The sequence below is a fragment of the Somniosus microcephalus genome, chromosome 11 (genome assembly GCF_052327205.1).
Source record: "Somniosus microcephalus isolate GS21.2 chromosome 11, FLI_Smic_1.0, whole genome shotgun sequence".
NCBI lineage: Eukaryota > Metazoa > Chordata > Chondrichthyes > Squaliformes > Somniosidae > Somniosus > Somniosus microcephalus.
Window position 1 is genome coordinate 178,121,521 of NC_140997.1, and position 258,685 is coordinate 178,380,205.

General features: G+C 46.4%; 1 protein-coding gene across 1 annotated transcript; it reads left to right on the forward strand.

Moving 5' to 3' along the window:
- The first annotated feature begins 104,369 nt into the window (after positions 1 to 104,369).
- Positions 104,370 to 243,042, forward strand: LOC147111027 (chemokine-like protein TAFA-4). The gene is made up of 5 exons (XM_085999993.1): positions 104,370 to 104,444; positions 114,471 to 114,521; positions 119,621 to 119,672; positions 125,128 to 125,280; positions 242,596 to 243,042. Exons 1-5 carry the CDS (start codon positions 104,370 to 104,372, stop codon positions 242,736 to 242,738), a joined length of 474 nt encoding a protein of 157 aa, XP_085856119.1. The 3' UTR covers positions 242,739 to 243,042.
- Positions 243,043 to 258,685: the final 15,643 nt, after the last annotated feature.

Here is a 258,685-nt window from a genome sequence, read left to right on the forward strand (position 1 = left end):
TGTGTGTAAACCGTATGCACAAACCTGCCTGTAGCACCCAGTGACGGAGTCTACAGACATGCTAAAATGGGTTGTGCGAATCAAATACTCTGTTACCAGATAATGACTATTTGTGAGGTCTCCGCAGAAAAGCAACGGAGGAAAATTAAAAGGCACAATTGGGAATTTATGTAAATCTTACCTCCTTCCTCAGCTTTCTTCAAATATCAAAGCGATGCGATCTTTACTAGAATTGGTGACATTTTAACATTTATTTTCATGCGAAAGGGATTTTATTTCATGTTTTTATCTATGTCAGGACCCCTTTTAAAAACAATTCAGCCAGCTACCAAGTACAAGCATTAACTTTAAGATCCCTTTTCCTGTTTGTGAGTTTAAACATTCTGCACTGGTGCTCCGACACACTGTGTCATGGTGTGGTGGGATGTGGGTTCGTACCTGCGATTGCCCACATGGTGAGTTTCAATCTGGGCTGCACTGTCGGGGCAGTGTGAAGGTGAGGTGCTGCAGGGAATGCAGGAGAACTGGTAGATGAGTCAGCCTGTGCTGCACTGTTCATGGGCAGATAAAGAGTGGCACTGGCAGAGGCCTGGGAGCCGATCTACTGCCCTCTCTCTATCAAGGGTTGGTATATGGCTCAGGAGGAAGCTAATGAGGGGTTAAAATGAGGGAGCTGAATTAACATCAGCCATGATACAGTCATTAATCGAGGATGCTTCAGTGATCTTGTCATTTCAAATTTAATGTGCATTAATTCAGCTCCGTCATACTGTCAGGCTCAGTAACTCTTCCAAATCAAGTGCCCTGATTATGGCAACAACGCTTATCGTTTAAATAAAAGCACCTTTTATAATCAACAGAGGATTTTAAAGCTCGCCATTGGTTTTTTTGTAACTGTTTGATTTGTAATAGAAATACTGATAGCCACTCCTTAATGTATTCAACTTGTAATCTTGTGAAGACCATGAATTAATGTAGTTGAATGGATAATTCTCATTTAAAACTATGCCGAACCCTGAACATAACAATAATTGTAACAGTTCTAGTCCTGGGTGTACAGGCCAAATTACCAGGTCTAAATGATGACAGGCTTTGAACCAGTGTAAACCGTGGCTTATTATATGACTGCAGTTATGCTACAGACCAGTATCTGTTGCATTAAGCCTCAGCAAATTAGACCCTAGTTATTGTGCCCGGGACACTTCTGTGTGGGGCGCACTGAGTTCAGTGACACAGTAGCACTACGCGGAGCCATGATGGTTAATTTATTGGTAGGAAAGCACGGGCAGAAACGTGCGCGTTCTCATCACATTACAAAGATTTAAAACCAAGTTTGTAAAGTGCGCAGGAGGTTCAGTGGATATGCTGGGCACTCTTTAAGATGAAGCTTTGTACCAGTTTGGGGCTATACTGCACCCCGTGTGAACTCCAACTGGTCTAAGGTGGCCATCAAAAGGCAGTGTCACACTTTCTGGCTTCAGTATGTTCACGAGTTCTTTGAGTTAGTCTGCTCCACAAAACCACATGAAAATGGCAGTAAAACTGCACCTGAATAGTTTCCCTTTTAACTACATTGTACCAATACAAATTGGTATAAGCACTCACCCTCTGGACCATACTTCAGCACTGATTTTGCACCAGTATATTTTAAGTGGCTATCAGCAAGTAAATTGACCCTGATTGAAATAACTCTGGCTTTCTGGCACAACCTGAATCGCTTTTACTCTGGGTTTTGCACGTGTATGAATCAGTCAGTCACCCGCCATGTGGTGCTGGGGTAAACCCAGGTCTCTCCAAGTGAAAGTGATTGGAGATTGCACCTGATATTAATACCACTGACACAGCTTCAGTCAGTGGTGTAAATTGATTGAATACCAGCTAGGTCCTAACCCTGAGCTGGTGCTTGGATCTCGTCATTAAACAGAAACAAGTGTGTACACAAAAAGACTGTGAAATACATAACCTAAACCATGTAATTACAAACATAAATCAATTTTATACGTGCAGTCTTTCAAAGCTGAAATAAAGAAGGCTCTGCAAGATTGGATTTCATCCCTGAATCAATTAGCTTGGCAATTATTATATATATATTTAAAAAAATGGAAGAAATATATAAATATATACTTTAATTGTCAAGATAATTGGTATATATATACTTTAATTGCTTTACTTTAATATTAAAGTATGTATCTATATACAGTACCTGGTATGGTACATTAGATGTGCAATTAGTTGAAGTGCTTTCTGGTACAGTACTGTCCTGAATACCACTATAACATTTTCCCTATGAATGACATTAGTGCTGAATTGCTGAGTTTCATTCCTCTATAGGTCCAGTCACACATTATCAATCTCCACGGTAAATGGCTGAAATTCTCTCCTTTTTTTCCACATCAGCAATGTGACCTTTGCAAGAGCTCCATATGAGCCCTGTGTTAATGCAGAGAATCTGGCAGTTGCTGTTCATTTTACTCTAAGCACAGCCACCTAATGGATATCTCTTCCAAACCAGCCTGTACTGCCTCTGCTGAAATATAGAGTACAGGATTGCTTTTATGGACACAGTCGTATAAATTATATTGGTGCTTTAGTAAATTATTTAATGCCTAACTGATATTTTCATGTCATTGATACTGCTTCTAGTTTAGGCATTAATATTCTTAACTCTCTTCATTCTGATGCTAAATGGGTTTTAAGAGAATGCCCCTGAGTTCACCTCTATTCGTTTGCTGAAGAGTGATTAGTGTGCCGATTCAAAAGGAGAGAGAAATTGAAAATAAATAACAGAAGAAATATATATTTTTAACCTGCCTGTCTGAGATGGCTCAAAACATTAAAAATGTTTGTGAATTAAGGTTTATTTGTTTTTAAACCCATTTTCTGGGTCCAGGGGGAACATAGGAAGCTGAAGTACCGACCAATAAATATATCTGTACAATTAAATCTTGTGTCTCGCATATATCCATCATAGTCAACCGTGTCCTTAAACGTGAGCCCACCCGAAACTCTGCTGTCTGTGTTCTAACTCGCACCAAGCCTCGTTCACCCATCACACCTGTGCTCGCTGACCTACATTGGCTCCCGGTCGACCAACGCCTTGATTTAAACATTTTCATCCTTGTGTTCCAATCCTTCTATGGCCTCGCCCCTCCCTATCTCTGTAACCTCCTCCAGCCCTACAACCCTCCGAGAACTCTGCATTCCTCCAACTCTGGCCTCTTGTGCATCCCCCACTTCCTTCACTCCACCATTGGCGGTCATGCCTTCAGCCATCGAGGCCCTAAACACTGGAATTCCCTTCCTAAGCCTCCCCACCTCCAAACCGCTCTCTCCCCCTTTAAGACACTGCTTAAAACCAACATCTGACTAAGCTTTTAGTCACTCCATCTAATATCTCCTTCTTTGGCTTGGTGTCAATTTTTGTCTGATTATGCGCCTGTGAACCACCATGGGACATTTTACTACGTTAAAGGCACTATATAAATGCAAGTTGTTGTTGCTGTGTCACACTTGCAAAGTGATTATCACAGTGCAAGAGTTACCTGTGGAAATGTCTGTCGGGAAAATATTGTGATTGGCTCAAATAAGAATCTACAAGAGATCAGTGTTAACTGAATGATGCTGAGCAGCGCTGATAGGCTCAAAAATTAGCATTATTACATTTATCCATTAAGTTGCTACTGCTGTTTCAAATTGCTTGAACAATATTCCCATACAAAGCTTTATCCTTCTCTGAGCCCAGGCCTAGAGATTTTGTCCTTTCCTGCACTTCACTTATCTACTATTGCCTTAAAATCAGGCCCGATTGCACGTGCAGGAATGGAATATGTGCGTACTGTGTGCATTTTATGGTCTGCCTTCACGAAAGATGTGAAGTTCTCACTTTCTACCCGAGTACCTTTAGTGCTGTACTTTGTGCTCCCCTTTTGGTGGCAGTACCATTGATGTATGGTGGCTTATCTAAATGGGGACCCTGTGATGTGCATGGGAAGCTTGTTTAGAGGATCATTAGGTGGCTGTGTACTTGAGGTTTATTTACAGGACCATTGAGTGATGTGTTCAGGAGACTTGTATTATAGGAGTATGTATGGGAGGGTTGTATTATATTTCGCCATTCAATAAGATCATGGCTGATCTTCTACTTCAACTCCACCTTCCCGCACTATCCCCATATCCCTTAATTCCGTTAGTTCCCAAAAAATTATCAGCCTCTATCTTGAATATACTCACCAACTGAGCATCCACAGCTCTCTGGGGTAGAGAATTCCAAAGATTCACAACCCTTTGAGTGAAGAAATTTCTCCTCATCTCAGTCCTAAATGGCCGACTTCCTATTCTGAGACTGTGACCCCGTGTTCTAGACTCCCCAGCCAGGGGAAACATTTTCTCAGCATTAACCCTGTCAAGCCCCTTAATAATTTTATATGTTTCAATTAGATCACCTCTCATTCTTCTAAAGAGAATATAGGCCTAGACTACTCAATCTCTCCTTATAGGGCAATCCCCTCATCCCTGGAACCAGTCTAGTGAACCTTTGTTGCACTCCCTCTAAGGCAAGTATGTCTTTCCTTAGGTAAGGAGACCAACACTGTACACAATACTCCAGGTGTGGCCTCACCAATGCCCAGTATAATTGTAGTAAGACTTCTTTGTGGTAATGTTACTGGGCTAGTAATCCAGAGGCCTGGACTAATGATCCAGGGACGTGAGTTCAAATCCCACCACGGCAGCTGGGGAATTTAAATTCAGTTAATTAAATAAATCTGGAATGAAAAGCTAGTATCAGTAGTGGTAACCATGAAACTATCGGATTGCCGTAAAAACCATCTGGTTCACTAATGTCTTTTAGGGAAGGAAACCTATGTGACTTCAGACTCACAGCAATGTGGTTGAGTCTTAACTGCCCTCAGAAATGGTCGAGCAATCCACTCAGTTGTAACAAACTGCTACGAAACACAATAATATGAATAAAACCGGACGGACCACCCAGCATCAACCTCGGCACCGGCTACGGACACGCAAACAGCACACCCAGTCTGTGCCTGCAACAGGTGGTAAGAGAACCAACACGAGGGAATAACCTATTTGACCTCGTCCTCACCAATCAACCTGTCGCAGATACATCTGTCCATGACAGCATTGGTAGCAGTGACCACCGCATAGTCATTGTGGAGACAAAGTCCCGTCTTCACACTGAGGACACCCTCCATCGTGTTGTGTGGCACTACCACTGTGCTAAATGGGATAGAGTCAGAACAGATCTAGCAGCTCAAAATAGGGCATCCATGAGGCGCTGTGGGCCATCAGCAGCAACAGAACTGTATTCCACCGCAATCTGTAACCTCATGGCCTGCATATCCCTCTACCATTACCATCAACCCTGGTTCAATAAGGAGTGTAGAAGAGCATGCCAGGAGCAGCACCATGCATATCTAAAAATGAGGTGCCAACCTGGGGAAGCTGCAACACGGGACTACATGCATGCTAAAAAGCGGAACCAGCATGCTATAGACAGAGCTAAGCGACCCCACAATCAACGGATCAGATCAAAGCTCTGCAGTCCTGCCACATCCAGTCGTGAATGGTGGTGGAGCATTAAACAACTAACGGGAGGAGGAGGCTCCATGAATATCCCCACCCTCAATGATGGTGCAGCCCAGCACGTGAGTGCAAAAGACAAAGCATTTGCAACCATCTTCAGCCAGAAGTGCTGAGTGGATGATCCATATCAGCCTCTTCCTGAGGTTCCCACCATCACAGAAGCCAGTCTTCAGCCAATTCGATTCACTCCACGTGATAGCAAGAAAAGGCTGAGTGCAATGGATACAGCAATGGCTATGGGCCCTGACAACATCCCGGCTGTCGTGCTGAAGACTTGTGCTCCAGAACTAGCCACGCCTCTAGCTAAGCTGTTCCAATACAGCTACAACACTGGCATCTATCCAACAATATGGAAAACTGCCCAGGTATGTCATGTCCACAAAAAGCAGGACAAATCCAATCTGGCCAACTTCCGCCACACCAGTCTACTCTCAATCATAAGGAAAATGATGGAAAGTGTCGTCGACAGTGCTATCAAGCGACATTTACTCACCAGTAACCTGCTCACTGATGCCCAGTTTGGGTTCCACCAAAACCACTGGACCAGCCACATAAATACTGTGGCAACAAGAGCAGGTCAGAGGCTAGGTATTCTGCGGCAAGTGTCTCACCTCCTGACTCCCCAAAGCCTTTCCACCATCTACAAGGCACAAGTAAGGAGTGTGATGGAATACCTTCCACTTGTCTGGATGAGTGCAGCTCCAACAACACTCAAGAAGCTCGACGCCATCCAGGACAAAGCAGCCTGTTTGATTGGCACCCCATCCACCGCCTTAAACATTCACTCCCTCCACCACCGGCGTACCATGGCTGCAGTGTGTACCATCTACAAGATGCACTGCAGCAACTCGCCAAGGCTTCTTTGGCAGCACCTCCCAAACCCGCGACCTCTTCCACCTAGAAGGACATGGGCAGCAGGCGCATGGGAACACCACCACCCCCAAGTTCCCCTCCAAGTCACACACCATCCTGACTTAGAAGTATATCACTGTTCCTTCATCGTCGCTGGGTCAAAATCCTGGAACTGCCCCCCTAATAGCACTGTAGGAGTACCTTCACCACACAGACTACAGCAGTTCAAGAAGGAGGAAGCCCAAGGGTGGAGGAGGAGGAGGAGAGGAAGCGTAACGTGGTAGTTGTAGGGGATCTCTGATTAGTGGGACAGATAGAATCCTTTGTAAGCCAGATCGAGAGTCCCACATGGTATGTTGCCTACCTGGTGCCAGGGTAAGGAACATATTGAAGTGGCTTGAAAGGATATTGGAGAGGGAGGGGGAGGATCCAGTCATTGTTGTCCATGACCAACAACATAGGGAAAAGAAGACAAGAGGTCCTGTTTGGGGAGTACCAGGAACTAGGAGCTAAATTAAACACCAGGACCTCAAGGTTTATAATCTTTGGATTGTTACTTGAGCCACGTGCAAATTGGCATAGAAATAAGCTGATTAGGGAAGTAAACACATGATTAAAGGAGTGGTGTGGGAAAGAGGGGTTCCATTTCATGGGGCACTGGCACCAGTATTGGGACAGGAAAGAACTGTACCCTTGGGACGGGCTCCACCTGAACCAGTATGGGACCAGTGTCTGAGCGGAAAGGATAAATAGGGTGGTCACAAGAACTTTAAACTAGTAAATGGAGGGGAAGGCTCAGGGGGAAATTGCAGTAGAAATAGTACAAATAGTAGTTCATAAACAAACGAAAGGGAAGAGAGTAAAGTAGCAGTCAGAAATTGTGCTTTAGTCACTACAGGTAAAGGGAAAAGTAAAAGATGTAAAGCGATTAAACCAGGAGCGAGAAATAAGAAACATGTGAGTAAAACATTAGAGCTGAAGGATAGGCTAGGGTGTGTGGCCCAAATCAGCGTTCTTTATACAAATGCAAGGAGTATAATGAATAAATTGAATGAACTGCAGACACAAATTTAAATTGGAGGGTATGACATGGTGGCCATTTCTGAGCCATGGCTGCAGGACAGTCAGGACTGGGAACTAAATAAACAGGTTATAAGGTCTACAGGACAGACAGGGAAAATAGCAAAGGGGGAGGAGTAACCTTAGTGATTAAGGATGAAATCACTTCAATGATAAGAGAGGATTTAAAGAGAGGTAAGCAGCCAATGTAGACCTTATGGGTTGAATTAAGAAATAGGAAAAGATCTAAGACTGTAGTGGGAGTTGTGTATAGGCCCCCTGGTAGCAGCTTAGATTGTATAAATGCAGAGATTAGACAAGCACGTAGCAAAGGCAGAGTGGTTTTAATGGGGGATTTTAACTTTCATATAGATTGGGAAAAGCAGACTAGCACCTGTCAGAAAGATGGTGAATTTCTTGACAGTGTCCGGGATAGTTTTCTACACAATATGTCCTAGAGGCAACAAGGGGGCAAACCATATTAGATTTAGTAATGAGTAATGAGCCAGATTTAGTTAAACAGTACGTGAACATTTATCCAATAGCGATTATAACATGATCGAGTTCAACATAGCGTTTGAAAGGGAGAAATGCGAAACAGCTACTAAGGCCGCGATTTTGCCAGCGCTCAGAGGACGGGTTTGGAGGTGGGTCAGAGGTTAAAGTCGTTTTGATTGATGGCGGGTTCCGCACCCACCTTCATCCCGCCTCCACACAACCTTCCCAAGTGTCGGGTCCCCGATTTACGAATGGACCCGACACCTAGCGGCGGGAAATGGATTATAGGCAATTAACTGCCTATTAACAGGTACTTGTGAGCAGTTTTCAGGGTCTTCTTCGATTTTCCAGTGTATGGGTTGGGTTTTACGACGTCCGGACAACACACCAGGTAAGTGTGGCGTGTTGTGAGTCTGGTCTGATGTTTGTGAAAAGATGACAGCTACAGAAGTGGTGTCAAGGATGCCATGTTGCACATGGTGAGTTTCAGAGCAAAGAAAATGTTGGTTACTGCATTTTTAATACATGTACAGATTTCTTTAGCATACAAGATTTTAAATCCAACTGTATGCCCAGTGCCACCTCATTGGGAGAATCTCTCTCACCAGTGACAGATCACTTCTGTCATCTCACCTGCAGCTGCCATCTATTCCAGCAACATTAGAGCCAATGAAACAATCAGACCTTGGTCCTCCGAATCATTCCACAATCATCCCCAACACCAACATCACCAACCTCATCACCAACCTTCTCATCCATCACCTGATGTTGCACTGGCCACACTGGCCACAGGGCATCAGCCAGGAGGCCAGTGATGGCATCACCATGCCCAGACTTTCTTCACTTGATGCTGTAAACCCTGGCTGCCACATGATGTGCCTGGTTGACACCATCCCACACCAGCACCTTGAAGCACCCCTTTAATGTCCAAGCCATTCCATGCACACACATCATTATAGCGGGGTGAGGAGGGGGGGTGCGGCGGGTGGCGGGGAGTTATGACTGAACAATCACTGGAACTTAGTAAGACACATCTCAATGTGCGCTCAGATCTGTCCAATAAGGGGCACTTTTTGAAAAAGAGATTTCACTGTCTGACAACACATTACCAGAAACTTCACATGGACATTGGCTAAACCTCTCAAGTGCCCATCCTTGTGTGTTGTTAGTTGGTATGCATGCAGTAGGATGAGGGTGAGTGTGAGGGGTGGCTAGTGAGATGGGGAAGTGATAAAGTAGATAGAGAGGGTTGGGTGGAGGTGCAAGGTAAGTTGGTGTCCCGGGGAGGTCTCTTCCACCCTTGGAAGGGAAGAGAACCTCCCTGCGAACAGTGACTCCCTCCATAAGCATGTGGAGTAGGTCATTGGAGAGCCTGGGTGCAAATGTTCACCTTTGTGCAGTGATTGTCAGTGTTTTCAGCACCTCAATGCTGTCAAACACTGAAAAATCAACTGTCAAAATAAAATTGTGAATGGTCCCTTTAAGGAAACTGACAGATGACGCGTCATCAAATGACATCATCAGACCCGCTTCCTGTTAATTGGCCAGTAAGTCAAGGCCAATCAAGGGAAAATCATGTCTGTAGGGTGGAGGCAGCTGGGGGCGGGACTGGAACCTGGAAACCAGCTGACTCGCACTCATCCCGACACTGATGAGAAAATCGCGGCCTAAGATTCTAGGTTTAGGTAAGGCCAAATTCAATGGGATGAGGCAGAGACTATCCACAGTAAACTGGGCAAATCTGTTAATGGGTAAAACAACAGAAGATCAGTGGAAGATGTTGAAAAAAGAATTGAATGTGATATAGAACCAGCTTATACCCCTGAGGGGAAAGAGCTCTACTTGCTAAAAAAAACCAGCCATGGACAAATAAAGAAGTAAAGGACAGCATAAAACTAAAGGGAAGGGCATACAAAAATGCAAAAAATAGCACAGATCCTGGAGAATGTGAAAGATACAAAGAACAGCAAAGGGTCACGAAACAGATAGTAAGAGCTACAAAAAGGGTGTGTGAAAAGAAACTTGCAAGGGATATCAAAATCAATCCAAAGAATTTTTACAGTTATATTAGGAAAAAGAGGGTGGATAGGAGCAATGTTGGCCCCTTAACAACTGAAAGTGGCGATATTGTCAATGACAATGGGGAAATGGTGGACATGTCGAATAATTACTTTGCATCAGTATTTACAATAGAGGAAGAGGAAAGCATGCTGGAAATCCCAAAGAAACTGATATTGAATTGGGGACAGGGACTCAATAAAATTAATGTAAGTAAAATAACAATAATGAAGCAAATAATGGCACTAAAGAGTGACAATTCCCCAGGGCCAGATGGTTTCCATCCCAGGGTTTTAAAGGAAGTAGGTGTGCACATTGCAGATGCCCTAACTATAATCTTCCAAAGTTCTCTAGATTGAGGAACTGTCCCTTTAGATTGGAAAATTGCGCATGTCACTCTGCTATTTAAAAATGGCGAGAGAAGGAAACCAGGGAATTATAGACCAGTTAGCCTAGTATCTGTTGTTTGGAAATTGCTAGAGTCTATAATTAAGGATAGGGTGAGTGAACACCTCGAAAATGTTCAGTTGATCAGAGAGAGCCAGCATGGATTTGTGAAAGGTAGGCCATGCCTGACAAACCTGATTTAAATTTTTGAAGAGGTGACTAAAGTAATGGACAGGGGAATGTCTCTGGATGTTATTTATATGGACTTCCAGAAGGCATTTGATAAAGTCCCACATAAGAGACTTATCTAAGGTAGAAGCCCATGGAATTGAGGGCAAATTAGTAACCTGGTTAGGAAATTGGCTGAGCGGCTGGAGACAGAGAGTAGGGAGAATGGGTAGGTACTCAAATTGGCAGGATGTGACTAGTGGTGTCCACAGGGATCTGTGTTGGGGCCTCAAATATTCACAATATTTATTAACAACTTAGATGGTGGCATAGAAAGCCATATATCCAAATTTGCCGATGACACAAAGATAGGCGGCATTGTAGGCAGTGTAGATGAAAGCTTAAAATTACAAAGGGATATTGGTAGATTAAGTGAATGGGCAAAACTGTGGCATATGGATTTCAATGTAAGCAAATATGAGGTCATCCACTTTGGACCTAAAAAGGATAGAACAGGGTACTTTCTAAATGGTGAAAAGTGAAAAACAGTGGAGGTCCAAAGAGACTTGGGGGTTCAGGTACATAGATCATTAAAATGTCATGAACAGGTACAGAAAATAACCAAAAAGGCTAATGGAATGCTAGCCTTTATATCTAGAGGATTAGAGTACAAGGGGGTAGAAGTTATGCTACAGCTATACAAAACCCTGGTTAGACCACACCTGGAGTACTGTGAGCAGCTCTGGGCACCACACCTCAGGAAGGATATATTGGCCTTGGAGGGAGTGCGGCGTAGGTTTACCAGAATGATCCCCGACTTCAAGGGTTAAGTTTCGAGGAGAGATTACACAAATTAGGGTTGTATTCCCTAGAATTTAGAAGGTTAAGGGGTGATCTGATCGAAGTTTTCAGGATATTAAGGGGAACAGATAGGGTAGATAGAGAGAAACTATTTCCACTGGTTAGGGATTCTAGGACTAGGGGGCATGGTCTAAAAATTAGAGCCAGACCTTTCAGGAGTAAAATTAGGAAACATTTCTACACACAAAGGGTGGTAGAAGTTTGGAACTCACTTCCGCAAGCAGCAATTGATGCTAGATCAATTGTTAATTTAAAATCGGAGATTGATAGCTTTTTGTTAACCAAAGGTATTAAGGGATATGGGCCAAAGGCAGGTATAGATCGCAGATCAGCCATGATCTCATTGAATGGCAGAACAGGCTCGAGGGGGTGAAAGGCCTACTCATGTTCCTAATTCACAAGGGGTTAAAATACCCTTTTAAGAATATATTTCTTACATAGTTTTATAAGTGACTGGACTCTTGGATAAAACAGTCTTTCATAGATCTTCGTGATGTGAAGTTTAAATTAAGATTTTGCCACTTCGGTGGCAAAAACAGGAAGACAGATTATTATCTGAACGGTAATAGATTGGGAAAAGGGGAAGTGCAACGAGACCTGGGTGTCCTTGTGCACCAGTCGCTGAAGATAAGCATGCAGGTGCAGCAGGCGGTTAAGAAGGCAAATGGTATGTTGGCCTTTAGAGCGAGAGGATTTGAGCACAGGAGCAAGGAAGTCTTGCTGCAGTTGTACAGGGCCTTGGTGAGACCACACCTTGAGTATTGTGTGCAGTTTTGGTCGCCTTATCTGAGAAAGGATGTTCTTGCCATGGAGAGAGTGCAGCGAAGATTCACCAGACTGATACCTGGGATGGCAGGAATGACGTATGAGGAGAGATTGGGTCGATTAGGCTTATACTTGCTGGAGTTTAGAAGAATAAGAGGGGATCTCATTGAAACTTATAAAATTCTAACAGGACTAGACAGACTAGATGCAGGAAGGATGTTCCCGATGGCGGGGGAGTCCAGAACCAGGGGTCACAGTCTAAGGATAAGGGGTAAGCCATTTAGGACTGAGATGAGGAGGATTTTCTTCACCCAGAGAGTGGTGAACCTATGGAATTCTCTGCCACACAGGGCAGTTGAGGCCAATTCATTAAATATATTCATGAAGGAGTTGGATATATTTCTTGAGGCTAAAGGGATCAAGGGATATGGGGAGAAAGCAGGGACAGGGTACTGAATTTGGATGATCAGTCATGATCTCATTAAATGGCGGAGCAGGCTCGACAGGCCAAATGGCCTACTCCTGTTCCTATCTTCTATGTTTCTATGTTTCTATGTAAGATTCATGGAGCTCAGATCTCTAGATTGAACTAATGCTGAGCAACCCAGAGCTGTGACACATTGTAATAGGAACATTTTCAAGTTACAACCATGACTTTGAAGTCCACAGGCAATCTGAGAGCACAACAGAACTCGTACCTTGTGGGGAAAGGTGTTAATATTGGAGCATTATTGTCAACTTGCAAACATCTTGTTTCAATTTGTTCAGCAATGAAGGTCATTAAATGGCCCATACTTTGTGATCAGTGGTGAAGCAAAGGCATTCTCCGCTGGCCTCGAAGAAAGCTGCCCACAGAGATTTTGTGATCTCTGTGGCAAGAAGTTTGTCTTTCTCGACATGCAATTGATTGCAGCACTCTGCAATGGGAATTCCCAGCGAAGAGCTACAGTGATGTCAACAAGCTGTCTAAGCAGCTAATCACGTTGAAGAATTCGCACAGACAGCAAACCAGGAAATGAAAAGCAGCTTTTATCCGGACTTTTTAAAAGTGAAATAAAGATTGACACTTTCACATGGGGATAAGGTAGAAGCTGAAATATCAGGAAAACCATTACATTTTAAAAAAGTTTAAAAAAAATTGTAATTTTTATAATGGAGAAATTCGACACATGCACAAATATAAATATTAGTTTTTCAGGGCCAGAATGGTTGCTTAGCAGTCAATATGCTGTTAAAACCTCAGTTATACCTATTCCAACAAGGCTTAACAGTTAATGGGGTATTTAACAGCAATATTAGCACGGAAAAGCTCAAGTTTTTGTCAGTTTCACTGATTTCTTTGATTGCCGGCTATGTGCAGCCTATGTCGGAGCAGTGAATGTCTGACCGCAACTTCAGGATTTCTGCATTTAGATGTGCATGCTCTAAATCCTGAAGTTGCTGTCAGTTTCAATCCGGGCAAAATCTGGGCCGATATGTCTATTTCTTGGTCTATTAACCCATATATATTAACATACCAAATAACCAGTGCTAGTCATTAAGCAGCTTTTGCCATCATTAATTTCTGGGTAGAGGTGTTGACCCAGAGGAATCTATCCAAGACAAACATTTCTCACTGTCATGGTCTGATTGTGCAGCCATATATATTAATCACCCTTGCCACAGAAAGAATGTGTATCACACCTCCTTACAAACTCCTAAAAGACAATGGGGGAGAAATTCGGTTATTAGCGCCACCGATTAACGCCTAAAGAGGCCGAGAAGTGGGGCGTTAGCCAATTTCCGGGCGGGCACAAGGCGCCTAGCGCCTCGCCCCATATTGAGCATGCATTTAGTGCCGGCGCTAAATCTTAGCGCCCACTCATGGGCGCAGGCTGATTATGATGGCATTTGAGTGTGCAACGCCTTTTGGGCGCCCCGGACCGGAAATTCAGTGGCGCCCCCCTCCGTAGCACCTGGCGCTAATAGTGACAGCTTACCTGGGCCTTACCAAGTCGCTCTTGGGCTGGAGGAGCGTTATTTAAAGGGGACTGGTGTGGTTTAAAAGCGGCAGCCATTTTTGGAGCACAACTTCCTCAAGAGCTACAAAGAGTTGCTGAGCTGCACACTGAGAGCCATTTGACCACTGAGCCAGTGCAGGCAGACGACCTTCAGCCATCTGACCATCACCTTGCTGTTGGTGAGCCTTGACAACGGAGAACCTTCCTGTGGGCACTTATTATGGGGGCTGCATTGGAGGGGAACGTCCTGCTGCTGAATCATCTGGAAAGGGCACTGAGACGCTGGGAGAGGGGGGCGGGCATGGCCAGATGGAGGAGGGCCAAGAGACGTCGTCACAGCAGACCTTACGCTGGCAGGGTTTTCCGACAGCAGTTTTCCTACATGAACATGCCGGAGGAGCAGTGTGTCAGAAGGCTGCGATTTAGAAAGGAGATGGTGACTGAGCTGTGCCAGCTGCTTCAGCCAGATCTGCAGCCTCAGATAAGGTGCAGGACATCTCTGTCGGTGGCTGAGAAGATGCCTGCTGGCCTGAACTTCTACGTGAGCGGCTCTTCTCAGGCTGCGCATCAGAGGCTGATCAGAAGTAACTTCTAGGCCCCTCTCACGGAATGCTTGCTACCATTCCAAGAACAGGAATGGAACCGGTCTGATACCCCCAAGCCTGTGAAGGGCAAGATGCATGTAAATAGAAGGCATGGCCATTGTAAATGAAGAAAGTGTTTCATTACACAAAATGTGGTTCCTTCAAACATGAGAAAGCTATGGCAACAGAAAGCAAAATGAATACACTGACACATAACTGCCTCTCACACCCGGGAGACTGTCCAAAACATAAATCACATTCCGACCATCTTCCTTGGCCTTGATTCCACTGCGCCAACCAAAGCATCCAATGCCCCATCAGTGAGGCGTTCCGCCCTCTGCCTCACCCTTTCCATGTCTTGCTAGGCTGGTGCGCCACAGGTAGGCTCCCACTGCTTTGAAGGCCTACAAGGCAGTGAGTGTGTCTGGTGATGCCAATTGACCTGCCCCTTTAAGAGCTGGCCGGCGCCAGTGTGTCTCAGGGAAAGTGATTATTGACAGCACCCACGCTGTGCACCGCCGCTGCGAAATTGGGTTGCACCGCTGGGTTAGCACCTTAAGAGTAGCGTGCAGCGCCTGATTTAGCGCCGCAATCACCTTTAGGGGCGCTGCAACCCAATATCGCGCTAGGTGGCGCAAAATTGCGCCTGGCGCTAAACTTTGCGCATCGCCAGGACTAGCGCCCCAAACGCGGCTGTACCGAATTTCTAGGCCAATTTATCCTGTCTAAAGTTGTATAATACAGAAATTCCCAGTTTTGGCATGGTTTGTTTAGTGTGTAACAGGGTGAATGTGTACAGGAGGTTTGTGTTCATACATTACAATGCTGGATAAGCCAGATCTTTTATAGAGTCAACTGAGGGCTTGCATAAGGCAATTGAATCTGGCATAACACCCTGGTATACATTATATAGGGCCGGATCTTGCTGGAGTGGGGCATCTCACAGCCCATGCCATTAGTTAGACTTTTTTTTGCATCCTTCAGTTTGAAATTTTTTTGCGGCAAAATTTGCTGGAAGTACAAGCTGATAACGGCATGGCAAAGGGGCATCTGGGACCTCAGTGAACAGCAGGACCAAGAGCCTACCTCCTTAACCAATGAGATTTAAGGATTGAGAAATAGTAAGCGGAAAGGTGGAGAAGGAAGTAGGGCGAATCAGGTACATAAAGAGGGGGAAAGAAAGATTGGATTAAGAGAGTGAGAAGAAAAGTAAGAAAACATTTTAAATTTAACATTTAAAAAATCTCCAACAACAATTGACTACATGTAGGAATGAGAGTCAACAGTTTCAATGATTCCCTCCCTCAGCCAGAGAGGTTGATTAGAATTGTATTAACAATTATCACGTTGTTAAAAAGTTCTGGCGCTGTTATGTTCCTAACTTTCTGTGGCAAGTTTAATGGACAATTAATGTGCAAATTCAGCAAGTTCTTAAAAATAACGGGGAAGCTATGGATGCGATGCCATTTGTGCAAAGCAAACGGCGAAGCGACGTAAGTTGACCAGCAAGTTCTGGAGGTTCACAACTCACGGCCTATCTCTTAATCCCCTGAACTTGCTGGACGATTTTCACATTAATAACGGCGCGCGTCATTAACACGCCATTATTTTTCCAGCAAGATCCAGCCCATAATATTATTTTTCCAGAGGGACAACACTTCTGCATATATTGGCCTGGATTTTGTTCTCCACTGCCCACAAAGTTTTAGTGGGCTCTGTGGCATCGATTTCCCCTATCCCAATATGACTTTCAATCTTGTGCCATCTAAAGGGGATCTGTGGTGTCCAGCCTCAGTGATGTCATCCAGCAGGCTGAGAAGCCAATCACAGACAGCAAACCAGGAAGTAAAAAACAGGTTTTATCATCCACTTTTTAATAATTTTACAGAAATGGAAATAAAGATTGGGACATATATATGGGATTAAGGTAGAAGCTAAAATATAATAAACAAACTTTATAAAAATAAATAAACTAAAAAATAATTTTTATTATTTTAAAAATCTATGGAATCTTTATCATGGAATGAAGATAATGATACTCCACAATATAAAATCAGTTTTTTAGGGCCAGAAAGGTTGTTCAGCAGTAATTATGACATAGTACACTGTTAAAAACTCAGTCACATCTCATGCAATAAGGCTTAACTTTTTCAACAGTTTTTACAGTGAGAATAGCGCGTAAAAAGTTGAAGTTCATGTCAAATCAGTGATTTCTAATTGATTCCATCTGTGAAGACTGCAACAGAGCACCCTGTGGAGGAGCAGGGTATCACTGACAGTAACTTCCGGGTGTCCGCGTTTAGTTGCGCATGTAAAGACGGCAGAAGTTGCTGTCAGTTTTACATAGTAATGACGGTGAACGCTAACAGTTTCACCGTCATTACAACCGCAAATTACCCGGGCCATTGTTTTGCACATGTATAATGTTCCTGTGTAAATCGCACAACATAATAGCACACTATCTGTTTTATACAAGTATAACATCAAATGAAATCAAATGAAATCAAATCAACTTTTATTGTCATTGTTAGTGCACAAGTGCAGTACAACGAAATGTAGGCTTGCGGCTCCCGAGAGTGTACATTTAGATTAAGACATTTAAACATTCAACATTCATTTGGCTTGTAATACATTAACATAAACATAACCATAATAAAGTGCATTGGCAAATGTGCAGGCTTTAGAGTTTATTTGTGGAGTTCAGTAGGATGACAGCCCTGGGAAAGAAACTGTTCCTAAATCTGGTCGTACGGGTGCGAATGCATCTGTAGCGTCTCCCAGATGGCAGGAGGGTGAACAGACTGTGGCTGGGGTGGGTAGGGTCTTTGATGATGGACCGTGACCTCCGTAAACAGCGTTTCTGGTATATGTGCTCTATGGTCGGTAGCCGGGTGCTGGTAATGCGTTGGGCAGTTTTGACTACCCGCTGCAGGGCTTTCCGGTCATAGTAGCTACAGCTGCCATACCATACTGTGATACAGTTTGTCAGGATGCTCTCTATTGTGCAGCGGTAAAAGTTAGAGAGGATCAGGGGTGACAGGTTACATCCCTTCAGCCTCCTTAGGAAATATAGGCGCTGCTGGGCCTTCTTCACCAGAGAGGAGGTATTGAGGGACCAGGAGAGGTCTTCCGTGATGTGGACTCTGAGGAACTTAAAGCTGTCCACCCTTTCCACCACAGCCCCATTGATGTGGATGGGGGTGTGACTTCTGCCTTTAGACTTCCTGAAGTCCACAATGATTTCTTTGGTTTTCTTGATGTTAAGGGCCAGGTTGTTATCGGCGCACCACTTCACGAGATGCTGGACCTCCTCCCTGTAGGCTGACTCATCGTTGTTGGTGATCTGGCCTACTACCGTGGTATCATCCGCAAACTTGATGATGGTGTTGGAACCATGAACTGCCACACAGTCGTGGGTGAAGAGGGAGTAGAGGAGGGGGCTCAGCGCACATCCTTGTGGGGTCCCCGTGTTCAGGGTCTGTACGTTACAAATAGAACACAATGGAAAGGGATATGTGGCTGCCGTAAATCAGCCCCATATATAAGATATGATTCTGTGATGATGTTATCCATGGCACAGCTTAAGTGGTTCATGAATAGCAATAGTTCCCCCTCAAGTGAACTGCAGCTTTTAGCAAATTCGACAGCACATGAGATGAAGCCAGTAACATATATCATTAGATCTATGTTGCTAAAGGAATGGAGAGATGGGATCATTAACGAAGTTAAGAAGCCATATTACAGTGATCTTCATCATCATGAATATATACAACAGCTGATTGTGTTGTTTATGAAACACAATATAATGTAATTCACAGGAGATTGTTTTGTACAATTGTTCACAGATCTCTTGCACAACTAGTCTATATTGTAGTGCACTATTTTTACAGCTTCTAATTTTAAAGATCAGGAGCTATAAAATTGTTTATTGGGTATAAATCTTCAATAGATCTCCCAGTGTCTCCTCTCTTGGTCCACTGGCCTTCTCTTCTCTTAGTCCTCTAATACTCTAAATGTTTGTGAAAATCTATTTCTGGTCTTTAAAATTGTTCTGTGAATTGAGAAATGTTGTGCTTATCTTGAATTCTGCTTTATTATGGTTCATTTTGACTGAGTTTAAATGGTGAAAGTTCTCTTTTGAGGTATATCCAAGATATATTGCGGAGTCCTGGCACCTGAGCAATGAGCGGGACAGATTCTGGACCAGTTAAGAGACAGAGGTTGAGCAATTTTGAACTTGGCTGAGAAACTAATTAAATGTTGGTGAAAAAACATAGAATTAAACTAACAACCTCTGACTGGATCTACATTGTGTGGATCTACATGTTCTTTGATGTAATGTTTCCCTGACTGACCTGTTTGGACACCATTCACACCTTTGACTGCTGTGATTATCTCTCTGCCGAGGTGCGATAAATGGCAGTTGGAAAGGTTACCTGTAAACATCTGACATGATTCTCTGACTATATAAGCTGTGTCTTTATGCATTTCTCCACTTCACCTGAAGAAGGAGCAGCGCTCCGAAAGCTTGTGATTTCAAATAAAGCTGTTGGACTATAACCTGGTGTTGTGTGACTTCTTACATGGATCTACATTGACATGTTTCTGTTGGGCAGGGGTAGCTTGTGATGGGTAATAGTGAAGGAAACGACAACCCGTTTATAATCTCGTTCTTTGTCTCTCAGTCTCTGCCTGTGTGTGTGTGTGCTTCATTCTGTGATTTTCTTTTGCTGTGTGACTCATTCTGTTCTGTCTCATTCTCTGTGACTCTTTCATTTGCCTCACCGTATGTTGTATCTGCCTTGCTCTCTATCTGTCTTTCTATCTTCTCTGTCACTCTAATCTGATTCCAGCACTCTCGGTGCTTTGTGAACAGAGGTTAATTGCATCTCTCCATCATTGACCTGCCACATCAGAAATGAACTGCTGATCTGATAGAAACTCAATTCACCAGCACAGATGTGTCCACTTAACTCTATCGTATTTTATTGGAACTAAAGTGCTGCACTGTTGGAGGTGCTGTCTTTCGCATGAGGCGTTAAACGTCTGCCCTTTCAGGTGGGCGTAAAGGATCCCACGGCACTATTTGAAAAAGAGCAGGTGAGTTTTTCCTGGTGTCTTGGCCAACATTTATCCCTCAAGCAACACCTGACACAGATGATCTGGTCATTTATTTCATGGCTGTTTGTGGGAGCTTGCTGTGCTCAAATTGACTGCTGCGTTTTGTACATGACTACACTTCAAAAGTATTTCATTGGTTGTAAAGTGTCCTGTGGTTGTGAAAGGTGCCATATAAATGCAAGTCTTTATTTCTTTCTTTATGCGAAGACATAGGAGCTACCTTATGGAACGTTATATGGTATCACTTTTATTTCTGCAGATAAGGGCCTAGAAATTCATTAAGGCGCTGCCAGCTTTGCGGCCAGTTACCGCCTAAAGAGGGCTTCTGCGCCAAAAAGTGTGCGCAGTGCCCCGGTTGCGCCCCGAAACCGGCCCGATCCCCATATTTAGTTCCGGCTGCCTCCTCCGCAGCGGCCGCAAACAGCGACCAGAAAACGGGGCCGTACTGTAGCCTTAGTGGGGCGCTTTAAGGTGGAGGTGCGGCCGGCCGCTTTTTCGGCGGCCGCCTGCCCGCACCTCCTTCCCTGGCCTCCTCCACCACCCCCCCCGCGGCATTGCCGGCTGCTTTCCGCGAACCCGGCACTTCTCCGTGATGCCGGGCTCATTTGCCGGCATTATCCAGCGGCGATCTCCCCGTTGCAGGCAGCTCCCCCTTAAGAGAAGGAGGAGGCCTGCAGTACCGCAGCCTGCCACTCCGCAGCGGCTGGCGCAGCGGCGCCAAGAGCGCTGAAATTCAGTTTCAGTGCCCCAAGCGGAGGCGGGCACACCCTGGAATAGCACCCGGTTCCGAATTGGGGCGCAAAAACTGAATATCTGATGATCGCTAATGGCTCCCCGCCCAGCGCTAACTTTTGGGCGCTAGCCAGCTGGCGGGGCCATAGTGAATTTCTAGGCCAAAGTGTCTGAGTTGTTGGTGAGTTGAGGACTATGTATAACATTTATATTGTGGTTAAAAATGTATGGACAATACAGTAAAGAACAATCAGGAGCAAGGAGTAGAGACAAATGTAGATTCAAGTCCCACTCTGCTCTCACTTCCTCATTCGAGCACGATGAGTGGGAGGCATGATGGGGGCGGGGGGAAACAGAATTCAGCTGCTCTCTCAGCTGCAAGTGACACTGCAAGTGAACAGGGAATTGGCAATTAATTAAGAAGATATAAAGGGGGAGATTTATTTAAATACTGCCTCTGCCACAAAAAATTCAAGTCAGCTTCTGTGACCTAAGAGAGAAGCTATAATGAACGTGGCTATGCCAATGTTTCGTGGTGACATGTTAGGGGTGGAATTCTGATTTGTATTTCTCTAGCCTTGATATACTCACTCTGGGACTGTGTAATATAATCTTTGCATTCCAACAATGACTACATTTCCAAAGTACTTCACTGGCTGTAAAGTGCTTTGGGACTGAGGTCATGAAAGAGGCTATAGAAATGCAAGTCTTTCTTTCTTCTTTCTTTCCCGCAGTAATTAGCATGAGTATCAAAATTGCTGTATGATTGTGGGGGAGGGGGCTTGGGGGGTACGAGAAACATGATATCACATCAGAACAAACGAACTTGGCAAGAAGTTGGCACACAATTTTTAATAGATTAAAAAAATATTCAATAAAGACAGCTACATTTTGGTATGGTATGTACTTTCCACTGGAGCGAAGAGGTTAAGACAGTCAGTCCTTTATGTATTCCCATATAAGCTGTGGTGCTGGTAAATACAGAAGGGATGGATGGCTGACACTGAGAGACAAGCACTAATTGAAATGAGGGATTTTGATGAAATCTTAAATCATAAGAGCTTCTCCCTCACTATTTTAACATCATCATCACCCCTCCATTGAATTGCTGCCCTGAATTTCTGCAAAATATTTTATATTCCTTGTAATATATATACCAGTTAGTCTGTATATATTTACTGCTGGAGCCTATTTGAGTTTGTTACTGGTGCTGTGTTTTTTTTTGTTGCTTTTTCAGTTGCTGGGAGTGAAATCTGTGAATGAAGTAAATAATGGGATAAAATAGATGAGAGCTATGGGACTTACAGCATCATGTGACTGGTGCTAGGCTAATATCAGATTTATTGTGATAGTAATAGGAAAATACAATGCGCCATGTAAGTATATATTATAGGCTAAATTCACCTGTGCTCCCTGCAAGAGTCAGACTGGAAGGGATCACAAGTCAGAAATAGGGCTACAATATTATAGTTCTGATTCTTTGACCTATCCTTCATTGGAGTGGGACTCCTTCTTGTGATCTTGTGAGTATGGGATTGGTGAAATTACTTTCATACTGATGCTGTGCAGTTGCTGAGATATGGGGGGAAAAATTCAGTTGGTTGCGCCTCCCGTTAGCGTCTTAAGAGGGCGCCAACGGAACGCAAACCAACTAGCGCCCGGCGCGGCACTGCCCACACCTCCCGCAAAATTCAGCAGGAGGTTAGTGGTGGCGCTAACCGGTAGCGCCCTGCGGCGCTGTGCCGCTGGCGATGAGGTCATTGGCGTGCGCAGCGCCCCGCTCACGCCTCGGCCACGATCTTCGGGAGAGCCCCCTGACTTACCGCTGGACGCTATGTCCGACGGAGTCAGGGGGGCATACCTGCGGCTGGGGAGGCGCAATTTAAAGGCGAGGTGCGGGGTGGCCATTTTTGTTGCTGGCCGCCTGCCAACACCTGCCTGCGCTCCCGTCCCAGACCTCCTGAAACGCCCCCCCCCGCGGAGTGCTGGCTGCGCTCCAAGAGCCCGGCACTTCTCTTGAGTGCTGGGCTCTTTTGCCTGCACTCCCGATCCCTGGGGACCCAGCTGGGCCCCAGGTCGCGCTGCACAAGGCCCCTCCCCTTTAAGAAGGGGAGGAAGGCCTGCAATACCGCGGCGCAATGTGCCGTAGCGTGTGGCGCCGTGGCACATAACGCTGCAATATTGACTCGCAGCGCCCCAAGAGGGATGCAGGGCGCTTCCAGTAGCACCCCGCTTCCCCCTTGGGCCGCAACCGCTCAAGTTCCAGCGTGGGGGCACTAATTTTTCTGGGGCGCTAAAAGTAGCGCCCCAGCGAAGTTAGTGCCCCAATTGGGGTGCTACTCAATTTTTAGCCCATGTAAACCTATCCTAAGTATAGATATTTAACTTGCGTCTCACTCACTTCCATAGAAAAAGAGAGGTTCCCAACAGTCCAGGGATGTTGTCCATTGCATGCCATTGCTGGAATGTATTGTCAAAGTTAGATAGTGGTGCAACAAGACCATCAAGAAATCATTTTACGTTTTACGGCGTGCGTGAGCACATTTCTTGCTGGAAGTGCGCTCACCCGCCATATTAGTAAAGGCAGAAAAAGAGGCATTTGGGGCCTGCACCTGAAACAGGCTTTAAGCCCTATGCATATGCAAATAGGGGGCCTAATGCCTGTTTGAGGCGCCGTTCGCAAAATTGGGCTACATTCAGGGAAACGTGATCTACATGCGGCATAATCCGAAGTCCTTGAAGGGATTGCTGGAGGCTGCCACCAAAAAGGTAAGTTTGTTGAATAATATTTACCTGAATGTGGAGGCAGGAGGTGCAAGAGTGCCAAAGACCATCGCCGGGTCTGCGATCGCTTCGCCCTCTCCTGATTCCTCCCTCGGCAATACAGTGGCCCGAAACCCAATGTCGACGCTAGCGAGCTGCCCGTGGACGTCCAGCATGCATCTGCAGCTCGCCAGTCTCATTTAAATGAGACTCTAGTCCAATATCGGGTGTGAATTCTGGCCCCTTACACCCCCTTTGCACGGCAGGCCGGAGGGAATCATTTACTAGGCCATTGTGTCAGATCAGCTGCTTTTGTGAAATCAAACATCTGATATCAGCTTGTATCTATTTGTAAATCATGCAGGTTTGTGCAGTGATACTGGGTGACTTCTTTTATTGAGCAGAATGGAAGCGACTATGAGAAAAGAGTCTGTGACCTGTTCTGCCTTCATCACAAAGATATTGGGGTTGATTTTCGTGGAGCCGTCAGGCGGGGTTTCAGGCGTGTGGGGGGGGGGGAAAATCCCGAATTCGGGGGTCCCGACACCATCCCGCCCAAAACCCCGCTCCACGCAACTTTCAGAGGCGGTGGGTACCCGCCCCGCACTGGGACCCGCCGAAACCAGACGGGAAGGGATTAGTGCCAATTAACTGCCTGTTAACAGGTAGTTTTTAGCCTAATCCCTATTTTGAGGGGTTTCGTGTGGGATTCCCGACGGCTCCAAACCATGCCAGGTTGGAGCAGCGGGCCGTCGGGTTGAAGGAGTTGGAGGGGTCGTGATGTCGGTGTTCAGGCGAGTGATGGGTGCATGAGTGCAAAGGTAAGTGTGTTTGGTGTGTCTAAAGTGTGTAAAGAACTTTTACTTACCTGTACTTACCTTAACAGCCTTTCTTCCTGTAGCCGTCGGGAGCCCATCACTCAGCCGGAACTCAAAGCTGAATGGCTGCGATCTGTGAAAAGTGACAGCCTTCAGCTTTGAGTGCCGGTGTGAGTTCTAACTGAGTCGGTGCAAAAGGACTCATGTTAGAACTCGGACTGTCAGTGTTTCACAGCTTAAAACTCTTGACAGATGAAATTGCAGTCTGTGACGTCACCTGTTGCCGGGTGGCCCTTAATTGGCCCAAGGTCAATCAAGGGAAAATCGCGCGGATTGGCCGGACGTTGAAGTAGGCGGGTCTAAAACCCGAAAGTTGTAGTCCCGCCTTCTTCCCGACAGCTTCGGGAAAATTGACCCCATTGCATCTAAAAGCCACCACGGTCTGTCACTGGATTCTAGTTTTTTCCTTTTCCTTTTCACTTCGTGTTTAAAGGAGCGCGCGACAGCTGCTCCTCTTTAACTCAGCTGGCAAAGTTACTGCCCAGTTTGGCACCGAACTGCAAAGGTCCCAGGTTTAATCCTGATCTGTGCTAAGTTACCTGACCTGAACTGGGCAACAACAGTGACTCTACAATTGGCCTCAGGAGCTACAGGTGAGGGACGGGAAGTCGGCCAAGATTCCTGTTCCCGATCACTAAGGCCAGAATTTTACCAGTGCTCAGAGGGCAGCTTCGGAGGTGGGTCCACTGTCAAAATCAAAAAGATTGACAACGGGTCAGTATCTCGCTGTCAACCCACCTCCGTGTCAGTTTCCCAAGTGTCGGGTCTGTCATTCCTGAACAGACCCGACACCAAGAGGCGGGTCAGCCAATTTAAATAGTTAAAAGCTTGTTAAGAGGTAGTTAAGCAGGATTTTACCATGTACTTACCATTTTACCAGCTTTTCCATGAGTTTCCCGGCACGAGGGGGATCACATCAGGTAAGTAGGTCGGATGTTGTGTCAGCATGGAATGATTCACTAACCTGACAGCTGCAAATGGACTATGAAAGCTCCCATTTCATAGGTCTTCACTTTCCAAGGTTAGAAGCTGTTGCTTGCTGCATTTGGAAGACAGATTGAGCTTTATGCAACTAGGAAATGTTTGGAACAAACTCTGTGGCCTAGAAATTCAGTAAGGCCCCGCCAGGTCTTTAGCGCCCGAAGTTTAGCGCTCGCCCGGATTCCCGTAGCGCCCGCCTGAAATTCAGTTGCGACGGGCCAAGACGGAGGCGGGTGCTATTGCAGGGTTTGGCCGCCTCGCTTGGGGCGATGAAAGTCTATTTCAGGCGTCCAGTTGCCGCTGCGCCACCCGATGCGGTGCGGCAGGCTGGGGTACTGCAGGCCTCCTCCTTCTCTTAAGGAGGAGCTGCCTGCAGCCGTGACATCGCCGCTGGATTCCCCCGGCAAATGAGCCCGGCACCACGGAGAAGTGCCGGGCTCGCGGGAGTCGGACAGCAATGCCGCGGGGTGGTGGTGCAGGAGTCCGGGGAGGGAGGTGCGGCCATGCGGCTGCCGGGAAAGCGGCCGGCCGCCCCTCCACCTTTGTGCGCCGGCCTCTCGGAGCTGCAAGGCCCCGTTTTTCAAACGTTGTTTGCGGCCGCTGCGGGCGAGGCGGCCGCAACTGAATTTGGCCTTCGGCACGGAATCGCGTTGGAACCGGGGCGCTGCGCACACCGATGACGTCATCGGTGCCGGCGCAGCGCTACCGGCTAACGCCGCTGTTAGGGACCAACTTAATTTCGGGCACTAAAAAACTTCCGGCGCATCCCACTCTTTCGCCCCTAAGTGGGCGCAAACGCGACTGAATTTCTAGGCCTGTATCTAGTGTCACCTCATTGGAACAACCTATCTCACCACTGACAGATCGCTTCTGTCATCTCAACCTCACCTGCCATCTATTCCATCAGCATTGGTGCCCTTGAAAAAATCTCACCTTGGTCCTCAGAATCCCAACACGATCAGCCCCAACAGCAGCATCACTGGGCACACCAACATCCACACCAACCTTCTCCGCAATCAACTGATGCTGCACAGGACATAGAGCATCATCGCCCATGCATATTGCTGCCCGGGACGTCAGCGATGGCCTCACCATGTCCAGATTGACTTCACTTAACACTGTACACCCTGGCTGTCACATGATGCACCAGGTTGGCACCACCCCACACCAGCACCATAAAGCACCCCTACAATGTCCAAGCCATTTCTTTCACACTCATCACCATTGGCGGTGGGCGGGTGGTGGTGGTGTGGGAGACGTTATGTCTCACCATTCACTGCAACTCACTAAGCCACTTCCACAGGCGCACACAAATCTGTCCAAGAAAGCAAAGTGTTGAAAATAAAGATTTCAATGTTTGACAGCACATTACCAGAAACTTCACATGAACATTGGCTAAACCACCCAAGTGCCTACCCTTGTGTGTTGTTAGTTGGTATGCTTGCAGTAGGATGAGGGTGAATGTGAGGGTTTGCAATAAAATGGGGAAATGATAATGTAGCTAGAGAGGGATGGGTGGAGGTGCAAGGTAAGTTGGTGTGAGTAAGGATGTGCAGGGGTATGATAGGGAAGGCAGAATGATGGGGATGTGATGAGTGGCACAGCAGGATGAGGTTGAGTGTGGCTTGGCAGTAACGTTTCGTGATCTACTGAGATCTTTGAAAGGTTTGCGCCACTGCAGCCTGGTCCTCTGGACGACATCCCTGCTTGTGCCCTCTTATACAATGTGCAACCAGGCTGCGTTGATCTCCTGGGGAGGTCTCTTCTGCCCATTGGAAGGGAAGAGAACCTCCCTGTGTGCTGTGACTCCCTCCATAAGCATATGGAGGGAATCATGGGAGAGCCTGGGTGCAGCTGTGCACCTTTGTGCAGTACTTGTCAGTGTTTGCAGCACCTCAATGCTGTAGAACACTGACAGAGCAACTGTCAAAATCAATTTGGACATGGCCCCTTGAAGGAAACCGACTGATGATGCGTCATCAAATGAAGTCATCAGACCCGCTTCCTTTTAATTGGCTGGGAAACTCGTGGGCGGGCTTTACAAGCCCAATCAACGTAAAATCACTTGGGGAGAGCGGGCTGGAGCAGGCAGCGGGCTGGGACCGTGACACCAACCCCGGCCGCCCCGGACCCGCCTCGGTCGGCGAAATCGCGGCCATAGTGTGTGTGGGTGAGGATAAGATTGGGCTCAATTGTGATGTCCTGTATGGTCAAACAAGCTGCTGATGCTGACTGTCTAGTTGTTCATGTGAAGAATTATATTTTGGGTGAGATTGGGAGGGCAACTGATGCCCACAGAACTGTACCTGAGCAAGAGTCAGTGCCTTCAGATGAGGAAGGAAAAATTGGTGGGTGGGAAAGAAATAGCAAGAGACCATCCATCAAGTGCACCTCAATGAGCAGTCTCGACTTGCTTCTTGAAGAGATTTGTAGTGTTTCTCATGTGAGGATGCAGATCATGACTATTACAGTGTTGCTTCCTGCTCGGGGGATTGATTTACATACGATATGAAGTAAAATCTTCCCTTGGAAAAGAATTAATGATTTCCATTGTCTGTAGACATGGTCCACCACCTGAACCTCAACAAAAAAAACAGAGGGAGATTCTGTAGTCCTTCAAATTAGAATGTGCACACTTGCCTTGACACAGTGCATTTAGCTATTAATATTGTTTTATTGTACGTGTCAAAGCAAACTGGAAAAAATTAAAGAATGACTGCAGATAAAAGATTCTCCCATCATCAGCTGTCACGCTTGAGATGCTCACTGAAAGCTTATCTTTTAAAACAAGATTTCTCTTTGAATCAGACGATGATTCAGAGCCAGTCAGCTGTACGAGTTACCTGTTAGATTTGCATACAATTTATGACTTAAATAATTCACGGTGTTAAACTGCGATAATGTCACGCTGATTGATGAGAAACGGAGGACATGACAGTTTGCTCAGGAAGCAACTGAAGTCATTTTCAGGAGACCGGATCTCGTAAGAGCATCTGATAAGAAGACAGAGAGAAAAAAAATCTCAATCTAATTGACTAGGCGATGAAAGAGGATGGAGACAAATAGGTCTATCCATGTGAATACACCAGTCTCAGATCACAGTACATTATCGAGTTCACACCGCGTTCCAATATTCTGATTGTCCAGTTCTGCCCTGATAGCCTGATGATTTTCAACTCCTGTGTGGCTTTTAGAGGAATTTGAAATTGGCAGCATGTAAGTTATATTGTAGTGTTATGCATAATCCTGCAGAAGAAGTAGATTTGAATTCTTCAATTAGTACAGCAACTGGGGAACCAGCTACTAACGTTTCCATGGCAGCAGTGGAAGATGGGCTGACACTGTTAAAGAGGCCTGTGTATCAGCCTTTCATCATCTCAGTCTGAGTGACATTGGGTTTGGAGGTGGCTGGGAAACAAGTTGTTACGGACAAAAGAGAATTGCACTGCAGACCTTCGGGTTCCAAAGGAGTCGTACAATGAAATAGGTCAGTGTACAAGCTACATAGACGGTGTAATTATCAATTCAGAAACGCACAATAAAAAGATACAACCTCTGTTATACATCAGTTGCTGAAATGAGGTTGCTTGGCAACAGGAAAGGAAGGTCACTGACTGAATAGCTGTAAAATTAGTGTTTTGCCAAGTTTCCATTGAGTCCTATAGGACTGGATTAAGTAAGAAAAATGATCCTTTTAATGTTTTTGCGTAAAATTTTTGATTTAATTTTAGATATTTACAATTCAAATAACTAGTACTAACTGTTTACGGAGAGTAAAATCAAATGCATATTGATGATCTGAAGCCACCTACATTTATCCATGTTGTGTTTACCTGCAAATACCAAAGTTTTTTCTAATTTGGATTTTGAGTAGGTTGGTCCTTTTAAAAGAACGACAGCACACACCTATGGAGGGGCAAAGTGCCCCCTGCCCAAAGCTTAGCTCTTGGTATATTTTCCCTGTTGCCTTTAACTACTTTCTCCGTGCACTGAGTTGGAGGGAGGAGCAGAAGGTTGGTTGGAGCACCAGTCGCTCAGTGGGTTTTATTGCTGTCTTCTGGTGTATGGGGCGGGGTTGGGGGGGTGGGGGGGTGGTGAGCGAAGAGCAAACCAATCCTTGCCGTCCGTGTTCCCTGGCAATCAAGGAAAGTTTACCTGTGTGGATTTAAGATTGTGCCTTTTTTGCTTTTGACTTCACGAATGTTCAAATTTTGGACTCTTTCCCTCCCCGCCTCACCCCCGCACCCCGAAAGAGAATTACATTTTCATCACTGGAAGTGCGATTTGTAAGGTGTCGCACCATGAAGGATTAAATCGTTTTTTTTAAGCACAATTTAGTCAGTTAATTGTTGGACGAGATTTGAAATTGTGTGGGGTTTCAGTGACTGTATGCAGAAGGTCCCGATGACTTCATCAAATGGTGTGTCAGGGGAGCCGTGGCCTATTTGTAACTGAAATCTGAAGCACATTTCTGTTAACTTTCTAATTAAAACAGATTAAATGAGCTTTCACTTGTGATTGTAGCTGACAATCTGCAAAGGTAGAATTATGTTTTATGGATGACTCGGTGGAGTCAATGCATAGGAACATACGAACAGGACGAGGCAATTCAGTCCCTCAATTTAATTACATCATGGCTGATCTGCATCTTAACTCTCCACCTGCCTTGGTTATATAACCCTTAATACCCTTCCCTAACAAAAATCCATCAGCCCCCAATTAAAAAATTTCAATTGACCCCTAGCCTCAACAGCTTTTTGGATGAGAGAGTTCCAGATTTCCACTACTCTTTGTGTGAAGAAGTGCATCCTGACATCACCGTTGAACGGCCAAGCTCGAATTTTAAGGTTATGCTCCCTTATTCTGGACTCCTCCTCAGAGGAAATAGTTTCCTTCTATCTACCCCCATCAACTCCTTTAATCGTCTTAAACACCTCAATTAGATTGCTCCTTAATCGTCTATACCGAAGAAAACATAAGAACATAAGAAACATAAGAAATAGGAGCAGGAGCCTGTTCGACCATTCAATAAGATCATGGCTGATCATCCACCTCAACTCCACTTTCCCGCCCGATCTCCATACCCCTTGATTCCCCTAGAGTCTAAAAATCTATCTATCTCAGCCTTGAATATACTCAAAGACTCAGCATCCACAGCCCTCTGGGGCAGAGAATTCCAAAGATTCACAACCCTCTGAGTGAAGAAATTCCTCCTCATCTCAGTCTTAAATGGCCGACCCCTTACCCTGAGATTATACCCCCTAGTTCTAGTCACTCCAGCCAGGGGAAACAGCCCCTCAGCATCTAGCCTGTCAATCCCCTTCAGAATCTTGTATGTTTCAATGAGATCACCTCTCATTATTCTAAACTCCAGAAAGTATAGGCCCATTCTACACAATCTCTCATCATAGGACAGCCCTCTCATCCCAGGAATCAATCTGGTGAACCTTTGTTGTACCGCCTCCAAGGCAAGTATATCCTTCCTTAGATAAGGAGACCAAAACTGTGCACTGTTCTCCAGGTGTGGTCTCACCAAGTTCCTGTACAATTGTAGCAAGACTTCCTTACCCTTATACTCCAACACCCTTGCAATAAAGGCCAACATGCCATTTGCCTTCCTTATTGCTTGCTGTACCTGCATGCTAGCTTTCTGTGTTTCTTGCAGGACGCCCAAATCTCTCTGAACACCAACATTTAAAAGTTTCTCCCCATTTAAAAAATATTCTGTTTTTCTATTCTTCCTACCAAAGTGAATAACCTCACATTTCCCTACATTATACTCCATCTGCCACCTTACTGCTCACTCACTTAGTCTATCTATATCCCTTTACAGACTCTTTGTGTTCTCCTCACAGCTTACTGTCCCACCTAGCTTTGTATTGTCAGCAAGCTTGGATACATTACACTCGGCCCCTTCATCTAGGTCATTAATATAGATTGTAAATAGCTGAGGCCCCAGCACTGATCCTTGCGGCACCCCACTAGTTAACAGCCTGCCAACCTGAAAAAGACCTGTTTATCCATACTCTCTGTTTTCAGTCCATTAACTAATCCTCTATCCATGCTATTATATTACCCCCAACCCCATGAGCCCTTATCTTGTGTAATAACCTTTTATATGGCATCTTATCGAATGCCTTTTGTAAATCCAAATATACTACATCCACTGGTTCCCCTTTATCTACCCTGTTAGTTACATCCTCAAAAAACTCTAATAAATTTGTCAAACATTTCATAAAAGAACCTTGGTTAGACCACAATTAGAGTACTGTGTGCAGTTCTGGTCGCCATATTATAAAAAGGATATAGAGGCACTGGAGAGGGTGCAGAGAAGATTTACAAGGATGATACCAGAAATGCAAGGGTATACATATCAGGAAAGGAATAACAGGCTGGGTCTCGTTTCTCTTGAAAAAAGAAGGCTGAGGGGTGACCTAATAGAGGTCTTTAAAATTATGAAAGACTTTGATAAAGTGGATACAGAGAGAATGTTTCCACTTGTGGGGAAGAGCATAACTAGAGGCCATCAATATAAGATAGTCACCAAGAAATCCAATAGGGCATTCAGAAGATACTTCTTTACCCAAAGGGTGGTGAGAATGTGGAACTCGCTACCACAGGAAGTGGTTGAAGCGAATAGTATAGATGCATTTAAGGGGAGGCTGGACAAGCATATGAGGGAGAAGGGAATCGAGGGTTATGCTGATAGAGTTAGATGAGGAAAGACAGAAGGAGGCTCGAGTGGAGCATAAATGCCAGCATGGACTGGTTGGGCCGAATGGCCTGTTTCTGTGCCGTATATCCTATGTAATCCTATGTAAAACCATGTTGACTCTGCCTAATCATGTTATGATTTTCTAAGTGCCCTGATACCACTTCCTTAACAATGGATTCCAGCATTTTCCCTGCTGCTGAGGTCAGGCTAACTAGCCTGTAGTTCCCTGTTTTCTCTCTCCCTCCTTTCTTGAATAGCAGTGTTACATTTGCTACCTTCCAATCTGCTGGAACCGTTCTAGAATCTAGAGAATTTTGGAAGATCAAAACCAATGCATCCACTATTTCTGCAGCCACCTCTTTTAGAACCCTAGGATGTAGGCCATCAGGTCCAGGGGATTTGTTGGCTTTTAGTCCCATTAGTTTCTCTAGTACTTTTTCTCTACTTATATTAATTATGTTAAGTTCCTCACCCTCATTAGACCCTTGGTTCCCCACCATTTTTGGTATGCTTTTTGTGTCTTCTACTGTGAAGACAGATACAAAATATTTGTTTAGCGTTTTGGCCATTTCCTTATCCCGCATAATAATTTCTCCTGTCTCAGCCTCTAAGGGACCAACGTTTACTTTTGCTACTCGCTTCCTTTTTACATACTTGTAGAAGCACTTACAATCTATTTTTATATTTCTTGCTAGTTTTCTCTTATTCTATTTTTTTCATCATCCTTTGTGGTTTTCTGAAACTCTCCCAGTCTTCAGGCTTACTACAATTCTTCGCAACATTATAAGCTTCTTCTTTCAATTTAATGCTATCCTTAACTTGTTTTGTTAGCCACGGATGGATCACTTTTCCCGTGGAGTTTTGTTTCTCAATGAATGTATTTTTGTTGAGAATGATGAAATATTTCTTTAAATGCTAGCCACTGTTTATCTACCGCCATACCGTTTAATCTATATTTCCAATCTACCTTAGCCAACTCGCCCCTCATACCTATGTAATTGGAATACAGGCCTTTGCAACATGTCCTCATAATTTAACCGTTTTAGCCTCGGTATCAACCTTTCCAACCCTCGACCAGCAAACCAGGGGCTATGTTCCATTTACTTTCCATTGCAGGAAAAAGAACTCTTTCCAAACTTTTGGCCGTGGAAATTCATTTGAGCAGAACACAACTTTTGGGTCATTTTCTTTCCCCAATTTGCATTTAATTTGCAACTTGCTGATATAACGGGCACAGCCAACATTAAGGTATTGCCTGAGCTGCCACTGTTATGACTATTTTCTTTTAGCTGGCCCACCTACTGTGAGAAACTTCACAGAATGAGGAACATGTGACAGGTATGCAAAATGTGAATGTTTAAAAGAAATATATACTTGTCACTTTATTTTGTTCTGAACTCGGTCAGTTGAGTGTTCCAAATGGCATTAGTTCATTTCTGCTCCTCCAGTCTGGGAGCAAATGGATATGGCCACTCCATTTCATAGGCACCCTTTGAAACAGCTGTATCCATGTCAACCTGATACAAAGGGTGGTGGGGGGGGGATGTGGAATCTGACAGCTTCTCTGTGGAGCTGAGCTTGAAATCAAAACATAAAAGGGGGAGGCAATCCTGGGGGCGGGGAGGGTGGCACTGAGCAGCCAGCAATCGGTGGAAAGACTTTTATGGGGTCAGGCGAGCATTCAAGCCAGACAAAGATCAGTGTCACAGGTTTTCTTTTAGGTGTTTGCCAGTGGTCTCCAGCGGTCCCATTACAGCCACTGATGAGGCCACTGTACATCCTGTGCCAGTGGACAGAGCGTGCCCGCTGCATGTTCCACCCATCGATAGATGAAAATTACGTTGGCGTCTTACAACCGGTGTCGGACCCTGATTTAAACATTTAAATCTTCTTAGGCAGTCCCTCGGAACCGAGGATGACTTGCTTCCACAATAAAAATGAGTTCTCAGGTGACTGATGAGTCCATGATGCGGGACCTACAGTCTCTGTCACAGTTGGGGCAGATGGTGGTTGAGGGGGCGGGTGGGTGGAATGCTTGGGTTGACGTGCGCTCCTTCCGCTGTTCGTGCTTGCCTTCCGCTTGCTCCCGGTGAAGAGACTCGAGGTGTTCGGCGCCTTCCCGAATGCTTCTCCTCTACTTCGTACTTGGGCCAGGGATTCCCAGGTGTCGGTGGGGATGTTGCACTTTTTCAAGGAGGCTTTGAGGGTGTCCTTGAAGCGTTTCCTCTGCCCACCTGGGGCTCTCTTGCCGTGCTGGAGCTCCAAGTAGAGCGCTTGTTTTGGGAGTCTCCTATTGGGCAAGCAGATGATGTGACCCGTTCATTGGAGCTGATCGAGCGTGGTCAAAGCTTTGATGCTGGGGATGTTGGCCTGAGCGAGAACACTGATGTTGGTGTGCCTATCCTGCCAATGGATTTGCAGATTCTTGCAGAGACAGCATTGGTGGTACCTCTCCAGTGCTTTGAGGTGCCTGCTGTACATGGTCCATGTCTCTGAAGCATACAGGAGGGCGGGTATTACTACTGCTCTGTAAACCATGAGCTTGGTGCTGGGTTTGAGGTCCTGGTCTTCAAACACTCTCTTCCTCATGCGACCGAAGGCTGCACTGGCACACTGAAGGCGGTGTTGGACTTTGTCATCAACATCTGCCCTTGTTGACAGTAGGCTCCTGAGGTATGGAAAGTGGTCCACGTTGTCCAAGGCCTCGTCGTGGATTTTGATAATCGGGGGGCAGTACTGTGTGGTGGGGGCAGGTTGGTAGAGGACCTTTGTCTTACGGATGTTTAGTGTAAGGCCCATGCTCTCGTACACTTTGGTGAAGGTGTTGATGATGGTTTGGTGTTCGGCCTCAGAGTGTGCGCAGACGCAAGCATCGCCTGCATACTGTAATTCGATGACAGAGGATGGGATGATCTTGGATCTGGACTGGAGGCGACGGAGGTTGAACAGTTTCCTGTTTGTTCTGTAGATTAGCTCCACTCCAGCAAGGAGCTTACTGAGGGTGAGATGGAGCATTGCAGCCAGGAAGATCGAGAAGAGCGTTGGTGCGATGACACAGACTTGCTTGACCCTGGTCCGTACGTGAATTGGGTCTGTTGGTCAGGATGATGGCATGCATGTTGTCATGAAGCAGGCGGAGGATGGTGACAAACTTTTGAGGGCAGCCGAATTTGAGGAGGACACTCCCTCACGGTTGACGGTGTCGAAGGCCTTTGTGAGGTCAAAGAAGGCCATGTACAGCGGTTGGTGCTGTTCCCTGCATTTCTCTTGTAGTTGCTGCACAGTGAAGATCATGTCCATTGTGCCCCTTAGTGGGCGGAATTCACATTGCGACTCTGGGGGGAGCTCTTCAGCCATTGGGAGGAGCTCTTCAGCCACTGGGAGAAGGCGATTGAGGAGGATTCTTGCGATGACTTTCCCTGTGGCAGACAGCAGGGAAACTCCTCTGTAGTTACCACAATCGGACTTGTCACCTTTCTTGAAGATGGTCACGATTACAGCATCTCTGAGATCCCCTGGCACACTCTCCTCCTTCAAAATAAGAGAAATGAGTTAATGTATTCGCGTTAATAGTGCTTCTCCATGTTTTAGCACCTCGGCGGGGATTCCATCTGCTCTTGAGGCCTTGTTGTTCTTCAGTTGTCAGGTGGCCTTTTCAACCTCATGCCGGGTTGGGGTTGTGCTGAGGTGGTGGCGGGTAGCATGCTGCGGGATGGAGTTGAGGACACTCGCGTCGAAGACAGAGTCTCGGTTAAGGAGATCTTCGAAGTGCTCCTTCCAGCGGGCACTGACTGCCTCTGTCCTTGATGAGTACCTCTCCATTCTTGGCCCGCAATGCGGTAGGGCCTTGGGTGCTTGGGCCGTAGATGGTCTTGACTGCGCTAAAGAATCCACGCACGTCGTGGTTGTTGGCTAGCTGCTGGCTCTCCTGCGCTTTCTCCACCCACCATCTGTTCTTTACGTCGCGAGTTTTTTGTTGGACCTCGGCCTTCAGGCGTCTGTAGAGCTGCTTTCTTGCTCTCGAGTTCTGTTGCTGTTTCCAGATCAGGAATGCCTTGCGCTTGCGGCTTATTAGCTCCTGGATCTCCTGGTCATTCTCGTCAAACCAGTCTTGGTGTTTCCTGGTTGAGTGACTGAGCGTCTCTTCACAGGTGCTGATTATGGAGGCCTTGCGTGCAGCCCAGGCGCTGTGGGCACTCTGTGTCTCTGAATCACTGGGAGTCGTCAGGTTGGTTGTGAGGCGCAGGCTGAATAGGGCTTTCTTAGCAGGGTCTTTGAGTGCTCCAGCGTTGATTTTCCTGCGGCATTGCTTCTGTTGCCACTGCTGCTTTGGGGCTACGTTGATGGAGATGACAGAGTGGATTAGGCGGTGGTCTGTCCAGCAAACGTCAGCTCCTGTCATGACGCGGGTGATGCGGACGTCCTTGTGGTCCCTCGCTCGGACGATGACGTAGTCCAGCAGATGCCAGTGCTGGGAGCGAGGGTGCTGCCATGAAGCCTTGTACTTGTCTCTCTGATGGAACAAGGTGTTGGTTATGACAAGGCCATGTTCTAAGCATTTCGTCAGGAGGAGGTTACCGTTGGAGTTGGTTTTCCCTAACCCCTCTCTGCCGATCACACCTCCCCAGAGGTCTGTGTCCTTTCCAACTCTGGCGTTGAAGTTGCCAAGGAGGATCAGCTTGTCGCCCATTGGGACTCGGGACAGGGATTGTTTGAGGCTGGAGTAGAATTCCTCTTTGGTCTCGTCTGTGGTTTCCAGTGTTGGGACGTATGCACTGATGATCATAGCACACTGGTTCCGGGCTAGGGTGAGCCGAAGAGTCATGAGGCGTTCGTTTATTCCACAAGGCGAGAGATTTTCTTTAAAAACAATTTTTGTCTGCTGAAGGCCCTGCTTTTTAGTGTTAACAGGATGGTAGGCCAATGGAAATCAATTCTGTAAATGTGTGTCTGCAAATGTGTTTTGACATACTTTATGGATTTGTCAAGACTAATTCACAGAATACAAATATGGATCAGCAAGCAAGTAGCTGAAGTACCTAAAGTTGATTCCCTAGTCCGTACTGAATTAGCTAATCTCATTGTGATAGGGGCAGTACAGTTATCCTCAGTGCCCCTGGGTTTTGGAGGGTAAAATTAGCAGGGTTCTCATTCCTGATCACTGTCCAGCGGCCTCTGCTGGAGGTGCGCCTGCATGGTGGTTGGGCGAGGACAGCAACAACTGCTCTATGGTCGAATAGCCTGGTGATACTCATCGTCAAGGATTTACAGATGAAATGGCTACTTTGAAGAGCTACTGGAGTACGGATAATGCCTGTGAAATCAATTCCCTGTAACCTTCAGGACAAGGTGGGAGGGAAGAAAATTGGCAAGTTTTAAAATAAATTGTTATCCGTAACGCTTTTTCAGAAACATTCTCAAGATAATTTTTGCTCTTCGGCTCTGCAAATTCAAATTTACTTCTGGATTAATCTATTGCTTTTGCCAGCAGTCCTGCTGTGCAGCGCAGTGTGGCCGGATGGTTTGAAGTTATCCAGCTGGTACAACGTAGCAGGACTCGAGCCTGTGTTATCAATACAATCGGGCGCGCTGGTAATCACCCGTGCTACGTGACCTCTGCTTTTTTTTTGATGTGCAGGATGAGGGAGTTTGCAAAATACATTCCTGTGACTTGTCATATAAATACCAACAGCCATCAATAATCCTATTTTAGACGTAACACCAGCCGGTGGCATTTGCATTGCGAATGCATGGGGGATGCTGGGCTGATGTTGAAATGTAGCCCCAAAGGAAATTAAAAAGACACTGCATCTCAACAAAGTACAAGAGAAAATGCGAAGAGGAGGAGGACTTGCACTGTATGCAATATTCATCTTGTCTTTATGCAAATATGTTTGCAAGTATGGGGTTAAAAGGTATAAATGATAAATTGAGTTCAGTGCTGTTATCCTAGGGGAAGGTTTCGCATTTCATTTCAATGTTTTAGGACAAGCAGATGCCTCATGGTTAATGCACTGGAAGAATATACAGAACAAGTACATCACATCACAGGTGCCCACATGGATGACGCTTGCTCCGAACAGTGAGGTCTTTTATTTTTAATCGTTTTAGCTTGGCTATATTTCACCTTGCTGCACACAGCCCTGCATTGATGAAGTAATCAAAGTGCTGCTAGGAGACGGTTAATATGCCTGCCCTTAACTATTTTTTGTTGTGCTTCCGAGGTACTCACTCACACTTGAGCAACGAATAGAAGGTGGAGGGAAATCTTGGCACTTTAGAGAATTTATGTAGTTTCCTTATTAGCGAAATCTGAAAGGACAGGGGGAAAACTTGATTTGTTGCAAATTCATGTCATGCACAGTGTGCCAATGCCTTTGCCTTGACTGTAGCTGCTGCCTACAACATTTCAAAGGCTTGTGCCCCCAGTGACCTAATTATGACACGGGCAAAGCTGTTGAGTTTCTTTTGGATTTCAGCGTTGCCACCAGACGTATGACAGTGCAGTGAATTTCATCTCAACTGGGAGCCATCCTGTAACCAAGTCATGAGCTGCTGACCTGAACAATTCACCTGGATTTGTTCGTAGACTAATGACTTCCCTTCTTAAGGGTTTGAAGCTCGGATCAGGTGTTCTGCTTTACATTAACTCTTTGGGAACTGACAGGCCTATTCTGTTTTCACGTTCCACACACTGTTTATTTCATGTAACCTCAGCAATAATGATTTTCTCTAGATTTCTGCCTGGGTGAATGTAAAGCTGGACCAGCAAGCGATACTAAGCTGAAAGATTGTTACATTTTTAAATTTGTTTTGGAAATGGTGAAGTGGAAAGTGATCCCCAATGGCTGATTTTAACTCCCCCATGCTAGATGGGAACGGGGCATGCAATTGGTTTAAATAGAGGCAGTGGCCTCACCACGGGCTCGTAGCCACACTACTGCCTGCCACCTGGCATGTTTCGGGCAACATATGAGGTCATCGCCACAGGCAGCTGAGGGCCCCGTAAATATGCAAAAGTCAGGGTCGATAACTCCAATTTAACGTGGAGTTACGCGACCTATGACCACTGCCAGGCTTTCCAGAGAAAGCTGGCAGCAGACAAGAGCAAGTCTAGAAGAGGGCCGAGAAGGTAAGATTTTTACCTTTGTAAGAAGGAGTGCTCGTCTGAACCCTACAAGGAAAGCTTAGACCTCTCCTGCCCTGGGCTTCACCCCACTCTACCGACAGCGATTGCCTCCAGATCCCTCCTCTGCCCTGATGCTTATCTACCCTACTGCCCAAAATCTCAATCCCACCCAATGGCCAGGTACCGATTCCTGCAGGGATTGGACGGGAGACTCACCTGGGAGATGAAAATGAGGCCCGGGAGTTAAACTGACCCGGACCTCACTCCAGCCTGGCCAGGCAGGTTTAATGCTTCCCCCCATCATCCCTACGTTGAACTCGCGCCCCGAGTTAAAATCAGGATGTGCCTAAAACAGGAAAATGTTTCTTATCCCACCATGAATATTCCTTACCTCAGTATACACAAAATTTACTAAAAATATTAATATTAAAACAATTTTATTGCAAGCTAATTGATAACACATTTGTTATTTTAACTTTTTATACACAGTGTTAACATTGCCTGTAAATGAGCTAATTTCTGACAGATCCAGAATCCTGTTGTATTGTAACTGCTGCTGAAACCCAAGAAGCATTTACTATTTCTATTTATCATTTCTAAGGACAAGTTCCTCCTTTGGGATTTTTTAATCCCAGATGTGTTTTGTTCCTTATCTTACTGATTGCATTCACCAAGCTATTTTCACATTAACAAAAAAAAATCAGTCCTATTTCATGCTAATTTTGCCTGGCTGTTTGTGCTTTTGTGTTAGAACTACTTTCTATTTTTTAAATCAGAAAAATATAAGGATGATTTACAGTTTGAAGATATCAATAAAAAAAGTCAAAGGGGAAAATAATCACATTGAGACTGCCTTTCATAAGGCTGTTTACATCATGTAATCTTGTCACAAGTCAGTTGTGCAGTTTTCCTTTTTTCCAATTGTAATATATTTTCAGCAGTCAGGACTAGGGGACTGCAAGTGGCCTGCAAGAGTTTTAGTCATAGGCCGACTGAGAGAATTGTCTTTATTTGAAACCGTTTTTATTCACACCATCCCTGGATTTCAGAGAGATCTCTTACAGCTGTTTTGTGCTGTCCCATGGCCTTTCCATCTATCACACATTTAGAATCATTCTATGAAACATTTTGTACAATGGGAAAATACTGGGAATAAGATTTTCAGTCGCGCCAAACCAGAAACATAAACATGACTAAAAATGGAAAACTGCGTCTGTCACATGAACGAATTCTTTCCTCTTTCTATTTCTCTTTTCCAAATCTCTCTCTTCCCTTTCTCTTATTTCTCTCTTTACATTCCACCTACCTGTCGATGTTGCAAGTGTTTTCCTTTTCCTTGCTTTCTCTTGCTGGAGTTTCAAACGTCAAGTTTCCTGTGTGTCCATTCAATGGTCACTTCTAATTCCATGAAACTTGGTGGAACTGTGACAAGCAAATTCAGAACCGTCTTGGAAGCACTGTCACCACAAGGACAACAGTTCTAAAAAAAGCCCATCATCATTGAGTAGGATGGGACTATGTATTGAGTATTGACTCTGAACAAATATTTTGCATCTGCCTTCACTGTAGAAGACACTAACAACATCCCAATATTGGATAATCAAGGGGCCACAGGGAGTGGGGAACTAAAGACAATCACTATCACTAGGGAAATAGTACTTGGTAAAATAATGGGACTAAAAGATGACAAGTCCCCTGGACCAGATGCCCTGCATCCCAGGGTCTTAAAAGAAGTGACTGCAGAGATAGTGGATGCATTGGTTGCAATATACCAAAATTCCCTGGACTCTGGAGAGGTCCCAGCGGATTGGAAAACCGCTAATGTAACACCCCTATTTAAGAAAGGAGGGAGACAGAAAGCAGGAAACTATAGACCAGTTAGCCTAACATCTGTCATTGGGAAAATGCTGGAGTCCTTCATTAAGGCAGCAGTAGCATTTAGAAAAACATACTGCAGTCAAACAGAGTCAGCATGGTTTTAGGAAAGGGAAATCATATTTAACAAATTTGCTGGAGTTCTTTGAGGATGTCACAAGCAGGGTGGACAAGGGTGAGCCAGTGGATGTGGTGTATTTGGATTTCCAGAAGGCATTTGATAAGGTGCCACCTAAAAGGTTACTGCATAAGATAAGAGCTCACAGAGTTGGGGGTAATATATTAGCATGGATAGAGAATTGGCTAACTAACAGAAAGCAGAGAGTCAGGATAAATGGATTATTTTCTGGTTGGCAAACGATAACTAGTGGGATGCCACAGGGATCAGTGCTGGAGCCCCAACTATTTACAATCTACATTAATGACTTGGATGAAGGGACCGAGTGTAATATAGCCAAGTTTGTGGATGATACAAAGATGGGTGGGAAAGCAAGTTGTGCAGAGGACTCAAAGAATCTGCAAAGGGATATAGACAGGCTAGGTGAGTGGGCAAACATTTGGCAGATGGAGTATAATGTGGGAAAGTGCGAGGTTATCCACTTTGGCAGGAAAAATAAAAAAGCAAACTATTATTTAAATGGAGAGAGATTACAAAATGCTACAGTTCAGAGGGACCTGGGGGTCCTTTTGCATGAAACACAAAAAGTTAGTATAGTAATCTCGGATGTAATGCTTAAGTTATCCACCAGAGGGAGACAAATGCTAAGGGATTATATTTACTAGTATTAAGGTAACGTTGCATTATGGGTATGATGACTCATGGGATCCTCCTTTTTTGCATCGTGCAGTAAGAATTAGAAGTGCATGCCTGTAGCTGTAAGAGCTATGTTCTCTCCTAAACTGTGTAATTAAAAAGATAAGTTTTGGGTTCCTGAAGTCTCACTTACTATCAGTGAATGGACCTACCACTCGGATATAACATTTGGCGACGAGGATTAATAGATCTCAACTTGAAGAAGGGAAAATACAAGAACACTGCATCTGAACCATGGCTACTCGAGTAGGAGAGATTTCTGCTTTTGATGTTCAAAAACAAACATGGATCGAATACTGTGAGTTACTAGAGCATTTCTTTGTGGCAAATGATATAGTTGATGTTGGAAAAAGGAGAGCTATTTTGCTCACTTCCGTGGGAAGTCTGATGTACAGTTTACTGAGAAACTTATGCAGCCCTGAAAAGCCTGGAGACGTAACATTTGCTAACTTAGTGGCCTTGCTAAAGGATAATTTCAATCCCAGACCGAGTGAGATTGTACAGCATTTCAAATTTAATTCACGGAACAGGATACCGGGAGAGTCTGTATTGGATTATGTTGCGATGTTGAGAAAACTGGCACATGATTGCAATTACAGGAACAGTTTGAAAGACATGCTGAGAGATAGGCTGGTTTGCGGAATAATGGATGCTTGAATGCAGAGGAGATTATTGTCCGAGACTGGGCTTACGTATGAAAAAGCATTGGAACTTGCTCAATTAATAGAGACAGCTAACCGTGATGTACAAGAAATACAAGGTTCAGACTGGTCTACTACAAAGCAAGTTGGAAGTCAGTTTATTGTGCACAAGTTAAATATGAGTCGGAAGCCACAACGTGAGCATATAAAAGCATGTTATAGATGCAATGGAGGTCACCTGGCAAGGGAATGCAGGTTTCTGGAGGAAAAGTGCCACAAGTCTGGGAAAAAAGGACATATAAAACGTGCATGCAGAGCAAAAGCTACCCTGGAGGTATACAAACCTAAAGGGGGAGTAAAGCAAAACCTAGTAAGAGAAGTGGAAAAACAGGGAGCACATCACATCAGTGGAGAAGCTGAGAAAGAAGACGACATGTTCATAATGCATAGTATGGTAGAGGACATTCCTAAAGTGGATCCTATCACTTTGCAACTGATAGTAAATGACACTAAGGTCAACTTTGAGGTGGATACTGGATGTGGCGTTACCATAATGAACAGGGAGGAATACTCAAAATTGTGGAACCGTGCAAAAGTTCCAGAGTTAAAGTCTTGCTCTATGAAGCTTAAAACCTATGCCGGTGAACGAGTGGCAACATTGGGTACAGCTATTGTAACTGTGAAACACAGGGACACCGTGGAACAGCTACCTGTAGTTGTAGTATCGGGTTCTGGACCAAACTTGTTAGGTCGGGGCTGGATATGATAACTTAAATTGGATCGGGGAGCAATAAATCAAATGGAGAGAGGCAAACAGTTGTCTTTGCAAGACGTGTTGATTGAACATGAGAATGTGTTCAAGGAAGAACTTGGAACATTTAATGGCCCCCAGCTAAGATTTATGTCGACAAGGTGGGCAAGTACCATGGGAATGCAGATGTCTTGAGCCGTCTTCCGCTACCAGGTACACCTATCCGTGCAGCTCCAGAGGACAGAGTTTTGATGTTGGAGGACACGGACACGGTAATTGTAACCACAGAACAAGTAAGGACTTGGACTGGTAAGGATCCAGTACTGTCTAGAGTCCGAGAATGTGTAATGCGGGGTTGGCCACAACATCCGGAAGGGACTGATTTCACACCTTACAGTGTCAGGAAGACCAAGCTGAGTGTGCAGGATGGTTGCGTGTTCTGGGGAACAAGAGTGATTATTCCACAGCCAGCACGACAGTCTATCCTAGTGCAACTACATCAGTGTCATCCTGGAGTTTCGCGCATGAAAGCATTGGCAAGGAGTTACTTGTGGTGGCCAAAGCTAGATGAGGAGATAGAAAATCTAGTCAAGACATGCAGCACTTGTCAGGAACACAGGAAGGCACCGGCAGCGGCTCCACTCCACCCCTGGGAGTGGCCGGATAAACCATGGAGAAGATTACATGTAGATTATGCGGGTCCATTTATGGGAAAGATGTTCCTCATAATCATTGATGCACATTCCAAATGGATGGATGTGTATCCTGTAAATTCTGCTTCATCTACTGTTACTATAGACTGCCTGCGTAGGAGTTTTAGTAATCAAGGAATACCAGAGATCGTAGTAAGTGACAATGCCACGTGTTTTGTGAGTACAGAAACAAAAGAATTCATGAGAAACAATGGCATAGTGCACGTGACTTCAGCTCCATATCATCCGTCTTCAAATGGGCTTGCAGAGAGAGCCATACAAACATTTAAGGAGATGATGAAAAAAAGTGCGGAAGGGAGTTTGGCAGCCAAGGTGTCACGAGTTCTGTTCAGCTACAGAATAACACCTCAATCTACCACAGGACTCTCTCCTGCTGAGTTATTGTTAGGATATCGACTACGCTCCACTCTTGACCTGGTTCACCCAGATCTAAAAAGGAAGGTGGAAAACCGACAAATCAAACAAAAGGAGAACCATGACAGAAAGACAAAGAGCCGCAGTTTTGGAGAAGGTGATGCGGTCCTTACCAGAAATTTCAGTTATGGTCCAAAATGGATTCCTGGCGGCATAGACTCAATGACCGGTCCAGTTTCATATACGGTCATGTTGGGAACTGGTCAGGTAGTATGCAGACATGTGGATTAGATACTGACCAGACAAAGGGAAATCGAACTGGAGGTTCCAGAGGAAATGTTGGAGGACAAGTTGGTCCCTGTAACATCCGTGTGTAATTGAGACACGGACTGCAGAAGTTGGTTATAACAGGTGTTTACTGAATGGAGACAAAACTGGAACTACTATACAAAGTTACTGCACAGGCTTATATACAGGGGTGGTCACTACAGGTACTGCAGTATACAGGGGCTGCAGAATATAGTTCCTTCTTCAAGGTACATACACTACAATTCCTCCCCTTTTAGCTAAACATTACATAACATTCGATTAATAATTAAATAACATATTTACAATTACAGTTGCTATATACACTAGCTGAAGTTAATCAATTATAAATTCAGTCTTTGAAGAGGCTTCCTGATTCTGTCTGGATAACGCCTCTTTGGGGTATCAGGTTCTTCTGGCAAAGTTGATTCGGGATCAACGTCGTTGTTTGGTTCGTCTGCTTCCAATATCACCGATTCTGAGGTAGATACAATTGGTACTTCGGTTTCATCACCAGGTGTATAGGATCGTGGTGTAGATATGACGTTTTCCAGTAACTCTAGAATCTGGTCAGCATGGCGTCTTACAATGCTCTCTCCAACGTCCACGGTATACATTAGAGGTCCTTGCCGTGTGCAGATCGTCCCTGGCTGCCATTTCTCTGTGCGGTAGTCCCGGGCCAAAACTGGTTGACCTATCTTAAAACTCCTGGTTGGCCTTTCATTCATATTTTGAAACTGCCTGTTCTCCACATCTTTTCTGATGTTTGGCTTAACCAAATCCAAGCGGCATCTTAGTCTTCGATTGAAGAACATCATGGCTGGAGTTTGGTTGGTAACCGCATGTGTCGCATTCCGGTAGGCAAACAAGAAGTTATCCACCTTGTGTTGTAGGGGTATGTCTTCATTACACATTGCCTTGATAGCCTTCTTGAATGTTTGAACGAACCTCTCAGCCAATCCATTGGTGGCTGGATGATATGGGGCGGATGTGTAATGCTTAACACCATTGTTCTTTAAGAACCTCCGGAACGCTTCAGACACAAACTGTGGTCCATTGTCGGAGCAAATCTGTTCAGGCAGCCCATTTCTGGCGAATATGGTTCGTAAGACTGTGATAGTTTTTTCTGTGGTGGTTGAGGACATTTTTATTACCTCTGGCCACTTTGAATGTGCATCCACTGCAATTAAAAACATCGAGTCCATAAATGGACCAGCAAAATCAATGTGCACCCTTTGCCATGGAGATGAGGGCCACTCCCATGGATGTAGAGGGGCTTGTGGTGGGGCATTTTGGACCTTCTGGCATCCTGTACAGCTTTTGGTCATCTCTTCGATTTCTCTGTCGATTCCTGGCCACCACACAAACGCTCTGGCTAAGTTCTTCATTTTTACCCCTCCCAGATGACCCTCATGAAGCTCATTGAGCACTCTATCCTTCAATTTGGGTGGAATTACTACTCTGGATCCACACATCAAGGTTCCTCGGCACACTGACAGCTGTTCTCTTCTCGGCGAGAATGCTGGCAAAAGTGGTTCGCCATGTGCTGGCCATCCCTTCACCGTTAAATCATGGACCCTGGAGAGTGTCGGGTCATTTCGTGTTTCCTTTTCTATGTTTGCATTCGTCACAGGTAGACATTCGACTATGGTCGAGTGGAATATCTCCACAGGATCCACTGCAGGTGCTTCTTCCACCATCGGCAACGGTAGGCGCGACAATCCATCAGCATTCCCATGCTGTTTAGTTCCTTTGTACTCGATGTCATATTGGTGTGCCCCTAGGAAAAGGGACCACCTCTGTAGCCGTTGTGCTGTCATTATCGGGACGCCCTTCTTAGGGTTGAAAATGGAGACAAGAGGTTGATGATCAGTTAGTAGAGTAAATTTCTGTCCGTGCAGGTAGTGATTGAACTTCTTCACCCCCCACACCAGGCTGAGGGCCTCTCTGTCAATCTGGGCGTAGTTACGCTTGGCTGCAGTTAACAAGCGTGACGCAAAAGCTATCGGCCTCTCTGAACCATCAAGGGATTTATGTGACAGTACCGCTCCAACGCCGTAGGGAGACGCATCACACGCCAGTCTTATCGGTAGTGATGGGTTGTAGTGAGCCAATACTTCTCTTGAAGTGATCAGGCCTTTACACTTCTGAAAGGCTCGCTTACATTCATCGCTCCATTTCCATGCTACTCCAGTTTGTAGCAGGGCGTTCAGTGGGTGCAGAATTGTGGACAAATTCGGCAAAAACTTATGGTAGTAATTCACCAATCTGAGGAATGACCTCAGTTGCGACACATTTTCAGGCGCTGGAGCCTTAACTACCGCTTCAATTTTGTCAGGGGACTTATGTAACCCCTCTTCATCAATCACGTGGCCACAATACGATATTTGTTTCTTAAAAAACTCGCACTTGGGGCGATTGGCTCGTAGCCCATGTTCTCTTAGTCTAGTGAACACCTGCTCTAGGTTGGCAAGGTGTTCACTGTCATTTTCACCTGTCAGTAGGATGTCGTCCAAGTAACACTGAGCCCCCGGAATCCCTTGCAGGACTTGTTCCATCGCTCTTTGCCATATAGCCGGAGCTGATGCAACTCTGAATACCAGTCGATTATACTGGTAAAGACCTTTGTGAGTGTTTATCGTGAGATATTTCCTAGAGGATTCTTCAACCTCCATCTGCAAATATGCTTGCGCTAGGTCAATTTTTGTAAAACGTTTCCCTCCAGATAGTGAGGCGAAAATATCTTCTATCCTCGGAAGAGGATACTGTACTGTGTGAAGGACTGGGTTCACAGTCACCTTGAAGTACCCACAGATGTGAACCTTCCTTGGCTCCTCAGACTTATTGTTTAACGTTTTCTTCATGACAGGAATGATGGGTGCCGCCCACTCGCTCCAGGCTACCTTAGTTAACACGCTTGCATTCTCCAGATTCTCCAGCTCTGCCTCGATGGCTGGGCGAATTGCATACGGTACCGGTCTTGCTTTGAAAAACTTGGGAATTGCATTCTCTTCTATTTTTGTCGAGGCAGCTACGCCTTTAAGAGTTCCCAGTTCTTGTTGAAATACCTCTTTAGCGTTAGCCAAGATTTTTGACAATCGTCCAGTGCCTGAATGGAGTGCCAGTCTAAACTTATCTTTCTGATCCATTCACGTCCCAATAACGGTGGTCCACCATCTTGCAGTATGTACAGATACAATTTCTGTATTTCCTTGCCGTTGTATTCGACAGGCACCCTTATTTTCCCTCTGGGGTATACTTTCTGCCCTGTATATGTCTTCAAGACAATGGATGTGTCTTTCAAGGGTATGTGTGAGAATAGCCGCTCGTAGTCTCGTCGATTCATGACGGTCAGGGCTGATCCTGTATCCAATTCCATTTTGACTTGGGACCCTGCTATCGTGAGAGTGACCCAAATGGTTCGGTGATCCTCTTTTGTGATTACGTTGTGTAGTTTGAGACAGCTTAGTCTCTTGTTCCCGGATTCACTATCGCTCTTCTGGTCTTCGGAACTACTGTCCGTCATCTTTTGTACTTTCCTGTACTTTTCCTTAGTAGTCTTTTTGTTGTCGTTAGTCTTCTTCCCGGACCTGCAAGCTCATGCAATGTGTCCCATCTTTCCGCATTGCCTGCATGTTTTGTCCTTGGACCAGCAGTCCTTCTGGTCATGGGTTGTTCTGCCGCAGCGATAACATTTTTCAAATCCCCGTGTCATTTCATGGGTGCCGTATTCCTGTGGCTTTTGCTGTATTTCCGCAGCTCCCCTTGCTGCTGCTTCGTACGATACTGCCACGCTGAAAGCCTTATCTAGCGTCAGCTCTTTCTCTGAGAGTAACCTCTTCTGGGTTCCTTCACTCAGGAGTCCACAGACAAATTTGTCCCGTAGGGTATCTGCCAGTCCTGCTCCGAACTGGCAGTGCTTTGATAGCTTGCGTAGTTCCGTAAGGTAATCGGCATTGCTCTCATCTTTATGCTGATTTCTCTTGTGGAATTTAAATCTTTCTGCTATCAGCAGCGGTGTAGGATTTAGGTGTTCGTGTAGGATATCAACAATTTCGTTAAAACTCTTCGCCATCGGTTTGACTGGAGTGATCAGGTTCCGCAATAGGCCGTACGTTCTTGCCCCCATTAAGTTTAGTAGTACCGATGCCTTTTTCTCATCGGCTACTTCATTTGCCTTGCAATATACTTCGACTCTTTCCACATACGTGGTCCAGTCTTCTATTGCATTATCGAAGGCAGTGATATTGCCAGTCTTCGGCATCTTGGAGATCTAAGATGGCGCCTCCCGCACTTTGCCTTCTTCCCCGATTGAACAAAATGGTGCCTCCCGTGCTTTGCCTTCTTCCCTGCTGGATTAAGATGGCGCCTCCCGCGCTTTCTGTCTTTTCCGCTGCTGCTAGCGCTGTTGCTGGCATTTTTATGCCTTGATGGCGATGCCCTATGGTCTTCGCGCACTTCCCCCCCGCGCTGCTGCCAACGCCGCTCTCCGCGGTCCCCGTGGCAAACTGCAGCTCCTCGCGGCTTTCTGCGCTTCTAATTTCTTTTCTTTTAATTACTGTTCCCATCGTCAGAGCAGACCCTATGGGACACTTTCCTCCCTCTTCTCGGGTCTGTACGCTGCCCGGCTTCGTAGCACCGGCCGCGCCCTGTGTGCTCCACCCTCTCTCTCTCTCTCCTCTTCCCGACAACGCTGCTCGGCCCCGTTGAAAAGCCACCCGATCGAGCTCTAGCCCGCTGCAGCCCAGGAAGGATCAGTGTACTACCTGCCACCAGCCCGATTAGCTGGAACACCATAGACTGGATAACCAAGCCCAGCTCTCGACAGCCTCTCCTGCAAATCTTTGAATTCGATGAATCAGAGGGCGGTTGCCCACGGTCGATGCCCGTTTCTTCTGTTTGTTTTTTTTTCTTTTTGGATTTCTTCCTTCTGGCCTCGACCTCTAACAACTTCGCTTCAGGGATGGATCCCCGTGAGGTGGTGCAGAACTGTAGGTAAGTTCGGATCTGTTCGTCGCCAGTGTAGCGTCCGTATGTAATTGAGACACGGACTGCAGAAGTTGGTTATAACAGGTGTTTACTGAATGGAGACAAAACTGGAACTACTATACAAAGTTACTACACAGGCTTATATACAGGGGTGGTCATTACTGGTACTGCAGTATACAGGGGCTGCAGAATATAGTTCCTTCTTCAAGGTACATACACTTCAGTCCCCAGTTATCCAAATGCCTTGGTGGTACCAACACCACGAACAGAGACAGTTATACCTGGACCCCTTAATCAAGAGGAAACCATCGTAGCAGAGTCAGATACTCTGAATACTGCTCAGGAGCAGCAGGTGGCTCTACCACAACCAAGCAGGGACCTGACTGTAAGACGTTCAACAAGGACTCACAAGCCACCAGCGAGATTGATCACAACCTGCTAGATTCGTTCAGGATGGACTATCATTAAAGGAGTTTCCTTATGGACTTTAAAAAAAAAATGTTGTTAAGAATTATTGTAACTTAAGAGGGGGGGATATAGTAATCTCGGATGTAATGCTTAAGTTATCCACCAGAGGGAGACAAATGCTAAGGGATTATATTTACTAGTATTAAGGTAACATTGCATTATGGGTATGATGACTCATAGGATCCTCCATTTTTGCATCGTGCAGTAAGAATTAGAAGTGCATGCCTGTAGCTGTAAGAGCTATGTTCTCTCCTAAACTGTGTAATTAAAAAGATAAGATTTGGGTTCCTGAAGCCTCACTTATATCAGTTATTGGACCTACCACTCGGATATAACAGTTGGCATGCAGTTACAACAAGTAATCAGAAAGGAAAATGGAATGTTGGCCTTTATTTCAAGGGGGTTGGAGTGTAAAAGCAGGGAAGTCCTGTTACAACTGTACAGGGTATTGGTGAGACCACACCTTGAGTACTGCGTACAGTTTTGGTCTCCTTATTTAAGGAAGGGTATACTTGCAGTGGAGGCAGTTCAGAGATGATTCACTAGGTTAATTCCAGAGATGAGGGGCTTGACTTATGAGGAAAGGTTGAGCAGGCTGGGCCTATACTATTTGGAATTTAGAAGAATGAGAGGTGATCTTATCGAAACATATAAGATACTGAGGGGGCTCAACAGGGTAGATGCAGAGAGGATGTTTCCCCTCATGGGGAAATATAGAACTCGGGGGCACAGTCTCAGAATAAAGGGTCGCCCTTTTAGAACTGAGATGAGGAGGAACTTCTTCTTTCAGAGGGTTGTAAATTTGTGGAATTCCCTGCCCCAGAGAGCTGTGGAGGCTGGGTCATTAAATACATTTAAAGTGGAGATAGACACATTTTTGCAAGATAAGGGAGTGAAGGGTTATGGGGAGCAGGCTGGGAAGTGGCTTTGAGCCCTAGATCAGCCATGATCTTATTGAATGGCGGAGCAGGCTCGAGCGGCCAAGTGGCCTATTCCTGCTCCTATTTCTTATGTTCTTATGTTCTTAATGGGCCTATATTCTCTGGAGTTTAGAAGAATGAGAGGTGATCTCATTGAAACGTATAACATTCTTAGAGGGCTTGACAGGGTAGATGCTGAAAGGTTGTTTCCCCTGGCTGCAGAGGCTACAATTAGGGCTCATAGTCTCAGGATAAGGGGTCATCCATTTAGGACTGAGATGAGGAGAAATTTCTTCACTCAGAGGGTTGTGAATCTTTGGATCTCCACCCCAGAAGGTTGTGGATGCTCAGTCATTGAGTATATTCAAGACTGAGAGTGATAGATTTTTGGCTACTAAAGAAATCATGGGATATGGGGATAAGGCAGGAAAGTGAAGGTGAGGTAGAAGATCAGCCATGACCTTATTGAATGGCGGAGCAGGCTCGAGAGGTCATATGGCCTACTCCTGCTCCTATTTCTTATGTTCTTATGTGCATATCACCTTCTCATGCTAACTAGGGATGCCCAAAAGATGCAGCCTTACCAGCATTGCCCACATTCTCAGAACAAAGTAAAATTCCAGAGCGTGGTTCCTTGCTGACAGAAAGTATGGCCACCAATTATGGGATGAAGGGAGAGGGATGCATAAGATGCCAAAGTTAGAGGATTGGCGTCTTCAGGGATGGCGGATTTTGTAGAGCAGGAGGAGGTTACAGAGAGAGGGGTGAGGTCATGGAGGGATTTAAACATGAGGATGAGAATTTTAGATTTGAGGTGTTGGAGAACTATGAGCCAGAGAAAGTCAGTGAGAACAGAAGAGATGGGCAATTGAGTAATTCAGCAATGTTAACACTGTGTGTAGAACATTTAAAAATAACAGATGTGTTACCAATTACCTTACAATAAAATTGATTTTATATTAATATTTTTTAGTGAAATTTGTGTTCATTGAGCTGAGGGATGTTCATGGTGGAAAAGGGAACAGTTTCCTATTTTAGACACTGGAGCCCTGATTTTAATTTGGTGTGAGGACAGTAGTGGCCAGTCTGGGCTATTTTAACTCCTAGGCCTCATTTCCATAGCCCAGGTGAGTCTCCCGGTTGATCCCGGCAGGAATCAGTACCTGGCTGGTGAGCGGGAGCAAGATTTCGGGCGGCAGGAGGCTGCTGCTGGGGACCCACAGGAATGGTGCCCGTCAGTCAGGTAAGGGGTGGGGGGGCGAGGTTGGAGGCACTTATGGTTGGATGAGGGGGGGAAGCCCAGGGCAGGGGAGGCCCAAGGTTTCCCCTGTGGCACACAAGGAAACTATAAAAAATGAAAAAATCTTACCTTCTCGGCCCTCTTCCAGGCCTGCTGCTGCCTCCCGCCAGTTTTCATGAGCAAGTCCGGCACTGGTCGTCGGTCGCCAAACTGCACGTTAAAATTACGCCGGGGTCCTTTTTCTGTCATGGGACCCTGAACTTTGCATATTTATGAGGCCCTCACCTGCCTGTGGGGAGTTAAAATCGGCCCTTGGGGCTAATTTTCATTTTCACTGTTTTGGATCACCTGTCTGTTATTGAACCTGATTTTTATTTCCATTGATTGCAATGGAATGAAAATCGGGTGGGTTCTACCATGGCCGGAGCGATCTGCTTCGCCAGCTTACTGCCCAAGCAGTGAAGGTGAAAATGACCCCCACTCAGTTCCAGCATCAAGTATTCCGAGGTCAGGTTACATGCAGCGTGAAGCCTCCTCTACCTTTCCCCAAATAGATGCCTCAGCTCCAAATTCGGAAGAGTGTCGCACACTGCAGCAGTGTGACACTGTTCATTTCCTACACCAGCCAACACAGTCTCTCAAATATTCCAAGCATCACTTGTTAGGAGTGATAATCTTTCATTTAAAGTGTGACCTGCTTTGGTGTATTCCCTCTTCAAAATATCTGTCTAAACAGGTTTGTGTTGTTTGTGCCCCAATTGCTGTTCTTAAAACTCATCCCTAATAATTCCTTGATATTACAGCTGTGCTAATGGCAATCAGAATATGATAGAGAAAACTTGTACATGTTGGCAATGTCGAATGGATGAAATCACTTAGTTGTTGCCTCTTCACCTGAGAGATAGTGTCGCATTGTAAACTGAGACTCCTAGGGATAATAAGCACTGATTAATATCCATTATCTTACTTCACTATAATGTAGACTGACATGTGACCACACAGTTCACTGTTTCAACAGAGAAACAGTGCAGGATAAATCTGCTCTCAGTAAGGAAAAATCTATTTTTTTAATGCAAAGAATGAGGCACAATTAGTTCTAGGTTCTATAGATTATTACTGTGAGGTGCGAACACTGCTAGAATTTTCGATGAAGAGAATCAGAAATGTGAGACATCAGTGAAATTGGGACTTGATTCCAGTTCTTTCAATTCAGGGGATATGGGGGAGGAAAGGGGCAAGTGGAGTGGTGTTACATGAGTAAGTGGATGGGGTGCAAGACGACTATTTACTTACTTGACTTGCCTTGATGGTGATGTTTTTATTGCTCATGAACAGTAGTAATGTTTTGCTATAACAACAGAAAATGCTGGAAATACTCAGCAGGCCAGGCAGCATCCGTGGAGAGAGAAACAGAGTTAACGTTTCAGGTCTGGGACCCTTCATCAGAACTGGAAAAAGCTGGAGATGTAACAGATATTAAGCAGGTGCAGAGACAGCAAAGGGGGGGGGTTTAGGAGGGGAGGAAGAAATAGAAAGAACATCCTGTACTTTTGTAAGAGGCAGGAAAGATAAAATGTTGCAAATGGGAATGGCAAAAATCATACTGCATGAAAAATGGGGGCAGGGATAATTATCTGAAATTGTTGAACTCAATGTTGAGTCCGGCAGGCTGCAAAGTGCCCAATCGAAAGATGAGGTGCTGTTCCTCGAGCTTACGTTGAGCTTCATTGGAACAATGCAATAGCCCGAGGACAGAGAGATCAGAGTGGGAGTGAAGCGGTGAATTAAAGTGACAGGCGACCGGAAGCTCAGGGTCACCCGTACGGACTGAACGGAGGTGTTCTGCAAAGCGGTCACCCAATCTGCGTTTGGTCTCCCCAATGTAGAGGAGACCGCATCGTGAGCACCGAATACAGTATATTAAATTGCAAGAAGTACAAGTAAATCGCTGTTTCACCTGGAAGGGATGTTTGGGGCCCTGGACAGTGGGAAGCGAGGAGGTAAAAGGGCATGTGTTGCATCTCCTGCGCTTGCACGGGAAGGTGCCAGGTGAAGGAGCAGGGCTGTTGGGAGTGATTGAGGAGTGGACCAGGGTGTCGCGGAGGGAGCGGTCCCTTCGGAATGCTGAAAGGGGAGGTGAGGAGAAGATGTGTTTGGTGGTGGGATCACGTTGGAGGTGGCGGAAATGGTGGAGGATGATCCGTTGAATGTGGAGGCTGGTGGGGTGAAAGGTGAGGACAAGGGGAACCCTATCGTGGTTCTGGGAGGGAGGGGCAGGGATGAGAGCAGAAGTGCGGGAAATAGAACGGACACGGTCAAGGGCTGTGTGAACCACGGTAGAGGGGAATCCTCGGTTGAGGAAAAAGGAAGACATGTCAGAAGCACTAGTATGGAAGGTGGCATCGTCAGAACAGACGCGGCGGAGACGGAGAAACTGGGAGAAAGGAATAGAGTCCTTACAGGAAGCGGGGTGGGAGGAAGTGTAGTCCAGGTAGCTGTGGGAGTCGGTGGGCTTGCAGTGGATGTTTGTTGAAAGCCGATCGCCAGAAATGGAGACGGAGAAGTCAAGGAAGGGAAGGGAAGAGTCGGAGATGGACCATGTGAAGGTGAGGGAAGGGTGGAAATTGGAAGTAAAGTGAATGAACTTATCCAGTTCAGGGCGAGAGCAGGAAACGGCACCAATACAGTCATCGGTGTACCGGAAAAAGAGGTGAGGGAGGGGACCTGAGCAGGACTGGAACAAAGAATGTTCCACATGTCCCATGAACAGGCAGGCATAGCTAGGGCCCATGCGGGTTCCCATAGCAACACCTTTAATTTGGAGGAAGTGAGTGGAGTCAAAGGAGAAGTTGTTCAATGTGAGAACAAGTTCAGCCAGGCGGAGGAGGGTGGTGGTGGATGGGGACTGGTTGGGCCTCTGTTCAAGGAAGAAACAGAGCGCCCGAAGGCCGTCCTGGTGGGGGGTGGAGGTGTAGAGGGATTGGACGTCCATGGTGAAAAGGAGACGGTTGGGGCCAGGAAACTGGAAACTGTTAAAGTGAAGGAGGGTGTCGGAAGAGTCGCGAATGTAGGTGGGAAGAGACTGGACAAGGGGAGAAAAAATAGAGTTGAGATAGGAAGAGATAAATTCCGTGGGGCAAAAACAGGCTGAAACGATGGGTCTACCAGGGCAGTCCTGTTTGTGGATCTTGGGCAGGAGGTAGAAGCGGGCTGTGCGGGGTTGGGGGACTATGAGGTTGGCGGCCATGGAGGGAAGATCTCCAGAGGAGATGAGGTCAGTGACACACTTGGAAACAATGGCTTGATGTTTGCTAGTGGGGTCATGGTCCAGGCGGAGGTAGGAGGAGGTGTTGGAGAGTTGGCGTTCAGCTTCCGCACGGTAGAGGTCGGTTCGCCAAACAACAACAGCACCACCCTTATCAGCAGGTTTAATGATAATGTTAGGGTTGGATCGGAGAGAATGGAGTGCTGCAAGTTCAGAGGGAGTTAGGTTGGAGTGAGTGAGGGGAGCAGAGAAATGGAGACGGCTGATGTCACGTCGGCAGTTAGCAATGAAAAGATCTAGAGAGGGTAGAAGGCCAGAGGGAGGGATCCAAGTAGAACGAGAATTTAGAAAGCGGGAGAAAGGATCAGCCATGCAGGGGGAAGACTCCTGGCCAAAGAAGTGGGCACGGAGACGAAGGCGACGGAAGAAGAGCTCAGCATCGTGCCGAGCTCGAAATTCATTCAGGTGGGGGCGTAAGGGGATGAAGCTCAGGCCTTTGTTGAGGACTGAACGTTCGGGGTCAGAGAGGGGAAGGTCAGAGGGGATAGTGAAAACATGGCAGGGGGTGAGACTGGAAGAAGGGATCGGATCGGAGGAAAGTAACGGGGAAGAAGGTTCTGGGGGGGTGTTGGTGTCCACGAGTTGACGAAGCTTGCGATCCTTGACATCAGAAAGGAAGAAAAAAAGTTTTTTGTTGAAAATGGGGAAGAAGGTTCTGGGGGTAATGTTTTGCTAATGTTAAGTTGAGTGAAAGTGTTGAAGATCAAAATCTTTATTCACCAAGTACAAGTTGTGACGTGTTGGTACAGTTCCCATTTGCAGCCACAATGTGTCACCAGTATGCAGCATTTAGAAAATATCCCACAGCCTTTAATAGCAAAAGAAGTCTGTAGTCTGGAAAAAGAGCACTTTACATAAATACTGGACAGAACGCTTTGGTCGGTATCTAAAAACTCTATGATGTGCTGTTATGTGAATCTAATTGTAAATGTAAATCAACATAACTCCCTAAATGCAGGATATATTATTAAAAATGATTACAATGGATTCAGAGGTGGTGTATTGTCCTCTTTATTTCCCCCTTTTCTAGTTAAGTCAAGTTAGGAACTTCTTACAATTCAAAGGACAGACAGACTGCTCATGGGCTTCACCCTCTATTTCTGAGTTGACCAATATGAGAACGTCTTGCTATTGACTTTTTCTCCTAGTTCACCTCACCAATGGGAAGGGGCACATGGTTTCAGATCAGTGCTACTCCACAACTACATGTTGAAACTGGGAACTCTGCAGTATGAGGGGTGAGATCATTTATTTTATTTTTAAATTGGTAGAATGTAGAGACGCTGGTTAAAAAAAGATTTTTCTTTGGCCAATGTAGGGAAGCATCTACTATTTACTTTACATGATCCTGAATGGAGATTGGGAATTTTCACTGTGGGTGAATCCATATACTGCCTGTCACATTTTAGGATTACTTTGACCATTTCTCCACAGGAAGATTTTTTTAAATGTTGCTTTAAAAACAAGCACTCAGATGAAGGGTGGTTAATATACTATACGGTAATTGTTTTTCACAGAGGCTAAAAAATGAACAGTTGGTTAGTTTATCTGGAAAATCAGAAGCCATCATTCACTCATGGGGGTGTTGCAAAACATTTTTGATCTTTGTCTGACAGTAAAGTGCGGGATAAGATGAGAGACACAGACACCTAAAAGGCAGTCTAGCTTTTGCAAGAGGGAAGCTGCTGAGGCAAAAGGCCAGAGAAAAGGTAAGTTCTATAAGCCACAATGCAGTGGAGTTAGCTTACTTTAAGTCAAGGGAGGCAACTTTCTGAAATGGGGTAACATAGCATGTCCATTATTTTTATGTCATTATTTGGAGCTAAGTTGTATGTATTGAACTAAGTGGATCTGATCATAACTATTGCTCTGTTCGCCTTACTGTGGAAAAAAACAGCTTTACTGTCCAAATTGATATCATTCAGAATCTTTACAATCGAAAGAAGGAGGAGACTTTCATCCCAATGATCTGGGCTGTATGTAAGAAAACAGGCCCGATTGCACCAGATGGCCTGCGTTAAAATCGGGATGGGTGGGTGGTTAAAATGGCGGTTGAGGAATTTGTGCCGTGTTCCTGATGCGTTCGCAGCTCACTGTCATTTTAACTGCTGGTTTTCCAACAGCTTGGAGGCTGCTTGCCACAGGCAGGTGGTGGCCTTATTAAAATATGTAAGTCGTGGCCTGATGACTTCATTGGCGGCCTGCCACAATTTTAACTTCAGATCACAGGTGGCCCACACAGTGCCAAAGCCACCAATGAAACTTGGCGGGAGGCAACTGCGTGGCTAGAAGAGGCCAAGGTAAGTTACATTTTATAATTTTTGGATGGGTTCCTTGGAGGCCAGGAGGAGCCAGAGTGCCTCTCCGGGCCCCGCAAGGAATTCTTGGGCCCCCCTTGCCGCAATCTTGCCTCTCCCTCTCCTGACTGACATCAGCACTACAACATCCCTCAGCATTTACCTTATGCTGGGGACCATTCCCTTGGATCCCTGGCGCTGCACGGCTTCTGTTCCAATTCCTGTTTATGTCCACCGACCTTGGCAACGTCATTCCCACTGGTTTTGGATGGGAGGCAGATGTCCAATATTAAAATGAAGCCTAGGAGTTAAAATGGCCTGGGCCTCATGCTGAAGAATCCGTGAGGGACCACCGCCCGCATCGAACCCACCTCAGGTTAACATCGGGGATGACATCCTGGAGGTCAAAGGACAGTTGGGGTGAAATTGCATTATGTGATATTATTATATGAATATAATCAATATGTTTGCACAAAATTCCTCTGGCTGTGATGTTAATAAATGCATCAAACACACTTGTGCATTCTTTATGGTATATTGCATAACATGATTTCATGCCAAGTGTGCTAATGCACTGCTCCATGGGTTACACTAAGTGATTAATGTTCTCGTTGAAGCTCTTTCCTTCCAAATAATTACCTAACTAGGAGCTATGTTCATAGAACCCATCCCCTTCATTCATCAAAAAATATCTCTTTGAATCCATGATGTGGGTTACACATCCAGCTCCCTTTCTGTTACTTTAGTTTCAGATTGATGCAAGCATTTGAACCAAAGCTTGGACTCTGAAGTCCATTCAGTCACTCAAAAACGAGTCCTGTGGTTTATCCAGTTAGTTTGAGAACTGGTCCAAACATGATTTTTAGTTAATGTGGTCACTTATAGATGATGATACACAGTGATTCCAATACTTCACCTCCTCAGGCCATGATGACTTCTTGAGGGGGTTGAAAAGCTGCACCAGCAGGACTGGAATTTAAGCTGGGACCTGGGTACTTCGGATCCTGGCCTATTGTGAGAACTCCTGCTCGGCCTTGTAAAGGGTCGAGCCTCTGCCCACCCTTACAAGGCCAAGAGAGGGTGGGATGGGGACTCTGAACGTCAGACTTTCCACATCCCCGGCTTCTCAGTCACCAGGGTGAGGATCAGAAGCTAGTACACTTGGTAAGAAGAGAGAGACACCTAAAAGGCAGTCTAGCTTTTGCAACAGAGAAGCTGCTGAGGCAAAAGGCTTCGTAATGCGACGAAGCAAGGTGACCTACTTTGGGGGGGGGGGGGGAGGGGGGGTGGTGCGGGGGTGGTTACGTGGTGTTACGAAAAGTTATTGGCCCAGAAATCTGATCGGCCGCGCCTGTTTTTCAGGCATAAACTGAGCCCATGGGTTCAATATGGTGGCTGTCCCACACCGGAAATGCACCACCCACCATATTCGATTGTGCGCTGATAGCATTCAAAAACACTTGTAATGGCTGCAACGGTTGTTTTTCAAACTGGAAGGAAGTATACAGTGGGGTCCCAGTATTGGGACCACTGATATTAATGACCTAGACTTGGGTATACAAGGCATAATTTCAAAGTTTGCAGATGACACACAACTCGGAAATGTAGTAAAGAATGAGAAAAAGAAAAGAAAAGAAAGACTTGCATTTATATAGCACATTTCACGACCACCGGATGTCTCAAAGTGCTTTACAGTCAGTGATGTACTTTTGAAGTGGAGTCACTGTTGTAATGTTATTACAAGGATATTAATAGACTTCAGGAGGACATACACAGACAAATAAAATGGGCAGACACATGGAAGATGCAATTTAATGCAGAAAAGTGCGAAGTGATGCATATTGGTAGGAAGAATGAGGCGAGGCAAAATAAACTAAATGTTATAATTTTAAAGGGGGCTCAGGAATAGAGTGACCTGGGGGGTGTGTACACAAATCTTTGAAGGTGGCAGGACAAGTCGAGAAGTCTGTTAAAAAGCATACAGGATCCTTGGCATAGAGTACAAAAGCAAGGAAGTTATGTTAAACCTTTATAAATCACTAGTTAGGCGCCAGCTAGAGTATTGTGTCAAATTCTGGACTTAGAGAGGGCGCAGAGGAGTTTTACTAGAATGGTACCAGGGATGCGGGACTTCAGTTACGTCGAGAGACTGGAGAAACTGGGATTGTTCTCCTTAGAGCAGAGAAGGTTAAGGGGAGATTTGATAGAGGTGTTCAAAATCATGAATGTTTTTGATAGATTAAATAAGGAGAAACTGCTTCCAGTGGCAGAAGGGTCGGTAACCAGAGGACACAGATTTATGGTGTGTGATATCCGAGTGGTAAGGTCAGAAACTGAGAGAAGTGAGTTATTAGGAACAAAATCCAACTGTTTATTTACACGGTGTAGCAGAGATACATAGCTCTTACAAGCTGGAGGCAAGCACCCAATTCTCACTGCACGAGCCAAGATGGAGGATGAACCTCTGAGTCATACCCATAATGCAATGTCATATTACCGTAGAAACTGGTGTACCAGGACATTGAATACCTGACCCATTACCTTAAATACTGGTGAATGTGAACACTTAATATTTGGCTCCATCTGGTGGATAACTTAAACATTACATCCCAGATTACTATATCCCTCCCCTCTTAAGTTGAACATTAATTTCTTAACAACATTCTTAAAAAGTCCCATAAGGAAACTCCTTTAACGATAGTCCATACTGAACGAATCTAGCAGGTCGTTATCAATCTCTCTGGCGGCTTGTGAGGCCTTGGTGAACGTCTTACAGTCAAGTCCCTGCTTGGCTGTGGTAGAGCCACCTGCTGCTCCTGAGCAGTACTCAGAGTATCTGACTCTGCTACGATGGTTTCCTCTTGACGAAGGGGTCCATGTGGAACTGGCTCTGTTCGTGGTGGTGGTACCACCGATGCATTTGGATAACTGGGAGACAACTTGTCCTCCGACATCTCCTCTGGAACCTCCATTTCGATTTCCCCTGGTCTGGTCAGTATCTGATCTACATGTCAGCGTACTACCTGACCAGTTCCCACCATGACCATATATGACACTGGACCGGTCATTGAGTCTATGATGCCAGGAATCCATTTTGGACCATAACTGAAATTCCTGGTAAGGACCGCATCTCCTTCTCCAAAGCTGTGGCTCTTTGTCCTTCTGTCATGGTTCTCCTTTTGTTTGATTTGTTGGTTTTCCACCTTCCTTTTTAGGTTTGGGTGAACCAGGTCAAGAGTGGAGCGTAGTCGACGTCCTAACAACAGCTCAGCAGGAGAGAGTCCTGTGGTAGATTGAGGTGTTATTCTGTAGCTGAACAGAACTTGTGACACCTTGGCTGCCAAACTCCCTTCCGCACTTTTTTCATCATCTCCTTAAATGTTTGTACGGCTCTCTCTGCAAGTCCATTTGAAGACGGATGATATGGAGCTGAGGTCACGTGCACTATGCCATTGTGTGGAGTTTGCACATTCTCCCCGTGTTTGTGTGGGTTTCCTCCGGGTGCTCCGGTTTCCTCCCACAGTCCAAAGATGTGCAGGTTAGGTTGATTGGCCATGATAAAAAAAAAATTTTTTAAAATTGGCCCTTAGTGTTAGGGGGGATTAAATACGCGGGGTTACGGGGATAGGGCTTGGGTGGGATGGCTGTCGGTGTAGGGACCGGGTGCTAGGGTTTGGATGATCAGCCATGATCTCGTTGAATGGCGGAGCAGGCTCGAAGGGCCGAATGGCCTACTCCTGCTCCTATCTTCTATGTTTCTATGTTTCTATGTTTCTCATGAACTCTTTTGTTTCTGTACTCACAAAACACGTGGCATTGTCACTTACTACGATCTCCGGTAGCCCTTGATTACTAAAACTCCTACGCGGGCAGTCTATAGTAACAGTAGATGAAGCAGAATTTACAGGCTAAACATCCATCCATTTGGAATGTGCATCAATGATTATGAACATCTTTCCCATGAATGGACCCTCATAATCTACATGTAATCTTCTCCATGGTTTATCCGGCCACTCCCAGGGGTGGAGAGGAGCCGCTGCTGGTGCCTTCCTGTGTACTTGACAAGTGCTGCATGTCTTGACTAGATTTTCTATCTCCTCATCTAGCTTTGGCCACCACAAGTAACTCCTTGCCAAGGATTTTATACACGAAACTCCAGGATGACACTGATGTAGTTGCCCTAGGATAGACTGTCGTGCTAGCTGTGGAATAATCACTCGTGCTCCCCACAACACGCAACCATCCTGCACACCCAGCTCTGTCTTCCTGACACTGTAAGGTGTGAAATCAATCCCTTCCGGATGCTGTGGCCAACCCCGCATCACATATTCTCGGACTCTAGACAGTACTGGATCTTTACCGGTCCATGTCCTTACTTGTTCTGTGGTCACAATTGCCGTGTCCGTGTCCTCCAACATCAAAACTCTGTCCTCTGGAGCTGCATGGATAGGTGTACCTGGCAGTGGAAGACGGCTCAAGGCATCTGCGTTCCCATGGTACTTGCCCGCCTTGTAAACGATGACATACTCATATGCCCTCAACGTCATTGCCCACCTCTGGATCCGGGGTGACACCATCTGTGGAACTGCTTTCATTTCATTGAAAAGAGAGAGAAGAGGTTTATGATCGGTGCATATGGTGAACTTCCTGCCATATATGTACTTGTGAAACCTCTGTAACCCAAACATTACTGCAACACCTCTTTATCTAACTGGGAATAGTTTTTTCCGCCGGTGTCAGAGTTCGAGACATAAACCCTATTGGTCTTTCTGTTCCATCTTCCAAGCTGTGTGAAAGAACCGCCCCCACCCCGTAAGGTGAAGCATCACAAGAGAGAATGATGTCTTTCTCTGCATTGTAGTGAACCAGCACATCCGAGGACAGCATCAGTTTCTTGGACTGTTCAAATGAAACCCTCTGTTCCTCTTCCCACTGCCACTGTGTCTCCTTGTGCAGAAGGTTGTGAAGAGGTGCTAACACTGTTGCCAAGTTTGGTAAAAATCTGTTATAATAGTTTAGCAGTCCCAGGTAAGCTTTTAACTCAGTCACATTGGTAGGAGCTGGGGCCTCCTGCAATGCTTGTACCTTCTCTTTGATTGGATGGAGTCCGGTGGCGTCCACTCTGTGTCCCAGGAACATGGCCTCATTCCCCAGGAAAGTGCACTTACTCCTCTTGAGCCGTAACCCAGCCTTATCCAATCTTTGTAGTACCTCGCTCAGAGTGCTCAGATGCTCCTGGTCGGTTCTTCCCGTCACCAGAATGTCATCTAGATAGATTGAAACAAGTGGGATCCCTTGCAGTACACCCTCGATAGTCCTCTGGAAAATAGCTGGACTAGATGAGACAACGAATGGTAAGCGGTTATAGGTAAACAAACCCTTGTGTGTATTTATGGTTACATACTTCTTGGATTCCTCATCTAGTGTAATCTGCAAGTATGCATGACTCATATCCAGCTTCGTGAATTTCTTCCCTCCAGCCAGGTTCGCAAAGAGATCCTCTGTTTTGGGAATAGGATACTGTTCTAGTTCAGACACCCTATTTACTGTCAATTTATAATCTCCACAGAGTCTTACCGAATTGTCCGGTTTTAAAACAGGTACAATGGGAGCTGCCCATTCTGAACATTTCACGAGTTCCAGTATGTTCTCTCTCAAAAGACGGTCAAGCTCAGCCTCTAACTTTGGTTTCACGGCATACGGCACAGGTCGTTGTTTAAAAAACCTTGGCAGTGCCTCCTTGTCTACATAAATCTTAGCTGGGGGGCCATTAAATGTGCCAAGTTCTTCCTTGAACACGTTCTCATGTTCAATCAACACTTCTTGCAAAGACAACTGTTTGCCTCCCTCTATTTGATTGATTGCTCCCCAATCTAATTTAAGTTCTTGTATCCAGCCCCGACCTAACAGGTTTGGTCCAGAACCCGATACTACAACTACAGGTAGCTGTTCCACGGTGTCCCTGTGTTGCACAGTTACAGTAGCTGTACCCAATGTCGCCACTCGTTCACCAGTATATGTTTTAAGCTACACTTTAACTCTGGAACTTTTGCATGGTTCCACAATTTTGGGTACTCCTCCCTGTTCATTATGGTTACGCCGCATCCTGTATCCACTTCAAAGTTGACCTTAGAGTCATTTACTGTCAGTTGCAAAGTGATAGGATCCACTTTTGGAATGTTCTCTACCATACTATGCATTATGAACATGTCGTCTTCTTTCTCAGCTGCTCCGCTGATATGATGTGCTCCCTGTTTTTTCACTTCTCTTCCTAGGTTTTGCTTTCCTCTCCCTTTCGGTTTGTATTCCTCTCCACGGTTGCTTTTGCCCTGCATGCATGTTTTATGTGTCCTTTTTTCCCACACTTGTGGCACTTTTCCTCCAGAAACCTGCATTCCCTCACCAGGTGATCGCCATTGCATCTATAACATGCCTTTACTTGCTCACGTTGTGGTTTCTGATGCATATTTAACTTGTGCACAACAACCTGACCTGCAACTTGCTTTGTAGTAGCCCAGTCGGAACCTTGTATTTCTTTTACATCTCGGTTCGCTGTCTCTATGGCTTGAGCAAGTTCCAATGCTTTTTCATACGTAAGCCCAGTCTCGGACAATAATCTCCGCTGCATTCGATTATCCATTATCCCGCAAACTAGCCTATCTCTCAGCATGTCTTTCAGGTTGTTGCCGTAATTGCAATTGTGTGCCAATTTTCTCAACACCGCTACATAATCCAATACAGTCTCTCCCGGTTTTCTGTTCTGTGAATTAAATTTGAAATGCTGTACAATCTCACTCAGTCTGGGATTGAAATGGTCCTTCAGCAAGGCCACTAATTCAGCAAATGATCTGTCTCCAGGCTTTGCAGGACTGCATAAGTTTCTCATTAAACTATACGTCTGACTTCCCACGGAAGTGAGCAAAATTGCTCTCCTTTTTCCGACATCATTAAATCCATTTGCTTCAAAGAAATGCATCAACACCTCGCAGTATTCATCCCAGGTCTGCGTCTGAACATCAAAAGCAGAGATCTTTCCTACCGTAGCAGCCATGATCCGTTATTCAGTGCTCTTTTTTTTTCTTTTTTGTCATCAAGATGAGATCTGTTTATCCTCGTCGCCAATATGTGATATCCGAGTGGTAAGGTCAGAAACTGAGAGAAGCGAAATATTAGGAACAAAACCCAACTGTTTATTTACATGGTGTAGCAGAGATACATAGCTCTTGCAAGCTGGAGGCAAGCACCCAATTCTTACTGCATGAGCCAAGATGGAGGATGAACCTCTGAGTCATACCCATAATGCAATGCCACATTACCGTATAAACTGGTGTACCAGGACATTGAATACCTGACCCATTACCTTAAATACTGGGGAATGTGAACACTTAATATTTGGCTCCATCTGGTGGATAACTTAAACATTACATCCCAGGTTACTATATGGTGATTGGTGAAAGAATCAGAGGTGCGATGAGGAGAATTTTTTTTATGCAGCGAGTTGTTTTGCTCTGCCAGATAGGGTGGTGGAAGCTAATTCAATAATAACTTTCAAAGGGAATTGGATAAATACTTCAAGGGGAAATATTTGCAAGGCTACGGGGAAAGTGCAGGGTAATGGGACTAATGGGAAAGGTCTTTCAAAGATCCAACACAGGCATGATGGGCCGAATGGCTTCCTTCTGTGCTGTATCATTCTATGATTCTATGATTTCTTGTTTTGTGAAATTGGTCTTCCCCAGCACTTGGCTCATCACGTGATCAACTAGCATCTCATGGTGCCAGCAGCAAGAACCCTGCAAGAGTGCTATTTAAAGGGTTCATCCCCTCTTTGCAGGATAGTTGCTAGTTTGTACTCTTAGACTGCTAGTAAACTTTTTTGTTGGGGCTATTTTCTGCATTCCACAAGTGAATTCTGACTTCTGGGAACAGATTTGTGCTGGTGCTGGATTGCTTTTGTTAGCTCTGGAAACAGTTTACTTCTGTCACGGTGGTCTGGGAGGTCTGCCTTTGGGGCTGGAGGAAGAGGTGGAGCAGCGTAGAAGACAGGAGAGAGCAGGAGCAGCTGGGAGAAGATGGAGGAGGAGGGCACTGTGCAGGAGGCCATACCCACATCTGGTCTTCAGGGAGCACTTCTCATACCTCAAGTTCACTGAGGAGCAATGCAAGAGGCACTTGTGCTTCACAGAGGAGGCTGTTATTTAACAGGAATAAGTAAGAATTACCCTTGTGCAACCCCCTAGTGCTGTCTTGTATGCTTGATTACCTATCCTAGTGCTCTTATATGGTGTATCACAAATGGCTACAGCTTTGGAGGTGCAAAGCTGCTGAGATTTCATTGAAGACATGTCACATGGCCTTGGTGGGCGACCTTGAGCAGCTTTTGGCCTTGAGGGCCCGGCTATAGATAGCAGCATCTCGGTGTGTGCCAGGGCAGTCTGGCTCAGCTGGTTGTGTGGCACAGACAAGGGCACGGCAGAGTGTCTGGCAAGGGAGCCAGCATGCTGTGATCTTGAGAGAGGACATCAGGTGCATCTCCCATGGAGCCAAGGCCACTCTCCTGGGGCCGTGCCTCTGCACTCCTACGGCTTTGCGCAAGAACAGAGTGTAGGTGTGCTGAAACTCCCTGGAAGCCCCTGTCAGTGCTGGCTCCCAGAGCCAGTCTGAGTTGCCATGGAAACTGTTAAAGCTGTAACCAGAGGTTTCATCATGGTGGGCTGCACTGTCGTGTTCTTGGAACTGACTACTTGGTCCATGCTTGACAGAATGATCTCCGTGCTCAGCATGGAGTCCTGTCAGAAGTTGGAGCTGGATTCCTCCATGCTGTCAGTCATTGGGCACAAGCTCACTGGCAGGTTGCCCGATGCACCTAGCAATTCCTAATATATGCCTTCTTCAGTAGACTGGGCCCTCATAGCCAGCATCTGAGTCCTCTGCAGCAGACCTAGTATGTGATCTTGCCCGCCAGTGACATGGCACCTGTGGCATCCTGTCCCCCTGCCCTAGTTCCTGCACACTGCACCAGGTGATTCACCGGGTGATGACCCTTCTCTAGCCTACCTTCTAAAGTACACATGTTGCCAGTCTCTGAGCTGGTTCTTGAGAGGGTGAGATTGAGTGGCACTGCATCTTTCCGAAGGCTGGCCTCTGTAGTGTATGTACCTTTAAGAGAGAACTACTTTTACAGCTCCTGTATACTGTAGTACCGGCAGTGACCACACCTGTAAATAAGCCTTGAGCATGCCTCTGTACCTCAGTCTTGAGACTACCCTACTCCAGTAAATACCTGTTGATTGTTAAGTTACAGCATCTGTGTGGTTATTGAAAAACATCATACTCTCAGAATCACGGATCTAACAGTGGCGACGAGTCTCGATTCGAATCTACCTGCAACTCTGCATTTCCCTTTGAGGATTCGCTCCGGGAGGGCGGTGGAAGAAAGTCGAGGCCAGAAACACGGGCGTCGACCACGAGCAACCACCCAGTCATCCGGCAGAGAGTGAACATCGCAGGGGAGGCTGTGGAGAGCCGGGCTTGGTGCCCCAGCCACGACGATCAGCAATAGACTGACGACATGTACAACGCAGACCCTTCTCGGACAGCGGCGGCTGGAGCCGACCGACGGCGGAGAGAAAGCCGAGCAGCGTCGACGGGGTAAGACAGAGGGTGAAGCGCACAGGACGCAGCCGGGGGTTGAAAACCGAGCGGCGTCGAGGAAAAACAAAACAGAGAGAGAGAGGTTAAAGCAACAGCCGGGTTCAGGATCGAGCGGCGGAAACGGGAAAGGCGCACAGAAAAAAAAGAACGCGCAGAGCACAGCCAGGGCTCAAGGGCTGAACAGTGTCCGCGGGGAGAAGAAGGGAGAGCGCGGGAGACGCCATTGAGCCGCGGAGAAGAAGGAAGAGTGCGGGAGACGCCATTTTTAGAAGCCGCAGCGGAGAAGAAGGGCGAGCGCGGGAAGGAAGGAAAGCGCGGGAGACGCCATTTTGTGCCAGCGGAGAAGAAGGAGAAGCGCGGGAGACGCCATTTTATGACAGTTAAATCACACCCAGGGATGCCGAAGAGTGGCAGTATCTCTACGTTCGACAATGAAGTCGAAGATTGGGCGACATATGTGGAACGTATTGAGGTGTACTGCAGGGCGAATGAAGTGCCAGATGCTAGGAAAGCACTGGTTTTGTTAAATTCCATGGGTGCAAAAACTTATGGGTTACTGCGGAACCTAATAACCCCAGAGAAGCCTGTGAACAAGAATTTCGAAAGCATAGTAGAAATCCTACAGGACCACTTAAACCCCACACCGCTGCTGATAGCAGAATGATTTAAGTTCCATAAAAGGAACCAACACAAAGATGAAAGCAATGCTGAGTACCTAACGGAACTGCGCAAGCTATCGAAACACTGCCAGTTTGGAGCGGGACTAGCAGATACGTTAAGGGACAAGTTTGTGTGTGGGCTGCAAAGTGAAGGAACCCAGAAACGGCTTCTATCAGAAAAGGATCTTACGCTGGACAAGGCTTTCAGTATGGCAGTATCACACGAAGCAGCCGCAAGGGGCGCTGCAGAGATACAACGGAGACCGCAAGAATATGGCACCAATGAAATGTCCTATGGAACAGGGAAGTGCTATCGCTGCGGCAGAACAACACATGACCAGAAGGATTGTTGGTTCAAAGACCAAGTGTGCAGACAGTGTGGAAAAGCAGGACACACAGCAAGAGTCTGCAGGTCTGGGAAGAAAACCAACAGTAAGAAATCGCCACAGGAGAAGTACAAAAAGGTACACCAGGTGATGGACAATAGTTCAGACAAACAGAAAAGTGACACAGACTCCGGAAGCAAGGAGCTGGGTTGTCTGAAACTACATAAGGTAACCAAAATGGAGGATCACCAGACTATCTGGGTTACACTCAAGATAGACGGAGTCCAAGTGAAAATGGAATTGGACACAGGATCAGCCCTAACAGTCATAAACCAAAGGGACTACAAGCGGCTATTTTCACATATACCCTTGAAAGCTACAGAGATTGTCTTGAAGACGTACACGGGGCAAAAAGTCTACCCCAAAGGAAAAATAAGGGTGAAAGTGATATATAAAGGCCAGGAAATACCTAAAATGGATATATATGTATTGCCAGATGGAGGACCACCACTGCTAGGACGTGAATGGATCCGGAAGATACAATTAGATTGGCATTCCATACAGGCACTGAAGGTTGAGGCCAAAAAGGATGACGACGTCACACCTGGATGACTGTCAAAAATGCTAACTGACGCAAAAGAAGTGTTCCAGGAGGGACTCGGAACACTAAAAGGCATAACAGCAACGATTAAAATAGAGGAAAATGCAAGCCAAAAGTTTCTTAAGGCCAGACCAGTGCCTTATGCGATCAGACCAGCTGTCGAAGCAGAGCTGGAAGGATTGGAATGTTCAGGAGTACTGTCCAAAGTAGACTGGAGTGAGTGGGCTACACCCATCGTTCCTGTAATGAAGAGGTCATTAAGTAATACGCCTGGGGAACCAAAGAAGGTCCGCATCTGTGGGGATTTTAAGGTGACAGTGAACCCAATCCTTCACATGGTACAATATCCGCTTCCACGAATTGAGGATATTTTCGCCTCGCTATCTGGAGGTAAACGCTTCATCAAAATTGATCTAGCCCAGGCGTACTTGCAAATGGAGGTAGAAGAAGCCTCGAAACAATACCTTACGATTAACACTCATAAAGGTCTTTATCAATACAACCGGCTGGTGTTCGGGGTAGCATCGGCTCCGGCTATTTGGCAAAGGGCGATGGATCAAGTCCTGCAAGGGATTCCAGGGACCCAGTGTTATTTGGACGACATCCTGGTCACGGGCGAAAATGAGAGTGATCACCTCGCCAACTTGGAGAAGGTGCTCACCAGATTAAAGGAATGTGGGCTACGAGCTAATCGCCACAAGTGCGAGTTTTTCCAGAAGCAGATCTCGTATTGTGGCCACGTCATCGATGAAGAGGGATTACATAAGTCCCCTGAAAAGATTGAGGCAGTAGTCAAGGCTCCAGCACCGGAAAATGTGTCACAACTGAGGTCGTTCCTCGGGCTGGTAAACTACTATCATAAGTTCTTACCAAATTTGTCCATGGTATTACACCCACTGAACACCCTACTGCAAACAGGGGTACCATGGAAGTGGAATGATGAACGTAGATGAGCTTTCCAGAAGTGTAAAGAATTGATCACATCAAAAGAGGTGTTGGCCCATTTCAACCCAGCACTACCAATTCGTTTGGCATATGATGCATCACCCTATGATATTGGAACGGTGCTGTCGCACAAATTCCCAGACGGGTTGGAGAGGCCAGTAGCCTTTGCGTCTCGGTCACTAACCTCAGCCGAGCGCAACTACGCCCAGATTGACAGGAAGGCCCTCAGCCTAGTATGGGGAGTAAAAAAATTCAACCACTATCTGCATGGGCAGAAGTTCACCTTGCTGACTGACCACCAACCACTTGTCTCCATCTTTAATCCTAAGAAGGGCATTCCAGTAATGACGGCACAACGGTTACAAAGATGGTCCCTGTTTCTAGGGGCGAATCAATATGAAATAGAATATAAAGGCACGAAACAGCATGGAAACGCTGATGGGCTATCGCGCCTGCCACTGCCTACTGTGGAGGAAGCACCAGCAGTGGACCCTATCGAGATACTTTATTCGTCAATAATTGAACGATTGCCAGTAACGAACGCGAATATAGAGAAGGAGACCCGCAATGATCCGACGCTGTCTCGGGTATATGATTTGACGGTGAGGGGATGGCCAACACATGGCGACTCACTGTTGCCAGCATTCTCATCCAGAAGAGAACAGCTGTCAGTATGCCAGGGGACAGTGATGTGTGGATCCAGAGTGGTGATTCCACCCAAGTTAAGGGAGAGAGTGCTAAATGAGCTACATGAAGGTCATCTGGGGGGAGTGAAAATGAAAAACCTTGCTAGGGCTTATGTGTGGTGGCCGGGAATCGATCAACAAATTGAAGACCTAACCAAGAGCTGCTCAGGATGCCAGAAGGTCCAAAATGCACCACCACATGCCCCTCTACACCCATGGGAGTGGCCTTCCTCTCCATGGCAACGGGTGCATATTGATTTTGCTGGTCCATTCATGGACTCAATGTTCTTAATAGCAGTGGATGCTCATTCGAAGTGGCCTGAGGTGATAAAAATGTCCTCAACCACTACAGAGAAAACGATTGCAGTCCTATGGACCATATTTGCCAGAAACGGCTTGCCAGAGCAGATTTGCTCTGATAACGGACCACAGTTTGTGTCCGAAGAGTTTCGAAAATTTATGAGAAGGAATGGGGTAAGGCATTACACATCCGCCCCGTATCATCCAGCCACAAATGGATTGGCTGAGAGGTTCGTACAAACCTTTAAGAAGGTGATAAAGGCCATGTGCGCCGATGAAATTCCACTACAGCATAAGGTGGACAATTTCTTATTAGCCTACTGAAACGCGACACATGCAGTTACCAACCAGACCCTGGCCATGATGTTCTTTAACCGAAGGTTGCGATCTCGTCTGGACTTGCTTAGACCAAATGTGCGAAGAAATGTTGAGGATAAACAATTCCAGCACATCAATGAGAAGCCGACAAGGAGCTTCAATGTAGGACAACCAGTCTTGGCCCATGACTACCGAACAGAGAAATGGCAACCCGGAACGATATGCACACGGCAGGGGCCATTAATGTACACAGTGGATGTCGGGGAGAACATTGTGAGATGCCACGTTGATCAGATCTTAGCGTCACAGGAACGAGTCAACCCCATGTCTTGCGTACCTGGGGATGAACCCGACATACCGGTAGCATCTACCTCCGAACCAGTAGCAGTGGAACCCGATGAACTAACCGATGAAAAGCGGCCAGAATCGCCTCCGCACCAAGAACAAGAACCTCAGGAAAGGCGCTATCCCGAAAGGATCAGGAAGCCACCCCAAAGACTGAATCTATAAATGGACTATTGTTGTTTAATGTACATGTTAAAGTGTTAATTGTTATTTGAATATTATGGGTACTACTAATCTAAAAGGGGAGGAATTGTAGTGTATGTACCTTTAAGAGAGAACTACTTTTACAGCTCCTATATACTGTAGTACCGGCAGTGACCACACCTGTATATAAGCCTTGAGCATGCCTCTGTACCCCAGTCTTGAGACTACCCTACTCCAGTAAATACCTGTTGATTGTTAAGTTACAGCATCCGTGTGGTTATTGAAAAACATCATACTCTCAGAATCACAGATCTAACAGCCTCCACTTCCTGCACTGGTAGAGGGGCCTCGACATTTTCAGCACCTGCAGTGCAAGAGAGGGACAAGCGGTAGTTAGCTTTTAGTGTGAAGGGGGATATGAGAGAGATGAGTGGCTGCTGAAATCATCTGCTGTTTGCCATGCTGAGTGTGTAGGGTTAGATGGAAGTGAGAAGGGAAAAAGAGGGTCAGGTGTAAAGAAACCCTGCGGGACATCTCCTCCAACGTTGCTGTTCACCATGGCCATGACTGTGCCCGTGAAGTCGAGAATGTCCTCCTGAAGTGGGGAGAGTGTGCAAGCAACCTTTGGCTTCGCCGGTTGCCACCTGCTGTCTCATGTGTGCGACCTTCTCCTGCAAGAAAGAAAGGTGTGTGTTAGTGGCAGCCTAGTGAACTGTACTGAGAATGTGCCTATCACGGTGAAATAGTGGAGATGTTGTGTGCAAGATGTGAAGTGTGGGGAAGTAAGAGTTGCATTAGTGGCGAGAGTTGAAGGTGCAGAGTGCATGAGTAGTAGGAGAAGGAGGTGAAGTGAAGTGTGGTTCAATGATTGTAGGAGAGTGAAGGGAAGCGGGGGAGGGGAGTGGTGTGAGTAGTGGGGCTACAGGTGGTGTAGGTGTGAGGAGAGAGTAAATGATGTGAGAGGTAAGATTCTTACCTTGACAACTCTGCTGAGATTATTAAACATTTTTCAGCATTCCAGCCATGTCCTGGCAGCTGAGCGTCTGGCATTGACCTGATCAGCCACCTCGTCCCACTGGCATTCTGTCTCCCAGGAGGAACAGGATCTCCCTCTAACTGTCCACCACCTGGAGCAGGGCCTCCGGAGCAGCATCGGAGAACTTTGGGACCCAATCTACAGCTCACAGCCATTTTTCTCGTGCAGTAGCATTCCCTCCTGTCCGCTGCCTTTAAGTGGCGACAGAGCCGCCCCATTTCCCAACTCTCCCTCACCCCACAAACAGGCATTTTCGGGCACTGTCGAATTTCTATGCCACAATTTCCTGAATTATTGGTGGTATTCTGTAACTGTCAGTGCACATAGAAAAAAATCAATTTGCCAAGTTGATCTGCTAAATTGTATTTTCTGATGGTAGATGATTTGAAGCCAGAGAGAGACCTGTAAAAAGATCCCGGTTACAGTGAGTATTTGAGCTGGATTGAACATGTTTTTTCTTAGATTCCCCAGTTTGTAGGTTGGTGCCATTCATTTACAGATTTATCGGGAAAGGTGCTTTTTGTTATATAAGTGAAAAGACACTGAAGAGAATAGACCTTAAAAAATGAAGAGACTTGATAGGAAAATTATGCCAGTGTGGGAATACTAAAGTGAAATTGCATACATACATAAGGCATAAAACACAAAAAGGTAATGGGGCAAGATTTGTCTTCTGATGAATTGGGGTAAGTTTTTAATTTAACTTATGCCTACCAGAGCTGTGATATGCATGTTCGTGGTCTTCATGTTAATTTAAAGGTTCCATCTCATATGCTGCTGTGCTATGGCTGGGATGGCTGTCGCACTCTAAGGAGCAGTCCAGGTGCCCCTGCAGTGTTCCGTCTTGCAGGGAGCTGGTAGAAGGAGAGCACTGTGGTGCCAGGGAGCAGTTGGAGGAACGGGGAAACAAGTAAGGGTATACAAACTTCTTTACCCAGAGAGTGGTTAGAATGTGAACTTGCTATCACATGGAGTAGTTGAGGTGAATAGCCTAGATACATTTAAGGGGAAGCTAGATAAGTACATGAGGGAGAAAGGAATAGAAGGATATGCTGATAGGATGAGATGAAGTAAGGTGGGATGAGATGAAGTAAGGTGGGAGGAGATCCAGTTGGGCCGAATGTCCTCCTACTGGGCTTTAAATTCTATGTAATTCTGTGTAAAGAATGTTGGTGTGCGAATCGGAGAAAGATGTTGGTTTGATGTCATGTCAGTTTTATGGTTCACGCAGCACAAGAACCACAGCTACCACAGGGAGTGGTTGAAGCGAATAGTATAGATTCATTTAAGGGGAGGCTAGATAAGCATATGAGGGAGAAGGGAAGAGAGGGTTATGCTGATAGTTAGATGAGGAAAGACGGGAGGAGGCTCAAGTGGAGCATTAATGCTGGCATGGACTGGTTGGGCCGAATGTCCTGTTTCTGTGCCGTATTTCCGATGTAATCAGACCCTCTGAATTTGCAGTTGCTTCCCCTAAATTCTCTCACTTTTTCATTTATTGTGGGTTTCCCTCATGACCTTTCGTCTCTTAACTATTTTCACATCTTTTGGTTTTTTAAAACTGTCTTTCCACAACCTCACTGAGAATGTCTTTCATATAATTTTTTCCCCTCTGTTAAGCAGTTTGCCAGTCTTTCAAGGCATGAGCTGGCTCTCCTTAATTGGGAGTATCTGTTGGTTTTTTTCTCCACCCTTTATTTCCTCTGCACTTTTTCCAGCTTTATTAAAATGTTTGCTTATCTTTCAGTTTTCAGTCTGCTGAAGGGTATGCACAAAATAGCACCTTGTCCTTACAGACTCTGCCTGAACTGCTATGTCTTTCCTCCATTTTGTTTTATTCCAAATTTTCAGCATGTGCAGTTTGTTTTTGTCAGGAACCGTCAATTTTTTTTAAACTATTTTGGCTGGAAGGACCTTTAAACAAAAATTCAATTGCCGTCTCCTGATGGCTGAATGGGTGAATGCACCATGTTTGTAGTCCTGAATCATACAGTCGGGGAAGGCCTCAGGCTTGATCCATGGGTTGTCCTGAGTTGGTTGGTCTCAGCTGGGGATGCTATAATCGCCCTCAGGGAAAAATCTCACGCGGTTCCCACTCCTGACCCTTAACGCGTGATCCCACCTGGATGCCAGATTTCTTGTGCGGACAGGTTTGGGCTGGCTGGAATGCTCCACATGCTTAAATAGCCTGCTGATATTCGCTGTCTGAGCTCATAAGTGAAGGATGGTGACTTTGACAAGTTACTGAATGGCTACTGGCATTTGCGGAATCATTGACCAGCGTGAATCGGTATTCTCAGCCAGCAAGGAAAGTGGGGAAAATGCAATTTTTAAAATTTTTGTAGCAAATTGAGGAACTAATGCATACCAGCATACAAAAAGCTTTCAGCAGTCGATAACAAAGTATAAGGTGACAGAGAGGCACAGGATGGATGCACCCAGAGAACTAAGTGGATTGTTTGCCACCTGACTACTCTTTAAATGGTAGCGAGTATTAAGAAAGTGTGCGTTAAAAGTCTCCTGTCAGTGCTTTCCTCAGTACAGTTACTTCATAGAGCTGCCAAGCAAATTCAGTTCACCTTCGGCATCTTTCGAGCTGAACCTGCATCTTGCACTCATTTATTTATAATAACCCTGAGCCATCTGCTAATCTGCAGCACAATTCCTGAAATCGAGGAAAATTCCATTTTAATTCTAGACAAATTCTTGTTTATCACCCCAAGCGCTCACAATAAATTGTAATTCCCACTGTATCTGTTCCTTATTCATTTTTGTTGATAAAACAATAATTTTATTTGCTAATCTTTCACCTCTATTTCCACTGTTGGCTATTCTATTCATAATATAATAGGAACCAGCAGTATTTCATTTATTTTGACAACAGCTCCATTGGATTCTATAGGTATCCACTGTGAATGTCCAAGGATTATACTATACCCTCTTATAGAATATCCTACTTATTGCAGTGCATTATTTTGCAATAGAACTTCTTCCTGTTATGTAATTTATTTCTAAAAATACCTTAATATTGCATAATGAAGCAATCTGTGCTTGCAAGCAGCAAGACTTGGACAACGTTCAGGCTTCTGCTGATAAGTGGCAAGTAACATTTGAGCCACACAAGCGCCAAGCAATGACTGTCTCCAACAAGAGAGAATCTAACCACCGTCCTTGACATTCAACGGCATTACCATTGCGGAATCCCCCACCATCAATATCCTGGGGGTCACCATTGACCATAAACTTAACTGGACCAACCACATAAATACTGACTCCCCAAAGCCTATCCACCAACTACAAGGCACAAGTCAGGAGTGTGATGGAATACTCTCCACATGCCTGGATGAGTGCAGCTCCAACAACACTCAAGAAGCTCGACACCATCCAGGACAAAGAAGCTCGCTTGATTGGCACCTCATCCACCACCTTAAACATTCACTCCCTCCACCACCGGCGCACTGTGGCTGCAGTGTGTACCATCTACATGATGCACTGCAGCAACTCACCAAGGCCTCTTCGGCAGCACCTCACAAACCCGCAACCTCTTCCACCTAGAAAGTCAAGAGCAGCAGGTGCATGGGAACATCACCACCTCCAAGTTCCCCTCCAAGTCACACACCATCCTGACTTGGAAATATATCGCCATTCCTTCATCATTGCTGGGTCAAAATCCTGGAACTCCCTCCCTAAAAGCACTGTGGGAGTGCCTTCACCACACGGACTACAGCGGTTAAAGAAGGCAGCTCACCACCACCTTCTCAAGGGCAATTAGGGATGGGAAATAAATACTGGCCTTGCCAGCAATGCCCACATCCCATGAATGAATTAAAAAAATGTCATCCCTCATCCTTATTTTCAAATCCTTCCATGGCCTCGCCCCTCTCTATCTCTGTATTCTTCTCCAGCCTCACAACCCTCCGAGATATCTGTGTTCCTCTAATTCTGGCCTCTTGAGCATCCCTGATTTTAATCGCTCAACCATTGGTGACTGTGTCTTCAGCTGCCAAGGCCCTAAGTTCTAGAATTCTCTTCCTAAACTTCTCTGCCTCTCTACCTCCCTTCCCTCCTTTAAGACGCTTCATAAAACCTACCTCTTTTGACCAAGCTTTTGGTCACCTGCCCTAATATTTTGTTATGGTGGCTCAGTGTCAAATTTTGTTTTATAACGCTCCTGTGAAGCGCCTTGGGACGTTTTACTATGTTAAAGGCGCTATATAAATACAAATTGTTGTTGTTGATGTAATATTTGTAAAGATTTGGCAAACGTAATAGCATGGAAATGATAGCCAGAAGACTCCCAGGAAAAATAGTTGGATCACAAGAAAAGACAAAATATCCATATCTATATAAAACCTATTTATTATATATTAAATTCACTTAATTTAAACTTGTTATACGTACCTGCAGTATGCGTTTCTCCTGTAGGCGGTGCTGTGATTGTTATTTTCAATTAACGGTGTCAAACTGTTTGACACACAATAGCTGCTATTTTACGAAAATATATTACCCCATGATTCCACAATTGGGCCACCAACTTCCCATAAATTGCTCAAAATGCTTTCTGAATTTTTTTATCCATCATTTTTTCTCTCAGTAAATGAAATTTCTTTCGTCCAAAGTAATGGTTAAACAAAATAAATAAAATAAATAAAATAAATAAAATGTATATATCATAATCATATGATTACATTTATCTATTGAATTATCTTTTGTGTCTTTTATTTCCTCCATTAAAGCTTTTACTTGAGGGCCTCAGCCTCTCCCCAAAACTTGTGTTAGGACTGGTAGAATAGACAAGGGAGAACCAGTGGATGTGGTGTGTTTGGATTTCAGAAGGCCTTTGATAAAGTCCCACGTAAGAGGTTAGTGTGCAAAATTAAAGCACATGGGATTGGAGATAATATACTGGCATGGATTGAAAATTGGTTAACAGACAGGAAACAGAGAGTAGGAATAAATCGGTCTTTTTCGGGGTGGCAGGCGGTGACTAGTGGGGTACCGCATGGATCAGTGCTTGGGCCCCAGCTATTCACAATATATATCAATGATTTGGATGAGGGAACCAAATGTAATATTTCCAAGTTTGCTGATGATACGAAACTAGGTGGGATTGTGAGTTGTGAGGAGGATGCAAAGAGGCTTCAAGGCAATTTAGACAAGTTGACTAAATGGGCAAATACATGGGAGATGCAGTATAACGTGGATAAATGTGAAGTTATCCACTTCGGTAGGAAAAACAGAAAGGCAGAGTATTATTTAAATGGTGATAGATTGGGAAATGTTGATGTACAAAGGGACCTGGGTGTCCTTGTGCACCAGTCACTGAAAGGAAACATGTAGGTGCAGCAAGCAGTTACGAAGGTAAGTGGTATGTTGGCCTTCATTGCAAGAGGGTTTGAGTACTGGAGCAAAGATATCTTACTACAGTTATACAGGGCCTTGGTGAGACCACACCTGGAGTACTGTATGCAGTTTTGGTCTCCTTACCTAAGAAAGGATATACTTGCCATAGAAGGAGTGCAGCGAAGGTTCACCAGACTGATTCCTGGGATGGGAGGACTGTCGTATGAGGAGAGATTGGGTCGACTAGGCCTGTATTCACTAGAGTTTAGAAGAATGAGAGGGGATCTCATTGAAACGCATAAAATTCTGACAGGGCTAGACAGGCTGGATGCAGGGAGGATGTTTCCCCTGGCTGGGGGGTCTAGAACGAGGGGTCACAGTCTCAGATTATGGGGTAGGACATTTAGGACTGAGATGAGAAGAAATTTCTTCACTCAGAGGGTGGTGAACCTGTGGAATTCTCTACCACAGATAGCTGTGGAGGCCAAGTCACTGAATATATTTAAGAAGGAGATAGATAGATTTCTAGACACAAAAGGAGTCAAGGGGCATGGGGAGAGAGCGGGAATATGGTATTGAGGTAGAGGATCAGCCATGATCATATTGAATGGCGGAGCAGGCTCGAAGGGCCGAATGGCCGACTCCTGCTCCTATTTTTATATGTTTCTATGTTTATTATTGCCCAGAGCTGTGATTCTGTGAGCTGAATTTAGATTGTGCAGGGTACCTAACATCCCAGCATGCACTAGTACTGCTCAGTCAGCTCTACTGATGGGATATTTTTCTTAGTTCCTAGCACTTTCTGCTCAGTTTTTTTCTTGAAATATTTCAAAAACAAATTACAAAAGCTTTATAAAGGTAAAATTGTATTTAAAAAAACAGATACTCTGTATATCTGTGTGCATGAGATAGAAAAATGACAGTGTTCTGATGGCACACGTGTTGTAGCTTTTGTTTTGTGTTCTAATAATTGTTAAACTGAGGGCGGTAGAGGGAGAGAGACTGCGTGTAGGGACTGGTTGATATACTGCGGTCAGAGACAAAGGGGGGAGGCGGGACTGCTGCTTGTCGGGTCAATGTCCTGCCTCCATCGATTAGTGGCCAACCAACACTATTTTCCCTTGATTGACCCAGCGGGCTAAGCAGGCCAATTACGGGAAAGCCAGTTACAGAGAACGTCAGCGTATGACGTTTCATCTATCAAAAAATTTTGACAGATGAATTGTCATCATTTGACAGCTCTGTGAAGCTGTCAAACACTGACATTCTCTGTAGTTTGATGAGTTCTTGAATTCAAGACTCATCAAACCTCTTTCTTTTGCAGAAATTAGATGGTTGTTGCATTGGAGAATGCAACAGCCATCTGTCATCTCTGCCGCAGAGGTGCGAGACTCTCCGCACACCCAACTCTTGAAGCCTGCAGGAAGAAACAAAGGTAAGTAAACTTTTTCTAACACTTTCCACTTACCTCATATACTCACCTCTCCACACTTGCACCCATCACTTACCTTCACAGCGCACTTTTGCACCCCTCCGACGCCCGCAGACCCACTACTCGCCTCGGTGACCCTGGCGGGGTCCGCAGCCTTCGGGAAGCCCGCACTTTTTGGGTAAAATGGGGATAATCCTCTTATCTGCCTGTTAATGACTTTCCTGGCAAGGTGGCATGGAGGTGGGTTGGGGCGGGTGGGCACCCGCCCCCAAATTCTGCCAACCCCCCCCCCGCCGCCTCCATACCCGCCTCCCCAGGGCTGGCAAGATCGCGCCCAAAAAGTAAGAGTGCTTTCTTCATTTAGTGTTAATTCAAATTATCAAGAAAAAACACCAGTTGAATTTTGAAGCCGACTGATGACCTCACCTGTTTTTTGATGACCGAAAAGGTCAATGTTAATCGTGTACACCTGTGAGACAGGGTTTCTAATCTCTAACATCTATGAGACAGAGAGAGAGAGAGAGGCAGTTTCTTTCCTCATTCTAATTTGTTTGTGTTTTTAAAACAAAACAAGTTGAATGTTGAAAGCAAACAAAGTTTGTTTGAGGGAAACAGATAGAAAGGTGGCTAGAGGAGGAAGAGAGGAAGGAAACTGGTTGAAGGTGCCATCTACCCATGAGGGGTAGTGATTGGGAGTGGAGAGAATGAATGGAGAGTTTAGAATTAGGTGAATGACTGTGGAGTAATGACAGGGGTTGAGTTTAAAGGAGAAGAGGTAGGGATAGTGAGAAGATGAAGAGATATGGAAGCAATGGGAATGGGTGGGGGGAAGCATGAGTGATTGAGGGAATGGAAGGGAGTTGCTGAGGATCGCATTTCCCCCACAACCTTCAACTCAAATGCTGCTTGCAGCCATTAATGGCTCCTTTCTCCACTATACTACCCACCAGCTCCCTCCTGAAAGAAAGAAGAAAAAGGCACAGATGAAGACAGAGGGAGAAGAAAAAAGAAGAGTTAAGGAGAGAGAATCAGCTGAGAAGTGAAAGAGAGACAGAAGCGAAGGAGGAGAGACAGAGAGAAATAACATTAAGAAATAAGAGACGGGCAAAAGAGTGACCATAATCTCTGATTGACCATATACAACACTACAGGAGATCGACTAGTATATTAAGGGTTGCAAAAGCGTGCACTTCTTGTAAAACTTTGTTGATGCACAGTTGATACTTTGGGGCACTACCATTCAATATCGCGATGCTATGCGCAACAGCGCCACGTGCGTTGGCACGTAGCGCCGCAGTATTACAGGCCTCCCTCCCCTGATTAAAGGGGAGGGGCCCAGCATAGTGCGCACTGGGGCCCTGCTGGACCACTGGGGAGCGGGTTGCCAGGAAAACAGCCCGGCACTCAAGTGCCAGCAGTCTGCATGAAGAAACGGAATGGGGCAGGTGCTGGCAGGCGGCCCAAAAAAAATGACCGCCCGACACCTGCCCTTTAATTTGCATTGCCGCAGCCGCAAAAACACTACCCTGACCCTGTCGGACATATCGTCCGGTGTTAGGTCAGGGGGCGCGACCGAAGTTTGCGGCCGGGGTGCGAGTGGGGCGCTGCGCACGGCAATGATGTCATCGCCGGAGGTGCAGCGCTGCGGGGTGCTACCGACTGCCGCCGCCGCTAATGTCTGGCTGAATTTCGCAGGAGGAGTTAGTGGTGCTGCGCCCAGGCGCTAGGGGCTTTGTGCCCCTTTAGCACCCCCCGGGGGCCCAAATGGGAAGCACAAAGCAACCCAATTTTCCCTCCACATTTGTGATAGTTAATTTCAAGTGCCAGAGAGGTTGATTGGCAGTAATTAACAATTATCAAGTCGTTAAATGGGTACTTGCACTTGTAATGACAAGACTTAACTTTCTGTGGTGAGTTTAGTTGATATCTACCGTGCAAACACAGCAATTTTATGACATTCAATGCATTTCGATGGTGAGGCAGGCAACAAGATGCCATTTTTGTGAAGCTAACGGCGGAGCGGCGCAACTTGGACAGCAACTTTTGGATATTGGCAATGAACATCGTATCTGCCCCTCGCCTGAAGTCGTTGTACCATTTATGCATAAATAACAGTGAGTGCCATTAGCCTCACTGTTATTTTGACAGTAAAATTTGGCCCATATGATCTCCAATATTAACTTTGAGAGGACTGGTTTACATCAATGTCACTTCAAAGTGAAAGTTTAAACGAGTAGACAGCTGAGAGGATCATTGGTTCAGCTCTGGAATTTGTTGTCCTGTTTGCAATGCACTGACCATAAAATTGGAAATTATTAATCGGGCAGCACCCTAATTGTAATTAACAGTGACCAAAGGTTAGTATCAGGCATTCTAAAATAGCAGACGGTGTTCTAGTATTAATCCAAATTTGCCAGCACAAAGCATATGTCACCCTTGAATTAAGTATTTATTTCACAGAGACTAGATAGTAGCCAAGGGATTATTGAAAGAACATAACAATTCTATTTGAATAGTGTCATAAACGGATCACCAAGCACATTTGTGTTGGATAATAAAGCTCCTTGTAATCTGACCCGACAATATTCCATCTCTGAGGCAGTGAGACACTTCTCTTTTGCAACCCAGCCATTCTGTCGCCTCACTGACTAAGCTCACTAATTCATGGTGACCTTTGACCACTCAGAATAGGCTTGATGCAATCTCAAACGCCTCACTGTGATTTTTACAGCATATATTAATGTCAGAGGTGACAATTCACTCCACCATATCATCTCTAAAAGTAACTCCTTGCTATGTTTTGTGAAACTATTTTCTCTCTAATCTTCTTGGGCCATCCACCTTTGATAGCTGAAAGTGTAGGTCAGTGACCTGCTCCCAGAGCTCCACCAATGACACTCTTATCCTGTTAATAGAAGTTCAAAGTCAGCAGCCCAAATCTCCTTCTCCCCACCCAACCCCAGCCCTACTCAATATCTTCCCACAACACTTTGGCTGAGTTGGAGATTGAACCTGTGACCCCCCCATTGACAGAGTGCTGCGTGTTAGTGCTACAGTGCATTACATCACTGTGCCTACCATCGCTGTGTGTAATTAAACACTGTTGAGGTTTTGGATGTCCCAGCGGTTTTATGTAAGTTTGGAGAACTAGTTAGAATGTCAACTTTAAATGAAATAGCATTTAATTATTGTGTAGGAATGTCTAGTTCCTATCCAAAGACTGAGGTCCACTCAGGCGCTGAAACAAAACGAAGTTTAATGGAAACTAACAGGTTTAAACAAGTAACTACAGGAGAACATCGAGTGTAGGTCTGCTCAGTTTGGAGGCTCCACGAGGACTGCTCGGGCGGTCCCGTGGTTGACATCATGACGTCATCACGTTCTTCCCGCCAGTGGGGATCACGTGATGAACGGCGTGACGTCATCACGTTTACCCGCGCTGTTAAAGTAATCACGCTCTGTACAAATAAACAGTATAAATAAAGATACAGACTCAGGCTGTAGCTAACATGTTGTTAAAGGGAATTATATACAAACGATCTGAGTCCTTTAGTGGCTCCGCCGCATGCGCCGCCCCCCAGAATTGTCTTTAACAGCAAAAGTGAGACGGCGAGGAGGCCTGACAAGCTTGTCCGAGCGACTTCTGTAACCCTGAAGTGGAAGCTGATGGGCGGTGGTCGAGCTGGCGGGCGGTTATGGTGGATCTGGCATGGCTACTGTGGGCGGTCGGCCATGTTTTGGCGGTTGAGCGATCTCGACTGGTCGGTCCAGGTCTAAGTGTGCCAGCTTCAACCGGTATACTGAAATGTGGTCCGGTTTACCTCCGATATCGACCGCAAAGGTTTTGTCTCCCGGCTCTATGACGCGGAAGGGACCAGTGTAAGGGGGCTTTAGCGGATCCCGATGGGTGTCATGGCGGATAAACACGTACTCGGTGCTCTTCAGCTCAGCTGGAACATGGGAGCTCTGTAAGCCATGATGCGACGTAGGCACTGGAGCGAAACATCTGGCTGCCTCCTGGTGGCTGACGAGTTGCTGGGATGTGGACCATGGCTCTGTTGGAGACGGGATGAAATCCTCTGGTACTTGGAGTGGCTGGCCATATATGAGTTCTGCCGAGGACGATTGCAAATCTTCTTTGGGCGCCGTACGAAGACCTAAAAGGACCCATGGAAGTCTGTCCACCCATCCCGTGCTTTGAAGACTGGCCTGCAGAGCGGCTTTGAGCGACCTATGGAATCGTTCACACAGGCCGTTCGCCTGTGGATGATAGGCGGTGGTGCGATGTAGTTTGGAGCCGAGCCCCTGAGCCACAGCGTTCCAGGGCTCAGAGGAAAACTGTGGTCCACGATCGGAAGAGATGTCCACCGGTACCCCGAAACGAGCAACCCAAGAGGAGATGAAAGCTCTGGCTACGTCTGCCGAAGTGGTGGAAACCAACAGAACTGCCTCTGGCCATCTAGTGGTGCGGTCTACCATTGTGAGGATGTGTGTAAAACCTTGAGAAGGTGGAAGCGGCCCCACGAGGTCACGTGGTCGAACTGACGCTCCGGAAGAACGAAAGTGGCCAATGGAGCTTTTACATGACGCTGTACCTTGGCCTTTTGGCAGACCACGCAGGTGCTGGCCCAGTCGCGGACATCCATGTGCATACCCCTCCAGACGAATTTTGACGACATCAGCCTTTGCGAGGCCTTCATGCCAGGGTGTGACAACCCGTGTATGGTGTCGAACACTTTTCAGCGCCAGGCGACTGCTCCGATAGGGCGGGGAACTCCCATGGAGACGTCGCAAAGTAGCGTGGTGCCTGCGGCATGGAATTTGATGTCGGCCGCTTGGAAGCTAGAGGGGCTGGTTCTGTATGATTGGAGCTCTGGGTCCGAGGCTTGATCCGCAGCCATTAGGGCATAGTCGATTCCGAGTTGGACTGCGTGCTCAGTCGCGTGGGAGAGGCAATCCGCCACCAGGTTGTTCTTACCGGACAAATGCTGAATGTCCGTGGTGAATTCTGAAATGAACGTCAGGTGACATTGTTGCCGAGCGCGGTTCGGCGGTCTTGGCCATAGCGAACGTTAGTGGCTTGTGAAAAAGGGCCAGCAACTCCTGGTCGAAAGTGCTGCACTTTCTTTCGTTTCGCCGTAGTTGACGGCTGAAAAACGCCAGCGGTTGCCATGTCCCATTCACCCACTGTTCCTGCACTGCGCCGATTGTGTAGTCCGACGCGTCGGTGGTAAGGGCGATGGTGGCACCTGGAAGCGGGTGCACCAGCATGGTTGCGTTGGCCAAGGCGCCTTTGGTGTCGACGAACGCCCGGTCCATCTCGGCTGTCCAGCTGATCGGATCCTTACCGGACTTGGCCTTGAGGGCCTCGTACAAGGGCTGCATAAGCAGGGCCGCCTTAGGGACGAACCGGTGATAAAAATTGACCATCCTGAGGAACTCTTGTAGGGCCTTGACGATCTGCGGGTGCGGGAAAGATGTAACCGCCTCGACCTTCGTCTGTAAGGGAATTGCGCCGTCTGATGTGATGCGGTGGCCCAAGAAATCAATCTGCTGCAGGCCGAACTGGCACTTGGCCCGGTTGATAATCAAACCGTGTTGACTGAGGCGTGTAACGAGGGTGCGCAAATGGCAGAAGTGCTCCTCTTTGCTAGGGCTGGCGATGAGGATGTCGTCGAGGTAGACGAAGAGAAATTTTAGGTCCCGAAGCACGGAGTCCATCAAGCGCTGGAAAGCCTGTGCAGCGTTCTTCAAGCCAAACGGCATCCGCAGAAATTCAAACAGGCCGAATGGGGTGATGACTGCAGTCTTCGGGACATCTTGCGGGTGCACGGGGACCTGGTGGTAACCACGGACGAGGGCGACTTTTGGAAAAAAAAGTATTTCCCACCAAATGGGCCAAGAAACCTTGAATATGCGGGATCGGGTACCGATCAGGAGTAGTGGCGTCATTCAGGCGTCGGTAGTCGCCGCATGGCCTCCAGCCGCCGCCGGGTTTCGGAACAATGTGGAGAGGCGAAGACCAGGGACTATTCGACCGGCGAATAATCCCAAGCCGCTCCATCGTGTCGAACTCCGCTTTCGCAGCCGCGAGCTTGCCGGGTTCAAGTCGTCGGGCCCTTGCGTAAACGGGGGGCCAGTAGTGGTGATGTGATGTTCTACACTATGTTTCATGGCTGAAGAGGAGAAATTGGGCCTAGTCAGATCTGGGAACTCTTCGAGGAGGCGAGTGAAGTCATCTGGAGGTGGGAACGCACAGGAGACAGTGTGCGGCACAGCGTTACCGCGGTGGCACGGGATGGAGTGGAACGTGGCCGCATTGATCAACCGGCGGTGCCTGACATCGACCAGGAGGCCGTTGGCGCACAAAAAATCTGCCCCAAGGATGGCCTGTGAGACTTTGGCCATGATGAATTCCCAGTGGAAGCACTGGCCGCAAAAACACACCTGAACCCGCCGGCGTCCGAAGGTCCGAATGTCCGCGCCATTAGCTGCCACGAGGGAGGGGCCGCGGCCCCCAGCTTGTATATCGAGATTTGACGCAGGTAGGATGCTACATTGCGCCCCAGTGTCACAAAGGAAACGTCACCCAGATAGGGAGTCAGTGATGAAGAGAAGCTTTCCCGAATCTCCGATGGCCATCGCAGCCGCGGGGCGCTCGTTAGACCCGGTCCTCTTTCGCCAGGGTTGCTGCAGATGTTATTTTTGAGCGAAAAGCTGCAGGGAGGGCGGCAGCATCTTGCTTTCACACCAAAACGGGCATGGTAGAAGCACAACCCCGCTGATTGAGGAGCTGGAGCAGCGTCTGCGGGGGATGGGCGCCTCGTGGCAGCGCAGTGCTGCTGTGTCACCGCAAAAATCTTGTCCGCTTCGGCAGCAAGCTCCGCGCAGTCTGTGACTTCCGACCTGGCTAGGGCAGCCTGAACTTGCTCCGGTAGTTGGCAGAAGAATAGCTCCCTGAAGAAGAAGCATTCCGGTTCGGAACCGAGGAGCGTGAGCATTTGGCTCATGAGCTCGGAAGGCTTGGAGTCCCCGAGGCCGGGCATAGCGAGCAGCCGGCGGGCGCGCTCCAACTTCGTGAGCCCGAAGACCTGTAGCAACCGCGCCTTTAACATGTCATACTTGCGATCAGTAGGCGGACTACCAAGTAGGCTGACGATCCGCGAGGCTGTGGCGCTGTCGAGGGCGGAGACCACGCAATAATAACGGGTCTGATCCGCAACGATGTCCCTGATGGCGAACTGGGCTTCAGCCTGGATGAACCACGTGGCTGGTTGTTGCTCCCAGAACTGCGGTAGCTTCACGGTAACGGCGTTCGTTTCCATGTTGAGTATCTTCTGCGAAAACCGTTCGCAAAAGCCGGGGTCACCAATGTAGGAATGTCTAGTTTCTATCCAAAGACTGAGGTCCACTCAGGCGCTCAAACAAAATGAAGTTTAATGGAAGCTAACAGGTTTAAACAAGTAACTACAGGAGAACATCGAGTGTAGGTCTGCTCAGTTCGGAGGCTCCACGAGGACTGCTCGGGCGGTCCCATGGTTGACGTCATCACGTCATCACGTTCTTCCCACCAGTGGGGGATCACGTGATGAACGGCGTGACGTCATCGCGTTTACCCGCGCTGTTAAAGTAATCACGCTCTGTACAAGTAAACAGTATAAATAAAGATACAGACTCAGGCTGCAGCTAACATGTTGTTAAAGGGAATTATATACAAATGATCTGAGTCCTTTAGTGGCTCCGCCACAATTGCCATATTATGATATCAAATATATTTGTTCCAAATATAATTACTTAGGTTGCAAAATAGTGTCTCAATCTATGAAGCTGCATTTTAAGACTAGGGCTGCTAATCCATCCCCAATAGATTTCGACTCAATTTTCCTGTTGTTTTGAGCAATAAGATTTAAAATATAATGGGGAATAGGGCAGTAATGGAGTTAAAATGGAGGTGGTGGACTTACCGCCTTGTTCCCCGCTCGCTGCCATATTCCCTGAATCAGACGGGAGTGTGGCGACACGCCACCACTGGACATAATCCGCTCATGGCGGCACGGACAGTTTAAGCAGACGTCCCCAGCCGGGGACCCTTTCCTCCAGCAACTTGTTTCCCGCAGGGACAGGCTGCCGGGAGCACTTCCTGTCTGGGAAGTATTTAAGTGGATGCGCGGGCTTTTCCAGTTCCTCTTTGTCATGAGGTAGAATAAAAGCAGTTGTGTTTTACTAGCTCTGGTCTCGACTCCCACGTTTACCGCGGTATCTCAACACTGGTGACCCCGACGCTCAGGACGAATCCTAAGCTAGCATGGCGGATACAAACGCAGTCACGGTTAAATTACCGGACTTTTGGGAGAACCTGGCCGAAGCCTGGTTTGTTCAAGCTGAGTCCAGATTCCGGCTGAAACACATTACAGTCGACGCCACAAAGTACGACTACCTCGTCTCCGCTCTCACCTACGCCACAGTCCCCAAGGTTTGGGCAGCGCTGCAGAATCCACCACCGGACGGCAAGTACGAACATCTGAAGGCTGCGCTCCTTAAAAAATTTAAAACGTCCTCTTACCAGCGCCACTGCCAACTCCTTGACCTCCCCGGCCTTGGTGATGCTTCACCATCAGACCTGCTTTCCCACATGCTGTCCCTCTCGGACGACAAAAACCCCGGCGCCCTCTTTCGCACGCTTTTCATTCGGCAGCTCCCCGCCAGCATCCGCCCGCTCATTGTGGAGTCTGGCTCCACGGACCTGAATGACATAGCCGAAAAGGCCGACCGGCTGCTCTCTGCACAGTCCGCTCGCGACGTCGCGCCCGACCTCACGGCAACGACCACGCGGTCTTCCCGGCCCACTAGGCCCGACCGCCCTACCACTCCGGGTCACTGCTACTACCACACCCGTTTTGGCGCTAGGGCCCAACGCTGCACGCCACCGTGTACTTTCAAACCCCCCCCCCCGCACCGGCCCCCGCGATGGCTGCGGGGCAAAAGGGGCCTCTACTGTACGTCACCGACGACAGAACCAACCGCCGATTTCTGTGCGACACAGGGGCCCAGCACAGCATCACCCCCGCCTCCGCCCTCGAAATCCAACGCAGCACACGGGGTATCACGCTGGCCGCAGCCAATGGCTCTGACATCCGCACATATGGCACCCGCATGGTCACGCTCGACCTCGCGGGCCGCCGCTACCGCTGGGAGTTCCTCACAGCCAAGGTCCTCTGCCCACTCCTCGGCGCAGACTTCCTACGCGCCCACGGCCTCCTTGTCGACATTCCGAGGCACCGCCTCGTCGACATCAACACTATGGCCCCCATCCCCGGCGCATTTACCCCGGCCCGTTCGGCCGGCCTGACGACCTACTGCCTTGCCAGAGCCACGGATGACTACTCGGCACTCCTAGCCGAGTTTCCCGCCCTCACTAACCCGACCTTTTTGGCAAAAGCCGCCAAACACGGTGTGGAGCACTATATCCCCACCACCGGCCCCCCAGTTTCTGCCCACGACTGCAGACTCAACCCGGCCAAGCTGGAAATCGCGCGGGCCGAGTTCACCACCATGGAACAACTCGGCATCATCCGCCGCTCCAGCAGCCCTTGGGCCTCGCCCCTCCACATCGCCCCCAAGCCCGGCGGAGGCTGGCGCCCTTGCGGGGACCACCGCCGCCTTAACGACGCCACCACCCCCGACCGATACCCGGTGCCACACATCCAGGACTTCTCGGCCCGACTGGCCGGACGAACCGTCTTTTCTAAAGTCGACCTGGTGCGCGGTTGCCACCAAGTCCCCGTACACCCCGCGGACATCCCCAAAACGGCCGCCATCACCCCATTCGGCCTGTTCGAGTTCCTGAGGATGCCCTTCGGCCTCAAGAATGCAGCCCAGGCTTTCCAGCGCCTGATGGACTCAGTCCTCCGGGACCTAAACTTCCTATTCGTCTATCTAGACGACATTCTCGTGGCCAGCTCCTCCAAACAGGAACACCTCGAACACCTTCGCATCTTGTTCGGGTGCCTAGCCCAACACGGGCTCTTCCTCAGCCCGGCGAAGTGCCAATTTGGCCTAACCGAGATCGATTTTCTCGGTCACCACATCACCCCTGCTGGGGCCGTCCCCCTGCCCAACAAGATGCAGGCCGTCCAGCAATTCCCCCGCCCCACAACCATCAAGGGCCTCCAGGAGTTCCTCGGGATGGTGAACTTCTACAACAGGTTCATCCCCAGAGCGGCAGCCCTCATGAAGCCCCTATACGACTCCCTCCGAGGTAAATCCGGCAAGATGGACATAGCCTGGACCACTGACACGTCAGCCGCCTTCGACGCTACCAAAAACGCGCTCGCCGACGCCACCCTGCTCGCGCACCCGAGGGCCGATGCCCGGCTCGCGCTCACCACCGACGCCTCCGACCACGCGGTCGGCGCCGTGTTCGAGCAGTGGGTCAATGGCGCGTGGCAGCCACTTGCCTTCTACAGCCGCCAACTGCGCCCCCCGGAGGTCAAATACTCCACTTTCGACCGCGAGCTTCTCGCGCTCCACCTGTCGGTCCGCCATTTCAGGTTCCTCCTGGAAGGCCGCCCCTTCACCGCATACGTGGACCACAAGCCGCTCACATACGCGATGGCCAAGCACACCGAACCCTGGTCCGCTAGGCAGCAACGCCAGCTCGCGGACGTGTCCGAGTTTACTACGGACATCCAGCACGTCTCCGGTAGAGACAACGTTGTCGCCGACTGCCTTTCCCGTCCCGCCATCTGCGCGAATCACCTCGCGGTTGACTACGCGCAACTAGCAACGGCCCAGCTCACGGACCTAGATCTCCTCTCGGCGGCTACCAGCCTGCCAGGGCTACGCCTAGTCAAGGTCGCGCACGGGCCCGAAGCCACGGCAGTCACTTGCGACGTCTCACTCGGCCAACCCAGGCCGGTCGTCCCTGCAACCTGGCGCCGCCGCATCTTCGACGCGCTCCACCGGCTCTCCCACCCGGGTTCCCACGCATCCGTCAAACTCCTCTCCCAGCGTTTCATCTGGCGCGGCCTCAGCAGAGATGTTCAGACTTGGGCCACCACCTGCCTCGCCTGCCAACGGGCTAAGGTACAGCTGCACACAAAAGCACCCCAGGAGACTTCGAGGTACCCAGCCGCCGCTTCGACCACGTACACGTCGACATCGTTGGTCCCCTGCCGCCATCGCAAGGCCAAACTTATCTACTCACTGTTAAGTCTGTGTGTCCCAGTTATGCTTATTATAAATCACTGGACACAGACCACAAGAATAACTTTAACAGGTCTTTACTATTCGGAGGTCAGGGCTGAATTGCCCAGCAAATCCCTACACAACACTTATATACCGGTGTGGTCACCACCGGTATTACAGTATACAGCAGCCAAGAGAAAGTAGTACATCTCTTAAGGTAGTTCTCTTAAGGTGGAACAGGTTACATACACCACAATCCTCCCTTTTTAGCTTAACAGTTATATCCCCATTTAACATAACATAATAACATATATATATACAACTTCATGCAAAACAGTTCAAAGATTCAGTCTCTGAGGAGGCCTCCTGATTCGAGTTGGATAACGCCTTTCAGGGGTCTCTGATTCTCGTTGCTGGGGTGACTCATCTAGCTGGTCTCTTATGGATTGGACATCATCATCAGGTACATTCACTTCTGAGGTAGATGCTTTAGGTTCACTAACTTCTTCCACGGTTGTCTCTGCCGTAACCATGGGTTCGACCCTTGTTCTCGATTCTACCAGTTGGCCAGCATGACGCCGTCTTACATTTTCACCAATATCTACCGTGTACATCAGGGGTCCTTGTCTGGCCCGAATTGTTCCAGATTGCCATTTCTCGTTTTTATAGTCCCGGGCTAACACTGGTTGTCCTATTTCGAAACTCCGAGTGGTCTTGTTATTTATATGCTGGAACTGTTTGTTTTCGACTTCCCTCCGCACATTTGGTTTTAACAAGTCCAACCTGGACCGCAACCTCCTGTTATAGAACATCATGGCAGGACTTTGGTTTGTCACTGCATGAGTGGCGTTTCGATATGCCAGTAGGAATTTGTCCACCTTGTGTTGTAGTGGAATCTGATCTTCGCTCATGGCCTTTATTGCTTTTTTGAATGTTTGTACAAATCTCTCGGCCAACCCGTTTGTCGCCAGATGATATGGGGCAGAGGTATAATGTTTCACCCCATTCTTCTTCATGAATTTCTGGAATTCTTCTGACATGAACTGCAGTCCATTGTCTGAACATATTTGTTCTGGCAGTCCATTTCTTGCAAATATCGTTCTTAGCACCGCGATCGTCTTTTCCGAGGTAGTGGTAGTCATCTTAATCACTTCTGGCCATTTAGAATGTGCGTCCACCGCAATTAAAAACATGGAGTCCATGAAAGGACCAGCAAAGTCAATATGTACACGTTGCCATGGGGTTGAAGGCCATTCCCATGGATGCAGCGGTGCAATCGGAGGTGCATTTTGCACTTTTTGGCACCCTGAGCAGCTTTTCGTCAGATCCTCTATCTGTTGGTCGATACCCGGCCACCACACATAAGCCCTAGCAAGGCTTTTCATCTTGACTCCCCCCAGATGACCTTCATGCAGTTCCTTTAGAACTCTCTCTCTTAACTTAGGAGGAATAATCACCCTTGTTCCATACATCAATGTTCCTTGACAGACGGACAGCTGTTCTCGTCTTGCTGAGAATGCCGGTAACAGTGGATCACCATGTGCTGGCCATCCCTTCACTGTCACTTCGTAGACCCGGGACAGTGTCGGGTCGTTCCTGGTTTCTCTTTCAATACTTGCATTGGTGACTGGTAAACATTCGATGATGGTCGAGTGAAATAACTCAACAGGGTCAACCGTCGGTGCCTCCTCCTCTGTAGGTAGTGGCAGGCGCGACAGCCCATCAGCATTACCATGCTGCTTTGTACCTTTGAATTCGATCTGATATTGATGTGCCCCTAGGAAAAGGGACCATCTCTGGAGTCTCTGTGCTGTCATCACCGAAACACCCTTCTTAGGGTTAAAAATGGATACCAACGGCTGGTGGTCTGTCAGAAGCGTAAACTTTTGGCCCTGCAGGTAATGATTAAACTTCTTTACTCCCCACACAAGGCTGAGAGCCTCCCTATCTATCTGAGCATAGTTGCGCTCAGCGGAGGTCAATGATCTGGATGCGAACGCAACTGGCCTCTCCAGGCCATTTGGCAACTTGTGTGAGAGTACTGCCCCAATACCATATGGAGAAGCATCACAAGCCAAACGAATAGGCAGCGTTGGGTTGAAGTGAGCCAACACTTCCTCTGAGGTGATCAATGCCTTGCTTTTGCGAAAGGCCCTCTTACAGTCCTCGCTCCACTTCCATGGTACTCCCTTCTGCAAAAGAGCATTCAGTGGGTGCAGCACCGTGGATAAATTTGGCAGAAACTTATGGTAATAGTTAATCAACCCTAGGAACGACCTCAACTGGGATACATTATCCGGAGCGGGAGCCTTCACAACAGCTTCGACCTTGTCAGGAGACTTATGAAGCCCCTCCTGGTCAATGGCATGACCACAGTACGAGATCCGCTTCTGAAAGAACTCACATTTCTGGCGATTAACTCGAAGTCCATATTCTTTCAATCTGGTGAGCACCAGTTCCAAATTTGCAAGGTGTTCCTCATCATCATCTCCTGTAATCAGAATATCGTCCAGGTAACATTGTGTGCCTGGAATTCCCTGTAGTACCTGCTCCATGGCCCTCTGCCAAATTGCTGGAGCCGATGCCACTCCAAAAACCAGTCTATTATACCGGTACAAGCCTCTATGCGTGTTGATCGTGAGATACTGGCGTGACTCTTCCTCAACTTCCATCTGTAAGTACGCCTGCGCCAGGTCTATCTTGGTGAAGTGTTTCCCGCCAGACAACGAAGCGAAGATATCCTCAATCCGCGGAAGCGGATACTGCACCGTGTGAAGCACCGGATTAACAGTGATCTTGAAATCTCCACAGATGCAAACCTTCCCCGGTTCCCCCGGCTTGTTGCTCGATGAACGCTTCATGACGGGGACAATGGGCGTGGCCCACTCCAGTCTACCTTAGACAGTACTCCTGAACGTTCTAGCCCTTCCAGCTCAGCTTCCACAGCAGGTCGTATCGCATAAGGTACCGGTCTGGCTTTGAAAAATTTCAGGTTTGCATGTTCTTCAACCTTGATGTTTGCCGTAATTCCTCTCAGCGTTCCCAGTCCCTGTTGGAACACCTCTTTAGCATCGTCCAATATTCTGGACAATCGTTTAGGTTTGACATCTTTTTTACCGGAATCTACCGTTAGTGCTTTTAAGGAATGCCAGTCCATATTTATTTTCCTAATCCACTCCCGTCCCAGTAGTGGTGGACCTCCCTCAGGTAGCACATATAAGTCCATTCCTCGGCTTTCTTTGCCCTTGTGGACCACCTTTACCTCTATCTTCCCGATGGGGTATACTCTTTGCCCCGTGTATGTTTTCAATACAATCTCCGTATCCCGTAGGGGAATATATGGGAATAACCTTTTGTAATCTTGCTTATTCATGACCGTCAATGCCGATCCAGTGTCCAATTCCATCTTCACTTGGACTCCTGCTATCTGAAGTGTGACCCAGATTGTTTGGAGGTCTGCTTCATTACCAACATTGTGTACTCTTAGACTACCCAGTTCATTACTGCTGGAGTCTGAATTTGACTTCTGTTCGTTCGAACTGTTCTCTGTCACCTTGTGTACCTTTCTGTACTTTTCCTGCGGTGACTTTTTGTTGCTGGTCTTCTTTCCTGACCGGCATACTTTAGCTATGTGACCAAGACTGCCACATTTTCTGCATTCCTGATTTTTGAACCAGCACTGGTTCTGATCGTGCGTTGTCTTTCCACAATGATAACATTTTACTGTACCCAAGACCATTTGATTGGTGCTGAGTTCCGGTGACCATAGCTGCATTTCCGCAGTGCCTCTCGCTGCGGCTTCGTGCGATGCTGCAATAGTGACAGCTTTATCAAGCGTAAGATCATTCTCCTCAAGCAGTCGCTTTTGTGTTCCTTCTTTTAACAATCCACACACAAATTTATCTCTCAGCGCATCTGCTAGTCCTGTTCCAAACTGACAGTACTTTGATAGCTTACGCAGTTCAATTAAAAATTCAGCGTTGCTTTCGTCTTTCAGCTGCGTTCTTCTGTAAAATTTAAATCGTTCCGCTATCATCAGCGGCGTGGGGTTTAAATGATTTTTCAGGACAGTAACAATATTCGCGAAAGTCTGATCCGCCGGTTTATCTGGTGACAGAAGGTGCTTCAATAGCCCGTATGTCTTCGCACCCATTGAGCTTAATAAGGTTAGTGCTTTCTCATCATCTGGGCCTAGAAATTCGGTATGGCCCTGCCAGGTCTTTTGCGCCCGAAATTTAGCGCTCGCCAGGATTCCCGTAGCGCCCGCCTAAAATTCAGTTGCGACGGGCCAAGACGGTGGTGGGCGCTATTGCAGGGTTTGGCCGCCTCGCTAGGGGCGTTAAATGTCACTTTCAGGCGTTCAGCTCCCGCTGCGGCACCCGATGCGGTGCGGCAGGCTGGGGTACTGCAGGCCTCCTCCTTCTCTTAAGGAGGAGCTGCCTGCAGCCGTCAGATCACCGGTGGATTCCCCCGGCAAATGAGCCCGGCACCACGGAGAAGTGCCCGGCTCGCGGGACACAGACATCAGTGCCGCGGGGGGGTGGTGCAGGAGTCCGGGGAGGGAGGTGCGGGCAGGCGGCCGCCGGGAAAGCGGCCGGCCGCCGCTCCACCTTTATGCGCCGGCCTTTCTGAGCTGCAAGACCCCGTTTCACAAACGCTGTTTGCGGCTGCCACGGGCGAGGCGGCCGCAACTGAATTTGGCCATCGGGCCGGAATAGCATTGCAACCGGGGCGCTGCGCACACCGATGACGTCATCGGTGCCGGCGCAGCGCTACCGGCTAACGCCGATGTTAGGGTCCATCTGAATTTCGGGCGGTAAAAAACTTTAGGCGCAAACCACTTTATAGCCAATAAGTGGGCGCAAACGCAACTGAATTTCTTGGCCCTGGTACCTTATTTGCTTTACAATAAACTTCCATGCGTTCTACATACGTGGTCCAATCTTCGATATCGCTATCAAAGGTATTAATGTTCCCATGTTTAGGCATCCTTGCAAGTTTTTAAATTTTTCTTTTTCTCAAAATGGCGGCTTCCCGCGCTTGTCTTCTTCCCCCGCCTACTAAAATGGCGGCTTCCCGCGCTTGGTGGTCTTTCCCGCACTTGTCTTCTTCCCCCGCCGACTACAATGGCGGATTCCCGCGTTTCCCTTCTTCCCCCGCTGGCTGCAATGGCGATTGCCGTGCTGCTGCCGTTCTCGCCTCCCCAGCGGTTCTCAATTCCCCGACGCTGCTTTTACTCCCCCGCGGTTCCCGTGGGCATTCACGCTTCCCTTGCTGTTGCGCCTCTCAGCTCCGCATGCAGCCCGGTCCTTTACACCGGCTGCGTTTGAGTTCTCCGCGGCTCTCATGCCTTAAGCTGCCCCAGTCGCTGTGCCTCTCGGCCTCGATTGCAGCCCGGCCCTTTTCACCGGCCGTGGTCGAGTTCTCCGCCCTTTTTCCTCCGTTTTCCCTCCCCCACTCCACAGTCAACGTGGCCGACTTTCTGCTCATGTCGCTGATCGGCTTACCCACCACCGTGGTAGAAGGGATGATCACTGCCTGTCGCTGATGGAGGGCTTCGTGGTCAGAATTTTTCTTTTTAACCCGGGTTCTCGATGCCTCCCGTGCGATGGTGCTCAGCAGGATGATGAGGGCGGATGCCTCTTCTTGACGCCTGTTCTGAGGACGAAGCTGCCTTGGATGTAAAACTGCCGCAGGGTAAGATCGGACTCGTCACCACTGTTAAGTCTTTGTGTCCCAGTTATGCTTATTATAAATCACTGGACACAGACCACAAGAATAACTTTAACAGGTCTTTACTATTCGGAGGTCAGGGCTGAACTGCCCAGCAAATCCCTACACAACACTTATATACCGGTGTGGTCACCACCGGTATTACAGTATACAGCAGCCAAGAGAAAGTAGTACATCTCTTAAGGTAGTTCTCTTAAGGTGGAACAGGTTACATACACCACAGTCACGATGGTCGACTGCTACACACGCTGGCCTGAGGCAGTGCCGCTGACCTCCACCACCACAGCCGACATCGCCAGGGCGTTCGTTAACACCTGGGTTGCGAGGTTCGGCGTACCGGCCGACATAACCTCCGACAGAGGCGCCCAGTTCACCTCCGAACTCTGGACGGCCACAGCACGCAACCTCGGGGTGACACTCCACCGAACCACGGCGTACCACCCGCAGGCCAACAGGCTTTGTGAACGCTTCCACAGGTCACTCAAGGCCTCACTCTGCGCCGGCCTGCAGGACAGTACCTGGACTGACCGCCTACCGTGGGTGCTACTAGGCCTACGCACCGCGGTCAAGGAAGACCTCCAGTCCTCGGCAGCGGAGTTAGTCTACGGACAACCGCTGCGCGTCCCAGGCGAATTCCTTCCGGAGACTACCACGCCTTGGTTGGCTGAACAGCAGCGGCTCAACTCTTTCTCTTCCGCTCAGCAGTTCGCCCCACTTCCGGTCAACCGACACGGCGAACTCGCACCTCACGTCCCGCCAAATTTACAGCAGGCGCACTTCGTCTTCGTGCGACACGACGCGCACCGCGGGCCCCTGCGACCCCCGTACGATGGACTGTATGAGGTGCTACAAACCGGGGACAAGGTCTTCAAGCTGCGACTCGGCGACAGGGTCGACACAGTCTCCATCGACCGGCTCAAACCAGCACACACAGAACCAGGGGAACAGGTCCCCATGGCACGGCCTCCAACTAGAGGCCGTCCCGCCAGCAAGCCAGCACAGCCGGCGGCGAACTGCCCGGTCCCACCAACTAGACCGGCGACCACCCAGAGCCGCTGCGGCAGAACCATCAGACCACCGTCACAACTCGTCCACTCCTCCTAAGCGGATTCTGGGGGGAGCTCTGTGGCGACACGCCACCACTGGACATAATCCGCTCACGGCGGCACGGACAGTTTAAGCAGACGCCCCCAGCCGGGGGCCCTTTCCTCCAGCAACTTGTTTCCCGCAGGGACAGGCTGCCGGGAGCACTTCCTGTCTGGGAAGTATTTAAGTGGATGCGCGGGCTTTTCCAGTTCCTCTTTGTCATGAGGTAGAATAAAAGCAGTTGTGTTTTACTAGCTCTGGTCTCGACTCCCACGTTTGCCGCGGTATCTCAACAGGAGCCTCATTAATCTATGCAAATCAGGTCCCTATACTGTACATAGGACCCCAATGTAATTTTAACATACTCCTGGACAGAGTGTGCGGTGCAAATGCTCCGCTCAATAAAACCTGGTGGGACAGCAGAAGAGACGTGAAAAGGTAAGTTCTAAAATTATTTATGAAGCCGAGCAGGAGCAGGTGAATGAAGCAATCGGATGGGAGCAGAAGGATAAGGTTTATTCTCGCACTCTATAACAGATACACTTGTTAAAAAGGATATACCCCATGTAAAACTAATGCTCAGGATTGATAAACTGCTGTTGGATTTCTTATGCGCTCCTGAATAAGGTTCAGTATCTAAGTTTCTCACTGACAAGGAGACTGCAAGGTGAGCTGTTGTTTCTTGGCACTTGAAGTGTAATCTATCATCTTTTCTTGGCTGTTGTCTACCTTCTGTGCTGCTATCAGCACACCTTGCCTATCTTGGCCTCTTTACCACTGAAGTCAGACAACTTCATAAATCTAAAAGTATAAAAATTCTGATCTTTTCTTGCACTAAAACCCAACTTTGTGAGCAGATGAGACCTCAAGTGGCAGAACCTGTGATTCTTCATTTAGCAGCTCTACGGTCTTGTCTAAGCATTGGGGATTGTGAGGATAGTGTGCAATCCATGGCTATTATATCTGGCTAGGGAGATATCAGAGTGAACTGCTGATCAAAGGAAAGAGAAGTAAAGGAAGAGATTCCAGCTTGCAGTCAGCAAGCTCAGCACAACCACTCTCGAGAAAATGGCCTGCAAATCATTGGCCAGAGTACATTTTAGACACAGCATTAAAGTTAAGATTTCCCTAGATGAATTCTCAGCAAAAAAGAAAAATACATGCATTTAACTATGCTTGCAAAATCTAACCAGAACTTTACAGGTGCAATTAGAAATGAGAAGTACAGAATGATAAAAATCCGATTAAATGTGGTCTGTGTAACTATTTCCTCAGAGGGTTGTTGTGTCTTCATGAATGTGCTGAAGCAGTCTTTGCCATCAGAAAACTGTGTGCTCAGGAAGCTGGCACTGAGGGCTGAATCCACTGAGTGGATAGATATCCTTGATGTCAGTTTGATTTGAAAGCGTGCTGCTGGATCATGCCTGTGCCCAGGGTCTGCATTCAGTACTGGATTTAATCACTTTGTATTGTATGACAGCCCTTTGTACTGCGTGACAACGGAAAACTAAACTGGTACTCAATAGGATTGTAGGGCGAACTTAAAATATTTATTTCATGCAGAATCTTGTCTACGTATTGAGTAGGCAGGAATTTGATGATGTAGAGCCAACTTTAAAAATAAATAAAATGTGATATAACATTTGAGGGAAAAAATTCAGATATTTTTTAAATGGGCACTAATGCCTTCTTAGGCAATTAGGATGAATTCCTGGTAATAGCCAGGAACAGGCACTGTCCCCAAAACTCCACTGCCATCCCTCCATATTGGCAATTAAAACAAGTTGGAATTGCAACTTAAGATATAACTGCTGCAACATGAACTTTACAAAGCATTTTAAAATAAAATTATTTTCAAGAATAGTGGTTTCTGCAGAAGTTTTTGCTTAGAACAGAAGTCCAATTCTGTTTCTTTTTCCTGTTTATTTTGGGAGAGTCTATTAATGCAAATTAAAGAATATCAGATGTGTCAACACAATTCAGAAGCCAAATTAGAAAGGTTACATGAGTAATCTTTTGACTTTGGGCTTCCGTGGGGAATCATTAATGTAAATATTTTTAAATTCGCAGCCTTGTTTTCAAATCCCTTCATGGCTTCGCTCCTCTCTATCTCGGTAATCTCCTCCAGCCCCACAACCCTCCGAGATATCTGTGCTCATCTAATTCTGGCCTCTTGAGCATCCCCGATTTTAACCGCTCTGCCATAATTGCTGCTCACGCCCTAAACTCTGGAATTCCCTCCCTAAACCTCTCCACCTTGCTACCTCTCTTACCTCCTTTAAGATGCTCCTTAAAACCTACCTCCATCTGTCCTGGACATCTCTGGATTACTACCCGAGCCACGTGCAAATTTGGCTAGGGTAAATAAAATTAGAGAGTTAAATGCGTGGCTCAAAGACTGGTGTGGGAGAAATGGGTTTTGCTTCCTGGGACACTGGCATCAGTACTGGGACAGGAGAGAGCTGTTCCGTTGGGACGGACTTCACTTGGCCAGTGCTGGGACTAGAATCCTGGCGAATCGAATAACTAGGGCTGTAGAGAGGGCTTTAAACTAATTAGTGGGGCAGAGGTTTTAAGAGAGCGAAAAATAAAAATGACAGCAGAGAAGGCAATAGAGCAAGGTAGCAGTGGGGGAATTAAAAACCAGAGCGTGTCAGGAAGGGACAGAATGTATATAATGATAAAGGTAAAGTAGTAAAAGGGGTAAAAGCAGGAATAAATTGTCAGAAAACATATTTGAAAGTTCTTTATCTGAATGCACGCAGCATTCGTAACAAAATTGACAAGTTGACGGTGCAAATAACTACACATGGGTATGATCTGGTGGCCATTACGGAAACATGGCTGCAAGATAATCATGACTGGGAACTAAACATACAAGGGTATTCGACAATTAGGAAGGACAGACAGGAAGGAAAGGGAGGTGGGGTTGCTATGTTAATCAAGGATGGAATCACTGCAATAGTCAGAAATGATATTGGGTCAAAGGATCAGGATAGTGAAACAGTTTGGGTGGAGATAAGGAATAATAAGGGGAAAAAGTCACTGGTGGGCGTACTCTATAGGCCTCCTAACAGTTGCAACTCTGTTGGTCAGAGTATAAATCAGAAAATAGTTGGGGCTTGTAATAAGGGAACAGCTATAATCATGGGGGATTTTAACTTTCATATTGACTGGACTAATCAAATTGGGCATGGCAGCATTGAGGAAGAGTTCATAGAGTGTATTAGGGATGGGTTCCTTGAGTATGTAACTGAACCAACCAGGGGGCAGGCAATCTTAGATCTGGTCCTGTGTAATGAGACAGGATTAATAAAAAATGTCCTAGTAAAGGATCCCCTTGGAATGAGTGACCATAATATGGTTGAATTCCAAATTCAGTTTGAGGGTGAGAGAGTTGGATCTCAAACCAGCGTACTAAGCTTAAATAAAGGAGACTATGAAGGTATGAGAGTAGAATTGACTAAAGTGGACTGGGAAAACAGATTAAAGTGTAGACGGTACAAGAGCAGTGGTCTACATTCAAGGAGATATTTCACATCTTTCAAGATAAATATATTCCACTGAGGAAAAAGGGGAGTAAAAGAAAAGACAGCCATCCGTGGCTTAGTAAAGTAATAAAGGATAGTATTCGACTGAAAACAAGGGCATATAAAGTAGCCAAATCTAGTGGGAGGATAGAAGATTGGGAAGCATCTAAAAGCCAGCAAACAATAACTAAAAGATTAATTAAGATTAATTAAGAAAGGGAAGATAGATTATGAAAGTAAACTAGCAAAAAATATAAAAACAGATAGCAAGGGTTTCTACAGCTATATAAAAAGAAAAAGGGTGGCTAAAGTGAACGTTGGTCCCTTAGAGGATGGGACCGGGAAACTAGTGGTGGGGAACATGGAGATGGCAAAAACGCTGAACAAATATTTTGTATCAGTCTTTACAGTAGAGGACACTAAAAATATCCCAACACTGGACAAACAGGGGGCAATGGTGGTGGTGGTGGTGGGGGGGGGGCGGGGCGGAGGAGCTAAACACGATTAAAATCACTAAGGAGATGGTACTCAGTAAAATAATGGGACTTAAGGCGGATAAATCCCCCGGACCTGATGGCCTACATCCTAGGGTCTTGAGAGAAGTGGCGGTAGGGATTGTGGATGCATTGGTGATCATTTTCCAGAACTCCCTGGACTCAGGAAAGGTCCCGGCAGATTGGAAAACTGCTAATGTAACACCCTTATTTAAGAAGGGAAGTAGACAAAAAGCTGGAAACTATAGACCAGTTAGCCTAACATCTGTGGTTGGCAAAATGTTGGAGTCCATTATTAAGGAAACAGTAACAGAGCATTTGGATAAACATAATTTAATAGGACAGAGTCAGCATGGTTTTACGAAGGGGAAGTCATGTTTGACAAATTTGCTCGAATTCTTTTGAGGATGTAACATACAGGGTGGATAAAGGGGAACCAGTGGATGTAGTGTATTTGGACTTCCAAAAGGCATTTGACAAGGTTCCACACAAAAGATTACTGATCAAGATAAAAAATCACGGGATTGGGGGTAATATACTGGCATGGGTGGAAGATTGGCTATCTAACAGAAAACAGAGTTGGGATAAATGGTTCATTCTCAGGCTGGCAATCAGTAACTAGTGGTGTTCTGCAGGGGTCAGTGCTGGGACCCCAACTCTTTACAATCTATATTAATGATTTGGAGGAAGGGACCGAGTGCAACATATCCAAGTTTGCCGACGATGCAAAGATGGGAGGGAAAGCAGTGAGTGAGGAGGACATAAAAAACCTGCAAAAGGACATAGACAGGCTATGTGGGCAGAGATTTGGCAGATGCAATATAATGTTGGAAAGTGTGAGGTTATGCACTTTGGCAGAAAAAACCAAAGAGCAAGTTATTATCTAAATGGAGAGAAACTGCAAAGTGCTACAGTACAAAGGGATCTGGGGGTCCTGGTGCATGAAACACAAAAAGTTAGTATGCAGGTGCAGCAGGTGATCAGGAAGGCCAATGGAATCTTGGCTTTTATTGTAAGGGGGATGGAGTATAAAAACAGGGAAGCCTTGCTGCAGTTAAACAGGATATTGGTGAGGCCACACCTGGAATACTGCGTGCAGTTTTGGTTTCCATATTTAAGAAAAGATATACTTGCTCTCAAGGCAGTTCAGAGAAGGTTCACTCAGTTGATTCCAGAGATGAGGGGCTTGACGTATGAGGAAAGGTTGAGTAGGCTGGGACTCTACTCATTGGAGTTCAGAAGAATGAGAGGTGATCTTATCGAAACATATAAGATTGTGAGGGGGCTTGATCGGGTGGATGCGGTGAGGATGTTTCCACTGATGGGTGAGACTAGAACTAGGGGGATTAATTTTAGAATAAGGGGCTGCCCTTTCAAAACTGAGATGAGGAGAAACTTCTTCACTCAGAGGGTAGTGAATCTATGGAATTTGCTACCCCAGAGAGCTGTGGAAGTTGCAACATTAAATAAATTTAAAATGGAGATAGACATTTTCCTAGCAGATAAGGGAATTAGGGGTTACGGGGAGAGGGCAGGGAAGTGGACGTGAGTCTCGATTCAGATCAGCCATGATCCTATTGAATGGCGGAGCAGGCCCGAGGGGCTGTATGGCCTACTCCTGCTCCTATTTCTTATGTTCTTATGTCCTAATATTTCCTTATGTGGCTTGGAGTCAAATTTTGTTTTATAACGCTCCTTTGAGGCACCTTGGGATGTTTTACTATGTTAAAGGCGCTATATAAATACATTTGTTGTTGTTGTAATCAGATGAAAACATCTAATTGATTATACCATTGTTGCCTCCTCTGCTTGTATACTGTGTGGGATATCATGGAGTACACCCAGCCCTTTAAAGAGAAGGCTGAATATAAAGATATTTTGAAGAGACTTTGATTTCCAACTGGAATGCCTATTTATTAAAGGAATGCTGTTTATTGATGAGAAAAGCTATGCCTCTTATATGTTGAGTGTGAACAACATAGTTGTTAGAGGCTTCAGAGTCTGTGCTCCACCTGCTCACTGTCCCAACTGAAGGTGACTGCAGCCATGTGCAAATTTAACATGGAGGTGGTTTGGAAAAAAATGTAAACAAAACTGGATTCAGTATAAACAAAACAAATTCAATAAAGTTAGAGAATCTCTTATTGTGTTCTCTTCTCTGTCTTTGTCTGTCTCTCTCTTTCTCCTAACATTTTATGGGTTTACATTGAAAATTATAACAAAAGCAACTTGAATGGCAATTAAATGTGGTAAAATACCGTAACAGGGGGCGATTGTAATCCTACTCGTTCAATAGAAACCTGGTGGGTGGGCAGTTATTATCGCCCTGATTGCAACATCTGCGATTTTAACCTGCTCTCCTGAGCAGACAGCAAGGATACGCGACCGGAGCCAACAGGGTCCTTCTTTACATATCCATGTTGCTGCCTGATGACATCATTAAGACCCGACTGTAATTTTAACTCAGGCCTGAGTGGGGAATCCACCTGGGGTTTTATTGTTTCGCAAATCACAATTTTACCCTGCCCTGACAAATGCCATCTCAGCATACATACACATTGGGGGGAGAATTTCGGTTTAGGCGTCGAACGGGCACAATATCTGCGATGCGCCCATGGTGGCCACCCAACACAGCAGTCAGGAGGTCTGAACCACTTTCAGGTTCGGGCCTCATTAACATTTTGTTGGCGAGCTGCAGACGCCAAATGGGAGCCCTGCTGGAGTTCACTGGTTTCCTGCAGTGGAAAATTGGCTGGCTATTCCACGCAGTCAGCGGGCAGGTGAGGCCTAGTGGAGAGAGTGCGGATACCGGAGCGGGGTGGGGGTGCTGGGGGTGGTGGGGACACGAACTGGCTGGCAGTGCTCCTCCAGGCCACACAAAAACCTTAAAAACCCCCCAAAAAATTACCCATTTGGAGAGGCGTCCAGCGGTCCCTTTAAGGATCATCGGCCTCGACATGGCTGTGCATGCTCCACCCATTTCTCTTTGAAAGTTGCAATCGGGGTCCGACAACAGGTATAGGACCCTAATCTGCATATCTAAACTGCCTCCCACCTGTTTTCGGTGTGAGTGCTGGGTGCCCATTTCAAGGCCTGTCTGAAAGTTGATTCAGGCAGGGAAATGGTGCACAAGATCCCCTCACCAGATCTTCAATCTTCAACTTGATCAGACATTGTATTTTTTTCTTAAAAAGCAAAATATTGCAGATGCTGGAAATCGGAAACAAAACAGAAAATGTTGGAAACGCACGGCATGCCGATAAGCATCGGTGGAGAGAACAGACAAGTCAACATTTTGAGCGCAGACCCTTCTCCCAAACTGGAAAATAAGAAGTGGATAGGCATGTTAATATAATAAGAAAAAGGGGATTGGGAAATATATGTATAAAAAGACACACAATCCCAGAGAATTATTAGGAGCATCGTGGATCACTTTAATCGCCGATTCTGCTTTAAGTTGCTAATGATTTAAATGCAAAAGCATTCTTCTTCTGTTTTCAAGCCTGCACCATGCAGGAAAGAGCAATTTTGAAAGTTATTAACAATATTTCAGTAGTGACGGAATTCATTGTTGTCATTCAGGAGACCTGTTCCCACTGTTTCCTCTACACGTGCAAAATTAGTTTACAAAACTATTCACTTGTGTTTCTGCATTCCGTTCTCCACACACAGTAAAATTAGCAAGCCAGCTCATTCACATCATCAATCTGCTAAACATGCGGGTTTGGGGGGGGGAATCATTTTAACTTGTGGAGATAGTGTAAAACAGGCAATAGTGGATTGGCTGTCCGATGACATGTTGTTCTTGTGTATGGATTAGTGTGCCTACCAACGTTCTGAAAGGCACAAGCAACTAGTCATGGGACCAATGTGTACAGGCTAAAGCTCTTTGGTCAGATTGATTTACAGGTTGCATAATGTACATAAGCTGAAAGATGCAGACAAATACTGACACACCACTATACTTAAAAAGAATGGGGTCGATTTAGACTTTGGGGCCACGGACTGGCGGAGTGCACCACATTGCTAGTGTTAATGGGGCCCCAAGGCAACTGGCTCCATTTTGAGGCCATTAGCGCCCCATTATTGTCAGGCGCAGGCAGTGAAAATCGACTCCAATATCATTTGAATCAGTCCTCAAACAAAAGAACTTTTGGATGAATGTCAGGTTGATCTTAAAGATGAGGGCCATGAAATTTGACACCTTAGCGCTGGTTGTTAAGGCCGGTTTCGGCAAAAAAATGGTGCGCGCCTCGCTTCCGCCCACTTCTGGTGTGGCCCGCGGCAGCCGCCATTTTGAGCAGGTCAGCAGCACAGCCGTTGCCTGCGTTTGCCAGAAAAATGTTAATCAGTCGGATCGTGACGTCAATCAGAGTGCAACGCTGATTTGACACACAACCGGCTATTTTGGACGTCACCGCTCAACTGCATGCCCTCTCCAAAACACGAACAACTGAACTTGCAATAAGCTCCACGAGTGGTATTTAAAAGCATCATCAACTACTTGCAGGTGACTTGTTTTTTGATTTCTACTGGCTCTGTGTATGTTTGGAGCTTTCTAGAGTTATTTAAAGTCGGTGAGGTGACAGGGAGTGTTGCTGCAAGTGGAGAAGGCCCTGCTTCTGAATTCAAAGGTTCTGCTCAGACCACTTGTTCCCAGCCATGGGGGCTCTACTTTCAGTCCCCCTCACGCTGGAGCATGACAGGGAGATGGAGCAGAGGCAGCAAAGAAGAGGACAAGCTGCTTGCAGAGGGAGGAGGAGGGGCAGGTGGGCTCTCAGCAGGAGGCCTTACGTACCTAGGGTCTTCCGAGAGCACTTCGCCTACCTGCACTTAAACCAGGAGCAATGTACTCTGAGGCTCCGCTTCACCAAGGAGGTGGCCGCAGAACTCTGCCACCTTCTGGAACCAGACTTGCAGCGTCGGAACAGGGTGATGACGGCGCTGCCTGTGGCACTCAAGGTCACCGTGGTCCGGGAGGTCACAGAGGTTCTGTGCTTCAGGAGGAGGGCCTACATTGTCTTCTCTCTGAACAGAGGGAAGCAGGAGGAGCGCGCATGTGGCTTTGTCAGGATATCGGGCTTCCACATGGTGCAGGGCGCCGTCGACTGCACACACGTACTTTGCGGGCGCCGCATATCAATCCTGAGATGTGCCGCAACCACAAAGGCTACCACTCACTTAATGTGCAGTTGTTGTGTGACCACGCACAGCACATCATGATGGTGAATGCCCGGTATCCTGGCAGCAGTCATGATGCCTTCATCCTGTGCCAGTCTGGTGTGTCAGCAATTTTCCAGCCACCACGTCGAACCCAAGGGTGGCAGCTCGGAGACAAGGGCTGTTCTTGTACTCCTAGCTGATGACTCACCTCTGCAACCCCACTACTTGTGGCCAGCAATTATATAATGAGACCCATGCTGCCACGAGGAATCTCATTGAGCAGACCCTTGGGGTGCTCAAACAACGGTTCTGCTGCCTTGACCGCTCGGGAGGTGCACACCAGTACACACCAGAGTGGGTGTCCCAATACATGATGGTCTGCTGCATCCTCCACAACTTGGCCATCATGAGGGCACAGCCCTTGCCACCTCGGATTCTGCGACCACCTCAGGAGGAAGAGGAGGAGGAGGAAGGGAGGAGGCAGGCAGCAGATGCCTGTTCTGGACGAGCTGTCCTTGAGCACCTCATCAGAATTCCATTCCCCTGAATGAAACTCCAGATCCCCATTGCTCACCACTTCCCCAGCTTACCATCCCTCTGTCATGGAACATCACAGCGTCCTCTTGGGCACAAAACTGAAATGAAAGCCACCACAAAACAAACATTCCAAACACTAATTTATAAATTAATCAATCCAAAACTATATAACAAAGTCAACTAATCACCCTTGTGCATTCCCTTAGTGTCTGTCTTTTGTTTCCTTTGCCTGTCCCAGTGCTCCTACGCAGTGCTACTCCAGTGGCTGCAGCCTGGCTGGTGGAAGGCTGTTCACTTTCAGTGGAGGAGATTGCAGATGGCCTTGCAGGACGACCTCGAGCAGCTCTGGGCCGAGAAGGCCTGGCTGTGGACTGCACCACCTCGGCATGGGCGGTGTAACATTTGCATAATGATTTATCATTGGCCCGCAGGCATCTGTAAGGAATACCTATTATATTCACATGTGATCACATGCTGAGCTGTCATTGGCCTGCAGGCATCTGTAAGGACTGGTATTGTTTTAGAAGACCCAGGGGGTCCAGACTCCATCTTGTCCACACGGTGCTGTATTGATTGAGAAAGCTTACAGACCTGATGCTTCATTAAAAGAGTTGAAATTGTAATACTCCGTTGTCCTGCAATTTATTATTTTTGTACAAAGTGTGCAAAACAAGACATGGTGTCAGAACAGGGATTTGAAATGGACATCGTTGGAGCTCCCTTACCTCGAATGAATTGGGGATCTTTGAACTTACATAGAGAATGGTGCAAGTTCAAGCAACAACGTGGAATTAATGTTCTCGGGTCCGTTGAAAAGAAAAGGAGAGGAAGAAAAATGCAGCTACCTACTCCTGTGGATCGAAGAAAAAGGGAGAGACATTTTTAACACATGGTCTCTCACCGCGGATGAAGCAAAGGTACTGAAAAGTTATTTTGACCGTTTTGAAGCATATGTGATGCCCAAGACAAATACGATATTCGCTAGGTACAAGTTTCAGGAGAAAGTACAAGGAGCTAGTGAGTCGTTTGAACAGTTCGTGACTGAGTTAAAACTGCTGGTAAAAGACTGTGCATATGCAGATAAAGATGAGATGGTCAGAGACCGCATCGTGTTTGGAATACATTCAGCTAAAGTGAGAGAGAAACTTTTGAATGTTGGGTCCGGGCTGACGCTGGACAAAGCTATGGACATAGCTAGATCGCACGAGATAGCCCAAGCACAGTTGAAAACCATAACCGGCGCCACGAGCAGCTCATGTGAATAGACAGTGCACGCAGTTAATAGACACACACCAAAGAACATCGCCCAGAGAGCGTGTTTCAGAACAGAAAGAACAGCGAGAGTTCTAAAAATGAGCGACACAGACATAAAACGCTTCAAAACTGTGGATATTGTGGAAACAACTCGCATGGAGAAAAGGAGTACTGCCCTGCCAAAGGAAGGCAATGTACTAAATGTGGTGAACGGAACCACTTTGCTAAAGTTTGCAGGACTGTTTTCGGAAAAACAGTACACACAGTGAGTGACAGCCGAATGCCAGATAGAGAGCCAAATGCAGAGGAACTGTTTATTGATTCTGTGTCACAGAAAAAACAGATTTCAGAGACTGAGCAAGCTTATGCCGATATTGAGATAGGAAAACAGGGCAAAGAGCTTAAGTTTAAACTAGACACTGGATCTCAGGTTAATGTAATTCCTCTGAGTGAGTATCACAGCTTGAAGGATGAGTGTGAGCTACAGCCCACTTCACACAGACTGACCGGCTATGGGGGTGAGCAGCTCATTGTAAAAGGCACATGCGTGATGAAATGCAAGTACAAAGAAAGCGACATGATGTTGGACTTTTACATTATTGACACTCGAGCTCCTCCAGTGCTAGGTCTAAGGCATGTTTAGACATGGACCTCGTCAAGCTAGTGCTATCATTGACAGCACCAGTTGATAAGCAGACAGTCATGGAGGAGTTTGCTGACATCGTCAAAGGAATTGGACTATTCCCAGGTGAATGCACTATTCACCTTGACCCAGCAGCAACCCCTGTGGTTTGCCCACCGAGAAGGATACCCCTTGCTCTACGCAGTCACCTGAAGGAGGAGCTGCAGAGCATGGAGAATACAGAAATCATCGTCCGGGAAACAGAACCGACAGAGTGGGTCAATGCGTTAGTAGTGGTTGAGAAACCACGTACAGGCAAGCTCAGAGTCTGTCTCGACCCCAGAGATTTGAACAAGGCTATCAAACGCTCTCACTACCCTCTACCAACGCTAGATGACATCACACCCAAGCTAGTGGGAGCACGTTACTTCAGTTTAATGGATGCACGATCAGGATACTGGAATATCAAGCTCACGGAAGAGTCATCCAAGCTAACAACATTCAACACACCATTTGGATGCTACCGATTTCTGCGTTTACCATTTGGTCTTATCTCAGCTCAGGATGAATTCCAGCGGAAGATCGACGAAACCTATGAAGGCCTCGACGGAGTAGTCGCAATCGTAGACGACATCCTCATCTATGGCAGGAATAGAGAGGAACATAACAGGAACCTCCATGCGATACTACAAAGATCACAGGAGAAAGGTATCCGGCTCAACCCCGAGAAAAGCATAATCTCATCCACCGAGATCAGTTATTTCGGGCATCACCTCTCAACTGATGGCATTAAGCCGGATCCAGAGAAAATCTCCGCCATCAAGAAGATGGAGCCGCCGAAGAACCACGCAGAACTAGAGACAGTGCTAGGCATGGTTAACTACTTAACCAAGTTTGCCCCGAGCCTCTCCGAAATCAACGCACCCATGCGTCAGTTGCTCAAACAATCCAATGAATTCCTGTGGGATAAACAACATGACACAGCATTTCAGAAAATGAAAGACCTAATCACCAGAGAACCAGGACCAGTTCTTGCCTACTTCGACCCCAACAAAGAGCTCAGACTACAAGTGGATGCATCAAAGTACGGACTAGGCGCAGTATTACTGCAAGAAGGAAAGCCCATCGGCTACGCTTCCAGATCTCTCACAGACAGTGAAATCAGCTATGCTCAAATCGAGAAAGAGCTATATGCAATTCTGTTCGGATGTAAGCATTTCCACCAGTACGTCTATGGCCGACAAGTCATTGTGGAATCCGACCACAAGCCCCTCGAGTCAATCATGAGGAAACCACTAGCCGCAGCCCCACCGAGGCTACAGAGAATGATCCTTCAGCTACAGAAGTATGACTTCACAATCATTCACCATCCAGGCAAAGACATTCCTGTCGCAGACACGCTCTCCAGAAAGTCTCTTAGCTACCAGGACAGCAGCCTCAGTGACGGCATGGATGTGCAGGTGCACATGGTGTACAACAGCTTACCTGTGAGTGACTCAAAACTGAAGGAGATCCGAGCAGAAACAGAGAAAGATGCACAACTCACACTGTTGAGCAAAGTCATACATGAAGGATGGCCTGAGGAAAGGAGGCAATGCCCTCAGAGCATATCTGAATTCTGGAACCACAGAGACGAACTGTCACAAATCAACGGAGTCGTCTTCAAAGGGGAGAAAATCATCATTCCTACCAGTCTCAGAGAAGAGATGTTGACAAAAATTCATGCTGGACATATGGGCATGGAAAAATGCAAACAAAGAACACGTGACATTATGTTTTGGCCCGGAATGTGCAAACACATTGAGGACATTGTCGGAAAATGTTCCATTTGTCTAGAACGCCGCCCATCAAATGTCAAAGAGCCCATGATACCTCACCGTATCCCAGACAGGCCCTGGCAGGTCATCAGCTGCAAGCAAGTGCATGCAAAATGTGTACAGAGACAGCAACACCAAAAGAGATACTATGATACGTCAGCTAGACTACTGCCGCCGCTGCACAATGGAGAATCCATCAGAATCCAGGAGCATGACTACTGGAAGCCAGCAGTCGTCATCCAGCCAGCTGACACTGAGCGATCGTATCATGTCCGCACCCCAAAAGGACAGGTATACCGCCGCAATCGTAGGCACCTCCTGAACACCAAGGAACAACACCGTCATTCCGACGAGAGGTCAGGCCTAGAGTTATCCTTGACTTGTGAACTGCCAAAGGGTGTAGGTGGATCGCTGCCCTAAAAAAACTGTACATCGTTATTGAAACGTTGAGATGTTTTCAGTGCTAGTTAAATGTTGAGTTTACTTATATGTTGATGCTACTGAGAACACATATAAGATTGTGAGGGGGCTTGATCGGGTGGATGCGGTGAGGATGTTTCCACTGATGGGTGAGATTAGAACTAGGGGGCATAATCTTAGAATAAGGGGCTGCCCTTTCAAAACTGAGATGAGGAGAAACTTCTTCACTCAGAGGGTAGTAAATCTATGGAATTTGCTACCCCAGAGAGCTGTGGAAGCTGCAACATTAAATAAATTTAAAATGGAGATAGACAGTTTCCTAGCAGATAAGGGAATTAGGGGTTACGGGGAAAGGGCAGGGAAGTGGACGTGAGTCTAGATTCAGATCAGCCATGATCCTATTGAATGGCGGAGCAGGCCCAAGGGGCCGTATGGCCTACTCCTGCTCCTATTTCTTATGTTCTTATGTTCTTATGTAGAATGGTTCAAAAGTAATGCATAACATTTTTCTTTTAAAAGGGGATGTAACATTTGCATATTGATTTATCATTGGCCCGCAGGCATCTGTAAGGAATACCTATTATATTCACATGTGATCACATGCTGAGTTGTCATTGGCCTGCAGGCATCTGTAAGGACTGGTATTGTTTTGGAGGACCCAGGGTCCTGACTCCATCTTGTCCACACGGTGCTGTATTGATTGAGAAAGCTTACAGACCTGATGCTTCATTAAAAGAGTTTAAATTGTAATACTCCGTTGTCCTGCAGTTTATTATTTTTGTACAAAGTGTGCAAAACAAGACAGGCGGTAGCAGTCTGGGCTGGCTGGCTGACAGGCAACAGCAAGGGCACTGGCAGAGTGGCAGGGGTGGGAGGAGGAATGCTGTCATCCAGGGAGAGGGCAGCAGTTTCGTGCTCCATGGAGCCACTGCCACTCCCCCAGGGCAGTGCCTCAGCAATCCTAGCCATCTGTTGGAGAACAGATTGCTGGACTGCTGTGACATCCTGCGAGCCTCTTTCCACACTGGTAAACCCAGCCATGATGGCATCAGTCTGAACTTGTGTGGCAGCAAGCTGAGAGCAGTCTGAGCCTGTATGACAGAAGTCTGAGCTTCTACTGCAGCACTCAGACGTTGCATCATTTCCGTTTTTGCTGCAATGGAAACTGCGACATCGCCCATCACACCCAGCATCATGGTTGGGTCCACAAGTGCTCTAATGGAGTTGCCCATCATTTCCATCCTGGAAATCATGGGCTCCAAGCTCTGTGCAAAGCCCCGTGCAATGTTGGAACTGGACTCCTCCATGCTCCTTGACACTGACAAGAGGCTCCCTGGCAGGTCTGCCATTGCTCCAAGCATTTCTGTGTGCAGTAGAACTCGTGCACAAACTCACCCTCCAGGGAGCTAGCACCCAAGCTATCCTTTCCCCCTGGCCTGGCTGCAGCCCACTCGTGCCCGGTGGCTCACCACGTGCAGATCCCGCCTCTATACTTCCCTCGAAAGTACGTGCAGTACCATTTTCTGAGCTGGTGCCTGGGAGTGTCAGATCGAGTGACGGTGCCTCTTCTCCTCCTCTACTAGGTCTGGGACAGGCTGGTCTGCTGGCAGTTTTTGGGTATCTGAAAGGAGAAAGGCACAAGATTGTGTTGGGGGGGGGCGGGAAAGCAAGGTGTGCATGCTTACACCATCAGCAGCTTGTAAGTGAGAAGAGATTGTGCCTTGAGAGGGAAGTGAGATGTGAGAAGAAGGATTAGGTATGAGCATACCATCATCAGCAATGCTTTCAACCTCGCCGCTCGCCCCGGCCTCACTGACGTCCCCTCTAATTATCTTCAGCACTGTCTCCTCCAGCACTAAGATTTTGAAGAGGTGCTGCCCCTCCACCTGTCTGCTGCTGCTCAGGTGTGTTATGCGCCGCCTTGGCCGGCAAGCGAAAGGGAAGTGTGTCAGTGAGTGTGGTGCAGTCTGTTTGGGAATTGCGTCTGTCATGATTGAATAGCTGGCAGTGTGTGCAAGGTGTGAGATGTGGGTGTGAGGCTTGCAGCAGTGGTAAGTGGGTGAGGGTCAATGCCCCCCGTAAGCCGCACTGCCTCCTGCGCAGCCTGCCTTCCCCACTGCGCGGCCCATTCAAATATTTGCGCATGTGTGGTATCTACAATGTGAAAGCCAGTGAACAGCCTGCACGGGACCTTGTAGATAACTGCGCCGCTGCGCAGCATAATGGGAACATTGGTGAGGGTGAGGTGAAGCTATGATTGTGAGGTATGAGTTGTGATTGCTAGAGAATGTTGGTAGGTGCGTGAAGGGAGTATGGTGCATTGAGCAGTGCATGAGGCTGGTGCTGCAGTTGGTGGAATATGGCATTTGAAGATGCATTCACTCACCTTGACCACTCGTATGAGGTCATTAAACTTCTTGCGGCGCTGGATCCAGGTTCTGGGGGCAACACAAGTGCCACCGATGGCTTCTGCTATCTCCTCCAACTGCTTTCTGACATTGTGTCTGGAAGACCTCCTGCCCCCCCTCAGGGTAGAGGACCTGTCTTCTTCTGTGCACCCCCAGCCTTCAGTGTGGCATCAGAAAAACTCCTTGCCCTTTCTCTTCCCTGTTGAGCCATGGCTGCATGCAGAGTGACAATGAGGTGCTTCTGCAACAAAGCCCCTCCCTTTTAAGAAGTGCAGAGAGCCTAGGCAAAATTTTATTGGCCAGTAGACTGCACCCAATATTGGCCCCTCCTCTTGAGCGCCGAGCCAACCAGCAGCGCGTTTAGCGCTGAGCTCAAAGCTCCAATCATGTAAATGAGCAGGCAGCATGAATTTTGCGTGCTACCCACACCACTTTGAACGGGCGCGGGCAGATCGCGCTTCATGCTCCCCGTGCCTGGTTTCGGGCCCAATCCAATCCGAGATGTTGTACTTGGACGACAGGTTTCTGACCTTGTTCCCAGAGCTAAAGCTTAGCCGTACTTAATGCCATCCCTTCACGCTATAGATGTTTCTCTTCAAGTACGTAAACCAGCTAACCAATCTTGCATCCTGCAAGGTGAGATGCTAATCTCAGGATATAACCATTTCCTATGTAAACTCTTGCTAGACAGGGTTTCACCCCATAATGGATCCCCCTATTGGTTTAGTATTGTGTGTAGCCCCAAAACCCATTGAGGATAGGTGTTTCCCATTGAATAGAATGAAGAGTTCTGATTACATGCAGCCAGTTACCTGTATTGGTCATCACGTATTAACTTTACCACAGACTTATGTGTTCCTCGCAAAGGCACAGCTAACCTGAGGCATTTTTGAAAAATTGATTTACCCTATCTGAAATCACTTAAAATAAAGACAAAAATTACAGTGACCTGATAATAAGTTGCAAATCTGTTACAGTTCTTACTATAGATTAAAAAAATGTGTTTCAGAGCACTATATTGGGAGGTGACTTGCCTCGTGAGTGGCATTTTATCAGATAATACATTTTGCTAAAATTACTTGCGTTTCCTTTAAGTTGCACTTGCTTGAAATGTACTTCATTCTCGGAATGTTTCACAGATGTGCCATTTGATTTATACTGTAGCAAGCAGATAGGTGCAGAATACATTTTTGCCACCCAGGTGACGTTATATTGGGACCCATGCACAAGTTGCAGCTGGTGAAGGCTGAGTCGACTGAGATTTGTTGTGTGAATCATTTGGCATCTGTGACCTGACTATAATTCACTATGTTCCTTGAACCAGAATATTGCAGCTTTTCCACAGCTGTTGGTGGTGTAAATCTGCAATTGGCCAAAAGAAAATATAGGCCAATGGGGATGATTTTAATCATACCCCCCCTGGCAGAAACTGGGTGGGTGGGCAGTTAAAATCGCCCCGGTTACTTACCCATTGGAAAGCTGCCATGAACTCCCCATTCCGAATTTTAATCTGCTCTCCTGAGCAAGCTGCAAGGACACGGGACCTGACCGCAATTTTCACTTCTTGCCTGAGCAGGGAAGCCGCTGAAGCTTTCCCGCCAGGTGAAGACAGCAGGAAGAGGGGCCAGGGTTAGAAAAAGCCCAAAAAGGTAAGTTTATTTACTCTCCTTGTGGGGCCAGCAGGAGCATGAGTGTGGACTTCCCATCCTTTGCGAACGTGAGACAGACCCAGAAGCCAATGCTGTCACCTACCTGGTGTCAGTGGGTGGCCTCTGGGCCATGCTAATTTTCGCTGTTTCGGACTGACCTCCTGCCCGTTCCAGGCAGGAGGTTGGCTGGTAGGATTTAAATGAGCCCGGCCTTTGAAATTTGCTGGGTCTCGTTCTGGCGCGGGTGTGCGGGGAAATTAACTCACCAGCGGGATTTCCTGCTGGAAACCCACTAGCAGTTAAAATCCAGGCCAAGTAGAGAGTCTTGTCAGTTTTTCATCTCTCACAGTTTGGAACTGAGCAGCACACCACCTGGTGGCCTGATTAAGATCCTGCAAGAGCTAGCAGGGGTCACCCCTCTCGTCACGTAGCACCCTGATGTTAATTGATATACTTCTCAGATATGCACAGCTATGTTTTCAGGTGCCTATTCCACATGCAGATTTTTAGTTCAGGTTTAATAGTTTGCTGGACAGCACTTTTCTGGTTCAAAGTTCAACAACACAGTATTTAGAGAGCAGTAGGTACAGGAAATGTAATGTACTAGCCACATGCAGTAATGTATTGTAATGTGCATGAATACACCACTGTACTGTTATTAGTCAGTGAATGAATTCAGATTTCACTGCACAGTGACCTGGCTGAAACTAAATTTAATTTTGCCTCGGCCATCTTGTAAAGGTGAGTGATATATGTTCCGTGTATAATCAGCTGACATATTTAACACATATTCCACAGGAAAACTGATTCATGAGAGGAAGTCTCAGCAGATCAGATAACAAAAGACAGCCCTAAAAATCTAAGCAGAGGCATGTTTAGGTAAATAATGATCAAGAAAACAGTGGAAGTATGGTGACCTGTATGTTAACATGGCTCTATGTATAAAAGTAATGCAAGGCATTGTAACAGATAACACCTGAATCTACCTTTTAATACTTTTTATCAGAAAAGAGGCTTCTCCTCAGGAAGAGGAATTAAAGTCAACCAGGACTACATGTGTGCGTGCCTTTTAGTCATTAGTTGTGGGATGGTAATGGTTGAGGTCTGAGGGCAGATTGTTTAGTCATCTTCTGGGTTGGAGAATTGAGCTTGAGACTCGAGTAAGCTAAATAGAGGAAAATAACTAAAAGTATTTTTATTCCTTCTAAATATTTCTGAATGCAAATTTTTGAGGCCAAATCTGGAGTTTTAAGTGCCAAATAGTTTAGTTTCAGATTATACCATTTCGATCCCATGTGAAAGATAACAATTTTTACACTTACAGTATTATGTCCATGCATGTGTAGGCATGAATATAAACATATTGGCCTGGATTTGTGGTTGTAATGAAGGCAAAATTGTCAGCTTTCGGCGTCATTACCCTAGGAAAATGGCAGCAACTTCTGGTGTCCGGAAATGCGCTGTTGAAGACCCCACAGACGGCAATCTCTTTGAAATCACTGAACTGACGAGAACTTCAGCTTTTACGCTGTAATATCACTGTTAAAAAAACTACAAAAAGTTAAGCCTCGTTTAATGAGGTGTAACTGGGTTTTTAACGCCATACTAAGTCATAATTACTGCTGAACAACCTCTCTGGCCCTCAAAAACTAATTTTATATTTGTGGAATGTCAAATATTTCCATTATGATAAAAATTCCGTATTTTTAAAAATATAATAAATTGTTTTTTAAAGTTTGTTTATGATATTTCAGCTTCTACCTTAATCTCATGTGTATGCCCCAATCTGTAAATCTTTTAAAAGTGAAGCATAATCAGCGCATTTTACTTCCTGGTTTGCTGTCTGTGAGAATTTTTCAATGTGATTGGACGCTTAGCCTGCTTGATGACATCACTATTGCTGGACACTGGAGATCCCCTAGACTTGGCGCCAGAATCAAATTAACGTTGGGAAAGGTGAAATCGACACCACAGAGATTGGTAGATCTTTGTGGGCAGCTTTATTCAAGGTCAGCGGTAAGAATCATCACTTTGCCGCTGACTGCAAAATCCGGGCCAATGTATATTGTTTAAGAGTCAGGACTGATGCATGTTTTATATTGAAGTGTACTTGATAAACCCTGGGTAGCATTTAGGCCACAAGTTTCACTAAACATGTATTTAGTCCCTTTATCTCACCAAAAATCTGACCTGTCTCAAAGAAATGCAAGACTTGTACATATACAACATGTATTGCTGTGCCTCACACTTTGAGTTCATGTCTCACAAGAAATTTTCCTTAGAAGTGGAGCTCCTGCTTAAAGTTCAGCCTATGAACCCCTGGAGGTTAAAATACCAAGTTCACCCTGGCTTTAATGTTTCTCCTTCCTTACTGTGATACATTGACTTCTGTACCTCCCAGAACAATTGCCTAAAAGAGGATTGAGACCATCTGCAGCAAACACACAACAGAAACCAGTGCAGTGCTATTTCTGGGACTGAAGGATAGCAGCTATGCAACTTAACTTCATTTAATATTTAGCAGGCGCTCACAAGGAACACACACATCATGTCGTTGACGGATCATGTGGTGTAAAGAGAGGTTGTCTTTCCCAAAATCAAAGCTTTCCTTAATGAAATCACAGTGAAGCAGATTTGCCTGATGACATCATTTTTCACTGAAAAGCCCTATTTCACAAGGCAACCCCTTGAAATAATGCAGACTGCAGCGTGAAAGGCCAGTTGTTGCATTATACATACATAGCTTTCCACTCCTCAGAGTGTGGTCAGAATATAAATGTTGAAGTAGCAGTGGTCTGTTTTCCAATTGCCTGTGAAATGTTGTCATGCCCATAAAATATGTATTGCCTTTTCAATGTTCTTCAGCAGTTAGTCATATGCATTAGATTTGTTGGAAGATGTGTTTCTAGAGTGTTATGGAAATAGCAAATTAAATAATGAGTAAAGTTAGGACGAACATGATTTGTAGATTTGTTAGTCTGTAAAGTATTAATAAAAATATATATTTACTGTATAAGGTCACTTGCTACAAAGAGAAGTTTTGTTTTTAAACTGCCTTGCTTCATCGCAATCTTTTTCTGCCAGTTTTTTCTCCCTCTGCTCATGCCCCGAAACCACTGCCAGTTCTGTGGGTGTCCTCCAGTGGCTATTCTTCATGCTTGGCCTGATGTCAGCAGCTGTTTTACTTCAGGAGGATAATAGTCAAGCCCTATCCTACCTGACAGCTACAGATATGTCCTTGCAGCTGGATGGTCAACCCTGGGGATCATGTTCCTCTTCCTAAGCCAAGTCCAATTATAAAACCCATACCATTGCCCTAGCTGAGAATCTGCTAATTCGGTAGAGGTGGGGATTGAATCTGGGACCTATCCGACTCAGCTACTCACTGGATAAGCTCATTGAGCCATCACATGAATCTACTAATTAGCATGGCATTTTCTTTATTAAGATTGCAAAACACCAATTTCTCTCCTTTTCAATGCTATATGATGTATTTACCCCACTTTCTGACTTAATAAAGTCTATTTAAGAATGTTGTTCATTTTTTAAGCTAAAGCTAAAGCCATAGAGGCTTTGTGATTTTTAATGATTGTGAATAGTGGTCCAGCAAGTCACCAGTTTGTTTTAACTTTAAAAGCTTGCATTTTTTGGTGGGACCTCGCACCAGTTGCTTTTGTACAACTACAATGAAAGAAAATGAGTGACTGTGAGCAGGCTTTTCAGCAATAAAGGGAGAGCAAACTCAGATTAAAGCATTGATGGCTATTCCTTGCAACCTGTAGTGGACTCAACTTGGCACCTTTAACCGTATTTATACTGCAAGGCAGTACTGTGGCTTTGTGTCTAACTTATGATTAAAAGTCACACACCTATGATTTGCCCAATGTTGACAGTTGTGTGAAACACCTTCAAGAATAAACCATGTGACTATTGTATAAGTGCAGATATTATTTGGAATATGGTAAAATCATAATAACATCATGTAAAGCGGTTCCCTGACTAATGGAAATTCTTGGTAGGCCATGATTCAATCCTGGGACAATTTATTTTGTCCATGCACCTTCTTTGGCTCTACTTGACCTCCAGAGTCTGAGATGTGCAATGGAAAACAGGAAGCGAGGAAAAAAAATACGCAGAAGTAAGAAAACGGGACAAAATGAAACTGAGCTACAGAAAATGTCAAATTCAGCCTCCAGCGCTGAATTTCTGTGGAGTTGTGGAAATTGGGGCTGAGCCCATATCTGCTGCTTTTCTGCCACTTTTAGGCTAAGTTAAAAATTCTGAATCTGGAGTGGAGGGTCTTTTGTCTGTCTCCTACCCCACGTGCTGCCAGCATTTTGAGGGCATATCTGGGTTACCACAGGAATTCGACCCACGCTTCACTGTTACGTCCAGTGGTTCCCATAACTGCTGAGAGCTGGCATGGATCCCACTGAGGGCCTAATAAAAGAGTCCTGACAGTGAGAGATAATTGATCCCAGAGGAGACAGAATTTGTTTATTATTTTAGAACTCCTCTTCCACAGAGCAGCCGGGTGTGGGGTGGGGTTGTGGTGGGGCCAATAATGGAACATACAGCTCTTCCAGCTTTTCTCCCTTCTCCAACAGAAGAACATTTATGTAAAGTCAAGGAATTTTAGGAACAGACACCAGGGGGGAAAAGTTGGGTTGGTTTGCGCCTCTCATTAGCGCCCCCAGGAGGCAGTAATGGGGCGCAAATCCCCTAGTGACCGGGAGGTGTTAGCGGCGCCGCACCCGTGAAATTCAGCAGGAGGTTAGCGGTGGTGGTAGCTGGTAGTGCCCTGCGCTGCAGTGCCGCTGGCGATGATGTCATCAAGGTGCACAGCACCCCGCTTGCGCCTCAGCCGCAAACTTCCCTTGCGCCCCCTGACCTACCCCCTACTTAAAGGGCAGGTGCCGGGCGGCCATTTTTATTTTGGCCGACTGCCAGTACCTGGCCCCTTTCACTTTTTTATGTGGGGTGCCGGCCGCGATCGTTCAGCTCGGCACTCCTCTTGAGTGCCGGGCTGTTTTCACGGCACCCTGCTCCCCTGTGGCCCGTGCAATGATAGGCCCCTCCCCTTTAATCAGGGCAGGAGGCCTGCAATGACGCGGCTCTATGTGCCGCCATGCGTGGTAATGCTGCATGTAGTGCCGTGAAATTCAGTTGTAGCACCCCAAGAAGAAGGTGGTGCGCTTTCCAGTAGCGCCCCACCTCCTGCTTGGGGCGCTACTGCTGAATTAACGGCGGAGGGGCACTAACAGTTTTGGGGCTCTAAATCTAGTGCCCCGGTGATGTTAGCACCCCAAAATGGGTGCCCCCCCAATTTTTCCCCCCCAGGCATTTAGATCCAGCAAATCTGTTCCTTTTTCTGAAATCAACCCCACCTGCCCACTTACTTATCTTCTCCTCATAACACTTTATATCATGAGAAGAGGCATTGAGCTAGAGTGAATGTGAAAGGAGATGAAAGGAAAGTGTAGAAGGGTCCAGAATAGACACTGACTGAAGCAGGTGCTGACAGCTAGTGCAAATAGTATGTAATGCTGTGCTATACTACAAAGCAAAGACAGATTTATCTGAATTTTCAGATAAATCCAATGCCCTTTTTCTTGCGAGCTGAATAAAGTTCATTTTTTATAATGTGAAACAATAGAAATAGGGGGAAAATTAAAAATCAAATCATGCAGATTGATCAGATTCATGCATCACAAATCCGATTCTGGATTTGTTTGAATTTAAACATATACATGCACCGTAAAAATGTAAATATTATATCTAGTCAATTAAATTATGTAGCTGATTTCTTTTTCTAATCTACATCTTTGAAACAAAAGACATTGGGCCAAAAACTGCTCTCAAGACGACGGCGAGGCTAAAGGCGTTCGTCATTATTAACGTGCAAATGCTACAGCAACTTCAGGCGAGGGCAGATGTGCAATTAAATGCGGAAATCGAAAAGTTGCTGTCGTTAGCTCTGCAAAAACGGCATCTTGCTGTCTGGCTCCCCATTCAAATGCATTGAGCAGCGTGAAGTTCCTGTACTTGCGCTGCAGATACAAAGTAAACTTGCCACAGAAAGTTAAATCAAGTCATTTCAAGTATAAGTACTTTTTTAACAGCACGATAAGTGATAATTACTGCCAGTCAACCTCTCTGGCACTGAATATATAGAATATTCTATATGAATAGTGTAGAGTCTCCTTCAGGTTTTAATTGTTGTTGGAGATTTTTTTTTAAATGTTAATAAAATATTTACTTTTCCTTTCTGTCTCTTTTTTTCTCTCTCGCTTAATCCAATATTTCATTCACTCTCTTTATTTTTCTTTTTTACCTGATTTGGCATTAACTTCACCTGCTCTAACTTACACTTCCTTGTTCAGACTGTTAATTTCACAATCCTTTAATCTGATTGGTTAAGGAGATACACAGTTGCTTTTCCTGTTCACTCAGATCCTAGATGCCCTGTAGAGGGCGCCGCGCCATTTCCACCTCACACTTCCAGCAACATGCCATGCACAATATCATGGAGATTAAATGAGCAAGGGCCTGTGCATAAAAAACGGGCACAGCGCCATAACATTTCTAAGCCTGTTTGTTCAAGGTGTCAGAGCTCCTTTAATTGCCTCTGTAACAATGTTTGTGGTTCACTTCACTCCTCCCATATTGCCCCCCACCCCCACCCCATCAAACCTAGGCAAGTAAAATAGGATTCTGGCAAGTAGAATGTGAACATTGATGTTTGGTAGTGAAGGTACTGTGGGTCACAAGAGATGTGATGATATAAGGTTATTATTCATCACCTAGTTACTTTATCATAAAAATGCTAAATAGTAATATAATTGCAATAATTATGAATCTAAATCAGAAAGATTAATAAATGCTAGAAACACTCAACAGGTCAGACAGATCTGTGAAAAGAGAAACCGAGCTAACGAGGGAAATTTTAACCCCTCCACAATTGGGTGGGGAATTGGTAAAAATGTGAAATCCAACAGCAACCTGTCATGATTGCTCCTACTTCTGTTTTAACCACGGCGGGTTTGGGGACATCTGAGTGACCTGTTCTGGAGAGGCGAGTCAGTGATTATAATATTTAAATGAGGCTACGTTGCTCAGATTTTGGGAGCCATTTGAATTGAACGGCTGCGGGCCGGGTTTCCCAGGCTCAGGAAACCTGGCAGCTAAAGGTAGGCGGGAGCTGCCAGATCCAACAGGTAAGGGCTTTTCCAGTACTGCTTGTGGGCCAGGAGGAGCTGGAGTGCTATCCCCCCGGCCCCTCAAGCAAATCTTCTGCCACAACCACTCCCCCCACCCCACAATCGGCCAACTCCCCTTGATCTTCAGACCCCATCCATGATCTCTCCCCCTGCGATCTCTCCCCCCGAACTCACCCCGTGATCTCTCCCCGCGATCTCTCCCGTGATCTCTCCCTTCCCACAATCTCTCCCCCTGCAATCTCTCACTCCCCGCAAACCCTCCCCTGCGATCTCTTCCTCCCCATGATCTCACTCCCCACCGCCGTCTCTCTCCCCCACCATCTCTCCGTCTCCACGATCGGCCGACTCCCACCCCAAACGATGTTCTGACCCCCTTGCGATCTCTCTCTCTCCCCCCACGATCTCACCACCACAATCTCTCCCTCCCTGCGGTCTCTCTGTCCCCATGATCTCTCACTCCCCCTCTCCCTCCTCACTGCCACACTCCGAATACCCCCACCAACCCCTGATCTTCTCCAATTGCAGGGACCTTTCCAGCGGTCCCCACCTGGGGCCTTCTACCGCTGGCTTTCCCGACTGGGAGTCGGCCGGTCTTCACTCTGGCCGGCATCCGGGCGGCAAACAGAATTTAAAAATTCTAATGAGGTCCTGCTGTTAAATTCGGCAGGAGCTTCTGGTATTTCAGGGTTACCCAGCTGTAGACATGTACCCCCGCTCCCTCCCCGCCTCCCCGTAAATATTGGGGCCAACATTTCAGGTTGATGCCCTTTTGAAACATATATAAGTTATATCTATTTAGATTACACCACAGGTGAAAGGACAGGATTACTGGTATTTTACAACATCCTGATTATGAATACACAATATAACACTGCTGGGAATTGAAACAAATATCATGAAAATAAAAATCATATTGTTGTATAGTCACATAAAATAAAACAAGCTAAACCTAGAGCTAAGTAGATTTTATAATTATTCAATGCTCATTCGCCGGGCCTTTTCCAAGATGTTTCATTTAGGCCCAGCTATGATCTCTGCTGTGGAAAAATTGTGTTTTTAAAGGAGAAGCAGTCACTACATTTTCCAATTGTCTTTGACCTTAACTTTTTGGCAAATCCTAATGTTAAAGCACTTGATATGTTACTACTGGAATAACCAAACTATTGGACTACTTACCTCTTTCGGTACTTTCCTTCCCTTTAAGATCTGCAGGCTTTTAAAACATGGCATAGCGTCAGTTAACCATTACTCCTTTATTTATCTTGTCTCCCCCACTACTCTTTTCAACCTCGGTGGTGTCCTGTGCTATGGGCCTGGGTTTCTGAATAAAAAAGCACACCTGGTGAGGCAAGAGTTGAGCTAGTAACTATAGCTATTATACCATTATAGTTTGCTGTAGCTTAAATTTAGAATAATTATTCATATATCTGTGGCTATGGGAATGAGCCTGACACTTTCAAGAATTAGCCAGTTCAGGGAAGTCTCTGTAAAGAGAACACTTCTCTCACTGGGATTTCATAAATGTTTATTTAGATTAAGGAGTATTTTTTCTGCACTGACAGAACAGTTTGAATGGTGAGATGCTCCTGATGGTGCTCCTCAGAGGCTTTTCTCTCTGTGCAATACTCTGTCGTAAGTTAATAATAACCATTCATTAAATTAGTTCAGTCATTTCTTGGAACATTTTTTCTGCCCTGGAGCCATGCTGGTGTTCCAGCCAATTGTATCACAGAGTGGCAGAACTTGTGGCTCACTTTTGTTATTCTCCACATTGGAGCAAAATTACCTCGGCCACTCTCACTCTCACTCTCTTAGTGCTCAAGGCAGAGGCTGTGGAACCTTTAGCCTGCTTTCTCCACCCCCCACAACTTCCTTTCCAGTTGAAAAATGGTGCATAACAAGGGAGAGGACAGTAGCCATAAAGAGGAAAGAAAATAAATATTAAACAAATGACCTGTACCATTTCTATCTTCTGTACATCTAGGAATTTGGTTTGCATGTATTCAGTAAGAATTTGTATTGAGGGCAGCTCCTTTGACACAAGATGCTTATCAGGAGCCTCTAGTCTTAAATAAAATGATCAAATTATTGTTTAGGTTTACTTCATTTTTTAAATCTCAGTGCAGCATTGTGCTATTTTTAAACATCTAAGGTTATTGAATAGCAATAATGGATTGTGTGTTCTATTTTGGGAAATTGAAGATAGATCAAAAGACTAAAGGAGTTGACATTTCAGTCTTGTCTAGTCTCTCACTTTGTTAAGGCACTTCACAGGGGTTTCAATGGTTGCAGCAGAGTGCTATATATTGGCTCTCTTTGAAATATTCACGATAAAGTAGTTAACATACTGTTTCTGCTTTCCCTCTCTTTCAGGTCATCAGGTCAAACAGGGCACGTGTGAGGTTGTTGCTGTCCACCGGTGCTGCAATAAGAACAGAATTGAGGAACGGTCACAAACAGTGAAATGCTCTTGTTTTCCAGGGCAGGTTGCTGGTACAACTCGGGCTCAGCCTTCATGTGTTGAAGGTAAGGAGTTTGCTTCTAAGTTCAGCACTTTTACTTTATGCTAAACCTCTCACACATTGTTTGAACCCTCATATCAACCAACAGTCTACAGTACTTGGCTTTGTGTGTGGTTTTCATTTCCGAGCAAATCAAAATAGCAAGAGTTGTAGTAAAGTGTTGTTAGAGCTGCAGCTGATTCCCTTAATTGCTTCTCAGTACACATTCAAAGCAAAAAGAGCTAAGAATTGGACAGTATAAAATAATCAGATGTGGAAAGTCTAGGATGAACTTTTTAAGTGTCAGCACAACAACAACATGCACTTTTATAGCATATTTTATGGAATAAATATTCCAAGATACTTTACACAGGGTTGGAGGACCATGTATCTAGAGGAGAGAAATATGAGGGGAAGGCCAAAAGTACAGTCAAAGAAGAAGGTTTTAAGTGGGCTTTTGAAGCTGGGGAGAGAGGTGGCAAGGCGGAGAGGTTAAGATAGTGTTCCAGAATACAGGAATTCTGTCACTCATGGTGGAGCAGAGACAGGGGGAACACAGTGGAAGTCAGAAGGTTGTGGGTTCAAGTGCCCACTCCAGGGATTTGAGCACAAAAATCTAGGCTGACAGTTCAATGCAGTGCTGAGGGAGTGCTGCACTGTCGGAGATGCTGTCTTTCAGATGAGACGTTAAACCGAGGCCCCACCTGCTCTCTCAGGCGGACATAAAGATAGCACGGCACCATTTCGAAGAAGAGCAGGAGAGTTATCCCCAGTGTCCTGGCCAATATTTATCCCTCAATCAACATAACAACAAAAACAGATTATCTGGTCATTATCACTTTGCTGTTTGTGGGAGCTTGCTGTGCGCAAATTGGCTGCCGTGTTTCCTACATTACAACAGTAACTCCACTTCAAAAAGTACTTTCATAATAAGGTGGATGAATTAGCTACGCAAATAGATGTAAACGGATATGATATTATAGGGATTATGGATACATGGCTCCAGGGTGACCAAGGCTGGGAATTCAACATCCAGGGGTATTCAATATTCAGGAAGGACAGGCAAAAAGGAAAAGGCGGTGGGGTAGCATTGCTGGTTAAAGAGGAGATTAACACAATAGTAAGGAAGGATATTAGCTCTGATGATGTGGAATCTGTATGGGTAGAGCTGAGAAATACCAAGGGGCAAAAAACGTTAGTGGGAGTTGTATACAGACCTCCAAACAGTAATGCTGAGGTTGGGGGTGGAATTAAATGGTAAATTAGAGATGCGTGCAATAAGGGCACAGCAGTTATCATGGGTGACTTTAATCTACATATAGATTGGTCTAACCAAATTAGTAACAATACTGTGGAAGAGGAATTCCTAGAGTGTATACGGGATGGTTTCCTGTACCAATATGTCGAGGAACCAACTGGAGATCAGGCCATCTTAGACTGGGTATTATGTAATGAGAGAGGATTAATTAGCAATCTTGTTGAGGCCCCTTGGGGAGGAGCGATCATAATATGATAGCATTCTTCATTAAGATGGAGAGTGAAGTAGTTGATTCAGAGACTTGGGTACTGAATTTAAATAAAAGAAACTACGATGGTATGAGGCGCGAGTTGGCTAGGTAGGATTGGGGAATATTATTTAAAGGGTTGACAGTGAATAGGCAATGGCAAACATTTAAAGATCGCATGGATGAACTACAGAATTTGTTCATCCCTGTTTGTCATAAAAATAAAACAAAAAAGGTGACTCAACATTGGCTAACAAGGGAAATTAGGGATAGCATAAGATCCAAGGAGAGGACATATCAATTGGCCAGGAAAAGCAGCCAACCTGAGGATTGGGAGCAGTTTAGGATTCAGCAAAGGAGGACAAAGGGATTAATTAAGAGGGGGAAAATAGAGTATAAGAGTAAGCTTGCAGGGAACATAAAAACTGACTGTAAAAGCTTCTATAGATATGTGAAGAGAAAAAGATTGCTAAAGTCAAGCGTAGGTCCCTTGTAGTTAGAATCAGGGGAATTTATAATGGGGAACAAAGACACGGATGACCAATTAAATACATACTTTGGTTCTGTCTTCACAAAGGAGGTCACAAATAAACTCCCAGAGATGTCGGGGAACATAGGATCTAATGAGAGGGAGGAACTGAATGAAATCAGTATTTGTAGTGAAATGGTGTTAGGGAAATTGATGGGATTGGAGGCCGATAAATCCCCAGGGCCTGATAATCTACATCCTAAGGTACTTAAGGAAGTGGCCCTAGAAATAGTAGATGCATTGCTGGTCATCTTCAAAAATTCTATAGACTCGAACAGTTCCCATGGATTGGAGGGTAGCTAATGTAACCCCACTATTTAAAAAATGTGGTAGAGAAAAAACGGGGAATTATAGACCGGTAAGCCTGACAGCGGTAGTGGGGAAAATGCTAGAGTCCATTATAAAAGATGTAATAGCAGAGCACTTGGAAAACAGTGACAGGATCGGACAAAGTCAACATGGGTTTACAAAAGATAAATCATGCTTGACTAATCTCCTGGAATTTTTTTGAGGATGTAACTGGTAGAATAGATAAGGGAGAACCAGTGAATGTGGTGTATTTGGACTTTCAGAAGGCTTTCGATAAGGTCCCGCTTAAGAGGCTAGCGTGCAAAGTTAAAGCACATGGGATTGGGGGTAAGGTACTGACTTGGATAGAAAACTGGTTGGCAGACAGGAAGCAAAGAGTTGGAATAAACGGATCTTTTTCCGAGTGGAAGGCAGTGACTAGTGGGGTACCGCAGGGATCGGTGCTAGGACCCCTGCTATTCACAATATATATTAATGATCTAGACGGGGGAACTAGATGTAATATCTCCAAGTTTGCAAACGACACAAAGCTGGGTGGGGGTGTGTGCTGTGAAGAGGATGCAGAGAAACTCCAGTATGATTTGGACAGGTTGGGCGATTGGGCAAATGCATGGCAGATGCAGTATAATATGGATAAATGCGAGGTTATCCACTTTGGTGGCAAAAACAGGAAGACAGATTATTATCTGAATGGCAATAGATTGGGAAAAGGGGAAGTGCAATTAGACCTGGGTGTCCTTGTGCACCAGTCGCTGGAGGTAAGCATGCAGGTGCAGCAGGCGGTTAAGAAGGCAAATGTTATGCTGGCCTTCATAGCGAGAGGATTTGAGGACAGGAGCAAGGATGTCTTGCTGCAGTTGTACAGGGCCTTGGTGAGACCACATCTTGAGTATTGTGTGCAGTTTTGGTCACCTTATCTGAGGAAGGATGTTCTTGCCATGGAGGGAGTGCAGCGAAGATTCACCAGACTGATACCTGGGATGGCAGGAATGACGTATGAAGAGAAATTGGGTCGATTAGGCTTATATTCGCTAGAGTTTAGAAGAATGAGAGGGGATCTCATTGAAACTTTTAAAATTCTAACAGGACTAGACAGACTAGATGCAGGAAGGCTGTTCCTGATGGCAGGGGTGTCCAGAACCAGGCCATTTAAGACTGAGATGAGGAGGAATTTCTTCACCCAGAGAGTGGTGAACCTGTGGAATTCTCTACCACAGAAGACAGTTGAGGCCAATTCATTAAATATATTCAAGAAGGAGTTAGATATATTTCTTAAGGCTGAGGGGATCAAGGGATATGGGGAGAAGGCAGGGACAGGGTACTGAATTTGGATGATCAGCCATGATCGCATTGAATGGTGGAGCAGGCTCGAGGGGCCGAATGGCCTACTCCTGCTCCTATCTTCTATGTTTCTATGTTCACTTAATTGGCTGTAAAGCACTTTGGGACGTCTGGTGGTCGTGAAAGCCGCTATATAAAGCATGCTGGGAGCTAGGGTTGTGGAAATTTGCTTTGTTAGGGAAGAACAAGGTTGCAGAGCGATTTGAGAATGAGGATGAAGATTTTAAAGTTGATGCTTTGGGCATAGGGAGCAGTGCAGGTGAATGAGGAAAGAGATGAAAAGCGTATGGGATAGGATATAAGTGCAAAGTTCTGGATGAGTTGGAGTTTATATAAGGTAGAGTGCAGGAGGCCAGTAAGAAAAACTTTGAAGAGATGAAGCCTGGTAATAGCAGAGAAGTAGATGAGAACTTTGGCACCAGTAAGAGTGATGTAGGTAGACAATGTGTGAAGGTAGAAGTAGGCAGTCTTGCTGATAGACTGGTTGTATGCTTTGGAGCTCAGCTCAGGGTTGAGTAGGAGGTTGTATGTCACTGGTGGCATCATGTAAGAGGGGGCCAGTTATGGGACACACCAGAGTAATTGTGTATATGGTGTAAGAGATGTGCTGACTGCATTGAAATAGGTAGGAATGAAACCCCGATAGGACAGTGCTGTGGACCACAGAGGAGAGGTGGTGGAGGAGGTGCATATAAAGTTCCAATCTAAATATTGACTCCGTTTTCAAAATAGTTTAGTTTGTTGTTGAGGGGATGTAGTCCTTTGGTGTAGCAACACGTTGCACCATAGAGTACTAAGACCCAGGAAGGGTTTCTACCTATTACCAAGTCCAAAATTGGACAGTGGGGGAAAGCCGAATAGAGAGAGGGCAGGATTTGCTGCTGCTGAAAATTTATTAAACCCTTGTGGCTAGAAATTCATCTACTTACTGCCACTCTGTAGTACCATGAAATGGCGAAAAAATGACGGCCGCCTCTCTTTCGGCAGCTGGTGGTGGGTTCCCGCGGTGGCTGCCATTTTCCTCCCTTCCTTTGCGCTGCCGGTAACTAGCAGCACCCTGTAAAATAATGATAGCATGGTGACATTAATCGGTGAGCAACATTGACTTAACGTCACCATTCCGACCTTCGACCCTTGTGCTGAATTCAGCGCTGGGTTCTAAGCACGCCAGCAAGCAGGCTGACAGTGGCAATGTCAGCGCTTCTTAAAGGGACACACACATCTTTCAGGTAAGTTTGGATTTAAGCTTTTGAACTGGTTTATTGATTTTATTGAAGTTGTGGCTTGTTGCAAATAGATGTTAAAAGTTTTTTAAGTTTGAAGGGAGTGCTGCTGGACACTTGCAAGACCTCGGATGGTAAAGGAAGACCTCTGAGAAAATGCTGCAAATATTCAGCAGGTCAGGCAACACCCGTGGAGAGAGAAACAGAGTTCATGTCTCAGGTCGAGATGCTGCCTGACCAGCTGAGTATTTCCAGCATTTTATGCTGTCATTTCAGATTTACAGCATCCATTCGCAGAGGGAGGAGGAAGACACAGAAGAGGAAGAAGCCAAAGAGGAGGAAGCAGAAGGAAGGATGCAACCCAGAGAACCCCTTTCTAGCTGGGATATCAGAGATGGAATCATCCGCCTGCGGTACCAGTGACCACAACTCCAATTCCCCTTTCCACATTTGTCCCACACCTTGCCTTCCCTCTGTTACTGGCCATCACAGGGTCCTCTTAGCCACAATGCTGAAGTAAAAGCCACCACAAAACAAACATTCCAATCCAACTTTATACATCTATCCATCCAATATGACATCAAGAAATTAACTCATCACCCTTATGCATTCTCTTAGTGACTGTCTTGTGTGTGCCTTTGCCTAGCCTAGTGATGTCACACAGTGCCATTCCAGTGGCTGCAGCATGGCTGGTGGAAGGCTGCTGACCTTCAGTGGGGGGCACTGCAAATGGGCTTGCTGGTCGACCTTGTGGAGCTGGTGGCTGGGAGTGTGAAATCAAGTGACGGTGTTTCTTCTTCTTCTTCTTCTTCGTCTTCTTTGTCTTCTTCTTCCTCTCCCCTCCCTCTTCTTGGCCAACCACTGGCTAGGCAGGCTGTATTTCTTGTGTGTGTGAAATGAAGAAGGCACAAGGGTGGAGTTGTGGTGAGGGGAGGGTGGGAAAGCAAGAGATGCATGCGAGAAGGAGGATAACATATGAGGATACCAGCATCTTGTATCCTTTAGTCCCGCCACTGGCCAAGGACTCAACCATGCCCCTGTCAAGAATGGTCCGCACTGTCTCCTCCAAGAGGGTGAGGTGAGGCTAGGAATGGGAGATGTGCCTCAAGATTGGTGCAGATTGTTGGTAGGTGAGCGACTGGGGGTGGGGGTCCTGCATTGAGCAGTGTGTGAGGTAAGTTGTGCAGTTGGTAGGAGACGGCTTTCAAAGATGCATTCACTGACCTTGACCAGTGATCTGAGGTCACAAAGCTTCTTTGGGCGCTAGAGCCAGGTGGTGGGGGCAACACTACTGGCAGTGATGGCCTTGGTAATGTAGTCCCACATCCTTCTTTCTGGAGGGCCTCCTGGCCCCTGTGAGCAGAGGACCTGTCCTGCAGTGTTGACCCCCTGCACAAAGCTGGTGTGAGACCCTGGGTGCCCCTTCCCTGGCTTGCTGAGCCACTTTTTTTTAGTGCTGAAGCAGTATTTCCATTTTTTTAAGTTCAGGAGCGAATTCAGCTTTAAGAGCGGAATAATCACATTTGGGACTTCTTTTTAATGTTAAATTTTTTTTTGAAAGGCAGTACGAGCTGAAAACAGCATTTTTTCCACTGCATTTTAATTTGTATTAGTTCTGAGTGCTTTACCCCTTCAATTCATAGCCCTTTTAATTGGCCACAATTCCTTGCGAGCTCCACAGCCTCGCTCCCAGAGGCTGTGTGAAGCTTGAACGCCAGTTCAGGACAGGAACTTCGCCTCAGAGGTCTAGGTTAGCGCTGCACCACCAATCTTCAGCCCCCCAGATGAATTTATTCTCCTTAGCATTGCGGCCATTTTCAGTGGCCGTTAACTCCAGTTTCTAGTGAGTCTCTTTTGAGTAAAGTATGTTTTTCCAATATGTGTTTTAAATTCACTTTTCACTAATGATTTGCCTTGAAGTGATGTCCTGGGTTCGTTTAACACATTGGGTCAGAATTTGTGGTGTGTATGATGACGTACTCTCAGAGTATGCCATCATACTGCCTTTGAAATGGATAGCGCGCATGCGTGAAATCCCAAACTTGTGATCTGTCAAGTTCCGACTTGACAAATCAACTGCACCGACATTGAAAACCTACTTGTTGGTGCAGAGTTGGGCTATTTTCCCACCAACTGCCCAGCAATTACGTATGAAAATTTTACAGCTAGTGGAAACAGGCGCAGGGCCAGTTTCCACAGCGTAAGGGGATATCTCCCGACTCTTCATCTGATGCTTTATTACTGTATTGGAATTAAAATAAATGGGTTTTTTTCCAATTAGATGACATCCAAGAATGTATAAAGTTGTAGAACCTGTGTTTCATTTGGGACGGCACCTGGAGAAAATGTGGAATATTAGCACAAATTGGCAGGCGTACACACAGAATCATTGAATTACTTAAAGTGGATGTTGTTAAATTTGTGTTTCTTTAAAATAAATGGGAATGTAGCAGATGTTAATTTAACTGAATTTCACCCTGAGTCTCCTGAGTGCCATTAAACTATTGGAATCTGCCTCCTCTTTTCCTTGGATTTATTTATTCTTTTCCTGTTTTATTTCCTTTCATTCTTTCTCTGAGAAAGCTTCAAAGATCAATTCTCCAAATATAAAGCTTCAAAGATGAATTCTTTAAATACGTGTTGCTTCTGTTTCTTGATTGGAGCACCGGCCCATGTGATCCCAGGTATGCTTCCGCACACGCAGGGCTCCTGGGATCCGCTGGCCATTACGCTGCCCTCAAGTACGCAGCATCAAACAGCATGTTCGTGAAGGAGGGTCCCCATCAGGTAAGTTTGCATTCTGTTCAGATGTTGGCGGCGTACTCTGTAGGTACACTGCCTACCGCAAAATCCAGGCTGTTATCTACTTAACAAGATTTGCACTTAACCTCCTGCTGTCTAGACTGTAGAGCTGAACCTTCTCTAACCCTTCCTCATACCTCATCCATGTCAGTAACTTTACAGTGTGGATCATTCTTGTTACGGTTCTCTGTGCCCTCTTCATTGTATATATGTCCCTCTGTAAGCATGGTTAACAAAACTGTACACAGTATTCTCAGTGTGGTCTGACCAATGCTTTATAAACCCTTAGCAAAACCTCTGTAGACTTATATTTCACTATTATAGATATGTATCCCAATATTCTATCTACTTTTTAATTGCTTCTCCATATTGTCTAGACATTGTACGTGATGAGTCTGTTATTACTCCCAGGTTCCTTTTTTAAGTTTCTCTGCTAATTCTATTCCATTCGTTGCATACTTGTGTTGCTCATTTTTCATCCTAAAATTCAATACTTTACATCTCTCATTGTTACATTTCCTTTTCCATTTGTCTGCCCACTTGCATAACTGTTCAATTTGCTTTTGCAAATTGATAACTCCATCCTTCACCAAAATCACTTGCCCTATTTTAGTGTGGACTGCAAATTTACCAAGCTTACCAATTAATTTCTATATCTGAATATTTATGTTGTTAAGAAACAACAGGGAGCAAGCATTGACCCCCGTAGGTTGATTTTAACCACACGCCGCCGGAGGGGTTAAGATTGGCCAAGTCATCCCTCCATTCCTGCCCGGCGCCATTTAACCGTTGCCAACTTTCAAGTTGGCCGTGGCTCCCACGACTGGCAGTCGGGGCCCTAATTGGAACGTAAAAGTCGCGGCACGATGATGTCATCGCCATCTTGACGCCATTTTTACAGCAGCTTGAGGAGGTGGGGGGGGGGGGGCGGGCCCGGCCTGATGGTGCTTCACAGGAGCGGTATCAAACAGAATTTGACACTGAGTCACATAAAGAGCTATTAGGACAGACGATCAAAAGATTTGTCATGGAGGTAGGGTTTAAAGAATGTCTTAAACAACAGCAACAGCTTGTATTTATATGGCACCTTTAACGTAGTAAAATGTCCCAAGGCGCTGCACAGGAGTATTATAAGACAAAAAATGTGACACCGAGCTTCATAAGGAGAAATTAGGACAGGTGACAAAAAGCTTGGTCAAAGAGGTAGGTTTTAAGGAGCGTCTTAAAGGAGGAAAGAGAGCTAGTGAGGCAGAAAGGTTTAGGCAGGGAATTCCAGAGCTTAGGGCCTAGGCAACAGAAGCCACAGCCACCAAAGGTTGAGCGATTATAATCAGGGATGCTCAGGAGGGCAGAATTAGAGGTGCGCAGATATCTCGGGGGTGTTGTGGGGCTGAAGGAGATTACAGAGATAGGAAGGGGCGAGGCCATGGAGGGATTTGAAAACAAGGATGAGAATTTTGAAATCGAGGCGCTGCTTAACCGGGAGCCAGTGTAGGTCAGCGAACACAGGGGTGATGGGGGAACGGGACTTAAAGGAGAAGAGAGAGGTAGAGAGGCAGAGAGGTTTGGGGAGGGAACTCCAGAGCTTAGGGACTAGTCAGCTGAAGGCTTGGCCGCCAATGGTGGAGCGATTAAAATCGGGGCATGTGCATGGGACCAGAATTGGAAGAGTGTAGAGCTCTTGGAGGGCTGTAGGGCTGAAGGAGGTTTCAGAAATAGGGAAGGGGGGGGGGGGGTGAACGGTGAGGCCATGGAGGGATGTGAATACAAGTATGAAAAATTTAAAATTGGCAATGTAGGCCAGCAAGCACTGGGGTGATGGGTGAATGGGACTTGGTGCGAGTTAGGATATGGGCAGCAGAGTTTTGGATGAGCTGAAGTTTACGGAGAGTGTAAGCTGGGAAGCTGTCCAGGAGAGCACTGGAATAGTTGAGTCTAGAGGTAACAAAGGCATGGATGAGAGTTTCAGCGGAGACAGGCAATGTTACGGAGGTGGAAGTAGGCGGTGTTATAAATCTCATCATCATAAAGAAACTACTCATGAAATAATGCTGGACGGCCAGCTGGTGGCGCCGTCCAAGGAGTATAAATACTCGGGCGTGGGCCCAGCTTGCCCAGGGACATTTTGTAAGACAGGAACTAGTGAAGTACAACTAGACCTCCATGTTCTGAAACAAGTTGATTAAAGCCTTGCTTTATACTCAAACCAAGTGCGTAGTGAGTTTTATTACGTCAGGCAGTCTTGGTGATGGAGTGGATATGGGGTCAAAAGCTCACCTCAGGGTCAAATAGGACACCAAGGTTGTGAACACTGTGGCCTAGAAATTCACTAGCCTTAGCGCCGCTTTTGAGGCGCTAGAGGGACTAGCGCCAGAGTTATGGCCAGTTGAAAAATTCCCTGGGGCCCTAAAGCGGCGTTGCACCGGTAGCGCTGCGCCGGCACCGATGACGTCATCGGTGTGCGCAGCGTCCCGGTTGCCATGCCGACGGGCCCCAGCGCCGAAATTCAGTTGCGGCCGCCTCTCCCGTGGCAGCTGCAACTAAGACTCTGGCAACAGAGTCCAACATGTGTTTGCGCCGGCACATTAAAGGCCCCGCGGCGGCCGGCCGCTTTCCCGCCGGCCGCCTGCCCGCAGCTCCCTCCCCGGACTTCTCTCCCCCCCCCCCCCCCCCCCCCGGAACAGATGCAAGCCCGGCACTTGTCCGAGGTGCCGGGCTCACTTTTAAACAGATTTGCGCGGGCCGCGGCCGGGTGCAGGCAGCTCCTCCTTAACGGAAGGAGGAGGCCTGCACTTCCCCAGCCTGCCGCACCGCATCGGGTGCCGCAGCGCCGGAATTGCGGCGCTAAACGGCAGTTAGCGCCCTTTTCCAGGCGCTAAGACCCTTCAGTAGCGCCGGCAGCCGTTTGGGCGCGGCGCTACTGAATTTTTGCCGCGCGCAGGGGGACTTAGCGCCGGCACTAACTTCCGGCGCTAAAGCCCTGGCTAAGCCAAAACCCAATTTCTAGGCCTGTGTTTCTGCCTCTGATAGTAGCCAGGGAGAGGGATGGAGTCATTGGCCAGGAAACAAAATTTGTGGTGGGGACCAAAGTCACTGGCTTCAGTCTTCCTAATAGTAAGTTGGAGAAAATTTCTGCTCATCCTGTACTGGATGTTGGAAAATTAGAGGAAGTGGAGGGGTCGAGAGAGGTGGTGGTGAGGCAGAACTGAATGACGTCAGCGTACATGTGGAACCTGATACAGGTATTGTGTTTTCGGATGATGTCGCCGAGAAGCAGCATGCAGATGAGAAATAGGAGGGGGCCAAGAATAGATCCTTAGAGGACTCCAGAGGTAATGGTACAGGAGCAGAAAGCGAAGCCATTGCAGGCAACGTTTCTCTGCTGGTCCTGCGCAGCCCGGGACCGGCTTTCTCAGTGATAAATTTCACGCATGCAAGAAACTGTGAATGGACCGCGCAGCCCCTTTTTGCGCATCCCCAAAAAATACGGGAAACATTGATTGTAGGTGATACTCTGACAATGACTGGATAGATAGGAATGGGACCAAGCGAGTGCAATCCCACCCAGCTGGATGACGGAGGAGAGGCGTTAGAGGAGGATGGTGTGGTCAATCGTGTCAAAGGCTGCAGACAGGTGAAGGAGGATGTCGAGGCTAGTTTACCACAGTCACACAGGATGTCATTTGTGACTTTGATAAGGGCTGTTTCAGTACTGTGGCAGGGGCAGAAACCTGATTGGAGGGGTTCAAACATGTGGTTGTGGGAAAGATGGGCATGGATTTGGGGGATGACAACACGTTCAAGGACTTGAGCGGAAAGGGAGGTTGGAGATGTTGACATACGGGGTTGTGTGAGTATGGAATGCTTTGCCACAGGGGAAGGTTGCAACAGTGGCCATTGCATTTTCTAAGAGAAATTGGATACATATTTGGAGCAGAGGGAGACACAGGACTCTGGGGAAAGAAGGGGGCAGTAGGATTAATTTTGAATTACTCTAGCAAAGAGCAGGCTTTATGTGCCGTAAATGTCTCGGGTTCTGTGCTGTGTTGGACCTTTGCTCGATTAATTTTGGGCTTATAGAGATTAATCTTTTTGCAAGTTTTACTTGTCGTTATTCACCTCCCTCTGCTGATGAAACAAATTGGGTAGAATGTGTAACATGGTCGACTATGTATGGACTGTGGGATGGGACAAGCTTGATAGGACAAATTAGTTTTTTCTCTTTTCACAATTTTTGGATGAACTTAGGAGCTGAAATTCCTCTTGGGCAGTAGTGCAAACCAAGCAATAGCAATCAGCATTGAAGTCAAACGAAATGAATATTCAGACAGAGTGTAAAATGGGCTACCGATTCGCTATTGCCCGTTTTATTCTACTCAAGTATTTCACCCCCGTAGGGCTGGATTTTGCCGGTGCTCAGAGTGTGGGTTTGGAGGCGGTTCCACTATCAAAATAGCAAAATAGCCTCCACGCGAGTTTCCCAGGTGTCGGTCTGTCTGTGACACCAAGCGGTGGGGGAGACAATTTAGATCATTAAATGGCTTGTTAACAGCCAATTTAATGCTATTTTGAGCCTACCTTGTAATTTTACGTGCTCCCCCATGGGTTACCCGCTGCTTGGGGAACACGCCAGCTCACCCTGGCATGAGTTGAACCTGCTCTGATTTATCTGATAACCTGACAGCAGCAGAAGTGGTATAAAGGATTCCATGTTGCAGCTGTTCAGTTTCAGACCTCAGAAACTGTTGGTTACTGCATTTGTAAGACATAGAGATTACTTTAACTTGCAAGTGTTTAGAGCCAACTGTATATCCAATGGCACCTCATTGGAACAACCTCTCTCACCATTGACAGATTGCTTCTGTCATCTCAACTGCAGCTGCCATCTATTGCAGCAACATCGGTGCCCTTGAAAAAAATCACATCTTGTTCCTCTGAATCCTTCCACGATCAGCCCCAACACCAACATCACCAGACACACCAACATCACCAACCTTCTCCGCCGTCACCTGATGCTGCACAGGACACAGTGCATCAGCACCTGACAACATTGCTGCCCGGGAGGCCAGCGATGGCATCACCATGGCCAGATTTACTTCACTTGACGCTGTACACTTTGGCTACCACATGATGCGCCAGGTTGACACCATCCCACACCAGCACCATAAAGCATCCCTATAATGTCCAAGCCATTCCTTTCACACTCATCACAATAGCTGGGGTGGGTGGGGCGGGGAGTTATGTCTCAACATTCACTGGAACTCACTAAGACAACAATAACAACAGCTTGTATTTATATAGCACCTTTAACATAGTAAAACGTTCCAAGGCACTGCACAGGTGTATTTTAAGACAAAAAATTTGACACCAAGCCACATAAGGATAAATTAGGGCAGGTGATCAAAAGCTTGGTCAAAGAGGTAGGTTTTAAGGAGCATCTTAAAGGACACTTAAAAGACACAGATCTGTCTAATAAGGTGAAGTGTTGAAAATATAGATTTCAATGTTTGACAACACATTAACAGAAACTTCACATGAACATTGGCTAAACCTCTCAAGTGCCTAGCCTTGTGTGTTATTAGTTGGTATGCTTGCAGTAGGATGAGGGCGAATGTGAGGGGTGGCTAGTGAGATGGGGAAGTGGTAATATAGATAGAGAGGGGTGGGTGGAGGTGTAAGGCAAGTTGGTGTGCGTAAGGCTGTGCAGGAGTAGGGTATGGAAGGCAGAGCTATGGGGATGCGATGAGTGGCACAGTAGGATGAGGTTGAATGTGGCTTTGCAGCAACGTTTTGTGATCTACTGAGATCATTGAAAGTTTGCGCCACAGCAGCCTGGTCCTCCTGACGACATTGCTGCTTGTGCCCTCCTGTGCAATGTGCAACCAGGCTATGTAAGTGTCCTGAGGAGGTCTCTTCCACCCTTGGAAGGGAAGAGAATCTCCCTGTGTGCTGTGACTCCCTCCATGAGCATATGGAGGGAGTCATGCGTGAGTCTGGGTGCAGACGTGTGTAATGATATCAGCAAATAGAGATGGTATTTGCCTGTTTGATTATGATGCCTTACCAGCATGTTTGCATGTATTGATTGCTTGTGCCTGACCAGCAGAGGGCATGTGACAGAGACAAGCAAGGCAGTTTAGTTTAGTTTCAGTTTCGTTCTAGATGCATCACTAGCATGATGTCTCCTGTAAATGCTGTTAAAAGAGTTGAACAAGATTTAGATTAAAAGACATTCTCTTTCATAAATGTCTCGTCATTGAACCCACAAAGAAATCAATACAACGTGCACCTCTGTGCAGTGCTTGTCAGTGTTTGCAGCACCTCAATGCTGCAGAACACTGACAGCACAACTGTCAAACTCAATGTGGCCGTGGTCCCTTTAAGGAAACCGGCTGATGACGTGTCATCAAATGACGTCATCAGACCCGCTTCCTGTTAATTGGCCGGGCTTAACAAGGCCAATCTATGGAAAATCATTTTCAGAGAGCGGCTGCAGACGGGAGCGGAACCCGCCAACCAGCTCTCCTGCTGCCATCCCGCCTCCGCAGGGAAAATCCAGACCCTAGAGTCTGAATTACACTGGAAGTTCAAGTGATTATATTCACAATGAGGTACTGCAAGAGGATGGAAACTAAAATCACAGCTTGTTTATTATTGTGGTTTTGTTTCATTGACATTAACTTGCTGGATTGATTGCCGCTGTCACTTGCCGGCGATAATGCATGTTCCTTATTAAAAATGCACAACTGGAAGCTAGACAGTAAAATCCTGTCACTTTGATAAGAGCCCTCCAGAAGTTTGAAAGGGAATGCAAGCAACATGACGCCTTTTTAAGAGAGTTACAAAGAACTGTGATTAATTTTACCCTTTTACTCTTTCTAATTATATTTCATATTGTTTAAACAGTGAATCTTGATGATGTTATCAAAGGAATATTTACTCAGAGGAGTTGCTGAGAGTGTGAGGGTGCATACAGAGCTGAAAATACATGGTTGCTGAAATGGCCCGAGTTAATTGCTGTGTCTCAGCTAATTAGTCAGCTTTCTCACATTCTTGAGATTAGTAACTCCTCCAAGTCAGTTCTTTGGAGTCTGGCATCCCTACTCACTGTTTACAACAGTATTAAGTTGGTGGCGTGTTTTCCTGGGGTTTGGACCAGCTCCCAGGCTGATTTGCGTTGTAGCCCTGTTTAAATGAATGGAGCTGCTCCAGAACACAGACAGCTATTGCCCACCCGTGGCATCAGCAGAGTGGAAGGAAAATAGAGGGAAGGAATCCCGAAATGATGGGCTACAAATCTGAAGGCTTTTTTTGGAAAATATATTCGTGAGTTTAGTTTTTCACACAGACACTGGGGAAGTACTTAGGACAGAAAGGCCTAGAAATTCAGTGCCCTTAGCACCGATTTTGCGGCGCTAGAGGGCCTAGCGCTGCAATTGGCGCCGGTTCCTAAATTGCCTGGGGCCCTTCCGCGGCGGTAGACCGGTAGCGCTGCGCCGGCACCGATGACGTCATTGGTGTGCGCAGCGTCCCGGTTGCCGTGGTAACCCGGCCCCAAGCCGAAATTCAGTTGCGCCCGCCTCGCCCGTGGCAGGCGCAACTAAGACTCTGGCAACAGAGTCTTCCCCCAGTGTGCGCCGGCGCATAAAGGTGGAGCGGCGGCCGGCCGCGTTCCCGGCGGCCGCCTGCCCGCACCTCCCTTCCCGGACTCCTGCATTCCCCCCCCGCGGCCCTGATCAGTGTCTCATGCGAGCCCGGCACTTCCCCGAGGTGCCGGGCTCAGATGTCGGGTCAATCCGCCGGACAGTTGTCGGCTGCAGGCAGCTCCTCCTTAACAGGAGGAGGAGGCCTGCAGTTCCCCCGCCTGCCGCACCGCATCGGGTGCCGCAGTGGGGGATTAGCGCCGGGAAACCCAAGTTCACGCCCGTTTTGAGGCGCTAAAGGAGGGTTTTAGCGCCCGCCGCCGTCTGGGCCCGGCGCACCCGAATTTTCGTCGGGCGCTGCCGCATTACCGCTGGCGCAAACTTTCTGGCGCTACAGCCCTGGCAAGACCAGAACCCAATTTCTAGGCCAAAGTATTCTCCCTAGATTTATATTCCTTTTCAAATCCACTTTTCATCATGGCAAAAACACACAGTGCCATGGAATGATAAGTTAAAGCATTATTAGAGCTTAATGACTGGAACATTGGGCAAAGCTCACGGAAATATAACTCTCAAAGTACAACAATAACAATATTGTCTGTAGCATAAAAAGTGTTATACAAATGAGAATAAAATAAATATAAGCATACAGAGCTCACCACCACCACCTTCTCAAGGGTAATTAGGGATGGGCAAAAAATGCCGGCCTTGCCAGTGACGCCCACATTCCATGAATGAATAAAAAAAACTATGCAATGAGCAGTGTAGAGCATAAAATATTGATGTCTGATGAAAGTGAGACATGGAGGGGAATTCTAATCTGGAGGAATGCGTGTGTTTGGGTGCGGGTGGGCGGTTATCACCGGCAAAAATGTCAGCACATCGGGAAGCTGGCTCCAACCTGCCAACCTCCGGGCTTAACTCGAACACGTTAAGCTGCTCGTGTGCAACCCCCTCTAATTAACAGATGTTAATCGCTCAATTATAGAGATATTTCAACTCACTATCAAATTTAACGGTGCATTCATAGGTTTCTTGAAAGTCGCCAGTGAGAGCACAGCGGCAGTTGAGGGGGCTGAAACAAACTCAAGGAAATTCTGCAATAAATACTCAGTACTCACAGCTGCTTTCTTACCTTCTCGTGGGAAAGGGTTTGTTCACACAACTTTTTGCTGAGAGGTTACTTTCTACACTTTAGAGGTTTGCTCAATCGCATCAGGATGGGTGGTGCTAAGGCTGCCTTAGATTGGACCTCGGACAAGGATCAATATGACCATCAGCAGTACCAGCACCAGCCTGCTGTTCAGAGACCTGTAGCTGGACAGCAGAGAGGGGAGCAGCAGAGAGGGGAGCAGCAGAGAGGGGAGCAGCAGAGAGGAGGCTCTACCCATGTCACACGGTGTACAGGCAGAGACTGAGTTTCCTTGACATGTCTGAACAGCAGTCTCTCAGGAGCCTCAGGTTATCGCATCAGGTGGTGGCAGACATCTGCAGCCTCCTAGAAGAAGACCATCTCGCTGCGGGACCTGGTGGCCACGCGTTACCAGTGGCTGTCAAAATCACCACTGTCCTCAACTTTTTTGCCTCCGGATCCTTCCAGGGCTCTGTCACAGACATATCAAGAGCTCCCAGTTGACGGCCCCCAAATGCATGACAGGTGACTGATGGATTGTTTGCCAGGGTCGGGCAATTATGTCAAATTCGCATGCAATGATGCTAGTCAGAAAGAGCAGGCGTTTGGGTTTGCGGCTCTGACAGGCTTCCCATAGGTGGAGGGCGTCAGCGACTGTACACACATGGCAATCCAGGTACCCCCAGATCACCCAAGAGTACTCGTCAACCGCAAGGGCTTCCACTCCATCAATGTGCAGCCACAAAAAGACATTTCTGCAGGTGTGTGCTAGATTCCTGGGGAGCTGCCATGATGGATTCGTCCTGCAGCAGTCCAAGCTCCCTGACATCTTTGGACCTGCAAGCAGACTTAAGGTGTGAGAAAAGGGATACCCACTTCAAACTTGGCTGATGACACCTGTCAGAAACCCGACCAATGAAGCCCAACAACGCTACAATGAATCCCATATGGCCACCAGATGTGTGATCAAACAAGCCATCGGCAAGCTGAAGTTGGACTTCAGGTGCCTAGACATATCTGGAGGTGCTCTTCAGTACATACCAGCCAGGGTCGCAAGAATGGTCGTAGTGTGCTGCGCTCTGCACAGCATTGCACAGTAGCAAGGTTTGGACCTGCAGGTGGAACAGGGCGAAGAGCTTAGATCCACTGAGGATGATTCAGAGGGGAAAGAGGAGGAGCAATAGTCATAGAGTCATACAGCACAGAAAGAGGCCCTTCGGCCCACCATGTCCGCGCCGGCCATCAAGCCCTGTCTATTCTAATCCCATTTTCCAGCACTTGGTCCATAGCCTTGTATGCTATGGCATTTCAAGTGCTCATCTAAATGCTTCTTGAATGTTGAGGGTTCCTGTCTCTACCACCCTTTCAGGCAGTGAGTTCCAGATTCCAACCACCCTCTGGGTGAAAAAGTTTTTCCTCAAATCCCCTCTAAACCTCCTGTCCCTTACCTTGAAACTATGCCCCCTGGTTATTGACCTTTACTAAGGGGAAAAGTTCTTTTCTATCTACCCTATCTATGCCCCTCATAATTTTGTACACCTCAATCAGGTCCCCCCTCAGCCTTCCCTGCTCTAAGGAAAACAACCCCAGCCTGTTCAGTCTCTCTTCATAGCTGAAGTGCTCCAGCCCAGGTAACATCCTGCTGAATCTCCTCTGCACCCTCTCCAATGCAATCACATCCCTCCTATATTGTGGTGACCAGAACTGCACACAGTATTCCAGCTGTGGCCTAACTAGCGTTTTGTACAGCTCCATCATAACCTCCCTGCTCTTATGTTCTATGCTTCGGCTGATGAAGGCAAGTATCCCATATGGCTTTTTAACCACCTTATCTACCTGTACATGCACACCAAGGTCCCTCTGATCCTCTGTCCTTCCTACGGTCCTACCATTCATTGTGTATTCCCTTGCCTTGTTAGTCCTCCCAAAATGCATCACCTCACACTTTTCAGGGTTAAATTCCATTTGCCACTGTTCTGCCCATCTAATCAACCCATCTATATTGTCCTGTAGCCTGAGGCTTCCCTCCTCGCTATTTACCACTCCACCAATTTTGTGTCATCTGCGAACTTACTGATCATACCTCCTACATTCATATCTAAATCATTAATATACACTACAAACAGCAAAGGACCCAGCACCAATCCCTGCGGTACACCACTGGACACAGGTTTCTAGTCACAAAAACAACCTTCGACCATCACCCTCTGCCTCTTGCCACTAAACCAATTTTGGATCCAATGTGCCAAATTGCCCTGGATTCCATGGGCTCTTACCTTCTTGACCAGTCTCCCATGCGGGACTTTATCAAAAGCCTTACTGAAGTCCATGTAGAATACATCAACTGCACTACCCTCATCCACACACCTAGTCACCCCCTCGAAAAATTCAATCAAATTGGTTAGACATGATCTCCCCCTGACAAAACCATGCTGACTATCCTTGATTAACCCAAGTGGAGACTAATTCTGTCCCTCAGAATTTTTCCCAATAATTTTAGCACTGATGTTAGGCTCGCTGGCCTGTAATTCCCCGATTTGTCCCTACTACCCTTCTTGAATAATGGTACTACGTTAGCTGTTTCAGTCCTCTGGCACCTCCCCTGTGGCCAGAGAGGTTCTGAAAATTTGTGTCAGAGCACCTGCAATCTCCTCCCTTGCCTCACACAGCAGCCTGGGATACATCTCGTCTGGGCCTGGGGATTTATCCACTCTTAAGCCCGCTAAAACTGCTAGTACCTCCTCCCTCTCAATACTAATTTGTTCAAGTATATCACAAACCCCTGCCTGATTTCTATGCCTACATCGTCCTTCTCCATAGTGAACACAGATGCAAAATATTCATTTAAAACCTCACCTACATTTTCTGTCTCTACACACAGATTGCCACTTTGGTCCCTAATGGATCCTACTCTTTCCCTGGTTATCCTCTTGCCTTTAATATATTTATAAAACACCTTGGGATTTTCCTTTATTTGCCTGCCAGTGTTTTTTCATGCCCCCTCTTCGTTCTCCTAATTTCTTTTTTAAGTACCCCCCTGCACTCCTCTAGGGCTTCCACTGTTTTTAGTCCTTTGCATCTGCCAAAAGCCTCCCTTTTTTTCCCTAATCCATTCTTGTATATCCCTTGAAATCCAGGGTTCCCTGGGCTTGTTGGTCTCACCCTTGACCTTTACGGGAACATTTTGCCATTGTACTCTCTATTTCCTTTCTGAATGACTCCCAGTGCTCTTATTTGGATTTTCCTACAAGTAGCTGATCCCAGTCCACTTTGGCCAGATCCTGCCTTATCATATTAAAATTGGCCTTCCCCCAATTTAGAACCTTTATTTCCGGTCCATCTTTGTCCTTTTCCATGAGAACCTTAAATCTCACCGAATTATGGTCACTGTCACCAAAATGTTCTCCTACTGACACATCTACCACTTGCCCGGCTACATTCCCTAGATTTAGGTCCAGTACTGCCCCCTCTCTTGTAGGACTTTCTACATGCTGGCTCAAGAAGCTCTCCTGGATGCACTTTAAGAATTCCGCACCCTCTAAGCCTTTCACACTGACTATCCCAGTTAATATTGGGGAAGTTGAAATCCCCTACTATTATTATTACCCTATTATTTCTACACTTCTGAGATTTGCCTACATATCTGTTCCTCTATCTCCGCCTGACTGTTTGGGGGCCTATAGTACACTCCCAGCAAAGTGCTTGCCCCTTTTTTGTTTTTAAGTTCTACCAATAAGGCCTCATTAGAGGAACCTGCTAAGATATCATCCCTCCTTACAGCAGTAATTGACTCCTTGATTAATATTGCGACAATTTTACACCCCTCTGTATCGCCTGAAGATTCTATACCCCGGAATATTGAGCTGCCAGTCCTGCCTCTCCCTCAACCATGTTTCTGTGATAGCAACAATATCATATTCCCATGTGTTCATCAACACCTTCAATTCATCTGCCTTACTCGCAAGACTCCTTGCATTAAAATAAATGCCATCCAGCCTTGCCACACTCCCTTGTGCCATTACATATTTGCTCTACCTTCCAGGCTAACTTGTTTTTTCCTCTATATTTGGCTGTGCATCACCCCTTACTATAGCTCCACTCTGTATCCCATCCCCCGCCAAGTTAGTTTACCCCCCCCCCCCCCCAACAGTACTAGCAAACCTCCCCGCAAGGATGTTGGTCCCGCTCTGGTTCAGGTGCAACCTGTCCGACTTATACAGGTCCCACCTTCCCCAGAAGCAGACCCAGTGTTCCAGGAAACTAAAGCCCTCCCTCCTGCATCAACTCTTTAGCCACGCATTCATCTGCTCTATCCTCCTATTCCTATACTCACTAGCACGTAGCACCGGGAGTAATCCAGAGATTACAACCTTTGAGGTCCTGCTTTTTAATCTGTTACCAAGCTCCCTAAATTCTTGTTGCAGGACCTCATCCCTCTTTCTACCTATGTCGTTGGTACCAATGTGAACCACGACTGTTTGCCCTTCCCCTTCAGAATGCCCTGCAGCAGTTCAGTGACATCCTTGACCCTGGCACCAGGGAGGCAACATACCATCCTGGAGTCACGTCTGTGGCCACAGAAACATCTATCTGTTCCCCTTACGATAGAATCCCCTATCACTATTGCTCTCCCACTCTTTTTCCTCCCCTCCTGTGCAGCTGAGCCACTTGTAGCGTCACGGACTTGGCTCTTGCTGCATTCCCCTGAGAAACCATCTCCCCCAGCAGTATCCAAAATAGAAAATCTGTTGGAGAGGGAGATGGACCCAGGGGACTCCTGCACTACCTTCTGAGTTCTTTTACTCTGTCTGGCGGTCCCCCATTTCCTGTCTGCCTGTGCACTCTTTACCTGCGATGTGACCACCTCATTAAACGTGCTATCCATGAAGATCTCAGCTTCGCGAATGCTCCACAGTGACTCCAGCCGCAGCTCCAGCTCCGAGACACCGTTTGAGTAGCTGCAGCTGGAGATACTTCCTGCACATGTGTTCACCCTGGACACCGAAAGTGTCCCTGACTTCCCACATAGCACAGGAGGAGCACACCAAGCTGCCCTGCCTTGTCCTACCCTTAATTTACTCCCTTTACTTCCTTTAAATTAAAGAATATTAAATACGCTAGGGACCTACTTCCCTTTAAACACTGCTTACTCTACACTAGAGACCTTACTTTTACTTTAACGACTGGACTGTAGAAATACTCACCAGGTCCTACTTACCAATCAGCTCCTTCCCTGGTTATGATGTCACTTTAGTGGTTTTGCAGTAATTGTTGTTTGACTGCTCCCGCTCTCAGACTCTTTCCTTGGTGTAAAGTAAGAACCAATTCCCAACTCGCAGCACTCTGTTTAACCGCACTTTTATTTTTCTCCAGATGCGGTTGGAGGGTGTCACAGAGCTGAACTCCCGCTGGTTCTCTGTCCCCTCTTGTGCAGCTTTTTAGCTCTTGCTCTCCTGGAAGCTGACAAAGATAGAAAAAGAAAGGAACACCTCCCTACCTCCCTCCCCGCACTCACTCACTCACTCACTCACTCACTCACTTTGCAGCTTAACACTTTGTTCAGAGCTGCACTGCGTGACAAACTGCACTCTAGCCTCCCTTATTTATACTGCTGAAATTTAAATAAGTGAGCTCTCTGGCAGTTACAGAACCAGATTAGACCAGTTAATCAATTAATTACTCTCACCTGCACTCCAGCACAGAGCTTATTTAGCCCTGCCCAAGCATGGAATAAACTTAAAACTTGAAACAGTAAATTTAAATGCTAATTGCAAGCACACAAGACTAGATTTTATTTAAAAAAATAGATTAACCTTTAGAATTCACTCCCTCACTCACCAAACTCGCAGTTTAACACTCTGTTCCGTGCTGCACTCCGTGACAAACTGCGCTCTAGTAAGATGATGAGGAGAAAGGTGATGAGTGAAATGTACCCCCAGCTGCGCACATTACTGTTTGGAATGACAGGGATGCCCTAATTAAATCAAGGTTCAGTTAGGTTGCACTCAGCTCCTCTGAGGAACCATCGTCGGTGACCTCCACCAACTTCTGCTGCACACGGGAAAGCCCTGTCGGACATAAAAGACGTGAATTAGTCCTGGCAAGAAAAGAATATGTTGCAAGTTATCATTACAAGTCAACATGATTGAGTGTCATATGACATGTGGGTCGCAAATATATAATTGTGTCACCAGGTAGTTGGAGGTCCCCGTCTCCTCATCTCCGACAGCCAGGGACGTTTAATGCAATTGACTTCCAGCGCCTCTTCCTCTGTGCTTGTAAGTTGCAAAATGTGTGGAGGGCCACCTCCAGTTCTCTCTCTGTCCCTGGTGTTCTGTGTTCTCTTCTCCTGCAACAGGGGAAAGAACTGACCTATGAGTAAGTGTAATGCATGTGTTCACCTGATGGATGCAGTGCATTTGGTAAAGGTGACTATGAGCGAGAGGCATGAAATTGCATAAGGATGAGGGTGAGTGGGAGTGGTGGCTGGATAGATGGGGATGTGAGGGAGTGCATGGAAAGGGAAGGATGGGTGGGCATGCAAGCTTAGTGGGTGTGAGGAATGATGTGATGGAGTAGGCTTGAGAAGACAGAGTGAGGGATTGGGGTGATGCGCACTATAGGATGTAGGTGAATGTGCAACTGTGCACACCTTTCCTGATCTGGTTAGATCATTAAAGCGCTTTCTGCACTAAGTCCATGAGCATGGCACAATGCTCCTGCTGCTGACCTCCTGGGCCACCTCCAGACACGCCTTCTTTGTGGCAGCAGCAGGTTTCTTCCTCCCATTAGTGGGGAATAGTACCTATCTCTGACTCCTCACTGCCCCCAGCAGCACATCAAGGGGGGCATCATTTAAGGCGGGGTGCAGCCTTTGAGCGTCCTCATTACTGTCTCTGTTCCAAACCTCTCCACTCCTCCAAACTGCATCTTCGGATTGGCCCTTTAAATACTGGAGTTGAGATTGCGTCATGTGGGTCCTCATCATGCCCGCTGCCGCGGATTGGACAGCAAACCCGGAAGTCAAATGATTATGAGGTGGCTTTGTTAAAAAGACACAGAAAGATGTGCTGAACTTACTTCTGGATTTTCCACCCGGTCGCAGAACCCCTTCCCCACCCCAACCCCACCACCAGCTCCCAACGTGTCTTGGAGTAAATATCGGGGCCATGGTTTTCGAGCTATTGCAGTAACTAGTTAGTATTCCCAGAAAGGACATGCTGAGCTCCAGCTCAGCAATTTTTAAAAAAAAAGATCTGATAAAGGGAAGTAATTTTACAAGTTTGATGAAAATGAGAATAACTGTTGAACTGAATGAGGTAACCTAGGTTTTCATATATGGAAAGACAGCGTCTTAGTATAAATCCTTATACTGGATACAGACAGCAGTGGATTGTAACAGTGGGTACTCCAAATAACAGAAGTGCCCTTTATAGAGCCCATAGATTGCTATAATAAAGTTAAAGCTGACTAGAACATAAACTAGGTTGGAGGTATACTGTCATTTTTGCATTGATTGAAGCAGTTTTGGATCTACATCAATGCAAAAGAAGCAGTATAACTCAAGTGCCAGATCCTGATCCAATTCCACTGCTCCTCCTAGTTTGGTATCATCTGCAAATTTAATCAATTTCGATTGAATTTCTAAATACAAGTTATTGATGTAATTAGAAACATTAGTGGTTCTAACGCTAAATTCTAGGGTAGACCTAATCATAGTAAGTTCAGCTACAAAGGAGCTCTGAACATGTGTGTTTGGGCACATCAACAGTTCTCTGTTGAACAAATGGCTAATTAGTTTTTTAAAATATATTCATTCGTGGGATGTGAGCATCGCTGGCAAGGCCAGCATTTATTGCCCATCCCTAATTGCCCTTGAGAAGGTGGCGGTTGTCATGAATCTTACCATTCATGTAGAAATGACTCATGAGATTACACTGGGCGGCCAGCTGGTGGCGCCGTCCAAGGAAAGTATAAATGCTTGGGCGTGGGCCCAGCTTGCTCAGGACGTTTTTGTAACCAGGAACTAGTGGTGTAACTAGAGCTCATGGTTGTGAAACAGTTGATTAAAGCCTTGTTTTATACTCAAACCAAGTGCTTAGTAGTTTTCTTACGTCAATTTAATCAACTGTGTATCGGCTCCACACTCTGAGTGATTTCGGGAACAGCCAGCTACGACTTCAACTGTAGAAGGGAACTCCGACGTAGTAATCAATCCATCATGGACAAACTACTCAGACCCGCCCGTCTTGACCTGGACCCGAATTCACCTACAACTGCTAAGGTATGGAAACACTGGTATCGTACCTTCAGCAACTTCCTCAGGGTGTGTGGTGAAAATGTTCCTGATAAATTAGAGATACTTGCCAATTATGTATCTCCTCATGTGTTTGACTGTATCGAAGACTGTGTAGACTATGACTCCGCCATCCTAATATTACAGCGACTATATGTTAAGGCCCCAAATGAAATTTTTGCTCGGCATCTACTGGCCACAACTCGACAACAACCTGGGGAATCACTTGATGAATTCCTTCAAAAGCTTCGCAGGCTCAGCAAGGATTGTAATCTTAAAGCTGTCACAGCTGAGCAGTACCAGGAGGAGTTAATTCGTGATTCCTTTATTAATGGGATTGTGTCTCCCTTCATACGCCAGCGTCTGTTGGAGAATAAAACCCTTGAGTTACAGGCTGCCTATGACCAGGCATGTTCTCTGGACTTAGCAAAGAGGAATGCAGATACCTATCTTTTACCACGTGCATGGGCTGCTGCTATCACTTTTAGTGACTCCTTCAATAGACCTCGGGCAGAAGCCCTCACTGATGATGACTCTAACCTAGCTGATGACAACCCTACCCTAGAAGCCTTCACTGATGGCGAACCTGCCCTAGCGGCATCTTGGCAATCTGGAAGGAAGTGTTTCTTCTGTGGAGGTGCATTCCACTATAGGATATTTTGTCCTGCTCGTAACACAACCTGCAATCATTGCAGTAAGAAAGGTCACTTTTCTAAGGTATGCCAGTCAAGAGCCTCTGTTAGTAAGAAAGGCCACTTTTCTAAGGTATACCGGTTGAGAGCTCCTGTTAGTTTTGCAGCTACTATCTATAAAACTGCTCCTCCCCCAAGAGCCACTACTAAGGTTACAGCTGCTATCTATAAAACTGCTCCTCCCCCAAGAACGACTACTAAGGTTACAGCTGTCAAGGGTAAAACTGCTCCTCCTCCCATCACAGCTGTTTTTCCCCCAAAGTCTGTCCCATGTAGCCATGAAGGTTTCGGTAAATGGACACATTTTGAGTGCACTAATTGACTCATGCAGCTCTGACAGCTTCATTAGTGAGCGGGCTGTCAGTAAGTTAAAACTACGTATTTACTCCTCGGACAGGGAAATTGCAATGGCTCTGACGACACTGAGCACTAACTCTTCTGACTTTTGTCTTGTCGACCTTATTCTCAATGGCCGCACTTATTTCTCCACCCGGCTCGGGGTGCTCAAAAACCTATGCAGTGATGTGCTCCTGGGACAGGATTTCCAGAAACAACACAAAAGACTCACTTTCGAGTTTGGAGGGTCAAAGCCAGAGCTTACTATTTCCAAAGTACTGTTTTGTGCGCTTTCGGCGGCTTCACTCGACGAGCCCTCCTTGTTTGCCAATCTTTCCCCCCAATGTAAGCCCATAGCCACTAAATCACGACATTTCAGCCAAGATGATCTATCCTTTATCGAGGCAGAGATCTCTCACCTTCTAGTTGACGGTATCATTGAGCCATGTTCATCTCCCTGGCAGGCTCAAGTCGTCGTTGTTAAAAATCCTCTGAAGCAACACAAGAAACATCTTTGCATCGATTACTCGCAAACTATTAATCAGTATACCAACCTGGATGCCTACCCACTACCACGCATCGATGACGTGGTCAATAACCTTGCCAACTACAAGGTATTTTCAACTTTTGACTTAAAGAGCGCGTACCATCAAGTACCGTTAAAAGACTCTGACAAAAAGTATACGGCCTTTGAGGCCAATGGTCGGCTTTACCAGTTTTGTCGCCTTCCATTTGGGGTCACCAATGGGGTGGCTGTCTTTCAATGGGCAATGGATAACCTAGTCAAACAGAAGAACTTAAGAGACACTTTTCTATATTTGGATAATATCACCATTGCTGGTCATGACCAGAAGGAGCATGATGCCAACCTCCAGAAATTTTTTGACGTTCTCCGTCGTCGCAACTTAACCTTAAATGAGTCCAAATCTGTGAAATCAGTACCATCAGTCAACATCCTTGGCTACTGGGTGGGCAATGGTGTCATCAAACCGGATCCGGAGCGACTTTGTCCGCTTCAGGAGCTCCCTCCCCCTACGAATCTTGGCTCTCCGTCGGGCACTCGGCATGTTCGTCTATTATGCGAAGTGGATACCCGACTTTTCCGACAAGATCCAGCCCCTGCTTCACGCGAAGTCATTTCCGTTGGAGGCAACGGCTATTTCAGCTTTCAACCTCCTCAAACGACAACTGGAAAAAGCCACGCTTCATTCCATCAATGAAAATCTCCCTTTCGTGGTCGAGTGTGATGCATCGGATGTGGCGATATCTGCTACCTTGAATCAAGGTGGTCGACCCGTTGCATTTCTGTCCAGAACTTTGCAGGGTAGCGAGCTCCATTATCCTCCTGTCGAGAAGGAGGCTATGGCCATCATCAAAGCAGTACGTAAATGGAGTCATTTTCTCGCTCGTTGCCATTTCACGCTTATAACCAATCAGCGCTCCGTGGCCTTTATACTGGATAACCGGAAACGCACGAAGATCAAGAATAACAAAATACAGCTCTGGAGGATGGAATTGGCCACCTTTGGCTACACCATACATTATTGACCCGGCAAAGAGAATGTGGCCCCGGATACCCTCATGCGTGCGTTCTGCTCTTCTATGTCAACTTTGACTCTTGCGGATCTTCATACTGACTTGTGCCATCCTGGCGTTACCCGTATGTTGCACTTTGTGCCACCTAAAAATCTCCCATTTTCTACGGAAGACGTGAAAAGAATATGTTCCACTTGTAGAATTTGCGCGGAATTAAAACCGCAATTCTTCCATCCGTCGGATGGCTCGCTCATACACGCTATACAGCCTATGCAGCGACTCAGCATTGACTTTAAAGGGCCATTGCCTTCCTCAACGCGAAACACCTACTTCCTTACTATGGTGGACGAATATTCACACTTTCCCTTTGCTTTCCCCTGTCCCAATATGCTTACTTCCACAGTGATCAAATGCCTCGAGCAGGTCTTTTCCCATTGCGGTACGGCCAATTTCATTCACTCTGATCAGGGTCCCTCCTTCATGTCAAGCGAACTCAAAAGTTATCTTTCCCAACGGGGAATTGCCACAAGTAAAATGACACTGTATCATCATCCCATCGGTAACGGACAGGTTGAGAGATACAACGCTATCATTTGGAACGCTGTTCATCTTGCACTGAGGTCACGCAACCTATCAGACCAGCAGTGGGAAACTGTGCTCCCTGACGTGTTGCATTCCATCAGGTCTCTTCTTTCTACGTCCACCAACGTTACTCCTCACGAACGATTCTTTGGGTTCCAGCATCGCTCCACTCATGGGACGTCCCTACCATCATGGTTGGCAGCTCCCGGCCCCGTGATGTTCTGAAGATTCATTCAATCTTCCAAGAATGATCCCCTTGTTGACGAGGTGGAACTAACAGACGTTAATCCCACATACGCGCAAGTGCGGTACCCTGATGGCCAGGAGTCCACCGTTTCACTCCGAGATCTGGCTCCCTGTCCAACCGGTCCCACGGACCCCACCGATAGAGGGATCCATATTAATGATGCCGATACTCTGCGCTCTTTGAGGATAATGCCCTACCCGGGACATCAAGGGATCTGCCGGCTACTCTGCCGAATCAACTCGGGGAGCAGAGCGCTCCCCACGGGATGGCCACCCGAAGCCAGGACGCCGGACAATCACCAGCTACCAAGCAAGATGATGCCAGCTCTGCGCCTGTGGGGACCCGCACCCGAAGTCACGATCTCCCCAGTCCCCCTCAGATCGATCAAGGCGACACGGGCCCTGTCAACCTACCTGTACAAACCAAGCGATGCAGGGACCAAGACACGGTCCGAGGAGACGTGCCTTCCGGCCACAAACAGAAATCGAAATGACTGCGGCTCTTCATGGTCCGTTATATCTGCTAGAAGGAAGTCGTCGGACTTCCGAACCTTTCAGGTGGGAAGAATGTCATAAATCTTACCATTCATGTAGAAATGACTCATGAGATAACACTGGGCAGCCAGCTGGTAGCGCCATCCAAGGAAAGTATAAATACTCGGGTGTGGGCCCAGCTTGCTCAGGACGTTTTTGTAACCAGGAACTAGTGATGTAACTAGAGCTCATGGTTGTGAAATAGTTGATTAAATTCTTGTTTTATACTCAAACCAAGTGCTTAGTAGTTTTCTTACATCAGAGGTGAGCTGCCTTCTTTAACTGCTACAGTCCGGGTGGTGAAGGTACTCCCACACTGCTATTAGGTAGAGAGTTCCAGGAGTTTGACACAGCAATGATGAATTAATGCTGATATATTTGCCATTCAGGATGGCGTGTGACTTGGATGGGAACTTGGAGGTGGTGGTTTTCCCGTGCACCTGATGCCCTTGTCCTTCTAGGTGGAAGAGGTTGTGGGTTTGGGAGGTATTGCCGAAGAAGCCTTGGCGAGTTGCTGCAGTGCATCTTGTAGATGGTACACACTGCAGCCATGGTACGCTGGTGGTGGAGGGAGTGAATATTTAAGGTGGTGGATTGGGTGCCAATCAAGCGGGCTGCTTTGTCCTGGATGGTGTTGAGCTTCTTGGGTGTTGTTGGAGCTGCACTCATCCAGGCAAGTGGAGAGTATTCCATCACACTCCTTACTTGTGCCTTGTAGATGGCGGAAAAGCTTTGGGGAGTCAGGAGGTGAGACACTCGCCGCAGAATACCTAGCCTCCGAACTGCTCTTGTTGCCACAGCATTTATGTGGCTGGTCCAGTTAAGTTTCTGGTCAATGGTGACCCCCAGGATGTTGATGGTGGGGGATTCGGTGATGGTAATGCTGTTGAATGTCAAGCGGTGGTGGTTAGACTCTCGCTTGTTGGAGATAGTCATTGCCTGGCACTTCTGTGGCGCGAATATTACCTGCCACTTATCAGCCTAAACCTGAACGTCATCCAGGTCTTGTTGCCTCATTATCTGAGGAGTTGTGAATGGCACTGAACACTGTGCAGTCATCAGCGAACATCCCCATTTCTGACCTTATGTTGGAGGGAAAGATTTTGAATAAGCAACTGAAGATGGTTGGGCCTAGGACACTGTCCTGAGGAACTCCTGCAGTGATGTCCTGGGTCTGTGATGATCGGTCTTCAACCACCACAACCATCTTCCTCTGTGCTAGGTATGAATCCAGCCAGTGGAGAGTTTTCCCCCCGATTCCCATTGACTTCAGTTTTACTAGGGCTCCTTGAAGCCACACTCGGTCAAATACTGCCTTGATGTTGGGGGCAGTCACTGCGACAGGTAGATTGGTGAGGACGAGGTCAAGTAGGTTTTTCCCTCGTGTTGGTTCTCTCACCACTTGTTGCAGGCCCAGACTGGCAGTTATGTCCTTCAGGACTCGGCCAGCTCCCTCAGCTGATGAATCAGTCCCCCACCTAGAGTACATTCTGTGCCCTTGCTACTCTCAGTTCTTCTTCCAAGTGGTGTTTAACATGGAGGAGGGCGGCAGGTGGTAATCAGCAGGAGGTTTCCTTGCCCATGCTTGACCTGAAGCCATGAGACTTCATGGGGACCGGAGTCAATGTTGAGGGCTCCCAGGGCCACTCCTTCCTGACTGTATACCACTGTGCCGCCACCCCTGGTGGGTCTGTCCTGCCCGTGGGACAGGACATACCCAGGGATGGCGATGGAGGAGTTTGGGACATTGGCTGAAAGGTATGATTCTGTGAGTATGACTATATCAGGCTGTTGCTTGACTAGTCTGTGGGACAGCTCTCCCAATTTTGGCACAAGTCCCCAGATGTTGGTGAGGAGAACTTTGCAAGGTTGACTGGGCTGGGTGTGCCATTGCTGGTGCCGAAGTCGATGCCGGGTGGTCCGTCCGGTTTCATTCGTAGCGGTTTGTTACAACAGAGTGGCTTGATAGGCCATTTCAGAGGGCAGGTAAGAGTCAACCACATTGCCGTGGGTCTGGAGTCACTTATAGGCCAGACCAGTTAAGGATGGCAGCTTTCCCAGATGGGTTTTTACGACAATCCGCTAGTTTCATCATTACCATTACTGATACTAGCTTTTTTTTAAATTCCAGATTTATTTAATTAACTGAATTTAAATTCCCGAGCTGCCGTGGTGGCAGCTCACATCTCTGGATCATTAGTCCTGGCTTCTGGACTATTAGCTCAGTGGCATTACCACTATGCTACCGTTCCCCAGTTGAGGCCGAACCAGTGTTTTATAAAGGTTCATCATAACTGTTTTGCTTTTGTACGCTATACCTATATAAAGCAGTAACCAACAAAGCCAGTAGAATATTGAACAATGTAGTCAAAGCCGTATAATACAAGTCAGATGAAGTTGTAACCAAATTGCATAGTGCTTTGGTAAGACCACATTTTGAATACTGGATGCAGTGTAGAGAAGAGGGGTGATTTGACAGAGGTGTACAAGATTATGACGGGTTTGGATAGGCTAGATGGGGAAAGGCTGTTCCCACTAGTTGATGGTACAAGGACTAGGGGACACAGATTTAAGGTTTTGGACAAGAGATACAGGGGGGATGTGAGGAAAAACTTTTTTACGCAGCGAGTGGTGAGGATCTGGAACTCGCTGCTGACGTAAGTGGTGTAAACGGAGACACTGAGGCCTAGAAATTCAGTGGGCCTTGCGCCCACTTAGCGCCTAAAGAGGTCTTCTGCGCCGGCGGGGTTGGTAGCACGGAAATTGAGTGCAGCGTTAATGGCGGCGGTAGCCGGTAGCGCTGCGCCGGCACCGATGACGTCATCGGTGTGCGCAGCGCCCCGGTTCCGCCCCGATGCCGGCCCGACGCCCATATTCAGTTGCGGCCGCCTCTTCCGCAGCGGCTGCAAACAACGTTCGTGAAACACGGCCTTCATGCAGCGTTAGTGGGGCGCATAAAGGTGGAGGTGCGGCCGGCCGCTTTTTCGGCGGCCGCCTGCCCGCACCTCCCTCCCCGGCCTCCTACACCACCCCCCCCGCGGCATTGGTGGCTGATTCCCGCGAGCCCGGCACTTCTCCGTGGTGCCGGGCTCATTTGCCGGCAGAATCCAGCGGCGATCTCACGGCTGCAGGCAGCTCCTCCTTAAGAGAAGGAGGAGGCCTGCAGTACCCCAGCCTGCCGCACCGCATCGGGTGGCGCAGCGGCAGCTGGAGCACTGAAATTCACTTTCAGCTCCCCAAGCGGAGGCTGGCACACCCTGGAACAGCGCCCGGTTCCGACTTGGGGCGCTAAAAGTAAATTTCTGGCGGGCGCAACGGGCTCCGGGCGCTGCGCAAACTTTTGGGCGCAACTGAGCTGGCGGGGCCATACCTAATTTCTAGGCCTGAATGTTTTCAAGGGGAGACTGGATAGGCACTTGAGGGAAATAAACTTGCAGGGCTATGGGGATAGAGCGGGGGAATGGGGCTGACTGGATTGCTCCATAGAGAGCCGGCACAGACTCGGGGGGCCGAATAGTCTCCTTCTGTGCCGTTATGACTCTACTGACTCTATGACAAGGCTGATCCCTAGAGTCAGAGGTCTGAGATATGAGGAAAGAGTGCAGAAAATTAGGCTTTCATGTTGAAAGGAAGGAACTGAGGTGATTTTATAGAGGTAGACAAGGTAATTAATGGTATAGAAAAGTTAAATCTGGAAAATTATTTAAACCAGGTTGGGAGAGTTGGACAAGGGGACACAGGGTCCGACTCATAAACATAAATTTTATGACCAGATAGGGGGACAGTGAAATAGAGCGAGGGACTTAACCATTCTGCTCCCGCCCTAATCTGGCCGATTGCATATTTTAATTGTAGGCACTAAAGACACATGCCAGAAGCCAGTGGGGTTCTTCTTTAAATATGCAGATCGAACTCCGATGGCATTATTGAGGGCTAAAAGTGGCCCAAAGAGGCCCAGTAAGGTAGGTTTTCTAAATTTATTTGAAGCTTCCTTGTGGGCCAGGTGAAGCAGGACACTGATTCTCTGGGTCACTCAAGGAGATCTTGGGCCTCTCCTTCCCCTGGCTTACCCCCTTCCCTTGACTGTGATTCTCCTGCCGTGCCCTCTGATCCACTTACCTTGTGTTGGGGATCGTTCCTGTGGGTTCCCGGAGGTGGCCTCCAAGTCACCTGATTTTAGCGGCTGGGCAGCCACTTCCTGCTGACTCCCGGCCATTTGGGTTGGGAAGTCGGCAAGGAGCATTCTCATGTGGGCCAGCCATTAAAATTGGCTGAACCTCCCTGCTACTGCTCCTGGGTGGGCCGGCCGCTCGCTAGGCCGCATTTCCATCCTGGAGTATAAACAACCCCAAAGTGTACAGATACGTGGACTTTCAGAATACATTTGAGAAGGTGCCACATATGATGCTTGTTCTGAAATTTAAAGCAAAATACATTAAAAGGAATGTAGCCACATGGATAGAGAGCTGGCTAGGGGAAAGAAACAAACAGTAAATAGATGTCTTGCGGATTGGTGGGATATGGGTAGAAGACTTGGCCAAGAGCACATATTGAATGATTTTGAAGGTTACTAATGATCATAAATTAGGAAGCATAGCAAACTGTGAGGAAGAATGCAGGAGATTGCAACAAGACATATATTGGTTAATGGATAGGTAAGAGGTGCAGTTCAGTGCAGAGAAATATGAAATACTACATTTGCTGGTTGTGTGGGGGGGGGGGGGTGCGGTGGGGGGGGTGGGAGGGCCATTAAGGCTGACTTTGGTGTAATGTAAATGAGGCAGGGGTGCGGTCATCGGAGGGATGGAGAGCCACCTCAAGAGGTAATGCTTGACTGCTCCTAAGGAAACAACAGTGCCATGTCGTTAAGTGTGAATGGCTGCCACTGGTGGCGTGTGCTGTGAGTTCCTTCTGGTCGCGGGTTGTCTGAGAGTTCATACTGGCCGATGATGCAGTTTTCACATTGTTACCTTGTGCTGACCTTCACCAGCTAATAGTGAAGGTTTGGCTTCCAGAAATGAAAATTGCATTTACGACTGTCAAACAACTGTGCAGATACAAACTGGTACATCTGCAGTTGCTTTTGTGTTAACACCTGAAACGGTGTGTAATATAAAGCTGCCTTTAGCTCCAGCTGCAAAGTGCATCTTGGCTACCATACAAAAGGGACAAATGTAAGAAGTCACACAACACCAGGTTATAGTCCAACATTTTTATTTGAAATCACAAGCTTTCGGAGCGCTGCTCCTTCGTCAGGTGAAGTGGAGAGATGCCTATAGACACAGATTATTTAGTCAGAGAATAATGCCAGATGATTACAGGTAATCTTTCTAACTGCCATTTATCACACCTCGGCAGAGAGATAATCACAGCAATCAAAGGTGTGAATGGTGTCCAAACAGGTCAGTCAGGAAAACATTACATCAAAGAACAATGAGGTGGGGTCACAAGGGGTAAAATGTTGCTGATGCTGGGGTCTGTATGAAAAACAAAAAACAGACAAAAAACATTTCCTTTGCTGGAAATCACAGCAGGTCCGGCCGCATCTGTATAGAGAGAACAAGCCAACAACGACAGCAGAAACTGATAGCCAAATTCTGCACTCATGAGGACGGCCTCAACCGGGATCTTGGGTTCATGTCACGTTACATGTAACCCCACCTGACGTAGTGTCATCCAGACTCGAGTCGTTGTTGGCTTGTTCTTTCTACACAGATGCGGCCGGACCTGCTGTGATTTCCAGCAAAGAAAATATTTTTTGTCTGTTTCTTGTTTTTCATACAGACCCCAGCATCTGCAACATTTTACCCCCTGTGACCCCACCTCATTGTTCTTTGATGTAATGTTTTCCTGACTGACCTGTTTGGACACCATTCACACCTTTGATTGCTGTGATTATCTCTGCCGAGGTGTGATAAATGGCAGTTAGAAAGATTACCTGTAATCATCTGGCATTATTCTCTGACTAAATAATCTGTGTCTATAGGCATCTCTCCACTTCACCTGACGAAGGAGCAGCGCTCCGAAAGCTTGTGATTTCAAATAAAACTGTTGGACTATAACCTGGTGTTGTGTGACTTCTTACATTTGTCCACCCCAGTCCAACTCCGGCATCTCCACACCATACAAAAGGGAAGATAAGTTGGGGAGTTACATTTTTAAAGGGGTCTTGAAAATTGCCTATATCCAGGATATATTCTAGATTGGGTCACATTAGAGTCACGTAGCTGCAAATCGAAGGCAGCAGTATATCTTGTCAGAATTTAGACTCTATCCCACGTTAAAATCCTTTGTTTTACAGTTTATTTAGTTCATGCAGTAAATCCTGACTGTTTTCATGTATAGATTAGATATATCAGTGTCCCTTTCTTATTTATAGCCCAAATGGTGATTTCACACTTGTATATTTGAACTATAGTTGCACTCTGCCAGCATCTGAGAAGATATGTTTAAACCATAGATTGTGATTTATCCATTGAAAGTGCCATGAGGATAAATCTGAGCTGAAATATCATTTTATTAAACATATAGATTGGAAGGGGTAAGTCTGGACTTAGAAACATGTACTGAAACACAGCCATTGTCATCAGTTTAGTTACAAGTCCTACATGCAATGTATTAATAATTTAATTTTGGCTATGACATTCCATTATGTAGATGCCAAGAAGTGGTACTCTATTAACAATTGAAATAGAGGATCAGCCATGATCATATTGAATGGCGGAGCAGGCTCAAAGGGTCGAATGGCCTACTCCTGCTCCTGTTTTTCTATGTTTCTATCTATTTTCTAATAGGGTATTGTTAATTTATGGGGCTTTGTCCTGTCCTTGTAAGAGTTCATTGCATTGCTGTTTGCAAGAGGTTTGCATTTCACCATGGCAACAGTTTACTTACCAGAGCAGTGCAAATGTACTCCAACCTCATAACCCTTTCAGCCATCGAGTTAATTGGAGCTGTTCTGCCATAGCTGTGCTAACAAGCCAGTGAAATGGTTCCTAAAGTGAAGAAGCATGATAATAAAATACTCCCAACATGCAAGCAGGTTTCAGCTGCAAATCATCAACTCTGAAGATGTGATATGAGCAGATATTACACAAATGATGTTTTCCCATGTATAACTAAAATGCCGTGGTTTGAATCACACAACACATCGGGTTTTATGTTTTTAAAATGATGCACCATCTGCACTTCATATAAAAATGTTGATGTTATCTATTGTTATTATTTTTAAAATGTACGTGATCCAGGCAAAGTAGCGTTTTATGTATGATTGCTTAGACACAAACACCAATCTCCCCACAAAGACAACCATTTGAATGCCAGTTACATTTTAATGTTAGCGGAAAGCACACTTAACTGCCAACACTAGGAAGGTAAGAATTCAAGTTTAATAGAACTTTAATTTTGACTTTGCACCAGATACAGATATACTGCAATTGGTATGAAAACCAAAATGGTTTCATACCAACATGAGAAAGCAGCCTAATTGTCCTCAGCCTCACCAATCTACTTGTTGCAGACACACCTGCCCATGAAGGCATTGAAAGACCACAGTCTTTCTGAAGGCAAAGTGTCGTCTCCACCGTGAGGACATCATCCGCCGTGTAGTGTGGCACTACAACCTGCAGTGGAACAGACTAAGCTCACCCATAAGACTAAGTGGGATAAACTGGAAATCCATGAGGTGTTGTGAGCCATCAGCAGCAGTAGAATTGTATACCACCACAATCTGTAACCTCATGACTTGGCACATCTCTCATTCCTTGATCACCATGAGAGCAACCTGCATCAATGCTGAGTGTAGAAGGGTGTGCAACGAGCAGCACCAGGCATACCTTAGAATGCACTACAAACCTAGTGATCCTACTACACAGGGCCACCTGCAAGCTAAACATTAAAAGAGGAAGGCTATATACAAACCTAAGAGATCCCACAGCCACTGGTTAGAGCAAAGCTCTGTAGCCCTACAATATCCAGTCATGCAGGAAGGGGAGGCTCTAAGAAGATCCCCATCCTTAACCATGTATGTGAGCGAAAGAGGCAAATCTGAAGTGTTCGAAGTATTTTCAGCCAACAGTCTGCAACAACATATCAATGTTACTTCAACAGCACCTCCCTTCCCTGCAACTTCTACCATCAAGAGCAGCAAGATCATGGGAACACCATCACCCCTAAGTCCCCGCCAAGTCACACAATATCCTGACTTGGACAGATACCGCCATTCCTTTTTTGTTGGAATTCCCTATCTAACACCATTGTGGGTGCACCACAAGGACTGGAGTAGTTCAAGGAGAAGGCCCACTATCACCTTCTCAGAGCAGCTAGGGATGGACAATGAATGTGGCCTTGCCAGTGTTGCCCACATCCCAAGAATAAATAAATAATAAAGAATAATAATAAATAATAAAGAAAAGCTTTTCAGGGTTCAACCCAATCATTTCACTTGTGAGTTGCACTGCACATTTTGGGTCAATGTGAAGACAAAGACCTGCTGTATAACTAGCCTGTTAATTAAAATCAAAATATTTAAAGTGAAAAAGAGAGCTATTGTGACATTACATTGTAAAATGATCAATGGGCTAGTTATTATTCTAACTATTTTATTATGAAACTTTATATGAGGCATGTATTGCACGTTTTGAATAGATGAAAAATATGTAGCTGGATAACTCTTATTCTACTGTAATACATTGAAACACATTGGTGGTAATTTTGACTTTGGCCAATAATGTAAAATGCACAATATCAGCTCGGCCACCTGTAAACACCTATCCCGATTTTTGTTATTATTGACTTCAATGGAAACAAAAATCGGGAGAGATGTTTAACGGGTGGTCGGGCCGATATCAGATGTTTTACACTATCACCCAAAGTCAATATTGCCCCCATTGTCATTTAAAAGTCATCCTGATTTGGTGACTAGAAAATCTACATGGGGCCTGAATTTGCGGTCAGAGGCTTCCGAACCGTAATAAAACTACGAACCTACCTGATGGTCCCGGATCCATGGAGACTCGTGCTCCTGGATTTCTACGTGTACGCATGCGTAGAGGCCCAGGGGCGCATGCAGTTCGCAAGCGTCCCTGAGATCATGTGGGCCAGCGCAACCAATCAGAAAGGGGATTCCCATTATGCTTATGGGAATTCCATTTACGTACGGAATCCCCATAAGCTTAATAGGAATCACCCAAAAAATACATTTCAACAACACTGAAATTTAAAAAAATCATTGCATGTTTAAAATGAATTAAAATACAATTTAATGAAACATTTAAAACAAAAATTTAATGTTTTGAATAAATAAATGTAAACATTTTTCAAGGGGCCAAAAATAACACAAACTTATTTTACAGGTTTTTGAATGTTAAAATGATTTTAAAGATTTTATTTTAATATTTATTTAAACCCTTACTAAGGCCTAATGCCTGCTTTTACCAGGCGTAAGAGTTTCGTGGGCATTCGCTGGGCAAGAGTTGGGCAAATAGCCAAGAGCTGGGCAAATAACTCTCTGCCAGCGAATGTCCGTTTCCCGGGGATGCGGAGCATCTGTCAAGAAGACAGGTCGCAAGCTCCGGGTTTTCGCGCATGCACAAACCTGGAACTTGCGAGGCACTTACGGCCGCGTACGGGGTCATATCTGGGCCATTATCAATTTCAGTGATCGATTTTTTTTTTGTTTTATGTTTGAATTTCTGAAAACATCAAATTGACATTCATTCCTAAGAGAACTTAAGTGCTGAAATGTGTTAATTTGAATTGGAAGCCCCTGACAACAGTTATATAAAGGATAGATTGACAGTGACATAAGTTTTTTTAAATTCTAAATTAAATGCCAGATAGTCAATAGAACCAAAGAACTAATCAAACGAGAAAAGGCATTTAGTGCTTTGAAGCTAATAGGTCGCTTTTACCCTACCTTAGCTCCACCTGGCTATATAAAAGCATGGAGGTGGAGTGGGAGAAAACTGAGTGGGGGAAATCTGTTTTTTGCAAACTTCATAAAGTCTAGTTACAGAATCATTTTAAATCTGTTCACATAAAAGGGTTAAGTACTGAAGGCATAGTACATTGTCAGAGATGCCATCTTTCAGCTGAGACATGAAACCATCTGCCTTCTCAGGTGGATGTAAAAAATCCCATGGCACTATTAAAGAACAGCAGAGGATTTCTTGGCGAACACTTATCCCTCACTCAACAGCAACAGATTATCTGGCCATTTATCTCATTGCTGTTTATGGGAATCTTGCTGTGTGCAAATTAGCTGCTGCATGGGTCCACATAACAACAGTGACAACACTTCAAAGGGAATTAATTGGCTGTAAAACACTTTGGGATGTCCTGAGGACGTGAAAGGCACTAAATAAATGCAAGTTCTTTTCTTTTTCTCTTAATGCCTGCGTCAATAAAGAAGATAGAGGAATGTCATACCAACACGTTAAGTATTCTTCAATTAATATCGGCAACAGTAATTTCAAAGCTTATATGACTGAATTGCTTGGTCTATAGCTAAAGTCATTTATGTAACACAGCATTCTTGTTGCCTTTCACTATTTGCATATCCCTGCAAATATACGCTCCTTCTTGCTGTATTTAATGCTAATTTTTTTCATTTAAAAAAGAAACAGATCAATAACAATGTTAACATTAGTAAGAGTCACTAAAGAATTTCTTTACAGAGATGTGGACTGAATTACGGCAAGTTGCAGTCAATTATCCCTGAATGTGATATATTTTTATCTCTTCAATATCGTGTAATAAGCACAACAGGCATGCTCAGTTAGGTACTGTGTATGTTAAGATGCTTTTTACACAAGCAGCATTCTTTCTTTATTAAAAAAGGGCTTAGGCAAGTTGATTTATTTTCCTTCGACTGTGGTGGTTTTGAATAGTGACAGCTGTAAGTATTAGGTAGGGTATTACAGGGACTATGGGGGATTGATATTAGAATCATTGGGGGACCTTTGAATTGCATTTTCTGACTGTCCGTTGACATCATCTTGTTACATTTTCAGTTAACTAATAGACTTTTCTGTCTTCAAAACACAAAGATAAAATGGGGGAAAAATTCAGTTGGTTTGCGCCTCCCGTTAGCGCCTTAAGAGGGTGTTAATGGGGCGCAAAATAACTAGCGCCCGGGCGCGGCGATGTCTGCACTGCTCGTGAAATTGACCAGACATTTTGCGGCAGCGCTAAACAATACTGCCCTGATCTCCTGCGCCTACAGATCTTGATGTCACTCGAGCATGCAACGCTCTTGTGGCGCCAGGGACCGGATATTGAGTGGTGCCCCCCTCCTTTCCACCTGACGCAAGCAACGACAGGTAGACTGGAACGTTTCCCAGTCGGTGTGGGGCTGGGGGGGGGGCGCTATTTAAAGGCGGCCTCTTCCTGGCTTTTTCTGTGGTAGACATTTTTGCACCACTTATTCTGACAGAGAGAGAGATTCTGAGAGAAGGAGAGACTTCTGCAGAGGGGCGTCGTCCTGCGCCTGCAGAATCGGAGGCAACAGAGACGCAGAGAGAGAGTGGCCAGATGGAGGAGGGCGAATAGGCCTCTGTACAGGAGACCTTACCCTCTCAGGGTATTTCGCCAACAATTCTCCTACATTAATTTGTCTGAGGAGCAGTGTTTGCGCAGGCTGTGCTTCAGCAAGGAGGTAGTCACAGATCTGCAGCCTCTACTGAGGACCAGGACGTCTCTGTCAGTGGCAGTGAAGGTCACAGTGGCTCTGAACTTTTATGCCACCGGCTCTTTTCAAGCAGCTACTGGGGACATCGCCAATATCTCCCAGTTCGCGGTCCATTGCTGCATCCGTCAGGTCACAAATGCCCTCTATAAAAGGAGACGCCAGTACATCTCTTTCCCGATGACCCGGGCCAAACAGCATGAACGCGCATTGGGCTTTGCGAGGATAGCGGGCTTCCCCATGGTGCAGGGCGCCATTGGCTGCACACATGTGGCTTTGCGTGCTCCGCATGAGAATGCAGAGGATTTCCGCAACCGCAAGGGGTTCCACTCCTTAAACGTCCAGTTGGTCTGTGACCACAGACAGCTGATACTCGCTGTCAATGCCCGCTATCCTGGCAGCAGCCACGATGCTTTCATCCTGTGCCAGACTGCTGTACCAGAACTTTTCCAGGCACCGCATCAGCCAAGTGGTTGGCTCCTCGGAGACAAGGGTTATCCACTGTGCACCTGGCTAATGACACTGCTCCGTAACCCCAACACCCCTGCTGAGCTGCGGTACAACGAGAGCCATCTCGCCACCAGGAACATCGTTGAGCAGACAATCGGCGTGCTCAAGCAACGGTTCCACTGTCTGGACCACTCAGGAGGAGCCCTGCAGTACTCACCTGAGCGAGTCTCCCTCTTCATAGTTGTGTGCTGCATGCTGCATAACCTGGCAATCCTCAGGATCCAGCCAATGCCACCAGGCCTTGGAGCACCACCGGAGGAGGAGGAGGAAGAGGAAGAGGAGGAGGATGATCAGCAGCAGCACCAAGGCGGGAGGGAGGCCCATAATGTAGAAACTGCAAGGGCCGTCCGTCAATGGCTGATAACAAGCCGCTTCTAGGCCCCTACTGAGGAAATGGCTTCTGCCATGGCGAACAACATGAATGAAACCAACCCGCAACCCCTAAGCCGGCCAAGGCAGCAATGATTCCAAAGACCAAACATGTACATTTTGAATACAAAAACGTATTTATTTTACTAACTCTGTGTGTGTCATTTCTTCATGACAAACTAATAGAAACAAAGACGAAAAATCATTCATTAACATAACTGGTTCTCACAACCTGGAGATAATGTCCAAAACACTAACAAAAGTTTGAATACGAACCTTGGCCTTTAATAAAAAATTGACCAACATTTCGTCACACCTCCTACTTTTTGCCCTTCGAGGGTGATCTCCTTCCCTTGCGAACTTCCCCCCTTCCCACCCTACTGCTCCTCCGTAATGGGGCCCCAGTGGCTGCAGCAAGGCTGGTAGAAAGCTGCTGATTGTCAGAACCTGAGACTGCAGATGCCCTTGAAGGACGGCCTCGACCAGCTCTGGGCCTGGAGGGCCCAGCTGCAGACTGCACCAACTCTGCATGGGCGACAGCAGTCTGGGCTACAGGCGGTGGCAACTGCAATGGGGAAGTGACAGTGGTGGCAACAGGAATGCTGTCATCTTGAGAGAGGACAGCAACTTCCCGCTCGACCGACGCACTGGCACTCCCACGGGGCAGCACATCAGCATCCGGAGCAATCTGCTGGAGCACAGATTGCTGGCCTGCTGCGGCGCGGTGAGAGCCCCGGGAAATGTGTCTGAACCAGCGACGATGGCAGCAGTCAGTGCTTGCGTGGTCGCAATCTGAGTCTGCATGAGAGCAGTCTGAGATGGGATCATGACAGCCAGTGACTGAATTGCAGCACTAAGCATTAGCGGGGCATCCGTCTGTGCTACAGCTAAGTGCTCCACACTCCTTGCCAGTGCATCAATGCATTCGGGCACCCTTCCCACTGCACCCATGAGCTGAGTGTGCATGCCCACCGCCTGGGTATTCATTTCAGTGATGAGCCGCTCCTCTTCTGCATCCAGTGCAGTAGGACTCACTGGCCTACTCTCCCTCCAGGGAGAAGGCCCCTGAGCTTCCCTACCCCCATCGCGTTGCTGCAGCCTGCTGGAGCTTTACCTTCAGCAGACCCTTCCCCCCCTGCTCCCCTCCAGGGAAGGCGTGTTCCCAGTGTGGGCATGGGCTTCCTTGGGAGAGTGTGGTGCTGATGCTCCGGCTTCCTCTTCCTCCTCGCCTGCAGCTTCGCTCCCACTGGCAGCTTGAGGGCCCCTCTCCTCAGCTGGTGAATCTCCATCTGAAAGCAGGGAGGTACAAGAGTGGCTTTAGCGTGAGGACAGAGTGGCAGTAAGGGAAGAAGGAGTGCAGCGATTTAGTAAGTTGGATTGAAAGTGTCAAAGGCTGGTGTTGTGAGGGACAAGTGGAGTGAGAGAGGAGAAAAAGGTGATGATCTTACCATTGCTGTCCAGAACGGGGTCGGCCTCTCCAGGGGCAACTGGACTGATCACCTGGCTTGCCACAATCCTGTGGACGCGCGCCTCAAGATCGCTGAGGGGTTGCAGCTGAGGCCGCCTTCCACCCGTCCGTTGCTGCTGTCTTCTATTATGAGATAGTTTGGCCTGCAAGAAAAGGGACGGTGCCTGAGTAAATATACAGCCATGGCCTTGCCTGATGTGCCTCCCATAATTGAATAGCCCTTAATGTATGCAGCCATGGTCTTGCCTGATGTGCCTCCCATAGTTGAATAGCCCTTAATGTATGCAGCTATGGTCTTGCCTGATGTTTCTCCCATAGTTGAATAGCCCTTAATGTATGCAAAGTGTGGAATGTGCATGTGTGTTTCATGAGAGGGCCATAGGTGTTGGATGAGTGTTGGGCATTGGGGTTTTAAAACCCTCTGACCATAGAGTGAGGTTGAGATGGAGGGATGGAGAGGTATTGAAAAAAAGCCACTCACCCTGACGACCCAAGTGAGGCCATTGAACTTTTTGCGACATTGTATATGTGTCCTGGGCACCATGCTCCTGGAGGAGACGCTCCGGGCCATCTTCCGCCACACTCTTCTGTAGTTGCACGGCAAAGGCCTCCTGCCACTCTCTGGGTACAGTATTGATCTTCTGCACTCTACCATGCCAACCAGAGCCTCCAAGGCCCGCTCGCTGAAACGCTGAGCTCAGTCTCTCACCCTCTCCATAGTCCATGGCTGGAAAATGTAGTCACAGATCTTTCCAGGCCGAGATTCAAGGCTCCAATGAGCACGGTGTGGCTGGAGAGCAAGATCGACCCTCCCCTTTAAGAACTGTCCAGCGCCAGTGTGTCTGTGTTCCATCGCTAACTGACATCACCTGTGCTGCGCTTGCGCTCTGAGGTAGCGCCTCACTCCTCGGCCTTTGCGCCTTAAGGCAGGTGTGAAGCGCCTGATTTAGTGCTCCAATCACCTCCAGGGGCGATAAAAGCCAAGTTTGCAGTCGGAGGCGATAATTAGCGCCAGGTGCTAAACTTTGCGCCCGGCCGATAATCGCGCCCCAAACGGGGCGATACCGAATTTCTCCCCCAATATCTTTAATATTTAACGTCTTAAAGGACTGTGTTCAAATCAGAATCTGATTTCATTCCTTGAACATTACAGAGAAAGATAAATCTGTACCACGGACATAGCTATTGGTGCCAATCAGTGTTTCATTGTGAACAGAGCTTCAACTGCTCTCAAAAGTCAGGCATTTCAAAAGCCTAGCTCTTCAAAAGTATCCAGCAGAACAATGTCAAACAAATGTTAACGCAATTGGTGCCAAAAGCAAAATATTTGTTTAACTACCTCTCCAGGAATTCATATTGCACTTCAGAAGTATAAAGAACTCAGCTCAGTATGGTGCTGCAGTCACAGATCCGTGTTGGAAATGTACTAGCTAAAAGTGAAGTCATAAATAGTGTGAACATGATTGAAATTGGTGGGAATCCAGAATGTTATGAAGAGCTGGGCAATAAAAACTTCAATGGGACTCTTTGCATCTGAGTCAACAAGGTACACAGTATGGAAATTGAGCAAGTTCACAATCAGTAGTATTGGGCCGAAATTTGCGGTCAGAGGCGTACCTCCGGAGTACGCCGCTGACTTGAAAAAAAATCTGAACCTACCTGCTGGTTTCCAGATTTCGGAGTCTTCAGGTCCTGGGCCTGCAGGCATACGACTGCGTAAAGGCCCTCGGATCCCAGGGATGGAGGCGGTTCGGAAGTGTCCCTGGGATCATGTGGGCCAGGTCCTCCAACCTGAAAGGAAGATTCCTATTATGCTTATGGGGATTCCATTTATGAACGGAATCCGCATAAGCATATGAGGAATCCCCAAATAAATAATTTACACAACTGAAATAAAAAAAATGTTCCCATTTTCAAAATTAATTAAGTCTATTTTGTGGTGTATGTAACCTGTTCCACCTTAAGAGAACTTAAGCCTGGTCCACCTTAAGAAAGGTACTACTTTCTTTGGCTGCTGTATACGTAATACCGGTGGTGACCACACCGGTATATAAGCACAGTGTAATAATATTGTATTCAATATAGTCCGACCTCCAACCAGTAAAGACCTGTTGAATTTACTCTTGTGGTCTGTGTAGTAATTCTCACTATAACACACAGACTTAACATACTTAATGAAGCATTTAAAATAATAATTAATTTTTTGAAAAATAATTTTCAAACATTTTAATTCGGTCCAAAATTTACATAAACAAATTTTAGGTGTTTGTGTATGTTGTTTTATTTGTAAAATTTTAACTTAACATTTATATTAATCCTTATGCTGGTAAAAACAGGCCCTATGTTTTTACCAGGCATAAGGGTTTCGTGGGCATTTGCTGGGCAGTAGTTGGGCAAATAATCCAACTCTGCGCCAGTGAAAGTGATTTTGGGTCGCAGGTGGACGCATGCGGAAACCCGGAATTGCAGGATCTTTTACAAGGCTTATGATGGCGTACGCTTGATGCTATGCGTACGCTGTCATGGAGACAAGGCCAATATTTATCTGGCTAGTAATCAAAAACTGCAAATGTGTAAATATAATACCAAGACTGTTGGCAGAATATTTAAATTATTACTAGTCCAAGTTTTTAAAAAATCTACTAATTAATAAATGTTGGTAAGTTAGCTAAGATAATGTATGGTGATTCTCTGAGCCTTCTTAAATGCTAGGGAGCTGGGCGTAGCCATGAGGTATCAGAACAATTCTCTTTCATGTCTGAGACCCAAGTCAAAAGCTATTCTTGATAGATGGAATAAAAACACCACTCTGATTGTTGTTAAAGGAATACTTGGAGACTGAATGCGATTTTTTTTAATAACACTGTATGTACCTTTAATCAAATTGGTCCTCCCCAAAACTATCTGGCACTAAAATATATTTTTTTATAACATAATCAAATCTATAGTAATATTCCCATTAGGCCCATATCTTCTGAGGTTGTTTCATCTGATGATGTGACAGTATCTTTTAATTCCATCTCATGCTTTCCATTGCCAGGAAAGTGATTTCAAGATAGTGCATTTATTTTGATTAAAGATAAATCTGAATTTTTGTTTTTGCATGTGATCTGGTGTATTCTTTTAAGGAACCTAAGTGAAATGACTTTCAGCAATGTGTTGAATTTCTATAATAACGACCAACTTTCAATTTGGTACAAATTGACTGGGTCAAAGAAGGGAAACCTATTAATGTGGTCAGTGCTCAGCGAGGTGTGGTGATATTCAACAGTCAGTCTGGGTCGTCAAACATTGGTGGACAACATGAATGGAAAAAAATTGATATCCTAATCAGTGATTCTTTTTTAGAGCCTCAGCTCAGTGATCACACTTTTGCCTCTAAGTTAGAAGTTTAAGCTCCAGGGTTTGAGTACATACTCCAGGGTAACTCTAAAGTGCAGTACCGAGAAAACACTGGCCGGAGTTTTCTGGGGTCTGTGCGGGCGCGATTGGAGGTGGGTCGGGAGGGAAATTTGAAATAACGTGGAGCGGGTCGGTAACCCACCATCATCCCGCCCCCACGCGCCTTTCCCCCAGACGTGTTTGCCAGCGCGACAGCGACCCAAACGGCAGAGGTGCCTGAGATAATTTAGAAGATTATTGGGTACTTGTCAGACCCTTAAACCTCTTTTTAACACTACCTTTCAAATTTCCCTGGATGACCATGGGAATCACGCAGCTCGGGAATCACGTCTACGAACCTGAGGTGGAAGTTGATTGGCCATTGATCCAGCTCATTAGTGCACAGCATGGAAAGCACAATAAATACTCCCATCTGACACCTGGTTACTTTCATAAGGCAAGTCTTTTCAGCAAAGTCGGGATCCACTGTCACCTCATTGGTACAACCTATCACACCATTGAGAGCTTGCTTCTGCCATCTCTACTTGACCTGCCATCTATTACATAAGCATGGGTGCCGTTTATACTGTCTCACCTTGGCCCTCAGAATCAGACCACGATGAGCTCCAACACCAGCAGCACCAACAACAACACCACCAATCTTCTCAACCACCTGATACTGTACAGGACAGAGGGCATCAGCGTAGGGCTACACCGCACCAGAGGCGTTACCCCCAGCACAGGGTATACAGGCAGAGGATGAGCTACTTCAACATGACTGAGCAGCAGTGCCAAAGGAGGCTCAGGCTATTATGCCAGGTCATCGCAGACATTTGCACATTGCTGGAACAAGACCTGCAGCCCAGAGGAGCGGGTGGCCGCGCCTTACCAGTGGCTGTCAAAGTCACCAGTGCCCTCAACTTATTCACCTCAGGCTCTCTTCCAGAGGTCTGCAGCAGACATTTGCGGCATCTCGCAGTCGGCTGCCCACAGATGCATCAGACAATTTACCGATGCCCTGTTTGACAAGTCAGACAATTCTATCAACTTTGCCACTGATGAAGTCAGTGTTACTGAGTGGGCGCTCTGCTTTGCAGGGCATCATCGACTGCACACATGTGGTCATCAGGGCACCCCATCGTCACCCAGGAGTCTTTGTCAACCGCAAGGGCTTCCACTCCCTCAATGTGCAGCTGGTCTGCAACCATAGGAAGATCATCATGCATGTGTGCGCCAAATTCCCTGGCAGCAGCCATGCCTCTTTCGGCCTGCGCCAGTCCACCCTCCCTCAGCTCTTCACTCCTCCAAACAGATTTTCCGGCTGGCTGCTTGGAGACAAGGGCTATCCACTGAAGACATGGCTTATGAGACCCTTGAGAAGGCCAAGTATTGAGGCTGAGGAGAGATATAATGAAAGCTACTTTTCCACCAGATGTGTCATAGTGCAGACAATAGGCATGCTGAAAATACACTTCAGATGCCTTGACAGATCTGGAGGAGCCCTCCAGCATGCACCAGCCAGGGTCTCCAGAATCGTCGTGGCCTGCTGCACACTGCACAACATAGTGCAGCAGCAAGGATTAGCGCTGCATGAGGAGCAAAGCTCTGAGCGCACAGACTCTTCAGAGAAGGAGCATTAGCTGGAAGTCGAGGAGGAGGAGGCGCAGGAGGAACCTGCAGTTCAGGTCCCATCAACATTCAAGCACATTGCTGCTCGGGAGGCCAGGATGGCTTCATCATGGCCAGATTTACTTAACTTCAGGCATTACACCCACATGCTGTGCCAGTTTGGCACCACCCCACAGCAACACCATAAAGCATCCCTACAATGACCAAGCCATTCTTTTCACACTGACCACCATTGCTGGAGGTAACGTTATGTTTCACCATTCACTCCCACTCACTAAGCCACTTCCAAAGTTGCAGACAAAATTGGCCATCGGAAAGTGGTGAAAATAAATATCTTTATCTATGACAGCACAGTACAGAAATTTTACACAAACATTTATTAAAACACCCAAGTGGTTACCCTTGTGAATATACTTGTGTTTCATCTTTCTCTTATACGTGCTTCTACGAGGTACTGCCCCTGTGGCTTCAGCAAAGGTAGAGGCTGCATGCTCACTTTCCTGCTGTTACTGCATAGACATTTTTGGCGGACTCCCTCTGGGTTTTGGAGCCTCTGATGGCCCTGCCAAAGTCTGCTCCTCCTGCGATTGTGCAGGGGCAGACTCGGCCATCGTGATTTGAGGAAGCATCTGGGGCTCTGACTGAGGGCGGGGGGGTGGGGGAGCAATGGGGGAGAAGAGTAAGCGATTTGAGAGGAGCCCCCATTTGCATATCCCCTCTCACCATCATCCCTCTCATGGGCCACCCACACTTCCCTGCTAGCAAGAAGGTGGAGAGCACCTTGCTGCACAGCAGTGGGACCATAAGGACCCAAGTCTACATTAACATCCCTCCTAGACAGGAGGTCTATTGGCAGCTCCGGTCTATTCTCCATGTATAGCCATCTATTCTCCATAGATAGCTATCTATTGTCCATAGAGATCATGTGCTCCTGTGAGTGGCGCATTAGCTGCTCCATGTAGGTGGCCATCCTTTCCATGGAAGAGCCTACAGTCGCCATTGCCTACGACATGGTGGTGCTCATGTTGGAGATGGACTCCTCCATTCGCTGAATATTTGCAGACATCGCGCTCGCAAAACCTGTCAAAGCCTCCTGCACTTCTTGCTGCACCTCAATGGCCCTGGAGGCTCAGCGTTCGAATGCAGTTGAGCAGAGCTGGGAGTGTTCTGTGCCCTCTGATGAGGAGTCTCCACTGCTGTCACTGTCTCCACCATCTGCTCTTGCTCACTTGTGACTTGTGAGACACCAGGTGACAACACTATTCCATCTCGAGTGGGACCCACCAAGGTTTGCATATTTGCGCTGGTGCTGGGTGCGCTTATGTCTGGTGACGGTGCGCCCTCAGAGGCTTGAGGCTCCTCTGAGGAGTCATCTTTCTCTTCCTCCTGGACAGTGGTGGGGGGGTAGGGGGGTGCTCTTGATGGATCTGTGGGAGAGTAAAGAGATGATTTAGAAATGTCATATCAAGAATGGGTACAGATACCATTAGGCACATGATGAACATTCGCTGGCTACTGACATCAGTCCCCATACGAGTTACTGCTGTATGCCATATGGCTGTATGAGATGTAATACTGTCACCAGGTTGTTGAGATATTCCCCTCTCTCCACCTCCCACCTCCAGCTGCTCTGCAACTCCTGACACTTCCAGGGCTACCTCCTCTGCTGCTGTTAAGGTGGCCAATGATGGCGGCCTCCTCTGGTTCTCTGCCTCTCCCTCTTATTGTGAACTCTCTTCTACTGCAAGGAGTGAATGAAGAGAAGGTTGAGTGAGAGTGATGGAATGAGTGTAAGGAATGGATGGGCTACATCTTTAGAGGGAAACTTTGATGGAGTGGGCTGGCAATGCCAAATGACCTCCTTGTGTGTTGTTAGTTGGTATGATTGCATTAGGATGAGGGTGCATGTGAGGGATGGCTAGTAAGATGGGGATGTGATAATGTAGATAGAGAGAGCGGGATGGGTGGATGTGCAAGGTATGTTGGTGTGAGTAATGATGTGCAGGAGTAGGGCTGGGAAGGCAGAGTGATGGGGATGTGATGAGAGGCACAGCAGGATGAAGTTGAGTGTGGCTTTGTACTCACCTTTCCTGGTCTAATGAGATCATTGAAACGTTTCCACTATTGCTACCCAGGTCCTCCTGACAACATCCCTGCTGTTGACCACCACTGCTATTTGGAGCCATGCTCCTTTGGTTTGCTGGGGAGGTCCCTTCTGCCCATCGGAAGGCAAGAGGACCTCCCTGTGTGCTCTCACTCCCTCCAGAAGCATATGGAGGGAGTCATCTGAGAACCTGGGTGCAGCCCTCTGTCTCTGAGCAGTCATGTTTGCTCATCTTTCCAACGCTCCAATGGTCCAGTGCAGTGACTGCACAATCCTGGATGAACTGTCAAATGCAATGTGGCCATAGCTCCTTTAAATATCGCTGCTGAAAACACGTCGTCGATGACATCATCAGACCCGCACCATTTAATGGGGCCAGGTAACGCGCAGAGCTGCCTTAATTGGTGCCATTAAGGGAAAGTTGATCTCAGGAGTGGGATGAAATGAAGAATGGGGTCACGACCCACCACGGCGACTGTCTGCACCTGACCCGCCCAGGTACAGAAAATTCCGGCCATTGTATTGTTGCAGATGCCATTGTTTAGATGTGATGTTAAATTGAGGCCCTGTCTATGTGCTCAGGTGGATATAAAATATCCCACGGAGGGTGTGGGTGGGTAGGGGGATGTTGGTGGGGAGTATTTCTGGTGTCCTGGCCAATAGTTTCCCCTCAACCAACACCGCCAAAATCAGATAAATTGGTCATTCATCTCGTTGTTGTTTTCTGGGACTTTGCTGTGTGCAAATTGGCTGCTGTGTTCACCTGCAAAATAATGGCGACTACACTTGAAAATTAATTGGCTGTGGAGCTCTTTGAGATGTCCTGAGGACTTGGAAGGTGCTATGTAAATGCAAGCTCATTCTTACCAAAGTTCCCATATTGCAGCGTGGGAAAAATCCGTCACTTGTGGAAATTGATCATTTTTTGACTCACTCTTGCTTCAGTTAGTTTGTAAAACAAATGACAATATACTTTGGGTACTTTTGGTTAGTGGTAGCATTCTATTCCTCTCCGTAAAAATAGCAGCTCTGTAATTGATAGTAATTCTACGTACAGTGTGAAGCAACACACACCAGGAATTATTTTGTTCTGTTTTCTACTGATTGCACAGAATATGTCCCAACTAACCCAGGATATATCTCAAGAATAAGATATGTCTAAAATTTCCCTACTATTTTAGAGTTATATCTCAAGCTGTTTAGTGGAATTTAGTTAAAAAGACCAAGCTAGCATACTAATGTATCTTCTCGGCAAATAAGAATTGCTCTGTTATTTTAGTTATGCACTCAAGATGAGAAAACGTAATCAGGCCTGTTTGTGCTCACACCATTTCTTATTGGACGCAACCTCATGTCGCGACCCTACTTGCTTTGCTCCCTGAAAACACAGTGACCTATAGTCTATTCAGGAAATCTCTGTCAAACATTCCTCTCCACCCTTCAAAGGTGATCAAGCAACCTCCTGGACGTCCCAAACCGTTGATTATTATCCAAAATCTTACCTTTCTCCTGCGTGGTCTCATAGGTTTCAAAAAGTGACTCTAACAAATAACAATTGTATACAGTATTCCAGCTATAACAATGCACTGCAGTTAGGAGATAATAAAATCGTATTTACATTCACATAGCGCCTTTCATGACCTCAGGATGTCCCAAAGCACTTCACAACCAATTAATTACTTTTTTTGAAGTGTAGTCACTGTTGTTATGCAGGCAAATAATATGGATCTTTATATTTGCAGAGGCTGAAATAAGTCCTAAAGTTCTGATGAGGACTAGTTAAAGTTATGGGGGGAGAAATTGCCTAAGCCCCGAAAAAAAGTGTGGGGATCGTGCTACGTGATTAACTTGCACCCAATCATTGCACTGCAGGCAGCCCGTTAAATTTATGCTGTCTGCTGTTTTAAATGATTCCTGCATGCAGCGCTGCTCATTGGCTGCACGCATCAGCAGGGGGCCCGATATCGCCAAATGGCTAGCACTGGTTAAAGGCAGCCTGCACCTCTTATCAGGGAGGTACATTTTGGCTGCAAGAAGTGGTGGGAGTTTCTTCAAAAGTCAATCTGGGCTGTGATACTTTGAGGAATGGCTGAACATGTGTGAGAGCGAGCACCAAGGTTTTCAGACAATGCACTGGAGGTCTTGGTGGAAGATGTGGAAAGAAGGAGAGACATCCTGTATCCTCGGGGGAGGGGGGGCAGGAGGCCCTCCAGGCATATGCTCAGGAGGCAGTGGGAACAAGTAGTGGCGGAGGTCAATGCCAGGAGTGTTGCTTCAAGAACATGGATACAGTGCAGGAAGAAGTTTAATGATCTGACACAAGTTGTCAAGGTGAGTGAGTTCATCTTCAAATGGAATATCCTACCAACTGCACCACTAGTCTCATCACTGCTCAATTCTCTACACTTTCCTCACCCATCTACCAACAATCTCTATCAATCAGTACTCAACTGTTCAATTCATATGCTTTACCTCACCGGCACACACTTAGCACTGTTGTAAGCCTCGCACTCACAACTCACGGCTTGCACACACTGGCAGCTATTCAACAATGACAGTCACATCACCTAAAGACATTGCAGGACACTCACTGACACACTTCTCTCTTTCTTGCAGGAGAAGGTGGCATATAGCAGCAGGCAGCAGGGAAGAACTGGAGGAGGACAAGCGAGCCTGCATGTTTTAACACCCATGGAGGAGACAGTGCTGGTCATTATGGGAAGGGGCATCACTGAAGCCGTGGCCATTGGCGGGACTGAAGGGATCGATGATGGAGGTATCTGCATACCTAATCCTCCTTCTCTCATCCCACTTCTCCCTCATCCCTCAATCTCTTCTGACTGAGAAGCTGCAGAGGGTGTAAGCACACACTTCTTAATTTCTCCTGTCCCCTCACCACAACCCAACCCTTATCCCTTCTTCATTTCAGATACCCAAGAACTGGAACCTTCTCAGTCAGTGAAGGAAGAGGAAGAAGACAGTGAAGATGAAGAAACACCATCACTTGATCTTAACCTCACAGCCACCAGATCAGACAGTGTGCATTTTAGAGGCTGGGATAGAGGAGGGATCTGCAAGTGGTGAGACACCAGGCACAAGTGTGCAGGAGCCAGGGCGGTGGGAAAGGATTACACAGGTGCCAGCTCATTGGAGGGTGAGGTTGCACATTAGTTCTGCTGCAGAGATGTCAGATGAGGACTTTGATGGGCCAGGCTACAGAAGAAAGCTGATGGGTGTATATAACCAAATGCTTGGTGCACTGTGTCAAGGAGCATGGAGGAGTCCAGCATAACTTGGCACAGGGTTTTGCGCAGAGCTTGGAGCCCATCCTTTCCAACATGGAATGGGTGGTCACCTCCACCAGCACACCTGTGGAGCCCACCATGGTGTGGTTGAGTTTACTTGTATTGCTCATTAAATATTTGATCACATAGCGGAAAGGGGCTGTCTACGTTGTAGCCTCCCTTCTTCTTCTGCCTCCACTTCCTGTTGCACTTCTTCCTCTGCCACTTCCTCCTCCTCCTCCTCCTCTTCCTCATGCTCCTGCTTCTCAGCTTCTCGCTTGGTAGGTGGTAGCAAGGACTGTTCCCTCATAATGGCCAGGTTGTGCAGCATGCAGCATATTACCACAAATCTTGAGACCCGCTCAGCTGAGTACTGAAGAGCTCCTCCAGAGTATTCCAGGCAGCGAAAGCGTTGCATGAGGATGCCGATGGTATGTGCTATAATGTTCCTTGTGGCAGCATGGCTCTCATTGTTGGCCTTGCTGTGTACATGTGCATGGAGTCAGGAGCCATGTCATGAGTGGGTAACCCTTGTCACCAAGGAGCCAGTCTTTGACTTGCCATGTTAGGTCAAATACAGGTGGCACAGAGGACTGCTGCAGAATGAAGGAATCGTGACTGCTGCCAGGATAACAGGCACCCACTTGCATGATTCACTGCCATTAGTCCCACACCAGCTGCACATTGAGGGAGTGGAATCCCTTTTGGTTCATGAAAATGTCTGAGTTCAGATGAGGCGCACGCAAGGCAATGTGCATGCAGTCAGTGTCGCCCTGCACTCTGGGGAAGCCTGCAATCTCTGCAAACCCTCGTGCTTGCTCCACCTGCTTGTCTCTGGCAAGAGGGAATAAGATGAAGCTGCCTCTCTGTATATAGAGAGCCTTGGTGACCTCCCTTATGCAGCAGTGTACTGCAAATTGTGAGATTTTGCTTATACCTCCAACAGCAGCCTGGAAGGAGCGCGACACTTAAAAGTTAAGAGCCACAGTCACCTTGACAGCCATATGCAATGATGTCCTTGCCCTACTTTGAGGTTACAGTTGTGGCTGCCGCTGTTGGCAGATTTCAGTCATGACCTCTTTTGTGAAGCAAAGATGTCTCAACCATTTGTCTTCGCTGAAGTTGGGGTAAGATAATTGCTCCCTAAAGAATATGGCCTCCTGCTGAGAGCCCCTCTCCCCCTCCTCTTCCTCCCTCTTCCAGCAGCTTGTCCTGCTCTGCATGGCCTCTCTTCATTCTCCCAGTCATGTTCAATTCTGAGGGGAAGCCCTACCAGGCCACCCATGTCTGGAAGCAACTTGTTTCAGCGCAAGCTTTTAAATCAATGAAAAAGTACTTCAACACCAGCTAGACCAGTCCCTGTAGACTATTGAAACTTTAGAATAGGAAAGCTCCAAAAATTGCACCAGCAGCCAGAAGAATTAATCCAGCAACTAACCTGTAAGTAGTTTATGATCCCTTTAAATAGCGCTGGTGGGTGGTCCTTCATTTTGTTTAACGTCGTGTACAGACATTTTTTAAATCTCTAACAATTGAAACCTGAAGGAGTGAGACTCCACACATGTAATAGTTAATTTTCAGCACCAGATAGGTTGCTTGGCAGTGATTAACACTTATCATGTAAGTTCGCAGATGACACGAAAATTGGTGGGGTGGTAAATAGCGAGGCGGGAAGCCTCAGGCTACAGGACGATATAGATGGGTTGGTCAGATGGGCGGAACAGTGGCAAATGGAATTTAACCCTGAAAAGTGTGAGGTGATGCATTTTGGACGGACTAACAAGGCAAGGGAATACACAATGAATGGTAAGACCCTAGGAAAGACAAAGGATCAGAGGGACCTTGGTGTGCATGTACATACATCCCTGAAGGCAGCAGAACAGGTGGATAAGGTGGTTAAAAAGCCATATGGGATACTTGCCTTCATTAGCCGAGGCATAGAATATAAGAGCAGGGAGGTTATGATGGAGCTGTACAAAACGTTGGTAAGGCCACTGCTGGAGTACTGTGTGCAGTTCTGGTCGCCACACTATAAGAAGGATGTGATTGCTTTGGAGAGGGTGCAGAGGAGATTTACCAGGATGTTACCTGGGCTGGAGCACTTCAGCTATGAAGAAAGACTGGACAGGCTGGGGTTGTTTTCCTTGGAGCACAGAAGGCTGAGGGGGGACCTGATTGAGGTATACAAAATTATGAGGGGCATAGATAGGGTGGATAGAAAGGAACTTTTCCCCTTAGCAGAGGGGTCAATAACAAGGGGGCATAGATTCAAGGTAAGGGGCAGGAGGTTTAGAGGGGATTTGAGGAAAAACGTTTTCACCGAGAGGGTGGTTGGAATCTGGAACTCACTGCCTGAAAGGGTGGTAGAGGCAGGAACCCTCACAACATTCAAGAAGCATTTGGATGAGTACTTGAAATGCCATAGCATACAAGGCTACGGACCAAATGCTGGAAAATGGGATTAGATTAGACAGGCCTTGATGGCCTGCGCGGACGCGATGGGCCGAAGGGCCTCTTTCTGTGCTGTATAACTCTATGGGGGAAAAATTGGGCGAGTAGCGCCACCTGTTAGCGCCTAAAGAGGCAGTCAGTGGCTGTAGCGCCACTGGCTGTGCCTCCCACGATATTCAGCAGGGGCGCTAATGGTGGCGTTAGCCATTTGCGCTGCGCCGCCACCGATGACATCATCGGTATGCACAGCACCCCATTCGCGCCCCGTTCGCGATATTTGATAGCGAACGGCGCAGTTGCGCCGTTCGCTACCTGCGCCTGGTTCTCGGGGCCTTGCTGTGCCGGCAGCGGCGCAAGTTAAGGTGGAGGTGCGGGGCGGCCGCCTTTTTTGGCGGCCGCCTGCCAGCACCTCCGTCCCCGGCCTCCTGACACCCTCCCCGCGGCATTGCCGGCTGTTTCCCGAGAGCCCGACACTTCTCCTTGGTGCCGGGCTCATTTGCCGGCACTCGCGAGCGGGGATCGCGCTGCTGCAGGCCCCTCCCCCTTAACAATGGGAGGAAGGCCTGCAGTACCGCAGCGTGCCATGCCACAGCGTGTGGCGCTGTGGCACGTTGCGCTGCAATATTCAGTTTCAGCGCCCTAAGAGGGACGCGGAGCGCCTCGAGCCTTGCCCCGTCTCCCTCTAGGGGCAATGAAACTGAATATCTGACGATCGCTAAAACCTCGAACGCTACGCTAAATCCTGCTCTCAGGCGACTTTGGCGCCACTTTGGTGCCCCAACCCAATTTCTAGGCCTATGACTCTATGACTCTATGTCATTAAAACGGTACGTAGACTGGAATGGACAAGCCCTGGCTTTCTGTGGCGTGTTTAGTTCATATCTACCACACAAATACAGCAAATTCACCCCATTCAATGCATTTCAATGGTGAGGTCGACAGCAAGATGCCATTTTCGCAAAGCTAATGGTGGAGTGGCGCAACTCGGTCAGCAATGTTTTGATTTTTGAGTTTAAGCGCGGATCTACCCCTCGCTTGAAGTTGCTGTACCATTTGCGCATAAATAACGGTGAGCGCCATTAGCTTCACCATTACTTTGACACTTAAATCTGGGCCAATAACTCCCAGCTCCTGGCTTTGTCACGTGTCTGATGAGAATCTTGGATCAAGAAGAAAAAATAGTGCATATGTTGGACTGACAATTTAAAAAGGGCATTGTCTTCATTTACTTTTTTAAAGTAAATGATTTTTGCGAGAGAAAGGCCACACATCCCTGTAATCATAATGATAATATATACAAGATGATATTGTTTTTGAAGACAATTCATATCATTGTACTGTATTGTGGTAAATTATCAAAAAAGTTTAGCCAAACATTTTTTTCATGAGGATGGTGCCCTTTTAACACTATGGGGAAAAATGTGTTCCCTTTGCGCCGCCCGTTAGTGCCAGTACTGTACATGGTGATAATGCCCTATTGAGAGCTGTAACAACAGCTCCTGTCGAATCCAGTGCCACACATCAAATCGGGACCCCCTTTAACGCTGCCGGTAACAGCGATCGCTGGGGACTTCAATGCCAGGGAGATCGTGACGTCAGTGAGTGTGCAATGCTCACTGAAAGCCCGATCTACCAAATTGCTTCTCGCCACTTACCTCACCGCCTGGAGTTAACAATGACAAGGAGAGCTGCCATGCAGCACCAGGAAGCTGGCTCCAGGGACGTTATTTAAAGGGATCAGCCCCAATCACTTGCACCTGGCAGGTGAGTGAAGTTTCAGTGCCTTTGTGTTTGTTCCTGATACTGCAACAGTTTTATTTAGTGATTTCAAGGTTCTTTGGCATCAGGAGTGCTGTGGCAAGTAGAAAAGTGCAAGATTTATTCTTGAAAGATTCAACCTACAACACTTGCTAAAAGTCATGGGGGCTGTCCTGGCAGTCCACCTTGCCCTTCAGGATCTACGGTGGAGAGAGCGGAGGCAACGAGGAAGACAGGAACATCTGCACAGAGGGAGGAGGTGACCTGGTGTGCCACCTCCCTCCACATAGTCTGGAAGGCTTGTGGGGAGTACCTCCTGCAGTTGGTACTGGACCGCCAACCTTTTCTACACTGCTAAAACCAATGCCTCCGAAGCTTCCTCGGAAAACCCCCGGGCTTTCTCTCTGGGGCGGTGATCTGCCATCAACATTTGTAAATAGGTGCTCCTTCTCTTTGTCCTTCTTCTTATGGTTGTTAAGGCAGCTGTACACCCAACACTGCTGAAAATGAGGTGCTGCAGCATCAGTGGACCTCCCCTTTAAGCAGTGAAAAAAGCCTGTAGCAATCAATACTGCGTTTAGACAACACCCGATATTGGTCCATCTTTTCAGTGCAACGCCAATGAGCTTGGGTTTTTAGACTAGATTTATGGCTCCAATCATTTTAATGAGGAGTGAGGACGAATTTTGCATGCAGTCTAGATGATTTTCACCTGCCGCTAATTCATCATTTTTAGTCTAAATACTGCCTATTCCTTGGCTATAATGGATTTCTAGCCCTGCATCTCTTTGCATAGGAACTGGCGCAGAGCCAATCTTCAACCTGGCCTGAACACAATCTCAACAGAGTTGATAGTATGAACAGAGATTTGTCAGAGGGGGGCTTGATTCAGCATCACAACCTTTGTTACAAATCATTCAGCATCTCTGTGTTGCTTTACAGCTTAAAGAAAAACCATGACAATGCAAAGATTATAACCATGCCTATGAAGATAGATCAAACAGCATGAGAAAAATGAGCCTTTATTAGATTGATCACACCTTTTAGGAATGCAACTTCCCAATGAGGAGAATATGAGAAGCAAACTTGACATTTGGAATTCTCCAAGCAGGAACTGGTGCAGAAGCTGATGAGGATCCGAAATTATAGATTGCAATGCCCAGAAGTAATCAACCTTCAACACTAAAGATAATAAGAGTGTTGAAACCATGGAGTAGCTTCACACGTAAAGAAATTCCCACAGTCAATATATGTCACATATAATACTTGCATAGAAAGAATAGGAGGTGGTTGCTTTGTGCACTGTGGATACTCTAGGGCATCAGTGTTTTTTCATTTTCAGTTGAAATATGTTTTCGGATAGCTTCTCACCATATAATTATTGTATACCTGGTAAAAACTCTTTCAAGGGAAAAATGTATTCTTTGTTCAAAGAACTCTACTAGTATGTAAATAAAATAACATATTACGTATAGCTAGTCAGTAATATACTTTCCCAGGGTCAAGTGGTTCTGGACTAATTCCCAGGGTTATCAAAAGTTGGGACTCTTGCTGAAATGAATGAAACTACTGCAGGATGTAGGAAGTTTCTCATTCGTCAGTGATGTCACTGAAGCGGCTGAGAGGGAAGGGAACTCAAAGTAGCAGGTCCCTGTAGAACTAGGAAATTTGAAGTTTTATTCTTTTAAAAACAATAATGAATAGTTTTATAATTATATATATATTTTATATGAACAATGGGTTTGGGCTCAATACTGAAGAAAGAAATCAGAAATTATAAAGATATGTCACTTGCTTTTATTTCTTTATTCTTCAAATAAGTAACACAAATATTGTTTTTCAGGAATTGCCTAAAAAATTGTTTACCTATATGATGATTTATTTTCCTTAAATTCTGATTGCACATTTTCCTTAGTTACCACATGAGATAGCAAATAGTTTAGGAGAATACTCCTTATTTGATGGAGAGTGCAATGAAGTACTGCAGTCACTGAGCATATAATGGTTTATTATTTTACATTAAAGTCCCAGAAAAAAAAGAATATTAAAGGCTTTCAAGCAGGGAAGAAATGATTAACCACTTCAGTTAAAAAAACAAGGTGATTTAATTCATCTTCCTGAACTAAACTCCATCTGACAGTACTGATCGTTTTAGTCTTTGTTTGTTCATGTATGTAACTTTTGCAGATTATCTGAGGAACAACATTCAGGTATAAATTACTCTGTCATTGATGAACAAATATACAGTCAGGGTTTTAGAAATGGCATTGCTGTGAAAATATTGATTTTTCAATATTGAAGCCAATACCTAGATAATCCCTGCTGGTATGATTTTGTTATAAATGTAAAAAAATAAGTGCTCCTCTGATGCTTCAGTTAGTAAATTCACAGCGCAGTGTGGAATGGATCCATTCATACTGGGCAGGTCCCAAGGTCACAATTATTTTTTACCTAATTACCTGATTTCAGCTGGGGTGGCAACAGGGAGCTGCAGTTGACCTTGGGGGTTTGGTGCACGGAAGAGGAAAAATCAACCAGAGGTTCCTCTACCAATCCTGTTTTGGTGATCCTTGCTGGAAAGTGCAGAATTGAGTGAGGACAGGATCAGGCTCAATCGTGATTCCTGTCGCCCTAATAAAGAAGTCTGTCAATGCTCAATGTCTAATCTCACAAGTGAAGAATGATGTATTGGGCAAGGTACTAGAGAGCTGTTGGTACCTGTAGAACTGTACCTCTGCATGTGTCAGTACTTGTAGGGTCAGAAGGAAGACAGTTGGAGAAACAAAAGGAAAAAAACCATAAAATGGCTCCAATGGGACTACTGGGATAAGATTATTCTGAGGGCAATACAAAACTGAGAACAACTGGGACTTTAATTTAGACAGCAACTGTCACATTAAGAATGTAATGAACTACTCGCATTCCTTCAGTTTGTTTTAACTGACAACAATGACTACTTCAAATCATTGAAAGTTGTCAATTTTAGATTCTTTGATGTGTCTATCAAACAGATATATGTTTTGTTCTCCACTGTATGCAAAACAAATGGTTCAGCCACTGCATAGCAGACATGGCCAGAAGCAGATTATATTTTAAATTTAATTTAAGCCGTAAAAGGGTTTCTTTGCATTTATTAAAGTTGTACTGCTAAGACTTATGTTGTTAGTGGGAAGTATTCAAAGAAGCATTTGGTACGATGCCAAACAAGTACATACCCCTAAAAGAACATAAGAACATAAGAAATAGGAGCAGGAGTAGGCCATTCGGCCCTTCGAGCCTGCTCCGCCATTCAATATGATCATGGCTGACCTTCTGCCTCAACTCCATTCACCGGCCCTATCGCCATACCCCTTGATGCCCTTACTAGTCAGAAATCTATTGACTTCTGTTTTGCATATACCTAATGACTGAGCCGCCTTGAAATAGTGTAACATCCCCACCGACAACTGGGAATCCCTGGCCCAAGACCGCACAAAGTGGAGGAGAAGCATCCGGGAAGGCGCCGAACACCTCGAGTCTCTTCGCCGGGAGCAAGCGGAAGCCAAGCGCAGGCAGCGCAAGGAGCGCACGTCAACCCAAGCACCCCACCCACCCGCCCCTTCAACCACCATCTGCCCCACCTGTGACAGAGACTGTAGGTCCCGCATTGGACTCATCAGTCACCTGCGAACTCATTTTTAATGTGGAAGCAAGTCATCCTCGGTTCCGAGGGACTGCCTAAGAGAAGAGAGAACCCAATGACTGAGCCTCCACAACCCTCTGGGCTGGAGAATTCCAAAGATTCACCACCCTCTGTGTGAAGAAATTTCTTCTCATCTCAGTCCTGAATAGCTTACCCTTTATCCTGAGGCTGTAGCCCCTGGTTCTAGACTCCCCAGCCAAGGGAAACATTCTCCCAGCATCCACCCTATCAAGCCCTGTAATAATTTTGTATGCTTCAATGAGATCCCCTCTCATTCTTCTGAATTCAAGAGAATATAGGCCTAGTTTGCTCAATCTTTTCTCATACGACAGTTCCGCCATCCCAGGAATCAATCTCGTGAACCTTCGTTGCACTCCCTCTATGGCAAGTATATCCTTCCTTAGATAAGGAGACCAAAATTGTACACCGTACTCCAGGTGTGGTCTCACCAAGGCCCTATATAATTGGAGTAAGACTTCTTTACTTCTGTACTCAAATCCTTTTGTAATGAAGGCCAGCATACCATTTGCCTTCCTATAATGGCTTGCTGCACCTGCACATTCACTTTCGGTGACTCATTCACAAGGACACCCAGGTCCCTTTGAGCATCTGCATTCCCCAACCTTTCACCATTAGGGAAATACTCTGCCTTTCTGTTTTTTCTACCAAAGTGGATAACTTCACATTTATCCACATTATATTCCTTCTGCCATGTTCTCGCCCACTCACTGAGCCTGTTGAGTTCCCCTTGAAGCCTCTTCATGTCTTCTTCACAACTGACACTGCCACCTAGCTTTGCATCATCAACAAATTTGGAAATGTTACATTTAGTCCCCTCATCCAAATCATTGATATAGATTGTGAATAGCTGGGGCCCAAGCACTGATCCTTGCGGTACCCCACTAGTCACAGCCTGCCATCCTGAAAAAGACCTGTTTATCCCTACTCTTTGTTTTCTGTCTGTTAACCAATTCTCAGTCCATGTTAGTATATTACCCCCAATTCCATGTGCCCTAATTTTGTTCACCAACCTCTTGTGTGGGACCTTATTGAAGGCCTTCTGAAAGTCCAAATACACTACATCTACCGGTTCCCCTTTGTCTACTCCACTAGTTACATCCTTAAAGAACTCCAATAGGTTTGTTAAACAGGATTTCCCTTTCATAAATCCATGTTGACTCTGCCCAATCTTACAATGAGTTTCTAAGAGCCCAGTTACTGCATCCTTTATAATAGATTCCAGCATTTTCCTAACTACTGATGTGAGGCTAACAGGTCTGTAGTTCCCTGTTTTCCCTCTCCCTCTCTTAAATAGCGGGGTTACATTTGCTATCCTCCAATCTGCAGGAACCTTTCCAGAATCTATAGAATTTTGCAAGATGACAACCAATACGGCCACTATCCCAATGGCCACCTCTTTCAAAACCCTAGGATGTAGGTCATCCATTCCTTGGGATTTATCGATTTTTAGTCCCATTAATTTTGCTAGTACTGTTTTTTTTACTAATAATAATTTCTTTAAGTTCCTCATTCTCGCCACACCCTTGGTTTTCTCATATTTCTAGGAGGTTTTTTGTGTCTTCCTCCGTGAAGACAGAAACAAAGTATTTATTTAATTTCTCTGCCATTTCCTCATTCCCCATTATAAATTCTTCCGTCTCTGACTGTAAAGGACCTACACTTACCTTCGCCAGTCTTTTCCTTTTCACATACCTATAGAAGCTTTTACAATCCGTTTTTATATTTTTCGCTAGTTTGTGCTCATATTCCATTTTTCCTTTCTTTATCAATTTCTTGGTCCCCCTTTGCTGATTGTTAAAAAGATCCCAATCACCAGGCTGACTGCTTTTTCTGGCAACTTTAAAGCTTCCTCCTTTGACTTAATACTAGCTTTAATTTCTTTTGTTAGCCATGGTTGGATCACTTTTCCTTTTGAGTTTTTATGCCCTAGAGGAATATATGTTTGTTGCAAATTATGCATTATTTCCTTGAATGTTAGCTATTGTATGTCCACCTTCATACCTTTTAGTGTAGTCTCCCAATCTACCATGGCCAACTTGTCCCTCATACCCTTGTAGTTTCCTCTGTTTAGATTGAAGACCTTAGTTTCAGATTGGACGACATCACTCTCAAACTTAATGTAAAATTCAATCATATTATGGTCACTTGTCCCTAAAGGCCCCTTTACCACAAGATTATTGATTAGCCCTTTCTCATTACACAGTACCAGATCCAGAATAGCCTGTTCCCTGGTTGGCTCCTCCACATACTAATCCAGGAAACCATCTCGCATGCATTCCAAGAATTCGTCCTCCACACCATTAGTTGTAATTTGATTTGCCCAGTCAATATGTAGATTAAAGCCCCCCATGATTACCGTATTGCCCTTGTTACATGCACTTCTGATTTCTTGATTGATACTGTGCCCTACATTACCACTACTGTTTTGTGGCCTATACACAACTCCCACCAATGTTTTCTGCCCTTTTCTGTTTCTTAGCTCCACCCAAACTGATTCCAGTTCTACATCACGATCTGCTAAGCCAAGATCTTTTATCTCTACCCTACCGATCTCATCCCTTATTAATAGCACTATGCCACCTCCTTTTCCTTTTTGTCTGTCCTTCCTAAATGTTGAGTTCCCTGGAACATTCAGTTCCCAGCTTTGGTTACCCTGCAACCATGTCTCTGTAATGGCAATTACATCATACCCATTTACTTCCCTTAGCGCCATTAATTCATCCATCTTGTTGCGAATGCTACGTGCATTTCGATAAAGTGCCTTCAACTTTGCCTGTTTAATATTTTTCTGCACTTTGACCCTCTTTACTGTTGGCCTTTGTTTCTGCTCCCTACTAGTTTTACTGACTACTTTTCTAACTTGCACTTCCAGCTTTGTTTCTCTCCGTTCTGGGCCTGTAATGTATGTAATGTATATCTACCTTAAGGGAGAGAACTACTTTTTACAGCTCCTGTATACTGTAGTACCGGCAGTGACCACACCTGTATATAAACCCTGAGTAGTGATCTGTACAGTTAGTTCTAGAGTAACCCTCATTCAGTAAACACCTGTTGAATCGTTCCCTGCAGTCTGTTGTCTGATTATTGAAGGACACAACATTAAGATACACGGACATAACAGTGGCGACGAGGCAGATTCGAACCTACCTGCAACTCTGCATCACCTCCCAGGGATTCGCTCCTGGAGAACAGTGGAAGAAGGTCGAGTCCAGAAGCAAGGGTGTCGACTACGGGCAACCGCCCAGTCATCCAGCGGATATTTGAGCATCGCAGGGGAGGCTGTCGAGAGCCAGGCTTGGCTTTCCAGTCACGGTGGTCCAGCGAAACGGGCTGGCAACAGGTACTGCGCAGACCCTTCCTGGACAGCGGCGGGCTAGAGCCCGACCGAGCGGCACAGAAAAAGGCCGAGCAGCGTCAACGGGGGAGAGAGAGAGGGCAGAGCACACAGGGCACAGCCAGTGTTCAGGACCGAGCGGCATCAACGGGGGAGAGGGACGAGAGAGAGCAGAGTGCAGCCGGTGTTCAAGGGCCGAGCAGCGTCAACGGGGGTGAGAGGCGTGCAGGAAAACGCGAGGCGCTGCCATTTCCACGAGGACCGCAGAGAGCAACGTTGGCAGCAGCGCAGGAGCAGCGTGCGAAACCCACAGGGCATCGCCATTTGCCACGAGGACCGCCGAGAGCGGCGTTGGCAGCAGCACGGGAGACGCCATTTTAAGCCGCAGCGGGGAAGAAAGGAAAGCGCGGGAGACGCCATTTTAAGCCGCAGCGGGGAAGAAAGGAAAGCGCGGGAGACACCATTTTAAGCCAGTCTAACCACACCCAAAAATGCCGGAGAGTGACAGTATCACAGCGTTCGACAATGAAGTCGAAGATTGGACGACATATGTTGAATGCATAGAAGTATACTGCAAGGCGAATGAAGTGCCAGATGACAAGAAAGCGCTGGTAATTGTTGAATTCAATGGGTGCAAAAACGTATGGCTTACTACGAAACTTAGTAACCCCAGAGAAGCCAGTAGAAAAGGATTTTGAAAACATAGTGTCAATCCTACAGGACCACTTAAACCCCACACCACTGCTGATAGCAGAAAGATTTAAGTTTCACAAAAGGAACCAGCATAAAGATGAAAGTAATACTGAGTATTTAACGGAACTGCGCAAGCTATCGAAACACTGCCAGTTTGGGACGGGACTAGCAGATACTTTAAGGGACAAGTTTGTGTGTGGGCTTCAAAGTGAAGGAACCCAGAAACGGCTTCTATCAGAAAAGGATCTTACGCTGGACAAGGCTTTCAGCATTGCAGTATCACACGAAGCAGCAGCACGGGGCGCTGCAGAGATACAACAGAGACCGCAAGAATATGGCACAAATGGAATGTCATACGGAACAGTGAAGTGCTATCGCTGCGGCAGAACAACACACGACCATAATGATTGCTGGTTCAAGGACAAAGTGTGCAGACAGTGTGGAAAAGTAGGACAAATAGCAAGAGTCTGCAGGTCGGGAAAGAAAACCAGCAGCAAGAAATCTCCACAGGAGGAGTACAAGAAGGTACATAAGGTGACGGAGAGTAGTTCAGACGAACAGAAGAGTGATACAGACTCCGGAAGCAAGGAGCTGGGTTGTCTGAAACTACATAATGTGATCAAAATGGAGGATCACCAAACTATCTGGGTCACGCTCAAGATAGCAGGAGTCCAAGTGAAAATGGAATTGGACACAGGATCAGCCCTAACAGTCATAAACCGAAGGGACTACAAGCGGTTATTCTCACATATACCCTTGAGAGATACAAAGATTGTCTTGAAGACGTACACGGGGCAAAAAGTCTACCCCAAAGGAAAAATAAGGGTGAACGTTATATATAATGGCAAGGAAACACCAAAAATGGACCTATATGTATTGCCAGATGGAGCACCACCACTACTAGGACGTGAATGGATCTGGAAGATACAGCTAGATTGGCATTCCATACAAGCACTGACTGTAGATGCCAAAAAGGATGACGACGTCACACCTGGACGACTGTCAAAAATGATAACTGACGCAGAAGAAGTGTTCCAGCAGGGACTCGGAACACTAAAAGGCATAACAGCGATGAACAAAATAGAGGAAAATGCAAGCCCAAAGTTTTTTAAGGCCAGACCGGTACCTTTTGCGATCCGCCCAGCCGTCGAAGCAGAGCTGGAAGGTTTGGAACATTCAGGAGTACTGTCCAAAGTGGACTGGAGCGAGTGGGCTACACCCATCGTTCCTGTAATGAAGAGGTCGTTGAGTAATATGCCTGGGGAACCAAAGAAGGTCCGCAGCTGTGGGGACTTTAAGGTGACAGTGAACCCAGTCCTTCACACTGTACAATATCCGCTTCCGCGGATTGAAGATATTTTCGCCTCGCTATCTGGAGGGAAACGCTTCAATCTGGCCCAGGCGTACCTGCAAATGGAGGTAGAAAAAGCCTCGAAACAGTACCTCACGATCAACACTCATAAAGGTCTCTACCAATACAACTGGCTGGTGTTCGGGGTAGCATCAGCTCCGGCTATTTGGCAAAGGGGAATGGAACAAGTCCTGCAAGGGATTCCAGGGACCCAGTGTTATTTGGACGACATCCTGGTCACGGGCGAAAATGACAGTGATCACCTCGCCAACCTGGAGCAGGTGCTCACTAGATTGAAGGAATATGGGCTCCGAGCTAATCGCCACAAATGCGAGTTTTTCCAGAAGCAGATCTCGTATTGTGGCCACGTTATTGATAAAGAGACTTTACATAAGTCCCCTGAAAAGATTGAGGCAGTAGTCAAGGCTCCAGCACCGGAAAATGTGTCACAACTGAGGTCGTTCCTCGGGCTGGTGAACTACTACCATAAGTTCTTGCCAAATTTGTCTACCGTACTACACCCACTGAACACCCTACTGTAAACGGGGGTACCATGGAAGTGGAGTGACGAATGTAAATGAGCTTTCCAGAAGAGCAAAGCATTGATCACATCAAAAGAGGTGTTGGCTCATTTCAACCCAGCACCAGCAATTCGGTTGGCGTGTGATGCATCACCCTATGGCATTGGAGCGGTGCTGTCGCACAAATTCCCGGACGGCTCGGAGAGGCCAGTAGCCTTTGCGCCTCGGTCACTAATCTCAGCCGAGCGTAACTATGCCCAGATTGACAGGGAGGCCCTCAGCCTAGTGTGGGGAGTGAGAAAGTTCAATCACTATCTGCACGGGCAGAAGTTCACCTTGCTGACTGACCACCAACCATTTGTCTCCATCTTTAATCCAAAGAAGGGTGTTCCGGTGATGACAGCACAACAGCTACAAAGATGGTCCCTTTTTCTAGGGGTGCACCAATATGAAATCGAGTATAAGGGCACGAAACAGCATGGAAACACTGATGGGCTATCACGCCTGCCACTGCCTACTGCGGAGGAAGCACCAGCAGTGGATCCTGTCAAAATATTTCATTCGACTATAATTGAATGCTTGCCAGTAACTAACGCTGGTATAGAGAAGGAGACCCGAAATGACCCGACACTGTCTCGAGTATATGATTTGACGGTGAAGGGATGGCCAGCACATGGCGACTCACTGTTGCCAGCATTCTCATCCAGAAGAGAACAGCTGTCAGTGTGCCAGGGGATCTTGATGTGTGGAACCCGAGTGGTAATTCCACCCAAGTTAAGGGAGAGAATGCTCAATGAGCTTCACGAAGATCATCTGGGAGGGGTGAAAATGAAAAGCCTTGCTAGGGCTTATGTGTGGTGGCTGGGGATCGATCAGCAAATCGAGGACCTGACAAAGAGCTGCTCAGGATGCCAGAAGGTCCAAAATGCACCACCACATGCCCCTCTACACCCATGGGAGTGGCCCTCATCTCCATGGCAACGGGTGCATATTGATTTTGCTGGTCCATTCATGGACTCAATGTTTTTAATAGCCGTGGATGCGCACTCGAAATGGCCTGAGGTGATCAAAATGTCCTCCACCACCACGGAGAAAACTATTGCAGTCCCACGGACCATTTTTGCCAGGAACGGCTTGCCAGAGCAGATTTGCTCTGATAACGGACCACAGTTTGAGTCCGAAGAATTTCGAAGATTTATGAAAAGGAATGGGGTAAGACATTACACATCCGCCCCGTATCATCCAGCCACAAATGGATTGGCTGAGAAGTTCGTACAAACCTTTAAAAAAGCAGTAAAGGCCATGTGCGATGACGACATTCCACTGCAGCATAAGGTGGACAATTTCCTGTTAGCCTACAGAAATGCGACACATGCAGTTACCATCCAGGCCCCGGCCATGATGTTCTTTAACCGAAGGTTGAGATCTCGTCTGGATTTGCTCAGACCAAATGTACGAAGAGATGTTGAGAGTAAGCAATTCCAGCACATCAATGAGAAGCTGACAAGGAGCTTCAATGTAGGGCAACCAGTCTTGGCCCGCGACTAACGAACAGAGAAATGGCAACCAGGAACGATATGCACACGGCAGGGGCCACTAATGTACACAGTGGATGTTGGGGAGAACATTGTGAGACGCCATGCTGACCAGATCCTAGAGTCACAGGAACGAGTCAACCCAATGTCTCGGCCATACGTACCTGGTGAGGAACCTGACGTACAGGTCGCATCTACCTCAGAAACAATAGCATTGGAAGCTGATGAATCAACTGATGACAGGGTGCTAGAATCGCCTCTGCACCAAGAGCGAGACACTCGGGAAAGGCGTTATCCAGAAAGAATCAGGAAGCCTCCCCAGAGACTGAATATATGAATGGACTATTTTCATATAACATTGTATATTAAAAATGTTAATTGTTAAATGAGTATTATGGTACTGTTAATCTAAAAGGGGAGGAATTGTAATGTATGTAATGTATATATACCTTAAAGGAGAGAACTACTTTTTACAGCTCCTGTATACTGTAGTACCGGCAGTGACCACACCTGTATATAAACCCTGAGTACTGATCTGTACAATTAGTTCTAGAGTAACCCTCATTCAGTGAACACCTGTTGAATCGTTCCCTGCAGTCTGTTGTCTGATTATTGAAGGACACAACATTAAGATACACGGACATAACCGGGCCCACACTTAGGTTTCCAGCCCCCTGACAAACTAGTTTAAATCCTTCCCAACAGTACTAGCTGATGCGCTATCAATTACTCATAAAAGACTGAGAGTTAAGAGAGTAACTAAAGGCTTTTATTAACAAAAGAATGAAGGTCTGCCTCGAGTGGTCGACCGGTCCAGAAATACAAAGGGCTGGGGAGCAGTCACCTTTATACTAGGACTTGTGGGAGGAGTCAGCCGAGGCATGTCCAGGCATGTACACAGTGGAATACAAACAGTGGTTTACCACATTAGCAAACCCCCCTGCGAGGATAATGGTCCCGGTTCTGCTGACTTTCATAAGGCAAAGGTTCTACTTGTGTAGTTAAGCAACCATAGTGAACAAACGAGGTAAGAAAAAGAATGACACTAAAAGAAAGGACTTACACAAATGCAAGGAAAAGTGGAACTAAGTGGACTGGGAGAGCTATAAAAAGCAACAATGGGATACAAAGAAAGTACTAACAGGTGCAAAAATGGAATATGAAAAAGCCTTGCAAGCAATGTCAAAGCTAACAACAAAAGTTTTACAAATATATTATGGGAAAGAGAGCGGTAAAGTGGAATGTGTGCCCATTAAAGATAGATGTAGGCGAGACTAAATGGGCAGTTTGCAAATCAGTTCCTAGAAATCTGTGGAAGGTGGCACATTCTACTCTGCACTCTTCCTTATATACTTGCTATCATGCTGCCCATTGGTGACATCATCAGGCTAGGTTTGATGTGTACACTGATAAGTTGCTTTATCTTTCTATAGCTTCTCTCAACCCCTCGACCATCTCCTTTCTATCAGTTTGTCTGTCTGACATCAATTCTTGGATGAGTCACAACTTTCTCCAGCTCAACATTAGGAAGACCAAAGCCATCATCTTCAGTCTACACACAAACTTTGCTCCCTTGCTACTGGCTGTATATTCCATTGGGCTGAAATTGATTATCTATAATTTTGTTGTCTTGTATGAGCCTGAGCTGAGCTTTAAACCCCATGTCCAAGCCATCACCAAAGCCATTTACTTCCATCGCCACAACATTACCCACCTCTGCCCTGCCTCACCCATTATATGCCTTTGTCACCTCCAGACTCAAGTACTGTAATGAAAACAGAAAATGCTGGAAATACTCAGCAGGTCAGGCAGCATCTGTGGAGAGAGAAACAGAGTTAATGTTTCAGATCGATGACCTTTTGTCAGAACTGGAAAAAGTTAGAGATACAACAGGTTTTCGACAAGTGCAGAGGCAGGGGAATAGGAAGGGGAGGAAAGAACAAAAGGGAAGGTCTGTGATAGGGTGGAAGGCAGGAAAGATTAAATGACAAAAGATATGACTGTATAAAGCAAAAGGAAATGGTAATGAGACAAGAAACAAAAGATGGGTCTAGAAGAGATATAAATGGGAATAGCAGAATCAGCAACAGCTGCCGTCTGAAAAAATGGGGGCAGAGGTTATGATCTAAAATTGTTGAACTCGATGTTGAGTCCAGAAGGCTGTAAAGTGCCTAATTGAAAGATGAGGTGCTGTTCCTCGAGCTTACATTGAGCTTCGATGGAAAGTGTAAGAGGCCGAGGGCAGAGGTCAGAGTGGGAGTCTAGAGGAGAATTAAAGTGACAGGCAACCGGAAGCTCGGGGTCACGCATATGGACTGAACAGAGGTGTTCCGCAAAGCGGTCACCCAATCTGCGTTTGGTCTCCCCAATGTAGAGGGGACCACATTGTGAGCAGTGAATACAGTATGCTAAGTTGCAAGAAGTAAAAGTAAATCACTATTTTATCTGGAAGCAGTGTTTGGGGCCCTGGACAGTGGGAAGGGAGGAGGTAAAAGGGCAGGTGTTGCATCTCCTGCGCTTGCACGGGAAGGTGCCGTGGGAAGGGGAGGGGTGTTGGGGGTGATTGAGGAGTGGACCAGGGTGTCGCGGAGGGAACAATCTCATCGGAATGCTGAAAGGGGAGTGGAAGATGTGATTGGTGGTGGGATCACGCTGGAGGTGGCAGAACTGGTGGAGGATGATCCGTTGAATGTGGAGGCTGTTGGGGTGAAAGGTGAGGACAAGGGGAACCCCATCATGGTTCTGGGAGGGAGGGGAAGGGGTGAGAGCAGAAGTGCGGGAAATGGAACGGACACAGTCGAGGGCTCTATCAACCACAGTAGAGGGGAATGCTTGGTTGAGGAAAAAGAAAGGCATATCGGAAGCACTAGTATGAAAGGTGGCATCGTCAGAACAGATGCGATGGAGACGCAGAAACTGGGAGAATAGAATAGAGCCCTAACAGGAAGCGTGGTGGGAGGAAGTGTAGTCCAGGTAGCTGTGGGAGTCAGTGGGCTTATAGTGGATGTTGATCAATAGCCTATCCCCAGAAATGGAGACAGAGAAGTCGAGAGTCAGAGATGGACCATGTGAAGTTGAGGGAAAGGTAGAAATTGGAAGCAAAGTGAATGAAATTTTCCAGTTCAGGGCAAGAGCAGGAAATGGCACTGATACAGTCATCAATGTTTCCTACATTACAACAGTGACTACACTTCAAAAAGTAGTTAATTCACTGTAAAGCACTTTGGGACGTCCGGTGGTCATGAAATATAGAAACATAGAAGCAGGAGTAGGCCATTTGGCCCCTCGAGCCTGTTCCTCCATTTAATGAGATCATGGTTGATCATCCAAATTCAGTACCCTGTCCCTGCTTTCTCCCCATATCCCTTGATCCCTTTAGCCTTAAGAAATATATCTAACTCCTTCTTGAATATATTTAATAAGTTGGCCTCAACTGCCTTCTGTGGTAGAGAATTCCACAGGTTCACCACTCTTTGGGTGAAGAAATTCCTCCTCATCTCAGTCCTAAATGGCTTACCCCTTATCCTTAGACTGTGACCCCTGGTTCTGGATTCCCCCGCCATCGGGAACATCCTTCCTGCATCTAGTCTGTCTGGTCCTGTTAGAATTTTATAAGTTTCAATGCGATCCCCTCTCATTCTTCTAAACTCTAGCGGCTATAAGCCTAATTGACTCAATCTCTCTTCATACGTCATTCCTGCCATCCCAGGTATCAGTCTGGTGAATCTTCGTTGCACTCCCTCCATGGCAAGAACATCCTTCCTCAGATAAGGCGACCAAAACTGCACACACTACTCAAGGTGTGGTTTCACCAAGGCCCTGTACAACTGCAGCAAGACATCCTTGCTCCTGTACTCGAATCCTCTTGCTATGAAGGCCAACATACTATTTGCCGTCTTAACCGCCTGCTGCACCTGCATGCTTACCTTCAGCGACTGGTGCACAAGGACACCCAGGTCTCGTTGCACTTCCCCTTTTCCCAATCTATTGCCGTTCAGATAATAATCTGTCTTCCTGTTTTCGCCACCAAAGTGGATAACCTCGCATTTATCCACATTATACTGCATCTGCCATGCATCTGCCCAATCACCCAACCTGTCCAAAAAATACTGGAGTTTCTCTGCATCCTCCTCACAGCACACACGCCCACCCAGCTTTGTGTCGTCTGCAAACTTGGAGATATTACATCTAGTTCTGTCGTCTGGATCATTAAATATATATTGTGAATAGCTAGGGTCCTAGCACCGATCCCTGCGGTACCCCACTAGTCACTGCCTGCCACTTGGAAAAAGACCTGTTTATTCCAACTCTTTGCTTCCTGACTGCCAACCAGTTCTCTATCCAAGTCAGTACCTTACCCCCAATCCCATGTGCTTTAACTTTGCACGCCAATCTCTTATGCGGGACCTTATCGAAAGCCTTCTGAAAGTCCAAATACACCACATCCACTGGTTCTCCCTTATCTATTTTACCAGTTACATCCTCAAAAAATTCCAGTAGATTAGTCAAACATGATTTACCTTTTGTAAACCCATGTTGACTTTGTCCGATCCTGTCACTGTTTTCCAAGTGCTCTGCTATTACATCTTTTGTAATGGACTCTAGCATTTTCCCCACTACCAATGTCAGACTTACCGGTCTATAATTCCCTGTTTTCTCTCTACCACCTTTTTTAAATAGTGGGGTAACATTAGCTACCCTCCAATCCATGGGAACTATATAAATGTTTTAAAATGTACCGGAAAAGAGGTGAGGGAGGAGACCTGAGTAGGACTGGAACAAAAAATGTTCCAAATATCCCACAAAAAAGCAGGCATAGCTAGGACCCATGCGGGTTCCCATAGCAACTCCTTTCATTTGGAGGATTTATTAAAGGGAGTTTTTTGAGTAATGTGCACTTATCCCTACATCAGTGTTTTAGTGACAAAGTACATTCAGTGTATGTGGTGTACACAGCCCAACATCAATGATTTCATGATTTATTGATAAGTATAGTGAATATGTGTCAACACATCTGTTAGTTTCTTTTTTTGATAATTTACTTTTAATATATGTGCACTTATAGTTGTTCTACATCCAATTTAATGGATTGTATGTACATGGTCCCATGACTTGGATTCTTCTGGTGCATGTTCACTCCATAGCATTTGAGAATGTGGATTTGTTTGATTTACTGTAGGTCACAAATCAGCCTCAGGTTTGTCTCTCCCCCTTCCCTACTGAGTATTTGTTATGTTCTAGGACCCACTCATTCCTTCTAAGCTTTGCACAAACCGTCCTACTTATTCTCCATGCTCCCTGCGTCCCCACTGTATTGAAATGAAGATTCATCACATTATCTCTGACTCTAATACATTCTTTTCCAGGAACTGAAAACTACAGAATTCATTAGCTACCTCAGTCTTTCCTTCCTCCCACAATCTAAAGGCATTTAATACCCAAGTTGGCTATCATGTTACTTTATTACTTGATTTATCTCCTTTTCTCTTCTACTCTCTTGTCATCTTGTGTGCTGCCCTGTACTATGGGTTAGAGAGGGGAATATTGACCAAGGTTCCTTTTGTCTAGTTTTTTTTAATAACATAAATAGCAAGAAGGAAAAGAAACTTGATTATATTAACAATATGAATTATGTAATGATATATGTAAAAATAAAACCACTGCACTGATATAAAGATAATTACATGTCTTTCACTGTACTTATCCTGAAATTAAATTTCCCCTTTAGTGCATTTCAGATTGAAGTTTTTTACACTTCTGTCTGATCATTATTATCTGAAAAATGTATAAAGTTAAATATCCATTAATATTAATGTATAGTAAGCAAAGGGTGGATCAAATTTTAACATTTAAATCAAATACTCAGAATGTACTGTTAGTGTTATCATACGTTGGTTGTGAATTAGATTGCAGTGAACTTCCCAGAATTTCTAGAAGGAAACTAATTGCCATAACCGATACCAGATGACCAAATCACCACATTGTGGAAGATAGAGTGATGAAGTGTAGGAATAGATAAGGACTCTGCACTCTGTTTCTCAGTGCCCTGGGACTCTGTGTTACACTATCTGTCTAATTGAAGCTCTGCAGTGGATGAATAGTTTCTTCACTGTCTGCAGAATTGGTTGTGTTCCTGGATTATAGCCAGTTGATGGAGTATGTATTCTGGACTGCAAACAAAACTCGAACTCAGATAAAGTTGTGAATGTCTAATCATTTAAAGGATCACTCAAAGAACTCAGAAAGTGAACCACTCAATGACTGCTGCAATTTATAAATATTTGTTCTGCAATAGCCGTTTCCTGCAGGTAACTTAAAATATTGAGCATTGAAAGACATTTTTAGATTTTGAAATATACTTCTGCATTTAATATCATCTGCAAAATTAATTTTCTGATAAATCTACCATATAATTAAGAAACATGCGGAACCGTAGACAGTTTCTTGACGTGATCCCGTCCTTTGATTATGTTTTTGATTTAGTGCAGCAATTCTTCTGTATTCCTCAGTAGTTTCTTATTTGGGGGTAATATAATTTCAAGGACGAGTAAGTGTTCGTATAGAATTATTCATTGTCATTCTAATACAATGCAAGCGAGAGCATTTCTACTGTAGAACCAGGTGCGTGGGTCTAGTGTGGAGCCCTGGCATTTTGCTCATTTCGACAAAAGAGCTCATTAGCGAGTGGCAGGATTTCTCCCAGGGGATGGACAGAATATCCTGAACCATGTGCAGTCAGTTTGCAGAATGAGCGGCTATACTGATTTATATATAAAAGAAATCAGTTAATGTACTTTCTCTTTCTAGTAATCTGTCACTTCTGTTTCTAATTGAAGCTTTTTGGCCTCTTTGTCTTGGCAAGGCGCACAGACATGGAAAAGAACTTGACTTCCCGATAAATCATTTGACATTTCACCCAGGGAGGAGTTGATTGTTAATTTAGTTTATATACTGTGCTTTTGACTGCAATTTATCAGTTCCAAATTCATGTCTTTTGCTAAAAGTTTGGCATTGAATGAATTATGCTGCAGAAGGTTGTCTGTGCCTCAGTTATCCTTGAGGATGTTCTTATATTTTTTAATTGAAGCAATGTGTAGGTGGAGCTATTCACTGGGGAATATTCTGAAAACTAAGGAATATCAGACTTGCTGTTAAAGAAAATGGAGTGTATGGAGTATGAGGAGCCTGACACCTCCTTCACAACAAATAGAATGTGGTACAATACATGCCACAGTGTGTGACATACAATCATCCTACCTTTCAAAAATATCACTGAAGCATTGCAGGCTAGATAATTTCTACAAGCACTCACCCTCGGTTCCCCCCCTCTCCATTCACTCTCTCCTATATACACAAGCTTAGTTGACAGTAACACCATCAAGTACATTGCTAGTTACACATTGTCCAGTTTTAGTAGTGAAGTCACCAATGCATTTTGAACAAAACAATTCACAAATATGACGGGCTATTTAACCGCCCACCCAGGACGGGCAGGAGAGGGGCGGTGAGGGGAGTGGGAGCATAAATTCTGAAAAGTCTGAAACCCAATCCCAACCCACCGCAAACGTGCCTACTTCTGGTTCAACCGGGGCAGGTTGGGGAGGAGGGCGATAACCTGCTCTCGAGATGCGGGCCAGTAATTTTAATATGCTAATGAGGCGGCATGCCACATATTTTAACAGACTTTTACATTTAACGGCTGTGGGCCAGGTTTCCCAGGGCTCAGGAAACCCGAATGCTGAAGGGAGGCATGAACGGCTGGATCCAACAGGTAAGTTCTTTCCCCGCACTGCTTGTGGGCCAGGAGGAGCAGGAGTGCTTCCCCCTGGCCCTCCAAGCTAACCTGCCTTGTTAGATCCCCAGGCCGAGCCGCGATCGTCACTCTTTTTTTATTTATTCATTGATGGGATGTGGGCGTCGCTGGCTGGCTAGGCCTGCATTTAGTGCCCATCCCTAATTGCCCTTGAGAAGATGGTGGTGAGCCGCCTTCTTGAACCGCTGCAGTCCATATGGTGTAGGTACACCCACAATGCTGTTAGGAAGGGAGTTCCAGGATTTTGGCCCAGCGACAGTGAAGGAACGGCGATACAGGTCCAAGTCAGGATGGTGTGTGGCTTGGAGGGGAACTTGTAGGTGGTGATGTTCCCATGCGTCTGCTGCCCTTGTCCTTCTAAGTGGTAGAGTTTGCGGGTTTGGAAGGTGCTGTTGAAGGAGCTTTGGCGAGTTGCTGCAGTGCATCTTGTAGATGGTACACACTGCAGCCACAGTGCGCCGGTGGTGGAGGGAGTGAATGTTGAAGGTGGATGGAGTGCCAATCAAGCGGACTGCTTTATCCTGAATGGTGTCGAGCTTCTTGAGTGTTGTTGGAGCTGCACTCATCCAGGCAAGTGGAGAGTATTCCATCACACTCCTGACTTGTGCCTTGTAGATGGTGGAAAGGCTTTGGGGAGTCAGGAGGTGAGACACTCGCCGCAGAATTCCCAGCCTCTGGCCTGCTCTTGTAGCCACAGTATTTATATGGCTGGTCCAGTTCAGTTTCTGATCAATGGTAACCCCCAGGATGTTGACAGTGGGGGATTCAGCGATGGTAATGCCATTGAATGTCAAGGGGAGATGGTTAGAGCCTCGCTTGTTGGAGATGGTCATTGCCTGGCACTTGTGTGGTGCGAATGTTACTTGCCACTTGTCAGCCCAAGTCTGAATGTTGTCCAGGTCTTGCTGCATATGGACACGGACTGCGTCAGTATCTGACGAGTCTCGAATGGTGCTGAACAGTGTGCAATCATCAGCGAACATCCCCACTTCTGACCTTATGATGGAGGGAAGGTCATTGATGAAACAGCTGAAGATGGTTGGGCCTAGGACACTGCCCTGAGGAACTCCTGCAGTGATGTCATGTGATTGAGATGAATGACCTCCAACAACCACAGCCAACTTCCTTTGTGCTAGGTATGATTCCAACCAATGGAGCGTTTTCCCCTTGATTCCCACTGACTTCAGTTTTGCTAGGGCTCCTTGATGCCACACTCGATCAAATGCTGCCTTGATGTCAAGGGCAGTCACTCTCACCTCACCTCTTGAGTTCAGCTCTTTTGTCCATGTTTGGACCAAGGCTGTAATGAGGTCAGGAGCTGAGTGGCCCTGGCGGAACCCAAACTGGGCGTCAGTTAGCAGGTTATTGCTGAGTAAGTGCCACTTGATAGCACTGTCGACGACACCTTCCATCACTTTGCTGATGATTGAGAGTAGACTGATGGGACGGTAATTGGCCGGGTCGGATTTGTCCTGCTTTTTGTAGACAGGACATACTTGGGCAATTTTCCACATTGCCGGGTAGATGCCAGTGTTGTAGCTGTACTGGAACAGCTTGGCTAGGGGCGCAGCTAGTTCTGGAGCACAAGTCTTCAGTACTATTGCCGGAATGTTATCAGGGCCCATAGCCTTTGCAGTATCCAGTGCCTTCAGCCGTTTCTTGACATCACGTGAATTGAATGGGCTGAAGACTGGCACCTGTAATGCTGGGGACCTCAGGAGGAGGCCGAGATGGATCATCCACTCGGCACTTCTGGCTGAAGATCATTGCAAATGCTTCAGCCTTGTCTTTTGCACTCACGTGCTGGGCTCCACCATCATTGAGGATGGGGATATTTTTGGAGCCTCCTCCTCCTGTTAACTGTTTAATTGTCCACCACCACTCACGACTGGATGTGGCAGGACTGCAGAGCTCTGATTTGATCCGATGGTTGTGAGATCGCTTAGCTCTGTCTATCGCATGTTGCTTCCGTTGTTTGGCATACAAATAGTCCTGTGTTGTAGCCTCACCAGGTTGACACCTCATTTTTCGGTATGCCTGGTGCTGTTCCCGGCATGCTCTCCTGCACTCTTCGTTAAACCAGGGTTGATCTCCCGGCTTGATGGTAATGGTAGAGTGAGGGATATGCCGGGCCATGAGGTTACAGATTGTGGTTGAATACAATTCTGCTGCTGCTGATGGCCCACAGCGCCTCATGGATGCCCAGTTTTGAGTTGCCAGATCTGTTCAAAATCTGTCCCATTTAGCATGGTGGTAGTGTCACACAACACGGTGGAGGGTATCCTCAACATGAAGACGGGACTTCGTCTCCACAAGGACTGTGCGGTGGTCACTTCCACCAATGCTATCATGGACAGATGCATCTGCAACAGGTAGATTGGTGAGGATGAGATCAAGTAGGTTTTTCCCTCTTGTTGGTTCCCTCACCACCTGTCGCAGACCCAGTCTGGCAGCTATGTCCTTTAGGACTCGGCCAGCTCGGTCATTTTTGGTGCTACCGAGCCACTCTTGGTGATGGACATTGAAGTCCCCCACCCAGAGAACATTTTGTGCCCTTGCTACTCTCAGTGCTTCTTCCAATTGGTGTTCAACATGAAGGAGTACTGATTCATCAGCTGAGGGAGGGCGTAGGTGGTAATTAGCAGGAGGTTTCCTTGCCCATGTTTGACTTGATGCCATGAGACCTCATGGGGTTCTGAGTCAATGCTGAGGACTCCCAGGGCTACTCCCTCCTGACTGTATACCATGGTGCCACCACCTCTGGTGGGTCTGTCCTGCCGGTGGGACAGGACATACCCAGGGATGGTGATGGTGGTGTCTGGGACATTGGTTGTAAGGAATGATTCGGTAATTATGACTATGTCAGGCTGTTGCTTGACTAGTCTGTGGGACAGCTCTCCCTGCGATCTCCCCCCACGACCTGCGATCTGAAGCCCCCCGCGATGTCTCCCACCAATACCCCCACACCCCACAATGATCTCTCCCTCCTTCTCGCCCATCCACTCCCCAGCTACAGCCTTCCAGTGCAGGCCATCACATCTGACAGATAGCCAACCTTCCTATCTGGCTGGCTGTCAGCCGGGGAACGGAGAAAACAAACTCAAATGAATTTCTGCCATTAAATTCAGCAGGATCTCCGCGTTACCTGCATTTCCGGGTTTCACGGTGGCTACAACCCCTGCGCCGCCCCCCCCACCCACTGCTACCAGTCCCTCCTCACCTCCCGTAAACATCTGCGAGTGTGTAATTTGATTGTATTGACTTGAGTTCTTCATGGACTGACATAGGATTTCAGCATCCTCATACAATGATCCGGTGTGGCAGTAAACCAGTGTGATTTGCCACGAAGCTTCAGCTCACTGCAGGGGGGGGAGGGAATTTGTCAGGTGTGTGATTCCAGGCAGCTCTGGGTCACTTCCTTGGAGCAGGTTAGGCAACAGCATTGACGGTGGCTGAGATGAGGTTGCCTGCCTGTCCTTTCGGTCAGAAGATGATATGTGTCCTGGGGAACCTAAAAAAGCCTTTGAAACATTGAAATCGAAGAAAGTGAAACACGCAATAGGGCCGAATTTAATTACTGCGTGGGAGTGGATTGCAATATCGTGTGGGATATTGGCGGAAGGCTCGTTTGCAGCTAAAACCAGAGAGTTAAAATGGAGAATCAGCGGGAAATAGAGCTGCGCCATTTTAACTGCTCTCCCACTCCTTTTCCGCCAATCGGGGAATGTTAAAATTCCCCCAAATAAATTTACAGCATCAGGGAGGAAGATTTCCTATTTCAATATTTGTCGCAAAATACAAACAGGTTTATAAAGAACATGTTTACAATTTTGGTACAAATAACAAACAGAGGAAATTATACCTGTTGTGTGTTCTAACTACAGGTAGACTATCCTTTATCCGAAAACCTCGGGACCAGCCGTGTTTCGGTTTTAGGAAAATTTCGGATTTCGGAAGGTGCGCGAAAACACTTCGGTTTTCAGAGTAATTCGGTTTGCGGGAGTGCGGATAAAGTATGCACTATCCCTTATCCGAAAGGGTGGGGGTCGGCGGGGGGTCGTGGTCGGGGGGGGGGGTCGGGGGGGGGGGTCGGCGGGGGGGTCGGGGGTCGGGGGTTGGCGGGGGTCGGGTTCGGCCGGGGGGTCGGGGGTGGGGGTCAGCGGGGGTCGGGGTCGTGCGCACGACTTACGCTGAGCGATTTCGGTTTTCAGAAGTCATGCTTTGCGCCACTTTCGGCTTTCAGAGGTTTTCTGGTTTCGGATGTGCGGATAAAGGCTGGTACACTTACGCTGAGCGATTTCGGTTTTCAGAAGTGCGGAAAAATGCTACACTATCCCTTATCCGGCTAGGCCTGTAAGTCGTGCGCCACTCTGGTCATGTCGTGCGCACGACTTACGCTGACCGAAAAAACCTTCGGTTTTTAGAGGGTTTCGGTTTTCGGAAGTCCGAATAAAGGGTAGTCTACCTGTATACTGTAAATTTGAGTTCTTCAGGTTTATTTCAAACTGTTGACATACTTTGCATTAAAACATATAGGAAGCCATTTTTGCAGGCGTTATAGGACAGGAGCTATGTACAGTATGAAAACTGCAAATGGTATTTCATACACGGCGGATTTAAGCCATGGTCTTTGATTCATAATTAATGGAAATTAAAATGCTAAAATGCACTCTTCAACATTTTTTTAGTCAGGTAAATATATTTTATTGCGCATCCTCAAACGTACGTTTTTTTCTGCTGTTGTTTGATGTAATCCAAGATAAGTTCAGTTACAAAAGGTATAGTCAGCCAATCAGATTTGACATAGAACTAACAGTTGACAGGGACATTAGGTCAGATTTCTAGAGAGTGGTGGGTATTTGTGATGATTCCCAACACAGCTGACTCCAACACCAACATGACAGTCCTAGCAATTTTCTTTATTTTAATAAGGGGAAAAATTAAAGTTGGTGTCATATTTTAGAAAATCAATTTGTTGCCAGTGTGAACTGAGGAAACAATGTGAGCTTGATTTAAACTCCTCGGCTTGAACATGACAAAGTGAGCGGCCAGCTCGTCCAGGAGTAGTGCCTGGTAGGCCCAGTAAATTTTAATGGCTGGGTCTCATTAACGTGCATCTTGCCAAGATCTCAACCAAAACAGTCAGGAGGTCGACGAGCAGTGGCTGCCCAGCCGTTAAAATTGGGCAGCAGGAGGCCACTGGCGGGAACCCAGGGGAACAGTGCCGAGCACAAGTTAAGTGCTCTGGGTGGAGAATCTAGGTCAGAGGGGGTGGGGGTGCGGGGAAGCAGGGGGAGACCTAAGATTTCCCTGTGGGGCCTGGAGGAGTACACCCGCTGAGGGGTCCTTGCTCCTGTAGAGTTGATGTGTATGGAGAGATGTCCTTGTTCCTGTAGAGTCAGTGGCTGGAATTTTCTAGGGTCCGTTCGGGCACGATTGGAGGCGGGTCAGGTGGGAAATTTGAAATCAGTTGCAGCGGGTTGAGAACTCACCACCATCCCGCCCATCCCCCCGTGCCTTTCCCTCGGGCGCATTGGCCGGTGCGGCAGCGACTTGACTGGCAGAGGTGGGCGTCCTAATTCAAATCATTAACAGGTAGTTGTCAGACCCTTAAGAGCCTGTCTCAGACTACCTTTCACATTTTCCTGGCTGCCCACGAGATTCACGCAGCTCGAGAACCATGTCTGTCTGCCTGAGGCGGGAGTTGAGTGGCCATTGCTCCAGCTAATTAGATGACAGCATGAAATGTACTGTAAAACCTCCCATCTCACAGCTGATCACTTTCCTCAGGCAGAAGCTGTTGCTGACTGCATTCCCAGCACACATTTAGCTTTCTACAGGCTGCAAGTGCTTCCAGTAAAGTCACCATCCAGCCTCACCTTTTTGTTACAACCTATCACTCCATTGACAGCTTGCTCCTCTGACCTCTACTTGACCTGCCATCTATTTCATCAGCATGGGTGCCATTTATACTGTCCCACTTTGGTCCTCAGAATCGGACCACGATGAACCCCAACACCAGCAGAACCAGGCACACCAGCAGCACCAACAACAACACCACGAACCTTCTCCTCAACCACCTGCCGCCCACAGATGCATCACACAGGTCACCGATGCCCTGTTTGACAAGTCAGTCAATTATATCAACTTTGCCAGTGATGAAGCCAGTGTTACTGAGCGGGCGCTCGGCTTTGCCGCTATGGCTGGCTTCCCATGGATGCAGGGCATCATCGACTGAACACATATCACCATCAGGAAACCCCATCATAACCAGGAGTCTTTGTCAACTGCAAGGGCTTCCACTCCCTCAATGTGCAGCTGGTCTGCAATCATAGGAAGATCATCGTGCATGTGTGCGGCAAATTCTCTGGCAACTGCCATGACTCTTTCGTCCTTCGCCAGTCCACCCTCCCTCAGCTCTTCGCTCCTCCAAACAGACTTTCTGGCTGGCTGCTTGGAGACAAGGGCTATCCACTGAAAACATGGCTCATGACACCCTTGAGGAGGCCAAGTACTGAGGCCCAGCAGAGACACAATGAAAGCCACATTTCCACCAGATGTGTCATAGAGCAGACAACAGGCATGCTCAAAATGCACTTCAGATGCCCTGACAGATCTGGAGGAGCCCTCCAGTACGCACCAGCCGGGGTCTTCCGAATCATCGTGGTCTGCTGCGCCCTGCACAACATAGCGCAGCAGTGAGAATTAGCGCTGCATGAGGAGCAAGGCACTGAGTGCACAGCATCTTCAGAGGAGGAGGAGCAGGAGGAGGAGGAGTATCAGCTGGAAGATGAGGCGGAGGAGGAGCAGGAGGAACCTGTGGGCCAGATTCCACCAGCACCCGAGCATATTACTTCCCGGGAGGCTAGGGCTGGCAGATTTACTTAACTTTACGTATTACACCCATATGGCTGCCACATGCTGCGCCAGATTGCCATCACCCCACAGCAACACCATAAAGCATCCCTACAATGACCAAACCATTCCTTTCACACTGATCACCATTGCTGAAGGTTCTGTTATGTCTCACCATTTACTGCTACTCACTAAGCCACTTCCAAAAGTGCACAAAAATGTGTCCAAGACGGGAAACTGGTGAAAAGAAAGATTTTTATGGTTGACAATACATTAACGAATACTTGACATTAACATTGACTAAAACACCCAAGTGGCTACCCTTGTGAATCTACTTGTGTGTCATCTTTCTCTTTTGTGTGCTTCTACGAGGTGCTACCTCTGTGGATTCAGCAGAGGTCGAGGCAGGCTTTTAGACACACTTGGCGGATGTTCTCTGGGCTTTGGAGCCTGTGATGGCCCCGCCAAAGTCTGCTCCTCCTGTGACAGTGCAGGGGCAGACTCGGCCATCGGGATCCGAGGAGTCATCTGGGGCTCTGACTGAGGGGGTGGCAACGGGGGAGAAGTGTAAGCGCTTTGAGAGGAGCCTCCACTTCCATGTCCCCTCTCACTATCATCCTTCTCATGGGCCACCTGCACTTCCCTGCTAACAAGGCGCTGGAAAGCACCTTGCTGCTCATCAGTGGGGCCATGAGGACTGCTCCATGCAGGTGGCCATCCTATCCATGGAAGAGCCTACAGTCACCATTGCCTGCGACACGGTGGTGCTTATGTTGGAGATGGACTCCTCCATTCAGTGAACATTTGCAGACAGCGAGCTCACAAAACCTGTCCGAGCCCCCTGCACTTCTTGCAGCACCTCCAGGATCGCCCTCTTTCTGGATGGCCCCCGAGGCTCAGCGTCTGCATGCAGCTAAGCAGAGCTGGGAGCATCCTGCGCCCTCCGGCGAGGAGTCTCCACTGCTGTCCCTGTCTCCACCATCTGCTCTTGCTCACTTGTGACTTGTGACGTACCCGGTGACAACACTACTCTAACTTGTGTGGGACCCACCGAGATGTGTGTCTCTGCGCTGGTGCTGGGTGCGCTCATATCTGGTGACAGTTCACCCTCAGAGGCTAGAGACTTCTCTGAGGAATCATCTTGCTCTTCCTCCTGGACAGTGGGGGGGCTCTTGATGGACCTGTGGGAGAGTAAAGAGATGAGTTAGATATGCCATATGAAGAATGGGTACACATACCATTATGCACATGATGACCATTCAGTGGCTGATGACATCAGTCCCCATATAAGTGACTGGTGTATGCCATGTGGCTGTAAGATATGTAATTCTGTCACCAGGTTGCTGAAATGTCCCCCTCTCCGTCTCCCACCTCCAGCTGCTCGGCCACTCCCAATACTTCCAATGCAGCCTCCTCTGCTGTTGTGAGGGTGGCAAATGATTGAGGCCCACCTCCAGTTCTCTCCCTCTCCCTCATATTGTGCACTCTCTTCTGCAAGGAGGGAAAGAGAGAAGGTTGAGTGAGAGTGATGGAATTAATGTAAGGAATGGATGGGTTACATCTTTAGAGGGAAACTATGATGGAGTGGGGTGGCAATGCCAAGTGACCTCCTTGTGTGTTGTTAATTGGTATGATTGCATTAGGTTGAGAGTGCGTGTGAGTGTGAGGATGGCTAGTAAGATGGGGATGTGATAACGTACATAGAGAGAGAGGGATGGGTGGATGTGCAAAGTATAATGATGTGAGAAAGGATGTGTAGGAGCAGGCTTGGGAAGGCAGAGTGATGGGGATGTGATGAGAGGCACAGCAGGATGAAGTTGAGTGTGGCTTTGGACTCACCTTTCCAGATCTAATGAGATCATTGAAATGTTTCCAGCACTGCACCCAGGTCCTACTGAACACATCCCTGCTGTTGACCACCTCTGCAACTTGGAGCCAGGCTCTTTTTGTCTCCTGGGGAGGTCTCCTCCGCCCATTGGAAGGGAAGAGGACCTCCCTGCATGCTCGGACTCCCTCCACAAGCATATGGAGGGAATCATAGGAGAACCTCTGCCTCTTTGCAGCCATCTCTCCAGCTGTTTGGAGCAATCAAAACCGCCACCTTCAAATGCAATGTGGCCATGGCTCCTTTAAATATCCCGGCTGAAAACGTGCCATCGATGATGTAATCAGACCCGCACCATTTAATAGGGCCGGGTAACGCGCAGGGCAGGCTTAATAGCGCAAAGTCGATTTCTGCAGCGGGATGGAAGCAGCAATGGGGTCGTGACCCGCCACACCGACCACCCGCACCCGACCTGCCCAGGTACAGTAAATTCTAGCCAGTGTGTATTTAGAGGAGTCCCTGTTCCTGTAGAGTCAGTGGGCTGGATTTTGTCACTAGGGCGGGCTGGGGTCGTGTAATCCGCTTTTTGTGTTAGCCACCCGATTCTAAATCGATGTGGGAGAATGATGCGATTTTAACTTAAGTGGGCAATTGGCTGAATTAGTTTTTCCAGGCTGAAAGTCGCCTTCGATGACGTCATCATTTCTGCTGCATTTAAGGTCTGCAACAAGCCTTGCTTCTTCTGCAAACTGCCAACCTTTTGGCCTTTCATGTTAGAGGGACCTGGAGGCAGAATGACCAGCCAGAGACCTGGGTCTGCTCCCAGGTTTGATGACGTTGCCCTGCAAGCTTTAGTGGAGGGAGCAAGAGCCAATAAAGAGGTGCTCTTCTCTTCTTCAGGGAGGAAGAAGCCTCCCCAGCAGACCAAAGCTGTGTGGATCCAGGTGACCCAGGAGGTCAACTCTTTGTCCATAATTCACAGAACCTGGCTTCAGTGCAGGAAGAGGTTTCATGACCTTCTGCGCACTGGATAAGTGAGTATGACTTTCCCATCACCCTCAATCTGATCCCCATTGCCTCTCCTCACTCGCACTCAGCTTTAGCAATCTCTTCCTCCACATCCCACTTGACACTGACATCCATGCACCCTTATTCATTCCCTCTCTCTCTATGGTCACATTCACCTAACTATTTGACTATGCAGCCCTCACACTCCCTATCACTGTGATACTATGAAAACAACTGACAACACACAGGGAGGGCCCTTGGTCTTGCCACCTCACTCCATCTTTGTCTCCTTTTAAGCATCTATGCTATGGATTCTCTACACTCACTCCTTCATTCTCACTCAACCTCCACTTGCCTCCCTCATTGCAGGAAAAGAGAGCTCACAATAAGAGGGAAAAAGCGAGGACAGGAGGAGGGCCACCCTCAGTAGCCCACCTCACCCCCTGGGAAGATGTGGTCTTGGAGATCGTGGGAGTGGAGGACGATGCGCAAGTGGGTGATGGACAGAGGGGCGCATCATAGCAAGCTGGTGACAGAATAGTTTTCCATCTCTCTCATTGACATTGCATGAGTCGCTGATAATGATTCTGAAGCTCTAACAGATGGACTAATGATCATCTGCAATATGCAATGTGCATATAACCTTGGCATCACATCTCTGACTCCTTCCTTTACTCCCCCACAGGACCATCGAAAGCCCCCATCCCCACTATCCAGGAGGAACAGCCTGAGCATCCAGACTCCTCAGAGGAAGCTGCAACCTCTGAGGGCGCAGCGTCAGCAGAATTCAGCGCACCCAGCACCAGCGCAGACACTCACACCTCGGTGGTACTTTCGCAAGATAGTGCAGTGTTGTCACCTGGTGTATCACAGCTCACAAGTGAGCATCAGCAGATGGTGGAGACATGGACAGCAGTGGAGAGTCCAAGTTGGAGGGCACAGGACTCTCCCAGCTCGGCTCAACTGCATGTCGACTCTCTGCCTCTGGGTCCATCCACAAGATCAGCAGTGCTGGAACTCTAGGAACAGATGCAGGAGTCTCTGGCAGGTTTTGTCTCCAGGGTCGCTGCGAGTGTGGAGCGAATGGAGGAGTCCATTGCGAACATGAGCAGAGCCTTTGTGGAGTCATTGACGTATGAACGCATCACCATGGAAAGGATGGCCACCTCCATGGAGGTGATAAGTCACCTGAGTGCAGAAAACATGATGGCCTAGAAATTCGGTGGGCTGCGCCACCAGTTAGCGCCTAAAGAGGGCACTCAGTGGCTTTAGCGCCACTGACCACGCCTCCCGCGATATTTAGCTGGGGCGCTAATGGCGGCGTTAGCCTGTTGCGCTGCGCTGCCACCGATGACGTCATCGATGTGCGCAGCGCCCGCTACTGCCCCGATCTCGATATTCGGTAGCGCCCGCCTCTGTAGCGCCGCTCGCAACTCGCGCCCGGCTCACGGGGCCTACTTGTGGTGGCAGTGGCGCAAATTAAGGTGGAGGTGCGGGGTGGCCGTTTTTTCCGGCGGCCGCCTGCCAGCACCTCCGTCCCCGGCATCCTGATCTCCCCCCGCGGCAGTGCCGGCTGTTATCCGAGAGCCTGGCACTTCTCCTCGGCGCCGGGCTCTTTTGCCGGCACTCGTGATCTCCAATCGCGCTGGTGCAGGCCCCTCCCCCTTAAGAATGGGAGGAAGGCCTGCAGTACCGCAGCATGCCACGCCGCAGCGTGTGGCGCTGTGGCACGTTGCGCTGCGATATTCAGTTTCAGCGCCCTAAGAAGGACGCGGAGCGCCTCGAGCCTTGCCCCGTGTCCCTCTTGGGCATTCAAGCTGAATTTCTGGCGGTCGCAACTGCTCCGATCGCTGCGCTAATTCCGGCGCCCAGGCGAGCTTGCCGCCCCGTTTGCGGCTCCACCGAATTTCTCCCCCAGTGAGTGTTCAGAATAGAATGACATCTCTGGAGGAGCGATGGTCATCTATTGAACAGAGAAACCAGACCTTCATGGAAGTCCTTCTGAGTAGGACTGCCAGTGCAGATACGGGTCCCCATGGCCCCTCTGATCTGCAGCAAGGTGCTCTCAAGCCACTTGCAAGCGCTGAGGGGGACCTGACCCATGAGAGGGAAGTTGGTGGCAGACATCAAGGAAGTGGGGCTCCTCTCCAAGCGCTCACATTTCCATGCCACTGCAGAGCCCTCGGTCAGAGCCCCACCAGAGTCCACACCCAACTGAGATCGGCGTCTCAACCCCTGCACAGCCGCAGGAGCAGCAGACTGTTGGCGAGCCCTCACAGGTTCACAACCCCAGAGGACGCCCGCCAAAGGTGTCGAGACAGGAGCAGCAAGAAAGTGAGCAAGGGGCCTCCACATCTGCTGAAGCCACAGGGGAAGCACCATGTAGGAGCACGCGTAAGAGAAAAATACTGCAAAAATAGTCACAAGTGCAGTCACTTGGGTGAAATTTGATGTTTAATGTTAAAGAGCCATCAGATGGTTATTGTAAATAAAAAATCTGATGGCTACTGCTGCAGTTATGGTGTGTGTCATTTCGCTAATGGGACTTCAACATTGAGGGCTTAGGATTACTTGCAATTGTCAGTATGGTGGTCAAATTGTTAGGAATCCACTGGTTCTTGGCCATTGTCGAAGCTCTGGTAAGAAGCTGTGAGGCAAAAATGCTTGATTGGCTAGGCTAAGCAAATCTGGCCAAGATGAGTGCGTTCCTTGCATCCCAGGCAGCAATGTTCTCGCGTACTGCTGCCGCTGGTTGATGGGCCTCTGCAAGATGTTTGTTTTTGCTTTCCTCCTCCTCCACCTCCTCCTCCTCCTCCTCCTCCTCCTCATCTGAGGAGGATATGTGAGGAGTCACTTGGACCTCAGGAATCTGCAAGCCATGACGCTGTGCCATGTTGTGAAGTACACAGCAAACCACGGCGATTCTGGAGACCCTGGCTGCTGAGTATTGCAGGGCTCCACCTGATCTATCCAGGCATCTGAAGCGCATCTTCAGCAAACCGATGGTTTGCTCAATTATGGATCTGGTGGAAATGTGGCTGGAGTTGTAGCTCTCCTCAGCTTCATTGGATGGGCTCCTTAATGGCGTCATTAGCCATGTCTTCAGGGGTAGCCCTTGTCTCTAAGTAGCCATCCGATAAGTTGGTCTGGCAGACTAAATAGCGGAGGCACACTAGACTGGCGCAGTATGAAGGAGTCATGGCAACTGCCAGGGTACTTGGCAAAAACATGCAAAATTTCCTTCTTGTGGTCACACACCAGCTGAACGTTGAGGGAGTGGAAGCCCTTGCGGTTGACAAAAATACCTGGATTGCAATGGGGTGCCTTAAGGGCCACATGTATGCAGTCAACGACACCCTGCACCCTTGGAAAGCCTGCCTGATTAGCTAATCCAACTGCACACGCCATGACACTTGCATGATCCTTGGTGAAATGGATGTGATTGTGCGCGATGGCAAAGAGGGCATCAGTTACCTGCGTGATGCAAGTGTGTGCGGCCGCCTGGGACATGCCGCTGATGTCTGCTGCTGATCCCTGGAATGAGCCGGAGGCAAAAAATTTGCGTGCGGTGGTGACTTTGACGGCCACTGGTAAGGGGTGTTCACCTGGTCCTCTGGGCTCCAGGTCTTGTTGCAGCATTGTGCAGATGTCACCCACTACCTCTCGTGAAAGTAGGAACTGCCTTTGGCACTGCTGCTCAGACATGTTGAGGTAGCTGACCCTGCGCCTGTAGACCCTGTCTGGGGGGTATCTCCTGCACCGACGGGCTTCCATGCGCTGGCCCCTTCTGGCCTGTGCAGCTTCAGGTGGGTGAGCAGCAGCTTGGCGCTCCTGTTGTTGCTGCTGATGTTGGTGCTGCTGTTGTTCATGGTTCTGCTGGTGCCGTGGCTGGTCTTCATCCTTATCTGATGTCCAGAAGGGAAGGAAATAAATGACTCCCATGCTTCTGGTAGATACCTCAGTTGAGGAAGCGCTCAGTCAAGGTGGCGAGAGGGGTTTCCCAGGAGGTCACACTGGAGATGGGTGTCAGGCTCCAAACCTCCACAGCTGTGGTTATGCCTTCTAAATGTTCCCCCAGACCTGAGACAACAAAGTCCTGCCACCTGTAAATGATGGCTGATCAAAATCTCCTATTTAATGGTGGAGCTGCTGCTAATAGTCAGCAATCCAATTGTGCTCCCGCCAGGTTTCACCGTTGTGTTTCAGAGCTGGCGTGTTTCACGTGGGAAAAGGGTTAAAATCACAAAGGCCTTTCAAAATGGGATAATAGAGGCCATTTCGTGCTTGTTAAGGGCCTTAAGGGCCTATCCCGCCTCTTGGAGGTGAGACGGAGACGGAAGCAGTAAACACGATTTCTTGAAAATTGCTTGGAGGTGGGATGGAGGCGGGGTTGGGCCTGCCCGCCACTTTTTGCAATTTTAACACCCCACACGCCTCCATTCCCGCCTCCACGGCCCTGTGAAATTCGAGCCCAGTGTGTCTGTAGAGATGTCCTTGCTCCTGTAGTATTGGTGTGTATGTAGAGGGGTCCTTGCTCCTGTAGAGTTAATGGGCTCGAAATTCATATATCCCAGGAATGAGCGGTATCTTTAGAAAAGTTTGAGAATGTATGCAAAATTTATTCTCACTGCACAAAGAAATGATTGGGGCGCTAAATCAAGTCTTAAAGGCCTAGCTCAGTGGCGTTACACTCAAAGGGTGGATCAATATTGGGTGCAGTCTAATCTCAACTCATCATTGCCACAGGCTTTTCCCAGTACTTAAAGGGGAGGTTCAATGATACTGCAGCACCTCATTCTCAGCATTGCTGGCTGTGCAGCTGCCTCAGCAAGGAGAAGCACAACAAGGAGAAGGAGCCAGAGGACTGAAGCAGGTGTGCTCATGGCAGATCCACCTCAGTCGTGTGGTCAGGGTGAGTGAATGCTTCAACAAATGCCACATACAGGTAGACTATCCTTTATCCGAAAACCTCGGGACCAGCCGATTGTCGGGGCTGGCAGGGTCGGCGGTTGTCGGGGCCGACGGGGTCCGCGGGGGGGTCGGCGGTTGTCAGGGCTGGCGGGGTCGGCGGTTGTCGGGGCCGGCGGGGTCCGCGGGGGGGTCGGCGGTTGTCGGGGCTGGCGGGGTCGGCTGTTGTCGGGGCCGGCGGGGTCCGCGGGGGGGTCGGCGGTTGTCGGGGCTGGCGGGGTCGGCGGTTGTCGGGGCCGGCGGGGTCCGCGGGGGGGTCGGCGGGGGGTCATGCGCACGACTTACCCTTTATCCGAACTTCCGAAACCGGAACCCTCTAAAAACCGAAGGTTTTTTCGTTCGTACACACGACTTACGCTGAACGAAAAAACCTTCGGTTTTTAGAGGGTTTCGGTTTTCGGAAGTCCGGATAAAGGGTAGTCTACCTGTACCACCATCTGTACCACAAACTTCACACACTGCCCAAAGCACCACACCCCCAGCGCTCACCCAGCAACAATCTCTACCTACCAACACTCACACCGCAACTCATGCCTTGCACACAGTGACAGCTATTCAACTATGGCAGGCACAAGCATCATTAGTTATTAGAATGAATGTGATATGTGTGATATGTTTATGCATAAATTTATTAATGGAGTTTGCAATATTTTGTGGTCTCTCTCATTTCACCTTTGCACCCAGGAAGATGCTGTGATATGGCATGACACAGGGATGGTATGATGGGCATGAGGTGAGCAAAAGTGATGTGGGGTTTAAGTCATCCTGCTGTGAGGCTGTTTGTAGGAGGTGGCAGAGTTCTGTGCCCACCACCTTGGTGATGTGGAGCCATCTAATACACTGCTCCCCGCTTAATCAAAGGTAGGAGAAGTGCTGTCGGAATACTCTCAGAGTGTAAGGCCTCCTGGTGAGAGCCCTGATGTTACTCCTCATCCCTCTGCGCACATGTTCCCATATTTCTGTCTGCCTACGCTCCCTCGACCATAGATCCTGGAGGGCGAGGTGGCACGCCAATACAGCCCCCTATTAATGTTGCCAAGTGTAGCAGTTTGTGTAATGTATGTACCTTTAAGGGGGAGAACTACTTTTTACAGCTCCTGTATCCTGTAGTACCGGCAGTGACCACACCTGTATATAAACCCTGAGTAGTGATCTGTACAGCCAGTTGCAGTTTGAACCACGTTGAGTAAACACCTGTTGTACCGTTCTCTGCAGATCCATTTCTTATTATTACACGGACGTAACAGTGGCGACGAGCAGATTCGAACCTACCTGCAACTCTGCATCACCTCCCAGGGATTCGCTCCTGGAGAACAGTGGAAGGAGGTCGAGTCCAGAAGCACGGGCGTCGACCACGGGCAACCGCCCAGTCATCCAGCGGAGATTTGAGCATCGCAGGGGAGGCTGTCGAGAGCCAGGCTTGGCTTTCCAGTCATGGTGGTCCAGCGAAACGGGCTGGCAACAGGTACTGCGCAGACCCTTCCCGGACAGCGGCGGCTAGAGCCGAACGAGCGGCACAGAAAAAGGCCAAGCAGCGTCGACAGGGGAGAGAGAGAGGGCAGAGCGCACAGGGTGCAGCCGGTGTTCAGGACCGAGCGGCGTCAACGGGGAGAGAGACGAGAGAGAGCAGAGCGCAGCCGGTGTTCAAGGACCGAGCAGCGTCAACGGGGGAGAGAGGCGTGCAGGAAAACGCGAGGCGCTGCCATTGCCATGAGGACCGCAGAGAGCAGCATTGGCAGCAGCGCAGGAGCAGTGCACGAAACCCACAGGGCGTTGCCATTTGCCACGAGGACCGCCGAGAGCGACGTTGGCAGCAGCGCGGGAGACGCCATTTTAAGCCGCAGCGGGGAAGAAAGGAAAGCGCGGGAGACGCCATTTTAAGCCGCAGCGGGGAAGAAAGGAAAGCGCGGGAGACGCCATTTTAAGCCAGTCTAACCACACCCAAAAATCCCGAAGAGTGGCAGTATCACAGCGTTTGACAATGAAGTCGAAGATTGGACGACATATGTCGAACGCATAGAAGTATACTGCAAGGCGAATGAAGTGCCAGATGACAAGAAAGCGCTGGTATTGTTGAATTCAATGGGTGCCAAAACGTATGGCTTACTACGAAACCTAGTAACCCCAGAGAAGCCAGTAGAAAAGGATTTTGAAAACATAGTGTCAATCCTAAAGGAACACTTAAACCCCACACCACTGCTGATAGCAGAAAGATTTAAGTTTCACAAAAGGAACCAGCATAAAGATGAAAGTAATGCTGAGTATTTAACGGAACTGCGCAAGCTATCGAAACACTGCCAGTTTGGAACGGGACTAGCAGATACTTTAAGGGACAAGTTTGTGTGTGGGCTTCAAAGTGAAGGAACCCAGAAACGGCTTCTATCAGAAAAGGATCTTACGCTGGACAAGGCTTTCAGCATTGCAGTATCACACGAAGCAGCAGCACGGGGCGCTGCAGAGATACAACGGAGACTGCAAGAATATGGCACAAATGAAATGTCATACGGAACAGTGAAGTGCTATCGCTGCGGCAGAACAACACATGACCATAATGATTGCTGGTTCAAGGACAAAGTGTGCAGACAGTGTGGAAAAGTAGGACACATAGCAAGAGTCTGCAGGTCGGGAAAGAAAACCAGCAGCAAGAAATCTCCACAGGAGAAGTACAAGAAGGTACATAAGGTGACGGAGAGTAGTTCAGACGAACAGCAGAGTGATACAGACTCCGGAAGCAAGGAGCTGGGTTGTCTGAAACTACATAATGTGATCAAAACAGAGGATCACCAAACTATCTGGGTCACGCTCAAGATAGCAGGAGTCCAAGTGAAAATGGAATCGGACACAGGATCAGCCCTAACAGTCATAAACCGAAGGGACTACAAGCGGCTATTCTCACATATACCCTTGAGAGATACAAAGATTGTCTTGAAGACGTACATGGGGCAAAAAGTCTACCCCAAAGGAAAAATAAGGGTGAATGTTATATATATCAGCAAGGAAACACCAAAAATGGACCTATATGTATTGCCAGATGGAGGACCACCACTACTAGGACGTGAATAGATCCGAAAGATACAGCTAGATTGGCATTCCATACAAGCACTGACTGTAGATGCCAAAAAGGATGACGACGTCACACCTGGACGACTGTCAAAATGCTAACTGATGCACAAGAAGTGTTCCAGCAGGGACTCGGAACACTAAAAGGCATAACAGCGACGATCAAAATAGAGGAAAATGCAAGCCCAAAGTTTTTTAAGGCCAGACCGGTACCTTTTGCGATCCGCCCAGCCGTCGAAGCAGAGCTGGAAGGTTTGGAACGTTCAGGATTACTGTCCAAAGTGGACTGGAGCGAGTGGGCTACACCCATCGTTCCTGTAATGAAGAGGTCGTTTAGTAATACGCCTGGGGAACCAAAGAAGGTTCGCATCTGTGGGGACTTTAAGGTGACAGTGAACCCAGTCCTTCACACTGTACAATATCCGCTTCCACGGATTGAAGATATTTTCGCCTCGCTATCTGGAGGGAAATGCTTCACTAAGATTGATCTGGCCCAGGCGTACCTGCAAATGGAGGTGGAAGAAGCCTCGAAACAGTACCTCACGATCAACACTCATAAAGGTCTCTACCAATACAACCAGCTGGTGTTCGGGGTAGCATCAGCTCCGGCTATTTGGCAAAGGGCAATGGAACAAGTCCTGCAAGGGATTCCAGGGACCCAGTGTTATTTGGATGACATCCTGGTCACGGGCGAAAATGACAGTGATCACCTCGCCAAGCTGGAGTAGGTGCTCACTAGATTGAAGGAATATGGGCTCCGAGCTAATCGGCACAAATGCGTGTTTTTCCAGAAGCAGATCTCGTATTGTGGCCACGTTATTGATAAAGAGGGGTTACATAAGTCCCGTGACAAGATTGAGGCAGCAGTCAAGGCTCCAGCACCGGAAAATGTGTCACAACTGAGGTCGTTCCTCGGGCTGGTGAACTACTACCATAAGTTCTTGCCGAATTTGTCCACCGTACTACACCCACTGAACACCCTACTGCAAACGGGGGTACCATGGAAGTGGAGTGACGAATGTAAACGAGCTTTCCAGAAGAGCAAAGCATTGATCACATCAAAAGAGGTGTTGGCTGATTTCAACCCAGCACTACCAATTCACCCTATGGCATTGGAGCGGTGCTGTCACACAAATTCCCGGACGGCTCGGAGAGGCCAGTAGTCTTTGCGTCTCGGTCACTAACCTCAGCCGAGCGTAACTATGCCCAGATTGACAGGGAGGCCCTCAGCCTAGTGTGGGGAGTGAAAAAGTTCAATCACTATCTGCACGGGCAGAAGTTCACCTGACTGACTGACCACCAACCACTTGTCTCCATCTTTAATCCAAAGAAGGGCGTTCCGGTGATGACTGCGCAACAGCTACAAAGATGGTCCCTTTTTCTAGGGGCGCACCAATATGAAATCGAGTATAACGGCACGAAACAGCATGGGAACGCTGATGGGCTATCACGCCTGCCACTGCCTACTGCGGAGAAAGCACCAGCAGTGGATCCTGTCAAAATATTTCATTCGACTATAATTGAATGCTTGCCAGTAACTAACGCTGGTATAGAGAAGGAGACCCGAAATGACCCGACACTGTCTCGGGTATATGATTTGATGGTGAAGGGATGGCCAGCACATGGCAACTCACTGTTGCCAGCATTCTCATCCAGAAGAGAACAGCTGTCAGTATGCCAGGGGACCTTGATGTGTGGATCCCGAGTGGTAATTCCACCCAAGTTAAGGGAGAGCATGCTCAATGAGCTTCACGAAGGTCATCTGGGAGGGGTGAAAATGAAAAGTGTAGCTAGGGCTTATGTGTGGTGGCCGGGGATCGATCAGCAAATTGAGGACCTGACAAAGAGCTGCTCAGGATGCCAGAAGGTCCAAAATGCACCACCACATGCCCCTCTACACCCATGGGAGTGGCCCTCATCTCCATGGCAATGGGTGCATATTGATTTTGCTGGTCCATTCATGGACTCAATGTTTTTAATAGCCGTGGATGCGCACTCGAAATGGCCTGAGGTGATCAAAATGTCCTCCACCACCACGGAGAAAACTATTGCAGTCCTATGGACCATTTTTGCCAGGAACGGCTTGCCAGAGCAGATTTGCTCTGATAACGGACCACAGTTTGTGTCCGAAGAGTTTCGAAGATTTATGAAAAGGAATGGGGTAAGGCATTACACATCCGCCCCCTATCATCCAGCCACAAATGGATTGGCTGAGAGGTTCGTACAAACCTTTAAAAAAGCAGTAAAGGCCATATGCGATGACGACATTCCACTGCAGCATAAGGTGGACAATTTCCTGTCAGCCTTCAGAAATGCGACACATGCAGTCACCAACCAGGCCCTGGCCATGATGTTCTTTAACCGAAGGTTGAGATCTCGTCTGGATTTGCTCAGACCAAATGTACGAAGAGATGTTGAGAGTAAGCAATTCCAGCACATCAATGAGAAGCCGACAAGGAGCTTCAATGTAGGGCAACCAGTCTTGGCCCGTGACTACCGAACAGAGAAATGGCAACCAGGAACGATATGCACACGGCAGGGGCCACTAATGTACACAGTGGATGTTGGGGAGAACATTGCGAGACGCCATGTTGACCAGATCCTAGAGTCACAGGAACGAGTCAACCCCATGTCTCGGCCATACGTACCTGGTGAGGAACCCAACGTACAGGTCGCATCTACCTCAGAAACAATAGCATTGGAAGCTGATGAATCAACTGACGACAGGGTGTTAGAATCGCCTCCGCACCAAGAGCGAGACACTCGGGAAAGACGTTATCCAGAAAGAATCAGGAAGCCTCCCCAAAGACTGAATTTATAAATAGACTATTTTCAGTTAATGTTGCATGTTAAAAGTGTTAATTGTAATTAGGTTGATATTTAATTGTTAAATGAGTGTTATGGTAATGTTAATCTAAAAGGGGAGGAATTGTAATGTATGTACCTTTAAGGGGGAGAACTACTTTTTACAGCTCCTGTATCCTGTAGTACCGGCAGTGACCACACCTGTATATAAACCCTGAGTCGTGATCTGTACAGTCAGTTGCAGTTTGCACCACGTTGAGTAAACATCTGTTGTACCATTCTCTGCACATCCTTTTCTTATTATTACACGGACGTAACAGTTTGAATCTTTGAACAATAAATGTAGCCACTTTGCACTTGCCAGAAAACTGCTGATAAAAAAGAAGCTGGAAATTACTCATACAAACTGCTCCACTGGCTGAAACTGACAAGAAGCCACTGAAACTAACCTGCCCTGACAGTTGCGAGTGATTAAAGATGATGCCTTTAAATAACGTCGCAGGAGCCGGCTTCCTGCAGCTGTGTGCCTGCTCTCCCTATCGCTCTCTGGTCGCAGCGCAAAGGTAAGTGGCGACAATGAATTTTGCAGATTGGGCGGCCGGTGAGCGTTGCTCGCTGACTGATGTCACGATCTGCCTGGCGTTGAAGTCCCTGGCGGTACCTCGTACTGGCAGTACAACGTGGGGGGCTGATTTGCCGTGCAGCGCTGGATTCGCCTTGCCATGGTGCTAGTGCATCAGCGCTCTGTTAGCATCCTCTGCAGGTGCTAAAGGGAGGCACTAACCTACTGAATTTTTCCCCCAGTATGTTTGTAGAGATGTCCTTGTTCCTGTAGAGTCGGTGTGTGTGTAGAAGGGTCTTTATCCTATAGAGGAGGGGAAGACCCGGGCAGCTGTTCATCATTTACATAAGAACATAAGACGTAGGAGCAGGAGTAGGTCATTTGGCCCCTCAAGCCTGCTCTGCCATTCAATTTGATCATGGCTGATCTGATCTTGGTCTCAACTCCAATTCCCTGCCCGTTCCCCATAACCCTTGACTCCTTTAACGTTCAAAAATCTGACTACCTCTGTAGTGTATGTGCTTTAAGTCAGAACTACTTTTTACAGCTCCTGTATACTGTAGTACCGGCAGTGACCACACCGGTATATAAGCTGTGCGCATGCCTCTGTACCCCAGTCTAGAGATTACCCTCCTCCAGTAAAGACCTGTTATTTGTTTATGTACAGCATCCGTGTAATTATTTATCCACTGAACCACGGATCTAACAGTGGCGACGAGTGTTGATGCGAATCTACCTGCAAGATAAAAAAAAAATGAAAAAAATAGTCGAGTCCAGGAACACGGGCGTCGACCGCGAGCAACCGCCCAGCAGTCAGGCAGAGATCCAACTTCGCTGGGGAGGCTGTGGAGAGCCGGGCTTGGTTCCCCAGCCACAACGAGCAGTAAGAGACCGACTACAGGTCCAGAGCAGACCCTTCCCGAGCAGCGGCGGCTGGAGCCGACCGACGGCAGAGAGAGAGAGTCGGGCAGCGTCGACGGGGTAAGAAAGAGGGTGAAGAGAGCAGGGCGCAGCCGGGGGTTGATCACCGAGCGGCGTCGAGGAAAAATACTGCAAACCGGAGAGAGGGTAAGAAACAGCCGGGTTCTAGACTGAGCGGCATCGACAAATATCAAGAGAAGAACGCGCAGAGCACAGCCAGGGATCACGGGCTGATCAGGAGCCACGGAGTAGCAGGGAGAGCGTGGGAGACGCCATTGAGCCGCGGAGAAGCAGGGAGAGCGCGGGAGGCGCCATTGAGCCGCGGAGAAGAAGGAAGAGCGCGGGTGACGCCATTTTGCGAAGCCGCAGCGGAGAAGACGGGCGAGCATGGGAAGGAAGGAACCCAGTCCTTCACACGGTGCAATATCCGCTTCCACGAATTGAGGATATTTTCGCCTCGCTATCTGGTGGTAAGCGCTTCACCAAAATTGATCTAGCCCAGGCGTACTTTCAAAAGGAGGTAGAAGAAGCTTCGAAACATTACCTTACGATCAACACCCATAAAGGTCTCTATCAATACAACCGGCTGGTGTTTGGAGTAGCCTCGGCTCCGGCTATCTGGCAAAGGGCGATGGATCAGGTCCTGCAAGGGATTCCAGGGACCCAGTGTTATTTGGACGACATCTTGGTCACGGGTGAAAATGACGGTGATCACCTCGCTAACTTGGAGAAGGTGCTCGCCAGATTAAAGGAATATGGGCTACGAGCTAATCGCCACAAGTGCGAGTTTTTCCAGAAACAGATCTCGTATTGCGGCCACGTCGTCGATGAAGAGGGGTTACATAAGTCCCCTGACAAGATAGAGGCAGTAGTCAAGGCTCCAACACCGGAAGATGTGTCACAACTGAGGTCGTTCCTCAGGCTGGTAAACTATTACCACAAGTTCTTACCAAATTTGTCGACGGTATTACACCTGCTGAACACCCTACTGCAAACGGGGGTACCATGGAAGTGGGATGACGAACGTAGACGAGCTTTCCAGAAGTGTAAAGAATTGATCACATCAAAAGAGGTGTTGGCCCATTTCAACCCAGCACTACCAATTCGTTTGGCATGTGATGCATCACCCTATGGCATTGGAGCGGTGCTGTCGCACAAATTCCCAGACGGGTTGGAGAGGCCAGTAGCCTTTGCGTCTCGGTCACTAACCTCAACCGAGCGCAACTACGCCCAGATTGACAGGGAGGCCCTCAGCCTAGTATGGGGAATAAAAAAATTCAACCACTATCTGCATGGACAGAAGTTCACATTGCTGACTGACCACCAACCACTTGTCTCCATCTTTAATCCTAAGAAGGGCGTGCCAGTAATGACTGCACAGCGGTTACAAAGATGGTCCCTGTTTCTAGGGGCGAATCAATATGAAATAGAATATAAAGGCACGAGACAGCATGGGAACGCTGATGGGCTATCGCGCCTGCCACTGCATGCTGTGGAGGAAGCACCAGCAGTGGACCCTATCGAGATATTTTATTCGTCGATAATTGAACGATTGCCAGTAACAAACGCGGATATAGAGAAGGAGACCCGCAATGATCCGATGCTGTCACGGGTATATGAATTGACGGTGAGGGGATGGCCAACACATGGCGACTCACTGTTGCCAGCATTCTCATCCAGAAGAGAACAGCTGTCAGTATGCCAGGGGACAGTGATGTGTGGATCCAGAGTGGTGATTCCACCCAAGTTAAGGGAGAGAGTGCTAAAGGAGCTACATGAAGGTCATCTGGGGGGAGTGAAAATGAAAAGCCTAGCTAGGGCTTATGTGTGGTGGCTGGGAATCGATCAACAAATCGAAGACCTAACTAAGAGCTGCTTAGGATGCCAGAAGGTCCAAAATGCACCACCAAATGCCCCTCTACACCCATGGGAGTGGCCCTCCTCTCCATGGCAATGGGTGCACATTGATTTCGCTGGTCCATTCATGGACTCAATGTTCTTAATAGCAGTGGATGCTCATTCAAAGTGGCCTGAGGTGATAAAGATGTCTTCAACCACTACAGAGAAAACGATTGCAATCCTACGGACCATATTTGCCAGAAACGGATTGCCAGAGCAGATCTGCTCTGATAATGGACCACAGTTTGTGTCCGAAGAGTTCCAAAAATTCATGAAAAGGAATGGGGTAAGGCATTGCACATCCGCCTCGTATCATCCAGCCACCAATGGATTGGCGGAGAGGTTCGTACAAACCTTTAAGAAGGCGATAAAGGCCATGTGCAACGAGGAAATTCCACTACAGCATAAGATGGACAATTTCTTATTAGCCTACCGAAACGCGACACATGCAGTTACCAACCAGACCCCGGCCATGATGTTCTTTAACCGAAGGTTGAGATCTCGTCTGGACTTGCTCAGACCAAATGTGCGAAGAAATGTTGAGGACAAACAATTCCAGCACATCAACGAGAAGCCGACAAGGAGCTTCAATGTAGGGCAACCAGTCTTGGCCCGGGACTATCGAACAGAGAAGTGGCAACCCGGAACGATATGTACAAGGCAGGGGCCATTAATGTACACAGTGGATGTCGGGGAGAACATTGTGAGACGCCACGTCGATCAGATCTTAGCATCACAGGAATGCGTCAACCCCATGTCTTGAGTACCTGGGGATGAACCCGACATACCGGTAGTATCTACTTCAGACCCAGTAGCAGTGGAACCCGATGAACTACCTGATGAAAGGGGGTCAGAATCGCCTCTGCACCAAGAACAAGAACCTCCAGAAAGGCGCTATCCCGAAAGGGTCAGGAAGCCGCCCCAAAGACTGAATCTATAAATGGACTTTTGTTATTGAATGTACATGTAAAAATGTAATTGTTATTTGAATATTAAGGGGGTATTATTAATCTAAAAAGGGAGGAATTGTAGTGTATGTGCTTTAAGTCAGAACTACTTTTTACAGCTCCTGTATACTGTAGTACCGGCAGTGACCACACCGGTATATAAGCTGTGCGCATGCCTCTGTACCCCAGTCTGGAGATTACCCTCCTCCAGTAAAGACCTGTTATTTGTTTATGTACAGCATCCGTGTAATTATTTATCCACTGAACCACGGATCTAACAACCTCCACCTTAAATATATTCCAACACAATGTGATTATGCCTCTTGAAGGGATCAAATTGTTTATTTTAAACAAATAAAAGCATTTGCTAAACACCTTTTCATGAAGATAGTGTCCCTTTAGACCCTAAGGGAATCAAGAGATATGGGGATAGGGCAGGAAATTGGAGTTGAGGTAGAAGATCAGCCATGATCTTATTGAATGGTGGAGCAGGCTCAAGGGGCCATATGGCCTATTCCTGCTCCTAATTCTTATGTTCTTCAGAAGTGTTGTGTGCTGGAACTGAAGAACATATTCTCAAAGTGGAAACAGAGATGCAGCTTCGAAACAGTTAAAAAGCAGGGACAGTGCAAATGTAGGACAGTTCTTTTAAAAGGAAATCTCTAGCTAAAGACATAGCTCTTCGATACACTGGGAAAACACAGCAGCCCCTGTAGTCCCATCACAAGAGAGCACATGGAGTCAAAGCAAATATTTTCCTTCAAAATACTACTCTTTTTAGAAAAACAAAATACTGCAGATGCTGGAAATCTGAAATAAAAGCAGAAAATTTTGGAAATACTCAGTAGGTCAGGTAGCATCTGTGGAGAGAGAAACAGAGCTAACGTTTCAGGTCGATGACCTTTCGTCAGAACTGACAAAAGGTCAACGAGCTGAAATGTTAACTCTCTTTCTCTCTCCACAGATGCTGCCTGACCCGCTGAGCAATGTGCTCTCTAATTTTTTTTCATGTGCGATCCCTTTAACTGGCTGCGCAGCCCATTCAAATTTTCAAGCATGCGAGGTTTCTTCCATGTAAAAGCTGGTGAGCAGCTTGCGTGGGACCGCCAGACCGCTGCTTGGCCACGTGGCTGCACAGCTTAGCGGGAACATTGCTCCTGAGTATTTCCATCATTTTCTGTTTTTACTACACTCTTTGGATTAGATTTGTGTTCAAAATTATGAGAACAGATGATCCCAATTGAGACGGAGAACAAAATGATGTTTCATGTAATATATTTATACCTTTAAACACCTGGCTTGGATCCTAACCAAGAACATGCCTACTTTTTAATCTTATAATAAGTTGTCGTCATGTTTGAAAGCTTCTGAGGTAAATCGAAAAATTTGGGAAGTGATCTGAGTTATCATATTACATTTACCCAAATATCCTGATCACTGATGACATTGTACAGTGAAAGTTTGATAAGGTCAAATCTTTTCAGTATCTCACATCATTATTTTTCAATGGAGCTTCAGACCAATATGATCAAATGCATGGTGAGAGTGAAAGTTAATTTGTCGCCTTTTGAAATATATTATAAGACAATTTTCCAGTTTAGAGGAATGCAAAATAATGTGATTGTGTTGGGGTCGCTAGAAATCAACAGGCTCTGAGACTTTTGTTGCAGCAAAGGCAAAACGCGTGTTACTTTATTCACTCTCCATGAGGACTGAGGGTCTCAGCCTCGTTGCAGGGCTATGGCGTCATCACGCTACCGACGCATGACGTCATCACGCTACCGACGCTCTTAAAGGGACCCTGCCCCGATAACCCAACCAAGTATGTACATATAACAACATTGGCTATACATAGTGAATTGTGTTTAGGTACATATAACAACATTGGCTATACATTGTGAATTGTGCTTTGTCCCTATGCGGTCTCCACCACAATTGAATGATTGCTACTTATACATTGCAGGCAGATTCTGGGGAAAGTGACCTAAGACCCCACTCTGCCACATTTACATTCGAAAATTGCATCCAGGGTGAATCTGCTGTGAATTGGATCCCAGTATAATGTGCATGCACAGCCTACCTGTTACAGGTTGGGCAGTGTGCATGCGTAAATTATTGATGCCATGACGTCACTACAATGAATCGCTATGCACATCTATGCTTTGACATCATGGTGTTGTGTTATGATGTCGCTAAAAGGATTGTGCTGCTGCTGCAACAGTGGGCCCAAGCAGACTGGTGGCAATCAGGAAGACTCAATAAAAAATGGATCTTCTTGGCAGCTGGTCCGAAAAGATCTGTTGACTTTGGCTTGTGGTTGGCGACAGCTGCCCAAGACTTGAGCATTGGGAGCTAGTGGCACAGAGCAGTATAAAATCAGTTTAAATCGTAGCACCACTGATCATGTTTACTCCTCGAAGTGTTTTATTGAAGTACATAGAAAATGCAAACATTTTCAAGCATCACAAAAATTTACACTGCAAATGGTAATTGTAACCTAACCCACCTGGCTTGGATTGGCCAGTCATTTTACATTCCACCTGAGTGAGGTCCAGTGTCCTGCCGCCAACATGAGTAGGCAGCTGACAGTGTTCCCTCCAATTTTTTTGGGGGTGCACGACCCCTTTAAGTGGCTGCGTGGCCCATTCAGTTTTTGCGCATGCGCGTTTTTTTCCATTTAAAAGCTGGTGAGCAGCCTGCATGGGACCTTCAGACCACACGCAGCCACGCAGCTTAATGGAAACATTGCAGCTGAGGGGGGGCCTAACTGAAAAAGTTACATAAGCTGTCATTGGCTGGTGGGAGGACAGCATTATGAAGGTGGACTCTAGCCGCGTCACTTGTGTTTTTTCCTGGATTTGAATGCCCACTGATCAGCAGGAGGACAAACCTGATGGTATCAGTTAGATTCTGCAGACCTTGAAAGGTGGCACCCTGAATATCTTGAAAGTTGCTTTCCATCATTCACTCCAAACTGTTCCTGAAAACCACTAGTGAAAACATCCACGTTGGATGCACTGACTGGTGCAGAGGCTTCTCTATTAAGGGGGGCGGGGGCGGGTGCATATTTTTCTGGTGCTGATACTTGCTCCAGATCATGCTGCATTGTGTTGAACCCTTCTTGGCTATTGTGGTGATTATTTCCTATGTTTAATAAGAAGTATTGTGATTGGTGAATGGGGTGGTTGTTCTCTGTGTTAGTAAGAAGTATTGTAATTGGTTGTTTGTTTCTACCTTGAGATATATGCTGTAAACTCATTGGTAGTGGATGTCAGGTGATTTGTGGTGGCCATCTTAAATTCAGTTCTCTCCAGTCATGGTTGGAGACTGGTGTTGAAAGATGTGCTACTGGATTTTTAAAGTTAATAAAGCCTAGATTAGAAAGGCAAATCTATTCTTTATTTCGATTTATTAACTTTTTATCAGAATGGAGCGATATCTTCAACCAGAACGATTCAATGCTGACCCTAATTCTGCAGGAGTGGATGATAAATGGAAACATTGGTATTGTACATTTACAAACTTTTTGGGTGTGTTGGAACAAGAGTCTCTGAATAAGCTGAATATGCTGATCAACTACATTGCTCCGGATGTGTATAAGTATATTTTGGACTGTAAAACTTACGAATTGGCTATTTCTACATTGGAGAAGATTTTTGTTAAACCAAAGAATGAGGTATTTGCACGTTATCTTCTATCTGCCCATAGGCAGCAGGTGGGAGAATCTTTGGATACTTATTTACAAGCACTTCGGCACCTTAGTGCTAACTGTAATTATAAAGCCGTGACGGCCGAAGAATATAAGGAAGAATCGGTACGGGATGCTTTTATTAATGGGCTACTGTTAGAAAATAAGACTTTGGATCTCAAGAGTGCTTTTGAGCAAGCTTCTACATTGGATATGGCTCAGAGAAGTTCGGATTCTTATGCTCTTTCTAATCGACCTGCGACTGTGGTTTCGGCAGTTCTGGACGAAAAAGAATTAGGTGGACTTAATGGGAGTGGTTTACTAGGTTCTGAAACAGTTTCTACTTCAGCGGCTGTTGCCTCTAGGATTCAGAAGTGTTATTTTTGTGGGAACGTCCGGCATCCTCGTTTGAAGTGTCCTGCCCGGGAGGCTGTGTGTAGTAAATGTGGAAAGAGAGGTCATTATGCATGTGTTTGTAAATCATTAGGTTCAATTACCTCCTCTTCTGCGACTATTCAACCTGTAGAGAGGGCGTTTATTGCATCAATTTCTGCTGCATTTGCTCATGGCCTAAACAAAGCTATAGTTATGGCCCAAGTTAATGGGTTAGAAGTGAAGGCTCTCATAGATACGGGCAGTACCGAGAGTTTTATAAGTCTTCAGTTTGCGAAGGAAAAGTGTTTGAAAATCTTGCCTGTTACTTATCAGGTGTGTATGGCTCGGATGACCCTTACTTCACAAGTAGCTGGTTGTTGCCTTGTGAAAATGATTCTTCTAGGTAATACGTATACTGATATACGCCTATCTGTTTTGCCTAATCTTTGTGCGGATATTTTGATTGGTCATGATGTGCTTAAATTACACGAGTCTCTCAGTCTTTCATTTGGAGGGACTAAGCCACCCTTATCCATTTGTGGATTAACTTCTTTATCCATTTCTCCATTATCACTTTTTTCCAATTTGATGCCGGATTATAAGCCAATTGCTACCAAGTCAAGAAGGTATAGCAGTCAAGATAGAGAATTTATTAATTCTGAAGTCCAACGTCTTTTATTGGAAGGAATCATTGAACCTAGTTGTTCGCCTTGGCGGGCTCAGGTAGTTGTCACCACTAACGAGAGACATAAGAAACGAATGGTGATAGACTACTCTCAAACTATTAATAGGTATACTCAATTAGATGCGTACCCTTTGCCTAAGATTGATGAGCTTATCAACAAAGTATCTCAGTATAAGTTTTTTAGCACTATTGATTTAAAGAGTGCTTATCATCAGATTCCTATTGTTAAGAGGGATCAACCATATACAGCCTTTGAGGCTGGTGGAAAGCTGTATCAGTTTTGCCAAATACCATTTGGTGTTACTAATGGTGTTGCTTGTTTTCAACGGGCAATGGATGCTTTTATAAGTAATAACTCTCTCTCTGACACCTTTTCATATTTAGATGATATCACGATGTGTGGTAAATCAAGGGTGGAGCATGATTCTAATTTAGAAAGATTCCTTCAAGCTGTGGAAAAAGTTGGTTTAACTTTTAATAAAGAGAAGTGTATCTTTTCGACTACTGAGGTAAATCTACTGGGGTATATTATCTCGGGAAATAAGATTAAACCAGATCCAGAACGTTTGCGACCATTGATCGATTTACCTTATCCTGCTAATTCTAAGGCTTTGCAACGAGTTGTTGGACTGTTTTCTTACTATTCTAATTGGATTGCAAACTTTTCACAGAAGATCCGGCCCCTTATTCGGGTTACGACATATCCTCTATCATGGGAGGCCAGGACATGTTTTGATAATTTTAAAAAGGATATCTTAGGAGCAGTTGTGCATTCTATTGATGAGCAGGTTCCCTTTGTGATTGAGACGGATGCTTCTGATTTTGCAATTGGGGCTACTCTGAACCAGAATGGAAGACCTGTGGCCTTTTTCTCACGTACCTTGAACAATAGTGAAAAAAGACATTCTTCAATAGAAAAAGAGGCATATGCAATAGTAGAAGCACTGCGTAAATGGAGACATTATTTATCGGGGCGACATTTCACGTTGGTAACCGATCAAAAATCTGTGTCCTTTATATTTGATGTTAAACATTTTGGAAAGATCAAAAATGATAAAATAATGAGGTGGAGGATTGAGTTGGCATGTTACCATTTTGATATAGTTTATCGTCCGGGGAAGGATAATGTTGCTGCTGATGCACTGTCGAGGGCTTATTGTTCTGTGATTCATGGAGATACGCTTATTAATCTTCACAATGCCTTATGTCATCCTGGGGTTACGAGGATGATACACTTCGTACGCAGTAAGAATTTGCCCTTTTCAGTTGAAGACGTCAAGCGGATGACTTCATCATGTTCTATCTGTGCTCGGTGTAAACCAAATTTCTTTAAGCCTCAACGAGCTCATCTTATAAAGGCTACTTCTCCTTTTGAACGTCTGAGCGTTGATTTTAAGGGGCCTCTTCCTTCAACGACTCAAAATCGATACATATTTACTGTTGTGGATGAGTTTTCAAGGTTTCCTTTTGCTTTTCCTTGCGCAGATGTATCAGCTGCTACAGTTATCAAATGTCTGACTCAACTTTTTGTCATCTTTGGGATGCCTGCGTATATCCATTCGGATCAGGGAAGTTCTTTTATGTCTTCCCAGTTGAAGGAATACCTTCAGAGTCGGGGAATTTCTACTAGTAGAACTACCCCGTATAACCCCTAGGGTAATGGACAGTGCGAATGATACAATGGGGTGATCTGGAAGGCAGTTATGTTGGCTTTGACATCCCGGAACCTTAAGAATACACAGTGGGAAATGGTACTGCCTGATGCCCTGCATTCCATTAGATCATTGCTTTCAACGGCTACTAATGTGACCCCCATGAAAGGCTCTTTAATTACCCGCAGAGATCTACTACGGGATATTCGGTACCTTCATGGCTTACTATGCAGGGACCTGTGCTGCTTCGACGCCATGTTAGATTGTCAAAATATGATCCTTTAGTGGAGGAGGTGGAGCTGTTGGAGGCAAATTCCCAATATGCTCATATTCGATTCCAAGATGGGAAAGAAAGTACTGTTTCAATTAAAGATTTGGCTCCTTGTGGTGGCCAGCCCTCTTCTGAGGATACTAATAATAGTCACGATTCAGATAATGTGGATGTTGTTATAGATACTACGAATATTTCCAATCCTACTGCAGATAATTATACTTCTATTAGTCAGCCTTTGATGGATGTTCATGACCGTCCTAGTTTACTTCCTGATGGGATTTCCAATCCGGAAACCGTTGATAATCGGGATATGGATAGCCTTCCTGCAGAAGATACTTCGGTGTCTCCGGGTGTGGGAGGGCAAGGAATTTCACCAAGGTTAAGAAGGCCGACACGAACAAGATATCCGGTCGACCGATTGAAAATGGACTTTTAAATTGATAGTAATGTTTTAAAATTGTTGAAATATTATATTTGTATTTTAGTTGTAAATAAATTAATTATAAATTGTAAAGGTTGTTTTAGGTTGGAGCATGTTTTAAAAGGAGGGGTGAATGTGGTGATTATTTCCTATGTTTAATAAGAAGTATTGTGATTGGTGAATGGGGTGGTTGCTCTCTGTGTTAGTAAGAAGTATTGTAATTGGTTGTTTGTTTCTACCTTGAGATATATGCTGTAAACTCATTGGTAGTGGATGTCAGGTGATTTGTGGTGGCCATCTTAAATTCAGTTCTCTCCAGTCATAGTTGGAGACTGGTGTTGAAAGATGTGCTACTGGATTTTTAAAGTTAATAAAGCCTAGATTAGAAAGGCAAATCTATTCTTTATTTCAGCTATTGGCACTGAGAATGTCTTTGGACACTGCCATGATCCCTGCTATTTGTCTCAGGTCCTCCTAATGGTCCTTAGTGGCTCATTCAGCATTCTTTTGAAAGTGGGGCTGCAGGAATCTAAGTCCACAGGCTCTAGAGCTCTAGAGCTAGGATGACTTCTGTAGATCCTCTGCTTCCCATTGTCAGATCCCACTTTTACCTTTGACTTATCTGGCATCCTTGTGTGTTGTGTCGCATCCAGTGCACAACCCTCATCTGAACTATCTACAACAACAATTTGCACTTATATAGTGCCTTTAACGTAGTAAAATGTCCCAAGGCGCTTCACAAGGGTGTTATCAGGCAAAATTTGACACCGAGCCACATAAAGAGATATGAGGATCGGTGACCAAAAGCTTGGTCAAAGAGGTAGGTTTTAAGGAGTGTCTTAAAGGAGGAGAGAGAGGTTTAGGGTGGGAATTCCAGAGCTTAGGGCCTAGGCAGCTGAAGGCACGGCCGCCAATGATGGAGCAAAAGTATTCGGGGATGCGCAAGAGGCCAGAAATGGAGGAGCACAAAAATCTCGGGGGGGTTGTGGGGTGGGAGGAGGTTACGGAGATAGGGAGGAGCGAGGCCACAGAGGAATTTAAACACTAGGATGAGAATTTTAAAATTAAGACATTTCCTGACCTGGAGCCAATATAGGTCAGTAAACACGGGTGATGGGCGAGCAGGATTTGGTGTGAGTTAGGATAAAGGCAGCAGAGTTTTAGAACAGCTCAAGTTTACAAAGGGTGGAAACTGGGAGGCCGGCCTTGAGAGCATTGGAATAGTCGAGTCTGTAGGTAACAAAAGCATGGATGAGAGTTTCAGCAGCAGATGGGATGAGGCAGGGGCAGAGACGGGCGATATTATGGAAGTGAAAGTAGGTGGTCTTGGTGATGGAGAGGATATGAGGTCAGAAGCTCAGCCCAAGGTCAAATAGGATGCCTGTGCAAACTGTCTGGTTCAGTCTGAGACCGTGGCCAGATTGGGGGATGAGTCGTGACTGGGTCTACATCCTTCTGCGTGTATTTCTTGGCCATTGAGTTTAAAAACAGCTATATTAAAAGATGACATCTAGCGTAAGAAAACTACTAGGCACTTGGTCTGAGTATTAAACAAGGCTTTAATCAACTGGTTTTCAACATGGAGATCTAGTTGTGTCCTTCACTAGTTCCTGTTAAAGAATGTCCTGAGCAAGCTGGGCCCATGCCCGAGTATTTATACTCTCCCTGGACAGCGCCACCAGCAGGCTGCCCAGTATTATTTCATAAGTCTTTCCACATGAAGGACAAGATTCATGTCAACATCCTTGGCCAAACTTGATATAAATGTGAAGTTTTATTTGCTTTTCTCCAAGGCTATAAGCTTGAGAGAGGAGCAACGCACATAATTCAAACATAAATAATGGTGTGTGATTGGGTCACTGAAATGTATGACTTTCAGCTTCTTCTAAACTGAACGTTTAGAACTTTTGTAGAGATACATCAGGCATTTAGCTCTCACAGTTTGTAAGGCTTATAGTAGAAAAGAATAACTATACTGGTTTGTGATGATCAGACGCTTGTAGTGGGTTGTGATGGTCCTATTAATAGAATCATAAAATCTTACAGCACAGAGGGAGGTCAGTTGGCCCATCGTGCTCTTTGAAAGAGCTGTCCAATATAGTCCCACAGCCCAGCTTTTTCCCCATAACCCTGAAAATTAGCCCTCTTCAAGTACATGTCTAATTACCATTTGAAAGTTGCTATGGAATCTGATTCCACCACCCTTTCAGGTAGTGTATTCCAGATCTTAACCACCCGCTGTGTGAAAAGAACTCTCCTCATTTCCCCTCCAGTTCTTTTGCCAATTATTTTTAATCTATGATCTTTGATTACCCACCCATTTGCCAAAAGAAACAGTTTTCCGGATAAGCCTGTTATGTGGTACTTTATCAAATGCCCTTTGAAAGTCCATATATACAACATCTACTGCACTACCTTCATTAACCCTCTCTGTTACTTCATCAAAGAATTCAATCAGGTCTCTAGTAGTTTCCCCACCACTGACTTTAGACTGATTGGCCTCTAGTTACTGGGTTTATCCCTCCTCCCTTTTTTGATCAGGATCTTACCATTTGCAATCCTCTAGTCCTCTGGCACCACGCCCATAACCAAGGAGGATTGAAAGATTGTGGTTAGAGCTTCTGCTATCTCTACCCTAGCTTCCCTCAGCAACCTAGTATGCATCCCATCTAGACCGGGTGATTGTTAACTTTGACTGCTGCCAACCTATTTAGCACTTCCTTTCTATCTACTTTTATCTTGTCCAATATCTCTACTCCCCACTCCTCTGTATATAATGGTTAACTAAAATAACAGTTTAGCATAGAGATTGTGAACAATTATTATTTTCCTTTTGAGGAACTAGTTTAGTATATCTACTGTAAATATATATATATATATATATGCATAATATTACTGTTTATTTGCTTGCTCAACTATTGTTCAGTAAATTTGCTTGATAGTCTGAAATGAGGTCTGGTGCTGTGATGCTCTGCCACTAACTGAAGATATGAGAAAGATCTTATGAGGACACAGGATAGGTTCAATAGCCAACAAAAACTTTAAAGAGGGGATTTCTGTTTGTTATTCTGGGAACTTTATTTAAAAGCTCACCTATTCATCAGGGTCAGTGAAGATATTTTCAAGACCATGAAGAGTTAAACACCCACCCATTAGAGTAATCTAAAATACAAATGTAGGAAGTCACACAACACCAGGTTATAGTCCAACAGCTTTATTTGAAATCACAAGCTTTCGGAGCGCTGCTCCTTTGTCAGGTGAAGTGAAGAGAAGCATACAGGCACAGCATATATAGTCAGAGAAAACTGCCAGATGATTACAGGTAATCTTTCTAACTGCCCTTTATCACACCTCGGCAGAGAGATAATCACAGCAATCAAAGGTGTGAATGGTGTCCAAACAGGTCAGTCAGGAAAACATTACATCAAAGAACAATGAGGTGGGGTCACAAGGGGTCAAATGTTGCAGATGCTGGGGTCTGTATGAAAAACAGAAAAAAACCCAAAAAACTTTGCTGGAAATCACAGCAGGTCCGGCCGCATCTGTGCAGAGAGAACAAGCCAACGACGACTCGAGTCTGGATGACTCTACGTCAGGTGGGGTTACATGTAGCGTGACATGAACCCAAGATCACGGTCGAGGCCATCCTCATGAGTGCGGAACTTGGCTATCAGTTTCTGCTCAACGATTTTGCGTTGTCGTGTGTCTCGAAGGCCGCCTTGGAGAATGCTTACCCGAAGATCGGAGGCTGAATGTCCTTGACTGCTGAAGTGTTCCCCAACTGGGAGCGAACACTCCTGCCTGGCGATTGTTGTGCAGTGTCCGTTCATCCGTTGTCGCAGTGTCTGCATGGTCTCGCCAATGTACCATGCTCCGGGGCATCCTTTCCTGCAACGTATGAGGTAGACAACGTTGGCCGAGTTACATGAGTATGTACCATGTACCTGGTGGGTGGTGTCCTCAAGTGTGATGATGGTATCTGTGTTGATGATCTGGCATGTCTTGCAGAGGTTGCCGTGACAGGGTTGTGTGGTGGTGTGGTCGCTGTTCTCCTGAAAGCTGGGTAATTTGCTGCGAACGATGGTCTGTTTGAGGTTAGGCGGCTGTTTGAAGGCGAGTAGTGGAGGCGTGGGGATAGCCTTAGCGAGGTGTTCGTCGTCGTCGATGACATGTTGAAGGCTGCGGAGAACATGGCGTAGTTTCTCCGCTCCGGGGAAGTACTGGACGACTAAGGGTACTCTGTTGATTGTGTCCCGTGTTTGTCTTCTGAGGAGGTCTGTGCGATTTTTAATGTGACCCGTCGGAACTGTCGATCGACGAGTCAAGCGCCATATCCCATTCTTACGAGGGCGTCTTTCAGCGTCTGTAGGTGTCTATCGCGTTCCTCCTCGTCTGAGCAGATCCTGTGTATTTGCAGGGCTTGTCCATAGGGGATGGCTTCTTTAACGTGGTTAGGGTGGAAGCTGGAGAAGTGGGGCATCGTGAGGTTGTCCGTGGGCTTGCAGTAGAGTGAAGTGCTGAGGTGTCTGTCTTTGATGGAGATTCGTGTGTCCAAGAATGAAACCGACTCTGAGGAGTAGTCCATGGTGAGTTTGATGGTGGGATGAAACTTGTTGATGTCATCGTGTAGTCTTTTCAGTGATACTTCGCCGTGGGTCCATAGGAAGAAAATGTCATTGATTTATCTGGTGTATAGCGTTGGTTGGAGGTCCTGTGCAGCGAAGAAGTCTTGCTCGAACTTGTGCATGAAGATGTTGGTGTATTGGGGTGAGAATTTGGTCCCCATGGCTGTTCCGTGTGTTTGGGTAAAGAACTGGTTGTCGAAGGTGAAGACATTGTGGTCAAGGATGAAGCGGATGAGTTGTAGGATGGCGTCTGAAGATTGGCTGTTGTTGGTGTTGAGTACTGAGGATGTCGCACCGATGCCGTCATCGTGGGGGATACTGGTATAGAGTGCCGAGACGTCCATCGTGGCGAGGAGTGTTCCTGGTTCAGCTGGTCCGTGGGTGCTGAGTTTCTGTAAGAAGTCTGTAGTGTCGCGACAGAAGCTGGGGGTTCCCTGTACGATGGGTTTCAGGATGCCCTCGATGTATCCAGAGAGGTTCTCACACAGGGTTCCGTTGCCTGATACGATAGGACGTCCGGGTGTGTTGGCTTTGTGTATCTTTGGGAGGCAGTAGAAGTCTCCCACGCGGGGAGTACGTGGGATGAGAGCATATAGGATGCTCTGAAGGTCTGGATCGAAGGTCTTGATCAGTCTGTTGAGTTGGCGGGTGTGTTCTTTGGTCGGATCTGCGGGTAACTGTCTGTAGTGTTCCTGGTTGTCCAGTTGTCGGTATGCTTCTTTGCAATAGTCCATTCTGTTCTGTATGACGATGGCTCCTCCTTTGTCTGCTGGTTTGATGATGATGTTGTGGTTGGTTTTGAGAGCGTGGACGGCGTTGCGTTGTGCTCGGGTGACATTCTGGACTGTCTTGTGAGTGCGGCTGATGAACCTGGCATTGATGCATCTCCTGACAGCTTGAGCATACATGTCAAGCTTAGGGCAGCGGCCCTCCGGAGGGGTCCAATTTGACACTTTCTTCTTCGGTTGCTGCACCGCGGATCCTTCTGTCTGCTGTTCCGGATCATTGATTGTCTCATTGGGTTCGATGCTGACATCTTGGGATTTGTGGAAGAATTCCCGGAGCCTCATTCTCCTGATGAATTCCTCTGTGTCTGCCGCGAGGCCGATGGGGTCCATTTTGGTGGTGGGGCAGAAATTGAGCCCTCGGCTGAGAACTTCGATTTTGTTTGGTTGAAGGGTGTGGTTGGACAAGTTGACGATGGCCTTCCCTGTGGTTCCAACCGTGGTACCGGGGGAGGCTTGGTTGCTGCTGGTGGTGATGCCGAGTTTCTCAAGCTTTCTGTTCTTGGTGAGCATGGAGGCAGTGTAGTTCCGTTGCCTCGTCTGCTTGGCGGTGTCTCGTAGCTGGTCTGCTGTGTCCTGAGCACAAGCTGAGAACATGGACTCTATCTTGGTTTCGAGGTTGCGGCGTCTGCTGTAGAGCTGGTGTATGAGATGGTTGAGGAGTGTGCGAGAGGTACGACGGCAGAGTCTCTCAGCGTAGTCTGTGTTGTAGTTCGACTTGAGTGGGTTCGTGATCTGTAGTCCTTTCGGGATCTTGTCTGCTTTCTTGCATCTCTGTAGAAACTTGATGTCTGTGTCTATATGCGTGATCTTCTTGGAGATCCTCTCCACTTTGAGCCGGCAGTTTGTGGTGTCGATAGTAGCCATGATGTGGAGATGCCGGTGTTGGACTGGGGTGGACAAATGTAGGAAGTCACACAACACCAGGTTATAGTCCAACTGCTTCTCTTCACTTCACCTGACGAAGGAGCAGCGCTCCGAAAGCTTGTGATTTCAAATAAAGCTGTTGGACTATAACCTGGTGTTGTGTGACTTCAAATCAAAATCAAAATCAAATCAAATCAACTTTTATTGTCATTGTTAGTGCACAAATGCAGTACAACGAAATGTAGGCTTGCGGCTCCCGAGAGTGTACATTTGGATTAAGACATTTAAACATTCAACATACATTTGGCTTGTATTATATTAACATAAACATAACCATAATAAAGTGCATTGGCAGATGTGCAGGCTTTAGAGTTTATTTGTGGAGTTCAGTAGGATGACAGCCCTGGGAAAGAAGCTGTTCCTAAATCTGGTCGTACGGGTGCGAATGCATCTGTAGCGTCTCCCAGATGGCAGGAGGGCAAACAGACTGTGGCTGGGGTGGGTAGGGTCTTTCATGATGGACCGTGACCTCCGTAGACAGTGTTTCTGGTATATGTGCTCTATGGTCGGTAGCCGGGTGCCGGTAATGCGTTGGGCAGTTTTGACTACCCGCTGCAGGGCTTTCTGGTCATAGTAGCTACAGCTGCCATACCATACTGTGATACAGTTTGTCAGGATGCTCTCTATAGTGCAGCGGTAAAAGTTAGAGAGGATCAGGGGTGACAGGTTACATCCCTTCAGCCTGCTTAGGAAATATAGGCGCTGCTGGGCCTTCTTCACCAGGGAGGAGGTGTTGAGGGACCAGGAGAGGTCTTCCGTGATGTGGACTCCGAGGAACTTAAAGCTGTCCACCCTTTCCACCACAGCCCCATTGATGTGGATGGGGGTGTGACTTCCGCCTTTGGACTTCCTGAAGTCCACAATGATTTCTTTGGTTTTCTTGATGTTCAGAGCCAGGTTGTTATCGGCGCACCACTTCACGAGATGCTGGACCTCCTCCCTGTAGGCTGACTCATCGTTGTTGGTGATCTGGCCTACTACCGTGGTGTCATCCGCAAACTTGATGATGGTGTTGGAACCATTAACAGCCACACAGTCGTGGGTGAAGAGGGAGTAGAGGAGGGGGCTCAGCACACATCCTTGTGGGGCCCCCGTGTTCAGGGTTGGGGGGGGGGAGGTGTGGTTACCTAATTTGACAGACTGGGGTCTGTTTGTTAGGAAGTCCAGGGTCCAGTTGCAGAGGGAAGTGTTCAGGCCAAGAGTTTGGAGTTCGGTGGCCAGCTTGTTGGGGACGATAGTGTTGAATGCTGAGCTGTAGTCTATGAACAGCATTCTGATGTAGGTCTCCTTACCATCTAGGTGATTCAGTGCCGAGTGTAGAGCAGTTGTGATTGCATCCTCCGTTGATCTGTTTGCACGATAGGCAAACTGGTGTTGGTCAAGAGAGGCAGGAACACTGGCTTTGATGTGGGCTAAGACTTCATTATGATGGGCGTGAGTGTGACATTTGTCCACCCCAGTCTAACACCGGCATCTCCACATCATGGCTAAAATACAAAAGCTGAGGTATCTAGGATAAGAAGGGCAAAAGAGACCACACAATGTAAATCCCCCATTAATTTTCCCTTTTCCAGTACTGAATTTAAAGATCTGTGTTAAATTGGTAGAAATTGTGCTGGAAACCACAAACACGGGTAATCACACTGATTATACTTTCCTCTTGAAATCCCTTTGAACAGGCTGCCTTTTCCATAAGATGAATGTGGAGCTCTATTTCCATTAGTACCATTATACAAAGGTGAAAGGATAATTACTTAATGAATGTATGTGAAATCTGACACACTATCACTGATGAACTCTAATGGGGTCTGGTAATGGCTCTTTCACTTTAGTTTGGCACCAGACTAAACAAATCCTTTATTGTTAAAATACTTGGTAATGTGTTCCTTTCTGTTCAATACTTCCTCACTTATTACTGGAAGCATTGAGCCCATTTAAATAAAAGACACACGGAATGAACCACATCTCACAGGAATTCCTTCACTTTTGTAACCTGCAAAAAAAAAAGCTTCTACCGACATGTAAAAAAACTGCAGGACAGCTGCTTCATATTTCATTCACATCAGTCCTTACCTCACCCTCACTTTTCTTCATGTTCGTATATACTATAACTAAAAAATGCTTGTACCTTTATGTAACAGTTTTGCGATCACTAATTCAGGTCCTAGCAAAAGATGATACTGTGACCCATTTGCCAATATATCTTCTAACTTTTGTCAGAGTTGAGCTGGACCATTCCTAGGGGTGGGGAGGAGAGATTTTCTGTTGTAGGAAAATGTCTTTTCTCATTGAGTTGTATATCCCGGGGTTGGAGAATCCACGGTATCGAAGCTGAAGAAAGTTGCTGCAGAGATGAGTAGCTGTGAGGGAATTTAAAAAAAGAATGGGGAAGGGAAGCAAAATTAAAACCAATGAGCTTTACATTCTATAAATGAATGTATTAGTGGAATGGTAGAATCACCTCATTTCACAGTTGGAACTCAGGTAATCTTCACCTATAAATATGACCCATTTACCTTGGTTAGAACCATAAGCCTAGTAAATGGAGCTCAAAACCCCGGTCATAAAAATAAATTGACCTTAACAGCCAGACAATGAAGTAAATGATAGTTAATAGCTACTCTGTTCAAGGCTCTGTCTATAACTGAAATAATGAAATCTAAGCCATTTCACTTGCTTTATGCTATTTGTATGCATAAGGGGGTCATTTGTTAATTACCCGTCACTAACCTGGAATCGTTTTTTTTTCAATTCTTTTCTAGCCTCCGTAGTGATGCAGAAGTGGTGGTGCCATATGAATCCTTGCCTAGAGGGTGAGGAATGCAAGGTTCTTCCAGACCTTTCCGGATGGTCCTGCAGCAGTGGCAACAAGGTCAAAACCACCAAGGCAAGTAAATTGAATTAGCAGCCAGCCTTATTGTACACTGATCTTAAGTGCCAAGTCATAAAACAATTCACCTAAAGATTCTGCTCTATTACTGAAATAATAAAAATCAAAGCTGTCACCTTCTGTCGGCTAGAAATAGCAGTGTTAAGCATCAGAATATTCATGGCTATATTTGTCTACCATTAATAATTTATTCAGACTCATTTATGATATTGCTGAGGAAAACTGTGTAAAACAAATGGTGTGAACATAAGCTTCAGTAAAATATTGGACTGAACAAAGATAAATTTATAATTTGGGGAGTTTATGAAGCTATCCAAATAGCAACATCCAATATTTAATATGAAATTTTACACAGACTGTATAATTTTGTTTCAGGGAAAAATCTAATAAAATCACATAAATAGTGGATGTTGGAAAATGAAGCTAACCTTAAAATGAAGTGAATCCTCTTTGAAACATAAATAATAATTGTTTACAAAAAGTAGCACAATATATCTCTAGTCACAATCCTCTCTGTCGACAGCTTGACTGTTAATGTTGGAATTTAACCTGTTTTTATCCTGAAAAGGTTTTATTCTGGTCTTACTTTATTGATTCTAGTTCACCTACCTTTATTATCATGTATTACACGTATGTAACGACAGGGGAGGAAACACAGAATACAATTAGCATATATTTTACATAGTATAATATATTACAATATCATTATACATCTATTTTCGAATTATTATAGTACCATGGAAGCTACCAGGCAATATGAAAACTGACAGTAGTTCCAGCGTTAAAACTATTAATGAAAATATGACAGTTTGTATCTTATTCCTCAACTCTGGATGTGCGGTGAAATGATTCCATGTTACTGATGATTGGTATGTTACCTGAATATATGTACTGTCCTTATACAGAGCCATTTCTGTGACTATAAAACCCAAAATTGGAAAAATAAACGGAGTCAGTTTTTTATGTAAGCTTATGATCAGTGGTGGCTGGTGATCTTTCAGACAGGTGAGCATGCCTCACCAAGCCAGCTTGTACCCATGACAACAGGCCCTTGGTGCATACACCCATACCCTTCACCACAGTCCAAGGCATAAGCTGGTAATCTGCCTGCCATGTTTTTCATGATGAAGCGGCAAAGGAATGAAAGAACTGACTGCCCCGGGAGCTACATGACCATCAAAAGGCGGAACCGTCAAGCACTCTGAATTTGAGACACAGCTACAGTTTCTGCTCTGGAAGTCTAGATGAGGCAATGCCTCACTTGCCACACCTGATGAACCGCCTCTGCTCATGATAGCCTATATCATTTCTGTTTCATAGTAACATTACTGCCATCCTCCAAGATGTAGCACCTTGATTCAGTGGTTGATAAGTGCTCTCTAAGCAAGCTATTTCAACCAGACACTTTCATTATGAATAGTATTTAGAATATTATTATACATTGGTATGGGGTATGGGTGCACAGCGAACGCATCACTTGGATTGAATCCATTCCAAATTGATGGAATGAATATTTTCTGTTCAGAACAGAATATTTGTAATCAGAAAACCTAGGGGTGAATTTCAGTGCAGTTTCTCCCGCTGTAACTTCAGTGGAAGTGCTGTGGAAACCTTGGAAAAATGGCGTAAATGCCGTTTACAAAGTTTATCCGGGGTTTCTGTGGCTCTAATGCTGAAGTTACAACAGACAAGCAGGTGAGCTCCAGCTTGGGGTTTAATCAACCAGAGAATTTTGGAAGGAACAAATTTTATACTTTAAGTTTTAATTCCCAATGGTAGTGCGCTAATTAACATTTTTGTGTAAAATTCCAGGGCCTGAATTTCCTCGGGGTTCCTCTGATCTCCTTCCATATAACCCTGACGGGAGATTGGCAGAAATCCCAGGGAAATGTCGCTTGTGACCTTTTTTTCCATTTATGCCATTTCTGCGCTTACCTCGGGGCTCTGATTGTTTATATTGATTTCCGTTTGTTCATGACGGATTTTATACTCTGGTGTATGCTACTGATATTGGCAGGGAATTCGCTGTATGTAACAGTTGGCAAGATCGGCGTAGAAACTGGTGTAAATTGTTGTTTCAGGGAATTCCAGGCCAGAGAAGCTTCCTTCATGCTAATGGTCAATGTTAAAAAAAAATGCCAGTTGAATTTTGAAGCCAACTAATTATTTCACTTGTGTTTTGTTGACTATTTGAAAAGGTAAATGCTAATAGTTTACACCTGTGAGGCAGGTATTCTAACTGTTGAAACATATGAGATAGAGACAGAGAGAGAAATGAGAGAGACAGAGAAGTAGACAGGCAGAATGCATTTCCTCATGCTAATTTGATTTTTTAACAAAAAGAAAAGTAAGTTGAATTTGGAAAATAAACAAATGGAAACAGATAAGAAGAGAAGTTGTGGGATGGCAGTTGGGAAACAGGTTAAGGAGGGGTAAGGGGGCCTCGGCCTCTCACTCCTCAACCGTGAGGGGGATGGGTGGGAGTGGGGGGAAGTGGCTGCAGCAATAAGGGCAAAGTGAGTGACAACAGAACAAGGGGGATAGGAGGTTGCAGGGGTTGAGCAGATAGTTCAAAAGGGAGGAAATAGTGATGGGAGTGAGAGGGGTGGTAAGAGGTGGTAAGAAGGGGAGAGGTAGTCGGAAGGTTCATGGCTGCCACTTACGCTGTGTTAGATTGGACCTCAGATGAGGACCAAGATAACCAGCAGCAGCACCAGCACCAGCCTGCTGCTCACAGACCTGCAGCTCCACAGGAGAGGGGATCATCAGAGAAGTGCAGCTCGCAGGAGGCCAACCCGACACATAGGGTCTACAGGCAGCGGACAGGCTTCCTTGACATCTCAGAACACCAGTTTCTCAGGAGGCTCAGGGTGTTGCGTCAGATGGTGGCAGACACTTGCAGCCTGCTGGAACAAGACCTGCTGCCAACTGGACCTGGTGGCCATGCTTTACTAGTGGCTGTTAAAGTCACCATCGCCCTCGACTTCTTTGCCTCTGTATCCTTCCAGGGATCTGCCGGAGACATTTGCAGGATCTCGCAGTTAGTGGCACACAAATGCATAACACAGGTGACTGATATCTTGTTTACCAGGGCCACCAATTATATCAACTTTGCCTGTGATGGTGCCAGTCAGAATGAGTGGGCGCTTGGGTTTGCGGTTCTGGCTAGCTGGTGCAGGGCATCACCCAGGAGTATTCATCAAATGGAAGGGCTTCCACTCCATCAATTTACAGCAGGCATGCACAGGATTCCTGGGCAGCTGCCATGATGCTCTCGTCCTGCAGCAGTCCACCCTCCCTAATCTCTTTGCACCTCGAAGCAAAATTACCATCTGGCTGCTCAGAGGCAAGGGATACCCAGTTAAAACGTGGCTGATGACACCTCTCAGAAACCTGAGGAATAAGGCCCAGGAGCAATACAATGAATGCAATATGACCACCAGATGTGTCATCAAACAAGCCATCGGCATGCTGAAGATGCGCTTCAAGTGCCTGGACAGATCTGGAGGTGCCCTTCAGTACGCATCAGCCAGGGTCTCCAGAATGGTCATTGCTGCCCGGGATGCCCTCATCATTGTGAGGTTCACTTAGGTTCCACCAGTGCACCCATCTAACAACCAAATGCAAAAGCCACTTTTGCCCCTCCCCTCAATGCCACTAACACAATGCAGTCCTGCAAACAAACTAGCATTCCTTTCACAGCCCCCTATTGATTGGTGTCAATTCATGTCTTCCTACTCATCATCACACAACTGAAAAGGCCACTTGGCAGCCAGCAACCAAGAAATGGCAAGACGGGAAAGTGGCGCAAAAGAATAATATTTATGTGGTTCAAACAGACAATAGAAACTTAACAATCTAACAATCTGTAACACACCAATGTGCATACCCTTGTGCAACTACAAAACCTTACTCTTTCTTTTCCTAGCACCTCTATGTGGTGCAACCCCTGTGGGTTCAGCAGAGGTAGAGGCAGGCTGCTCAGATCCCTTCTCTGACTGTTGAGTTGCTCTTGGCCGATGTCCTCTGGGTTTTGGAGTCTGTGAGGACCCCGCCAAAGACTGCTCCACCAGCACATGTGCAGGGGCAGACATAGCCATCAGGACATGAGGCAGCATGGGGGGGTACTAACTGAGGGGTGGGGCAATGGGTGAGAAATGGAAGCGCTTTGAGCTGAATCCCCATTTCCGTATCCCCTTTCACCATCATCCCTCTCCTGACCCAGCCACATTTTCCTGCTAGCAATCAGCTGGAGAACACTTTGCTGCAGATCAGTGGGGTGATGAACGGCCAAGGCTAGGGTATCAGTCATTCTATTTAAGGTGGCATTCAGAGTGTGCAAGCCATTGGTGAAGGCCTGCATGCACTTGTGTGATTGCCGCATTTGATGCTCCATGCAGTTGGCCACTCTTTCTATGGAAAAAGACATCCTCGCGAAGGCCTGCAACATCATGCCACTTGTGCTTGAGACAGAATCCTCCAGTCTCTCTGCAACTGTGCACAGTGCACTTGGAACACCTGCCAATACATTGCACATTCGCTGCTGCTGCTCAAGAAGTATCCTCTTCATCGATAGCCTCCAGGGTACAGCACTTGCGTCCAGCTGAGTAGGGCTTGGAGAGTCCTGCGCCCTTTGACGCGGACTCTCCACTGCTGTCCCTTACTCCACCATCTGCTCTTGTTCACTTGTGAAGTTCGAATCACCATGTGAAAACCCAACTATTTCTCTAACTTGTCCCATGGAAGTGCGAGTATCTGAGCTGGTGCATGGTCTGCATAAGTCCTGTGACGATGCACCCTCAGAGGAAGTGAGCTCCTCTGAGGAGTCATCATCATTGTGAGTGACCTGGACCACCTGCTGGATGTGGGAAGGCCCTGTGGGAGATAAAAAACATGAATGAGTACTGTGAAGGTAAGAATGCTTGAAGTTATCATTGTGCACATGATTATATTTCAGTCGCTGTTGACATGAAGTTGTCGTCATGTGGTTGCCTGATATTTGATTCTGTCACCAGGTAGCTGGCAGGCCCCCATCTCCCCATCTCTGATGGCCAGGCACGCCGAGACTCCTCTGATCTCCAGCGCCTCCTCCTCTACAGATGTTAATTGAGAGATGGCTGGAGGGTCACCTCTGGTTCTCTGTCTCTCCGTGGTGTTCTCTGCTCACTTCCCCTGCAAGGAGGGAAAGAAGAGAGCTATGAATGAGAGTAATGACATGTGTTGAATGGATGGATGGAGAGCATTTGTTGAGGGTGACTATGAGGGATAGGCATGACATTGCATAAGAATGAGTGTGAGTGTCAGTGGTGGATGGATAGATGGGGATGTGTGTAAATGCATAGGCAGAGAGGGATGGGTGCACCCGCTAGGTACGTTTGTGTGAGGAGTGATGTGCTAGAGTAGGCTTGAGAAGGAAGAGTGAGGGGGTTAGGGTGATATGCACATCAGGATGTAGGGCAATGAGCCATTGCTCTCACCTTGCCTGCCCTGCTGAGGTAATTGAATCACTTCCTGCATTGGATCCGGGAGCGTGGCACCACGCTCCTGCTGCTGACCTCGTTGGCAACCTCCAAACACGCCTTCTTTGTCTCAGCTGCATGCTTCTTTCTCCCGTTACTAGGGAAGAGTACCTCTCTCCGAGCCCTTACAGCCCCCAACAGCACATCCAGGGAGGCATCGCTGAAGTGGGACGCAGCCTTTGCCCGTTTCAATTCCATAGCAAGAGGTCTGTGGCTCTCCATGACAACTCAAAACTGCTTCAACTTGCATGTCCCTTTACTGGAGTTGAAATCGCATCATGTGTGTCGTCATCATGCCCGCTGACGCTAATTGGATGGGAAACCCGGGAGTAAAATGATGATGGGGTGGCTGAGTTAAAAGCCTCTGACAGATGCCCTGCACTTACTTCCGGGTTTCCCACGTGCCATCGGCCTCACCCCGTGCCCAGCGCGTCTGCGAATTAAAATCCAACCCATTGTGTGCAATGCAACAGGACATTGACTAGTATTTAAATAAGAATGCTATAAAACATTAGATAAAACATGAAAGTATACAGTTCACTTACTTTTACAACATTAATTGTATGTCCAATTATGACCGCACACTTAAATGATATATTTAAAATCGTACTTAAAACCATAACTTGCTGATTTTGGTTTCAGAGTTAGACATATTTAAGAATATGGGTGCTAAGAAAGAAAATGCTGACAGACCATAATTTGGATCAATGCTTCAAAGTACGCTATGATGTCCGAAATTCATTTGTTGTAACAATTTAGCAATTAAATATTTTTGTGATAACCTGCAAATACATTTAAGCATCTGTAATACCAAAAAAAAATTAAAACATACACCCAGTAGCAAAACATGATACGAAGCACAGCTGCAGCTTTTAGAGATGGCTGTGTAGTTGAATATAAGCAGTCTCATTCACTGCCCTTGGCTGCTAGTGTGGTGAATTTATATCAATGCTGAAGAATGAGATGAACAATGTAAGGTGTATGCTCTATGTAATGTACCATGACAAGCTGTAACTGTCTTAAAAAAAGCCAAAAAGAGAAATTAAACCCCTATCTTATTGATAAATGTGAAATACTGCATCAGAAATAATTAAGGTATATCAGAAATTACACCACAAACTTCCCTTTGTTCTCACCAGAAAAAGCAGAGGGGGCAGTTTCCATTGAAGGGAATGATTCAGTGGTAACAAAGGTCAATAGGAGAAGACAGTTCTGCAGTCTCAATTCAGAATGATTCATTTTTAAAGCAGTGAGGAAATAATCACACCATGCTGTTCAAGTATGATACTCTCCTAAGGTGTGATTGAGGTATATTATTCAGAAACTGAAGGGTAGTTAAGTGTGAAAGGACTACCTGCCTTAAATGAAGAGTGCTTGATCATACCACATCCCACCTTCAGCTTAGTATAATTAGAAATAAATTGGAGGATATGAATAAGATAGACCAAGTTCTTAAGCAGTCGCCTTTTGTATTCAAGTGTAGCACCAGTCAGCAGAAAACACAAGGGAACAAGTTTTCTTATGCTTTGCTAGGTAGCTCAGGGTCTCCTGTGCTAACTCTAAAGACTATTAGGCTATGGAATTGCCCACAAGCCATGGCTAATCTCCTTCAGATAATACTCAGTGCACAGAATGTTAATGCATGAATTGTCAATCACATTATTATGTACTATAGTAGAATGTGTACATTCCAATGATTATTGTATGTAGGAGTCACTCCTATAAAAAGAGAAGATGCCCTTAGCAGTTCAATGTATTCTCTGTTTAAAAAAAAAACCCTGGAAAGGGGATGAAATGCACAAAACATAGGAGCTACAGGCATTGACTTTCATTCACTCGAGAAATGTCTTTGAAATGAGTTCAGGACTCCAATCAGAGCTATAGTAGCAGTGACTTAGCACGTTTGACTTCTGATCCAATAGCCTGAGAAAGTACAGTGGAAGTTGTGACATTTCCTACAATCATGATGGTTTCCTAAGGTGCCAACCTTGGTTCAGTGCTAGTTACTTCGCCTGTGAGTCAGAAAGATTGTGGGTTCAAGTCCCTAGATTCAGTACAGTACTGAGGGTGTGCTACACTTTTGGAGGTGCTGTATTTTGGATGATACGTTAAACTGAGACACTAAGGGGGAAAAATTCAGTTGGTTTGCGCCTCCCATTAGCGCCTTAAGAGGGCACTAATGGGGCGCAAAGCAACTAGCGCCCGGGCGCGGCGATGTTTGCGCCGCTCGCAAAATTAACTAGACATTTTGCGGCGGCGCTAAACACTACCGCCACGATCTCCTGTGCCGGCAGATCGTGACATCAGTCGAGTGCGCAACGCCCTGGTAGTGCCCTGGACTGAATATTGAGTGGCGCCCCCTGCCTTACTGCCTGCCGCTAGCAACGACAGGTTGAGGGGAGCGTTTTGCAGTCAGAAAGGGACTGGGGAAGCGCTATTTAAAGGCGACTGCTTCCTGCCTTTTTTTGTTGGTGACATTTTTGCATCACGCATTCTGAGAGAGAGAGAGAGAGCCTTCTGGAGAGATTCAACGCTGTGTGAAGGAGTTTTGGGTACTGAGCAGCACTTTGCAGGTTCATTTTGATTTGCCCTTCCTTGTATCGATTTAGAAGAGATTGTTGGGGCTGCACTCTGAGCTCTTTCCCTGGGTCTCTCCATTGTTCTTTCCAGCAGATATGATGTACAGGTCTCTCCAGGCCGAGATTCAAGGCTGCAATGAGCAGGATGTGGATGGAGAGCAAAATCAACCCTCCCCTTTAAGATTAAAACAGAAAATGCTGGAGAAACTCAGCAGGCCAAGCAGCATCTGTGAAGAGAGAAACAGAGTTAACGTTTCAGGTCAATGACCTTTCATCAGAACTCCCCTTTAAGAACTGGCCGGCGCCAGTGTGTCTGTGTTCCATTGCTGATTGACGTCACATGAGCTTCGCCAGCGCTCTGAGGTAGCGCCTCGCTCCTCGGCCTTTGCGCCTTAAGACAGGTATGAAGCACCCGATTTAGCGCTCCAATCACCTCCAGGGGCGATAAAAGCCAAGTTTGCCGTCGGAGGCGATAATTAGTGCCAGGCGCTAAACTTTGTGCACGGCCGATAATGGCACCCCAAACGGGGCGATACTGAATTTTTCTCCCTAACTGTCCTCTCGGGTGGATGTAAAAGATCCCATGGCACATTCGAAAAAGAGTAGGGGAGTTCTTCCCGTGTCCTGGCCAATATTTACCCCTCAACCAACATCACCAAAATAGATTAGCTGGTCATTATCTCATTGCTATTTGTGGATCCTTGCTGTATGTAAAATGACTGTCGCGTTTCCTACATTACAACAGTGATTACGCTTCAAAAGTACTTAAATGGCTGTAAAGTGCTTTGGGACAGCCTGAGGTTGTGAAAGGCACAGAATAAATGCAAGTTCTTTCTTTTCTTCTTTAAAATTAGACAATGCCTCATATTTTGCTGTGAGCGGTGAAGGAACGGCTTTCACCGTTCACCGCGCATACAGCTGCCCACAGACTTTTAGCGGGCTTGTCAGCGGAGACTTCCACTCATCCGGCATCTGTTTGAATTCGGCGCTCTCTACAGGGGATCTATGGCATCTGTGAGCAGGAAAAAGCAGCAGGGAGGCTTTTCAACCAATCAGATTGAAGAATTCTCACTGAGACATGCAGACTGCAAAGCAGGAATTAAAAAACAAGAAATATAAATTACATTTAAATCATTGTACAGGAAGTGAAATAAAGATTGGGACATGCACATGGGATTAAGGGAAAGAGATAAAAGAGCAAAATAGAAAAAATATTACATTTTTGTTATTTTTTTTTTTTTAAATCTGCAACAATGGCCCAGAAATTCAGGTCAGGGGCTTCCCGCGGGTGCAAGCCCCCAACCTACACTTACATATCGCACTGACATTTGAAAACTGGGCCTGCGTGGATTGTGGACTGTGGCCCAGTTCAGCTCCCGGCGTGCTGTGCGTGCGTGATCCAGCGGCGTACTTAGTGCGATGAGCCGGCTGGGATCACGTGAGCACTGGGCAACCAATGGGAGTTTACAAAAGTCCATTCATGAGTTAGATATAAGACCTGTCAAACTCATGAAAAGTCCGGGCACCCAAAACACTACTTAAACTTTAAATAAAAGTAAAAAAAAATTCCAATAATTAAATTAACTATTAATAACTTTAAAAAACTATTTTAAACAATTATTCAAATTTCTGCCAAAATTTTTTTTTCAAGAAATCGGGTCCAAAAATACACTTACTGTAAATTCTTTAAAAATAATAAACCTGTGGAAAAAAATTTCTAACTTTAATTATTAGACCACTTACCTTATAAAACTAAGTCCTTACGTCTGCTTTTTACATTCGTAAAAAGTGGAGGCCTTCACGCACGGACAAACCTGTCAAAAAAAACGAAGTTCAACGCGTACGCGCTGCCTCAAATGTCGCAAGGGAACCGCCTCTTAACCCCTTGGTTCAGAGGAGAGGAAATGCCGGTTTTCCGCGCATGCGCTGTGCATGCTGAAATCCGGCACTTCCAACGGGCCCATGCGTGAGTACCCCATCCGTACTCACGTGTTGGGACCAGAATTACTGGGCCGTTAATTTTCTTCTGTGGGAATGAGACTCCACATTTGTAAAATTAATTTTTCAGGGCCAGAGAGGTTGTTCAGCAGTAATGATCAATTACAGTATTATGTCATTAAAAACTCAGTTACTCCTGATTGAACGAGCCCTATCTGTCTTTAGAGCATGAATAGTGGGTAATTAGCCTAATATCACAGTGATCTCTGTGCAGATTCCATCAGCAACGGCTGCAACACTGCAACCTGTGGAGGAGCAGGGTATCATTGACAGCAGCTTCTAGATTTCCACATTTAACTGCGCATGTGCTGATGGCAGAAGTTGCTGTCAGTTTTACTCAGTAATAATGGCGAGCTCTGGCAGCCTCACCTACAGCTCTGTACAGCAAATTCCAGGCCAATGTATAGAATAGGTTTAGGCTGGACCAGAACTTTGAATGAAAAAAATGCTGTCAGAAGAGAGTATAGAACAAAGATCTTTAGTTGCCAGTAATATGTGAGGCTAAGAGACCTACCAAAACGGACTCTTGGAAACTTTCTCTCATCAGCCAATTATCCCATAACCTGGCCTGTGAGTCAGCTTTGCAGTTTCAGTGCACGTTATATATCCAATCTTGATATAATCAAATCCCCAACATTGGAATAATACAGGCATGTTCCTATTAGAGTTGTACTCCTTACATAGCAAGAAATGGTTTGGGTATCTTATTGAAGGCAGATGGGTGTTGATCTATATTAGTCTGCAGCTATATAGGATTCACAGGATCTGAAAAAGACACTGCCTGGATCTTTGAGTTATAGTACATCCACCATGTTATTGTCATTTTGGTCTGAACAGAGTGATAGAACTGGGCTTCCTTAGTGTATTCAGGAGAGAAGCTTGAAAATTTGTCTTCCCTTTGCGTAACTCTGTAGTAAAACGTGGATTGATTTTTTTTCAGCTGGGCAATATGAACTCAAATGCCCTGAGATTGTAGAATGAATAAAGTCTCAAGTACATGGGAAATCTGTTCATTTGATGTTTTGGCCAGACAGTCAATAATTCTCAATGCTTGGTACTGGTGTGGTTAAGATGAGAAGAGGTTTGTTACACTGGATAATCCTGTTCTTCTATTTCCTGATCTAGAGGAAATAAAAGTAAGAGTTGTTGTAGATTTTGACAAGAAATGTTCAATGGGATTAAACAAATGCTGCAGGATAGGCGATATAATGGCTTCTTCTTTGAATATTCATGAAAAAAGGTGTACTTGTTTAAAAAATAAACATTTATTTCTAAGTGAAAAAATAAACAAAGGTTTACCATATATTGGCTGTCCTCCAATTGGGATTACTATCTTTTCACCATTTCCAAGACTGATGTGCTGAAACAAGGCATTGCAGTATCCAGTCTCACCTCTGCTTACATTGGATTGACATATAGTAGGGGACACTGAGCTCTCAAATGCCATCATTCAACATTGGCCATGGAAATCATAAGCATATAGTGGCCTGATGTTGAGGCCAGCCAGGTGTGATAAGGTTTCTGAAAATAGTTTTGACTCAGAAATATTTTTCCCTGAATGAATACAAAGAGGAACAGTAACATTGCCATGAATACTTGAGTATAAGACCATTGCATATCCTTAAATGTGCTTCTCAAATATTTACACTTTAAAAGAGTAATGATCAGTTACTGATCTTTGGCAGCACTAATATTGAAACCCTCTATTAACTAACTATAGCAATGTCCTAAAGCAATGCTTATGGAAGAAACAGTTACATAATCCTACGAACTCAGAAGACCTGACAAATAGTCCCAAAAGAGGTTACAACACATAAAACAACTGTAAAACTGACCTCAATAACGACCTATGACCAAGACCACTACTTCAAGGTGAATGAATAAGTTAAATTCCTTTTCATTACATTTGATTTAATGATTTTTATTAGTATTTTGGGACCTTAATCTCCAAATCAGTTTGATTTTCTGTGAAAATTGATACCCAGTGTTTCATGTATGACATATGGAAAAAAGTAGTTGCATGTGGGACATGAATTTGACATGATTTAAGCCAAAACATTGCCCAATATTCCGTAAATTGTATTATAGGAGATAAGTGTAACTTTTGCATTGGTGGATTTAGAAATGTTTGAAGGAGGGGTTGATTTTATTCTGGAGGATCAGGAATGCCACCCACAAAATGTTGATTTTGACTCTATTTGGTGCACTTTTCAGTAGTTTTAGCTGTACTGTGATTCATAATTTGAAGCCAAAAATAATTTAATCTGGAATCAAGATGTTACAAATCACAATTGACTCTTGAGTTTTGCACCATCTGAAGGTAATAGCGAGCATAACATAGAAGACATACATTTAATTGAATAATAATGGTTTGTAGGCTTATGTCAAAAAGTAGAGAAATAATAATAGAACATTTTTAATGCAAAGGTCATGTAAAGAACATGGCCTATAAATTTGGCAGCACAAAGACCGGAATTGCGCTGCCCACCATCTTGGGAAAGGAAAACAATTAGGCTTTCTTTACACACACATGAAACAGGCATTTGCAGATAAGGGGCCTAACGCCTGGTTGAGGCCCCCTTTCCAAGACTTTCCCTGCAGCATGCACATGGGGGAAACAGTCCGAGAATTGCCTGCCAACCAAGAAGGTAAATACCTTACCTGAATGTGGAGCCGGGCGGAGCAGGAGTGCTCCCCCACGGTAAGGGAACCGATTGCCACCGCTCGGCTCCTCCTTCGTTGCTGCTCTCGTCCCCGACACCCAGTCTCCCCCACTTCTGCCATGTTGGCTCCATTATAACAAGGCCTGAGGCCTAATATCTGGGGAGCCTTGGGGCTTGCCATTCAGGCGCAAGGAATGCTCTCCCACATCCCCAAAAATGGACATGCCTGAATTTCTGGGCCCATAACAATAATTTGTATCTCTATCGTGCTCAAGTGCAGGAAAATATCTAATTGCATTTTAAATTAAGATGAAAAAAACAACAATAGTCAATAAATTATTCCACAGGAGCACTAAGTAACTTTTTTTTAAAGTTTTCAACTGTCGCTCTTCCTCCATCTCTCCCCCTCCATATCTCCCTTCCTCAGATTAATCTCAAACAAGCTACAGGAAACTTTGGTTTATCCGAAGGTTAACTGTCCGGAATGCTCGATCCACCGGCAAAATTCAGGAGTCGGTTCAGTAAGTCTTTTTTCTTTTCGTTGCTTTTTTTTCACCAGTCAGGCTCTGCAAGGTCTAGCTAAAGCTGTTGCTTAGCTACAGAGACGCTTGCAAGCTACGGCCGACTATTTAGAAGCTGCAACAGGGTTTGTTGCTAGATACGGAGCTCAAAAGCTCCATATGTTTTAACATTAGCGCTGGTTTGTCTGGCAGTTTTGATGGGACGGCAACAGCTCGGTCCCGTCGGTGCCGGATATCACAAAGTTTCCTGTACTTGCATCATCAATAATCTTTTCTCATTCTCTTCACTCCCAAAACCATGCAATTGCTAAGATATACTTCTGATATATTGGGGCTGCAAATCTGTGGCTTTTCTGGTGCGCTTCCATTGTAACTTTGGCAGAAAGCTGGTGGAAGGGCCGCAAACTAGTTGGGACCCAGATATGTTAGGTCTTGACCTTTCTTTGTAGTCTCTGTCAGCGCCACTGCCCACTCCAAACAAGGGCAGTGGCTTGCACAATGGTGGGTGCGAGTTGCACCCACAGTAGCATAGGTGCTCGCCGCTACTATTTACATTAAGTGACTCCTCCCTACCCTGCAAAGTTTGGCCTGGTCAGCACTGGAGGTCACAGGTCGGTGACTTTCACAAAAAGTCAGGTTTGCCAGTTTTCAAACCATTTATATCTGAACTGTGTGCTTGTCTTTCAACTGCTCCAACTCTCTTGTACTTGACCCAACCTTGACAAATGAAGCCCATTGGGTTGATTTTCTGCAGTGCAAATACCATGTAATGTAACGATGCCACGGAAAGCCAAACATTCCTGCAGAGGATTGAATTCTCCATCATTGATGGCAAGTTTACAAGCATTTCAGAATACACATTATTCTACTCTTTGTTGTGCTTGGACCTAATCCTTGACTCTTTTAATGCCCAGTATATCAGCTTCTGACAGCAATCCAGATCTGCCTCAGCTATTATAGATCAAATCATTATGATATATTGTGTGCCTTGTTGACTTTCTACATCAATTTCCATAGCACTTCTGCCATCATTCCTGTTATTGCGGCATCCAGCTTGACTTAAATAAGTAATCATTTGCATTCTCATCAGAATTCCATTCTCACTTAAAAACCTGCCAGCTATCAATTATTGCGATCTCTGCTCATTAGCTTACTTTCTACTTGTTTCACGGTGTTGAGTGGCTCCTGAGACACACCTTTAGTTCCTGATTGCTCTTCTCGAAAGGCAATATCAAATATCTCTTTGAAGGAATGAATTTCTTCACAGTTGCCAGCTGTCTACACGGAAAGTGGACGGTTGGCACTATGGTAGCAAACAATTATGAAACAGGTTGCTCCATAAACAGAAAGGGCCTTATAGGGTAGAAATTTAAACTAGTGAACTTCACGTACACAATCATACTACAATCCTGCGTGTGCTGCTTTTATGCTGGTGTTAACCCATTTATTTTAACTCATTTATTTGGAACAGGTCAATGTTAAGTGTTCATATGTGAACTTGCATGATTGGAATTTTTACCTCTCTATGTTATTAAAAATCTTTTATTCATGTAGCATCTTGTCAAATTAAAACATCTCAACCACCTCTTACACTTGAAATGCCATGCCTGTTATTATGCTGGCACACACAGCAGCTATTTTGCACATATCCACTGACATGAGATGAATGACTTTTTCTTAGTAGAATTTATTTGAGGGAGGAATGTTTGCTAGGATACCGAGACCATCCCCTGCTCCTCAGGGATCACTCCCATAAAGCTGATTACCAGACATGGCTTTCGATTTAACATTTCATTCAAAGGATAGCATGTCTGATTAAGCAGCACTCCCTTATACTTGCACTGAAGTGGCATGCTAGATAATGAAATCAAGGCCTGGTGATGTGGGTGCTGCTAACTGAACCAAGGTGACAGTGATTGTTCTCAGTGATTCAGTGCTAAGATTTGCTCTTTGGCAATATGCAAGAAAACAGACATGTAGTAGTATTAAAATGCAAGTACAATTTAATTAACTTTTAATTTTTTTTTCAAACAAGTCAAAATAATAATGAAAGGAATATGCATGTTAATTAACATCAATGTGACAAGGTTAGGTTTGTACAGCTGGCAGGCAAACATCGTGTGTGATTTGGGGTACGTAAACTATCCAGATACACTTTGGACACACATAAAAATGACGATTAACACTCTTACATGCAGTTGTAGAGGGCAGAATTACAATCTGCTTGTAGCCATTATCTCTTAAAATTAGATCAACATCAAATGATGCCTTTGAGCAACTACAGTGTAATCTGGAAAGCTATGTAGATAATTAGCTCAATCAGATTAATTGGGATTTGGGAGTGTCATGGAGTTACAAAGTTGACTGTATTGTCCAAGTGAATGTCATCTTACTGAAAATCATTACTGCATGAAAATGAGGAAACGTATCTAGCGAATGGTGGGTAGATAGCTGGTGCATTTTATACACATGTGAAATGCTAATAAGCATATTTGTAGCAGGAAAATAAATCTCAGTAGGAGGCAATTAAATGTGAGGCGGATAAGAAGTAATTAGCTGTACATTTGTGAGATATCTGATGCATTATTTGAATAAAAGGAAATCAGTTAATAAATTTAGATTTTAATATGAGATTAATATTCTGAAAATGCAACATTTTCTACCAGGAATCGAGAGAAGAAT

What these genes read in the sequence shown, in the direction of transcription:
- LOC147111027 (XM_085999993.1), top strand. Translation starts at nt 104,370, where the DNA reads ATGGGAGCCCTGCTGGAGTTCACTGGTTTCCTGCAGTGGAAAATTGGC. An exon ending in TCCACGCAGTCAGCGGGCAG is followed by an intron (nt 104,445 to 114,470) that starts GTGAGGCCTAGT and finishes TTCACGCTATAG; the next exon opens with ATGTTTCTCTTCAAGTACGT. An exon ending in TCAGCCTTCATGTGTTGAAG is followed by an intron (nt 125,281 to 242,595) that starts GTAAGGAGTTTG and finishes ATTCTTTTCTAG; the next exon opens with CCTCCGTAGTGATGCAGAAG.